This window comes from Anabrus simplex, chromosome 2 (assembly GCF_040414725.1).
Source record: "Anabrus simplex isolate iqAnaSimp1 chromosome 2, ASM4041472v1, whole genome shotgun sequence".
Classification (NCBI taxonomy): Eukaryota; Metazoa; Arthropoda; class Insecta; order Orthoptera; family Tettigoniidae; genus Anabrus; species Anabrus simplex.
This window is the reverse complement of record NC_090266.1, coordinates 457,385,972-457,674,329: the sequence shown is the minus strand read 5'-3', so window position 1 is coordinate 457,674,329 and position 288,358 is coordinate 457,385,972. Positions and strand designations below refer to the sequence as shown.

At 40.4% G+C, this 288,358-nt stretch overlaps 1 protein-coding gene across 1 annotated transcript; it reads right to left on the bottom strand.

Moving 5' to 3' along the window:
• Nucleotides 1–121,591: 121,591 nt before the first annotated feature.
• Nucleotides 121,592–280,834, bottom strand: LOC136862885 (uncharacterized). The gene is made up of 4 exons (XM_067139159.2): nt 280,706–280,834; nt 250,516–250,765; nt 205,909–206,028; nt 121,592–121,971 (listed from the first exon to the last, which is right to left on the bottom strand). Exons 1-4 carry the CDS (start codon nt 280,714–280,716, stop codon nt 121,849–121,851), a joined length of 504 nt encoding a protein of 167 aa, XP_066995260.1. The 5' UTR covers nt 280,717–280,834; the 3' UTR covers nt 121,592–121,848.
• Between the last annotated feature and the right edge of the window lie 7,524 nt (nt 280,835–288,358).

The following is a 288,358-nucleotide window of genomic DNA, read 5'->3' as shown; positions in this document are numbered from 1 at the left end:
AAGTTCTAAATAATATTGGAAATTATTTTAAGGTAAAAAAACCTGATGTTTTGTGTAATGCAGAAACTTGTCTAATTCAGAATTTTTCTTTGATCCGTTGAGATTCTGCTTTGAGCAAATTTTACTGTAATTGATCTATTGACTGTATGTTGATACTTTTCCTGACATGCTGCTTTCTCATTGCTGATGAAAATATTTTCTGCTCAGGATTTTTCGTTAGATCATGGTTAGGGAAGGCTATGGAATATATTTATGTTAAAAGTTATTTGCTCTGAATACTAATTTTCTAAATTTATTTTTCAGCTACTGGTTCATGACTTGACCAGAGATGATGGTAATCGAGAAGTGTTCAATTTGATCTTCTCATTACATGAAATTTGTTGTGACATGCTGCTTGGTGTTATCAATACACTGGAACACTGCCTATTGAGTGAGGGCAAAAAGAAATTCAGAGCTTGCTCATTGCTGATGAAAATGTTTTCTGCTCAAGGTTCTTCATTAGCTCATAATTACAGAAGGCTATGGAATATATTTATGTTGGTGTGAGTATTTTATGGGAGATGAAAGTAATGTAATTTGAATTTGAAATAAGAATTACACTTCTTATTCTTCTTTTTCTGCACATACATGTAAAATGATCTGTATGCTTACATTATAAGGGAGATGTTCAGGAAATCATTATGTAGGTTATAAGTTAAATGAATGAATGGATGAATGAGAGACGCTATATAAGAATAACATCAAGCTTTCCAGTTATGTTTTGCTAAGTCAGTTAACACCTCATTGATCAGTCTGCTTTCACTACACAGCTTGTGAAATTAGATTTCTCTTCAAGACTAATGGGTAATTAAATTAATTAAAATTCACCATTGTGTTCTGTTTATGAATCATAAATCAAATTTTAACTGTCATGTAAGAATTTTATAACATCTCCTTGCAGAATATTTCCTGAACCTATAATTCCACTTAGTATAAGCATTCATGAAATTAAGTGTATAAATGTAATTGTGTCAAAATGAAATCAGTCCAGCAAACAGGTTTGTACTTAATTCATGAACAATAATGTAAATTTTGGTACATTATAATCCCAACATACACATGTAGCCTCTGAAATTTGCTTTCTTTTGCTGCAGAAATGTAATCTTTGTGATTGTCTTTTGTGTCAAGGCTCCACATTGTCCCTTTTCTGGGACCACCAGTAGCCAGTGTAACCATTTGGTGCACTAGGAGGTTTACAGATTTAGGGAAGAGGGGAGGTAACCGGATGGGGATGGAGTACACACAGAGTATTTCATTGACTGGTCATACCGGTATTCAAGAAACATAGCCCATAGAGAGACTTCCCGAGACCAGAAGGTGGAATGGCTCATCATGTTCACAAACACTGGTCCTGAAGATTACAGTTGGAAGCTTAGGGGCAGGACAAGTTTTAAAGTTAGGCAAATGTTCAGGCAAGGAGAATATAAAGGGGACAGGAAACCACTACTTAGTTAGTTAGTTAGTTAGTTAGGCAAGAATAAAATTATTCCCCTACAGTACTTAGTACTCGTTTACCTTCCTTCACGACAACATCTGCGTTCTTATCTCTTAGCAAGGTCAGGATAGCATACATCTCATCCTCCCTCTCTCTTTCCAACATGAGATGACGTAATCGATTTTTCTTAATTTATGTAGAAACCATATACTGCACAGTTCAGTTTCACTTTTATGGTTTTCCAAAATGAAATCTACAGTATTTTCATATGTACTTTAAGAATTCAGAGATAAGAATAGACAAAAATTTACGGTTGATGTAACATATGCCTTGAATTTTCACAAACTGAATAAGAATTTCACTAATAAGAAAAGTCCTCTCAGTTTTAATTACTGTGTTGGGGTGAAAGTTCCTTATGAGGATTACTCTAAGTACCTAGGTGTTAATTTAAAGAAAGACGTTCATTGGGGTAATCACATAAATGGGATTTTAAATAGAGGAAGGATACAGATCTCTGCACGTGATTATGAGGGTATTTAGGGGTTGTAGTAAGGATGCAAAGGAGAGGGCATATAAGTCTCTGGTAAGACCCCAACTAGAGTATGGTTCCAGTGTATGGGACCCTCACCAGGATTACTTGATTCGAGAACTGGAAAATATCCAAAGAAAAGTGGCTTGAATTGTTCTAGGTGATTCCGACAAAAGAGTAGCGTTACGAAACAGTTGCAAATTTTGGGCTGGGAAGACTTGGGATAAAGTAGACAAGCTGCTCGAGAGATCAACTCTACATTTCATTACTCAGACATTGTACATACCTGTACATTTTTATATATGTGTGAGTTTACTTTGTGTTCATTCTTATTATCACCAGGACCTACTGAATTCTATAATTTTAACAACACAGAGCACCTTATTTGTACTTTTGTTCCAGAATTCTTAGCATGTATAATGTATTTGTATTAATTATTACTCACCTACATCACACATAATATTTCACTTTCATTTGCAACATTTCAACCACACTTCATATTGTACAATTATATTTTTCATAAGACTCTTACTGCTAGAAAAACATGTTTTAGGATTTTGCCATATACTTTGTGTATGTTTTAATATGGCTGATGATGACCCAAGTAGGGTTGAAACTAGTACCATGTAATGTAAATATTGTAAATACAACTTAGTATTGAATAGGTGGAAAACTCTACTGTGCATTATTTATATGTTATCTCAGTTCAATATGGACCAACAATATGAAGTTCATAACCCTTAATTATCATCCATGAATACTGCTTTTTCTCAAAGTTGCCTTATGTGAGGAATCGCATGTGGGACTAAGGTCTTGTCAGTGTACCGCCGAGCAGTTGTGGATCCACTGCGAATGATCAGGAGGGTTTTTTGCCAAGACTTTTGCCTTTCTGTACCATATCAGATCCACCTCTATAAGGAACGGTAGATTGCACAACTGTAGGATGAAATCACTCCCTGCATCTTCTCCATATTCACATACGACCAGTTAAACGAAATAACATGAAACAGATTTCATGTGCGTACAGCACAGAATGCCAGTGACTTAGCTAACAGTACAGATGATCTCTAGCAAACTGTAGTCTCCTGCCATGATGTCATCTGTCCAATGTGGGTACTTTGCAGGTTGTTGGGATCTTAAAGTGGTCTTTTGAAGTCTGTTTCTGACTGTTTGGTCACCACCTCATACTCCAGAAGCCTGCTCTAGGACCAGCTGTAGTCCTTGTGTTGTAACTTGGTGGATTTGGAGAATTTGTAGATCTGCAAAACTGTCCTGCAAGTAAGTTGGGGTTGTTTTCTTTTGGCAGCCCGTGCCAGAGTACCTGGCAACACTTCCAGTCTCCTGGAAACGTTTCCACAGATACCAACCCCTAGCATTCTGGCTGTGTATCTCTGTTAGTAGCCTTCTTGAAGCCTTCTTGAAGTGCACAAGCGGCTTCATTTGACAACAGTTGCTTTGCCTGTTGCCTAACTCAGTCCACATGGTTGGCTACGACTTGCAAACACTAAGCTCCACACAGACCAACCTTCGCGTGCACTTTGAATTGAGGCGCTCATATCTTTCAACTGACATTGATACCTTCCAAGCATGTGGATGACAGTGGAGCCCTCTATTATGTATACAGGACATGTTATTACCAAAATAGTCCAATTCCCATCCCACTATGCATTCGTACAATGTATGGTAGTTAGGAACGTCTGAAGACATGACCAAATTTCTTTTTTGAGAAGTGTATAAGAAAACATAAAAGTCCAATAATACTGGTTTGCAGTGCCCCCTCTTATTCTTTACAGAATTAAATGATTCTTCACCTACTCTAATTCTCCAAGTGGGTTCGAATCCCACTGTCAGCAGCCCTGAAGATGGTGTTTTCCGTGGTTTCCCATTTTCACACCAGGCAAATGCTGGGGCTGTACCTTATTTAAGGCCATGGCTGCTTCCTTCCCATTCCTAGGCCTTTCCTGTCCTATCGTCGCCATAAGACCTATCTGTGTCGGTGCAAAGTAAAGCAAAAAAAATATATATATATTATCCGAGTTCTGTTTCCTAGAAATTTAGCCACCCATTCAGTCACTCTTTTTCAAGTCCAAAAGCCTTCATTTTTGTCAGTAGTCTCTCATGATCTACTCTATGAGAAGCCTTGGATAGATCAATAGGGATACAGTCCATTTGACCTCCTGAATCTGAAATATATCAGCTATTTGCTGGAATCCTATAAGTTGAGCCTCACTCGTATAGCTCCTTTGTGCAAGCATTAATCAGATAAGTACTTGAGATATCGTGCTGTATCCCAACCCATTGCCTTCAGTATATCCCCAGAAATCTTATCAATTCCAGCTGCATTTCTAGCTGGCTTCTGTATCTTTTTGTAAATACTGTACCTTGAACATTATTGATAAATTCTGTTCTTACATTTTGGTCTATATTTGTTCGTATTCTTGACTCAGGGTTGATGGCGTACTTGTCAGTATACCTTGTTCTGTCTGTTTCTGAGATTTCATGGGTTTCTTTGTGAACTTTTTGCTCTCAAAGTGTTAGCTATGGCATATCTTATTTTACAGTGTCACAAATTACACAGTTATTCACCATACAAACAAGAACTCAAAACATGGGGAATTGTTTCAAACTAACTGTGACATTGCCGACAGTAGTCATCATTTTGGGACCTGCCAGGTACAGTTCTAGAGCACTGATGTTAGATGTCATCTTGATTGTTTCTTTCCACTCCCCACTGCTCAGATCTTTGGACTTGCTCACCCATCTATTAGCAGGCGCATACTCCTCCACTACTTGTGAAGGATGACACCTTTCCTTTTATGAAGGAACACCAAGATTGAAATTCTTTTTCTTGCAACTCTTTGAACACTCACTGCTGCATTTTATGTTAAAATCTAAGCAAACTGCTGGACAGAATGGAGACAAGTTTGTTTTTTTATTTTTTAAGGATCTTCAGTTACCCCTGTCATTTTCATCTCATGAATTGTTATTCATCCCCCTTTTTGTGTGCAGAAGGTCTGACCAGCCCATTTCATCCCTGATGTAGTACTTGTCTGAAAACAGAGTAGTATTTTTTAAATATAAAATAAGGAATATTAGTAATTTGTTATTCTTATCAGACTTGTGTGCTATTATTTTATAGATGTGACTGGCATGCAGATGTACCACCAATGCAAATGATACTTCTAAAGCGTGCCTCTGATCTACTTGTGAACCAGCCACTTCTAAGACCTGACTTCGCAAGGTTATTAGAAGTTCTTTCATCTGATCCTGATTCTGATATACGCATTAGAGTGGTTGCTTGCATAGAGAAAGCTGCAGAGGATATTCCTTTTTTATTAACTGATCCTGTGTTGTTGGGTATTATTGAGAAGAGGACAAATGATGTTGAGGCAAGTATTCTTTAGTAACTGAATAGTGGTAATATTTTTTCAAGGGATGAGGTATTATAGAAGCAGAAAAGACAACAATATTTCTCAGAAGTAACATTTTATAGTTTTCAGCCACAGAAAAAACAGTTTCCTAAATTTCATTTATTTTTAACTATCATTTCCATCATTTTTCATACATGTCATACTTGTATTAAAATAGCTCTCTCTCACACAGCATAATGAGGAATACATCCTTTACTTGTAAATCATTAAGTGCCTTTGTCAGTAGTGAAGAGTTCAATACCATCACTATAACTGGGTGTTGTGAATGTTTGAAACCAGCAGATTTTGAGAAGTTTGTTGGAGTTTTCAGAATACCCTGGAATATATGGGAAACTTACTACTGAATTAGTAAAATACTACAGAACTTCATGGCCAACCTTCGAGAAAATACTTCAAAATCCTATTAATATATAGACCACATTAAAAAAGAGGCATCATATCAACTAACTGTAACAAACTCTGGTACGTCAAAGGACTGAACAAGTGTTCTGCCGATAATGTGTCTTCTGACTCCAACATAATGACTTGCTTCACAACTCTGTCCATATAGGCGAATAATTATAGGATCACATGCAAACACCTTGTTTGGCCAGGATTACCTGCTACAGGATGGAGTAGATCATACACCCAGGATCTCAGTATCGAGCATTGGGCAACAGTTAAAAATCTGACTATCTAAAAGAGCCAATGGCTTTGGGCCGAGGAGCTCATTTAGGTTGGTGCTGGTCTCCCAGTGGAGGAAATGCCAGTGAAAGTCAGCTTGCAGTGTCTGTTCTCCAGGTTGGGGGTGGCCTCATTGAAACCTGGCATTTAGGTATAAAATGCCTTTGAGTGGGCAAGCTGACCTAATAATAGCCTGTTTGAAGTGTCAAAGTAGATCAGGGCAAGGATAGTGTGAGTTGGAGTTCAACGATCCACTGTCTCATCCAGGAGCTCCCTGGGGATGACATAGTAGTAGTAGTAGTAGTAGTAGTAGTAGTAGTAGTAGTAGTAGTAGTAGTAGTAGTACACTGACTTAGCAAATGTCATGGGATAGTCACCTAATGGCGTGTGGGGCCTCCTCTGGCCCTGCAAACTGCAGTGAGACGCCGTGGAAGTGAGTCAACAAGTCCCTGGTAGTCTTCTGGATGCAGCTGACACCAAATCGTTTGCAGAGCGGCCGATAATGCTGGTCTGTTCGTGGGTGCAGGATCCATGGCACGGAGCTTGCATTCCAGGACATCCCAGATATGCTCAATAGGGTTCATATCGGGGCTCCTGGGTGGCCAAGGCAGTCGTTGGACCTCCGCTGCATGTTCCTGGAACCATTCCCGGGTGACGTGGGAGCGATGTGGCGGTGCGTTATCATCTTGAAACACTGCAGAACCATCTGGGCGCTGGAAGGCCAAAAATGGGTGGAGATGGTCTCCGAGCAGTTCAACATACCGCGTACCATTCAAAGTCTCTTCCAGAACAACTAGGGGGCCCATTCCATACCAGGAAAATGCACCCCAGACCATAACAGAGACAACAGCGCCCTGGACCACACCTTCGAGGCAGGTGGGATCCATCGCTTCATGTGGTCTGCACCATACATGGTGCCTCCCATCGGCATGGTCCAAATGAAATTCGTCCAACAATATCACGCTATGCCATTGTTGCAGTGTCCATCCCTGGTGACTGGCGACAAATGCACGTCGTTGTGCCCGATGATGTTGGGTTAACAGTGGCACCCGTGTGTGGAGCTGGCTCCCATACCCCATAGAACCCATATTCCTACGGATTGTCCACTGGGAGACGTGTCTAGCATGGCCTGTGTTGAATTGAACCGTGATTTGTTGCACGGTTGCCCATCTATCACTATTGACAATCCGTCTTGGATGTCGCCGGTCACGGTCATCGAGGGTGGCTGGACAGCCGGTCATTCGTCTCTTGTGGACGGTGACACCCGCATTCAACCATTTACGATACACCCTGGACACGGTTGATCGTGTGAAGCCGAATTCCTGCACCACTTCCGGAATCGCACTTCCTTCCCGTCGGGCACTGACCACCATACCCCGTTCGAACGGTGTCAGCTCACGACGACGTTCCGTGTTACACCTGTCACATGCACAGCCACTGCTTACAAGGTCTCCTATACAACTGCCGCTGGCACAGGGGGCGTGTGGTGCGCAGACAACACACCTGCGCATCAGTGCTCCGCTATCTCATGACATTTGCTCAGTCAGTGTAGTACAGACATAATATTTGATTTATTAGAAGTAAAAAAGTGTCATATTTTACTTCTTTAATTAGTGTGCAGTTGCTCATGCCCTGAATATCTAAAAGTGACTTTATAGATTGTTATTCATTTTTATATTTTATATTAGTGTGGGGGGCAGTTATGCCTTACAGGTAATGAAAATCGTGCTTCAGACTTACTCTCTTCAGCAAATATTTATGTTTCTACTTTTTCTTTTGCTAGTGTAAAACACTAACACATAGAAGGTTTCTGATGATGCAGTGATGAGAATGGGCTAGGATTGTGAAGGGAGCGGCTGTAGCTTTAATTAAGGTGCCTGGTATGAAAATGAGAAACTATGGAAAAGCCATATTTAAGGCTGCTGACAGTGGGGTTCTAACCCAACTTCTCTTGAATGCAAGCTCACAACTACATGACTCGAATCGCTCAGTTCTCGGCCAGTTAACTGAAGAATACAGTCAACATTAGCTAACAACTAGCCCACTGTCTCTCTACTATAACAACAAGTAATAATATTCTTGACCTTTGGAAGCACAGGTTCTCGTGTGTAAGCTGAAATCTGTGAAAGGATTAAAAAAGCCACTTAGGTGTAGCGTGCTGAGGCTTAAATATTGCTAGATCATAGAATTTTAGAAAAATATATGCTTTTCTTCAAATTTGAAATATATTATATGTTGCTGTATATTTTCTTTTGTTCAGTTTTGGGGCAAATGTTAACACATGCAAATTGAGAAGTGCTTGAATTAATGACCAGAATGGAAATGATTCCCCCACAACATATACAGTAGAACCTACTAGTGGGACATCTGCTGACTCGGCTTATTTGTTGATACTCTTACTTGCAGTTACCCACAGCTTCGCTCGTGTGGATTTTGAAATTTGATAAAAGTAATTGTTCCTCGGTACTGTACTAAGACATTATCTGAAAGTCCGGCTTCATGGCTAAATGGTTAGCATGCTGGCCTTTGGTCACAGGGGTCCTGGGTTCGATTCCCGGCATGGTCGGGAATTTTAACCTTAATTGGTTAATTTCGCTGGCACAGGAGCTGGGTGTACAGTATGTGTCGTCTTCACCATCATTTCATCCTCATCACAACGCGTAGGTCGCCTAAGGGCGTCAAATCAAAAGACCTGCAATTGGCGAGCCGAATTTGTCCTCGGACACTCCCGGCACTAAAAGCCATACGCTATTTCATTACCTGAAAATCTCTATAAAATCTCTATAAAAACTCACCGAAAAATTGAGTTTCATTTACTCCAGAAACTCTTTGTAAACCACGTTTGTGGTATTGCCTTTTGGGGAAAAGATGACCTTGCGACATAGAACTGTACATGTGAGAAACAGTCTTCTCTCAAGTCGAACAATATAAATTTAAAAAGAAACATTTTTAAAGGAGATTCCAAATACCGTACCTTTTTCCACGCCTGTAACATCTTCAGTTTTTGAGATATAAGTAGAACGAATAAAAATAATCCAACCCCTTTATCAATCCTTCTCCCAACCCCACCTAAGTGGATTTTCTGTAAACAAAAAAATACATGTTTCTTTATTTTTAAAGGAGATTCCAAATTCCAATCTTCACGTCTGTGATATCTTCAGATTTTGGGATATAAGTATCCTCTTAAAAAATAATTCAACTCATTTTCACTTCTTTTCACTCCCGTTAAGTGCCTTTTCCAATAAAAACATGTTCATGTATTTTTAAAGGACTTTCCAAATAACAGGTTTCTTGTCTGCAATATCTTAATTTTTTTATATAAGTATGCTCATACAAATAATTCAACTAATTTTTTAATTTTTCACCCCCCACCCTTAAGTGGATTTTCCAAAAACAAAAAATATATATTGCTTTATTTTTAAAGGAGACTAAAAATACCAATTTTTCACATCTGTAACATCTTCGGTTTTTGAGATATCAGTATCCTAATAAAAGGAATTCAACCCCCTTTTCAGTCGTTTTATGCCCCCACCTCAAGTGGTTTTTACGAAAATAAAAAAATACATGTTTATTTTAAAGGAGATTCAAAATACTGATTTTCACGTCTGTAACATCTTATGTTTTTGAGATATAAGTACCCTCACAAAAAATTACTCTTTTTCACTTCTTTTCACTCCCATTAAGTGCCTTTTCTGAAAAACTGAAATAAAACATGGTCCTGTATTTTTAAAGGACTTTCCAAATACCAAGTTTCATATCTGTAAGATGTTAAGTTTTTGACATATACTGTGCATATACCAGAACTAATTTAAAAAATTCACTTAGATTTTCAATTCTTTTCACCCCTTTAAGTGGTTTTCCAAAAACAAAAAAATACATTTACTTTATTTTTAAAGGAGATTCCAAATACTGTACCAGTTTTCACATCTGTAACATCTTCAGTTTTTGAGATGTAAGTATCCTCATAAAAAGAATTCAACTTCTTTACACACTTCTCCCCTCTTAAGTGGACTTTTCGAAAAAGAAAAAAAAAAAGTGTTTCTTTATTCTTAAAAGAGATTCAAAATACCAACTTTCATGTCTGTAACATCTTCAGTTTCTGAGATATATATGTATCCTCAAAAACAGAATTCAACTCCTTTACTTGTTCTCACCCTCCACCTAAGTCGATTTTCCAAAAACAAAAAATACCTGTTCCTTTATTTTTAAAGGAGATTTCAAATACCAGTTTTGACGTCTATAACATCTCTAGTTTTTTAGATATAAGTATCCTCATACAAAGAATTCAACTAATTTTTAAATTCATTCAAGCCCCTAAGTGTCAAATAAAAGAATTTGTGTTTCTTTACTTTGAAAGAAGATTCCAAATACAAATGTTTATGTCAAATCAAATCAAATCAAAATCTCTTTATTTGCAAATGAGGTGTCTACCTCGGTGGCAAATGGTACACTAAAATACATTATTGTCAAGCACTAAATTTTAAATTAACAAGAGATGAAGAAAATTTTCCTAGAATACAATATTATACAATTTACGCTAATAATTTGTTCTATTAAACACACACATCATCCTTAATAAATTTATATTGTTTACAAAATTCTACTTATAATATCTTACAAACATAGTCAACTCATATACAGTATGTGAAATTACTTCTAATAATAATATACAACTGGTATAAGATTAAAATTAACATTGAATTTATTTACATATTTATATTTTACCCATTTGGGAACCTAAGTAGCATAACGACCTGCTGCGTCTTAACCAGAGCCCCTTTTGCCACCACTTTTCAGAGTTCCTGAAGGGCCTTCACAGCTACCGTAGCGGTCCCAGGGCCCTCGAAGTCCCCACTGTACTTCACCCCTACAGGCAGTCCCCTACTTGGGCTGTCCAAACTCCAGGGGATGGAATTAATTTAATCACACACATTTTTTATTTACAATATCCTGCACTGGTCGAATGCCCTCTAACATTTCATTTATTTTCTCTGTTGTTGTTTATTCTCTTCTTGAATATCTGTACAGATTTTGGAAAAGGATCAAACACTACCCCTGGTAAACTGTTCCACTCTTTCGCGCCCTTCCCAATGAATGAAAATTTACCCCAATCGCTTCTGCTAAAATTCCTTCTAATTTTGTACTTGTGGTCAGTTCTACCAATATAATTATTTTCCAACTGAAGCCTCTCACGGATATCTCTCCATGCTGCTTCTCCTGTATAGGCTCTATATAATCCTATAAGTCTACTTTTCTCCCTTCTCTTACTTAAAGTTTCCCAACCAAGTTCCTTTAACATTTCTGATACACTACTCTTTCTCCTGAAATCCCCTGTTACAAACCTTGCTGCTTTCCTCTGCACACCATCTAGTTCTTTTATTAGGTATTCTTGGTGAGGATCCCAAACACTGATTGCATATTCCAATAATGGACGAACCATACTTAAGTAACTTTTTTCTTTTAATTCTTTGTTGCATCCTTTAAGTAGCCTCATTATGACATGTAACGATCTGTATGCTTTCCCAACAATGTCATCAACATGACCCTTCCAGTGCAAATTACTTTCAAATCTCACACCTAAGTATTTGCACTTGCCATCTTTTGGGATAACTACCTCATCCAAAGTATATTCAAATTCAGTTTTAAAGCTCCTGTTTGTAAATGTTGTAACAGTTGATTTGCCTCCATTAATCTTCATATTATATTCTTCAACCCATTGTTGGATACTCTCAAGGTCCCTTTGTAATTCTGAGCAATCCTCAATGTTATTTATTTCCCTATAAACAATTATGTTATCTGCATACAATCTTATTTTCGACGTTATATTGTTCCCTAAATCATTTGCGTATATTAAGAAAAGTAACGGACCGATTATACTACCCTGTGCAATTCCCTTCCAAACTTTCTCTTCCTGTGACATATTATTTCCTACTTTGACTTTCTGAACCCTTGAATTTAGAAATGTTCTTATCCAACGTATAACCCTTACGTCCAATCGTATTTCCTCCAATTTATTTCCTTAATAATATTCCATGTTTCACTCTATCAAAGGCTTTGGAAAGATCCATGGCTATGCAATCTAACTGGCCTCCTGAATCCAACTGATCTGATATGTCCTGCTGAAATCCCACCAGTTGTGCCTCGCAAGAAAATTTCTTTCTAAATCCATACTGGCTCCTCATGAACCAATTTTTATCATCACATATCCCTCTGATGTACTTTGCTATTAAACTCTCCAGTATTTTACAAACTATACTGGTCAGGCTGATTGATCTGTTGTTCTCTGGTTTCCTTTTATCACCCTTTCCTTTATAAATTGGTATTATTATAGATTCCTTCAATTCCTTTGGTATTACACTATTATTTATGACATAGTCAAAGATAAATTTTAAATAAGGCACTATATACCACTCCATTGTCTTTAATACCTCCCCAGTAATTTGATCACCACCTGCTGCTTTTCCTTGCTGAAGCAGTTGGATTTCTCTGAAAATATCTTCATTTGTGAATGAGAAGCTTCTTGTTTCCCTATGTGTCTCTCCCTCTCTATCTTCTGTTATGGTTTCCAAGTCCTGACAATCTTCTACTGAATCTCTGAATTCCCTACTAAAGAGGTTTGCTTTCTCAGTATCTGTTAAATAGTGTTCATCCCCTTCTCCCACCATTGCAGGAATTTGGATTCCTTTTCCTTTTTGATTCCTAATATATGAATACAGCTTTTTCCATTTCCCTTTGTGGTCATTACCCTCTTGAAGAATGCCATTCATATAATTCTCTTTTGCTTCCTTTTTCACTCTATTCAGTTCCCTCATTAGCTGTTTTCCAGTTTCTCTATTCTCCCTACCCTCTTTGATTTTCCTGTTTACTATTCTACATTTTCTTTTTAATTTTCTTATTTCCCTTGTATAATAAACAGGGTCTGAGGTCATTTTACCCTTCTTAACAGGTACAAATCTCTTCTGTCCTTCCCAACTGATTCCTTTAAATTTAGCCCAAAGTGTATCCACATTACTCTCTTCACTTATCCAACAACTGAATTGTGATTTAAGGTAAGTCCCAAATTTATCAACCTTAGTTTTTCTGTATAATTTCTTGTCTTGTGTGACCCTCTTATTAAGCCTTTTTGGTACCAGTCCTACATCCATTATTACAGCCTTATGGTCACCTATTCCTTCAATTACCTCAGTTTTATCAACAATTTCCCATGGTTTAACCAAGAATACATCTAGTAAGTTATTGAGACGAGTCGGTTCTTGTACTACTTGTGTAAATCCTCCCTCCCAAATTAACTTACTTGCCAGTTTCTGTTCATGGGCTTCACTTGCAGCTCCATTCCATTCAACTTCAGGCAAGTTTAGATCTCCCCCAATTATTACCATATCATTATTATTGTTTTTATGAGTATAATCTATTATTTTCTCAAATATTTCCATGTCTCTTTCCTCTCTTCCAGGCCTGTATGTTCCTATAATTCCCACCTCCTTCATATTATGACAAACTAATTTTATCCCTAATATTTCATCCCTTTCATCGGTAAACCATTCATGTGAACAATAAGTTTCCTTCACCAGAATAAACACCCCCCCCCTCCCTTTTTATCTCCTCGGTCTCTACGATAGACTGTGTACCCTTCTGGAAATACTTCTCTATTACCCAACCCTTCTCTCAACCATGATTCTACTCCTATCACCACATCAGTCTCCTAAGATTCCATCAATGTACCAAATTTTAATTGTTGATATACTACACTCTGACAGTTTACCAAGAGCAATCTCAGACCTCCTTCCTCCCTAAAACTTGACTGTTGCAATTGGGTAACGTTTGACTCATGAGTTGAGAACGTCCCTGGAACCCAGATCCTTGTACATAGATCTTGATTTAAGGGTCTGGGTTTTCTGGCAAGTTTCCCTGTATGTGCCCTGTATGTCTGTAACATCTTCATCTTTTAAGATATAGGTATCCTTATAAAAAGAATTCAACTCCTTTTTAACCCCCACCCCCGTTAAGTTGAACCCCCCCAAATGTGTGTTTCTTTGTTTATAAAGGAGCTTCCAAATACCAATTATCATGACTGTAACATCTTCCTTTTTTGAGATATATCTATCCTCATGAAAAGAATTCAACTCATTTATCACTTCATTTTACCCACCTCCTTAAGTGGATATTCTGAAAACAAAAGAATATGTGTTTCTTTATTTTTAAAGCAGATTCAAAATACCAATTTTCACGTCTGTAACCTTCTGTTTATGAGATATAAGAATCCTCATGAAAATAATTCATAAATAATTTTTTCCACTTTCTTTCACCCTTCCCCCCCCCCCCCCCTTAAGTGGATTTTCTGAAAAAAAAAAAGAAGTACATGTTTCTTTATTTATAAAGGAGATTCCAAATACCTATGTTCACAACTGTAACATCTTCAGGTTTTGAGATATAAGTATCCTCATAAAAAGAATTCAACCCCCTTTTCAGTCATTTATATCCCCTCCTTAAGAGGTTTATCTGCAAACAAAAAATAAGTGATTCTTTATTTTTAAAGGAGATTCATAATAGCAATTTTCATGTCTGTAACATGTTAAGTTTTTGAGATATACAATAGATATGCTGATTTTAAAAATTCACCCCTTTTCTCTTCCCTGTAAGTGTATTTTCCAAAAAGAAATATGTGTGTTCCTTTACTTTTACGGGAGATTCTAAATACCATTTTTCATGTCTGAAACAGGTTATGTTTTTTAGAGACACTGTAGATATACATTTTTTTTTTGAATAATTCACTCCATTTTGCCACACCCGTTCACCCCACTTAAGTGAATTTTTAAAAAATGAAACATACATCTTTATTTTTAAAGGAGATTCCAAATACCAGTTTTCATGCCTGTAACATCTTCAGTTTTTGATATATAAGTACCATCATAAAAGGTATTCAACCCCTTTTTTTAACCTTATTTCACCCCCTTAAGGGGATTGTCTGAAAAAAAAAAAAAAAAATACGTGTGTCTTTATTTTTAAAGGAGATTCTAAATACTAATTTTTACGTCTGTAAACTGATAAATTTTCAAGATATAGATACTCTCATTTTTATAATTCACCCCCCTTTTTGCACACCCGTTCACCTCCTTAAGTGGAATTTTGAAAAACAAAAAAAATATGTTTCTTTATTTTTAAAGGAGATTTCAAATACCAATTTTCATATCTGTAACATCTTCAGTTTTTTAAATATATCGTCATAAAAGGTATTCAACAACTTTTTTATCTTTTTCCACCCCTCTTAAGGGGATTTTCCAAAAGCAAAAAATGTTTCTTTATTTTTAAAGGAGATTCCAAATACCAGTTTTCATATCTTTAAACTGTTCAGTTTTCAAGATGTAGATACACTCAATTTAAAAATTCACCCCCCCTCTTCAACCCCTTAGCGACCGAATATCCAACAATCCTCCCTTAGTGAGCACCTGCAATGTACTATGAATGTATCCCCAAAATTTCATTCTTTTATGTCCAGTAGTTTTGGCTCGGCGATGATGAATCTGTCAGGACAAGTTATTTTATATATAAACTAGCAATTACCCGCGGCTTCGCTCGCGTGGATTTCGTAATTTGATCAAAGTAATCGTTCCTTGGCATTGTAGTACGACAATATCTGAAAATTCCTAAGGTATAAAAACTCGCCCAAAATTGAGTTTCATTTGCCCCAGAAATTCTTTGTAAACCATGTTTGTGGTGTTACCTTTTTGGACTAAGACGACCATGCAACATAGAACTTTATATGTGAGAAACAGTCTTCTCTCAATTCGAAAAAATAAATATATGTTTCTTTATTTTTATAGGAGATTCCAAATACGTATTCCCACATCTGTAACATCTTCAGTTTTTAAGATATACATAAGTATCCCCACCCCCATGTAAGTGTATTTTCCGAAAACAAAAATATATGTTTCCTTATTTTTAAAGGAGATTCCAAATACCAATTTTCATGTCTGTATCATCTTCAGTTTTTTAGGTATAAGTATCCTCATAATAATTCAACTATTTTTCACTTCTCCCCCCCCCCCCCCCCCCGCGCCCCCGTTAAGTGCCTTTTCCAAAAACAAAAAATGCATTCCTGTATGTTTAAAGGACATTCCAAATACCAAGTTTCATGTGTGTAACATGTTAAGTTTTTGACATATACAGTAGATAATCAGGTACCTATTTTAAAACTTCACCCGCTTTTCAATTCTTTTCAGACCCTTAAGTGGATTTTCCGAAAAGAATAAAATACTGTACGTGTTTCTTTATTTTTAAAGGAGATTCAAAATACCATCTTTCACGTCTGTAACATCTTCAGTTTTTGAGATACAACCTGTGACAATAAAGTTCGGTGAATAGTTCTCTACTATCAACATAGATGAACAATGCACAACCTTGACCGTACTGTCCTTTGAAATAGTCCCCTCCCATAACTATTCACTGCTGACACCAGTGATAAATGTCCTGGAAACTTTGCAAGAAGGCTTCCTTTGGGATGGTGTTCAAAAGCCTTGTCACGTTTCGTTGGATGTCAGGAATATCGTCAAATCTCTTTCCTTTCAGAGCAAAGTTTCATGCGTGACTTTTCGGCTCTGACCTTTTTCCGATGAGGGGATCCCAGAGAATGCCATTCCATGCTTTGCCGTTTCGTTTCAGGGTCGTACCTCAGACACCAGGTTTCATCCTCGGTGACAGTACAGTTCAAGAAATTTGGTGTTGCATCTGCCGTTTCAACAAAATCCCGTGAAGCCTCTAAACATGCTTCAATCAATCAATACTGATCTGCATTTAGGGCAGACGCCCAGGTGGCAGATTCCCTATCTGTTGCTTTCCTAGCCTTTTCCTAAATGATTTCAAAGAAATTGGAAATTTATTGAACGTCTCCCTTGGTAAGTTATTCCAATCCCTAACTCCCCTTCCTATAAATGAATATTTATCCCAGTTTGTCCTCTTGAATTCCAACTTTATCTTCATATTGTGATCTTTCCTACTTTTATAAACGCCATTCAAACTTATTCGTCTACTAATGTCATTCCACGCCAACTCTCCGCTGACAGCTCGGAACATACCACTTAGTCGAGCAGCTCTTCTTCTTTCTCTCAATTCTTCCCAACCCAAACATTGCAACATTTTTATAACGCTACTCTTTTGTCGGAAATCACCCAGAACAAATCGAGCTGCTTTTCTTTGGATTTTTTCCAGTTCTTGAATCAGGTAATCCTGGTGAGGGTCCCATACACTGGAACCATACTCTAGTTTGGGTCTTACCAGAGACTTATATGCCCTCTCCTTTACATCCTTACTACAACCCCTAAACACCCTCATAACCATGTGCAGAGATCTGTACCCTTTATTTACAATCCCATTTATGTGATTACCCCAATGAAGATCTTTCCTTATATTAACACCAAGATACTTACAATGATCCCCAAAAGGAACTTTCACCCCATCAACGCAGTAATTAAAACTGAGAGGACTTTTCCTATTTGTGAAACTCACAACCTGACTTTTAACCCCGTTTATCATCATACCATTGCCTGCTGTCCATCTCACAACATTTTCGAGGTCACACTGCAGTTGCTCACAATCTTGTAACTTATTTATCACTCTATAGAGAATAACATCATCCGCAAAAAGCCTTACCTCCGATTCCACTCCTTTACTCATATCATTTATATATATAAGAAAACATAAAGGTCCGATAATACTGCCTTGAGGAATTCCCCTCTTAATTATTACAGGGTCAGATAAAGCTTCACCTACCCTAATTCTCTGAGATCTGTTTTCTAGAAATATAGCAACCCATTCAGTCACTCTTTTGTCTAGTCCAATTGCACTCATTTTTGCCAGTAGTCTCCCATGATCCACCCTATCAAATGCTTTAGACAGGTCAATCGCGATACAGTCCATTTGACCTCCAGAATCCAAGATATCTGCTATATCTTGCTGGAATCCAACAAGTTGAGCTTCAGTGGAATAACCTTTCCTAAAACCGAATTGCCTTCTATCGAACCAGTTATTAATTTCACAAACATGTCTAATATAATCAGAAAGAATGCCTTCCCAAAGCTTACATACAATGCATGTCAAACTTACTGGCCTGTAATTTTCAGCTTTATGTCTATCACCCTTTCCTTTATACACAGGGGCTACTATAGCAACTCTCCATTCATCTGGTATAGCTCCTCCGACCAAACAATGATCAAGTAAGTACTTCAGATATGGTACTATATCCCAACCCATTGTCTTTAGTATATCCCCAGAAATCTGATCAATTCCAGCCGCTCTTCTAGTTTTCAACTTTTGTATCTTATTGTAAATGTAATTTAATTGTTAATGTAAATTTGTAATTGGGTAGATAATACTTCTTTTAAAAGCACTACATATCGATTTATCTGTACTTAATTTATACGAGGAGATATATCGTACTCAATTTTGTGTAATTTTTACGTTCTAAAATTTTGGACTAAAAAATCTCTACTATTTGAAAAAATTCTGCAATCTAAAATTCCATATGCAGGTTTCTTAATATAGCTTCAATACAAAAACAATACAAATTTTAGTACAGTTGACTGAATATTATGGGAGAAAAATGGGATTTATGTGTAAAAATTACAATTGGCAGGAAAATGAAAGCAAAGTTCAAGTGACATTTTCTTCCTAAACGTCACTAGAACCGTATGTTTTCCTTCCCTTCCTTTCTTAGCAGCTTCTGTAAGAATACTGATAACTCTGGAAGCTTGTCTCTTCTTGTTCTCCTTCTCCAAAGAATGAAAAATGATTCTCCTGCATTTTGTTTCTCACAATGCAACCTTTCCTGAGTCAAAGTTATGGGGATTGTAGTTTCTGTCATGTCATGATTGTTGGGTATAGATGCAGGACTTACATGGCTTGAAGTTGATGCGACACTTTCCTGATGAGAACAATCTGATTCCGAAAATATTTCATGACCTTTTGTCTTCAATGGAGACTCCTGTTTTGGTAATAGCTGATTCCCATCTCTTTCCTATCAAAAGTTCAGCAATTCGTCACTTAGCTAAGGCTGATTTATGTTTACACATATTGTTTATTCTTTTGAATACAAGCTATCAATTATTACAGCACACTGTCTTTCAATAATAACAGTATCTTGATGCGCAACTATAAGACGTTACTTGCGCACGTACTTCACAAAAGTTAAAAGACTGGCTACCACCACAGAACCCACAAAAAAGATTAAACATACAAGAATAACAAAACTTATTGTTGTCAGCACTGTTGTAGTACCATCAGGAATACCAATACAAGCATAAAATGTTGCTCAATGACATTCGAGTACCGAAATATTAGTCCGTAACAGGATTTATAAATTCATTCAGAAATATGGTAGATCTTACAGCTTGAGTCTGTATAAATATATTGGGAGTGGGGGTGGGGGGGGTGGGAGGAATTTTGGCCCATCCCATGGATGCGTAATTGCAAAGAACAGGCATATTTGATTGAATGGAAACATGACATTGACATCATTACCTAACAAAGCAGTTCAGCAGATGCCACGCCCACTTCTGCTGTGTGCAGACCAGCAAACGAAGCATTATTAAAGTGTTAAATTGCTTGAATTCAACCAAATAACTTTGTGACGAGAAAGAATCCTTTCAATTTCAGTCATTAAAAAATTAGCCAAAATGACCAAAATATCAATTTTTATCTCCGGAGTGTCGCCTTAAGTTACCTTATCAGATTCTATCAAATCACAAAGATGTTTTTAAGAATGGGTCAATGTTATGAACAAGTACAGAAAAATTCTGTGCACATTGTCTTAAGAAATACATACTTTACATACTGTACTGGGATTGACCGTACATCAAGTATTTCTTAAATAAAATACATCGTAAGTAATTTGTAAAGTATTAGCAAGTGTATTTTCAGTGCTAATAATAACAAAGTCTCGCAGGAGCAAGTAGTCAACCCGCCACAACACTAATTTCTTCATCGCACAGCCAGCACGGGGTCAAGGACAGGTTGCGTCATACGATATATGATCCGGAAACGTCCAAGCAAGAAATTTGCTATATTCTAAACCAATTGAAGTATCGATTCAGAAATAATGCCATCTTATAGAACACATTTTAAACATCTCCTTGTGTTAATTTCTCCAAAATCGATCCAGGGTTTACGGAGATCTTCAACATTTTATAAAACATCACGTCAAGAACTAGATTTGTATAAACAATGTTGGTTTGCCGCATGGTACAGAGGCGGCCTACAGGGCAAGATCATGCCTAAGTGGCATGCAAGTTGTGGAGCATAGAATAATTCCAGTGTTGCGGTACTTATACATTTTCAGTAAGTAGAACCTCGTTGAGGAACTTATAAATTGATGAAGGTGATTCTAAGACTTCTATAACTAACATATACGTGTATGCTAGAAGCCAGAATAGTGAATTTTCCAAATGAACTCGACTTAAAATTTAACATTACGATGTGAATAACAGAATATTCGTCAGAGACCTTACTTTTCGCACAAGTGTTTAATAATTCACTTAGACATTATATTAAATACGGAGTTGAAAGTGATATGTTTTTTCTGCGAACAGACTTTTCTCAGTAATAATAATAATAATAATAATAATAATAATAATAATAATAATAATAATAATAATAATAATATACTTTTTTTTATACGGGGGATTCAAAAGACACTTGTGAAGGGTCCGCACTCCACACACAAGTGTGTGGGATTCTTACCCACTAAAAACCCCACACTCTTTTCCCACAATATGTGTCATCACCCCCGGAACCGCTCTCGCATTACTTCAGGGTGATATCCTGCTTTGTCTTTCAGACGTCTTCTTTCTTCATTTCTCCTTTACGAATGTTCGTATGCTTCCAAATCCTTCTTCTTCTGACGAAGGATATCCTCCACATGCACTGCCACGCGATCCCAGGATTCCTGGTTTCGCAGCATCACCGAAATAATATTATCTGTTGTCAATTCTCCTAGTTCAGTTTCCACACAGCTTCTCTGAATCGTCCAATGGCCTCATACAAAAAAGGTGTGAAGTACATCGTCAGTGTCATCACAGTATATACATGCTGCGTCACTTGCTCTGCCCAATTTATGCAGGAACTTCCGGAAATATCCATGTCCTGTTAGAAGCTGCGTGAGGTAGTAATTTACTTCACCATGGGCCCTTTCAACCCAGATATCCAAGCGTGGTATCAGTCGCTTGGTCCATTTGCCTCGAGGGTCACTTTCCCATCTGAGTTGCCATCGCCTCATCAGTTGACTGAAGGCACGCTTCTTTGCACATTTCTTTCCCAGCTCTCCTTGGGTACGCCAGATTTCATGCCGCTCCAATGCAAGTAGGTCTATTGGGGCTATTGCTGCCACCATGAGGATTGCAGGTTCGGAAACCGTGCGGTATGCACATGCAATACGTAAAGCCGCTCTCCGTTGTACGGCAGCTATCCTCCTCCGATACCGAGCAAATCTCAAGGATTCAGCCCAGATTTCAGAGCCATATAGGAGCACTGACTGAACCGTTGACATGAGAAGACGTTGTTTACTGGATTTCGGACCTTTAATATTTCCCATTAGTCTGCTAAGTGCAGTCATATATTTTACTGCCTTGTCTGTCGCTCTCTGAATATGATTCCAGAATGTGAGCTTGGAGTCAAGTGTCACTCCTAGATATTTTGTGCTCGCAGATGTTTCTATCACTAACTCTCCAAAAGTCATTGGTACAAGAGTTTCGATCCTTTTCCTTGTCAGAAGAACTATCTCCGTTTTGTGTTCGGCTAATGTTAGACTGTGGCTCATCATCCATTCTTTTATGCGCCGCATCACCTGATTCAGTTTAATTTGAGCCATTTCAACATTACGAGCTACTATCAAGGCGGCCACATCATCAGCATAGCCCACAAGCTTCGTGTCCTCTGGCATCTCCAAACGTAACAAGCCATCATACATTATGTTCCAAAGATCTGGACCAAGAATCGATCCCTGCGCTGCACCAGCCGTCAGACACTTTGTCTTTCCTCCATCTTCCGTATCATACAACAGAGTGCGATCTTTGAAGTAATCTCTCATTATGCGCATAAGATATTGTGGAAGCTTGAAAGTTTCTTCAAGAGCTACCAACATGTCGCTCCATCTTGCTGAATTGAAGGCATTCTTCACATCCAGGGTCACAAGAAGTGTCAATTTACGGGAATGATGGTTGCCCATTTGTGCCCTTTCTGCTGTATTCACCACCTCCCACACTGCATCTAGCATCGAGTGTCCTCTCCGAAATCCATGTTGGCGAACAGATAGATCCCATGCTAGTTGAAATGCTGAGAGGATTCTGTGCTGCAGAAGTTTCTCCAGGCCTTTTCCAGCTGTGTCCAGCATACATAAAGGTCTATAACCACCAAGTTTTCCTTTGCTGGTCAGAACCAAACGAGCCATTTTCCATCGGGGACTAAAAACACCCATTTGCAGGCAATGATTGTACATATTCAGCAACACTTCTGGACAAAATTCTGATATTATCTTTAGCACTTCTGTAGGTATACCATCTGGTCCTGGAGTTTTCTTGTTTCTAAGAGAGCTAATAGCTCTATTCAGCTCTTCTACAGTGAAGAGGGGTATATCATCCAGTTCTTTTTCATCTTCACAGTCAATCCTCACTGGATGGTCTGGGAATAGTGTATCCACAATTTGTTTAATTGTTTGCGGATCCGCACTCGAGGTTGAAAATGTCCCGAGTTTCTTCATTACAATCTTATAACCTTGTCCCCATGAATCATCTTCTACTTCTTTAGCCAGTGCCCACCATTTATCGGCTTTACTTTTTCTGATTGCATTACGGATTTCCTTCTTCGCTGACTTGTACTCCGCTGTGACTGAGGTATCCTCTGAGCCCTGCGTCGAAGTCGCAGACAATTCTTTCTCAGTTCAGCAATCTCTTCGGTCCACCAGTACGCTGGGCGCGTGCTGTTTCGCGGTCTCCTTCGGGACATTGAGGCGTTGCATGCTTGATGGATTAGCTGCATAGTGAGTTCAACACATACACCGGCTGCTTCTTTCCCTCTACGGCAAAACATTTTTCAGTCATGTTGTCCATTCCATTCCGTATTACATCAATGATTTTCCTTGTCGATACCGGCAACGTTCCACCATGCTGGCCTGCATAAGATGTTTCTTTCTTGAGGAGATTCTTGGAGCAGTCGAAAGATGATATATTGATCATCACTCCCCGTGTAGTTCTCGATCACTTGCCATTCAGAAATCTTACGCGTAATATCCTCTGATGAGAAGGTTACATCCGGTATTGTTCCCTGACATCCTGGCCGTCGAAATGTTGGCACATTTCCAATGTTGTTGACCACCAAATCCGTTCTGGCTGCCATCTCAGTTATACGACGTCCTCTGGAGTCTGTTTGTGGCATGCCCCATTCCAGTTATGTCCTCAAGACCATCAAGTTTCATCTGAAAGTTGGAAACAGATTCATTTGGCGTAAAATAACAGCTCACAATAGAGATTCCCCCAGTCTGTACCCAAACAAAACCGTCATCGCATCCATGCTGTGTTACTGGGACTTTTCCTAGATCTGGTATCCAAATTGCAGCTATTCCAAGGTTATCCACAAACCACCCTGGATGGTCCCTCTCTTGATATGGTTCGCTAATAATAACGATGACTACTTCCATCTTGTAAATCAGCTGTGTCATAAGATCGTTAGCTGTTTGACTCCTGTGCATGTTTGCTTGAAGTATTCGCATCATTTACTATGATTTTTTTGCCTTTTCCAGAGCTTCATGAAATATTGCACATGCTCCCGATCCAGGAATATGATTTCGTTCAGCTACATGAACACCCTTGTCTGTACAAAGCATGCATTGTCGATTGTTCTTTTTACAGTCTACTGCCTTGTGGCCAGATTCTCTACACTTAAAACAGAGCTTACTTCTGTTGGGGCCTGTGCAGTTTTTTGCCAGGTGTCCATATGATAGACATTGGAAGCAGCGAGGTAACATGGTTCTAGCTCGTACTCTGCAGTATAGCCATCTTATCTTAATTCTTCCTGCTTTCAGTAGTTTCTGAGGGTCCTCATCTTTGGTTTTGAAGATGGCAAATTTCTGTCCCCAGCTGTTTGGTTTTGAGACCGATATTTTCAGTTCTCCATGGGAATTGCCGGAATTTTGTCTTACAGCTTCCTCCACATCTGCGGCGGTAGTGACACCATCCATGTCTCGAATCTCCAGCGTAGTTCAGGGGATTAAAGCCTTTACATCGCCATCTCGTCCGAGGGCATCTCTCAGAGAATTACTGAATACCTCCCTATTTTCAATCTTAGTCGTTTTGTTGAATTCAAGAAGAACAGCTCCCGTTCTTGTTTTACGGATAGATCGAATGCCTGCTCCACTGTTTTCCGGCTTCACCCTGTTCCTGATATCGTTCAAAACATCAGCGAAAGTCTTACCGTTCATTGGTTCGATGATTACGGCTTCTGAACGACTCCTAGATTTAGAATGAGGTCGTTTCCCACTTTTGCTTATAATAATAATAATAATAATAATAATAATAATAATAATAATAATAATAATAATAATAATAATAATAATAATAATAATAGCCTCCGTGGCTCAGACGACAGCGCGTTGGCCTCTCACCGCTGGATACCGTGGTTCAAATCCCGGTCACTCCATGTGAGTTTTGTGCTGGACAAAGCGGAGGCGGGACAGGTTTTTCTCCGGGTGTTCCGGTTTTTCCTGTCATATTTCATTCCAGCAACACTCTCCATTATCATTTCATAGCATCTATCAGTCATTAATAAATCACTTTTGGAGTGGCGACCCCATCGTACTAATAGCCTATATATGCTTCATTCATTACATCCCCAACCCTGTCAATGACTGGAAAACAGGTTGTAGGTTTTCATTTTTCAATAATAATAATAATAATAATAATAATAATAATAATAATAATAATAATAATATTATTATTGCTTCCCATAGAACACAGTAGTTAGGAATGCTAGTGAAATTTCCAAGTGAACTATGCTTTTAGTAGGTCGCTACAAACATTCAGTTTCTTTAGAATAATAAATAATTCTAAGAGTGCAGTTATTCCATGAGACGTTCTAGTACTAGACGTAAATAGGAATAAACTGTGTTGTGATGAGTTCTAGTGAACAGTGCAAATATTAATTTGGTAGAAATATTCTATGCAAGTGATAGAAGTCAAACTTTATTTTTTCTTCCTGCAGAAAGCCACCATAAATTTCCACGTTCAACTTATTTTTCAAATTTTTACGTTTTGGGTTCTAAGTCAGAACCGAGACAACGATTACAATTCACAAAGTGCTGTGGTTTACGTGAATCATTCCAATACTCATGGGACAGTTAAATGTGGACACTTACATAACATAATGAGTGAGTGGTTACCCGGTGCCGAGACCTTCAAGAATCAACGGCGACCCATTGCTGTCTACGAGGGATCGTGGCTCCATGGTTTGATTGCCGCCTACAAGGGATCATCGTTCCATGGTTTGGTCACGGTTCCTTGGTTCCAGGGTTTTGGTTGCTGCACACAAGGGATCGCGTTTCCATGGCTGGGTCGCTGCCCATCAAGGAGGATCTTTGGAAACAACTTTACTGTAACCAGCACAATTGTAAGGTGAATTTTATGTGATTAAATTCAGTTTAAAGAATTTGGAACTCATTGTAGTCAGGACCTCTCTCTGTACCCAGCTCCAGGTCTACACCCAATTTGCCCTGCGATAACATATCATTACTCTCCGAAGTATCTAGTCATGCCTTATTATCAAATAATTTTTTGGTACAGTACATATACACATCTTCATTATAGACTGCTATGCCTTTCAGCATTCAGTCTACAAGCCTCTGTGGATTTACTAACTTCCACCACAATCCTCTGTTTGTAACCACTTCTGTGGCCTAGTTTAGTTCTATACCTCTTACTTTGAATCATTAGAAACTGAGTCTAACCATCGTCATCTTGGTCTCCCTCTGCTTCTCTTACCTTCCATAACAGGAGTCCATTATTCTCCTACATAACCTATCCTGCTCCATTTGTCTCACATGACCCCACCAACAAAGCCAGTTTATGTGTACAACTTTATCCATCGAGTTCATTCTTAACTGAGCTTTTATCTTCTCATTCTTGGTACCCTCCTGCTATCCTTCCCACCTGTTTGCACCAGCAGTCATTCTTTGTACTTTCATGTCTGTTACTTCAAACCCATGAACAAGACATCCTGAGTCCACCCAGCTTTCACTCCTGTAAAGCAAAGTTGATCTAAAAACAGATCGATGTAAAGATAGTTTTGTCTAGTAGCAGCCTTCCTTCTTACAGAATGCTTTTGATCGCAAGTGTGAGCTCACTGCATTAGCTTTGCTGCACCATGATTCAATCTCACTATAGTACCATCCTGGGAGAACATACATCCTAAATACTTGAATTATCTACCTGTTCCAGCTTTGTATCCCCAATATGAAATCCAATTCAATTAGATTTCTTACCAACTGACATCAATTTAGTCTTGGAAAGGTTCATTTTCATACCATACTCATTGCACCTATTTTAACATTCTAAGATATTAGTCTGCAGGCTTTTAGCACAATCTACCATTAAGACCAAGCCATCAGCATAGGCCAAACTGCTTAGACCTACTACATTTTCATCTAACTGAATCCCTCCCTGCCAATTAGTACCTTTCAGCAGATGATCCATGTAAAATATGAACAACAAAGGTGGAAGAGTACAGAATTGTCTAATCCCTGTAAGCACCTTGAACCAAGAACTCATTCTACCATCAATTCTCACTGCAGATCACTTGTCTAAAATAAAGTACAGCGAACATCTTTTCCTTCGATACTCTGTCATATGCGCCCTTTAGATCTATGAAACATAACTGTCTATTCCTCTCATAGCATTTTTCATTTACTTGGCACATACAGAAAATCTGACCTTGACAGCACCTCCGTGGTCTGAACCACACTGGTTTTCATCCATCTTACTTTCAACCACCGATCGCACCTTTCCTTCCAAAATCCCAGTGAACACCTTGCCTGGTATGCTGATCAGTGAGATACCTCGATAGTTGTTGTAATCCTTCCTGTTCCCTTGCTTATAGATGGGTTCAGTTTCTGCTTTTGTCCATTCAGAAAGTACATTACTACCCAATGAGCTTGGTTATTTGCAATATCACCAGGAAGATTTCCTTTTACGTTGAGATGATTTTCAAAATATTCCTTCCACCTTTCCAGTGATTCCCTGGGATCTATTATGAGTTCACGTGATTTACCCAAAACACTATTGAGTTCCTTTCTCCCTCCCTTTCTAAGATTCTTTATTACCGCCCAGAAAGGCTTCGCTGCTACTTTTAATAGCCTTTCCAGGTTGTTACCAAAATCTTCCCACGACTTCTTTTATTCAACAATTATTTATTTTGCTTTGTTTCTTTCACCTACGTAAAACTCCTTGTCTGCATCAGTTCTTGTTTGGGGCCATTTCTGATACGCCTTCCTTTTTCATTTACAAGCTGCTCTCACTACATCATTCCACCAAGATGTTTTTTTTTTTTTTTCACAATCTTACATGTAATTATTCCTAGGCATTTCCTTGCTGTTTCTACTACTGTCCAATAGGAGCAGGATTCCATTACTTCCATAGGTCTGAGGCTTGCTTTAAACGTTCTGAGCGTGCTTGGTGAAAATTCTGTGAAGCCTATCCTTACTTACACATAGTCCTAGTGAGAATGTCTCTTCTAACAGGTAAGGGACCACTGGTGGATTGTATATTACTAGCCACCTGAGGGCAAGGAGGGCCATGACTCAGAATATATTTGTGGTTCCCACTCTCATTCCATAGCAACTGGTATTCTGAAATTCAGGACCACTTTCTAGGCCACTCAGCTGTTGCTCATGGTTCAAGAACTATGATGTGACTACAGTAACCTACACCATGTACTACTTAACAAATGTCAAAATAATTTTGAACTTATGTTGATGCTCTGTGCTTATTGTACTTCCTCTGCTCTTAGCTACAGGAGTGAAAGCTGGGTGGACTCAGGATATCCCACTCACAAGTTTGAAGCAACATACATGAAAGTAGCAAGAATGATTACATCATGGAATCTGTGATGTCACGTCAAGTGGATGATGTTGCTAGTGCCAGGCTGAGTGGCTCAGATGGTTGAGCGCTGGCCTTCTGACCCCAAGTTGGCAGGTTCGATCCTGGCTCAGTCCAGTGGTATTTGAAGGTGGTCAGATATTTCAGCCTCGTGTCGGCAGATTTACTGGCACGTAAAAGAACTCCTTGGGACTAAATTCTGGCACCTCGGTGTCTTCGCTAACAGTAAAAGAGTAGTAAGTGAGACGTAAAGCCAATAACATTATTATTATTATTATTATTATTATTATTATTATTATTATTTTGCAAATAACTTTCCACTCATCATGCTTCTGTAACATCACCAGTTTTATGGATATACAGTACACTGCTAGAGTATTTCTCTTTGTTTTTATTTAAAATTGTTTTCAGGAAATGAATTTTAGTGAATTAATAAATAATTTTAAAGTTTAAATGGAGTACGAAATGTTGTTCTTTATCGATATATGACTTAATTTAGTAGAGTGAATAGCTGGAAATTTTTCAGCTGTGTATGATCGTTGAGGTTATTTTGGTTGGCTTCTTCGCACTTTATATTTAATTATCTACTATTGTTTTTAATGTGTATTATTTTAAGGTCTATGCCAATGTTTTGGAGTAGGGAAGAATATACAAAGGTATGTCACACTGTTCAGACTTACATATCTTGATTCCTTTCCTTTGCACTGTGGTATGATTTGCATGTTATGTGCCATCTTACGTCTACTCAAGGGACTAGGTGCTCATAACATTTTTATTCAGGATTTTTAAGTTTATTTTACTGGATATTGGTAGTTTGCCCAAATAATTGATTTCATTATCTCTTGGAACTTGCTGAATAAATTGATATTTCTTTAAAAATCCTCTCATTTATAATGTAAATGCACGGTGTCACCTCCTTCCAATTTTTATTCTGGTTCACCGTGCGAGTTTGATACAGACTGTATAGCTGTTAACATCCATCCAGGAGGTAGTGGGTTTGAATTTCACCATTTGGCAGGCCATAAGATGGGTTTCCATGGTTTCCCATTTTCACACCAGTCAGATGTACCTTAATTGAGGCCATAGTCGCTTTCTACCCCATCATTGCTGAAAACCTACCTGAGTTGGTGTGATGTTCAACAACTAGTAAAAAGAGTAAAATAAAATCTTGTTCCTCAAACCTACCTGAGTTAGTGTGACGTTCAACAACTAGTAAACAGAGTAAAATAAAATCTTGTTCCTCTACTTATCTGAATAGCTTACTAGTGACTGACTTCCATTCATTTTAGTCTTTGCAAAATTCCTGGAATAAAAAAAATCAGTAAATGCTTTCAGTACTATCAAACACTCTCCATGTTACATTCTCTGAATAGATACCAAGAATATTTTCTCTGTCTTATTTAGTGAAAAGGAAATTAATTTGAAGTCGTATAATTGTGCATTTCGATTATGATGATGTGAAACCAGGATTGTTTAAAAGACTTCAACGAGTTTACATTGCTTGCACGAGATACAGTGCGTTAGAAATTACTCTCCACAGTAAGCAGTGCAGCTGCAGCTGCAGCCTATCTAGGTGCACAGTTCGGCTGGCAGCAATCTGTACTCAGGGTCAGATGCGAGCAGACAGTTTGGGAGATGGTGCAACACAGTGAATTGAGAGATTAAAAGAACAACGGTTCTGTAATATCGTATTACACAAAGATAGACTGTGAAAGCCAATAATAAAACAAATGAAAAAGGAGTGAATTGTAAGCCTAATGATTGTTGTACACTTACCAGGTTCACAGCAGATGTTGAAAATGTTTACCACGAAGTTCCAAGTCTTCACTTATAAAAAAATTTCACCAATGTTTCAGTACGCACTGAGTTCAAAAAATTTGTTATGGCTACTTTTAAATCCTCAACAGTTCTGGGAGTAGACTAGTAAACTGAAGACTTGGCACCACTCCAGAAAAAAGAAAAAAAGAAAAAAGTTTGGAAAGTGGCAAATTGGACTACATGGTGGCCAGAGCCCTCATGAAATTATTCATTCCCCGAATATATCACTTAAAAATTGCATGAAATGATTGAAGGTATGAGCTATGGCTTTGTCTTATTGGAGGAATAAGCCCATAATATCTGTTTCATTCAGTTCTGCAATAAATAGGTGCAAGACTTCATTACAGTTAATGTCCGATTCTATCATGCTGTTAAAAACTATCAGCCCAGTAATTCATTAACGCCACGAACCTGCTACACAGGCGTAGCAGGGCGAGAGGTGATACTCCCACGTGGCGTGTCCCAGGTGGCGGATAGGGGGGGGGGGGGGGGGTCCTAACCGGATTGCCGGCGAACTTGAGGGAAATTATTACCTCTCGCGGACCAAACACACTACCCCCTGCAGGTGGGGGACGCACATGTAGAATACACCCGCGGTATTCCCTGCCTGTCGTAAGAGGCGACTACAAGGGGTGACCGAGGGATGATTGAATTAGAACCACGAAACTACTCTTGATTCGTACCATCATGCGGGGAACACCGTAGGTTGCATGTACTTGCGAGTAGTATCACTAAATTGGTAGGAAATAGGTTTGTGATTAGTTGCAGTAAAAAGCCTGGCCTGGTGGATTCCAATACCCGTGCGTTGTACCCATGTGAGCAACACCGCAGGTCTGGACGTAGCCTATGAGTTGGACCGCTATATGAGCGGCACCGTGGGTCAGCGTTGCCTGTGATTGGTACCCGCTATGTGAGGAACACCACGGGAATACCGGCGCCCGTGACTAGTACCCCTAGGTGAGGAACCTTACCGGTTTGCGTTGGCTATGAGTGGCGCCATTGTGTGAGAAACACCATAGGTCTGCGTTCCCTGTATGAATTGCAATACTTGTGAGTAGTACCATCTTGTGTGGCCACCGTGAGTCTTTGCTACTTTTGATCAGTACCCCAAAATGACAAATACCATGGTTCTACTTTACTCGCGACATGTACCATTCTGTGAGGCCTTAGACGTGAATTTAGCACCCCTTCAGACATCAAGCATCATTGTGCTTTATAAATGATCCCTTGGTCAGTAATACTCTAATTAACTACCTTCTTTTTGAGTCGGATCCACTGTTTTTGTTTGTTTGTTTGTTTGTTCTTGTTTTTTTTTTGGTAGGGTTCATGTCCATCCATTCATTCTTCATGACATTTGTTATTTTATTTTGGTCAGTGGATGAATTTGAATTTTTTGTTATTTCATTTCGTACCATTAGGGGCCGATGACCTCGATGTTAGGCCCCTTTAAACAACAAGCATCATCATCAATTCATTAACGTGACATTACTATCCATATAGCAATATTTTGAGAATGAAGCTGTGTTTCACAAATTTAAATGGGATTTCAGATGTCCAAAGTTGGAGAATTTTGACTGTTTATGTAACCAGTTAAATGAAACCAAGCTTCATCGGTAAATGTTCTGTCTAACACTTCCTTTCCATGTTGATTAACAAACCACTGAATCCACTCGCTTCACACCAGACAAATGCTGGGGTTGTTCTTTAATTAAGGCCATGACTGCTTCCTTCCCAGTCTTAGCCCTTTCTCATCCTTACGTCGCTGAAAACCTTAATTGCCTTAGTGCAACGTTAAACCTCTAGCGAAAGAAAAAGAAGCCACTCGCAGTAAAAAATCTTCTTCTCTGCGTCCACCAACTTCAACTCCTGAATGACAGATAATTTATATGGATAAAGATTTAGCCCTTCCCAGTGAACCATTTGACCTTAAAGTGCTGGGGAGGTGTGTGCGTCCCAATGGAGCAGATAGCCAAGCTGTAGGGTAGTCAGGATGATTGACTGATACGTTCTTGTAATAATATTTAATGTGGCTTAAATGTATTGATACTGCTACATGGCTGAAAGCAACATGAAGCTACAGCTGTAACTAACTGTTGAGGACATGCAGCTCTCTCTCTATGAATGAATGACGTACTGATGATGGCTTCTTTCTGGGCAAAATATTCTGGAGTTAAAATAGTCGTCAATTCGGATATCTGGGTGGGGACTACATGAGAGGGGACAATCATTAGAAAGATGAATACTGACATTCTGCGAGTTGGAGCTGGAATGTTAGAAGTTCAAATAGTTGTGGTAGGTTAGAGAATCTGGAAAGAGAAACGGATAGACTAGAGTTAGATGTAGTTGGTTTAGCTGCAGTATGTTGGCAGGAAGAGCAGGTGTTTTGGTGAGGCAACTACAGAAATATCAACACAAAATTAAATAGGAAAAATGCAGGATTTGGTTTAATAATGAATAAGAAGATAATGCGGCAGGTAAGCTACTGTGACTGGCATTGTGAACGGATTATTGTTGTCAAGATGGACACCAAGCCAGTGCCCACCACAATAGTGCAGGTCTATATGCCTACTAGTTCAGCAGATGATGTAGAAATTACAGAATATATGAAGAGGGAGAAGATTTATTACAATATGTAAAAGGAGACTAGAATCTAATTTTGATGGGAGACTAATGAAATGGGAGGCCAAGGAAAAAGAAGGTAATAGCGTAGAAGAATTTGGAGTGGAACATAACAATGAAAGAGGAAGTCTGCTTGTTGAATTCTGCACCAGTCATAATTTACTTCGTTCAAACACCACAAACTATGGCTGTATACATGGACAAGATGCACGATTTTTCCATTACCGATATTTATGCACCCTAGCTATGTTGCATGCGATCGATCATCTTTGGCATTGTTTCCTTGCTATGTCCACTAGCGAGCTCTCTCGTCGACATTCAGAGGCAATGTTGGAGTCGATTAGTAATACCCGTACCGGGCGAGTTGGCAGTGATGTTAGGGGTGCGCAACTGTGAGCTTGCATCCGGGAGATAGTGGGTTCAAACTCAACTGTTGGCAACCCTGAAGGTGGTTTTCCGTGGTTTCCCATTTTCACACCAGGCAAATGTACTTTAACTTAGGCATGGCTGCTTCCTTCCCACACCTAGACTTTTTCCATCCCATCGTCGCCATAAGACCTATCTTTGCGGCGTGACGTAAAACAACTTGTAAAAAAAGTAATACCCGTCGATTGCTGTTGCGTGAAGAAAATTTGAAATGAAAGAGAACATATTTTCGTAATAAATGCCTAAATAACTTGTCCGATAGCAGTTAACCCTTACCTGGCCTGTGGGTGATATAATTCCCACTAATTTTTTTCCGCTATTGGGCCATTGGGTAACCTGATTCCCACATTTGATTTGTGCTGCTATCTGGTGTGGACATCAGAACATCTAGGAAAAAATTCTGCTCGGGTATATTTGCATTTTCTAGGTTAGTGTTCACATGTGTGTAGTGTAATGGCTGCCAGGAGCATGCATTTTTCGGAAGTGAAGTGATTTTCTGCACCAGAAAGATGGATCTTCGTAATTCTAAGCTATTTATGTTATCATAAATTATTCTGTAGTGCTTCAGATATAGATTGAGCATATTTTTTGTCTCGGTATGTGTAAATAAATGGGATTTATGTAAAGGTGAAACACAGGAACATAAATTCTTCATCTTGCCATGATTATTCATCTCCAGAATTCTTTTGTTATTTTATTTTATTTCATTTTATTATGTTACTGAGTTCCAGAAATTCCATGAAAAGTCAAATGTAATGTATTAGTAGCTTGTTCCATGACAAATAAATGAGTTCAGATTACTTTTCCAATATATAATTGTGGATGGTATTATTCGGTTGGTTTTCACTTTGTACACCCCTTATTCTACCTGAAATGTTGGTTACAGCAGTATTCAGTGTAAATTGTGTATATTTCTGCCCCCCACTTTGTAGAGAAAGCATTACATTTTTATTCCATTTTAGCCGGCTGAAACTAGGAATTATAGGAATTGTCAGAAAAAAGCAATTTGTGCAAATTTTTAATTATTAACAAAATTATGATAGATAGATATTTATATCAATAATTAATTCCAACGAGCCAAAGGCTCATACAGAGGAATTGTACAATGAATAACATATTCAATGGCGGATCTACAAACTCTGAATACTTACAATGATATAATCAGGTGACTTAAACAGTAAAAGTAGAGACATCAATACAGAAAATGTAAAAAATAAAAATAAAATACCATTCTATAATTCCTTATTTATACTAAGATACTTAAAATACTTAGTACTACAAGTGAGTAACAATGCAACAGGATTGACGAAGCGGGGCGAGTGTTTGTTTTAAACATTACATATTTATATTTCACCTATGAAGTATCTATTCCGTAAATTTTCCTTTGCCTTTCGTTTGAAAGTTATTAAAGTAGGGGCAATTTTTACATCAGCAGGAAGTTTGTTGTATGCTTGAATTGCTGAGAATTTACAACTGTTCTTCCCATACTTAGAAGAGTGGATGTGATACAAGGCCAAGTCATCTGCACGTCTAGTTTGATACCAGTGGTTGTCTGAATTGGTTATTAAAGTAGTGTTGTAAAAGTACACAGTGTATTTAATTCATCATTATTAAAGTAGTGTTGTGAAATATTATGTTTCTTTTTATTTTATACATTAGTAAGACATAATTAAGCTCTGTAATTATGCTGAGAGGTGGAATTTTGGTCTGAGTGTATAGGTCTTTTACTGGGGTATATAATGTTAAGTTATATATGTTCCTTATTGCCCTGTTCTGTATCACCATTAGTTCATTCAGGGAAGACTATACAATGTGACCAAATTACACATAAGTACTGCAAGTGGCTATGTACTAGTGAATAATAAATGTGTAAGAGGAGGTGTTTAGGGATTAAATATCTAAGTCTTTTTAGTAACCCAGCAACTGGGGCGATTTTCTTAGTTATGTATTCAACATGGTCATTCCAGGTCAGGTTTTCATCAATAATTAATCCAAGATATTTCACTTTATTTACTTTTTCTATTTCCGTATCATTTATTAGTAATTTATCACTATTTGAGTGAAGGACTTTTTGTTTTGAAAAACGTATGTATTTAGTTTTCTGCAGATTCACTGTCAATTTGTTAGAGTGGTACCAGTGTAAGAGAGTGAGTAGGCCTATGTCCTGCTGCATGTTTTCTAAAACTTGTCCTTACTCTTGCCCGTATAGAAGATATTTGTGTCATCAGCGTATAATGTGATATAGCCATTTAGATGACATGAAGAAATATCATTTATATAAATGAAAAATAAAATAGGACCTTGTATGGAACCTTGTGGGACACCATGGGTTACATACTTGGCAGAGCTTGAGTATTTATTCACGGTAACAAGTTGCTTTCGTCCTGTTAAGTAATTTCGAAACCAATTCAGCACAAGGCCACGAATTCCAGCCTTTTCTAATTTTCTTAAAAGAATACTATGATCAACAGTATCAAAAGCTTTGGTATGATCAAAAATAAGCCTGCTGCAATGTTGTTGTTATCTAAGTGGATGTATCTACAGTGTAATGAGATCAACAGTAGCTACTTCGGTACTAGACCTCTCCCTGAACCCATATTACCCCTTATAGAAGAAATTCTTTTTGTTTAGAAAAGCCAAAAGTCTTTTCTTCACAACAGTTTCCATAATTTTGGAAACAGTTGATAAAATCGAGATTGGCCTATAATCATTTGGATTTAGTCTATTCCCTCCCTTAAACACAGGGATCACTTTAGCTATCTTTAGTTTATTGGGTATTATACCAGTAGTCAGAGACTCGTTAATGATCTCTACGAGTAATCCTATTATAGGGTCCTTTGCTTTTTTTAACAGTGAGGTAGTAATGTCATCTATTCCGCAGCTATTCATACTTTTAAGGTTAGATATGATTGACTTTACTTCTGCTACATCTGTTGGGTTACAGGTAAAGGGATTCAAGACTAGTAAATTCACTGAAAGTCACAGTATTATGTTCAGGAATACTTAGAGCTAGGTTTTTGGCAATGTCTATAAAAAAGGAGTTGAATGAGTCACACAGAACCTGTTTATCAGTTATTACTTTGCCTTCAATTTCAAGCGTGGTACACGAGACATTCGTTACTTTTTTATTATGAATGATTTCGTTCATTCATTTCCATGTCTGTTTTGGATTGTTATTATGAGATTTGAAAAGATTTGAGTAGTAGTCATGTTTGAGTCTTCTTTTTAAGTTAGTTACTCTATTTCTACACCTGCAGTATTCTTGTCTCAGAAGCATGTTATTCTTGTGAGTAGGATGTTTGAGTTTTGCTTGCAAGCAGTCTCGTCTCTTTATAAGGGTAAGAAGATCATTAGTAACCCACGGAATTTTCCTAGGTTTGTTTGTGCCCTTTAATGTTGTATTGTATTTATTAGGACAGCTCGTATAATTGTCCTTTTGTCGTATTTGGTTAATGAATGAATCATACAATATATCTATTTGGCAACTGTTCGCAAGATATGTATCTGACATGTGTAGGCCTACACCAGTGTTCATGTAGGTATTTCTCGATTCATTCTCCTTACACATACTAGGTATTGCAGAAATATTAGAGTGAGGAGATGTTAGGTGAGTGTTTTGGTTTGGCCATAGCATGTCAAAAACTAAAATATTATGGTCACTTAAGTCATTATTAATATTTGATACTGTATAGCATAATTCAGAATTATTCACTGATATGTGGTCAAGTAAGCTGCTAGCTGAGTCACTTATTCGGGTTGGATATGTTCTATTGCACAGAGCAAAACCATAGCAAGTTAGAAGATTGAGATACTTCCTTTTTAATTGGTCACTGGATAAAACATCAATACTGACATCACCTAGGAACAAACACAGCTTGTTAGGACTATTAGGCTGACTGAGAAATTGTTCAAGAGAACTCAGGAATGGAATGGCATTATTCCGGTTAGGATTGTATCCAGCAATAATGTTAATGTGATTGCAACCTTTCCTTTTGAACTGATATCTGTAAATTTCAATCCAAAACAAGCTATGATTCAACTCACATTTTGATATCAAGTTTACTTTCCAACTATGCCATATGTAAATACCCACTCCACCTCCCTCTCTACCACCTCTGTGAGCAAATACACAATCATAATTCCTTAGATTATAGAATTTAGCTTCATTGCTAGTTATCCAAACTTCAGACACAACCATAATATCCACTTCACCAATGAGGAATAACAACAACTCAATGTCGTCAAGCTTATTTCTGATACTTCTGGTGTTAAGGTGCAAAATCCTAACCTCACTAAGTAAATTAACTGAAATTGAACTATGATACGAGTTCACGGTAATATCCAAGGGTTTCTGCTGAATGAAATCGTCCAAACAGTTGAATTTGACTTCATAGCAACCTAGAGGAAGTTTTGGGTATCCTGTTATAAGATTATTTAAAGTAGTCCTGTCACTGGCCATTTTGAGGTTGAATAATGTGCCTGGATGGCATAGACTTAGTAATATCTTCCCCTTGAAGGCGTTTAATGCCCTCGGTGTTGTGAATGCGGATTGATCGGTGATTCTCCGATTTCCTTACGTAAATTTTGCAATCTTTAGTCCACACAAATTTATAACCATGCCCCTTCAGGTCCCTCGCCAGTTTATGTAGGTACCGTATTTATTGGTTGGTGTCAGGTGTTCGTTTATGTAAACAGTTCTAGTGGCAGCCTGAATGCCTACCTCACTTGACTTGATGTCTTTCATCTTCATGGCCGAAGGAAATTCTTCGTTCTTGAGGCGGCTACAAAATTTCACAAGGAGAGGTGGTGGGAATTCAGGCTTTCTGGAGGGTGGTCTATGACACGCATCGATATCACTATCGGCCACTTCGACATCGAGTGCTTTACCGAAGCATTTCACTATTGTAAGTGGATTTTCATTCTGAACTTGTGGCAGGCCGTGGATTTCCAAATTATTTCTTCGAACATATTGTTGCAATTCTTGGTTTTCTGTCTTTAGTTTTACTACCTCTGCTTGTGTTATTTCACGTTCTTTCTCAAGATCACTTACGTTGCACTTTAGCATTGCGATTTCAGACATCGCCATCTTGAAATCTTCCGTAATTTTTCGAAGAGAATCTTTTACCTCGTCGAACGAGTCCGCACAAAATGACACAGCCTTTTGAATCTCGCCCTGCTCCGTTTCTATTGCCTCAAGTTTTGAAAGCCTTTTATGAATATCTCTAATCACGTCATCTATTTCACTAACGTTAGACACACACTCAGTCTCATTACTAAGACATGCCGTATCGTCACACCTACCACAGTACCACTTTTTCGACTTATCATCAATAAGTTTCCTGAAATCTTTCTTATTGATTTTTACACACACTCTATGATGCCTTCTACGACACTTTCCGTCACATACTATGTAGTCATCTTCTGATTTTATGCTAGAGTTGCACAAGCCACACACACACACGACTGAATTGGATCCGCCATCTTTAATTATCTCTTTAGTTTTATTTGTCTGAGTTACAAGGTTCCAATCCAGTATCGAAAATACGCACAAAATGTCCTTCCTCGCGGCTAACCGATTTGTATAGCGCCACAGCAAGTAGTGGAGACTTCGCAAATGCTATGAAGAAGGGTAACAGGGGTATATATTTTGCCAAGGTCGTGGACACTGAGGTATGATTCACCTGCTTGCCGCGTGCATTCGTCAGTCTGGAAGTCTCTTTAATATTGTCTGTCAGTTTCTTAGAGTTTAGTGAAATACCTACTAAATGATTTTTTAATTTTATAATCACGCCGCACATCTATGTAATTGTAATACGTGTGAAATATTGTTTCTTTGGTGAAAGTATAGTATTGAATCAAAATCTCAAAAAAACTATTATTGCCGAACTTAAGTCAGTAAACTGTCAATCTTTACTTCTCTGTCGAAATTCGCTCAAAGAGCATCAAAAACTTACCATTTTGTAGCTTTTTTGGTTCAGTTTTGATGTGTATACCCCTGCCCGCTATATCCCTCAAACCCGGCTACTTTCTGTTGTCTGTATATTTTTTTGCCCCCCCCCCACTTCTAATCCCCAATCGCCGCTACTGTATAGTTCCCACATTTTTTTTCACAGTTCCAATGTTCGATTTTTTTAAATAGCCTCTCATTCCTTGACATTCCATTACTACAAATCATGTTTAGTTCCCAAAAATTAATTTCTTAAATAATTTGGCCAGGAAAAGGTTATCTCGTTAAAAATAAAGGCTGAATATACGATCGCTTAACTTTAATACTAAATACTGCAATCAAGTATGGATTGGATACACCTCAAGATATGGCAGTGTGCATCATTAACTTCAGAGGCTAATTTGTATTTTCTCGCGTCTGGTTAAATTTCGCAAAGACTATTATATAAATTTATAGCGAGAAAATCATCATTTCTCTACTGGCGCTTGAAATATATTTTCATCATACATATAGTACGGTTAAGTTAGGTTAGGTGACGCTGTTTGAAAAGGAAAACTGAAACCTTTGCCAAAAAAAAAAAAAAAAAAAAAAAATGCGATTGTACACCTTCTGTACCGTTTTCTCGCTATGTACACCTGCAAGCTCTCTCGTCGACATTCGAAGGACATGTCGGAGTCGATTAGTAATATCCCTCGACTGCTGTTCTCTAAAGAAAATTTGAAATGACAGAGGATAACACGTTTTCGTAATAAATGCGTAAATAACGTGACCGATAGTGCTTGTTAACTTGTTAGAAATAAAAGCTAAAGTAAACGAATGCTTTATTTTAATATCGCATACCGTACGGAAATGAAGTAAGAGTGTGATACACCTCAAGATATTGCAGAATACACAACTTCTTTCAGAAGATAGTCTAGTTAAATTACGGAAAGACGCTTGAAATATGTTTTTATGATACATGTACGGTTAGGTTAGGTGACGCCGCTTGAAGAAGAAAACTAAACTTTGCGACATGAGCCTCTGGAGTGATACTATAACTTCTTCAGAATGTAATTAACTTAAACACACATTCACGTAGTATCGGATTTCAAAAAATAACAAACAAATAAGCCGTAGTGTGGATATCATCCGTGAAAACGCAAGTTCATACGGTACCGATTTTAATATGTATGAGGTCCTTTTTAATGATTATAAACGGGCGAGTTGGCCGTGCGTTTAGGGGCGCGTGGCTGTGAGCCTGCATCCGGGAGATAGTGGGTTCGAATCCCACTGTTGGCAGCCCTGAAGATGGTTTTCCGTGGTTTCCCATTTTCACACAAGGCAAATGCTGGGGTTGTACCTTAATTAAGGCCACGGCCGCTTCCTTCCAACTCCTAGGCCTTTCCTATCCCATCGTCGCCATAGGACCTATCTGTATCGGTGCGACGTAAAGCCACTAGCAACAGAAATGTTTATATGGGACAGGCGGTAAAGGAAATCAAAGAGGAATTTGGCAAGGGAATCACTATCCAAGGAGAGGAATTCAAAACTCTTAGATTTGCCGATAATATCATTGGACTATACAGTCGACCGGTGGTCACTAACCCGTTAGAGGAGAGGTCCTCACTTGGACTAGGTGTAAGTAAGGCAGCATTCTGCTTCACGAATTTACCGAGCTCAGAACATTTTAAGCAAGCCTCGGGTCTGTGGGAGTAACGGAGTCCCACTCCCATTTGATAGACGGGGGACTCCTTGGAAACAACTTGGCAAACGAAATGGAATTCAATGGGAAGCTATCAGTATTAATGGGGCTTATGGGAGAAAGAAAGAAAGTAGAACTGGCTGAGTCAGCCAGGAGTGGATGTGCTAGAAGTAAGTGATATTCGGGTAAGGGGAGATATCGAGGAAGAGATAGGAGATTATAAAGTATACTTGACGGATGTTAAAAAGGGAAGGCCAAAGTATGGACAGGACTGCTCATCAGGAATACTGTTGCACGCAACATACTTTCTGTTAGGCACGTAAGTGAGCAAATGATGTGGATAGATTTGGCAGTTGGAGGAATTAGGACGATAATTTTCTCAGTATATGCACCATGTGAGGGTGCAGATGAGAATGAAGTTGACAAGTTTGATGAAGCATTGAGTGACATCGCAGTCAGGGTGAACAGCAAGGATAGGATAGTGCTAATGGGCGATTTCAATGCGAGAGATGGAAATAGAACTGAAGGATACGAAAGGATGATTGGTAAATGTGGGGAAGATATGGGAACTAATACGAATGGGAAGCGTTTGCTGGACTTCTGTGCTAGTATGGGTTTTCGATTTTTTATTTCTTTTAATATACAGGTTGGCGCACGAATAGTTGACACATTTGAAAAGCAAATATAAAATGCAACTTACGTGCTATGTTGTTAACATTTCGCGCACACCTTCCCTGTTTCATGGAAATATCTGTAGAGGTGACACTGCTTTGTCTCCAAATTCCTGCATTCCAGTGAGCTTTCTGTCATGGCCGACCACGGCCGACTCTCCGTTCAGGAGCGCGCCAAAACAGTTATCTTTTAATGCGAATCAAAAAGTGTTACGGCGACACAAAAAAAAATTCTAGCTGTATTTCAGACTAGGTGGGTACCAGCAAGGAACACCACCCTTCGCTTATACAGAAACTTTGAAGAACAAGGCAGTGTGCTGGAAGAAAAGCGACCACGTGCACCAGGAGTTCGATCTCCTGAAAACATCGCTGCGCTGAGGGTCGCCATGCAGCGCAGCCCACACAAGTCAACACGGGGGGCTTCATGAGAAAGTGGAATATTGCACCATTCAGTTCAAAGAATGTTACACGGCGACCTTCAATATTGTACCCGTACAAAATGTCTGTGCTACACAAGCTAACAGATCTTCACAGGCAGAAGCTTTTGCAGTACGCCTTATGGACTCAAGATAAAGATGAAGTACAGCTCAACACTTGGCTCTCTGACGAAGCCTCTTTTCATCTCAAAGGGGCAGTTAAAAACGAAATGTGCGGTTTTGGGCTACAGAAAACCAGACTTTATTCAAGGAAAAACACGTATGAGGAAAAAGTGAGTCTGTGGGTAGCTCTGTCAAGTCACGGGTTAATTGCACCATTTTTCTTCAGTCAGACAGTTAATGCACAGCGATACAAGGACATGCTGGAGAATGAATTCGTGCCTCAAATTCTCGCTGTACCTATTCATACGCAGTGTTTTATGCAAGATGGTGCAACACCTCACACAGCTAACAATGTTCTTGAGTTTTTGAGGGGAGTATGTGTTGATCGTGTAATGTCTCATCGTTACCCACAGTACAGCAATTATGGCGGATTCTTCTGGCCTCCTTAAAGCCCAGTTTTAAATCCTTGTGATTTCTTTTTATGGAGCTATTTGAGAGAAAAACTCTTCCCTTTAAGACATCAAAGCCACATGAAAATGCGTGCTCGGTTTGTGCTGCTCCCCAGTGAAATTCATGAAGACCTGTACCGCAAAGTAGTCAGAAACATACGTACTCGTCTATAAGAGGTTATCCGCCAAAGTGGAAGCCACATTGAACATGTGATATCGTGAAATGTATTTCCACGGTCCAAGCTGCCTGTGTCTAAAATTTCATTAGTGTTCTGTCAAAAATAAAGTTGTTATTCTAAAATTAAATGTGTCAACTGTTCGTGCGTCACCCTGTATGACTTTCAAGTTTCAAACTCGTAAAAATAGTTGTTATATGACCATCACGTTTTATAGTTGTAAAAACAGTGTTTGTCTGTAACATAGATATCCACTTTAAGTTACTTAGCACGTTTTAATTATAGCGTCTATTATGATTATGTCCACTATATATGTTCCCTATTTGGCTGATGATTGCATTCATTATGCCGAAACCGGTCGCATGTAATAAATAATAATGTGGTGATTTAAAACTGCTACATAATTTGTATTGAATAGGTGGACCCTCATACTTCAATTTATTGTTTTGTACATTCTTCAAGCATAAGGCTATTCACCGCTAAATATGGGAGGGTGGGGGTTAGCAGATCCATAATAGACTATATCTTAACCGACTTCAAATTCAGGAAATCTGTTAGGAGCGTGTGGGTTTTTCGGTGATTTTTCGATGATCCAGAGCGCTGTCTGATCTGTATTGAACTAAGTATCTCTAGGCCTAGGATAGAGAAAGTGAAATCTGTTTTCAAACGAATAAGATTAGAAAATCTCCAGGACGAGGTAATTAGACAGAAATACATGGATATGATTAGTGAGAAGTTCCGAACAGTGGATAACTTGTTGCAAAAGCCATTCACAGAACTTTACCCATTTAATGCAGTCTTCTGCCCGCTGGTGTTGAGTTAACGTGTAATGATATGGATGCAGTTTTTCGTCGTGCAACACGTCAACAACCAGTGTTTGAGATACCTGGAACTGCCTTGCAATATCACGGGTACTTCGTCGAGTTGATTGGTGAATGGCTTCAAGAATGTCGTCCTCTGTTTGCGGAGTACGTCTAATCCTTGGACGACCTCTGTCCACTACTCTTGGCCGAAGATTACCGGTTTCCCACAGGCGTTGCTGAAGGGGACGAGAAACATTCTTATCGGGATGGTGCCTTTGAGGGTACCTTGATGCATACTCACGAGCAGAAGCAGAAGCTTGGTTATCGGATGCACCCAACACTAAAAGCACATCGACGTATTCGCCGTTTGTGTACACCATCATGAAGCCGTCCTACATGCAGTTGACAGGACCAGTTATGGTTGTGCACTGCGTGGTTAGTCGATTCATGCATTCAGTTGAATAGATGACTACCATGTGTTCGACTATTGTCATGTGACAACAGTATGTCATGCTTACAAACGCTATTACACGACGGGAACTAGGGACCTGACGTCATACACACAAAAGAAAAAACAACCTGACATAGATTCGAGCCGTAGCTCCATGGTGCATGTGGGTTTCACAACCCAGCAGTCTACTCAGTGAGCTGCGACGGCGGGTACGGTAGAGCGGGATGATGCATGTTTCTCTATTACATTCCGATGCGCTGCAGGATGTGACAGTGTTGCCAGCTTCTCGTTTTCGACTTGTTTTCCAACAGCACCAGATCCGATTTGGCTATAGAAACTTTTGTCTTGCAGTGGGATGAGGAATCGCATGCCGACCTCAAAGTGCGGCATTTTTTGTTCACCCTGTATAATCCGTGCTGGAAAATAATATTCAACGGAAATTTAAAGAGTAAACGTATTCAAGCAGACACTGATTTATTTTTGAAAATGTAACTAGGTACACCACTGAAAGAAATTTTTAATTTTAATTCTTTGCCGCAGTCTACTACAAGTTTTGTTTCTATGCAAATATCATATTATAAAGAGAAGCGTGAACTAGAAAAGCATGGAGGAAAAGAAGAGAAGCATGAACAAGAAAAGCATAAAGGAAAAGAGAAGCAGGATGAGGAAGAGGAGAAGTAGGATAGGGATGAAGAAGAGAATGAGGAAGAAGAACTTAACGATACTTCACAATCTAAGTGTGTTAAGCTTTTAACTACATATGTTATTGCTGAAACACCTACTACATCAATACAAGACCTACCTTCTTTTTCTGAGGTTATGATCACACCAGATTGTCGTAATCAGTTTAAGACTTTTTTCGAAATACATATGTATCTCTCTTTGCTCCTTATATAGAAAAATTCTTTACAGGACAAACTGACACAATCTACGGTATTCGCTGTGAAGACGACTGTTTTTGGATAGGTAATGCAAATATTAAGATTAATAGCAACACACTCATCTTAAAAGGTGTTATCTATAAACCTACCAAAGGTCTCTTAGAACTTCTTTTCTCGCGAATACCTGACAAGGATATAATTTTACAAGATGATCTAACAAAATCTAAAGCAATACATTTGGCTACTAACGCAACACGACGTAATTACAAGAGGACAGAAGCTGTAAATGCAAAAACGGGTCACAAGTATCGACAATTTATTTCTAAGCTGTTTTCGTCACATCAACGAACTGCACTTGGTCTTAATGTTATCTACAAGCCCCTGTTGCCCTATGTAGACATAAGATATTGGAATGACCCTAACTTACTCGTTGAACTATTACAATTTCTAAGAGCATCGCAAGATGCTGGTCACACAGTTCACGAATCAGAAATTTTGGAAATAGAGAATTACGACATGCGGGTATTATCCAGTAATGGCTTGTCAAGATAAGACGTCGCCTGTAAAGATAAGCATCGCACACGAGTTACATAAACCAGCATGTCGCACCTACTGTCACAGACGCGTTATTACACGCGGAAAAGATTATCTCTGGCAAGTAGACTTAGTAGAAATGATTCCATATGCCTCTGGCAATAATGCGTATAAGTATCTACTTACTGTCATCGATGTGTACTCTACGTTTGCATTTGGACAACCTGTGCGTTATAAGACAGCAGCTCAAGTCAAAGACGCATTTAAACGAATTGTTGAACAATCGAAACGCTGCCCAAGGCTTCTTCAAACCGATCAAGGTTTATTCTTTTTACCTAAGTTACTTCGCATTTATCACTACTCTACGTACAGTAATCTCAAGGCAAGGGTTGTAGAACGCTTTAATCGTACACTCAAAACAATGATTTGGCGAGAATTTACAGCTGATGGTTCATATCGTTGGATTGAACTGCTACCTAGACTCGTGTTTACCTACAACGATACACTTCATCACACTATCGGGACAAAGCCACGTCTTGTTACAAAGAATACACCACGCTCGGATGCTATTCATCTTGTAATCAAAACGCTGATCCGCGCCGCCATCGCTTTAAAAAAGGTGATTTCGTTCGCATCAGCAAACACAAGTCTATCCTTGCAAAAGGATACACCCCTAACTGGAGCACATAATTTTTTCAGATCAGGAGTGTTAAGCTTACTAACCCAGTTACATATTTACTTCGTGATCTCAGTGAGCAGCCTATTGAAGGAGGATTCTACATCGAAGAACTGCAGAAAACGAAATACCCTAATCACTATTTAATCGAATGTGTTATTCGTTGTTGTGGAAATAAACTGTATGTCAAATTGCTTGGTTTTAGTAACAACTTCATTTCATGGATGAATAAAGACTATGCACTTTGAAACTTGAGTTTTTAAATTCTCGAATCTCTACCTCTCCTTTCCTTTATGTCATAAGACAAGATGAAACATGCAGGTCAACATTATTACTACTAGTTCATTTAGGACATGCTGTAGGATAGGAAACAGCGCCTGCAATATGTTTTACAATTCGTATTTATTTTAGAATATATACATTTTTCTTCAAGTAAATTGTTTCTGTCCTTTCTTCATAGGTTATTTTATTGTCTTCGCTGTTTAATGCCACTACATAGTAACAGTTTTCCTTTCATTGCACCGGCAACGAAAAGTGCTGCTATCTTCTCAGCAACTAAAGCATTAGGTGACGACACACGCTGCATAGCTTTACGATACGGATATTTATCAGTTACACGTCTTAGTTCAGGATTGTTTTGACGACAAGCAATGTCATGCTCTTTGCAGGCAGCATCTAACATATTAATACCAGGATCGCCACGTGCCAAGTGGACGTCAAGTCGAGTTTTAGGGCCGCAGTACTGGTAACTAGGAAGATGAAGCTCAAAGGAAAGAAAATCAGTCACCTTATTGATGACTCCATGCCCAGCATGCTTCCTCACCTTTCTCCCAGCACTTTGGTTCACCTTTTTCTGCGACAACTTATTTACTCTTTCCGCAGCCATAAGTGTTTATAAGCGAAGACAACTCGTTAGTTTTAGGTCCGTGATACAGTTTAATGAGTTGACATGTACGACACTGTTTCACTAAAGGTATCCTAGCTAAACTCTCTTGTTCATGATGTAAGCAACACGTTTCAAGCTCTGACAAAGCAGGATCTTGAGTCCACTCACGAGGCACCTTATCCCAGATCTTCTTTACAGCATTCGCAGCTACATTAACCAAAAATGCCTTTGGTAATGTATTCAACTCTTCTTCAGTAAAAGTGTTTAGTTTATTTTTGCATGCATAAAACTTTACGATTGCCGTTTCAACTGCGTTACACTTAGTATCAAATAGAAATGATATGGTCTTTACTTTACAAATGTTTCTTTTACACTGATGTCATTTCCACACTGCAGTTTACATATGTTGTTCACCTTCCGACAAACACTACAACACAACCAATCAAAGAGCATGCACACATGTCGTTAAGACTGTTTAATTGTTTCTCCACTGTGCTTCTTGTTGAGAGTTTTAAATGATGGACATCCTAATTCATGCATGTCGATAATTTCACACGATGATAGATACTCACGCAACCATTCCTTCTTTTCACAACCTTTTTAAAAACAAGATGTGCTCTTGACAAATGAGCGTTCATGATCAAAGATAGAAAGCGATAAGGTATTGTTGATGGTGACATAAAGCAATAATAATAATTTCGTGCAGCTTTCTAGCTGAGTGCAGCCCTTGTAAGGCAGATCCTCCTCTGGGGGTGGGCGGCATCTGAAATGTGTAGGTAACTGGGCGTTGTGGTGGAGGATAGTGTTGTGTGTGGTGTATGAGTTGCAGGGATGTTGGGGACAGCACAAACACCCAGCCCCCGGACCATTGGAATTAACCAGTGAAGGTTAAAATCCCCGACCCGGCCGGGAATCGAACCCGGGACCCCTCTGAACCGAAGGCCAGTACGCTGACCATTCAGCCAACGAGTCGGACACACAAAGCCATGAGCTGACCTCTTTCAAAATCACTCACGCTGTAACATCACGTTATTTGTCCGTCGGATGGTGACGTAAAGCCTTAAGTAGAGTAAAACTGGGCCAGTCTCCACCAACAGAGTGTCTAAGGATAGGCCGTTCAAAATAGTGTGTCTGTGGTTAGGCTTACTCTCGTACGTAAGGATATGCCTGTGACGTCACGTTACTTGTCCGTCGGATGGAGACGTAAATCCGTAAGCAGACCACTCGACAACACAGGTGCGCAACTAAGTAGTATATCGGATGGAGACATAAAGCCTTAAGCTGACCTCTTTTAACATCAGAGATGGCGATTGTGTAGTTAGACCCTTCCAAAATAGCAACGGGACGGGCATCTGCCCATAAAACTGGGCCCAAGATGGCGACTGTGTAGATTGGCCCCTCTAAAATGGTGGCGGGAAGAACATCTAACCGTAAAATTGAGCCCATAAGTCCTGTGTAGTTAGGCCCCTCCAATATAGCGTCGGGAGGGACATCTGTCCGTAAAACTGGGCCCAAGATAGCGACTGTGTAGTTAGGCCCATCCATGATGACGTCGGGAAGGCCATCTGGCCATAAAACTAGGTTAGGCCATATGTACCCCCTCCGATGGGAGGATCAAAATGGCGACGGAAAGGTCATCTCACCGTAATAATGTGCCCTGTGTAGTTAGGCCCCTCCAAAATGGCGTCGGGAAGGCATCTCACCGTAAAACTAGGCCCTGTGTAGTTAGGCCCCTACATGACGTTAGGTATGCTCTCTTATGCGAATCCCCATTGCCCTACTACTCAAGATGGCGTCGTGGGAATCCCCATTGCCCTACTACACAAGATGGCGTCGAGAAGGGCATCTAGCCGTAAAAGTCAGGTTAGGCCCCTCCATGAGGTTAGGCTTGCTCTCTTACGCGAATTCACATTGCCGAACTACTCAGGATGGCGTGGCGAGAATCCCCATTGCCCTACTACTCAAGATGGTGTCGGTTTGGGCATCTGACCGTAAAACTAGGCCGTGTGTAATTAGGCCCCATCCATGAGGTTAGGCATGCTCTCATATGTGAATTCCCCATTGCCCTACTAATCAAGATGGCATCGGGAAGGTTATCTAGCCGTAAAAGTGAGGTTACGCACCTCCATGAGGTTAGGCTTGCTCCCTTTCGTGAATTCCACATTGTCCTACTACTCACGATGGCGTCAGGAAGGGCATCTAGCCGTTAAAGTGAGGTTGGGCCCCTCTAAGATGGCGTCTGTTGCCGTCGGGAAGGGCATCTTCCCGTAAAAGTGATTTTAGGCCCCTCCAAGATGGCGACTGTGAGGTTTGGCTTGCTCTCTTATGCAAAATCCGCGTTTGGAAGGGCAACTGGCCGTAAAAGTGTTGTCAGGCCCGTCCAAGATGGCGTCTGTGAGGTTAGACTTGCTCCCTTATGCAAAATCCGCGAATCGGCATTGCACTACTACTATACTAGGGTGTCACTGACCTGAGGTCAAAACCGGCATAGGTACACTAGTAGGAGTCAATGACCATGTGGGAAAATGCCGACGCAGCACCCATTATTTTAGAACATACAGTACATTGCTCATACTACCCTGAAGCATAGGTCAGTATAGGTTTATAATAAGACGAGTATAAAACCTTCTTGCCCTTCATTGGCACATCTTTGTTCCATACAATGTCTCACACACTGGAGGAAACTTGCAGACTGCTGTATTCTTAAATCAATTTCTCCATCCAAATTTCCATCTTGTGACATCACGATGCCCTTCTTAACAGGTACAAATCTCTTCTCTCCTTCCCAAATGATTCCTTTAAATTTAGCCCAAAGTGTATCCACATTACTCCCTTCACTTATCCAACAAATGAATTGTGATTTAAGGTAAGTCCCAAATTCATCAACTTTAGTTTTTCTGTACAATTTCTTGTCTTGTGTGACCCTCTTAATAAGCCTTTTTGGTACCAGTCCTACATCCATTATTACAGCCTTATGGTCACCTATTCCTTCAATTACCTCAGTTTTATCAACAATTTCCCATGGTTTAACCAAGAATACATCTAGTAAGTTATTGAGACGAGTTGGTTCTTGTACTACTTGTGTAAATCCTCCCTCCCAAATTAACTTATTTGCCAGTTTCTGTTCATGGGCTTCACTTGCAGCTCCATTCCATTCAACTTCAGGCAAGTTTAGATCTCCCCCAATTATTACCACATCATTATTTTTTTTATGAGTATAATCTATTAGTTTCTCAAAAATGTCCATGTCTCTTTCCTCTCTTCCAGGCCTGTATGTTCCTATAATTCCCACCTCCTTCATATTAATAAAAACTAATTTTATCCCTAATATTTCATCCCTTTCATCGGTAAACCATTCATGTGAACAATAAGTTTCCTTCACCAGAATAAACACCCCCTCCCTTTTTATCTTCTCGGTCTCTACAATAGACTGTGTACCCTTCTGGAAATACTTCTCTATTACCCACCCCTTCTCTCAACTACGATTCCACTCCTATCACCACATCAGTCTCCTAAGATTCCATCAATGTACCGAATTTTAATTCTTTATTTACTACATTCTGACAGTTTGCCAAGAGCAATCTCAGACCCCCTTCCTCCCTAAAAACTTGATTGTTGCAATTGGGTAACTTGAAATTACTTACTTTCCTGAGTTTCATTTTCTAGTTGGCTGAGCCAGCTTGAAGAACAGCTGGCTCTTTCTACTAGTTTTCCTGGTCAGTATTATAACTCAAGGGAGTTGCCTTTTTTACAGTACATATCCTAAGATTAATAAAATCTAGAACAATATTTGCTATCTTTCGTTTACCTGAATTGTTTAGATGAAGGCCATGCTTTGTGTAACAGTGTCTCTCGAAACTGCTGCTATCAGTTACCTGTGTATTACGAAAATGTTTACAAATTTTAACCATATCTGTATTAACTTTGTCCACTTCAATGTTCACACACGAGTCTCTAATCAAATCATGCCTGTGGGGCACGTTCACTACAAAGATGTTAGTGTGAGTCAGCTTACCTAGTGTACATTTAAGTTCAGAAATGACATTCTTAGCGTCGTTGTGAGCTACGTCGTTCGTCCCGCCGATGATCACTACTGCATCACGACTTCCGAGATTTCTTGCCGCCTGCTCCGTGTTTTCCAATACCTTCTTCATTGGGGCTCCAGGATAGACGACAGCCGATGCTGCAATATCTTTATTGTTCATTTTCTCCGCAATTCCCCTCGCCTGGCTATCACCAAATATAAGAATGTTCGACACTTTCGCCGGTGCACTGTGTGGGATTTTAGGCCTAACATTGCCGCTTCTCGTAACGGATTTTGCGCTATGCGTTTGACTGCTTCCCGTACGTATACCTTGCGTATTGCTTACTTCCCTCAGGGCTGAAAATCTATTTTTGGTGTCAATTACAAAACTGTCCTTATTTAAGTGTACACTTTTCCTCCTAGAATCTGAAGCAACTTGAGACCGCGCGCTAGAATTCACAGAGCCACCTGTGTTCTGAGTGTTTACTGGTACCGGTACCGGTACTTTCGATTCCAGTAAACGTACCTTCTCCTTTAAAATCTCATTCTCCGCTTTTAATGCTTGTAAATCCTGTTGCAATAAAGAGAGAATTACATTATCATTACCTCCATCCTCTAAGGAATGAGGCGCCAGCGATTCGTTGTCCGTTGTAGGCCTTGGTTTGTTACCGCTATTGAAATTGCTCTCGCCACAGCTAACACAGGTCCAAGTATCTGTCACTGGATGCTCCAAATTAAAGTGTAAATACTGTAAAACTGTTTATTTAAATGATAAATCTCCATTATTGTCAGCAAAATTGCATCAATTACATGAAAGTTTCAATGCTTAGCTTGACTATCACGTACCGGTAGTGTCGTGCGCAGGCGGTGTCTGGATTAGCATGGAATCACATGCGAGCACTCTATTCCGCATGGCACTCCACAGCAACCGAGTGGTAAGCCCTGGTGTTACATGGTTATGAACGAGCAGTAGAACACTACAAGTTCAAAATACTCTGTTATGTCTTGTTCGTGGTAACACTAAAATAGTTCAATTTTGCAGTTAGTGTTTGCCTGTCTGATATTGTTAATGACCTGAGGAGAATAAATTGGCATTTTTTCATATTCATTTTTTTAGTAGTATATCCCACCCGGTTACTCATTCCTGCCACCTGGCTGACAGAATTTTCTCTGGAGAACACTGTACACGTATACAGGGTCTTTTTTAGCTGGTTCCGCAGCACCACTCAGAGCACGGCACGGCACGGCTGGCGCAATGACACTCGGTCGCTTGCCGGTATAATACGCGCTTTTCTTCCCCACTACTCACGGCAATTCACACTTCCATTTCTAGTGAAACTATTAGTCTAAAATCTACCTGGCATTACATTTGATGTTCAAAATGTTGTCCCTTAGCTGTCAAACACGTCTGACACCTCGTAAATAGGTTTGCTGCCACTCGGCGAATCTCAGCCCGTGTGATGTTCGAAATAACTTGTGTAATGTTCTCTTGTGTGAGAGTTGTTCACATACACTTTTACCTTCAGCATCCCCCACAGGTGATAATCACAGGGATTTAAATCAAGAGGTCTAGGGGGATAATCAACCACATGATCTTCGAAAACTTCCCGTATTACCTTTATAGACCGATTAGCAGTGTGTGCCGTCGCATTGACTTGCATAAAGTAACCATTACTCCTTTCTTCTTCCGTCAGCTCTTGAAAGAATGGTCTGAGAATGATATATATATATATACTAGCAAGATACCCGTGCTTCGCTACGGTATTATACTGCAATTTATAATTAAATACTTAACATTTTATAAATAATCCTCCGAAATTCGCGATCTGACTCGTTTTCTGAGAGATTATGGCAATGTTCCTCACATTTTTCAATCTTTCTTTCCAGCAATCGATTTCGAAATTCCCGGGCTAGTTCCAGGTATTCCACACGGTCCCTAAATCTTTGCCATCTTTTCCTATAAGCATTTTTAGTATGGATGAAATCCTGAAGGAGATCCGGCGTTGTGTCGTCTTGGGTGCCTTGGCGGTACTGAACCCGCGGCCGGACTATATTCGTGGTCATTACCAGACCACGGCCCGTTTCCAGCGCGGTCCGCACAATCTGATGACGGTCCAGAAAATTATTATTATTATTATTATTATTATTATTATTATTATTATTATTATTATTAATAGATATTCTAGACCCCACAGCAAGATGCAAGACCGCTACTTGGCAGTAAATTACATCTGCTGCCACTGTCATTGTTGAACATGTGACCAGCACCAATGTCGCGCCTAGGCAAGTGTGCGGGATTTCTGGCGATACGAATGACATACTTCCGTGCATTATTTACCTTATTATAGAGGTGAACAATTTGACGGTCAATCTCATTCCTATCGTTTATTTCAAATGTGCTTAAATTATTATTTATATGCCAGGAGAACGCCTTTGCTGGCGGGACCTAGTGTTTACAGTACACTATGTCTTCTGGTATGGGCTAGAGCAATCTTGTTACTTTCATTGATCTGTCTCAGCTTTAACCTTGGCTTTGACAAAATGAAAGTGACTGAGGTATGAGTGATGCTAGTAATGCCATTCCTTCTGCAGCCAGTCCCTGCTATGAATGGTGTGAAAATATTGCTCATAGGGTCTGTTGGTGCATGCATTTCAGTGGGCTTGGCAGACTGATATGTAATAGCAACTTCTGGCTCGGTGAGGAAAGCAACGGGAAACTACCTCGCTCCTCATTTCCCTAGTACGCCTCTTCAGTGATGCCTAGGCCATCTATGACAGCTAATGGCGGAGCTGTTGAGGATCCAACCAGCCTTCGGGCTGAGGACTAAACATACATACATGCCAGGAGAGTCTACTGTAATCTAAGAACGTTCTCCCAAGGAAAAGATGGCTGCTGAAATCGAACGCAGGAAAGATAAAAAATGATCGTTTTATGATCAGAATAAGTACATCGAAAATCTACAGCCTGTTTCCAGTCATTGGACAGGGTCAGGAATTGAATGAATAAAGCCCCATCTAGCGGCGACAATACGAATTTTGCCGGCTGCCGAAGCACTCCTCTGGAGCAATGGTCGATGAATGACAAATGAAAAGAAATATTGGACAGTGTTGCTGGAATGAATGATGACAGGAAAACCGGAGTATCCGGAGGAAACCCTGCCCCGCTTCCGTTTTGTCCAGCACGAATGTCACACGGAGTGACCGGGATTTCAACCACGGAACCCAGCTGTGAGAGGCCGCCTGAGCAACGGAGGCTCCTTATAAGTACATTATGAACAGAAAAATCAATTGGTCTCACCTCATTTTACACCCCACCGCCGTTAATTTTATTTACTCCCTCCCCAAAAAATTAAAAGAAGGAGTGTTTCCTATTTTTAAAGGAGATTCCAAGCACAAATGTTCACGTCTATTACCCTCAGTTTTGATATATAAGAAACCTCACACGAATAATTCACTTTTTTCACTTCATTTCACCCTCCCCCTCCCCCTCCCCCCCCCCAGCCAAGTGAATATTCCGGCAAAAACTTACTTGTTTCTTTAATACTAAAGGATTTTCTAAATACCAATTATCAAGACTATAAGTTCTTAAGTTTTGATTTATGTGTCCCCGTGAAAGGAATTGAACTCTTTTTCACTCCCGCCCCGCAAGATGGTTCCTCCTCCCCCCAAACCGCGTTTTTCTTTGTTTTTAAAGGAAATCCAAATACCAATTTTCACGTCTGTAACAACTTTATTTTTATTAGATGTATGTATTCTCATACAATTTAGTCAATTAATTTTTCAATTCTTTCAATCCTTTTTAATTCCCCCTAAGGAGATATTCCAAAAACAAATCACCTATGTTACTTTACATTTACAGGAAATTCCAAATACCCACTTTTTACGTCTGTAACATTTTACCTTTCTCAGATATTCTGTAGATATTGTCTTTCGAAAAATTAACCCCAATTTGTCACTCCTGTTTAACAGCCATTAATTGGATTATCCAAAAACAAAAAAAAATATGTGTTTCTTTATTTTTAAAGGAGATCCCATATACAAATTTTCAGTTCTTTAATATCTTCTGTTTCTGAGATATATATATCCTCATTAAAGGCATTCAACCCTTTTACACCCCTCCTATAGGGATTTACAGAAAACAAAAAATACGTGTTTCTTTATTTTTAAAGGAGATTCTAAATACCAGTTTTTACATCTGTAAACTTTTAAAGTTTTAAGATGTAGACACACTCATTTTAAAAATTCACCCCCCTTTTCACCCCCCATTATTTGGACTTAGCAAAAACGAAAAAATACCTGCTTCTTTATTTTTAAAGTAGATCCCAAATACCAATTTTCAGGTCTGTAACATCTTCAGGTTCTGAAATATAAGTAGCCTCATTAAAGGCATTCAACCCATTTTTCACCCTTTTCCACACTTCCCATTGGGATTTTCCGAAAACAAAAAATACGTGTTTCTTTATTTTTAAAGGAGATTCTAAATACCAATTGTTACATCTATAAACTATAACAGTTTTGAGATATAGATACACATATTTTAAAAATTCACACCCATTTCACCCCCCCCCCCCCAATGAATTGGATTATCCAAAAACAAAAAATACGTGTTTCTTTATTTTTAAAGGAGATCCCAAACACCATTTTTCAGGTTCTGAAATATAAGTAGCCTCATTAAAGTCATTCAACCCATTTTCATCCTTTTCCACCCTTCCTATTGGAATTTTCCGAAAACAAAAAATGAGTGTTTCTTTATTTTTTTAAGGAGATTCTAAATACTAAATTTTACATCTATAAACTTTAAAAGTTTTGAGATATAGACACTCATTTTAAAAATTTCATCCCTCCTTTTCACCCCCCATTATTTGGATTTTCCCAAAATGAAAAATACTTGTTTCTTTATTTTTAAAGTAGATCCCAAATACCAATTTTGAGGTCTGTAATATATTCAGTTTCTAAGATATAAGTATTCTCTTTAAAGGCATTCAACCCATTTTTCACCCCTTTTCACCCCTCCTATTGGGATTTTCCGAAAACAAAAAATACGTGTTCCTTTATTTTAAATGAAGATTCTAAATACCAATTTTTACATCTCTGAACTTTAAAACTTTTGAGATATAGATGCACTTATTTTAAAAATTCACCCCCCTTTTCGCCCTCGCATTAATTGGATTTTCCAAAAACAAAAAAATATGTGTTTCTTTATTTTTGAAAGCGATCAACAGTACCAATTATGAGGTCTGTAATATCTTCAGTTTCTGAGATATAAGTATTCTCTTTAAAGGCATTCAACCCATTTTTCACCCCTTTTCATCCCTCCTATTGGGATTTTCCGAAAACAAAAAAATACGTGTTCCTTTATTTATAATGAAGATTCTAAATACCAATTTTTACATCTCTAAACTTTAAAACTTTTGAGATATAGATGCACACATTTTAAAAATTCACCCCCCCCCTTTTCACCCTCGCATTAATTGGATTTTCCAAAAACAAAAAAATTGTGTTTCTTTATTTTTGACAGCGATCAAAAGTACCATTTTTGTGGTCTGTAATATCTTCAGTTTCGGAGATATAAGTAGCGGTATCCTGATTAAAGGCATTCAACCACTTTTTCACCCTTTTTCACCACTCCTATTGGGATTGTCTGAAAACAAAAAAATACGTGTTTCCTTATTTTTAAAGAAGATTCTAAATACCTATTTTCACTACTGTAAACTTTTAAAGTTTTGAGATATAGACACACTCATTTTAAAATTTCACCCCCCTTTTCACCCCGTTAGCGACGGAATATCCAAAAATCCTCTCTTAGCGAGCACCTACGTCTTAATATGAATATATCCCCAAACTTTCATTTCTTTATGTCCAGTAGTTTTGGCTCGGCGATGATGAATCAGTCAGTCAGTCAGTCAGTCAGTCAGGACAAGCTACTTTATATATATAGATATATATATCAATCAGCATTTATTATTTCGCTGAAAAATATAGGCCCTATAATTCTGCGAGCACTTATTTCGCACCAAACTCCTTTTTAGATCATGAAGTGGACGGACATGCAGCAGGTGCGGATTTTCTGCACACCAGTAGTGATTGTTTTGACTATTTGCATAGCCAACATACCCATCATGAACTGACTGAAGAAACCAGTTACAATACCGAACCCTAGCGAAACTGTCAGATCCTCTTAAACATTGGGTAGGGGTGGGTTTATACGGTTTTGCTTTTAACAGATTTGTTGCTTTTGGTACATTAGCTTGTATGGCGAGACGCGACAGGGATTTTGTTGGAGTTCTTTCCAAGAGAGCTCTTATTTCGTCAAACTTTTCCTCTGTTAAAACGGTTCGTCTCCTGCGTGATTTCTTGTTAAGAAAGGACCCGGTGATGCGGAACTTCTTTACAAATTTACGTACCGTACTCCAATGGTGAAGGAGGATGCCAGGAAATTTGCGAGTGAATCGAAAGCGGCATTCTGTATAAGAAGAATGCTTCGCATAGCACAACACAATGAATACATGCTGTTCTACAGTATAAATCACTCGTTAAACACACGATTAGTATTCCTACTGAAACTACGCTATTTTAAAGCAAACACATTGAACACGCTACAAATACTGCAGATGTTGAACTGGAGTATTGCTGTTAAGCAATGGTTATTGCTACCGTACTGCATTAGATCATCTTAGCCGGTCATGAAGCAATACATCTCTCGGCAAATAAATCACCCGGCCGCGCTATCGCCTTCCGTGCATGTTCCCCTGACACACGGAACAAGCCATAAAAAAGACCCTGTACATACATGGCCCAGCCACTCATTGTGATTTATACAATCTGCCGTGCTTACTACCCCTCTGAAATACATTGTTCCCACTCCCTTATCCAGGGTAATATAATGCGATGTGTGGTTACGGGCTAGAAGACAGCAGGAATCGTGGGTGCTACTATTAATTCATTATGGGTAAAATGGGCACAGATACGGATAACATGTATGTTGCTACAGGAGGAGCACACACACACCAGGAACAAGGAACAGGTGTTGTATAGGCAGGGAACTGCCCACTGCATGACAAGCCTCGCAATAGCTCACTTAACAGAGGTGCTGCCGGAGATGTGATAGTGGACAGGGATCAAGGATACTGAGGTTTGAATCCCTCGATGGTAATGTTTTTTCTTTCTACCGCCAATTGCTTGGTATGTGACCAGGTTGCAGACATAATGCTTTCCACAGACGGATTTGTTTATGTGGTTCTGGAAAGGGCTGTTGCCATCGTGGCATAGGGTATGGAGCTGGGTTGGATGAGGGGGTGATGGTCTGTGTCTATGATACAGGCAACCATCATTCCACTTAGTTACGTCGTACGTGTTCCAAGCTTCATAGGACACTGGTAGGGTGAAGTGTGCTACATTCAAACGACAACCAGAGGAGCCAATGGAGGTGAAAATAATTATTGTGAATATTGTGTAAAGAGGTTAAAGAAATCGGCTGTAGCCTATGAATAGGAACTCTCCCAGCATTTGCCTGGAAGTGAAAATGAGAAACCACAGAAAACCATTCTCAGGACAGCCGATAGTGCGGTTCAAATCTCTTCATATCTCGAATGTAAAGCTCAGCTCCATAGCTATAGTGTGTTTGCATGCACGGCCACTCTGCTCGGTTTAGTCCATTATTGCCCCGATATCCTCAGATGATATACATATTAAATTGGTTCTGTATTTGTTCCAGGTCATGGTTAGGAATTATGCCCAGAACTTTCTTTGGAAGACAATGCTGCCTTCATCTCGGGAGTCAACTCCATAAACATTGTAGTTTTCAAAGCTATGAATATATATTCTGTAAGTGAAAAGTAGTTAGAACAGTTTTGATGCTGTTAATTGATATGGAATAAACTGTAAAATAGTGGCAAGAGTATGACTAATTTAGGTATCATGAGGCATTTCGGGCAGTAAGCACAACTCTGCTAAGGTTTACTTCAATGAAATTGAATTTTAAAATATTTCTGTACTGGGGAACTCAACAGTTCATTAACCTGATTTCCTCAACAACAATGACAACAACACGTAGTAGTAGTAGTAGTAGTAGTAGTAGTAGTAGTAGTAATAGTAGTATTTGTTGTTTTAATCAAGGTTAACACCTTAAACGGGGAGCTCGGTACACACCAGCTCACTCCCAGGTGAGGAGTGATTTCCCTGATTGAAGAAAATATTTAATTACTTACTCGAAAGCAACCTTAGACTAAATTGAACTAAAAGAAAATATTTACTTGAATATAGTGTATTTAATTGTTGAAAAATTCTATTATTTTGATTTTTCAATACTTTGTGCAAGTACTTTCACACTGTGATACCGAGCTGGTTTCTTCCTAATAGCAAAGCTCTGGTTTTCGTTTATACAGTAACTTATACCTAAATATTTTAGACAGTTTACTAAGAATCTCTGCCTGTAAATACATTTTTCTGTGCACGTAAATTGTAGATTTACAAAGTTTAAATATGCTTAAAAGATTTATAATGGAATAAATTATAATACTCACAAAATTTTCTGATGTTGGTTAGCGCTTTTGAGGCATCCAGTTTATATGCCTACAATTCATAAGTGTTACACGCGGAATATATTACACTACAGATAACATTTACAGACTTCACAGTGGTATGTCTCTTTCAGCTGCTCATTTTGATACACACGGAAGCAGATCATGTTACGTACCCTCTCCTGGCTTCGCATAATGTGTATGATTCCGTTCCGAAATGTGATAATTTTCTTGGTATGTAAACTTTCCACCCTAGCCACCCTTTCCATAACAAGAGGTTTTTAACAACTGACACTTCGCCATCAGGGATATAAGCTTCCGAAAATTTTGCTACCAGGTGGTCAAGTACTGGCTTTATCTTGTATATTTTGGGATAAATTTTTCCATTATACACCTCATTGTCAGAGAAATGGAAAAAGCTATGGCAGATTAATCTAATAATAATAATAATAATAATAATAATAATAATAATAATAATAATAATGTCTTAATGTTTCATTAACTACTTTTACGGTTTTTGGAGATGCCGAGGTGCCAGAATTTAGTCCCGCAGGTTTTATTTTGTATGCCAGTAAATCTACCGATACGAGGCCGACGTATTTGACCATCTTCACATACCACCGGACTGAGCCAGGATCGAACCTGCCAAGTTGGGGTCAGAAGGCCAGCCGGCGCCTCAATCATCTGAGCCAGTCAGCCCGGCGAGGAAAAATCTCTTCTGTCATCAGCTCATAGAAAATATGCGTAGTCAACAAGCGATTGCGAGAAATATAATGTCGGGATTTAGTTTTCTGTACAATCTCCTGCGGTAACAGTATGTCCCTAAGAAGCTTTATTTCATCCTTATTTATTCAGACCCATCTTGATCTCGACTCCTTCATTTCATCTTAATAAACAAGGTTTTATGTTCGATTTTCTGCTGGGAATCTTTTATCTGTTCAGCTATGTTCTGGCATACCTCGTCATCAAAAATTAGTTAAAAAATTTTGCTTGGTTTTGTTTTCCCTAAAAACTCTCCCTTTACATCATGATAGAATTCTGAATCAAAGCGGGACCTTCTTTGTCCATTTTTAGTCTAAGTTGACGAAGAAGTACCACTGGTTGTAATATTATCAGTATTATCGTCACCATTGTCACTGTCTTGATCGCTATTGAACTGGGTTCGAACACATGTTATCTCTTTAGAGACTGCTGAACATTCGCATCAGCTGGACCCGAACCGTGTACATTCCAGCCTGCTGTACTTTTTCCAGGCAAATTCCTTTCGTTGACGAATTCCCCTTCGGCAGAACTTACGAGTATTTCACTGACATCACTATCTCCTCTCTAAATTCCAACATTTTCTTTATCATAGCCCGTAAATCATCTTCCTCGAACGGCGGGGGCGGGTAATTCCTTTTAGATATTTTAGCGGAAAAAAATGTAAGAAAAAGAATCAAATGGTACCCTGGTCTCTGCAGTTTGGAAGGAAATCATGAATCGTGCCTGTATTACGGAACACATGCTTGCGATAATAAATGTTGTGTGTTGTGTAACTAGCAGTAAACATACACTCCAGTCCTGAAGGAAGAACTCAAGTCTGGGGATAATAAATCAGGTCACAGTTTTAATGTTTCATTAGAGAGGTCTCTCTAGAAATCCCTTCTACAGCTATATTATTGCATCCAAGGGACGATTAGGCGATGAACTAAAGCTTCAGCGCGAGGCTGTTAGGCTTTAGGTCGTTCTTGCACGGACGTAAGTTGCGTTCTTTATGATGCAACTCGTAGATGACACATTGGCATTGGGAGAACAATGTTGAAAAAATTCACATTAGAGTGCAGACTCACGTAGAATACACTGCTCAAAAAAGAAATAAACCTCTACAGGCAGGCACCTGAGAAAAAAATATAATTAGGATCGGCAGATACACTGCCGGAAAAATTAATAGCAACTCGGTGAATTTTCTCCTCATATTTCATGTTTCAGTGCGACAGGTCATTAAAAAGTAATACAATCTATATATTTTCTGAAAGCTTGTGTTATTGCCTCTCTAATGCAAGATAACAAATTAATTTATTGCCCTTCACATAGCAGTCTGTGTAGCATTTCTTAATTGAAGGGACAAAACCAGAATTTTACACTTCAATAATTACTTTCTTATCTCGGCCTTAGTGCTTGGTGGGATAGCCCTTTGACCTCAAAACTTCTTGACACCTCCTCGGCATGGAATCTACTAGATTTTTGAGTTTTCAATGAGTATTCCATGATACCAGATATTAACAATAGCCTCAATCAATTGCAGTCTTGTTCGGGGCTTCCTTTCTCTTATTTTCTTCTTCAGAATCGCCCACAAATTTTCCATTGGATTTAGGTCTGGCGAATTTCCAGGCCAAGACAGCACTGTGATATTTTCTTGTTCGCCTAAGAAGTCTTTGACCATTTTGCACGATGGCAGGGTACTGAATCACCCTGAAAAAATGAATGGTTGTCCTGCAAATAAATCCCTTCCTGATGGTAACATTTTCTTCTCCAAAATAGTCTTGTACTTCTGCCCATTGATGGTGGATTCTAGGACATCAATACGCCCAACACCATTATATGAGAAACACCTCCAGAGCATAACACTAGTTGGAAACTTCACAGTTTTCAGAGTACAGGCTGGATTCAGTGCTTCACTTCTTTTCCGAAACACTCGACAACCCCCATCACTTCCACCAATATTGACTTTACATTCATCACTGAAGAGAACCTTACGCCACTGCTCAGCTGACCAGTGCTGATGTTCTTTAACCCACTGAACACGCTTCATGCGTTGCTGTTTGGTGAGCATTGGTTTATTTACAGGCTTTTTGGACACCAAATCAAATTTTCGCAATCTGTTCCTTACAGTTCTAGAACAAACATTAACCCCGGACGTTTCCCTCCATTTGTCTTTAAGTACTTCCGAGGTAGCAAATCTATTTTCCAGACATAAACGATGCAAAGCATTGTCAGACCTAGGTGAAGTTTTCAGTTTTCTACCACATTTTCCCACTCTACCACTCATAAGACCACCCGCTTCTCGAAACTTGGCCAATTGTCTCCCAATTGTACTTTTGTGCACTCCCACGATTTGAGCTATCTCAGAATTAGTTGAACCACATTCACTTAATGTCACAATCCGTGCAGCCTTTCTTGGTGATATATCACATTTTCTACCCATTTTATTACAATTTGGAGTCTTTGTTTGAAACCTTATTTTTGAGGAAGATGCGTGAATTCCGAAGAATTTCCCTACAGGCATCTGAGCTGGCTACATCAGATCTATTTTGTATTAAAATAAAAAAATTGATCTGAAGTTGAGCTTTTCCTCACTACCCAGAATGCCTCATATTTACTTCTCAATAACAGTTTTACTGTAGCACGGCTTTGCCTTTTCTAAACAACTGATGCCTTTCTACACTAAAATTTCTTCAGTCAGATGATACAGGGGCGTGTCCCTGTTTCTACCATCAAGGTAATTTGCCCCAGACTAGTCAGCCGCTCCCAGGGGGCTCAGTTCGAACTAAGATAAAAATGTCCTAAAATACATACACTCTGGATTTCGATGGGGAACATATAACTAATATGGACACGATGAGGTCAACTAAAAGCTGCAAATAAAGCAAGGCGAAGCATGACGTCAATTTTTGGAGGAAAATCTGTTTATTAAAATAAACAAGAAACATATTTTAAAAATAGCAAAAGTATCAAATGATCCAAATTTTTACATGACTCAGAATTTTTTCTTCAGCTTGATAAAGCCCATCTTTGCGGTGGGTGAATGGTCAGCGTATTGGCCTTCGGTTCATAGGGTCCTGGGTTCGATTCCCGACCGGGTCGGGGATATCAACTGCTTCTGATTAATTCGTCTGGCTCGGGGACTGGGCGTATGTTCTTCTCAACACACTCCTCTTCATATTCAGGCAACATACCGCACTACCAACCACCACAGAAACACGCAATAGTGATTACATCCCACCACATAGGGTTGGCGTCAGGAAGGGAATCCGGCCGTAAAACAGGGCTAAATCCACATGTGCGACGCAGTTCGCGACCCCACAGGTGTGGGAAGAAGCTGTAGGAAAAGAAGATGAAAGTCCATCTTGAGAATCAAAATAGAAATCATACATATATGCAATGGTATGCCAGCACACATACTTAACATATCAAATCAAATCTTGAAGTTTCATTAATTTTACACCTTGGACTTGCGTGCTCGCACCACGCACCTGGCTTTCTATTTGTTAACACTTTCTACTGTAGATGATTACGTTCCCCTTTCCTGCACATTTGACATTGCAGTGGGGGTCCCTAACCTTAAGAAAAGACGTGATTTAATGCGCAAAAAGGGGAGACAAACACTAACCTAACTGTACAAAATATAACACGCTGAGTGGTAAAACATCCTACACACAAATATAAACACTTCGAATCATGTGCAATCTCATGAGCACAACAGAACACTGTGGGTCGGAACCACACACAACAAAATCACATAAAAGGCAAATATACACATTTAAAGAAACAAAAACATGATGTCATATTTTCTTGGGGTCGCCAAGAAAGCATGCGGCATTCACTCATTGCCTCTATGGAAAATAGTAGGAGATACATTTACACTTTAAGCAACACTTCCTATTCAACGCAGGTTCCTGAAGTAAATTTCATGACACAAAATCAATCAACTGGTGGATTTTATAACGACACGCACAAATCAACGTGGATTCCTGAAATAAATTATATGATACAAATTCATAAAATAACAGAGTAGGCTTTAACTTTCAACACATAATTCAACGTTGGTTCCTGAAATTGATTGCATGACACAAAAATATTCTTCAGCGCGGTTATATCACAAAAGAAAATCCAAAGTAAACGTCGCGATATAAACATCTCGTCTACTGCAACACGTAGTGACATGGACAAAAACCAATAAAATCATGAAGTATAGGCCGCTAAAATAAAACTCTCTTCGGTAGACACGCATATCACCCTCGCCAACACACGGCAGAATGACTCAAAGCGGAGATACAGTATCCCATGAATAATGCAGCAATCATAAAAAACACAGGGTCCAACCCTTTACACACGCCGCTCAACAGTCTACCCGAGCCAAGTCACAAAGCAGGAAGATGCAGGCCTTTCAAATGAGGAACGCGTCCTCTTACTCAAAATCACACTAAGCCATATCACTTGTCCTAAAGTTGCCAACACTGAATAAGTATATGAAATGACATTCGCTCGCATAAGAAGAAACAAGGCTGCGCTGGTCACAAACCAAAGCACTCACGCTCGTAAAGCTAAACTTGAATGATGAAGTGGCCAACTCTGTAATAATACCATAACTTGAAACTAAGAAAATGCCACATAGACAATCGATCATGTCTGAACATCTGAAAGTTACTGAAGTATTTCAATCTTACAACTCAAGAAACTCGCATGGATAATAATAAAATTTTACAGAAAGATCGATTCTAACATTCGGAACTCGAAATACGAAACTGGGTTCGAGGATCTCGTCTGTTATTGAAAATAGTCGTGAAGATGACGCTATCAAAATTTGTGGATCCATACTCTACCGTCTCACACACTCTCATTCACACATCATGCAATAAATTCCAGGAAACATGACGGCATATTTCCGTACGCCTTGAGCTCCCCTTAATACTTTACTCTAGTCCTTCGTGACTTTAATATAATTTCTTATTTATATTTACATTTAAGCCCCGAGACGTACACTGCGTCTCAAACATCAAAGCAAACCATATCAAACTAAATGAGGCTAAAATAAGAAACTGACTCGTAAAGGAAATGGCACTAAACACTCAGCTAAAAATCTGTATAAAATGGAAAGAAAGCAAGCTGTGACCTTATGCAAACGGTCCACACTTACGTTACAATTGTATTTACATTAACAAGCTTCCTAACATTTACTTTAAATAGGACGTAGTCCTTCCAAACAAAAACTAATTTTACAGAAATTAAATATTAAAACTAATCTATCCCTTTTGGCAACATTAAAAGATGTTCACATTCACATAATTACATTTAAAATTCTGTACTCATCTATTTCGTTGACTTATCGCCGCCAGCCTTTCAGGACAGTCGGCACCCCATCGTTTTAGCCAGCCATACCGAATGTGGTGCCTTCAGTAAAGAACCGGACCAGTCCTTGGGTCTCCAGTCTCCTGGCGTTGAAGCGGTGATCTTGTAGTCTCCATCGCTGCTTCTGGAAGTTGTTCTTAAAACATCTCCTCGTTCACGGTGTAGAAAACTGGGTCAAGATTAACCCACCAGTTACTAGAATACTACAGCCGGGGTAATTTCCACTGACCGTGAAACCAGTTCCCATTCAATTGCGGAACAACTTCTCTTATCTAATCCCGTAACTAGGTCAGATATTTCCCATTTAAGTGCTGGACTGGAAATTACTGAATTTGATGTCCTCGTAAAATCTGTTTACACCGGCTAGCTAATAAGCATTGAATGACTATCTGGAAACTGTTCTTCCGTCCGGAAATCGGAAAATAAAAGCCATTCACAAAAGTTAAACGTCTTGAATAATTGAAATGCATCTTAAGCCAAAGTTCAAGTCCCCACACGATCAAGAAAATAAGTTCTGACCCGCACTCACGTAAATAATACTTCTCTCGATGTTACCTGCACAGAATCTCGCCGAATAATAATGTAGCTATCCCACGCGCTCATCGCTGTTATCAATTCGTCCTCTAAGACGCCGTTGTATCCTCGATCTGGGCCATCACTCGCATAGACCACTGCCTAACTAAATTGACTGTGGCTCTATCATTTCATTGGCTCAACATATCGCTTGCCCGTCGCTTACTTCACACGTATATTTGCAGCTCATCTAGCCTCTCGCCGGGCCTCCGAAATGTTGTCCGTTGGTCTGGCCGTTGGAGTTCTATTGCTTCCTTGTTCTGCTTTGTGTACGTCATGTCTAAATTCCTCCTTCTAAATTTAGCTGGCGAGCAAACAAACCCGAGCTCCAAGCTCCCTGCAGAAATTGCGACATGTTAAAAGCTACTAGTAAATGAAAAACTCATTTAAATACTTTACTGTAAATACAGTAGTAGAGCCTTCGTGGCTCAGGCGGCAGCGCGCTGGCTTCTCACCGCTCGGTTCCGTGGTTCAAATCCCGGTCACTCCATGTGCTGGACAAAGCGGAGGCGGGACAGGGTTTTCTCCGGATACTCCGGTTTTCCCTGTCATCTTTCATTCCAGAAACACTCTCCAATATCATTTCATCTGGCAGTCATTAATCATTGCCCCAGAGGAGTGCGACAGGCTTCCGCAGCCGGCACAGTTCCTATCCTCGCCGCTAGATGGGGCTTCATTCATTCCATTCCTGATCCGGTCGAATGACTGGAAACAGGCTGTGGATTTTCATTTCATTCTAAGTACAGTACTGTACTACACTTTATTTACATGCAAGATGACATATTGAACACATGTAGGACTAACAATCTCAGCTACTTTTCCTTGCTTGAAGTTCACGATTTTGGTTTGCTTGATATTCAATAAATCTTAAATTTGCAACCATTTTGAAAGCTTCAGACGATGTTGGTACAGGCTCTTCAGTTACTTCTTCGCTGTTGTCGTATTCACCTTCATTATCATTATCAGATAGATGATGAATTTGTGTCATTTCTTGTACTATCTATTGTTTTGTCAGCTCTTCATCATCATCATCAACATCATCTGTTTACCCTCCAGGTTCGGCTTTTCCCTCGGACTCAGCGAGGGATCCCAGCTCTACCGCCTCAAGGGCAGTGTCGTGGAGCTTCAGACTCTTGGTCGGGGGATACAACTGGGGAGAATGACCAGTACCTCGCCCAGGCGGCCTCACCTGCTATACTGAACAGGGGCCTTGTGGAGGGATCGGAAGATTGGAAGGGATAGACAAGGAAGAGGGAAGAAATCGGCCGTGGCCTTAAGTTAGGTACCATCCCGGCATTCGCCTGGAGGAGAAGTGGGAAACCACGGAAAACCACTTCGAGGATGGATGAGGTGGGAATCGAACCCACCTCTACTCAGTTGACCTTCCGAGGCTGAATGGACCCCGTTCCAGTCCTCGTACCACTTTTCAAATTTTCGTGACAGAGCCTGGAATCGAACCCGGACCTCCGGGGGTGGCAGCTAATCACGCTAACCACTACATCACAGAGGCGGACTTGTCAGTTCTTCACAAACCGCAGCTTCGCAGTCAATGTCTATATATGCATTGTAACTGATGTCAGTAGCCACTTTTTGTTACCGTTCAGATAACACTACATCTAAATCTTCTGGTGCGACATCAGTGTGGGTCGTTTCGTTGTTGACTGACCTGATTTCAAGGTTTGTGTAACATACGACTACCATTTTTTTTAATTTGACGAGAAGAAGAGATAGAATGATAGGACACATCTTAAGACACCCAGGCCTTCTTCAATTGGTTTTTGAAGGAAGTGTAGGTGGTAAGAACGGTAGGGGTAGACCGAGGCATGAATATGACAAGCAGATTAGAGCAGATGTAGGATGCAATAGTTACGTAGAAATGGAAAGGTTAGCACAGGATAGGGTGGCATTGAGAGCTGCATCAAATCAGTCTATGGACTGATGACTCAAACAACAACAACGACTACCATCCAGCAAATTAATGTTGGTTTTCTCCGTAGTGTTGTCTAGGATATTAAGAACAACCTACCACCACTGATATAATGTTGGGAGGGAAGTAGATTATTTCTATGTACTTAAATTTAGGGGTCTTGGAATGGGCCTTGCGGTTATCGATAAACAAGGAGACTCTCCTGTAGAGATAAATAACATTTTGTCTAACTTCGCTAGCCAGTTTTCAAAAATTTCGCTGGTTATCTAGGGAGCCTTATTTGCCTCTTACTGTACTGGAAGACTTTTCATAGATTTAAAATATCCTGATTTTGCTTATTTGCTTACCAGTAGTAGAAGTAGCTTTTTTGAGCCATCCTTGTTTGCACCAACTAAAACAGTAACTGTCTCCTTGCTATTATTTCCTGTGCTTTAGTTTTCCCTTTTAAATATTAATGTTTTACCCAGCTCATGCCTGAAAGCTCCTTTTCATCAGTGTTAAATACATCTTGCTTATAATCCTTACTGAGTTCACACAAACCAACAAAACGTAGGCAATAATCATCGGCACTTCTAAAAACTTCATAAAACAATGTGATGTTCCTCCGGTAGCACTAAGCAATACCATTATTCCAAATTCAGTCACTCAGTTAATCAGTGATCAATGATCTTCTTTTAGGGCTGTCACCCAGGTGGCAGATTCTCTATTAGTTGTTTACCTAGCTTTTCCTTAATTATTTTTCAAAGAACTTCGAAATTTGTCACTTTTCCCTTAATAATTCATTTCAGTCCCTTACTCCTCGTCCTATAAATGAATATTTGCCTCAATTTGTCCTCTTGAATTCCAACATTGTCTTCATATTATGATCTTACCCACTATTAAAAGCTCCGCTCAAACATATTTGTGCCGGGCTGAATGGCTCAGACGGTTGAGGCGCTGGCCTTCTGACCCCACCTTGGCAGGTTCGATCCTGGCTCAGTCCGGTGGTATTTGAAGGTGCTCGAACACGTCAGCCTCGTGTCGATAGATTTACTGGCACGTAAAAGAACTCCTGCGGGACAAAATTCCGGCACCTCGGCGTCTCCGAAAACCGTGAAAGAGTAGTTAGTGGGACGTAAAGCAAATAACATTATTATTAAACTTATTTGTCTACTGTCATTCCTCGCCATTTCTGCACTGACAGTTTGAAACATACCACATAGTCGAGCATATTGTCTCCTTACTCCCAAGTCTTCCCAGCCCAATGTTTGCAACATTTTCGTAACACTACTCCTTTGTCGGAACTCTCACGGAACAAATCGTGCTGTTTTCCCTTGGATCTTTTCCAGTTGAAAAGTTGTAAATCGGTTATGAAACTTGGTGTGGTTATAACTGTAACTTTAGACTGGTTGCGGCACATGACAAAATCTGTGCAAAAATAAACGAGGCATGCTTTTTAATTAAGTACCCTTTTGATATAGGGGCTGCCTGGCCGAGGCTGTAAAGGCGTGCTCGGTTCGCCCGGAAGGACTTGGGTTCGAATCCCCGTCAGGAAGTCGTAAAGTTTAAGAAACGAGATGTCCACTTCCGGAGTTAGACATGGCCCTGAGGTTCACTCAGCCTTCACCAAAAATGAGTACCAGATTAATTCCTGGGGGCAAAGGCGGCCGGGCGTAGAACTAACCACTCTACCCCATCACGTTCCGAGTTGGAAGCCTTTACCTTCCACCCCTCCAAGGGCCTTCATGGCCTGTACTGAAATGACATTGCTTTGCTTTTACTCTTTTGATATAGAAAACATATTAATGCAATTGTTTAAACAATTCTTGTTTTACATGTTAGCCTGTACTTTAAACTACTTCTCAACGTACGTTCCAAGCATATTAAGGCACTTGTCATCTTGTGAAACCAGCATCTGAATTCCATCCTCATAGAAATCTGCCACCTGACTGCAGCACGATCATTTTTAGGTCATCATCGTCATGACGCTGACCTCCTAAATGCTTTTTCAAGTGCAGGAACAAGTGGTAGTCATGGTACTAGGTCAGGACTATGCGGAGGATGATCAGATTGTTCCTAACCAAACGAAGCGACGAGGTCGCGGATTCGATTAGCCGTCATGTCAGTGTGTGTTCCACATCAGACATTAGATATACGGTACGTTTCACTATAGAGATTTACTTCATTGCCTGAGGTCCTAACCCTACTTCAAGACATCATGTTAAGACAAGAAGATCACAACCATAATTTTTGTTTTATATGTATTGTAATGTTATAATTATTTCTGCAACATTGTCTTTGTATTGTATACATATGTTTTAGTTATGACATAATCTGTTTAATCTTATTTTGGCTGAAGATGGCCACTAAGTGGCTGAAACTAGTCCCAAGACTGATGTAATATTATTAACTTGGTATATTATATTGAAAAGGTGCACCCCCTTGTCAATTCATTACTTATAATAGCCGTGTGAGGTTGCGCATTATCATGAAGCAAAATAATCTCCCTTGTGAGCATGCCACGCCGTTTGTTTTGGATTGCATGACAGAGTTTACATACGGTCTCAAAATAATTCTTGATATTTGTTGCGTCATCCACAGAAAACACACCCTGCCTGTTGTAGCGTTATTACATTGACAAGGTGTTGCTCGGGATCAGACTACTCGAGAAGCACTATATTTTAAATTACGTGTCTGTACGGCACGGCTAACCTTAAATGCTAATATGCATTGGACATTCTCAACGTTTTCTTCTGCTCATTTTAAATGAGCCTGTTTTGGCATATTGCCATCGAGTTTATTGTGAAACTTTCCTTTGTTGTAGCCTGCATGTGCTGTATGTGTGACGGCTGAGCGAACTCTGACCACATCTATTATTGAACTCTATTACTAATCCTGTGTATCACCAGAGCGCACAACTATCGACAGACACTAACACTAGCGCGGTCTACTTAGTAGTGAGGGCTGCGAATGGACTCGCGAAGACTCGAGTCTGGGATCGTAAAACTCGAGGTACTCGAATCCGGACTCGAGGCCGAGGACGCTGGCAGCGTTATCTGCGAGCCGTGTATGGAAACAACACGATGCTTAATATTGTAGGTAGGCCAAGGACAAGTATTGGGTCCGTTTCCCAATACTGCACAGTGATATAATGTACAAACTGATGTTGCGATGCGGTACTTAACATCACTTTAAAGAAGTGTCTACACAGTCACCCTTTGAAACAGTCGTTAATCCCGAAGCATACACACAGTACCTTACCGAAAAATTAAGTACGATATTATACGGCAGAACAAAATACCGGAGTTGGAAACAATATAATTGTTATTCTTGGATACCTCACCAAATGCCCAGAGCATTCCTTCAATCAGTTGAACCTTGTGGACGTTTAACTAGGGCATTCGTTGTTCTACTGCACAACAATACATACGGCCGAACATGCACATTATGCCGTATTTACATGAATGTATAGGCCTGCACAACAAAACCATATTGTAACGTAAACTAAGGAACGTGTGGACACAGGTGCTTATGAACCACAGTGCGGCTCCATGGCTAAATGGTTAGCGTACTGGCCTTTGGTCACAGGGGTCGTGGGTTCGATAAGCGGCAGGGTCGCGAATTGTAACCATCATTGGTTAATTTTGCCGACACGGGGGCTGGTTGTGTGTGTTGTCTTCATCATCATTTCATCCTCATTATGACGCGCAGGGCGCCTACGGGTGTCAAATCGAAAGACCTGCATCTGGCGAGCCGAACATGTCCTCGGACACTCCCGACTCTAAAAGCCATTCGCCATTTCATTTTACCGGCGCACAGTGTGAAATTGTAGAGATCAGGCAGGACAAAAGTACATTTTCGACGAATCTATTTATATTATAAAGGGCATTATTGTACGCTCGTGACTATACAAAGAATACCGAACCTTGCGTCTCGCACTGGCAATTGTCTGCAGTGTGTTCAGGTGAATCTACGTAACTAGCGACTGTGTTAAGATATTTTTAATGTGAAATAGGGATACAGCTAGATTGTAATCTTTCTATCTTAATCTGTTTACCCTCCAGCGTTGGTTTCTCCCTCGGACTCAGCCAGGGATCCCACCTCTACCGCCTCAAGGGCAGTGTCCTGGAGCGTGAGACATTGGGTCGGGGATAAAACTGGGGAGAATGACCAGTACCTTGCCCAGGCGGCCTCACCTGCTATGCTGAACAGGGGCCTTGGTGGAGGATGGGAAGATTGGAAGGGATAGACAAGGAAGAGGGAAGGAAGCCTACAATGAATAGTTAAATTATGTTCCTAATCTTCACTCCGTATCTCAAGTTACCAAAGGCTAACCTACTGGGCGATATAATGCAAACTCTTATCCTCATCCCGAGGTGGTGCAGCTCCTTTCGGGAAAACCCCCATTGCAGGTGAGCTGCATGTACCATTTCAATCACATACCAGCCTTCCTGACATTCTAAAATTACTGACGATACCGGGAAGCGAACTCAGGCTTCCAAGGATGGGAGTTAATAACACTACCCGTTACGCTACAGAGGCGCTGTAATGAACGAGCCCAACTAAATGTAGACGAAGGAGAAAAAGAAGAATGTCATTGTGTGACAAACTAAACGAATGACATTTCGAAACAAATATGTTACGGTCTTACACTCGCATGTTTCACGTTATGGTCATCATTTACGTAGCTGTTGTAATAGTACTTAATGACTGGGGCATTTCTTCCGACTGCTCGGCAACAGGTCGCAGTTACGGATCGTGACGTCACAGTGGAGACTCGAGTACTTGGTGTCGTCCCATTTGCGGTCAGTCTCATTTGCGGTCACTCGGTAGAATACAAAAATAAACTAGTTTTGACGGGTGAGACATTGTCCCATTTGCGATCACTCTTATCAGTGGGGATATGGAATTCCCTACTCAAGGACTGGTACAGGCAGACAGCCTTTTAAATAACTGGCGACAGCTGCGTGCTAGGATTCGGATGCTGAAACTCATTAAATTATGTTTACCGCTTGAGTACGATGCGTTAATATCGGGACAAGGAGACTAAATAGGACTTACTTGTACCTTTTATTTAGGGTTAGCAGATGGTTATGGGTGTAATCAAATGATTTTTGAAATGCAGGACAAAAGCAGGGCGTATTAAACCGTTAAACTTCTTCAAATTCAAAATAAATGTTTTGCTGTAACACTCTACTTCCTCGACATTGCGACCCTTTTTGGGTTGTGTCTTGATTGCGGACAAGGCAAAAACCGTCCAGATTCCGAACAACTAAATATACCCTGTCCAGATTGCGAACAAGAGATTAGTGTTGACGTGGGATACATAAAACAGATACAATTTTCAAAACAGTCTCATATGAAATTTTTGTTCTAGTAGTAGTAACATTAACTGGTATATTGGGATGTTTTAAATAACCCAACGATATTTATAAAAATATTTTACTTATTGAAAATGTTTAATAATTTAGTTTGGGGTAATCTTATGATTTAGAATATCCTTTTTATTGTATAACATAACCAAAGGGGCATTTGTTTATGGTGGATTAGTGAGAGTTGTATTATTAATAGATTATTATTATTATTATTATTATTATTATTATTATTATTATTATTATTATTATTATTATTATCTTTTTTGCTACTAGGTCTTATGGTGACGATGGGATAGGAAAGGCCTAGGAGTTGGAAGGAAGCGGTCGTGGCCTTAATTAAGGTACAGCCCCAGCATTTGCCTCGTGTGAAAATGGGAAAACACGGAAAATCATCTTCAGGGCTGCCGACAGTCGAACCCTTAAGCTGCCTGTTCATGGAATTCGGACGAAACGCTACTCGGGCGCTTAGACACCTCAACACGCGCACAGCTATGAAGATAGGTGTATTTGCTAAAATACGCTCCTTTTGTAGACCATTGGCAGCGTCTGTCTTTGGATCCCATGTAAAAATTCTTTGGTGATACATTTAGGGTTACCGAGCGAGTTGGCCGTGCGGTTAGAGGCGCGCAGGTGTGAGCTTACATCCGGGAGATAGTGGGTTCGAACCCTAATGTCAGCAGCCCTGAAGATGGTATACCGTGATTTCCTAATTTCATACCAGGCAAATGCTGGGGCTGTACCTTAATTAAGGCCACGTCTGCTTCTTTCCCACTCCTAGCCCTTTCCTATCCCATCGTCGCCATAAGACCTATCGGTGTCGGTACGACGTAAAGCAGATCCTAAAAGTAAAATAAGTCTTTCTTTCTTTCTTTCTTTCTTTCTTTCTTTCTTTCTTTCTTTCTTAATCCGTTTACAGTCCAGGGTTGTTTTTTCCCTCGGACTCAGCGAGGGATCCCACCTCCACCGTTTCAAGGTCAGTGTCCTGGAGAGTGAGACTTTGGGTCTGGGATACAACTGCGGAGGATGACCAGTACCTCGCCTAGGTGGCCTCACCTCCTATGCTGAACAGAGGCTTGTGGGGGGGGGGAGATTGCAAGCGATAGGCAAGGAAGAGGGAAGGAGGCGGCCGTGTCCTTAAGTTAGGTACCATTGCGGCATTTGCCTGGAGGGGAAGTGGGAAACCACGGAAAACCACTTTGAGGCTGGTTGAGGAGGGAATCGAACCCCCCTCTACTCAGTTGACCTCCGGAGGCTGTGTGGACCCCGTTCCAGCCCTCGTACCAATTTTTAAATTTCGTGGCAGACCGGGGATTCGAACTCGGGCCTCCAGGGGCGGCAACTTATCACACTAACCACTACACCACAGAGGCGGACCATGTAGTGTTTATCCGACATAATTAAAAAAAAAATCAGCCATAGATCGCCCTTGAGAGGTTTCTTTACCTTCTGGCAGAGTAACATGTAACGTCAGGATTACACTCAAGCAACCTATTAGGGAACATGCATGATCCGGGGTTTTAATTAAAAATGTGCTAATCTGATTCAAAATTTCATGTAGAATTCAAAAATGTGATCAGAATGTACAAATCTGTCTGTCTGTTAGGTCATCAGCCCAGAGGCTGGTTGGATCCTCAAATAGTACAACCAAAGATTTTGCGGTTATAAGGAAACCCCAAAAACCAATGGCAGCACCAAAATGAGGCGTACTAGGCAAGACGAGGAGTGAGGTAGTTTGCCATTGCTTTCCTCGGGTCAGAAAGTGCTATTGCAGCACGACTGACCCTACGAGCAACACCTTTCATAACACTCAGATGCACTAGTCGTGCTCTGAATGTCATTACTCAGCACCACCCATACCCCAGCAGCTTCCATATTGTCACAGCCATGGATGAGACTGGGACTTCGGTGGAAGCTACACTTTACTCTAGCCTGTGCCAAGAGATGGATACAAAAGTACTGTATCCATCAAGAAATGGGAATGTACAAATAATAACTCCAAACATGATAAAAATCTAAATCAATGTACGAAACTGTCACGTGACGCAAGTACGCGATCTCATTGGTCTGACGTCATCGTACAGGTTGACTGAATTAGCAGACGAAATAACACATAGTGTGCTGTGAGAAGCAGGATACACTTCGCGTATTTCTACTTTATGTTAGTGTCTGGTATGGTTAAATTCGAGGTCTATACATTGGATAATAATCTGAGTGGTATATTTTAGACTTAAAATGAATCCTGCGCAGACGGTGAGGCAGAAAACTTACAAATGGTGTAGAGTTCCGATGTGCAATAGCACATCGCATACCATCCCAAACAAATTATGTTCCAAAGACGCTAAAACTAGGGAGAAATGGATTTTGGCGAGCCGGAGAAATGCTGGTGATATATCGGGAAAGTCTACAGTTTATTTTTTTGAAGATTTTAACGTAAGATGAATTTGTTTGAATTTTCAATCACTTTTCCATGTCAGCTGTTCTAGTGGTAAAACTTTAAATTTTAATGTATGATGCTTTATTTAAATGCTTCAATTACATCTTGGAATATGAAAGTAATAAACAGTGCATTAATTAATGCTGATTATTAAAGTATTCTCCAAACCTAACCTAAGTTTTGGGTGATCCATGTCAAGATAATAAATTCAAGGGGTTATGAACCATTTTGACAGCTCTAATTCTAGCAATTTATCTTGGCATGCGACAGTTATTTATGTCTTTATTGAAGAGCTTAATTTGTAAGGAAATTTAGGCTATATCTAAATACTCTATAATATAACAAAGAATAGGCATGTACATCATGAAAGGAAACAACGTGATTTTAACAGATGTATAACTCTACACAAAGCCAATGCTTGTCTGTTGGGGTCTTGTAAGTTAACAATGCTCAATTATAATAATTATCATAATTGCACACAGGTGAAAATAGTGATGTTGGTGTTTAAAATATTATCCAACTTAGCCTAAGTTTTAGGTTATACAAGCCAAGTCAATAAACCGAAGGGTAAAAATACCGGGCGAGTTGGCCGTGCGGTTAGGAGCGCACAGCTGTGAGCTCGCATCCGGGAGATAGTGGGTTTCGAACCCCGCTACCGGCAGCCCTGAAGATGGTTTTCCGTGGTTTGCCAGTTTCACACCAGGAAAATGCTGAGGCTGTACCTAAGGCCACGGCCGCTTCGTTCCGATTCCTAGGCCTTTCCTGTCCCATCGTCGCCATAAGACCTATATGTGACGGTGTGACGTAAAGCAAATAGCAAAAAAAAATAAAATAAAATAAAAAAAATAAAAGTCACAGCACCCAAAGACATTCCTGTATTGAACGACTAAAATGTCACCAGGACACTTTTCTTGCCTGATATGCTCAGCTTGTTAAAAGCCAAATGTAATTAATGTTATTGGCTTTACGCCCCGCTAACTACTTCTACGGTTTTCGGAGACACCGATGTGCAGGAATTTAGTCCTGCAGGAGTTCTTTTACGTGCCAGTAAATCTACCGATACGAGGCTGACGTATTTGAGCACCTTCAACTACCACCGGACTGAACCAGGATCGAACCTGGCAAGTTGGGGTCAGAAGGCCAGCACCTCAACCGTCTGAACCACTCAGCCCGACTTGTGAAAACTAGATGAGGTCATATTTATCTTTATCGTGTTTAACTTTTATCCTCCACAAAGATATTTAATGTTTCTCTTTCATGGGCCCCGGAAGTGGGTAGGCCAGTTGTCCCAACCATAAATATATATATTTTTGAGAATGATAGATTATAGCCCTATAGTACTATGATCTTTCTTTCTTCCCTTCTTTCTTTCTTAATCAGTTTATCCTTCAGGGTTGGTTTTCTCTCGGACTCAGCGAGGGATTTCACCTCTACCGCTTCAAGGGCAGTGTCCTGGAACGTGAGACTTTGGGTATGGTGATGAAACTGGTGAGGAGGGCCATTACCCCGCCCAGGCGGCCTCACCTGCTATGCTCAACAGGGGCCTTGTTGGAGGATGGGAGGATCGGAAGGGATAGACAAGGAAGAGGGAAGGAAACGGCCGTGGCCTTAGGTGCCTGGAGGAGAAGTAGGAAAATACGAAAAACCACTTCGAGGATGGCTGAGGTGGGATTCGAAACCCCTCTACTCACTTGACCTCCCAAGGCTGAGTAGACCCCGTTCCAGCCCTCGTACTATTTGTTATCAACTTTCATGGCAGAGCCGGGAATCGAAACCGGGCTTCCGGGAGTGGCAGCTAATCACATTAACCACTACACCACAGACGCGGACTAGTACTATAATGCTACCTATATGTTTATGTTAGTGCTGAAATCCGATTTCTTACTTTACTAATGCTGAAAGCCCGAAAATGTAATGTTATTCTTTAATATGGGAATCAGTCTAGAAGGAAATGTTGAAAGTGATGTGATATCTATCCAGATTCGTTGTTATCCTAATACTATGGGTTACAGTACATTGCACGTATATAAAAGACGCCACTTACAAACTTGCTTTTAATCCACGAATTTCTGCAGCCACAAAAGTCACTATTTTTCAAGAATGATGACATCTACACATGGTAGATTGTCTGACTGTGCTGTTTTGAACCTTTCCACTGTCATTTCGAAGTTATTCGCGATCATGAATAATAAACAATCGGCTTTTAGCAACGGCTGATGCACAACGGCTGGTAGAGCTGCATGCGGTACTGGATCGTGACGTCACAGCTTGCCGCTTACGTCAGAGGCCGTTTCACTCGCCTTACGGAAAGGCACTATTAAATATGTTTTTAATGGTAGAAAACAAGACAACTTACCACAATGTAATACGTTTACGTACTATTTCATTGGTGTACTTTAAAAAAAAATTGAAAATCATGCATGTTCCCTATTAGCATCAAATCAGAATGTCTGCGCATGATAGTTGAGACCGTACTACTACTGTTATTTATTTATTTAATATTTATTTATTTATTTATTTATTTATTTATTTATTTATTTATTTATTTATTTATTTATTTTCCTCAAATTGTAAGTACAATTGAGGGACGGTGAATGGCGAAAGGTCATAGCCCCACATACACGAATGTGCCTCCATCCCCACTTAAAATTACAATATTAAAATATGCAATTATATTCTACATAGTGTGCTTATATACAGTTACCGTATTTCCATAGACATATATTTACATAATATTCACAAGACCTGTTCAACAGTGTATTATTGTTCCAAAGCATACAGTTGTGAATATTTTGCATCAACAGGGGCTGCTTAACTGAGGCGGTAAAGGCGTGCTCCTTTCACGCAAAAGGACATGGTTCGATTCCCCGTCAGGAAGTCGAAAAATGTAGAGGCGAGATGTTCACTTCTGGAGAGGCACACTTTGCTGGGATTTACTCAGCTCACACTAAAAGTGAGTACGAAGTAGATTCTTGGGGGACAACGGCTACCGGGTATAGAGTTAACAATTTACTCCCGATTTTACGAATAGTAGAAGCCCCTATCTTCCACTACTCCAAGTCCTTCTTGGTCTGAACGGTGATAGATTTGTTTTGCAATATTTTTTATGATGAATGCCGCCCCCTTCCCCCAATGCATTTGGCACTTTCCCATTATACGTTAAATAACGCATGGTAGATTGTACACGAAGGAGATGAATTAGTAATTTAGGACTGCGTATACTGACCCCAATTCTGTTCGCAATCAGGACGACACCCCTTTTTGAAGCAATTGTAGCTCATCTCCAACTTAGCAATAAAATTACACTTCCTTCTCCCCATTATACAATAAGGGACACTTTTTCCTTCTTTCTTTTTTTTTTTTGCATGCTGCTTTACGTAGCACCGACACAGATAGGTCTTAATGCTACGATGGGATAGGAAAGGCCTAGGAATGGGAAGGAAGCGGCCGTGGCCTTAATTAAGGTACTGCCTCAGCATTTGCCTGATGTGAAAATGGGAAACCACGGAAAACCATCTTCAGGGCTGCCGACAGTGAGGTTCGAACCCTCTATCTCCCGGATACAAGCTCACAGCTGCGTGCCCCTAACCGCACGGCGAACTTGCCAGGTGGAAGTGATTTTCAGATTTTAATTTTATTTTTATTTTGATAGAGCTATCCAAGACTCACGATTTGAAACCTTTTTGGGCCTTTTAGCTCTTTAACTTTCGGCACAATTGAGTAAATTGCTGCATTTTACGTTTTTCGTAGTACTTTGTCCGCTAGGAAATGTTTTCAATATTAATAAGTGTAGTTAGAAGACGTAAAATCAATCACATTATATTCGTGCGAATAGAACTACGAGGAGAGGTTGGGAGAATCCCTGAGTCTAGCCTAATTAGCAGTCTCCCTGCTGCATGGACGTTGGAAAACCCCAACAGGCTGCTGATACCTTTAAAGTGATCGCAAATGGGACACGAACTGGTCTTTCTTCGCATTCCTTTTTTCTTCCGAACTGGAAGTGACCGCAAATGGGACAAATTTTGCTGTGACCGCAAATGGGACTAACCGCAAATGGGACACAACCGAGTACTTCGCACGGGTTACTCGGCTAGGCTTGGACTCGCCAGACTCGATTCTCGCGAGTCCAAGCGTCACTCGCGCACATCACTACTACTTAGGAATGAGACTATCTGTCGCAGAGACTGGTCGAGTGTAGACGCAAAAAGACATGACTCCGCGTTCATTTTCTCAGATGAAAGCAAACCTGACTGGAGTCGGATGAATTCGTTTCAGGAAACCCCTCTTAGGGATTTAAAAAGCCTTTGTTTCTAAATTAAGCTTAGAATGTAAGATTTAGTTGGAAACGTGTTTATTTGGTGACGGTGGTTACCAGCGCATGTGTCAGCACGGGTAAGATGTAATCGTATATCTCTTCACTCCTGTAAGTACCTTGTTTTAATATTTTTAGTGGAGTCATGTTATTCTTTTATTATGTGTCATTTTGATTGCTACTGTGGAAATTATGGTGTGATTTTGGGCTGGTTTTCTACTTATATTCGCCGTTTGTGCACCCTGTTTAAATGTGATGTGCATTGCTTGACCGGTAACCTTGAAATACTTCTATGCTTTTCCAAATGTTATTTCCCGTCTATTATTATTATTATTATTATTATTATTATTATTATTATTATTATTATTATTATTATTATTACTACTACTACTACTATCATTTCGCCTCGTTTGGGTTTCCTTGTTTTATTTCCTTTGATGCGTCTCATTACCATTACATTTTCTTGTATTTGTAGATACGGTAATCCTTGCCCCATGTTCGTGTGGGTTTTCATTTTGTCATTCCGTTATGGTTTATTTATATTAATTGCGTTTGATTCGATTCCATAATAACCGTGTGTTGACCTATGCGCTGCGTAATCACCATTTTGTCACCTTTTCTTCTTAATTAATGCATTATTATTATTATTATTATTATTATTATTATTATTATTATTATTATTATTATTATTATGATTAAGTGGTGTCTCGTAAATGTTAATCCCTCATGGGGAGTTTATCTCAAAGTTACTTAAGGTTTATATTGTTTGATTATTACTATTATCTATTAGTTCATGTTTAATAAATTTGTAATTATCCTTATTGTATTAAAAACTTTCATTTACTTAGAATTTCATGTCAACTACAAAATATTACTGTTCCCATACATAAGTAATTGTTAAAGTATGTGTCTACGTACTATTCATTAATAATACTGAGACGTCCTAGATATTTGAGGTTTGTTATTTAAGTTAATGGTTCAAGTGAAATATTATAAGTAGGATATGTAACTTAAAATCCATTATTTCATGGGGGTTTATGCCTTGCTTAGTGGAATGTTTCATACGTTTAGTATCCTTATCTTATTTTCTCATTGTTGCATTATATTTTCCCCTTGTGTCCAATTACGTAACTGTATCATTGTTGTTCTGATCTTGGGGATTCTTCTTTTGTTCTAACGTGGCGTCGCTAATGTTGTTATTGTTTTGATATTGGCGTGAGATCGTGTTTGACTCCTCGTGTGGTTGGACGCCTTGGGACACCGAACCTATTATCGGCACACTTTATCTTGGTGCATTTGTGTACGGGGGTGAGGAGTAAGGAAGGTTCCGGTAGTGCTGCCAACTGAATGAAAATGAAATCTGAATTGAATCGAGAATATGATCGATCGATATGAAGTTTCTAAACCGTTATTATTTTAAGCTAACAACTGTGTCACATACACATTATATAACATTATATAACATTTCTCGATGCGAATCCTGTTCCTAGCATGAATTCTATAGTTTGGCTTTGCTGTGTAAACAACAACCGTACTAGTACGTAAAGTGTACGCCAGATGTCACACAACGATGCTTAAGCGATTTATAGTTTGTATTTCGAAGGTTGCCAGTACGTATCTCGAATACAGCGAGTAAAGAATACAGGGAGCTGTCCGCTACACTACTCTCTGTGGCTATCGCTTGAAGCCAACGGCCACGCCCCCCATGGTTACCAAAACATGGCAATTCTTACGTTGTGGATATATACAAACTAAGATATTTTCTCGGGACTAAGGAAACTTCGAATCGCTCAATGAAGTGCAGTCGTTTTCAAAATAACACGGCGATTAACTGTAACAAAGTTTTCTGGCAAACAGACCTATTAATGCATTTTTACTGAGTTCAAAGGAAGCGTTTCTTATGACCCGCAGTCTTAAATCTACCCTCTCGCTAGTTGACTATCGGTACTATAAACCGAATATATTAAAAACAATAGATGCAATTCTTCACCAGATATCAGTAAAGATAAGGAGTAGGCTGTTAATAATGGCATACCGCAATCTGAATGCTTTAGGGGAATAAATCACCATACTGGGCTTAGCAACATTGCTTACTACAAATTTTGGACTAGTAGTGGTGATTATTGTTTTAATAGGAAGTAAAACCATCAAGCTAACCATCCTCTGACACAAGTGGAAACAATGCAGGACTCAGCTAAGGGCCCCTTGGACGCTAACCCACACTCCGAAGTTAAGAGCCCCTTAGGCTCTTAATCGCCTTTTACGACACGTGGTGGTGATTATTGTTTTACGAGGGAGTACAACTAGGCAACCATCCTCTATTAATACTAATAAGAGAGAAATGAAGATATCGGCCAAAAAAGACAAGGGCCATGAAGGGCGAGAAAATGAAAGACTCCCTAGCCCTCGAATCCTCGTACAGCCTCAGGGTCGGAAAAGAACAAGAGTTGACCATCGGAAGTCGGGCATGATAGTTTAAAATTAGCTTGGCAAAAGTAAGTGGAAGGAATGCCAGGACTCAGCTAAGAGCCCCCTGATTGCCAACCCATGCTCGCAAACTGAGAGCTCCTCGGGCCCCTTTAAGTCGCCTCTTACGAAAAGCAGTGTATACCATGGGAGTTGTCCTACTACACCCACCTCCCCAGGGATTTTTACGACAGGCAGGAGATACCGTGGGTCTTATTCTGCCGTGAAGGACGTACAACTGGGCAATCATCCTCTATTAACACTAATTAGGAGGAAACATGGAAGAGATCCGACAAGTCGAAAAATGAAGGTATCGGCCAAAGGAAGACAAGAGCCACGAAGGGCGTGAAAATGAAAAACTCTCTAGGCATCGAGTGCTCTAATTCTGTAGGTAAGAAGGGAATGCTTAAAAAATAGTAGGTAATGCATTCTCCTTCAGAACATCTTTCTTCATGGACCGATCAAATAATTCCGGTTTGAAATGTGCTGAACATATTCTGGTGTAAGGAGAAGGTATCCGATTTTCCCTTCTAATGGCCTTAATCCACTCTGCTCTCCTTTCTTCACGAACAGGAAACCTCAGGAAAAATTGACGATAAACAACAAGTCTAACCTAAAAATTCTTACAAAAAGTGGACGGTGCTTCTGAGACTCCGAAACACAATGGAGGTAATATAATGTACCGTAGGCCTACTACATATTACAAGCCATACTTAGAATCTTATCTGTGAGATGTTATTCCAGGAATATTTTTGGATTTCCGATCCTTGCAACCGTATGCACAACACGACATTGTAAGAGCTACAACATCAACTAAATATTAGTACATTTTAGCGTGTCGTACAGTGTTTGCATCTGAAAATTCTCGCAATTACAATTTGCGTACACCGTATTCACTTCAATGAGCTGTGATAGATTTGACTATCAAAAAAGAACATGCGTTCTCGCGCCTATTCACGACCACGCCCCCTATGTAGACCACTGTCACTAGGCTTCACTCTCAGAGCTCCAAGGCATCTCCCTGTATTCTTTACTCCCTGTCTCGAATATTGCCGAGGTAGACCGATTCAGTACTAGGGCGTAAATGCACCGAGATAAAGTGTGCCTATAATACCTTGATTTCTATTTTATTGCACATGGGATTTAATTCAGTTGATTTACTAATCCATGTAATTTTATTCGTGATTTATGTTTGAATTATCTGCGTTATTTTAAATTTAAGGCCTATTATGTGGTAATATATTTTTGTGTTCAAAAGGTCCTTACGTTTTCATTTCGTGTGACGATTATTGAACTATGCCTCTGAACATATCTCCGCTGTGTAGTACCTCCACTGGGGATGGTCATAAACCTTTCTCGTTAATTTCAGCCTAGCTGAAAGTGAAAAATGAAAACCTACCACCTGTTTTCCAGTCGTTGACCGGGTCAGGGATGGAATGAATGAAGCAGATATAGGCTATTAGTACGATGGGGTCGCCACTCCCAAAGTGATTTATTAATGACTGATAGATGCTATGAAATGAGAATGGAGAGTGTTGCTGGAATGAAGGATGACAGGGAAAACTGGAGTACCCGGAGAAAAACCTGTCCCGCCTCCGCTTTGTCCAGCACAATCTCACATGGAACGACCGGGATTTGAACCACGGTATCCAGTGGTGAGAGGCCGACGCGCTGCCGTCTGAGCCACGGAGGCACCTTCAGCCTAGCTATTCGTCCCAATTTTAATTTTATTAAACATATTTAATATTAACATATTATGGGTAGAAAAGGTAATACCGAGCTCGATAGCTGCAGTCGCTTAAGTGTGGCCAGTATCCAGTATTCGAGAGATGGTAGGTTCGAACCCCACTGTCGACAGCCCTGAAGATGGTTTTCCGTTGTTTCCCATTTTTACACCAGGCAAATGCTGGGGCTGTACCTTAATTAAGGCCACAGCCGCTCTCTTCCGAGGCCTAGCCCTTTCCTGTCCCATCGACGCCATAAGACATATCTGTGTCGGTGCGACGTAAAGCCAATAGCAAAGAAAAGGTAATAGTTTATGGTGCACCATACCTAAGTTTTATTTAAAAAAGATTTATTTTAAACCCTATATTGCACCCATAATCGAATGTGCGTAATAGATGCATAAATTAAATATTTAATAATTCGCGTATGGAAATACTGCAGAAGGCTGGGAAAAGCTTGCAGTCTCACAAAGCAACATTCAGGCGCCGTTCAGACTGAAAATATATCCACAGAATACGTCTTAAGGCACGAACAGGAAGTAGCTGGCCTGTGTGGTACGTCCAATTATGTTTATGATGCCGACGAGAGTTGGAAACTTTCTATCCAGTTCCCACGTGAATCCGCACATCGGAATGTGCCCTACCTAGATGTGGGACAGAGAAACGAATAATGCCCGTCATCCCTTAGCAGAAAGTGGAAGAATCCAAGCTACTAAGAGCGCGAACGTCACCCCAATCACAAAATTGCAAATTTTAATGTCTTGTCATAGCGGGAATCTACAGCTAGTATTTCGCGATTTGGTGCCCGAAGTAGCTGTGAAAGACTGTGTCCTGACTTCCAAACAATATTTGAGGATTTATCAGTGCAAATGTGTGGTTAATCAGTGGTTAAATAAGAAATTTTCAATTTTACATGGAAGAGTGGTATCGCCCAGGAAATGAACAGCCATGGCGGGAAGGTGCCATACTCTTGCAGAAAATAGAGCCAGTGACGCGCGCCATCGTATAAATTAACCTGTGATCGTTTCTCATACCGCAATGTAACACGTAAATCGGACCAAAATTAAGAATGTTTAGAACATATTTCCTAAAATTCTAACCTACGGACGTGTGGTAAATCGGTCCCAAGTGCAGGATTATTACGCCACATCCCTTCCACAGAACTATTTTCGAAGTGGGGGGAAGACAGTTTACAAAACCAACGACACCAGTGTGGTGAATCTCAGTCTTGTAAGAATCCTCAGTCTTGTACGAATCTCCTGTCTTGTTTGAGAATTTGCTCTTATCCGAACAGTCTTGTGGGAGAACTTAAATGTACGGAGGCGACTCTACGAAACGCGATAAGAGACAGTTGTTAGCATCCGAGTGAGTAATGTATTTACTTGTGTGAGTAATATCTTAGCCGAAATGAACACTTTGACAAACTTTTATTCAACTTTAGTTTATGCAGAGATAATCAGGCAATTAAATGAACAAATGACAATGATAGTTATATTCTCAACACTTGCCTTGAATGAACTTATAACATGCTAGGACCGAGATGAACAATGAATCTCTTCGAAACACCTAGCTGCATAACATTTTCCCTAGTTCACGTGTAGCTTGTATATTTCGTGGAAAAGTCATATTTTGGAGGACGATTATTATAAAATTCTCCACATATCATCGGGAACATTACATTTAATTTTTTCCACACTCTCATAGAACTATTATTGCAAGTGAGATATTTGGGAGCAGAATTAGTGAAGCCAGTTACAGGGAGAAGGACTTTGTTTTCGCTAGTGGAATGCTGCGGCACTAAGACCTTGAGTCCATTGTTATGGTCAGAGAAGGTGAATAACCAATAATCCTTTACACAAACAAACTGAGAGGGGTGAGAGAGACGACAGTAGAAGGCTAGGCAGGTAGCGGAATCCAGACTTTCAACTCCACGTCAGGTGCTCAATGCAGTGTCATTGAATAATCTTCATAGGAGTGTTAAAATGCGAGTGCTAATATAAATGTGGACGTGTGCAACGCTATCGTAAAAATGTATCAAGTTTGTGCGTGGGACATCTCGGATAACCACATCAGCTTGAAGATGGAGTACTAATTTCATCATGACGGAGGCCGGAGGGTGATCCGGCCTGCCTCCAGCACAAATAAGGTAAATGAGCAGAATATAAATATGTAAATATGTAGGACTATGAACAATCGATGATCAAAAATGTAGTTTAGAATTTTAGATAGGATTGTAAATAATTCACGTGTCGGATGATATTAATTATAGTTTGATATCATTTTCATTTTTGAGTTAAACGTGAGATTACGACAATTATATTGGACGATTCGGAATATAAATGCCATAGTGTCACAATAATAGTAATTATAAAATTATGATCGTAATAATAATAATAATAATAATAATATAAATAAGTGTTAGCGAGTGTTATTTGCGTAGTTTCCTTAAGTAAATGTTTTCATGTTATTTCTGGATCATTCTGAAGTAAGTAATTTTGACACATACGAGAATCCTATTTTACTAAGAAACTTACATACAGTGTAGTGCAGATTTTAAAGTGATGATAATAATAATAATAACAATGGTAATGAGCGGTATTTTGTTGACGTTTTGATTTTGTAGATGCCGCCATGTTAGTTTAAATGTTTACTTTAGCTACTAGTGCATCCAGTTTATTATTTCATGTTATGTAATCATTATTCAGATGACCGTTTCCGGTAGCTCTCATACTTTGTATTTCGCGACGATATGGTTGATACGCAAAATTTAATTTCTTTATGTAAACGTGGTTACACATTTCGATAGCCGTGTTTTTGAGAGGCAATCTCGTTATTTCAGTTAAATAATTAGTGACAGGAAGCCATTGATAAGTTAGCTCTGATATTTCATTATATATGTGAAACGGTAGATGATCAAAATAACGAGCAACGTAATAGTAATATCCCTGATAATCTGCGTTGAAAAATGGAAAATGTGATATTTGGACCATGTCATGAATAATGTCGTAAAAATGGATGTGTGAACGACACAGTTATTTCGCCCGCCTGATACGAGCGAGGCCGTACTATGAGTTACTACGTCAAGAATATTGATGAATAAATAGAAGTGAGAGATGAATAATTTAACCGAGAGTGATAAATATGCGACATGTGTGATGGTTGTCGGTGAAAAGCCAGTATTGTTTCAGATAGTTTCCAGGGAAAATAGATGCTCGGAAAATATGCAAGTAAGAGTCCGAGGTGAAGTGTGAACAGAGCGACCGATCAATGTGTGTTTCGACAGTCATGTATAATCATTGATGACATGTAATACCAATAATTATTGTCCGTAAAGATTGAATAGTGTCATGTCCAGACATTTTTCGTCTGAGGTTAGAAGATTGCCATCAAATTCACATGATTTTGCTACTTGAATCAGGATAATATTTTATACTTCGATATTGCGCATTTTTATTTTAAAATTTTATTAGGCTGCGATCTTTGGGATCTGGATTTTTGTTATAATATCCTTTCTTTGTATATATTTTGTCACCGTATTATTTTAGAATCTGATGATACGTGAATAGTATTTGTATTTAATTTATCTAAATAAATAGGTGTAGTCAGGTTATTTTAATTTCATTATTTCTTGGGAGCAGTGTTCTCCATTGACATGTTCATTTATGTAAATAAGATTTCATGTGTTAGGGTAATAGATCATCGATTAGTTCATAGTCAAAACCATAATAGTGGTATGCTCACATCAGAAGACAGTTAGTAATCACCAAGCCTTAGAAATCCACTACATTTCAGTTAGGCAAATTAAGCGATCTTTAATAAGCAGTTGTATCACAAGTGCCGCAAATGAGTTACATAGATAAGATGGAACCTGCCTTCATCTAGAGTTGGTACCACACAAATATGCATTCGCAATGAAAATGCAGGCAGCGGCAAACTAGGTAAAGTTAACGATGTAAAGGGATCGCTTTCATTTGAGATGTAAACTTGAGGCACTTGGCCTAATTAATTTAAGTATTTTAAGCGTCCAGACTATCACAGTTAAATAAGTAAGGTTTAATTAATTAAATGAGTGATGGTAGCACTCAGGTTTTTGGTTCAATAAATTTTCTTGTTTTCAGCCACGAGTAGTTTAAGTATGTGGCAAAGGTTATGTAACGGATAAAGTACCATGTTCATGGTTTTTCTCTCTTCTTTTTATTGTTACACATGGTTAGTGCATTCTATTATTATTTTAGAGTTGGGTGTTTCCCAACTGAATTTGAATATGGGTTAAATATTTGATAGACACCTCAAAGTCAATGTCAATTTGATGAATTAACAAATTAACTAATTAATTACTCAAATTTATTTTGAGAGGACATTTTCCAAGGTATTGCAAATCATTTATTCAGATGAGGCTGTATTTCTGACCAGTGTTTTAAATGTGGTAACGTCATCGTCATGGAGACAGTGGTTCGATGTAATCCAGAATATTTAAATTTGATCGACCTTCAGTCGAAATTTATTAAGGCAGATAATTAACTCATTGTAATGCAGATCTTTTAGTTGTTTTAAATTTTAATTTTATTTCATATTATTTTATTTTACACCATTTTACTTTCATATTTCATTTTGCAAATTTTGTTAAATAAATCATTTTATTTATTTAAATTTTAATTCAGTCTTTGGGTACCGTCATTTAATAGTTTAGTTTACCCCATCTTTCATTTCCTCACCCCCGATGGACGTGTGGCCCGTCAACCCGAGGGATCCAAGAACGCACAACGCCTGAGGAGAAGAGTCTACATGAGGCGGTAGGTATTTTTAAATGTCATTATTTACAGGAGCAGCCGGGGCACATATCAAGAAAGAAGAGCACCGCATTGGGTGCCTTGAAAAGGGCACAATATTAATGTTAGCTTCATCGATTTATTTACTTTGAGAAGATTTATTATTTTATAATTATTTCTTTCCTCAGATTTTCAAATTTTCATTTATTTACAAAATAATTGATTCATTCAAAATTTATCTATAATGTTATATATTTCTCAAAATTAATTATAATTTTATTTTTAAAGAAAACTCGTGTTATTTTTTTGATGCCTGGCTCAGTATTTCCTGGGGGATCTTAGACCTTCTTTAATAATGGGGTGGGATTTCAGTGCAGATTTTTTTGCTTCTGCTTGTGGCTGGATAAGTTAATATTATTTTCTGAGTGTCTGTGTGTTGTATATTTTGATTTGTGCTTACCTCCTTTGTTGTTAACGTAACCCTATGGCTTTTGTTAAGCGTAACGTCATCCCTTCTCATCTCGGGGTTGCGTTGCACCTTCCCAAAACACAGCGCACAATAGTATGCGAGCTGAAGTTATTTACCTTCACTTCACTTTCTTGGGTGATGTAGAATGTCTCAATTTCATGGATTTCTGTTTTGATTGCGACGTAACATAAGCCACCCATGTTTCGTCACCGATGACAGTTCGGCTTGGGAACGCACCACCTTCATTACTGTACCGCTCAAGGAAAGTCAAAGCACTGCCTACGCGCTTGGTTTTATACACCTCTGTCAGCCTCCTTGGTACCCAGCGTGAGCACAACTTTCGATAAACTAAGTTTTCTGACACAGTTTCATGAAGAATATTCCCTGACATTTCAGGCAACTCATAACTTAATTAAAAAATCGTAAAGCGTCTGTTTTCTCGAATTTTTCCATCAACTTTTTGCACGAAGTCTTCAGTAATGACAGATGGTCATCCGCTACAGTTCTCTTCGTGGACATAAGTGTGGACTTCCTTAAATGCTCTAACCCATTTTCATACTATTCTTTCACTGATAGTGTGTTCTCCATACAGTTCACTAATCTGCCGATGAATTTCAACAGCTTTCATGTCTTTTGCATTTAGAAAACGTATCACAGCACGTAGCCTACTTCACACTTGGCGGGACCATTATTTATCGGGGGCATTTTCAATATGCACAAACAAACGTAAATATGGGCGAATGCTTCCGTAATGGCACTTGTGGCTAGCCCACAGATGTACGTACTGAGCGTGCATGCTCTGAACGTCGACTGAAGCGCTGCAACGGCTATTTTAAAAAATAGTACTTAAGAAACATGCTTCGATCAAAGCCCGCATCCCTGAAGCAGTTCAAAAATATATTTCCTCGGTCCTGTTCGGTCATGTATGTTTCCACTTCTTGATTACTGCAATACAGTTTTTTTATATAAATAATGGATAAGACCTGCAATGTGCTCAAAATGCATGAATAAATACACATTCGATGTATGTACCTATGCCCGCATCTCACCTTTCTAGTGACAGTTATCTTGGTTACACCTGGCAGCCATATTTAGGCTGCATGCGACTACTTTGGTGTACCAGATGCCCTTTGGAAATACTCTTGTTTACCTCTCCTCCAGATTTTGCTGCATGCGACTACTTTGGTGTACTAGATGCCATTTGGAAATACTCTTGTTTACCTCTCCTCCAGATTTTGCTATCTTAGTTCCCTGCACCTGTTCAATACCTGGTCAGGCCATATTCTAGAATTCCCTGTACATCAGTCAGTTAATGAATGAATGAATGAATGAATCAATCAATCAATCAATCAATCAATCAATCAATCAATCAATCAATCAATCAATCAATCAATCAATCAATCAATCAATCAGTAATTCACCATTGATCTGCATTCAGGGCTGTCGCCCAGGTGGCAGATTCCCTATTAGTTGTTTATTTAGTCTTTTCCTAAATGATTTCAAAGAATTTATCAAATATCTCCCATGGTAAAACATTTCAATTTGTAATTCGTCCTCTTGAATTCATATTGTGATCTTTCCTACTTTTAAAAAATCATTTCAAGCATATTCGTCTGCTAATATGATTCCACGCCACCTCTCCACTGATAGCTTGAAACATACTGCTTAGTCGTGCAGCTCATCTCCTTACTCTCAAGTCCTCCCAACTCAAAGTTTGCATAACTTTCGTAACACTACTCTTTTGTCAGAAATTACCCAGAGAAAAATCATACTGCTTTCCTTTGGATCTTTTACAGTTCTTGAATCAAGTAATACTGATAAGGGTTTCATACACTGCTACTGTACTCCAATTGGGGCCTTACCAGTGATTTATATGCCCTCTCCTTTAAATACTTAACTACAACCCCTAAATATCCTCATAACCGTATGAAGCCTGTTATTGGTGACTATCCCATAGATCCGCAACATAAAACAGATCATTCACGGTCACTACCACAAGTTCGTGGAATAAACTCCCGTATGACGCTAGGGATGCTAAATCTAAAACAACACCCAAAGTCTCTTGTCAACGCCACCTTATAAGCACTTCCAGTCTAGCATGAGTGTAAATAGGATTCATGAATGAGGGTGAAGATGGTTGTTTATTGTCATATCTTATAGAATGCAGTTGTGAAAATTTATACCTGGGATTATACAATTTTAAATATGTGTAGGTTGGATCATTTGGGATTTTTAAATTATTTATTTTACGTATTAATCTTGCCTAAATTGTAACTTTGTTTTATCTTGCTATAATAATAATAATAATAATAATAATAATAATAATAATAATAATAATAATAATTTCGTGTGGTTATTTCTAGCCGAGCGCAGCCGTTGTAAGGCAGACCCTCCGATGAGGGTGGGCGGCATTTTCCATGTGTAGGTAGCTGCGTGTTATTGTGGTGGAGGATAGTGTTATGTGTGGTGTATGAGTTGCAGGGATGTTGGGGGACAGCACAAACACTCAGCCCCCGGGCCATTGCAATTAACCAAAGAAGGTTAAAACCCCCGACCCGGCCGGGAACGAACCCGGGACGGGACCCTCTGAACCGAAGGCCAGTACGCCGACCATTCAGCCAACGTGTCGGACATTTTATCTTGCTTATGTTACAGAAGCATTCATCTTATTTACTTATAAGTTATACCAGGTGGCCCTCCAGCCCAGTACTTTCTACTTATAAGTATCCTGCATGCAGTAATGATGAATGGGATGCCTACTCGTTCATTTCCAAAGGTATTGTGGAGGTGAAATCCATAGTCATTTTACTATACACTCAGCCAGAAAGTTGCTCGTATATGGTATGTGCCTTGAACGATCCATTAGCTCTTAATTGCAACTCTTTTCGGCAAAATATACCGGCTCCGAGCTTCGGTTGCATTCCTACCACATTGTCCATAGATTAAAGTTATGTTTGTGTATTTGTCGTTGCTGAACACACCACGATTGTTGATATGTACTTTACAAAATACTAGCCTACTACTGTGCATTAAAAAACGAGGCTTACTAATGGAAGGAGGTGCATTTGACTGGTAGCGCTGAGGAACATGCAGCGTGTGGCCGTCCTGTTGTTATCTCTTTGTATTCTGATGCAACCTACCTGCAGGCAGTAGTACCCCTGTGAATATCAGTTATTATACATCCCATTCAGCAATAGTGCATACAGGACACTTCCAAGTAGAAAGTATGGCACTGGTGGACCACCTGGTACAGTTAACTGTAAGAAAGGGCCAGGAGCACTAACTCTGTCACAATCAACAAGAGCCTTTAATAATAATAATAATAATAATAATAATAATAATAATAATAATAATAATAATAATAATAATAATATATGCCTACTGGTTAGTCCCACTTCCTAATATGGGGTCAGGGATGAGGTGAGATGAAATTATATGGCATGTTTTTATGGCTGGATGGCCTTTCTGATGCCAACCTGAGTTGAGCAGTTAATGAAGAAGAAATGAATGATGGTGGAATGAAATTAGGCAAGGAGGTGAAAGGAATTGGCTGTGGCCTATGAATAGGGCCTGGCCCAGCATTTGCTGGAAGTGGAAATGAGAAACCCCAGAAAACCCGGTAAACCGACCCGAACTTACTTAAATGTTTTGAATGTTCATTTTATACGCAAATTCCTCAGCTTTGAACTTAACGATATGCACAAATGTGTTTGTTTGAACCGCTTATACACGCATTGGTCCGTGTCAGAAAATTCACCGCCTCTTACATATTTCCTGTTTCCTCCTTGTAGACTCCTGCTCTCCATAATTTTTAATATTTTGAAATTATTTCGATATGTTCAATAATATCCTGTAGTCTTTAGCAATGCCACTTTTCTTTCTGACACCTCTTTCCACGTATTTCATAACTTTACTTTTTTCTTTATTGCTAAGCTAACATATATGGCACGGTTTATCATTGCGAACAACGTGTACTGAAAAATTACAACCTAACAACAGATGGTCCTGTGGCCACTAACATCGGTACAGTTATGAGGATGTTTGCAAATTGTTCTTACAACTCAGTGGCCGGTGGGGGAGGGAGTTGAAAGACATATGGTATGGGTATTGTACCTGCACAAAAAGGAGTAGGATAATTCCACACTAATGAAGAGAGGATGAAAAATGCGTGTCCGCAAACAAAAGCTTTCTTTTCCCTGCTCCCCCTGTGGGTGGGGACAGTACAATAACACTCACGGTATTCCCTGTGTGTCATAAGAAGCGACTAACACGGGCCCCAAGGGCTCTGAAATTTGGAGCGTGGGTTGGCGACCACGGGGCATTTAGCTGAGTCCTGACATTGCTTCCCCTTACTTGTGGCAGGCTCCTCACTTTCATCTATCCTATCAAGCCTCCCTTGGTCAACTCTTGTTCTTTTCCGACCCCGAAAGTATTAGAGCACTCGAGGCCTAGGGTGTGTTTCATTTTCACGCCCCTTGTGGCCCTTGGCTTTCTTTGGCCGATACCTTCATTTTTCGAAGTGTCACATCCTATCCATTTTTTCTTTCTGATTAGTGTTATATAGATGATTGTTGCCCAGTTGTACTTCCTCGTAAAACAATAATCACGACCATCTTTTCCTTACAGTCGCTTCTGAATAACTGTAAACCCCTGGAAATTCTGTACTGTACAGTACGTATTCTGTTTGCTATCGGTCCAGCTCTAGAAATTCTTAGAATAACTTTTGATTTCTCTAAATTTTACTAACAGTGGAATCCAGGAAAATTTGCTGTATTACTGAAATATTGCTTTTGAATGATCACATAAACAGATAAAAAATTGAATTACGCGCAAATTTTTAATAGTTTTTTTATCATAGGAATTTCAAGAGGAATATACTTTTGTTCACAATTACATACATACATACATACATACATACATACATACATACATACATACATACATACATACATACATACATACTGTACCAGGAACACACGGTTCATTCCGTATTTATTAAGAGCGATGTCGTATAATCATCACGCGCGCCGAAAACTCCAGGCTCGATGTGCTTACATCCGCCAGGGCGAGCCAGCATACGTGCAAACAGCTGTGTGTGGCGTAGGTGCAGGAGCGAGGTACACTAACCCGCCCAACTCATCAACTTGCCTCGTGTCAAAGACTGGATTTGTGGAACCATGAATCTCACATTCGAGAACTTTCGATTTAGAGATTTAGAAAATTTCTTTAATAATGATCGTGTCGTCTTCGGAGATATGCCATTCTGTAGTCCAGTACAAGAACTTCTCCATTATCAATATTTCATCGTGATAACACAAGTGTTGGCCAAATTCGTGCAATTCAACACTTAAGTGTTCCTTAACTGGTGATAAATTTTGAGTACGATAAAATGTGCCAACCGCACTGTTAAAAGTGAGCGACGTGAACTGATAATCCATGATGGTGTTTATCTTAGATGAATTCGAACTGATTTCTGCTCATACTTGTACGTAATTACTTCTAAATAATCTTCAGTGACTTCATTATGTTACGAGACCCACTATGTTAAGAGTAACTGACAATTTATTATTTATTTCATCACTATTAGCAGTGTCTTACGGATAAACTCTTAAATAGCCATTTTTGTGTCAAGTGCGACAATATTATTATTCGTTGTGGCAAGTAACCACAGACAGTGCACTACAAGTGAACGGTATTTAGTTTCATCATTTTCAGTGGTAAATAACAACGAACTGTGCTCCATCATTTCGTTTCTTAAATCAATGCTATCCGCATTTTCAACTTTTGAAGTAACATTCAATAATTTCTATCTGCAAGTGTCAAGTGAAGTTTTGGCATACTTCAAATTACGTGTTGTTCGTCTACCATCAATTAAAGTGTTTTGTTTTAAGTAATTCTGAACATGTCGGGTGACTACGAATGTGGACACTTTTATAAAGTTAAGTCATTCATTCATTCATTCATTCATTCATTCATTCATTCATTATTTATTTATTTATTTATTTACTATAAACCTTTACAGTATCTATGGACGGCCAGGGGAAAACGACAAGCCCCCTACATGCAGTGCCCCCTGACCTTCGAAATAATTAGCTATATCCTAAACTAAAACAGCCATATACACCATTTACTGGTAAAAAAGTATAGCCTAATGTATAAATATTTCTCATTTATACAACCTTTCACTGCCTCATTCATTCTTCCACGTATTCACATGCATTTTCTCACCGTATGTGCTTCATAACATTACATTTCTACATTTAATGTTGGCGGGTAGATCGTTCCAAAGCCGCGCTGAACGAGCAAAGTACCTAGTTTGTAGGACTCAGTTCGCGCAAAGTGGGGGTATAAGACACACCCCATTGCCTCTGCGGACGGAGCTGTAGGATAAGGAGAGTAGAGGGTATAGTGAAAGGTGAATGGCCCCTGTGAAGGACTTGTGCAAGAAGGTGACGTCGCTTTGTTTACACAAGGAAGCGATTGACGGTAGGGCAGGCAGGCAGCTGTTCTTGTTAATTAGTCGTTCAGCAATATTTCTTTCCTTTAATTTTTATTTGCACAGAATAAGTTAATTTAGTTTTCCTTTTCTTCCCATTATTCCGTAAATAAAGACTAAGCAGTGCAACTGTAGGAACTGTGGGTGTGGCCAGCCATTAAGGAGTATGAGGGAGGAGTTGGAGAGTTTGAGGGAGATAATTAGGATTCTCTCAGAGGACAGGAAGGAAAGTAGGCCTCCTTCAAATAATGAACAGGATACAGTATGTGTAGAGGAGGGATGGGAAGGAAATGGGGGAATTGTAGAAGACAGGTGGTCTAATGTTTTAAGGGGAAGGAGATTGCAGGCTAAGGGCTCTGTTCAGGATCAGAATTCAGGACAGGTGTCTGTTAGAAATCGGTACGAGTCACTGCAGGTATAACAACGGACGGAAGATGAGGAACAGGGAACTGTTGCTGAGAAGTGTGGAAGTAGGAGGAGGGGAAAAGGTAGGAAAGGGAAATGTGGAATAATGATAGGAAAAGACAGGTGGAACAGGGTCATGGGACGGAGAAAAGGGAGGAAAGTAGCTTCTGCAGCTGTCAGGAAAGATAAGACTGACCAGGAAGGGAGGGGATCAAATGAGGTGGGTAGGGTTGAGGCTCTGGTCATAGGGGATTCCATCGTTAGACATGTGGAGAAAGTGTGTGGAGGAAAGGGAACCAGGGTAGAGTGTTATCCAGGAATTAGGTTGAGACAGATGTTGAGTAAAGTAGAAGAGAAGGAAGAGGGAAAGGAGAGGATGGTAGTGTTTCACGTTGGTACTAACAACGTAAGACAAGCAGGTATAAGTACCAACATAGTTGGGGATGTGTGGGATCTGGTAAATGCAGCACGGATGAAGTTTAAGGGAGCGGAGATTATCAGTGGAATACTGTGTAGGAGGGATACTGACTGGAAGGTGATTGGGGATTTAAATGAGACTATGGAGTGGGTATGTGGTAAACTGGGAGTGAGATTTCTAGATCCTAATGGGTGGGTAGGAGACAGGAATCTGCGCCCAGATGGCCTTCACTTAAATCGCAGTGGTACATGTAAGTTGGAAAACTTGTTTAGAAGGGTTATAGGCAGGTTCATTCAGGGAAATGGGGTGGCCTAGGGAGCGGTGAGCAAACAAGGAACTGGAAATCAAGTAGGGATGTCATAAAAATGTTAGTGCTCAACTGTAGAAAAATTCTAAAGAAAGCAATAGAATTAATTGATATATACTTACCAGATATTGCAATAGGAGTTGAATCATGGCTGAGAAATGATATAATGGATGCAGAAATATTCTCACGGAACTGGAGTGTGTATCGTAGAGATAGGATAGGAATGGTAGGAGGGGGAGTATTCATTCTGGTGAAAGAAGAATTTGTAAGCTACGAAAAAGTTAAGGATGAAAAACATGAAATTCTGGGTGTAAGGCTCTTCTCTAAAGATAATAGGCAACCTGATGTCTTTGGAATGTGCAGACCAGGAAAGGGTAGCGCTGACGCTGATTCAGAATTATTTGATAAGATAATCAGCTATGTTGTAAATGACATGGAAAGGAATGTGATAGTAGCAGGTGATCTCAATTTCCCAAATGTCAATTCGGAAGGTAATGCGAACGACAGGAAGCATGACCAACAAATGGCAAATAAGTTAGTATGGGAAGGGCAGCTGATTCAGAAAGTGATGGAACCAACTAGAGGGAAGAATATTTTGGATGTGGTGCTGATGAAACCAGATGAGCTCTATAGAGAAAGCGAAGTAATAGATGGTATTAGTGATCACGAAGCTGTTTTTGTCGTAGTTAAAAATAAATGTGAAAGAAAGGAAGGAATATTAGGCGGTACCATATGGCTGATAAAATAGGCATGAGGGAGTTTCTAAAAAGTAACTATGATCGGTGGAAAATGGTAAATAACAATGTAAACAGACTCTGGGATGGGTTTAAAGCAATTGTTGAGGAATGTGAAAATAGGTTTGTTCCTTTAAAGGTGGTAAGAAATGATACGGATTCACTATATTATAACAGGGAAGTAAAGAGACTAAGAAGGAGGTGCAGACTGGAAAGAAATAGAGTTAGATATTGTTATGGAAGTAAGGAGAAATTGGAGGAACTTACTAGGAAATTGAATCTAGCAAAGAAGTCAGCTAAGGATAACATGATGGCAAGCATAATTGGTGGTCATACAAATTTTAGTGAAAAGTGGAAGGGTATGTATAGGTACTTTAAGGCAGAAACGGGTTCAAAGAACGACATTCCAGGAATCATTAATGAACAAGGAGGATCTTCAAAACGCAGAAGTATTTAGTCAGCAGTATGTAAAGATTTTTGGTTACAAGGATAATGTCCAGATAGGGGAGGTGAGTAATACTAAAGAAGTATTAAAATTTACCTATGATAACAATGACATTTACAGTAAGATACAGAAGTTGAAAACTAGAAAAGCAGCTGGAATTGATAAGATTTCTGGGGATATACTAAAGGCAATGGGCTGGAATATAGTACCATATCTGAAATACTTATTTGATTATTGTTTCGTTGAAGGAGCTATACCAAATGAATGGAGAGTTACTATAGTAGCCCCTGTGTATAAAGGAAAGGGCAGTCTAGCTTAAGCCAGTGAGGAGGACGGACGTGTCGTGTGGCGTGCGCCTGCTGAGTGGAGTGGATTAAGAGTGAGGAAGCGGTAAGGTCAAGCGGTCGGCAAGGAGATAGATACGATGAATTGGGTAGACGTAGAGGTTATGAGGAAAGTAGTAAGAGAAGTAATACAGGAGGTATGTCCGTTTGAACAATTAAAGAAAATGCTTCAAGAACAAGGCCAGGAGCAAGAAAAGACGAGACAGTGGATCCAGGATTATATGAAGAATACGAAGGCGATGATAGAAGGCAGCGAGAAAGAACTGGTGTCACTAAGAGAGAAAATAAAAAATATGGATGAAGAGATTGTAAACCTGAAGAAAGAAATCGAATTCTGCAGACAGGAGCGCAAGAAGAAATCCATATTTATTTATGGGGTGGAGGAAGACAAGGCAGAATCTAAAGTGGACATTATTTACAAAGTGGTAGATGTTATACAAAAAAATGAAAATAAATTTCAGTGAGGTAGATATAGACAATGTGGAGAGAGTTGGCAAGGTGGGAGGGCACAGGCCCATAAAAGTGTCGCTGCTATCTTCATTGATGGCAGACATAGTGATAAGGAACGCTGGTAATCTACAGTGTGAGAACATTAGAATTAAGAGAGATTTCGGAAGAGAAGAGAGTAGAAATTTTAAAATTCTTAAGAAACATCTTGTGAAAGCAAAAATTCAGGGATTGAAAGCGTATATTAGTGGTCAGATACTCGTGGTGAGCGACATGAATTGGACCCGAAAGTGGACAATATCGAAACTGAAATTAATGGATGAGAGTTTGAGGCAAGAAGAAACTAGCAGGGCTGACAGTTCGAGGCAAGAAGAAACTACCAGGGCTGATGTACATACTGTAAATGAAGGAACACTGAGTAGATGGGGTTCTTGGGAAGAGATCATGAAAAGAGCTGAAGAAAAAGTAAATGCAAGAAGGATGGAAGTAGTCAGGAATTTAATGGACGAATTAGTGTCGGAAGTCTGCGCGAGGGAAGAAAAAGAACCACAGGGGAAGACAAGCGGACAGAATCGGAGCGAGAATAATGGTTTGAGGGAGGAAGCAGAAGTAAGAAGTGCCGTGATCAAAGGGAGAAGCTTGAGTTTGAAGGACCTATGGGACAAAAAAGGAAAAATGGAAGGAATAATTACGAGAAGTAAAAAGTCAAGTAACAGTAGTAAGTAACATAGTTTGCCTATGATGGAGGACAGAAGCGTAGTTATGGTGGTGTTTGTATGTGTGTATTTACTCAAGTAATGGTGCCTGTATGTGTAGTATAATTGTAATTGAAGTGATGGTGTCTTTAGGTAGAAGATGGATAGACCAATTGTATGGTATTTATTCAAGTGATGGCATGACGGAGATCGTATTGGTGAGTGATTTATTAGTTAATGATAAGAGGTATATATGTAAGGATATGTGGTATGGAATTGAAGAGAATGATTGTGGAGTGCGATGGATGGATGATAAGAGAGGTAGTGAAGCTTAGAGGGTATTTATTCAAGTGAAGAATGATAAGAGGTAGATATGTATTGATGTTTAGAAGTTGGATCAGAGTTTAGATGGGTAGTGTAATTGTTACGAGTTTGGAGATATAAAGGAGGTTGGATGGTATCTACTGGAATTGAAGTGTTAAATATGAAAGGTGATGATAATAGATATATGATGGATGAATGATAAGAGAGGTAGCGAGGTGATACGGTGTTTTTAAGTGTATTGTAATTGTATGGCACTTATTCATATAATGGTGTCTTGAGATATAAGATGGATGGATTGTCGAGTTCGAAGGGCATTGTAATGGTTATGGATGAATGTTAAGACAGGTAGCGAAGTTTAAATGGTATTGGTAAGTGATTTATTAGTTAATGGTAAATCGGCAAGCAAAGTTGGTTTTAGATGATTATTTAATTCGATTAAGCATGGTTGAATAAGATGAGCAGGAATAGATAGGTAGTGCAGTGATAAAGTTGCAACATGAGTAGAATACATATTAGCAGAATGTGAGTGCAACGGAAGTATGGAATCAGCAACCACGAGGGAGTCAAGTAGAGGAAATGTAGTAGGAATGGAATGTGCTAAGGTTAGCGTGTATGGGGTCTGTGACATTCATAATACCGCTGAAGCATGGAATCAGCAACCCTGAGAGAGACAAGTAGAGGAAATGTAGGAGGAATGGAATGTGCAAAGGTTTGTGTGTATGTTCAGCAGGGGCATGGTGGCGAATGGATGATAAGAAAGATAGCGAAGTTTAGTGGGTATTTATTCTAGTAAAGGTGTCTTTATGATAAGAGGTAGATATGTAATGATATGTGGCATGGAAATAAAGTGAATGATTGTTGAGTTCGATGGATGGATATTAAAAGAGATAGCGAAGTTTAGAGGGTATTTTTTCAAGTGAAGGTGTATTTATGGATATTAGGAAAGATAGCGAAGTTTAGAGGGTATTTATTCAAGTGAAGGTGTATTTATGTGTATTGAGACAGTATTGGTTTTGATTTATTAGTTAATGATAAGAGGTACTAGGATAGAATTAGTATAGATTTAATGTTGTAATTAGTTATAGGCTTAATTCAGATGTAGGGGGTGCCCTAGCATGTGAGCCGGTCATCCGTCCATGTTAGAGGCAGCTTAGGATAGATTAGTATAGATTTAGAACTAGTATAGATTTAATGTTGTAATTAGTTATAGGCTTAATTTAGACGTAGGGGGTGCCCTAGCATGTGAGCTGGTCATCCGTCCATGTTAGAGGCAGCTTAAGATTGATTAGTATAGATTTAATGTTGTAATTAGTTATAGGCTTAATTTAGAGATAGGGGGTGCCCTAGCATGTGAGCCGGTCATCCGTCCATGTTAGAGGCAGCTTAACAGATTTAGCTAGGGGTGGAACCTTGCATGGTTGTCCGGTATTCCGCCTGTGTAGGGTCCACCAAGTTAGTAGTATGTAATTTGGCTTAGGCTGGACATTGTTATTTTTCTTTATAACGGATCAAATGGATATTATTACTGTAGATCTAAAGAAAAATAATAAATCTAAATCTAAAAAATCTATAAAGGAAAGGGTGATAGACATAAAGGTGAAAATTACGGACGAGTCAGTTTGACGTGCATTGTATGTAAGCTTTGGGAAAGCATTCTTTCTGATTATATAAGACATGTTTGCGAAATTAATAAGTGGTTTGACAGAAGGCAGTTTGGGTTTAGGAAAGGTTATTGGACTGAAGCTCAGCTTGTAGGATTTCAGCAAGGTATAGCAGATATCCTGGATTCAAGAGGCCAAATGGACTGTATTTCGATTGACCTATCTAAGGCATTTGATAGGGCAGATCATGGAAGACTACTGACAAACATGAGTGCAATTGGACTATAAAAAAGAGTGACTACATGGGTGGCTATATTTCTAAAAAATATAACTCAGAGAATTAGAGTAGGCGAAAATTCATCTGACCCTGTAATAATTAAGAGGGGAATTCCTCAAGGCAGTATTATTGAATCTTTATGTTTTCTTATATATATCAATGATATGTGTAAAGAAGTGGAATCAGATATAAGGCTGTTTGCAGATGATGTTACTCTGTACAGAGTAATAAATAAGTTACAATATTGTGAGCGGCTGCAGGGTGACCTCGATAGTGTTGTGAGATGGACGGTGGGCAATGGTATGATGATGAGCGGGGTTAAAAGTCAGGTTGTGAATTACACAAATAGGAAAAGTCCTCTCAGTTTTAATTACTGCGTTGATGGGGTGAAAGTTCCTTTTGGGGATCATAGTGGGCCGATGACCTCGATGTTAGGCCCTTTAAACAACAAGCATCATCATCAGGGTATCATTGTAAGTACCTAGGCGTTAATATAAGAAAAGACCTAAATTGGGGTAATCACATAAATATGATTGTTAATAAAGGGTACAGATCTCTTCACATGGTTATCAGGGTATTTAGGGGTTTTAGTAAGGATGTAAAGGAGAGGGCATATAAGTCTGTGGTAAGACCCCGACTAGAGTATGGTTCCAGTGTATGGGACACTCACCAGGATTACTTTATTCAAGAACTGGAAAAAATCCAAAGAAAAGCAGCTCAATTTGTTCTGGGTGATTTGCGACAAAAGAGTAGGGTTACAAAATGTTACAAAGTTTGGGCTGGGAAGATTTGGGAGAAAGGAGACGAGCTGCTCGATTAAGTGGTATGTTCCGAGCTGTCGGAGGAGAGATGGCGTGGGAGGACATCAGTAGACGAATAAGTTTGGGTGGTGTCTTTAAAAGTAGGAAAGATCACAGTATGAAGATGAAGTTGGAATTCAAGAGGACAAATTGGAGCAAATATTCGTTCATAGGAAGGGGAGTTAGGGATCGGAATAACTTACCAGTGGAAATGTTCAGTAATTTTCCAATTTCTTGCGATCATTTAAGAAAAGGCTAGGATAACAACAGATAGGGGATCTGCCACCTGGGCGACTGCCCTAAATGCAGATCAGTAGTGATTGATTCATTGATTGATTGTTTGATTGATTGATTGATTGATTGATTGATTGATTGATTGATTGATTGTAAATTCCGGGGAGGAGGGCGATGAGCTCTGATGCCACGTTCAATCACATCCAAGATGTGTTCGATCGGGTTAAGGCCTGGCGAGCTGGTTAGCCAGCACATCAATTGCAACTCGCCACTGTGCTCCTCGAACTACACCATCACACTCCTAGCCTTGTGACATGGCGCATTATCTTGTTGAAAAATGCCACTGCCGTTGGGAAACATGATCGTTATGAAGGGGTGTATGTAGTCTGCAACCAGTGTACGATATTTCTCGGCCGTCATGGTGCCTTGCACGAGCACCACTGGAGCCTTGGATGCCCACGTGAATGTTCCCCAGAGCATAAATGAGGCACCGCCAGCTTGTCTTCTTCCCGCAGACAGGTGCCTAGGAGCTGTTCCCCTGCAAAACGACGGATTCGCACACTCCCACCGGCATGATGAAGAAGGTATCGGATTTTACCAGACCATGCAACGCTCTGTCACTGCACCCATATCTAGCGACGATGTCCACGTGCCCATTTCAGTCGTAGTTGCGGATGTCGTAGTGTTAACATTATCATATGCATGGGTCGCCGGCTGCGGAGGTTCATCCTTAGGAGTGTTCGGTGAACTGTGTGTTCAGATACACTTGTACTCTCCCCTGTATTAAAGTTTGATGTTAGTTCCGTCACAGTTCACCGCCTGTCCTGTTTGGTCACTTAGCCCAGTCTACGACGTCCGACATTCGTAGCGAGGGGTGGCTGCCCAACCCCTCGACGTTTGGACGTGTTTTCACCTTAGTTTCGCCACTTGTTGAAAGCACTCACCACAGCACTCCTCGAACACCCGACAAGTCGTGGAGTTTCTGAAATGCTCGTGCCGAGCTTCCGGGCCATCACAATTTGCCCTCGATCAAACTCTGATAGATCGCGCATCTTTCCCATTCTTCACATGGACAGCATGCTCACTGATCCTACGAGCACCATGAGTGTGTCTGATTAGCAGTCATTCCTCGTCAGGTGACGCTGCTATCGCCTAGACGGGTTTATATCGATAGTAGGTAGGTGGTCATAGTCTTCTACCTGATCAGTGTAGATCTCTTCATATGGGTATGAGAGTATTAAGGGATTGTAATTATGCTGGAAAGTAGAGGGCATATAAGTCTCTGGTAAGAAGGCTATTGGAGTATGATTTCCGACAAAGGAGTAGTGTTACAAAAGTTACAAACTTTGAGCTTAGGAGATCTGAGAGTAAGGGGACGAGGTGCTGGATTAAGTGGCATGCTCCGAACTGTCAGTGGTGTGATGGCATGGAATGACATTAGGAGACGAATAAACTTGAAAATCATGTTTAAAAGTCGGAAGAATCTTTATATGAAGATATAGTCGGAATTCAAGAGAGGCAAATGTTAATTTTTAGGACGAAGAGTAAGGCATTTGAAATATTTTTCAAGCTAAGTGTTCACACTAAATTTCTATGTTCTCTGAAAACGTTCAAGGAAAGGTTAGGTAAACAATAAACAGGGACTCTGCCACCTGAGCGACAGCTTAAACGCAGATCATTGATGACTGATGATGTATAATTTTCCGGTAAGGGACGCAACTATAAGACTACGGATTGACGGGCATTTTGAACGTACGTATCATTTACCATTGCCGGCTACACGTACATTAAATAACGTTATGTACAAGTGACTGGGTGGACCACCAGTATAGGATATGTCCACAGTAGTATAAGTGGAGAGTTCTGAGCCACCGCGGGCCCCACCGCAGAGGCCTCCACCGCCACCACAGGTCCCTCCACAGATGCCTCCACCGCATTGCTATGCTGGCTAAGAGAGCGAGCCTAACCTCACATCCGCCATCTTGGAGGTGTTTAACCTAACTGTTAACGCGTACGAGAGTTAGCCTGTCCTCATGGAGGGGCCTAACCTCAGTTTTACAATGGATGCCCTTCCTGACGCCTAAGAGAGCGAGCCTAACCTCACATCCGCTATCTTGTAGAGTCTTAACCTAACTTTTGACGCACAAGGCAGCAGGCCTAACCTCATGGAGGAGCCTAACCTCAGTTTTACGGCCGGATGCCCTTCCCGACGAGAATTGCACAAGATGGCGGCTATACACGGCTCCTTATGAGACGTCTTAAGGGTGCTTGCGCAAGATGGTGGCCGCAAGATGGCTGCTATACATAGACTCTTATGAGACGCCCTACGGACGCTTGCGCAAGATGGCGGCCACAAGATGGCGGCTATACATGGCTCCTTATGAGACTCCTTAAGGGCGCTTGAGCAAGATGTGTCCGCAATATGGCTGCTATACAGAGACTCTTATGAGACTCCCTAGGGACGCTTTCGCAAGATGGCGGCTATCTAATTCTACAAGATGGCGACTATATATAGCTTCTTATGAGACGGCCTAGGGGTGCTCACACAAGATGGCTGCTGCTCTTATGAGACGCCCTAGGGACGCTTGCAAAAGGTGGCGGCTATACATGGACTCTTATGAAGAAAGCTAGCTTAGAGGCTACTGCACAAGATGGCAGCTGCTGTTGTGCATGCGGTGGAAGGCAATTTGAAATTCCACGTGCTTTTCAAAGCTACATGCTTTTTGACAACGGCCATCTTTAATCAACAGAGCATCGTGCTGCCATCTTTAGCTACTACCTTTGAAATGTGGTGGCGGCAATTTCTACGTGCTTTTTCGTCAGCTGCCATCCTTAAACAACAAAGCATCGTGCTGCCATCTTTAGCTACTACCTTTGAAATGTGTTGGCGGCAATTTCTACATGCTTTTTTTGAAAAGCTGCCATCTTTAATCAACAGAGCACCGTGCTGCCATCTTTAGCTACTTTGAAATGTGGTGGCGGGCAATTTCCACGTGTTTTTTGACAGCTGTCAGCCACCATCTTTAACTACATGCGCATGGCTTACTACTACTATCTTGACGGAAGTAAACTTTATAGCGTGGAATTTAACAGGACAAGCAAGCAAACTGCCCTTCTTACGATCATAGTTATAAAGCAAGCTGTCCTTCTCAACATACTTACGAGCTGCTATTCTGAACATATCCTCTTCCTCTGTCAAGGCATAGCTCTATCGAACATGCATCATGGAAGCAAAAGTATGAACGTGCTGCAGCGATGACATCATCATAGTTGTGCAGGTTTAGACTTGATCATTGACTGAAACCTTTAGTCTTCGAGATACAGTAATAGAGAGTAGAGCGCAAACATGACGAGAATATTAATAGTTGATGTAAAAGTCTTTAACGTAAACGGCAACAACTTTGTGTTTAAAGAAGTGGCTGTGTTAGAATACAGTGTGTTGTGGGCACCAAAACTTGTTAGTTTAGTATTTAGTCCACCTTTCCCTTACTGTTTGCAAACAGATGAAGATAAAAAGCAGACTCAATGGATCGAAAAATATTTAGGTTTGTAGTGGGAAGAAAAAGGAATATCTTATCGTTTTCTCTCTTTAATGATGAACGCACATTTGTCAAGAGCAGATCTTGTTTCTTTAAAGGGTTGTGAAAAGAAGGAATGGTTGCGTGAGTATCTACCATCATCGTGTGAAATTATCGATATGCATGAATTAGGGTGCCCATCATTTAAATCTCTTTCGAAGGAGCATAGTAGAGAAACAAGTAAACAGTCTTTACATCATGTGTGCATTCTCTTTGATTGGTTGTGTTGCAGTGCATGCCGGGAGGTTAACAACATATGTAAACTGCAGTGTCGAAATAACATTAGTGTGGAAGAAGCATTTGTAGTGTAAAGACATCATGTCATTTCTAACAGATACTATGTATAACGCAGTTGAAAAGGCAATTGTAAAGTTTTATGCATGCAAAAAGAAACTAAACACTTTTACTGAAGAAAAGTTAAATGCATTACCAAAGGCATTTTTGGTTAATGTAGCTGCGAATGCTGTAAAGAAGATTTGGGATAAGCTGCCTCGTGAGTGGACTCAAGATCCTGTTTTGTCAGAGCTTCAAACATGTAGTTTACATCATGAACACGTGAGTTTAGGTAAGAGACCTTCTGTAGGATACTGTCGTACATGTCAACTCATTAAACTGTATAACGGACCTAAAACTAACGAGTTGTCTTCGCTTATAGACACTTATCATGGCTGCGAAAAGAGTAAACAAGAAAAAGGTGAAGAAACGTGCTGGGAGGAAGGTGAGGAAGCATGCTGAGCGTGGACTCATCAATAAAGTGATTGATCTTCTTCCCTTCGAGCTTCATTTTCCTTGCTTGGCACGTAGTTAGATGCTGCCTGCAAAGACCTTGACCTTGCTTATCAACGAAACAATCCTAAACTAGGACGTGTAGCTGATGAAAATCTGCTTCGTAAAGCTATGCTGCGTGTGTCGTCACCTAGTGCTTCAGTTGTTGAGAAGATAGCGGCAGTTGTTGTTGTCGGTGCAATGAAAGGAAAACTGAGTGGTAAAGACAGTAAAATAAAAAAGTATAAAACAGAAAAATGTATATATATATTCTAAAATAAATATGAATTGTCAAAGCATATTACAGGTGTTGTTTAATATTAATCCTACAGCAGATCCTAGTAATAATATTAACTTACAAGAAAGGAGAGGTACAGGATTGAGAATTAAAAATCACATAAGATTTAAAGTACATCCTCTTTATTAATCCATGAGTTAAAGCTGTTATTAAAACCAAGCCCTTTAACATACAGTCTATTCCCACGACGTCGAATAACACGTTCAACTAAGTAGTGATCAGGATATTTTGTTTTCTGCAGTTCTTCGATGTAGAATCCTCCTTCAATAGGCTGTCCTCTGAGATCGTGAAGTAAATACGTAACTGGATTAGTAAGATTAACACTCCTGATTTGAAAAATTTCAGTGCTCCAGTTGGGTGTGTATCCTTTTGCAAAGACAGACCTGTGTTTGCTGACGAGAACACAATCACCTTCTTTAAAGCGATAGCGACGTGGATCAGCTGTTTTAATTACAAGATGAATAGCATCTAGGCGAGGTGTATTCCTTGTAACAAGACGTAGCTTTGTTCCGATAGTGTGATGAGGTGTATCGTTGTAGATAGATACAAGTCTAGGTAGCAGATCAATCCAACGATATTAACATTGTGCTGTAAATTCTCGCCACATCATTGTTTTGAGTGTATGATTAAAGCGTTCTACAACACTTGCCTTGAGATTGCTGAACTTAGAGTAGTGTTGAATGCCAAGTCAATAGAGGTAAGAAGAAAAATCCTTGTTGTAAAACTTTTTACCTTGATCAGTTTGAGGAAGCCTTAGGCAGCGTTTCGATTCTTCAACAATATGTTTAAATGCTTCTTTGACTTGAGCTGCTGTCTTAGAACGCACAGGTTGTGCAAAAGCAAACGTTGAGTACACATCGATAACAGTAAGTAGATACTTATACCCCTTATTACTAAAGGCATATGGAATCATTTCTACTAAGTCTGCTTGCCAGAGATCATCTTTTCCTTTTGTAATAACGCGTCTGCGACAGTAAGTGCGACGTGCTGGTTTATGTAACTCATGTGTGATGTTTACCTTTACAGGTGAGATCTTTTCTTGACGAGCCATTACAAAATAATACCGGCATGCAGTAATTCTCTCTCTATTTCTAGTGTTACGAGGTTACCCGTGGACCAGGAGAGGTGAAGGAAGGTACCGGGGCGAATGAGTCTAACTACAGTACGGTATCAACGTTAATTTAAAACTTTAACAAAGGTTATATTTTTTAGACTTTCAAAAAACCAAATAACAGTTACAATTAGGAAATTTGGAACAAGTCAAAGAAAATACATTGCAGTGAATTCCACAAGTCCTGGGCTTCAAGCGCCTCGCTTTACATTTCCTGAGCTCTCAGCTCAACTTTACAAAACAAAATTTACACAAGGGCAGAAATCCCTCCCTACATGGAGCGCATGCTCCCAACTCACAATATCAAGCCTCCCAGAGGCACTTTTACAACACTATAAAAGAGCAGTCGTGCTCTAAGTATTCCAAGCCTATTCAAGGCGATATCAGAAAATTACAATCACTTGCCATCAAGGCACAACTTACAAATTTGAAACAGGGGTATCTAGTACCCAACCTATTGGGCCGTAGCGGAAAAGAACAGGTTAAGTAAATGGCCCAAAACACAAATTGAATGGAGGCGAATACTTGCACTAAGGGGCACTAGGCCGATGAAACAGGGGTTATTCCCAAACTATGGAGGTGACTCGTATAAGAAAGTAATTTACCACATTACAGTATGAAAAATAGCAATAAACGTAGTCACTTCAAACCAAGATAAAGGGGAGCTGGAGAGGGTACATCACTCTCTATCCCCGATTTACAGTTAAAGATTTATGAAATTTTTACATGAGCTGAAAGGAGATTTACATTTCAAAGAAGTTGGTTACATAGTTAATATTTCGAACCTTTCCCTCGGTTTAAACTGCGGAGCTAGCAAAAAAGTAAGATGTTAGATGGCCATTACCTTCTTGAAGAACTGCTAGCTGATGAAAGAGGCGCCTCTCGCCTCCTGCTTGACACACACACTAAGTTAGACGACGATCAAATGGCCAAGAGACGTGAAAATCCGCAGTTTATAAACCCTTGGGGAAAGTTCGAGAGCATTCATGATTAATAAGGACACGCCCACAGGGTTTTATTGGTTAAGATCAAAAGTGACACTCAGAATCGGAGAATACGCCTGTGATTGGCCGAAAATTAATTACAGAAATTAGGGATTGGCTCGATTCAAAACTGGCGGAAAGAAAAGGTAAATATTGCCAACCCACAAATAAATGAACATCACTTAGTAAAAGAACAACTTATGAATAGAAAACTTCTCTAAATCAAAGTTCATTCACTTTGCACCAGGGTGCATGTTCATAGTTTGTGTGGTGACATTTGTGAAGAAAGTCCAAACTTCTTGATGAAGGACAAACAAAACAAGTAGAAATTCACACAGTGCTGGAAACTTCACAATAAAAAAATTACGTAAAATTACTGTAGTGACGTTTTCTGAGTAAAGGTTTAAGTAGGTCTAGTTTCAAGTTCACTGTTTCTCCTGTAGAGGAGTTCTTTTAGGCGCAAGATTTAAATGCGCGGCGTTGGGGTGTACCTCCTGGTACATCTAGAATTTCTGATTCGTGATCTGTGTGACCAGCATCTTGCGATGCTCTTAAAAGTTGTAATTGTTGAACGAGTAAGTTTGGGTCGTTCCAGTATCTTACGTCCACATACGGCAACAAAAGCTTGTAGAGAACATCAAGACCACGTGCAGTCGGAAACAGCTTAGAAATCAACTCACGATACTTGTAACTCTTATTTGCATTTACAGCTTCTGTTCTCTTGTAATTACGTCGTGTTGCGTCAGTAGTAACAAGTATTGCTTTATATTTTTTGGGATTATCTTTTAAAATTATATCCTTGTCAGGTATTCGTGAGAAAAGAATTTCTAAGAGTGTAGGTTTATAGGTAACACCCTTTACAATAAGATTGTTGTTATTAATCTTAACATTTGAATTTCCTATACAGAAATAGTTGTCTTCGTAGCGAATACCGTACGTAGTGTCAGTTTGTCCTATAAAGAGTTTTTCTATGTAAGGTGCAAAGAGAGATCCATAGGTATCTTGAATATAACTTCTGAACTGATTACGATACTCTGGCGTGATCATAACCCCAGACAAAAATGGTAGATCTTGTGTCGATGTAGTAGGTATTTCAGCAATAATATCTGTAGTTAAAAACTCAACACGCTTAGATGGTGAAGTATCGTTAAGATCTTCTTCCTTATCCTCTTCTTGATCTACATCTTGCTTTTCTTCTTCCTCATCTTGTTTCTCTTGTTTATGCTTCTCTTCTTCTTCTTCTTCTTCTTCATCATGCTTCTCTTTATCATATGATGTTTGCGTAGAAGAAAACTAGAAGTAGGCCGCGGCAATGAAGTAGAATTAAATATTTCTTTGTGTGGTGTACTTAGTTGCGTTTTTAAAATAAATCCGTGTCTGCTTGAATACGTTTAAGCTCTTTAAATTTCCGTCGAATATTGTTTCGAGTTTGGATGATATGTTTTGTAATCTCCTTGCTAGATGTTAACACGATGATGGCTTTTGATCAAGTAGTTACTGAAATTCTGTGTTAATGCATATAAAATGATCGAAACCCATGCGATATCGTCCATGCTGAACATCACTTTCTGTATCAATAACTAAAAATCTGTAACGATGTGATGCCAAATGTAGCACACATACGTTTAAAGTTATTGAATGTCATGTCAATGTTAACATGATCGTCATACACATGTCGCATGTTGCGCTCATCTTGTCGAAAAAGCACAATAACATTTGCGTTGTCGCGTATCAACTGCTTAGGCACACGAGAATAGGTTTGAAATAAATAGATGCAATCAACATATTTATGTCGTCCCATACTAAAGAATGCACGAATAACGTTTTGCTGTTCTGTTGCGACATCGTCAAAGATCATAAGAGAATTAGGAAACACATCGTCCGGTGATGGTACTTGCTCATGTGAATTAAATTTAAAATATTTTATTCCATCTTTAACCAGATCGTGCATTACACTTTGTAGAATAGTATGTAGCGGTTGGTAGAGTGAATTTGCCAAAACGTAGATATTCTCGAAGCGTATACCATTTAAAGCAGTAATAAGTGTAAGTAAAAGATTTGTTTTTCCACATCCCGACGGACCTGATATAATACATCGAACAGTAAAAGGAAACAACGTTCCATGATGTTTTCTTGTAGTGTGTCTTGCTGCTTTATAATCTTCATGATAACTGATTCATAAAATAGGCAATAGTAATATATTGTACCCGTAAAAATGTGTTCATATCTTTAAGGCGCTTGATATTAAATGAACGAGCAGTATTCTTAATCAAGGGAGTGGCTTTATCATTGGAGCTGGTACAGAGAGAGGTATAGTCATCAATTTGAGAGATTATTTTGATAAATTGAGTTTATTGATCATCAAAAGCAAGTTCATATCACCTTCGTATAGCAGCGTGGAAGTGTCGTGGCTGGTTGGCACCTCCAAGTCCTGGGATGGTGCTGGACATCAACTGGGCAGGGACCACACCTGCTCGGATGAGGAGTTCTGGAATGTCTGGAGGTTCTGGAAATGTCTCGACGTTCTGGAAGTCTCGACGTTCTGGAATGTCCCGACGTTCTGGAATGTCTCGAAGATTGGCACACGTTCCTGGGTTCGATTCGAGACGTAATTCACACCTGAATTTCCTGCACGGCACTCCACACATTCAGGGCGCTGTCTGAACCGATATGACCCTTTAATTATGGTTATTGCACTCTAGATATTAAATCGAAACGTTCTGGAATAATCACTCGAAGAACAAGTACTGGTAGAAATGCAAGTTCATAATGCAAGCTCACTATAAGTCAGAATGTTCTAGAGGATTACTGTCACTGCAGTCCTAAATGCATAGTTATGAAGATTTAAAACATATTGGCAATGAAATGAATAAGTAGCACTCGGAAACTGTCCTGTTGCATTAATAGGCGAAGTGAATAGCCATTAAAGAAAATAATATTTGAAAGAAAAAGTCTGACTTCATAAATTCGGGATCACTCAAAATACTGGAATGTTCTAGGCTTTCTGGAAATGCGATATGCGTATTCTGAATTGTCACAGTCTTTAAGAATCAAAACATAAGTCCCTGTGCAGCACTTGGAAAGCATTGCATATTTCACAATTAAACGTAATGTTGAATGTCCCCTAAGTTCAATGTTCCTGAAATTGATTCAAAAATATAAGTTCGAATAAGTTCGAAACGTAAGTTCAATGCGATACACAACACACGTGAAAATTCAATCGTCGTCGAATAAGTAAGTCCTTATGTGGCAATTCAAAAAATACAAAGTTCCAATGTGTAGAAATAACAAAGTTCCAAGGTGCCAAAATGTTAAAGTCCCAACACGACACTCGAAGAAAATAAAGTTCCGATGACAATGTTCCAGTACGTCACCTTAAGAAAATAATAAAGTCTTATCGCGACACTTGGTGAAAATAACTAAGTTCCAATGAGACGCTTCAGAAAAAAAAACAAAGTTCTTATATGGCACTTTAAGAAAATATCAAAGTCCAATCACGACACACGAAAAAAACAAAGTCCCAATGTGTCAATATGACAAAGTTCCAATACGATGCTCTCAAAAGTAAAGTCCCATTCAGGCACTTCAAGAATATGACAAAGTCTTGATACAACACTTAGAGAAAATACCGAACTTGGATTTCGCAGACTGTCGACTAGAAGTTCGACACGCACAACACTTCTCTTGTCACCCGTGTCACAGAGACGGCGGAGTGACAGACACTGAATTCGTAGGTCGGGTGGTCTTCCTTTTATACACGTTCGCATGGAAGTGTCTAGAACTCGGGTACTATCTACCCTTATAACTTCTATAATACTCGGTGGATTTTCTTGAAATCTGAAGATATGATGTCCATTGTAAAGGCTTTTAAGTTGGCAGTGTCAAAATAGCGATAAATTAGCTCAAAATATACCTTTGAGGACGAGCTGGATCATTACCATATATGGTAGCGGATAGCTGGCTTACGGCGGCCACGTCACTCGCTGGGTACGTCACTGCGTTCGGCGGGCTGCCTACCTTCCACCTCGCGCGAAGTTCAACAAACATACTTCGGACTTATGTCGTAGCGGTGTTCCCGGTACAATATATATTAAACGAAGCAAGGGGTAACGGTTAGTTTATCATTTACTCTTGACGAGTAAATTCGTTTGCAGAATATCGAAACAACGATATCCAAACGATATGAAGAAGAAAAAAGCAAAAACTGTCGGATGGAAAGATGTAAAGGCTGCACAAAAGGCTATTCGAGGGGAATACAATCCTCGTGTAGCTATTACTAAGGCACTACGCGCAGCAAGAGCGAGAGTTGCTTATGTAAAACGTAAATCTAAAGTGTGGTATTTTGATAGCAATGATTAGTAAACGTGCAAGAATTATTCCTGTACCAAAACGAGCTTAGGGTCATTGCAGGACGGTGCTAGTTCTGTAGCGCTGTTAAGGCTGAAGAAGAAGCGAAACAACAGTTGAAAGAGAGTGAACGTCATAACTAGTAATGGAGGCAATTGCATTACGAGGCAAAGGTGTACACATGAAGCTAGCACCATACAAAAATGTCTTGGCATCTACATTTCTCAAAAAAAGTCTAGTGAATGCACTGCCACATCGAGCTCCGACGCATGAAGAAGTTTTTACGTATGCTAAACAACAAGGAATTCGTTATTTTCGAGGTGTGTATATGCGCGATCAACTACCAGCGTGCCCACGTGAACGTGCCGTAATTAACTTGGACAACAGTTGCGGACATGGAACTCTTTACGTTGCTTATGTAAAACGTAAATCTAAAGTGTGGTATTTTGATAGCTATGGAGACGTACCTCCTCCCTTTGAGCTCATACGTTATTTCGGAAGCAGTGCAGACATTGTTTACAACAAAACCGTGTGCAAAAATTCAATACACGCATGTGTGGACGATTATGTCTTATGTTCTTATATCAAACCCAGTCAGTAGAGAAAGAGCATTAGTGTGTGCGTGATGACTAACAGTGAAAAAACGTTTGCTATACGCGGAGAAGGACCTGAAACAACAGTCTATTTAAATCCGCCGATCGAACTTGGCTATCAGCTGCATAGTCTTGGACTAGTATCGTTTGAAAGCTACAATAAAATCTATAATGTGCGTGATGGTGTAAACAAGTTCTATTACGATGAGTATGTACTAACGCTACCTTCAGGCAGTTATTCAATAGACGATATTCATGACTATATTGAAAGTACGTTAATTGGTCAGTTTGGAGAAGGAAGTTTTAGTAATCATAATTACAAGTTCTCAATTACTGTAAGCAACATTGCACATAAATGTTATATTGAATCATCATTTAAGATTGACTTCAAATCACAACCTGATTCGATTATACCATTGCTTGGATTTTCATCGAGGTTAGCTCCTACCGAACTTACGTTATGAGTCTGATCAACAAATAACACTCTTCGATGATTATCATGTGAACATTACTTGTAATATTATTACAGACTTGAATAGTAATCTACAACCTTCGCACGTCCTGCACGACTTTATTATTACAGAGGAACGTGGATATACTATTCGTGAGAAACCGGCAGTAGTTCTTTATCATCCTGTGTCTGTAAAACACATTAGTAACATTACTCTTAGGCTTGTAAACAAACATAATCAGCTTATTCATTTAGATCCGCACGCGTACGTAGCTTACAAATTTCTTCTCAAACTAGTATGAAAAACATCTATAAAACACAGTGTATATTCCGAAGACATACTACATGTGTACAAAGACTCATCGACTTAACAGATAACCATAAGCAGATACTCCAAGATTTAGGTTATACGCCACTACAACAGAATGGAGGAAGTGCTAGACATTATGAATACAGTAGAAACTCATGAAGGTGTAGTACGAAGTGAGCTTCATTCTTATCAACCTTTTACGTTTGAATTAAATAACAATGATGGAATTCACTTTATTATTAATCAGCAGGATGTATACAACTTACCACACGAAAGCTACCTCTATAATGAAGGACGACTAGATAAGTCAGACGGAAGTGGACCGAGCACATCGCAACTAAACAACCATGTTCTAGCTTTTCTCTTTTCTGAAGCGTGATATGAAGTAAATAATGTTGAAATAGATAGAACGAAGAATGTTGGTATTACAAGTGCAATGATACTGTGCCCTTCTCTTTGTGATGAAGAAAGTAATCTTTTGCGGATGGCAGGATGGTGTCTAAAAGCTACTAACAACTGGATGATTAATGAAGATGGAACTTTTACGGGTATCTTATCACTGAAACATATTTTTGGCTCTGCAGAATAATTTACACGCATGATAATCAACGCAAAACAAGAGCTTATTCTGATCCGTGATCGAAGTGATTACAATTCTCTTAAAGCACCAGAAACACCAGTGGAATCGAAAATTACACTTCATCGTATGTTGTGAAGGATTAGGATCAGATAAGATCGTGAAAAACTTCGATTGCTCAAGATTGTAGACAATGATACACCGTTACCTATACGTTTTCGAAGTTGGGAACTGCATGAATATCCTGTGTTACCACCTAAAAACAAGCATAGCTGGGCTGTTAAAACATCACGTTTTACTGAGAAGCCCTTGTATACTATTTTTGGATTTCAAACCAATCGTAAATTCAATAACGAAAAAGATAGCTCACTGTTTGATCACTGTAAATTAAGACATGTTAGACTATATCTCAGCGTAATTACGTATCCTTACGAAAACATATACATTAACTTTGAGAAAAATGAATTTGGGATGCTCTATAACATGTTTTGTAAATTCCAATCATCGTATGATCAGAAAGAAGATCGCCCGCTATTTTCGCCTCAAGAATTTAAAAATAAAGCACCGATTGTAGTTATAGACTGCTCTTATCATGAAGAATCTATAAAAGAATCTCCTGTTGTTATTCGTTTAGAATTTGAAACAGCTGAAAACTTTCCTACTAACACTGCAGCCTATTGTCTTATTATTCATATGAGTGATGTTACTTACCATCCGCTAACGAATATTCTTACTAGACTATAAATAAGGATAGCCCTTTATCATCACCATTAGTGTGTGCTTCGACATCGTACGCTATGGAACAGTACAACAAACAAAACTCTGAATGTGCATGCTGTTTGCATGCTCATACGCAAAATCTTATTTATCTTACATGAGTAAGTGAGGCTATTAAGATGTTCTATAAACATAGAACCTCGATGCTAAAACATCTTATTCAATACTTACCGCCAGGATTTTTATCTACGTACGCTGCTCCTTACGTACATGATTTTTGGGACATCCTTCCTCTACACAGTAAGATGTCAATCGATGTAGCTTTATGTAGAACCTGTCAGCGTCATTACAAGCATCGAGGGGAAAATGGTGATGATGATTGGGATGGACCAAATCCGAGGATTGAACACTGCACACAGTGTATGTATGAACTTTTCCCAGTATCGCATGACGATGATTCAGAAAAGGAATAACAACAAGGTAAGAAGTGTATTATCTTCTTTGTAAAGCATAATATACTTAGTATAATATATTTATAAATGTTTTGTCTAATTTGAATGTTGCCGGAAGCATTTCGGAAGCATGCTACCTCTTCGCAAAACGTTGTTAAGAAGGATACCGACCGTGTCAGCAGCAAAACTATTGTAGTACATTGTAAATAAATATTTTATTGCATTCAAAATGTTGTACTTATTGCATTCCTTTGCCTCCTTACACCTACTCATTCTTGAGAAAACGATCAAGTCTAAACATGCACAATTATGATGACGTCATCGATGCAGCACATGCACACTCTTGCTTTCATGATGCATGTTCGATAGAGCTATGCCTTGACAGAGAAAGAGGAGGAGGATATGTTAAGAATAGCAGCTCGGTAAGTATGTTGAGAAGGGCAGCTTGCTTTATAACTATGATCGTAAGAAGGGCATCTTGCTTGCTTGTCCTGATAAATTCCACGCTATAAAGTTTACTTCCGTCAAGATAGTAGTAGTAGTAGTAAGCCATGCGCATGTATTTAAATATGGCGACTGACAGCTGTCAAAATAGTACGTGGAAATTGCCCGCCACCACATTTCAAAGGTAGTAGCTAAAGATGGCAGCACGGTGCTCTGTTGTTTAAAGATGGCAGCTGTCAAAAAGGACGTAGAAATTGCCGCCACCACATTTCAAAGGTAGTAGCTAAAGATGGCAGCACGATGCTCTGTTGATTATAGATGGCCGCTGTCAAAAAGCATGTGGCTTTGAAGAGCACGTGGAATTTCAAATTGCCCTCCACCGCATGCATAACAGCAGCCACCATTTTGTGCAGTAGCCTCTAAGTTAGCTCTCTTCATAAGAGCCCATGTATAGCCGCCTTCTTGCGTAAGTGTCCCTAGGGAGTCTCATCAGAGCAGGAGCCATCTTGTGTGAGCACCCCTAGGCCGTCTCATAAGAAGCTATATATAGTCGCATCTTGTAGAATTAGATAGCCGCCATCTTGCGCAAGCGTCCCTAGGGTGTCTCATAAGAGCGTATGTATAGCTGCCATCTTGCGCAAGCACACTTAAACCGTCTCATAAGGAGCTGTGTATAGCCCCATCTTGCGCAAGCGTCCCTAGAGCGTCTCATAAGAGTCTATGTATAGCAGCCATCTTGCGGCCACCATCTTGCGCAAGCGCCCTTAAGACGTCTCATAAGGAGCTTGTATAGCCGCCATATTGTGGCCGCCATCTTGCGCAAGCGTCCCTAGGGAGTCTCGTAAGAGTCTATGTATAGCAGCCATCTTGCGGCCACCATCTGGCGCAAGCACCCTTAAGGCATCTCATAAGGAGCCGTGTATAGCCGGCATCTTGTGCAATTGGCGTCGGGAAGGGCATCCGGCTTGTAAAACTGAGGTTAGGTTCCTCCATGAGGTTAGGCTTGCTGTCTTGTGCGTCAAATTTAGGTTAAGCCCCTCCAAGATAGCGGATGTGTGGTTAGGCTCGCTCTCTTAGGCGTCAGGAAGGGCATCCCGATGTAAAACTGAGGTTAGGCCCCTCCATGAGGTCAGGCTAGCTCTCTTACGCGTTAAAAGTTAGGTTAAGCCCCTCCAAGATGGCGGATGTGAGGTTAGGCTGGTTCTCTTAGCCAGCATAGCAATGCGGTGGAGGCCTCTGTGGCGGTGGCGGTGGAGCCCTCTCCCGAGAGCCTGTGGTGGCAGTGGCGGTGGAGGCCTCTGTCCACAACTGCACTTTCTTTGCTGTTTTTGTTTACGACATCGTATGACTACCGACAATGAACAATTTCTTTTGTTGTTATGCATCATTTTGTCATGACTATTCAGAACCCTTAATTTATTCGAAAATGAATGGCGGTCTAACCGAGGCCCTGCAGCAAAGGCAACTACATTAAAAATACATCGTATAGCCTGCGCGTTCTGAATCCTGCGCCATGTAACGCATAGACACCTGCGTTATTTAACTTTTTCTAGCCGAAGTGAATGGAACAAAACGTTACGTTTATTTCTGTAAAGATTTATAAGTTTATAAACACCCGTCTAGCCATAGCCTAACTGAATATAAGACTAGTCTAGAATAGTGTAAACAAATGATACGGCGTTCGGGATTGTATTTACGACGTCGCACTACAATAGCGCGATGCCCACCGGCGAAGATTACGGCGGCAATTTAGATCACATATCAGCGTCACGTATTAAACTGAGGAAACCCACAATATTTTGTATTAAAATTAAACTTGTGTTCTTAGGTTTATTTTAAGGCTTATTAAATTATCTTAGTTATAGAGAGTTTGAATATGTTGTATTTACATTCATTAATTTATTTTGTTGTAAACACCTTCCGAAAATTCAGGGTCATCTTATATGCGAGGCCGCATTATATTCGAGCCAATACGGTAATATACGAATCTGCAGATATAAATCTACAAACTGATAAGTAAGTGGGTAGAAAAAGTACTTTATTGCATAGAAAGGAAGAATATAAAATCTAGCAACTCTACTTTTTCACCAGGATATTCCCGTATATATATGGCCTTTTCAATTTTTGGGGTTGTGACCCTAGATAAAGCTCACAAAGATATTGATAAATAAAAACAACATGTACATGTGAAGATAAAATTAATATAAATATACAGTGCTTTGATAAATCATTCCAGTATAATATTCTAAGACAAGAATCAAGGGATTACTTGTTAAATATACAGGATTGTTTAAAAGAGTTATGATCGAAATGGTGACATTTAAAATATACAGTAATTCAATACTACCGAATATTAGATATGTTTGTTTTCTTAGGCCCTATTTTCATGTAACTTATCAGTAATGTATCAGTGTTGATAAATTCCACTTTGAATTTGTTTTATCCAGATCTACTTGTTCTTGTCAACACCGAACAACTGGTCATACGCGATGATTAGGGCACAAGTCGTGTTAACTATGTTTTCGTCACCTTTGCACGGTGCTATCATACAATAGTTATATGTGCTGGAGAGCATGACACTCATAGTACCTGAACACAGCTTAAGATCGTAGTGCGTTGGACGAATACTACGTACAGGGCAATGAGACTGCAATAGTGAGTCAGGCTCCGTTCAGCGTGCCTACATCAAACTGGCCGTTCACCGCGGTCGCAATGCCAAAGAATGGCATAGAGAGAATATGGGAGCTGTGGTAAATAATGCCCTTTGTAACGAACGGTTGCGAGATGCGTAGCAGCATTTCAGCACGAACGTGAACAAGCGGCGACGTACAACGTTGCGGAAGACCTGTTACGTCCGGACTGATTTGTCACGTGCAATAATTAGCCAGTGTATGGACCTGGACACTACTTGTGTTATATGACGAAACTGGCATTGAAAAAGGAACCTTGCACAGAATTTTATGGGAAGGTCTTCATCTTTGTAAAATTGCTTTGCAGTGGGTGCCACATGCACTCACTGATGTTCAGAAGTGGGCACTGTACGCCATATGCTCTGACCACTTGTTGCGCTACCGGCAGGAATGCGAGCAAATGTTGAAGATAATTCTGGCTGTGAATGTATTTTGGGCTAGGGCATGTGAACCTGAGCTCAAACACCAGTTTGCAGAATGGTGACAAGCAAAATCACCACGAAAAAAATAAGTTCCGACAAAATCCTTCTCTCGTGAAGCCGATGCTCATTGTGGCTCATGACGTCAGAGACGTGACTGCGTGTCACGTCGTTCTACATAACACAACGGTGACAGCATCGTACTACAGAACCTTCCTACAGAGACAGTTATGTGATGCCATTAGGGACAAACGCGCGGATCTTCTCAACAATGTCATCCTTCTCCATGACAATGCCAAACCCCATGCAGCAGGGGCTGAATGGAGGCAACTTCAGCACTAGGGGTGAGAAGTACTGAAACACCCACCATACTCACGGGACCTGTCTCCGTGTGATTTTGACCTCATCCTTAAATTGAAGGAACAATTGCGTGGGAGACGGTTTGGGACACGACAGGAAACTGCCAGCGCTGTGAAACACGAGACTACACGAGACATGGTGAGGCGACTCGTATCCGACATCTCCCGTATCGTTGGCAATGTATTGTGGACAATCTAGAGGAGTACACTGAGAGTTTACCGTAAAGGTTACTGTACTCTCTGATAATAAACATTATATAGCACAAGGATTTCAAGGCTGACAGTTTCATCTGGCTAACCTATTCGGCATTATTCATACATTCCACAGCGCTGTCCATCAGCATATTTCCATTTGTCTGGTGGAGCCCGTATTCTTGCAAAAAAGGTAGTTGCCATGACCTATGTCAACCCTCGTATTTCACTTTTCTTCCATTAGAGAGACGAGAGAACTCGGACAACATATTTTTACTTAAGGGAACTGAGTTGTTGAGAAATGATATTCTATAAACATGACTATAATAACTTCGTTTACTAAATAGCTTGTACATCACAACACCTCTGCACACATTTCACTTTCTTAACAAAATGTAATGAGGAAAGAAGTGACCATTTATACGAATCTTTACTAAGAATTATGTTGTAATTATGCTAATTGACACACCAGAAATGGTTTATTGGTCCTTGAGAATTACCACAGTGTTTTAATATTCTTTTCTGAGCTCAGTGCTTGACCATATCTTAAACTGTAGAGTAAACATTGATTCCATTCAGTTCAATTCATGAAGTGGCATAGGAACTTCTTCTATGATAGAATTTGCCATTGGAATAAAAGTTTGGTTCATCCATACTACTAGATCTTTCCAAAGGATACCTGAAGCTCGTAGTCTAGCCTAGAAAACAGACAAAATGAAATTAGTAAATGAAAGAAACAAAGAGAGTTAATTATTATTGTTACCAACATTAGGGTCTACCTGTGGTCTAGAACAGGAGATAGTTTGTGATATGTTGTATATTAAAGAGTTACATCATTTTATGGAGTCACTTGTGCTGATTTTGAAAACGATATCTTCTCATCTGCCCTCGAGATGTTCATTACATACTTCTAAATGCAACCAAAAGAACGGGCACTGATGGGTAGAGAGTCTATCTATGAAGACACCGGCGTGTGACAATGTTGAATATGTCCTTGTCGTCGTGTGTAGTGTGTAATTATGTTTTGCTCTGTTAATGTCCTAAACACTTATTGTATTCTTTAGTTTCGACCCTAGACTAAGTTATGTAGCCTCCGTGGCTCAGGCGGCAGCGCGTCGGCCTCCCACCGCTGGGTTCCGTGGTTGAAATCCCGGTCATTCCATGTGAGATTTGTGCTGGACAAAGCGGGGGCGGGACAGGTTTTTCTCCGGGTACTCCGGTTTTCCCTGTCATCTTTCATTCCAGCAACACTCTCCACTATTATTTAATTTCATCTGTGAGTTATTAATCACTGCCCCAGAGGAGTGCGACAGGCCACGGCAGTCGGTACAATTACTACCCTCGCCGCAAGATGGGAGCTTCATTCATTCCATGCCTGACCCGGTCACTGACTGGAAAACAAGGTTGTAGGTTTTCACTAAGTTATGTGGACTCCTAACGGAGTGAAACCTTAGAAACTCTCCCCTATCCAGTCGAAATGACTACATTATTATTATTATTATTATTATTATTATTATTATTATTATTATTATTATTATTATTATTATTATTATTATCCTGAAGAAATCATAACATGTCACGTAATTCGTGCCAATATATAATAACACTCTGGTGAACACAATAGTGTTCATTCTGTAAAATTCACTCTGCATTCTAATTCGTCCACAGCGAATTCTTGGTTTCATTACTAGGAGTGCTAATCATTAGCTAAATATATCGGCGTGATAAAATTAATGAACACGTTATTCAGTCAAGGCTCCTTGGATGAATGGTCAGCGCAGTTGCGTTCGGTTCAGAGGGCACTGAATTCGATTCCTGGCCTGGCTGGGGATTTTAACCGCCTGGTTAATTCCTCTAGCTCGGGGTTTTGGTGTTTGTATTCGTCTCAATGCACATATTAATTTACATACAACACATCACACTACAGTCCACCGCAGACACACACAATACTGAACATATCCCTCCGCAAGGGGTTGGAGTCAGGAAAGGCGTTTGGAAGTAAAACTCGACTATATTCATACAAAGTGCCGACACCAGGTAACTGCAGAAAGGCTAGGAAGAATAAGAAATTATTCAGTGAAGAGACAATTTAGCCAGCAAGGCTATCCATTGATGGTGGTATTGTAATGATTTTGTACCCAAACACTTACTGTTATTTCACATTTCTGCATTCAGCCTGTCGTTCCTACTATTTTATAATTAGCATACGCCTAAGTTGATTTGGAGTGTAGTCATTTATCAGTTAGTACCTTGTTTGCTTCGAGCCTCCGTGGTTCAGGCGGCAGCGCACCGGCCTCTCACCACTGGGTTCCGTGGTTCAAATTCCGGTCACTCCACGTCAGATTTGTGCTGGACAAAGCGGAGGTGGGACAGGTTTTTCTTCGGGTACTCCGGTTTTCCCTGTCATTTTTCATTCCAGCAACACTCTCCAATATCATTTCATTTCGTCCATCATTCATTAATCATTGTCCCAGACGAATGCGACAGACTTTAGCAGCCGGCACAATTCCTATCCTCGCCGCTAGATGGGGGCTTTATTCATTCCATACCTGACCCGGTCGAATGACTGGAAACAGGCTGTGGATTATATCTTGCTTGCTTCAAGGTCGTTAAGTTGGTGTGTAATATACAGTATTTCTTTCCTCTGTTACACACACACACAGAGAGAGAGAGAGAGAGAGAGAGAGAGGGAGAGAGAGAATACGCTATTTTGTTTCTGTGGATATTTTAGTATTTCGTATTTCCGTGAAGAAGATGAAAGATTAGCTGAGGTATGCAGGTGTGGGGACTGCGTGTGAGTGGGCATTAAGCAATATGAGGGAAGAGATAGCGAGTTTGAGGGAGATAATTTAGGCTTTTAACAGAGGATAGGAATGCCGGTAGGTCTCGCTCAGTGAATGTATAGGGTACGGTAAGCAGGCAAGAGGCAGCGTAAGAACGGGGAGAGTTTGTTGAAGACAAGTGGGCTAATGTTTTGAGGGGAAGGAAAGTCCGGGTTGAGGGTTCTCATCAGGAAGTGAGTTCAGGAGAGGAATCAGTATGAGTCACTGCAGGTAGAACAGCAGAGGGAAGATGGAGAACAGCAGGGAAGTGTCACAGAGGAGAGTTGAGGCAAGAGTAAAGGGAAAGGTAGGAAAGAGAAACATAGAGAAGAGTATAGCAAGAGGGAGGGAGAAGTAAGTAAATTCTGCAGCCGTCAGGGAAGTTAAGGTAGACCAGGAGAGAACTGGATCTAATGAGGTGGTTGGGATTGAGGTTCTGGTCATGGGTGGCTGCCAGGGAGGTTAAATGGGACTATTCCTTGAAAGCAGCAGCCATATTGTTCGGCACCACGGCCGACTGGGAAGCAGTGTGAGCCAGTTGCCACTCGTAAGTTTGTATTCACCCAGTGAGTTTCCTGCGACAAGTTGCCTAATATAACCGTTGTTTATCATGGGCCTTTTTGAGTGTATGGGTGCAACAATAGAAGTGACAGGAACAGAAAACCTGGCATTGCTTTTCATCGGTAATTTTTTCTCCTAGGCTAGTGCATATCAAACGTAGACACGCACGTTTACTTTTTCATGGACAGAACGCCATTGCTTTAAAATATAGATTGCTGTAGGTTTCCTAAGTACCTAGACCGTCGGGCCCTGTGGACGAAGGCAGTTAAGAGGAACTGGACACCTGGTGTTTATAGTGTTATTTTTACGGAGCACTTTAGGCCTATCTCAGCTACTTGCAGCCATCAGCCCTAAGGTAATTATCACTTAAGAACTTCAATTAGGATAGTGGCTGAAATGCTTTATTGTTCCGTTTGGATGAATTTCTCAATACCGTAATAATGGTTTGCAGAAAAGGAAGGAACCACAATCGATGGATGTTGATACGCTCGAGACAAGTAATATCGTATTGAAGGGGGCTGTCAGTGTCATTCATACTGTTCAGGTGCAAAGCGTGAGATCATTTACTATTTTATTACAGGAAGAGCTTTGAACGCAATATACTCTCCTCATAGTTCGGCAGACCCCATTTTAACTAATAATATTCTCGTTTGTTTATTCAGGGTGTCCAGTTCTCGAACGAGGAAAATGGAGAAAACTTTGAACATGCACGGTCGTCGTGTCCTCCCAGGGACTTGAACCCAGGACTGCTATTCCCTCCGAGGATCGAACCCAGGAAACGTAGGAGGAATAGCTGTACCTGACGTATTGGGATCAGCCTGTAATAGAGGCTAGGAGTCAGGTATAGGCATACCTAATAGGCGTACCTGATAATAATTAAAAGATGTAAAATAATTATATTCATGGAATTGAATAGTTAGTTAAGAGTGGAAATCATATTTCTTGCATGTTAGGAAATCTTGAGTAACAGAGAAGTTTGTCATACAGGACGTGAGTCATGTTGACCAGGGCATGGTTCAACTCTACAGACGCAGTAAGAAAGTACTAGAAGGTCTCTTGGATACAGGCCTCTGATTGGCCAGAATTTACGGAAAGTTCGGCAGTCACGTAAGCTGGTTACCACAAGCTTCGAGAACATGGGGTGTGGCCCCGGAGGCTATATAAGGGCAAGGAAGTCATTATTCAGGGCTTCTACCATTCACTTCGCGGACCAGTTGCCAGTAGAATCCCTGCCGGTCGGTAGGACGATTACGCAATCAGTAATAATAATAATAATAATAAGTATTATATACTTCAACGGACGGCTAGTAGACAGACTTCTCGCTCAAGACTTGCCAACATTAAGTCTTTATTTTAATTGTACATAGTGTACATATTGTAGTCAACTCTCAGTATCAGAATATATTAACTTCGTGGGAATCCACTTCGTCGACTTCCTCCTGATCTGCACCTTAGTTGAAACTTCCCAACCTATACGTTCCAACCGCTCGGGAACGATCCAAACAACCTTCCAACCAATCTGACTTTTCCTAAGAGCTCACCTATAAGTTCAAATCCTGTCTGTCACGACAGAAGACAAAAAATTTTGGTGTACAGCTGTGGTGTGGGAAGCAGACAACCTCAGCAGAGAAGGAGACGATTTATTTTAAAGCCCCGCAGAAGAGGCTTAGCTCAAGAAAGAAGTAACGGCCCAGCAGAGTTCCCGTTCCAGTGAGAGGTGCCAGCAGCACGACAGCAGCCTACTGAGCCAGCCCAGCGCGCGGTAGCAGACAGCAACCGGAGACCGAGGATCCAGCCCATCTTCAGCACCGATCAACCTTAAGGGTGAGTGCTTGTAATTTTCTCTTCTATAATGGCAGAGTCAAGTGTAATGGGTAACCTGGTAGATAATGTCAGTGACGCAGGTTCGGATACGGGTAGTGTGCATGCAGAAGAACGATTATTTATATCGGCAGCAGAAGGCCATAAATTAATAGGTCATGAATTTGACAGCAGTAAGCCGGAACGCCTCCGCGAATTCATTGCGAATGTAGAAGCCGCACACTGTATGGTACGACCTAATGAGAAGGGATTGTTTTTTAAATACATCCTAACAAAGATAACGGGTCCAGCTCGCGAGAAGTTGCTATCACGGGGGATATCATAAATTTGAGGAACGCAAAGAATGCGTTATGGGAATACTATGGCAAACAAGGTACGTTTGAATTACATTTGTGCAAGCTATTCCAGTCCAAGCAAGGGACTAGGGATTCCGTGGCAGAATGGGCTCACGAGGTTGAAGAAATCGTAGTCATGTTCAGAAACGCAATTTTAGAGGAAGCACCGATAGAAGGCCGTGAATATCAGCGCCGAATTATAGTTAAAATAGCCATTGCTGGTTTCACTCAAGGGCTCCGAAATAGGAGGATTCAGCACAAGGTGCAGGACCGAGATCCTAGAACATTCGAAGAGGCTGTAAGTACAGCCAGGCAGGAAGAGGCATTACTGCTCTCTCAGGAAGAGCGTGAAGCCCTATACAAGCCACAACCGGTTAGAACCCCTCGTAAGGAAAGTTGGCAGGTAGTGCCTACAAAGGGCAGCTCTAAGGGCAATTTAGGGCGACGTCAGGCAACGGGAAATAGGCAAGGCAAATCCAGAAACGTACTGGTGACTTGCTTCAACTGTAAGCAAGAGGGCCATATCGCAAAAGAGTTCGAACGGCCAAGAACCAAGTCTGACACACCGGCTCCTAAGTGCACATATTGCAAAAAGTTAGGCCATAAGGAGCGAGAATGTAGAAGGAAATCAAGAGACCAAGAGAAGCCTACTACCGGGGAAGTAAGGATAGTCAGGTCCATGAAAGTACCAATCAAGGTACAATCCCAGCATGCGCAGGGAGCAGGAAATCGTTAGAGGCGATCTGAGCCCGTCATACGATGCTACGAATGCAATGAAGTGGGTCATAAGAGGCCCGAGTGTCCACAACGTAATAAGGACCGTGGACGTGTACGTAAGCGGTGTTATGCATGTGGGAGGCAAGGCCATTTACGGTGGCAATGCACCGCCAAGCAAGGCCGAAAGGCTCAAGTCAGCCCTCAAGGAAGGGGCAAGCAAAGCCAAGAGCACAAGTTAGCCCTCAAGGAAAGGGTCGGAGGGTAGTCCAGGCTGGTGTGACACGAAACAGCCAAGACAAACCGAATAGTCCTAAAAAACATGGTGTAAAATATGTAAGCGATGGTCTCACGATAGCAAAAACTGTTGGTTCAATACCCGGGACACGTTAAACTAACAAGGGGTCACAAGCAAGGGACAGCTGTGAAAACCCCGAAGGTATCAAGTCCCGCCGCATCAGAATTATCTAAGACAGAAGGCTCAATCTTAATAGATTTAGCCGGTCAGAAGATCCCTACTAGATTTTTAATAGATACAGGTAGTGATGTATCTCTCATCAAGGAAAAGTGCGCACCTAAAGACGTTTTCGTGAATCGAAAGGAGATCCTCCAACTGAAAGGCATCAGTGGAGACGTAGTATTCACGAAGGGGGAAGTTCGAATCCCGATAGGAGGAAAAATCCTAGAATTCCACCTGGTAGGCAATGATTTCAATCTGAAGCAAGATGGGATCATTGGGAAGGATATCCTGCATAATAGTATATTAAATTACCAGGATGGGTATACGCTAATAGCAGGAAAGAAATATCCCTTTGGTGCACGAGAAGCCGTATGGGTCACTTTGGAACCCCGAACCGAAAAGATAGTGGCTATCGAAGTAGATAAGAATAATGCTGAAGGCCTTGTTGAAAAGCAAGAAGTAAGTCCGGGCGTTTACTTAGCAGAGTGCTTGACCAAGTCGGAAGATTACACGGCTATTGTCAGTATGTTGAACACTACTGATAAGACTTGGAGATTATTAAGTCCAGTGGTAGAACTTCATGCTGTAGGGAAAGAGACAGCTGAATCACCCACTGTACTAAATAAGGTCGAGCGAGCCGCCTTATCTAGAACAAGCAGCGGAACGCAAGAGCACTCAAGGAATGGCAATAGTAGTAATAATAATGTCAGTGGTGAACAAGTGAAGATCAGGTCTCCCGTCACCAAGTCCAGGGCTCAAAGACTGCGAGAGCTGTTGCGTTTAGACCACTTAGCGCCTAAAGATCGCGAAGAAATATGTGCGATCTGTACCGCCTACCAAGATGTATTTTACTTGGAAGGTGATAAGTTGACGCACACGGATGTGCTGCAACATGCCATTCCGACACCCGCGGATCAACCTCCCATACATTTACGGCAATATAGATTGCCCGAAGCCCAGAAAAAGGAGATAGGTAGACAAATCGACAAGATGCTAAATGATCAAATTATAGCTCCTTCTACTTCTCCATGGTCCTCGCCCATTCTTTTAATCCCCAAGAAAATGGATGCCTCTGGGAAGCAAAAGTTTCGCCTCGTACTTGATTTTCGTGAGCTCAACCGGATTACTATCGGTACAGCGTACCCACTTTCGTTAATTACGGAAATACTAGATGCTTTAGGAAAGGCCCAATACTTTTCCACCATGGATCTAGCGCATGGCTATCACCAGGTCATGCTGAAGCCAGAAGACAGAGAAAAGACCGCATTCTCTGCACTAGGGAGACATTACGAGTACGTAAGAATGCCCATGGGGCTCGAGGACAGTCCCGCGACGTTCACGCGGTTAATGAAAACCGTATTAACAGGCCTAGAAGGCATAAAATGCCTGTGTTATTTAGATGTCGTCATAATTCATGGTAGCTCGATAGATGACCATAACTAGAAACTACGAGATGTATTGCAACGGCTAAGAGTAGCCAACTTAAAATTAGGACCGGACAAGTGCGAGTTCTTACGAACCGAAGTTACCTTCTTAGGTCACATCATTACGAAGGACGGAGTCCAACCCGATGAGAGGAAAACCCAAGCAGTGAGGGATTTTACACAACCCACTACCACGAAACAGTTGAAGGGATTTTTAGGGTTGTCAGGTTATTACCGTAGGTTCATACCTAATTATAGTAAAATAGCGAAACCACTGTACGAACTCCTAAAGAAGGACGTACCGTATGTGTGGACAGAACAGCAGGAACATGCGTTCCAGGTACTGAAGCAGAAACTCATTGAAAAACCAGTCTTACAGTACCCCGACTTTGAGAAGCCATTCATTTTAACCACAGACGCAAGTGGGGAAGCGCTAGGTGCTATACTGTTTCAGGGTCCGCTAGGCAAGGATTTACCGGTGGCTTATGCCAATAGGACACTAAATAAAGCAGAAAGAAACTACAGTACCACGGGAAGAGAAGCGTTGGCCATTGTATTCGGTGTGAAATATTTTCGTCCTTATTTGTTTGGACGTCATTTCACAGTTGTGACCGACCATAAACCGTTAAAGTGGGTTTTCAGTGTACGAGACCCATCTTCTAGGTTACTGAAATTTAGGCTTAAGTTAGCTGAATACGATTTTGATATCGTGTACAAAGAGGGCAAGCGTAATTGCAACGCAGATGCTCCGAGTAGAATTCGTGCTACCTCTGAACAGGAAGTGAGAATAGTTAGCTCTGAAGGCCAAGAGCCGGACACGGCAGGCAGAAGGGAACGAAGTAATGAAAGGACGTCGACTCCTAACACTAGTTCGAACGGGGAAGGTGAGCAGACAGACAGACTCAGCTCTGAATCCGAGGACACTTCGGTAGAGGTGACAGAGCCTGAGAATGAGGTAGGAACGCCTGCTACAAGCAATCCGAAGTCTGAGCTAACAGAGCAGGAAAAACGGAACATAATTGAAGAAGCGCATGCTCCGCTGGTCGGAGGTCACCAAGGTATTACCAGAACGTATGCTAGGGTGAAAGACTACATGCAGTGGGATGGGATGCACAAGGACATAGAAAACTATATTCGTTCATGTCCTTCTTGCCAAAAGAATAAGATTACCGGGCCAGAAGTGAAAGCCCCAATGGTAATAACGGACACTCCAGCCACAGTGTTTGATAAGGTCTCATTAGATATCGTAGGCCCTCTAGACCTAACAGAGGCCGGAAATCGATATATACTCACCTGTCAGGACCAGTTATCGAAGTACCTGGTCGTGAGTGCAATGCCAGATCAGACCACAGAAACAGTAGCCAGAACACTGATAAATAGTGTAATCAGTATTTTTGGAATACCAGGAACGATCTTAACAGATCAAGGTGCGAATTTCATGGCGGACATGTTTAAGAAACTGTGTCGAACCTTACGAATTAAGAAGGTACACACAGCCGCTTTCCGTCCACAATCAAACGGAAGTCTAGAGAGGTCACATAGAGTGCTAGGTGAATTTCTGAGACATTATGTGTGTAGCTCTCAGAATGACTGGGATAAGTATCTCCCAATGGCTATGTTTGTGTATAATACTACCAAACATACTAGCACTGGTTATACACCATTTGAATTGATATTCGGAAAAAAGGCCAATATTCCAGGCCTACTACAGAGAAAACCTGAGCCAACTTAAAATTAATATCAGAATGTGGTAGAAGAATTATCAGAACGACTCCAGGAGAGTCACGAAATAGCCAGGAAAACTCTAATTAAGAGTAAAGAGCAGGGGAAGTGTAGGTACTGTAACGTTCCAGACGTTACAGTGTAATTATATTAATTTTATTATGTGTAATTAATTCAGGAATTTAACGTCATGATATTTATCTTGGTATGTAATTGTATTATAATTCATGTTTAATCATTTGCTCACTATCATTTCATTACTTTGTAACTACGACTTGTAAACGAGGGCTGAATATCCTCATATTCACTTAGATTCTTGCGACAGTCGGTTAAAATTAACTTGCAGTAGATTTCCTCTATCTTGCCACATCACCGAGGAAGTTGGAAGGACAAATTTAGACATCAAGTTCTGAGAAAAGCGAGCACGTGTTCACGCGTCCTAACGTAAGCTACCGTATTTCGACCAGAATTATTCGAACTGATCAACGCCTATATTTTCAAAGGAGCGTCATGTTGCCATGGATACTGAGTGAAAGGACGAATAGAAGAACAGTTGATATCTTGGTTATGGCCCGTCAACTCTAATATCTGGAGTGGGGAGAGACGTGTCATCTGATTGGACCACGTGTAGCGACCTGTAATTAGCGCGAGAGAAGGTTATAAAAGGGCGTGTTGGAGCTCGTGGCTTCTTCTTATGATCTTATGATCTTCTACTGATCTTCTACTGGACTTCTACGAGTTATTCTACATCTTCTACGTGATTTTCTACTTGATCTTCTACTTGATTCTTCGTCTCGATACTTAGAAATTCTGAATGAGGGGTGTATAGCCACTCTCATCAGGAATTACGTACCGCACGGCTACAAGACCGGTTTGAACCAGTCTAAGTCAATAGATAGTTTTAATCTAGATAGAAATGAAACTTCAGAGAACATTTTCAGTAAAGTTGGAAGGATTCTTAATTGAGTATCCTCTCCATATAACCCAAGGTGGTTCTTCTAACTATGACTTAGGGCTTATCTCCAATATATGGGATCAAGCATAATAGGGAGTGTTAGTTTTGAAGTCATTTTCCAATTAGTGGGAGGTGCAATTGGCAAGGCAGGAATGGTACTTAGCTGCAGATGAAGAGATCTCAAAGACGACCGATGATGTTCCCGCTACGAGGATGGAAACTTTCCCAGGACCAGCAGAACAAGACTACATGGTGAGCAAGCGAGTTAAAGATATTGCAAGTTTTCGCGAAGTAGAGTCATTCAATTTTTTGTTAAATTCATTTTCTATTTTTAATTCAGTTCTCGTTAAACCGTCGTCATTTATATTAAATATAATAAATAGTATTTTTCTTGTTCACTTTAATCAATCTGACTTAATTAGCCTTTTGATTATTAATTCTCCTACTTAATGATTAGTGCACTATCACCCCACCCCTGTGATAAGAGTCCGTCCAAGCTTGATTATAAATTTTTATCTTTAAGTCCTCAACTTAAAGATTGGCGCCCTTTGCTTGCTTGGTTGCATTTCTCGTTTGATGATTGTTCTCCGAGAGGGGAAGACACATAAATGCCGCTCCAACGTGTGGCGAGAAAATCATTAAGTACGGAGCAGTTAATAACAGTAACAATATCAGAATTCGTATTATGGGCAAAATTTGGATATCCACGTTTCATTAGGAGTGTTTGATTGTGGGAAGGGTCATGGCTGATCAGACGAAAGAGGAGAGGATGTTGCGCAGTGGACGGGCGATAAAAGGCAATAATGTATTGAGTTCAGAGGAAGAGTTGTGTAGTCTTGTAGAGGAAATTGAAGATAGAAGTGTAAGTAGTATGGAGAGTGAAGGCAAACAGAAAGAAGTCAGTATGGAGTCAGATGATAGTAGGATGGGGGGCGAAGCGGAAGTAAACACTAACAATGAAAGTAATAATAATGATCAGTTAATGGGAATGATGCAGTTAATGTTAAGTAAGATCAGAAGACAGGCCTCTTACTGCTTTCAGCTATAAGCATAGTTTGTACCAATTTAGGCGTGTTCCTTTTGGGACCCGTACGAGTTCGGCAGCTCTTATTCGCGCACTTAGTATTGCCTTGGGAGATGATACTGGAGATTATGCTACTATTTATATCGATGATTTGGTTATAGGATCTAGTACCTTTGAAGAGCACTTGGACCACTTGGAGAGGGTTTTTTCTAAATTAGAGTATGCTGGTTTTACTCTGAAACTTGACAAATGTGTTTTCAGTAGACGAGAGGTGACTTTTTTGGGGCACCGTGTATCGGCAATGGGAGTGACGCCTGAGAGCACAAGAATTGAAAAAATATTGAATACTACGACACCTAGAAATATTAAGGAGCTCAGATCGTATATTGGTGTATGTAATTTTTTCAGACGATTTGTAGTGAGATTTGGTAACTTACTAGAGCCATTTAGAGAACTATTGAAAGCTGGCAGTAAGTGGGAATGGACACAAGATCATGATAGAGCTTTCCTAAAATTAAAAGAAGGATTCAGGCAGGCGGTTGTTTTGAGATACCCCATGCCCGATAGGAAGTATGTGTTGCTGACGGACGCATCTCACTGTGGTATCGCTGGTGCACTATGTCAAGTAGATGATGATGGTAATTTAGGGATTGTGTCTTTAGCTTCCAGAGGTTTAAGTGCTGCTGAAAAGCGTTATACTATAACGGAACTTGAATTCCTAGCTATCGTATACTCCCTGAGTAAATTTAGGATGTATGTTTTAGGTACCGAATTTGAAATTAGGACGGATCATCATGCTCTTTCTTTTGTATCCAAGTGTAAATTATCATCTAACAGAGTTAGTAGATGGATACTCGCCCTACAAGAGTATGATTTTAAGGTAAGTCACATTAAGGGAAAGAATAATGTCCTTGCTGATTTATTGTCACGTGATCCGAAGTTGTGCGAAGAAGGTAGCCTCCTAGAGCCACGTGAGGGCATTATTATATGTACATGTCTGTCTAAGGAAAATGAAACTGCTCTAAATAGACTACGTAACCTATTGGTTGAACAGTCGGTAGACGAAGAATGTCGGGAACCTTTGTCTGTACTTCAGGGAGGAGAGCAGCTCACTGTGTCGCATGGTAGGCACACGTACAAACTGGTTAACGGGTTTCTAGCCAGGAAATGTGGCGAGGATCTCTGGGGGATTTGTGTACCCAAAGCGCTACGTGAGGAATTGATTTGGTTTATTCACAAGGAATTAGGACATTATGGAGCTAATAAAGTTCTATATGAGATCCGACAGAAATTTATATGGGACAAGATGGGAAGAGATATAAGAAAAATTCTTTCCACTTGCGATCTGTGTCAGCGTAGCAAAGTTCCTAACCGCTATTTAGAAGGACCTCGTCAGGCAGTAATCTCAGAAAGACCTGGTGACTTGGTGTGTACTGATTTATTTGGACCTGTGGTAAAGGGACAGTTCGGCTTCCAATATATTTTAGTCATTATTGATGCTTTCTCAAAATTGGTCAGATTATACGGTATGAGAAAAGCCACTGGAAAATCTTGTAGTCGTATAATCAAAGAGAAGTATATCCCTGAATTAGGTACTCCTCTTAGAATATTATCAGACAGTGGACCGCAATTTATTTCGAGAAAATGGAAGTCCATAATTAGAGAGCTAGGTATTACACAGGTTCATTCATCTATTAGATACCCTCAGGGTAATATGTGTGAGCGCGTTATGAAAGAGTTATCTCGCATGTTTAGATGCTTAGTGTTCGATAAGCATACAGCCTGGGTGGCTCATTTATCCCGCATAGAGACATGGATCAATGCAGTTCAACATGAAAGCACGAGATTGACGCCGTCACAAGTTCATTTTGGTTGTAAGCCTCAGAATGAACTAGTGAGAGTGTTAGGTTTGCCTGAGGAACCACCTCGTAATGCTGAATTTTACGTCCGACTGGCACGGGAGAACCTGATTAAATCTGGAGATAAACGTAAAAGGCAACAGAAACGTAAGGTACGGGATAACTTTGAGGTAGGTGATATGGTTTTGGTGAGAGTTCCCATGTTGTCAAACAGTGAGGATAAGGTAACGAAGAAATTTTTTCTTTTATATCAAGGCCCGTATAAAGTACATAGAAAACTTGGAGCCTGTGCTTACAAGTTAGCGGATGGCGAGAGCGTAATGAATGGTTCATATAACATTAGTAGTTTAAGGAGATACCTGTCGTGTGAGGTGGCTGAACCGGATTGTGAGATATAGGTCAGTAACTCGGGGAAGTTGCTACTTGTTATGTCAGACTACGAGCGGTATGTGTTTACGTCTCAATCGTGGTGGTATTTCCTAGTTGTGTTTGTAAACAAGGGAGATGTTTTGTGTGGCGGTAGATTTACGCTCGTTCATTGACGATAGATCATCTGTTTTCCGTATGTGAGGCCATGAAATTTTATATATATTTGTTTTCTGAGATGTTACATAAGGCTAATTAAAGCTGACGACGGCAAATAATTAATTTTCCCGTATATGCATTTCTAACTTGCAATAATTTTACCGTGAGCTTAAATTACGTGTGTATGTGTGTGGAGTGTATTGCATCATGCTTCAAGATAAGGTTGAAACATTCGAAAGAGTGATAAAAGTGTAAATTGTTTGTATCATTTGTTTTCCATTTTTTATGTAAAAGATTGGAAGAGAACGTGTTACTGCTATCTAGCAAAGAATGTCGGAAAGATGGGAAGAAAGGACAAATAGACACTCGGCAGAGTTTGTAATCTGAATTGTATATATTATGTGATATTCTCTAGGGTAATCTTGTTTTTTTACAAAAATGGAAAGTTGCTTGTGTTGGGCATAATTTTGTATCTAAACCTCAAGATGAACTGAAATAACAGACATTCGCAATGGTAAGCAGTCTAAGAGAGATATGGAAAGAGTGAGATATAATTAATTGTATGAAAATACTGTCGCTCGTAATGGGCAGGTAATAGAGGTATTTCAAGTCAATGTGGGAGTAAGTGTGTGAGTTCTCAACTCATGTGATATTTGTTAAGAACTCATGGGGGCGTATGTAACGTTCCAGACGTTACAGTGTAATTATATTAATTTTATTATGTGTAATTAATTCAGGAATTTAACGTCATGATATTTATCTTGGTATGTAATTGTATTATAATTCATGTTTAATCATTTGCTCACTATCATTTCATTACTTTGTAACTACGACTTGTAAACGAGGGCTGAATATCCTCATATTCACTTAGATTCTTGCGACAGTCGGTTAAAATTAACTTGCAGTAGATTTCCTCTATCTTGCCACATCACCGAGGAAGTTGGAAGGACAAATTTAGACATCAAGTTCTGAGAAAAGCGAGCACGTGTTCACGCGTCCTAACGTAAGCTACCGTATTTCGACCAGAATTATTCGAACTGATCAACGCCTATATTTTCAAAGGAGCGTCATGTTGCCATGGATACTGAGTGAAAGGACGAATAGAAGAACAGTTGATATCTTGGTTATGGCCCGTCAACTCTAATATCTGGAGTGGGGAGAGACGTGTCATCTGATTGGACCACGTGTAGCGACCTGTAATTAGCGCGAGAGAAGGTTATAAAAGGGCGTGTTGGAGCTCGTGGCTTCTTCTTATGATCTTATGATCTTCTACTGATCTTCTACTGGACTTCTACGAGTTATTCTACATCTTCTACGTGATTTTCTACTTGATCTTCTACTTGATTCTTCGTCTCGATACTTAGAAATTCTGAATGAGGGGTGTATAGCCACTCTCATCAGGAATTACGTACCGCACGGCTACAAGACCGGTTTGAACCAGTCTAAGTCAATAGATAGTTTTAATCTAGATAGAAATGAAACTTCAGAGAACATTTTCAGTAAAGTTGGAAGGATTCTTAATTGAGTATCCTCTCCATATAACCCAAGGTGGTTCTTCTAACTATGACTTAGGGCTTATCTCCAATATATGGGATCAAGCATAATAGGGAGTGTTAGTTTTGAAGTCATTTTCCAATTAGTGGGAGGTGCAATTGGCAAGGCAGGAATGGTACTTAGCTGCAGATGAAGAGATCTCAAAGACGACCGATGATGTTCCCGCTACGAGGATGGAAACTTTCCCAGGACCAGCAGAACAAGACTACATGGTGAGCAAGCGAGTTAAAGATATTGCAAGTTTTCGCGAAGTAGAGTCATTCAATTTTTTGTTAAATTCATTTTCTATTTTTAATTCAGTTCTCGTTAAACCGTCGTCATTTATATTAAATATAATAAATAGTATTTTTCTTGTTCACTTTAATCAATCTGACTTAATTAGCCTTTTGATTATTAATTCTCCTACTTAATGATTAGTGCACTATCACCCCACCCCTGTGATAAGAGTCCGTCCAAGCTTGATTATAAATTTTTATCTTTAAGTCCTCAACTTAAAGATTGGCGCCCTTTGCTTGCTTGGTTGCATTTCTCGTTTGATGATTGTTCTCCGAGAGGGGAAGTCACAGTACGATGAATCACAGAACGAAGTTTCCTTTAAGGAAGGAGACCTAGTATTGCTCCGTAATGATGCTCTAAGACGAGGGCGTAGCAAATCAAAATTATCGCCACCATATCAAGGCCCCTATAAGGTCATAAGGGCAAATGGTGTGAACTGCAAACTGGAGCTGAATAAGCGAGGAAAACGGACCACTGTCCACAAAAACAGATTTAAGCTGTATATTGATTAGAAATGGGCATACATAGTTGTATTTGGTTCTGATTTCGGCCGCAGTAAACACACTCCCTTTACCTCAACGGCATTGTTAACTTTCGATGACTGCTGATAAGGTTAGTATGAAATACCCTGTCAAGTCACGTGCCAAATTAGGGATACCGATGTAGAAATTTAACCTAGAAATTTCAGACCCAAGGATTATTGATACGGGACGTCAAACAGTGCACGATCCTCAGTACCCGTCAGAAAGACCACAGTGGCGAGGCTGTGAGTCTAGATGTCAACCCTCGCCAAACTTCACCCACGAGGTCTTGAGCTGAGCACAAGACTCACTCATGTAGTGAAAGCAGAAGGCTTAAAATTTAGTTCAGAGTTAATAGGAACATTGCTAATACGCAACATAGTATTTTATTGAACGGGCATGATACAGAAAAGGCTGCAAGGTAGGAAATTGTGAATAGGTACAATCACAGAGTCACAAATCGGTGTTAAGAAATTTAACAATACGGTCACATACACAGTGATTCTCTCACGAAGGAAAGAATAGAATGAGTCCTGTAGTAAGGCACACGGAAAAACCCCGTGTGGTGCCGGGATTAACATAAGTAGTCCTGTATACCAGAATAGCACCACAGCCGATCCAGCTTGTCGTAGGAGGCGACAAATGGATCCTCATAGGGAGCGGCCTTGCATGCAGTCTTTAGCACAAGTGCGGGCGCCCTATGGGAGGTGTGAATCCCTTGGGACGGATTCCACCTGGGGTATGCCACCATTGAGCCGGTGACTACCCAAGGAGGTGTGATTTCTGCACTACACAGAATCCACCTAAAAGGAGAGATTGTGAGCCACAACCGTGTTTTGTTGTGGTTATGAATTGAAAGGAAGGAAGGTCATATTCGGGACATGAATTATAGTGGATCCCAACTAAGGCATCATATGCCACTCAGCATAAAACATTGGAAGTATCCAATCATTCCTGGGTACGAAATCTTACACCCTTAGATCAAGCTCCATGCACGGTTACTCTGTGCCACTCTGCGCACAGCGAATAACTGGAAAATGTATGTCTCATAAGACGTTACCCTCAAGGTAAAATTCTGACCTTCAAATTACATAGCCGTTACCTTGGGCCGGCAACGCTATGTCTCCTATCAGAGGATGTTGAAGGCAGAAGGTGAACCACCCTTTGGCCGGGAGTCACCCCTTGAGAAGACCCCGTAAGGCGGGTAGTTACCTGAGTGCTTATGGATAAGCCAGGTAAGGAGAACCATAATCTGCATCCAATAGCACATTGGAAAAGGTTCTTACGAACTCAGGACTAATGATACCGAAGATTGCCGTGAGATGAAAAATGAGTTGAAGGCCATACTCATGGGATGGAATCGAACCCAAGACCCACGGCCCCGCGTGCGAGCGTGTGGTCAGTATAAACAATAATCCCCGTAGAGTTACTCGAATGTCATTCGGAAATGAATATTAATAACCTGTTGTGTCAACACTTTAGTGTTGTGATTATCTAACTTAAATGTAAGACGAGATTAGGCGTAAGACAACGCGAAGTTACTTTGTCAGAGGATAAGAGAGACCGTATTCATTTGCAGGCACAATGCCCAGGACAGCGACTTTGCTGGTGCTGATAACGCTGGTAGCCGCCAGCGAGCCGCTAGATCTACAGATAACTCCCTACAACACACCCGGAGTGTACTTTGAAGATAAGGGAGAAGTAAGACTGTACAACACCGAATGGACACTAGTTACGAACGTTCAGTTAAATAAGTTGTCCGAGATGTATAATTTAGCCCGTAAGAATTTACGAAGGACCCAGACTCTTTGTATTGATATTGAAAGAGAAATGCACTTATCATGTCAGCAAGACATAAGGCTAGTAGAACTCCAGTTAGCACGCATACAGGGATTAAAGGATACAATAAAGAAAATTTCAAGGGGAAGGACGTTAGACAGTAGACGAAGTAAAAGGGGATTAATTAACGTAGTAGGAACCATAGCTAAAACATTATTTGGAACCCTTGATGACGAGGACGCAAGGTTTTACCAAGGAAAAATTAATGAGCTAGAACAGGAACAATTATTCCTTATAAAATCAACCAAGGAACAATTAGTAGTAGTGAGATCTACTCTTCAGTCGGTTAACAGCACGCTATATGATGTCACAGCTAACGAATTGAAATTAAGCGAAAATTTTGAGCAGCTAAAGACATACGTGCAGAATGAAAAATTACAAATTTCAGAGGCCTTCCGACATTCAGAATTACAGATAATGTTAAATAAACACCTGATTGAATTGCAAGGTGTGTTACTTCAGCTGCATGAACACTATCAGTTAATTTTAGATAGTATTATAAATGCTCGGTTAGGACTAGTACAAGTACGAATTCTTAGTCCTGATGATATCTTAAAGGCTTACAAGAAGGTACAAGGGGAATTTCCCAAGGGTTATGACCTGCCAATAGAGATAAGAGAAAGTTATGGGTATCTCACATATCAAATTTCAACAGTGAGCGTGTACCTAACAAAAGAAACCTTGGTATATATTTTAAAGCTTCCATTGACAAACGGAATTAAGTATTCCCTGTATAAATGTGTTCCCTTCCCTACAAAAATAAAGAACAACCCCAACCATTTTGTATACCTACAGGAAGAAAAGGAGTATGTAATTTTAGACAAAGAGAAGCAAACATACGCACAACTAGGTAAGGAACAAGTGCAACAGTGCAAATTAATAGAAGACAATCAAAGATTGTGTAAATATAATTTTCCTCTAAGAAATGTAATTACCAAGAGACCTTGTATAATCAGTTTGTAAACAGGTGTGAATCACCTCCCCGAAGACTGTGAAAAGAGGGTATTGCCAATTTCCGAGCTCACTTGGATCCCTGTGAATGATAATAAATACATTTACATATCCCCTAATGAAACCCAAGTGACATGCATTTGTAAGGAATCAACTAGTGATGTAAAATTACATGGCCTAGGTATAATAAGTTTCATGGAATTGTGTACCGTATATTCTGTAGATAGTAAGATACAAAGTTCAGGGAGTATAAACTCCACCATGAAAAAGGACATTATACCTGAAATTGCACTGGAATATGATTGTTGTGAATCAAGTTATAGTAATATAAAACTCAGTGAAATTCCTGAATTAAACAAAGTGACTGTAGGTAACTTGTTGAATCATGTAAACGACTTGAAATGGACAAGCCAGAAAGTAAGTGAAGTCGAACGCTTGGTGCAACAGCAAGGAAACTGAACTCAAGCATAATATAGCATTAAGATATGTAAGTGTGTACCAAATTGTAACTTGGAGTGTTTTAACCCTAATGATAGTAATATTGTGTTGTTGTTGTGGCTGTTGTAAAAGCTGTAAGTATAAACCCAAGTGCGTTGAGGACTACAAGGAACGCTGCCCCAATCTCTGTATCTATCAAAATGTGATTACTGCCAACAGTAAGGCAAGGGTATCGGACGAAGACATTACAGTCCAATTTAGGCAACCCAGGGCCATTGGAAGGGCCCCCCAGTGAGCCTGGTTTGCAATCAGAGTTAGAATTAATAGAAACACCGGAGTCAAGGGTGTTACCGGAAGAGACATTGGCACAGCGTAGTGCCACTAGTAGGAGAGTAAGCTCCAAAAGATTGTAATTCATAAGTATCATAAGCTGTAAAGATTACAGTTTGAGAGTAGCGAAATGAATGCAAGAGATGTTTGCATTCATTTCTCCCTAGGGGAGGGAGGTGTCGTGTCCTCCCAGGGACTTGAACCCAGGACTGCTATTCCCTCCGAGGATCGAACCCAGGAAACGTAGGAGGAATAGCTGTACCTGACGTATTGGGATCAGCCTGTAATAGAGGCTAGGAGTCAGGTATAGGCATACCTAATAGGCGTACCTGATAATAATTAAAAGATGTAAAATAATTATATTCATGGAATTGAATAGTTAGTTAAAAGTGGAAATCATATTTCTTGCATGTTAGGAAATCTTGAGTAACAGAGAAGTTTGTCATACAGGACGTGAGTCATGTTGACCAGGGCATGGTTCAACTCTATAGACGCAGTAAGAAAGTACTAGAAGGTTTCTTGGATACAGGCCTCTGATTGGCCAGAATTTACGGAAAGTTCGGCAGTCGCGTACGCCGGTTACCACAAGCTTCGAGAACATGGGGTGTGGCCCCGGAGGCTATATAAGGGCAAGGAAGTCATTATTCAGGGCTTCTACCATTCACTTCGCGGACCAGTTGCCAGTAGAATCCTTGCCGGTCGGTAGGACGATTACGCAATCAGTAATAATAATAATAATAATAATAATAATAATAATAATAATAATAATAATAAGTATTATATACTTCAACGGACGGCTAGTGGACAGACTTCTCGCTCAAGACTTGCCAACATTAAGTCTTTATTTTAATTGTACATAGTGTACATATTGTAGTCAACTCTCAGTATCAGAATATATTAACTTCGTGGGAATCCACTTCGTCGACTTCCTCCTGATCTGCACCTTAGTTGAAACTTCCCAATCTATACGTTCCAACCGCTCGGGAACGATCCAAACAACCTTCCAACCAATCTGACTTTTCCTAAGAGCTCACCTATAAGTTCAAATCCTGTCTGTCACGACACGGTATCAAAAGAAAGAAGATAAATTGAATTGATAATTAGAAAAATGAGGGCTTCATTGAGACGTGCGAGAATGATCATTAAACATTTACGAAGAAGGAATGCTAGGACGAAAAGAGAAAGCGACAAACTATGAAAACTTTATTTCACGACTTGAAATCGGAACGTTCAATTACAAATCAGTGCGCTATTCAGCTTACTGATGTTTAAGGCATTCGACTAAGACACTTATTCAGAGTGCAAAATGAAAAGATCCAGGGAACAAAAATTAGACAACATTTCACCAAAGTTACGCAGTTCAAAGGACAATAATGCTCACCCTTGAACTGTGATTGCAATACAGGTTCTTGTCAATTTGTGGTCAGTGAGCGGCTTTAATTTGATCAAAAGTACAGTTTTATCTGTGTTTATTTTGTGTACAGTGTAATATATTATAGTTAGGTGTCTTGTGCTTGAATAGGAAGAAAAAACAGTGTTAATTGCATTCTCCCTCATTCAGTAGCGCACGGTTGTGCCGCATGGGCGTGGCCTCCACTCTCCAGAGCTTCCCCATCCTGCGAAGTGGGCCCACTTTCTCAACAGGCAACCTATGGTGAATTGCCACTCCACTACTCTTCTCACCTCCCTGGTGGCTGCATTATTAAGCATGTAGGGAAAGTGTGTGGAGCAAAGGCAAATAGGTCCGAATGTTTCCCAAGAATTATGTTAAGGCAGATATTGAAGAAGCCTCCGTGGCTCAGGCCGCAGTACGCCAGCCTCTTACCGCTGGGTTCCGTGGTTCAAATCCCGGTCACTCCATGTGAGGTTTGTGCTGGACAAAGCGGAGGCGCGAGAGCCTTTTCTCCGGGTACTCCGGTTTTCCGTGTCATCTTTCATTCCATCAACACTCTCCATATCATTTCATTAATCATTGATTACATATTGCCCAGAAAAGTGCGACAGGTCCCGGCAGCCGGCACAGTTCCCATAGTCGCCGCTAGAAGGGGCTTCATTCATCCCGTTCCTGACCCGGTCAAATGACTGGAAACAGGCTGTGGATTTTCATTTCAGATATTGAAGATAGTAGAAGGCAAGGAGAAGTTGGTGATTTTCCAAATTGGCACCGACAACGTGAGACAAGCAGGACTAGGTACTAACATAGATAGAGATGTGTGGAATCTGGTTACATCAACGCGGGGGAAGTTTAAAATTGGGGATATTTTTTATCAGTGGGATACTTTGTAGCAAGAGCGATGATTGGAATTTAAAAGGGAATATGGAGTTGGTATGTGGAAATTGGGAGTAAAATTTATATATCCTAAGGATCTACGTTTACATGGCCTCCACTTGAACCGCAATGGTACATACAAGTTAGGGGGTTTGTTTCGAAGACTTATAGGGAGATATATACAGGGAAACGGACTGGATTGGGGGGCGGTGGTGAGAGTATAGGAAGTTGGAAGTGAAGTATGGATGATAAAAAGTTGTTCGTGTTAAACTGTACAGGTATTGTAAAGAAAGGAATAAATTTAATAATTTAGTAATAATATTAATAATATTCACCAGATATTATAATAGGCTTACAATCAAGGGTGGAATGTGATATTATGGACGCGTAAATATTTTCACGGAACTGGGGTGGTAATCGTAGAAACAGGATATAATCGAAAGGAGGCTGAGTACCCATAATTTACAATATATGAACAAGTTAAGGATGGGAAACGTGAAATTATAGGTGTAAGACCCATCTCTAAATATGGCAACTTGATGATTTTTGGAGTGTACTGACCCTGTTTGGGTGACAATGACGCGGGATTATTTGATAAGATAATTAGCTACTTGGGAATGACACAGGTAGGAACGTTATTGTAGCGGCTGATTTCAGTTTACCAACTGTTAATGGGAAGGTATTGCGAAGGACAGAAAGCATGACCAGAAAGTGGTTTTTAAGTTATTATGGGAAGTGCGGCTGAATAAAAAAAGGATGGAACCAGCTAGAGGGAAAAATATTCTAGACGTGGTGCTGATAAAACCAGATGAGCTCTATGGAGAAACAGAAGTGATAGATATTATAGACTTAAGTTATAACGAAGCAGATTTTGTCGTAGTAAAAATAAATGTGATAGAAAGTTGTTAAAGTAGGACTACTAGGCAATACCATATGGTTGAGAAGAGAGGCATAGGGGAGTATGTTCATTGGAAAATGGTAAATAAACATGAAACAGCCTATGGGATTTCTGTTGTGTCTGAAAACACCTTTAACGTTGGTAAGGGATGGTAAACACCCAATATATTATAACAGAGAAATAAAGCAATTAAGGAGGAAGTGCCGGTAGGAAGAAATAGGGTTCTGTAGAGGTAGGCTGAGAGCATCCAATTCATTCAGTCATTCAGCAGTGAATGCTCTCTCTCCAGTTGGTAATATCCGTGACTGGGATAGAGGAGTATTTATTCATACATTGCCGGGCGAGTTAGCTCTAAGGTTAGAGCCACGCAGTTGTGACCTTACATCCAAGAGATAGAGAGTTCGAACCCTACTGTCGGCAGCCCTTAAGATGGTTTCCTGTGTTTTCCCATTTTACACCAGGCAAGTGTTAAGAAAGGCCACGGCCACTTCATTCCCACTTCTAGGCCTTACCTATCCCACGGTCGGTGCGACGTAAAGCAAGTTGTAAATATGAACATACAGTATATATACATGCATGTACACAATTCAGTCATGCAATAATACATTAATTCATTTATTCATTTATCCAGTCATTCGGTTCATTCATGTCTATTGTAAGCTGAGATAACGCTGTTCAGACTTGCGACATAACTAAATACTTGCTCTAATACTAATAATGATAAGAAGTAGTGGAAGACCGAGAGTTCGAAGCCAAATTTGAGTTTGCGGCTGTGCAGGATTTTGGCGGGGTCATTTTTTTGAGTTCCCCAAATCGAAATTTGAGTTTGCGTGGGATTTTTTGGCGGGAAGCTCTGTTTTTGGCTTTTTTTAGTTTCCTCGATGGTGGTGTGCGTTGACGGTTGCATACCCGGCAAGCATTGGGGTCCATGGTGGTGGGGAGCGCGTTGGTGGCTGCAAACACGGCAGGAATTGGCGGTTGCTATGGTTACCCTGCGTGGGAGATTGGGCTTCCGAAGCTGATTTCAAGGTCATCCAGTCTCCCAGCGCGGGAAGGCTGAGGACGGCGGCCGCCATATTGAGCTTTGGCTGCTGTTTCCCGTCAAGGCGCCATCTTGGGCGTTGGCCGCTGTTTCCCGCGCAGGCGCCAACTTGGGCAGTAAGATAGCGGGAAAGGCTTTAGCAAGATGATAACTGTTGAAAAATAAATAAACAGAAGGCACGGTAGAGTTCGCTACTGTTGCTAGGGCGTTGGCTGTTGGTTCCCGCTAAGACGCCATGTTGAGTCGACCACGTGACTGCTTCTGACCAATGCGTGGACAGCGCGGGATGTCGGAGGGTTGCGGCCGCCATCTTAGGAGTTGGTCGCTCTTTCCGCGCAGGCGCCATATTGGGCGGCAAGAAAATAACGGGAAAGGCTTTAGCAAGATGATAACTGTTGACAAATAAATAAGCAAAAGGTACGGTAGAGTTCGCTACTGTTGCTAGGGCGATGGCTGTCAGTTACCGCTAAGACGCCATGTTGAGTTGACCACGTGACTGCTTCTGGCGAATAGGAGGACAGCGCGGGAGGGCTGAGGATGGTGGCCGCAATCTTGGGCGTTGTCTGCTCTTTCCCGCCAAGGCGCCGTCTTCGGCGTTGGCCGCTGTTTCCCTTCAAGGCACTATGGTAGGCGTTAGACCACCTACCAACCCGTCATCTTGGGCGTTGACGGTAAAAATTGCAGGAAAGACTTTGGCATAATGACCAGCTGTTAAAAAAGTAAATAAGCGGCACCTTGCGGCATGTCGGTGCACTACTGCATTGTGTGTTTCAATACACAAGATAGCATGCCTCTCTCGTTGACGTGCTAGGGTTCTGAGGTGGATAAATAGAAGTTTTACGCCTGGCTGCCCTTCTCGATTCAAATGAAGCCTTGTTGTACACCCGGATGCCCTCACCTGTTTGAATTTGTGGAATTATTACCGGTTATTACGTTTCCTTGTTTGAGGTACAAGAATGGTACCAAGTTGTATACTGGGATGCCCTTCCCTATGCCAAGGACCATGGGTATGTCGCTAGAGCGTTAGACGCCGTTTCCTGCCAAGTTGGGCGTTGGCATTTAGTTATTTTCATGGACGATAGACAGCAGCAGTATATACCTACCGTACCTATGGGTTTGGCAACGAGAGTTTGATATATATCGATTGCTTAAAGCTATATACTAACTTTGAAAAAATGTACTAAAAACAAACAAAGTGGCGGCTATGTTTCTCAAAACACCTTGAATAACATTTGAACGGTGTGACCTAGAACCGTAAGTGTAATAGCCTTTTATGTACATTCAGCTACGGGTAATCTAAATCTACTACTAAAAGACTAGGTCATCTTGGCAATTTTAAGAAATAATAAATAAAACGCCAAAAGACCGTGAATAACATTTGAACGGCGTGACCTAGAATCTTACGTGTAATAAAATTTTATGTACATTCACCTACGGGCAATCTAAATCTACTATATAGACACTAGGTCACCTTGGAAATTTTAAGAAATAATAAAGATGTCAATAAACCGTGAATAACGTTTGAACGGTACAACCTAGAACCTTAAGTGTAATAACCTTTCTGGTTAATTTGGGTCACACACGTACGCCAGATTGGTGAGGTAGGTTTGGGTCATACTCTTTCGCAACATCGATTGAGGTTACCATTCTATACGCACGTTAAAGCCGTAAAGTGATAGCGCGCGGCGGCCATCTTTCGCATTTGCCCCCGGCCCAGGTCCCGGGAGTTAGTCCCATAAGAGCCCATGTACAGCAGCCAAGATTTGCATTTGGCCCTGGCCGAGCTTTCCCTTCTCAATATGATCTACTGTTTATAGCAGATTTAGAATGCATGTGACCGAATGCAAATACAAGGTTATGGCACTTAAGGTTCTAGGTTGTACCGTTCAAATGGTATTCACGGTTTGTTTGAACTTTTCTTTGTTATTTCTTAAAATTTCCAAGATGATCTAGCGTTTTATAGTAGAATTAGAGTGCCCGTAGCGGAATCCATATAAAAGGTTATGATATTTAACATCTTGGTTGTACCGTTTAAATGTTATTCACGGTTTTTGATATTTTCTTTATTATTTCTTAAAATTGCCAAGATGACCGAGTGTTTTATAATAGATTTATAATGACTGGGGGCCGATGACCTTAGATGTTAGACCCCTTTAAATAACAAGCAAGTAGAATGACCAACGATGAATACACATTTAAGGTTCTAGGTTGTAGCCTTCAATAGTTATTCAGTTTTTTGACATTTTCTTTACTATTTCTTAAAATAGCCAAGATGAACTAGTGTTCTTATAGTAGATTTAGATTGCTCGTAGGTGAATATACATGAAAGGTTCTAGGCTGTACCGTTCAAACGTTATTCACGGTTTGGTGACATTTTCTTTATTATTTCTTAAAATTTCCAAATGGCCTAGTGTTTTTATAGTAGATTTAAGTTGCCCGTAGCTGAATGTACATACCGGTAATAGGTTATTACACTTAGGGTTCTAGGTCACACCGTTCAAACGTTATTCACGGTTTTTTGACAATTTCTTTATCATTTCTTAAAATTGCCAAGATGACACAGAGTTTTTATAGAAGATTTAGATTACCAGTAGCTGAATGTATATAAAAGGTTGCTACACTTAATGTTCTAGGTCACACCGTTCAAATGTTATCCAAGGTGACTTGAAAAACATAGCCGCCATTTTGTTTTTAGTTTTTAGTATAATTATTTTTCAGAGTTAGTATGTAGCTTTAAGCAATCGATATACAGGATGTCCCAAAAATCACCGACAACGTTTAGTATGTTGTGCGGTAAGGCAAACTGATCCGTTTTCAAGAAGGAACCCATATCAAAAAATGCACGGCTGGGACGCTTTAGCGCATCGAAGTGTGAGATGGGTGCGCGTTCCGCATGCCTTCAATAAACCCTACATAAGTCTCACATCGGACTCGTTACAAACGGGGTTCGAACTGTGTACCTCCTACGTCATTGCAGATCCTAAATCGGCGGTGCTAAGCCTCACGCACATGACCCAATACGTGCGGTTCTCTTTGAAGAATTTCAATTGCTCCGTGGACTCGAGCTGACGTTGCAGGAGTGTCATAGACCATACTCTTCATACTACCTATAGTCCGCGCATCTTTTAGCGATATTACTTTGTACGGGGTGAGGAGTAAGGAGGGAGCTCTCCCGGTTCCCATAATACTGCCTACTGAATGGAAATGAAATCTGAATTGAATCGATAATATGATCGATCAGTATGAATTTTCTAAACATTTATTATCTTACGCCAACAACTGTGTCACACATACATTATTTACCATTATATAACATTTCTCGATGCGAATCTTGTTCCTAGCATGAATTCTATAGTTTGGCTTTGCTGTGTAAACAACAACAGTAGTAGTACGTAAAGTGTACGCCAGATGTCGCACAGCGATGCGTAAGCGATTCATACTTTGTGTTTCAAAGGTTGCCAATACGAATCTCGAAGATAACCGAGCGCCCAAACCGTGCATTTCCGGACAGGGCTCCTGCTTGAAAACCGATCAGTCCGCCATCCCGCACAACTTACTGAACCCTTGAACTTACACTTCCATCGTTGGTCGGCCACAGCTGCTGCAATAGAGCAATATCGAACTCTTAAATCTTGGGGGTCGTAGCGGGTATATTTCGATCACGATCTTGACCAAACGATGGGGTTCGGAAGGGAGCCTAACTACTTGAAATGAGGAGCAAACATGTGCTTACTAACCGATTAAGCACTAGGGTCTGCATGTATCACTAAAAGGTGCGCGTACTGTACGTGGAACTGCTCGGCTTCTGTTAGCCGTCTCTGGATGGCCGCGAACGTGGAATGATGTGGGGTACGTCTGCTTGGAAAACGTTCCGCATACAATCTTGTAGTAGGTCTATCACTGAATCCTCTTTGCTATATGCAAGTACCATGTCGGTCATTTCCGCAACTGATACATGTCGCACTGCCGTTAACAACGTTTCTGCACTGGAAGATTACAGTACACAAGTAACGCAGTAAGATGCGCACCAAGGACCGTGTGGAGGAATATAGCGCATGCGCAGGAATATTATTAGGCTGAGGCCGTCAATCCGCAGTACAAAGATGGCTAAAGGATTACATACCTTCCGTATTAAGACACCAAATCGGAACAAATTGTCACATCTGTTCTCAGACTTCGACGCTCTCAAGCGCCCAAACCGTGCATTTCCGGACAGGGCTCCTGCTTGAAAACCGATCAGTCCGCCATTCCGCACAACTTACTGAACCCTTGAACTTACCATTCCATCGTTGGTCGGCCACAGCTGCTGCAATAGAGCAATATCGAACTCTTAAATCTTGGGGGTCGTAGCGGGTATATTTCGATCACGATCTTGACCAAACGATGGGGTTAAGAAGAGAGCCTAACTACTTGAAATGAGGAACAAACATGTGCTTACTAACTTATGTTGAATTATCAAAATGCAAAAAATTATGTTGTAAGTCGTTCACCAGAAAAGTAAACTTTAATTATTTAACATTTAAACGCAGTCACATTCCATTGCGTGAGATTTTTTCTATTACATTTATCGAAGAACCTTCTTCGAAGGAAAGTAGAAAATATCACAAATTAGTGGACAGCGAAAACTAGAAAAACGAAAATAAAACCTGAAAATCGGGCACCTTTTGATCCAAACGGTAACTGAGAATAAATCCACACGATCCGTGGAAAATCTGACCTTCAACAAGTAGAATTTCAGATTTACATTTAATTAAGGTTAACCACCAGTCAAATACACTGTCGGATATGGGATCACCCGCCGAATGGACCCTTAATCGAACCAAATTGACTATCAGTTGCTTTGGATAGGTTGCGAAATACTACTGGAAAGCACGGTGTTCACTACAAGTTAACAGCAGCAGTCATAATTAAAAATAAAATTCCACCATGTATTGTCATCTCGTGACACCCTTAAGTTATGGAATAATCCTGATGCTGAAACATGCATCACCCAAACAACTGTTCAGAAGGAACCAACAACAACTCGATCCGAGAGTATATTACGTTCAGACGCCCGATTGCTTTGATAGTGTGCGTGTTGACTTGATGTGAGACTTGAGTTACGAATGCGGTTTCGATTCGTCAGCTGGGAACATTTTATTTTCAATTTTCGTTCTTTCATTTTTTATAATAGTTGACTGTGGTCTATCAATAACTTGTAGTTAGTTTATTGGGACAACCATAAGTAGACGGATCTGTAATGGTAGGCATCAGCTGTAAAATGGAAAGATTTCCTTAGACTGTTTTGGTGTTTTTGATTTTATTTCATCATGTGGGCATGTAAGTTTATTAAACTCAACATAACCGTTTATAACCTGAAAGTTAGTTTCGTAAGAATATTTTTTAAGTGAGTTATCACTTGTTTCTTTAACTTCAGTGTTTAACATTTCTTCTAAATGCATGATGAATAAGCGTTTCCTGCATTTCACACCTTGGAGGGAAACCCACAGCCAACGCCGTAGCAGTAGTAGCGAACTCTACCGTACATATTGTTTATTTATTCTTCAACAGTTGGTCATCATGCCTTTCCTGCTATTTCGTATCACCCAAGATGGCGCCTGCGTGGAAAACAGCGGTCAACGCCCAACATGGCGCCTTGGCGGGTCCTGCCAAAAATTACCATTGGAAAGACCTTGAAATTTGAATTCGACCTCTCAATCTTCCAATAATGTAAGGTGCATGTTGTCCTAAACTGTATAACACTGTCAACGTCTAGGACAAATATAAATACAATTTTAAAAGCTACTTCGTGGTGTGGGTTACTGTAGTCGCGTCCTAGTTCGTGAACCATGGGCAGTGACTGAGTGGCCTAGTAAGTGGTCCTGAGGGCCGGGATACCAGTTACTATTGAATGGGAGCGGGAATCTCGGACATATTCTGAGCCATGTCCTTCCTTGTGGTCAGGCGGCTGGGACTATAGTATACACCGTTCGTCCCTAACCCGTTACAGGGGAGATCCTCACTGAATTTTGACCGAGCACGCTCAGAACGATTTAAGCGAGCCTCGCACCTATGGCAGTAACTGAGTCCCATTACCATTTGACAGGCAAGGGACTCCTTAGAAGCAACTTGGCGAACAAAATTGAAGTAGGTAGCTATCAGTATTAGTGAGGCTTATGGAAGAAAGAAAGTAGAACTGGCTGAGTCAGCAAAGATGATGCGTCTGGATGTGTTTGGAGTTCATGATAATCGGTTAAGGGGAGTAACGAGGAAAAGATTATAAAGTGTACTAGACGGGTGTTAAAAAGGGAAGGGCAGAGTGTGGGGAAGGAGTGTTCATCAACAATATTTTTGCACGCAACATAGTTAGTAGTATAATGGGAGAGTTCTGCGGACTCCGCCCGCGGGAAATTCGAATTTTGGCGGGAGATTTGAATTTTGGCGGGAGATTTGAATTTGTAAACAAAGCCACGTGCTTTTTGACAGCTGTCATCGACCACAACGCATCGCTAACCTCACTGCTGCCATCTTGACGGGCCTAAACCTCAGTAGTGCCAACTTAACCTAACTAGCGTGAGGTAAACAAAGCCACGTGTTTTTTGACAGCCACGTGCTTTTTGACAGACAACAACGCATCGCTAACCTCAGTACTACCATCTTGACGGGCCTAAACCTTAGTGGTACCAACTTAACCTAACTAGCGCGTGGTAAACAAAGCCACGTGCTTTTTGACGGCCACGTGCTTTTTTGACAACTGTCATCCGCCATCTTTAAACCACAGAGCACTGTGCTGCCCACTTTATCGTAATAGATGTAAAATTCGTCACCTGTCATCGGCAGTGCTGCCATCTTGGCGGGCCTAAACCTTAGCGCTACCAACTTAACCTCACTAGCGTGAGATAAACAAATCCACGTGCAGCTGTCATCCGCCATCTTTATCCATAGAGCACCGTGCTACCCTCTTTGTGGTGGCGGATAATTTGAAAAATGCTTTTTGACAGCAACCATCTTTGAGCACCGTGCTGCCCTCTTTAGCTACTTACCTTTGAAATGTGGTGGCGGTAAATTGTACGCGCTCTTGTTTGGAAACAAACCGGCAATTCAGCTGTCACCCGCCATCTTTAATCCAGAGAGAACAGTGCTGCCCTCTATGTGGTGGCGGCAAATTCCACGTGCTCTTGTTTGCAAACAAATCAACATGCTTTTTTGACAATCAGGTGTTAATAACAAATATACTTGAGAGAGAAAAAGAGGATATTATAGATATTTCTAGCATTGTAGGGGATATATATCTACATATATATTATATATATATTTATATATTAATAAATGTTTATATGATATATACTTAAATATTGGTAAACAAACTTACATTTCTCAACAAACTTAAAACAAAAAGTTCACGCCCCTATTAATTAAATGATTCCATCAATACGACAATTCCCTCTTATTCCCAGGTTTAACTTTAATTACTTTAACTATAATTCAATGATGACGTGATATTACACGAGAAGGAACATATCAGGGCCTTCACACTTTACCAGTAAGTAAAGGATTACGATGAGGTATAATCTTATTTATTATCTCTGAAGTGTTCTTCTTTAGCTACTTACCTTTGACAGCTGTCATCCGCCATCTTTAATACAGAGAGAACAGTGCTGCCCTCTATGTGGCGGTGGCAAATTCCACGTGCTTTACAAACCTATATGCTTTTCTGACAGCTGTCATCCGCCATCTTTAATCCAGAGAGAACAGTGCTGCAATCTATGTGGTGACGGCAAATTCCACGTGCTCTTGTTTGGAAACAAAGCCATGTGCTTTTTTGACAGCTGTCATCCGCCATCTTTAATCACCGTGCTGCCCTCTTTAGCTACTTACCTTTGAAATGTGGTGGCGGTAAATTCCACGTGCTTTACAAACCCATGTGATTTTCTGACAGCTGCCATCCGCCATCTTTAATCCAGAGAGAACAGTGCTGCCCTCTATGCGGTGGCGGCAAATTCCACGTGCTCTTGTTTGGAAGCAAATCAACATGCGTTTTTGACAGCTGTCATCCGCCATCTTTAATCACCGTGCCGCACTCTTGCGTCAGCTGTCATTTAAAATCTTAGTTTTGCGTCAGGAAGGGCATCCGGCTGTAAAACAATAGTTCGTGATACAGCGATTTAAAATCTAAGAAGTGCATCTAGCTGTAAATCCCCCGATTCTCGTGTTAGAAGTTGTAAAACAGATTCGTAATCCGAGTTCTTTGACGTCAGGAAGGGCAACCGGTCGAAAACAATAGTGTATGATGTGAGAGGCTAGATACTGCTAGTTTTGCGTCAGGAAGGGTAACTCAACAAATTCTTGCGATTTAAAAATCTTAGTTTTGCGTCAGGAAGGGCATCCGGCTGTAAAACAATGGTTCGTGATACAGTAATTTAAAATCTAAGAAGTGCATCTAGCTGTAAAACCCCGATTCTCGTGTTAGAAGTTGTAAAACAGATTCTTAATCCGAGTTCTTTGACGTCAGGAAGGGCAACCGGTCGAAAACAATAGTGTATGATGTAAGAGGCTAGATACTGCTATTTAAAATCCTAGGAGGGTATCCAGTTGTAAAACGGATTCTTATGATTTAAAATCTCGCGTCAGGAAGGGCAACCGGTTGTAAAACGAATTCTTGCGATTTAAACTCCTGCGTCAGGAGGAGGCACTCGGCTTTAAAACGTATTTTTCATCCCGGTCCTGCTACGTTAGGAACCACATCTAGCTGTAAAAACGGGAGCTTCAAACATTTACAGTTTTAAGCTTTAGGAACGGGTTACATTTTCTGTTCTACTGCATAGAACACTATCTTTGAAGTTGTATCGGCGCAGTCATTCAGAGCGATTGCGGAATGCATGTGTTAGCTGAAATTGTACACTTGGCTTCCGGCAGCACTAACCTTGAACAAAGACACGGTGTGCTGATGAGCGACTTGTAACTCATACAACGTCTTATTGCTAGATTATAAGCGTATTAAGGTTGTAAAATATTCTGTTCTGTAAAACTGAAATAGTCCTCCTCTGTGGTGTAGTAGTTAGTGTGATTAGCTGCTAACCCCGGAGGTCCGAGTTCGATTCCCAGCTCTGCCACGGAATGTGTAGCATTTAGCCTATGTAAGTTCCTAACGTAAAATATCATGATTGTACGGAGAGGTTAAAACACAGTGCCAGCATATAGCCTACTCCTATCGAAAGAGCCTGCACGGTGCAGGCATGTAGACTTCTCCTGATGAAGGAGCATGTACAAGGTTTAACACCTCTCTATCAACAGCCCTTACTTAACGCTAGCTTTTTTTTGCACACCCGCCTCTTAGATCATACACCATAGTTTTACGACAGGTTGCCCTTCCTGACAAGGATTTTAAATCGCCGTATACGCGATAAATTTGTTATAGCGGGTTTTATAACTAGATATCCCGGTACCGGCACATAGCCTACTCCTACCGAAGAAGCCTGCACAAGGCTTATTGCCTCCATCCGACAGATGAATCACCATCAACGTCTTGTACTCAAAATCATTTTCGAAGGAGCCTGCACAAGGTTTAACGCCCCCTATCAACAGCCCTTACTTAATACTGGCTTTTTTGGACACCCCGCCTCTTAGATCATACACCATAGTTTTACGACCGGTTGCCCTTCCCGACTAGGATTTTAAATCGCCGTATATGCGATAAATTTGTTATAGCGGGTTTTATAACTAGATATCCCGGTACCGGCACATAGCCTACTCCTACCGAAGAAGCCTGCACAAGGCTTATTGCCTCCATCCGACAGATGAATCACCATCAACGTCTTGTACTCAAAATCATTTTCGAAGGAGCCTGCACAAGGTTTAACGCCCCCTATCAAGAGCCCTTACTTAATACTGGCTTTTTTGCACACCCCGCCTCTTAGATCATACACCATAGTTTTACGACCGGTTGCCCTTCCTGACTAGGATTTTAAATCGCCGTATACGCGATAAATTTGTTATAGCGGGTTTTATAACTAGATGTCCCATTGCCGGCACATAGCCTACTCCTACCGAAGAAGCCTGCACAAGGCTTATTGTCTCCATCCGACAAATGAATCACCATCAACGTCTTGTACTCAAAACCATTTTCGAAGGAGTCTGCACAAGGTTTAACGCCCCCTATCAACAGCCCTTACTTAATACTGGCTTTTTTGCACACCCCGCCTCTTAGATCATGCACCATAGTTTTACGACCGGCTACCCTTCCTGACTAGGATTTTAAATCGCAGTATACGCGATAAATTTTTTATAGCGGGTTTTATAACTAGATATCCCAGTGCCGGCACATAGCCTTCTCCTACCGAAGAAGCCTGCACACAGCTTAACGCCTCCATCCGTCAAACGAATCACCCTCAACACTCCTCAATCATTCCCGCTACTTCGGGAGATAGCAGGTTCGAACTGGAAGCCGTAAAAAATAGCAAATGCTAGGCGAGGGACCTGCGCGATCGTCATAACATGATCTAGCTAAATGTAGTTTTAGCTCAATACCTTTAAGTACCTACAGGTAAGGAATACCGCGGATGTAGCTTAGTACCCTCCCGTTTAAGTCCAGAAGTCGAGGATCGCGGGCTAACTTTCTAAGGCTCGATCCGCTGCAGAACTCTTAAATTCTGACACCTCGGCATCAACAGGAGGTTCGATTCCGGCTTAAATACATCAGCCTGCGGGACTTGAGGAGAGCTCTTGTTGCATAAACACTTCGTTCCGACTGTACTGCAGTTGTCAGCGATTTTCACATCCGCTTGGTAACAAGCAGCATATTTACTCGCTGCAGTCTTCGTGAAGCCCTCACAGTTCTCTGTATGCGTTTATCACATACACATCTCCCGTCTAAGTACTGTCTGCTGTGAATATTATTCTTCAGCCTTTATCTTAAGGTAAGGTAGAACTGTTAGTTACTGTTCGCAAAGCAACTTCTACGCTAGGTAATAGACATCTACATTCATATATGTTCTTTTCTTTTCTTTTTTTTAGGTACCGTTCGAGTTACAGGCTTGAACGTACGCATTTTATTCATCCGAGTAACAGTCTGCCGCACGTGCATTTTTAAGGTATGTTTTCGAACTTTGAGTTTTAAAGATAGCTAGGTTAACTGATGTACCCTACACTACATTCATATATGTTTGTTCTTTTCTTTTAGGTACGACCAGAATATTATCATTCGAGTTACAGGCTTGAAAGTACGCATTTTATTTATCCGAGTAACAGTCTGCAGCACGTGCATTTTTAAGGTATGTTTTCGAACTTGGAGTTGTAAAGATAGCTAGGTTAACTGATGTACCCTACACTACATTCATATATGTTTGTTCTTTTCTTTTAGGCACGACCAGAATATTATCATTCGAGTTACAGGCTTGAAAGTACGCATTTTATTCATCCGAGTAACAGTCTGCAGTGCGAAGATTTTAAGGTATGTCTGACCTCTATTCGTTGAAACTTGGTTTCTTCCGAACATCGTAACTTTAAGCTAATCATAAATAGTTGTTCTCTTCAATCCTCATGCTATAGACGAGGTTAATCTTATAATTTCAAACACGCACACATAGCTATGTCTGTCCTCAACAGGCTGAAACTTGGTTTCTTCTAAAACATCGTAACTTTAGTCTATTGATAAATAGTCGTTCTCTTCAATCCTCATGCTATAGACGAGGTTAATCTTATAATTTCAAACACGCACACATAGCTATGTCTGTCCTCAACAGGCTGAAACTTGGTTTCTTCTAAAACATCGTAACTTTAGTCTATTGATAAATAGTCATTCTCTTCAATCCTCATGCTATAGACGAGGTTAATCTTATAATTTCAAACACGTACACATAGCTATGTCTGTCCTCAACAGGCTGAAACTTGGTTTCTTCTAAAACATCGTAACTTCAGACTATTGATAAATAGTCGTTCTCTTCAATCCTCATACTATAGACGAGGTTAATCTTATAATTTCGAACACGCACACATAGCTATGTCTGTCCTCAACAGGCTGAAACTTGGTTTCTTCTAAAACATCGTAACTTTAAGCTAATCATAAATAGTTGTTCTCTCCAATACTCATGCTATAGACGAGGTTAATCTTATAATTTCAAACACGCACACATAGCTATGTCTGTCCTCAACAGGCTGAAACTTGGTTTCTTCTAAAACATCGTAACTTTAAGCTAGTCATAAATAGTTGTTCTCTTCAATCCTCATGCTATAGACGAGGTTAATTTTATAATTTCAAACACGCACACATAGCTATGTCTGTCCTCAACAGGCTGAAACTTGGTTTCTTCTAAAACATCGTAACTTTGATCTATTGATAAATAGTTGTTCTCTTCAATCCTCATGCTATAGATGAGGTTAATCATATAATTTCATACACGCACACATAGCTATGTCTGCCCTCAACAGGCTGAAACTTGGTTTCTTCTAAAACATCGTAACTTTAGACTATTGATAAATAGTCGTTCTCTTCAATCCGCATACTATAGACGAGGTTAATTTTATAATTTCAAACACACACATAGCTGTCTGTTCTCAACAGGCCGAAACTTGGTTTCTTCCGAACATCGTAACTTTAGACTATTGATAAATAGTTGTTCTCTTCAATCCTCATGCTATAGACGAGGTTAATTTTATAATTTCAAAAACACACATAGCTATGTCTGACCTCAACAGGCTGAAACTTGGTTTCTTCTAAAACATCATAACTTTAGTCTATTGATAAATAGTTATTTTCTTTAATCTGCGTGTCATAAAAGAGGTTAATCTTATAATTTCAAACTCATAGCAATGTCCGACCTCTATACATTGAAACTTGGTTTCTTCCGAACATCTTAACTTTAAGCTAATCATAAATAGTTGTTCTCTTCAATCCTCATGCTATAGACGAGGTTAATCTTATAATTTCAAACTCACAGCAATGTCCGATCTCTATGCATTGAAACTTGGTTTCTTCCGAACATCGTAACTTTAGTCTATTGATAAATAGTCGTTCTCTTCAACCCTCATGCTATAGACGAGGTTAATTTTATAATTTCAAACACACGCATAGCTATGTCTGACCTCAACAGGCTGAAACTTGGTTTCTTCTAAAACATCGTAACTTTAGTCTATTCATAAATAGTCGTTCTCTTCAATCCTCATGCTATAGAAGAGGTTAATCTTATAATTTCAAACTCACAGCCATGTCCGACCTCTATACGTTGAAACTTGGTTTCTTCCGTAACTTCCGCCTAATCTCTATTGGTCGCTCTCTTTTCAGATGTTCCCCTGCTGTGAAGAATGTAATGTAACGTTTACAAGGCGTGATAACTTCATGCGCCATATGAAATCAAAACACCCTAGCATAACATCTGCTTTATGTAAAGTTTGTAGTGTGTATTTCGCTAACGTAGAGCGATACGAGGCTCACTTAGTAGAGGTACACCAAATATCTACTTGCCTTCAGGTAGTAGTAGGGAAAAAGCGTGCAGCTACTGATGTAGCTATAGAAAGTACTAGTAGTAAAAAACCTAGAAAAAATCATGAACTTCAAACTATTCACTGCGAGCACTGTAACACTGATGTACCATCTTCGCATTTTCAGGGACACTTACGGAGTAATGCGCATAAAAATAATGCGTGTAGAAGTGGTAGTAACGCAAACATCGAGGAAATTAATACAGCATTTAAAAGTAGAATTGGTAGTTACAGAATTCGCACCAGTCAAAAGTTTCAGAGCACTTCAAACTTTTTAAATTGCGTTCAACCGGATGTACAACAGCTTCTTGCTAAATCTTTGTCCAATCATAATTTATTTAAAGTTAATTTTGAACTTTTCGCCTTGTACATTAAAAGCACGGATGAATCCGAAATAACGGACATTAAATCATTTAATACGAAGAATTTTGTCATAAGTGAGTCGACTAATTTTGGTGATGTACTTAGGGATGTCTCTAACATTATTTCAACTAAGAGCGAGGAATTTCAGGAAAAGGAATCAGGGTGGGCTTTAGTTGAAATAATGTATCTAGAAGTTAACATCAATAAGTACAATCCTATGCGAGGATCTTCACACATCGAACTGCCGACATGGATTCAGCAAAGAAAATCTGTTGTAAACATCCAAAACAATGACGAAGCATGTTTTGCATGGGCGGTGATGTCGGCTTTAAATCCTGCTAAATCAGACGTAGCTAAGAGAACATCATCGTATCCACACTATTCAACGCAACTAAATTTTGATAGTATAGAATTTCCTGAGCAGATAAAGGATATTAAGCGCTTTGAGGAACTAAATAACATTAGCATTAATGTGTATGGTGTAGAGAAAAAGTCTGTAGTAGGTCCTCTGTATTATACATGTCATAAGAAGAGTACTCATGTTAATTTACTCTATATTGAAAACAGTAGGAATAGCCACTTTTGCTGGATTAAAAATCTGAGTAGACTTGTTAGTGGTCAGTTCTCGAAACGTAATGGTAAAAAGTGGCTATGTGATGGATGCTTGCAGTATTTTAGAACTGAAGATCAGTTAACGGAGCATTCCAAGAATGACTGCAATCATGTACGTACAGAGATACCTACTACAGGTAATAATGTTTTAAAATTTACAAATTTTCACAAGCAGATGTGGGTACCGTTCGTGATTTATGCAGACTTTGAAGCCATCGTCACGCCATGCAACACATGCTTACCTAATCCTGACAACTCTTTCACTAATACTACGCACATGCATGTCCCGTATAGCTTCGCGTATTACATCAAGTGTAGTTACGATAGTACGCTTAACAAGTTAGAGCTGTATCGAGGACATGATGCTGCTAAAGTATTTTTAGAAAGACTTGAAAGTGATGCAGTTCGTCTTGGTCATATTCTAAATAGTAATATTCCTATGAAGCCACTCACCGAAATTCAGTTAAATGATCATGAACGTGCTACAAAGTGTAGCATTTGTGATGTGGAATTTTCCGAAAATGACCCTAAAGTTTTTGATCATGATCATTTAACTGGTTTCTACAGATGTGCCGCTCATTATAGCTGTAATCTTAAGTATAGAGTTCCTAAATTTATCCCTGTAATTTTTCATAACTTATCTGGTTACGACTCTCATTTCATCATTTCACAATTTGGAGCTTCAGATGAAAAAGTAGATATAATCCCTCAGAATAAAGAGCGGTACATTGCGTTTGCAAAGTCTGTAAAAGAAGATGCTGAGCATTCTATAAAACTGAGATTCCTTGACTCGTTTCGCTTTATGGCGAGTAGCCTCGATAAACTTTCTAGTCATTTACAGCCTGAACAATTTACGGAAATTCGACGCGTTTTTCCCGAAGAAGCGCAGTTTAATTTACTTCGGCGTAAGGGTGTTTTTTGTTATGAATATCTCGACTGCTTAGAACGCCTCGAAGAACGTACCTTCCCATCGAAACAATCCTTTTACAGCTCGCCGAATTCAGCAGATATTAGTGATGATGACCATTTACATGCACAACATATCTGGGAGCAGTTCCACATTCAAACGCTGGGTGAATACTCCGATTTATATTTAAAGACAGATGTACTTTTGTTAGCTGATGTTTTTGAAAATTTTCGCTGTGTTTGCAAGAAAACCTACAGCCTTGACCCATGTCAGTATTTTACTGCGCCTGGGTTAAGTTGGGACGCGATGTTAAAATACACGCAGGTGAATTTGGAACTGCTAACTGATATTGATATGGTGCACTTTATAAAATCATCTATTCGAGGCGGTCTAAGTCAGTGCAGCGGGCGGTATTCCAAGGCAAATAATAAGTACATGCCGAGTTTCGATTCTAGTCAGGAATCTCAGTATATCGTTTACCTCGATGCTAATAATCAGTATGGGTGGGCGATGAGTCAGCATCTACCGGTGAGTGGTTTCCGCTGGCTAACGCAGTGCGAAATTGATGCTTTAGAGCTACACGCCCTAGGTGATGAAGCTGATAAAGGCTATTTCCTCGAAGTTGACTTACAGTTTCCTAAAGAGTTACACACTTCTCATAATGACCTACCGTTCTGCCCTGAAAATATGAAGCCCCCGTACATCGCATCAACGACGAAAATGCTCATTGCTAATTTGTGCGATAAATCTAAGTATATCATTCATTACCGAAATTTAAAACAGTGTTTGCAGCATGGTTTGAAGTTATCCAAAATTCATCGCGTACTAGAATTTAAACAGTCACCGTGGCTAAAGCCATATATCGATCTGAACAATAATTTAAGAACGAATGCGGTTAACGAGTTTGAAAAAGATTTCTACAAGCTCATGAATAACAGTGTGTTTGGTAAGACTATGGAAAATGTTGACAAACGCGTTGATGTAAAATCGATTACAAACTGGGATAATATTAAGAAAAGGTATGGTGCTAACTATTTAATAAGTAAACCAAATTTCCACAGCTGCACCATCATACATGAGAATATAGTTATTATACAGATGAATCGTGTTAAGGTTAAGTATGACAAACCTACCTACGTCGGCTTTGCAGTACTTGAATTGGCTAAAACACTCATGTATGAATTCCATTACGATTTTATGATGAAGAAGTACGCGCATAATGCGCAATTGCTCTACACAGATACCGATTCGTTTATTTATCAAATCAAAACTGATGACTATTACAATGATATAAAGCTAGACTTGGGTAGGTTTGATACAAGTAACTATCCTGTAAATAATCAATATCATCTACCGCTAGTGAACAAAAAGGTCCTAGGTAAAATGAAAGCTGAATGTGCTGGGAATATTATCGATTCATTTGTAGGTACTAAATCCAAGTCATATTGCATAAAACTCTTAAATGAATTACAAATAAAGAGATTGAAGGGGTTAAAAAGAATGTCGTTCAGAATCAGCTAAGTTTTGAAAACTATAACAATTGCATTAAAAGTAATCCACCTGTTTTGCATAAGCAAATGTCTGTCATTAGAAGCAAGAAGCACCAGTTGTACACTCATTTAATTAGTAAGGTAGCCCTTAATAGCGATGATTGTAAACGGTTTGTCATTCCAAATTCTACCAACACGCTAGCCTGGGGGCATAGTAGTATTGATAGGTACTACTTTACATAAAGCAGATGTGTGTGTAAACATTATGTTAGAGGTGTGTACTTACGTTACGCTGTCTTACATCACAATTCACTGTACATATTGTAGGGAGAGGTACGCTGAGAGAGTAGTACGGCAAGTTTAAACTTGTACATTCAAGAATTGCGTCGTGAAGTACGCAAACATCACTAGGGTAAAATGATTCGAGATAAAACTTGTACATACAAGATGTAAATAAATAATGTAGAATTGGCATATTCTTTTATTTTAGGTTAGGTATTACCTTCCTTCCGCTCTTTATTTGCAAGATAGAGTTTTTGTTTATTTCTCAAAGAAGAAAAGCAAGAAAGAAGGTGTTGAGCAGATTCGTAAGTATGTTATTGTCTAGCTCATGTTGAGAAGATATTTTTTCTAAACAGTGTTTGATTGCAATGCAGTGTTCAACAACATCGAACTATAAACGGTAGTATGTGTTCAAGTCTAAACTTGCAATACTCTTGCTTTTGCAATGCATGTTCGATAGAGATGTAGCTTGATAAAGGAAGAAGAGCAGTTAGTAAGTATGTTGAAAAGATATTTTGTTTTTCTTTCTAACAGTGCTCGATTCTAGTTATACAATGCAGTGTTCAACAACATCGAACACTAGTATGCAGTTCAAGTTGTAATAAGTTTTGAACAGTAGTATGTGTGTGTTCAAGTCTAAACATGCGTCACTGCGGGTATGCGAGCGGATGACGAAATTACCCCGCATGAGGGCAGCACGGTGTTCTGTTCATTAAAGATGGTGGATGACAGCTAACGAAATTGCCGGTTTGTTTCCAAATAAGAGCGCGTACAATTTACTACCACCACATTTCAAAGGTAAGTAGCTAAAGAGGGCAGCACGGTGATTAAAGATGGCGGATGACAGCTGTCAAAAAAGCACATGGCTTTGTTTCCAAACAAGAGCACGTGGAATTTGCCGTCACTACATAGATTGCAGCACTGTTCTCTCTGGATTAAAGATGGCGGATGACAGCTGTCAGAAAAGCATATAGGTTTGTAAAGCACGTGGAATTTACCACCGCCACATAGAGGGCAGCACTGTTCTCTCTGGATTAAAGATGGCGGATGACAGCTGTCAAAGGTAAGTAGCTAAAGAGGGCAGCACGGTGATTAAAGATGGCGGATGACAGCTGTCAAAAAAGCATGTTGATTTGTTTGCAAACAAGAGCACGTGGAATTTGCCGCCACCACATAGAGGGCAGCATTGTTCTCTCTGGATTAAAGATGGCGGGTGACAGCTGAATTGCCGGTTTGTTTCCAAACAAGAGCGCGTACAATTTACCGCCACCACATTTCAAAGGTAAGTAGCTAAAGAGGGCAGCACGGTGCTCAAAGATGGTTGCTGTCAAAAAGCATTTTTCAAATTATCCGCCACCACAAAGAGGGTAGCACGATGCTCTATGGATTAAAGATGGCGGATGACAGCTGCACGTGGATTTGTTTATCTCACGCTAGTGAGGTTAAGTTGGTAGCACTAAGGTTTAGGCCCGCCAAGATGGCAGCACTGCCGATGACAGGTGACGAATTTTACATCTACTACGATAAAGAGGGCAGCACAGTGCTCTGTGGTTTAAAGATGGCGGATGACAGCTGTCAAAAAAGCACGTGGCCGTCAAAAAGCACGTGGCTTTGTTTACCACGCGCTAGTTAGGTTAAGTTGGTACCACTAAGGTTTAGGCCCGTCAAGATGGCAGTACTGAGGTTAGCGATGCGTTGTTGTCTGTCAAAAAGCACGTGGCTGTCAAAAACACATGGCTTTGTTTACCTCACGCTAGTTAGGTTAAGTTGGTACCACTGAGGTTTAGGCCCGTCAAGATGGCAGCAGTGAGGTTAGCGATGCGTTGTTGTCGATGACAGCTGTCAAAAAGCACGTGGCTTTGTTTACAAATTCAAATCTCCCGCCAAAATTCAAATTTCCCGCCAGAATTCAAATTTCCCGCCAAAATTCAAATTTCCCGCGGGAGGAGGCCGCAGAACTCTCCCATTATACTACTATAGTTCCTTTTAGGTACGTACAGTATGTAGCGGATGATGTGGATAGATTTGGCAGCTGGAGGGAATTAGGGCGAGAATTATCTCAGTATACTAACCATGTGAGGGTGCAGGAAGGTCACAAATTTTATGAAACATTGAGTGACATCGCAGTCAGGGTCAACAGCAAGGATAGGATAGTACTAATGGGCGATTTCAATGTGAGAATAGGAAATCGAACTGACGGATACGAACGGATGATTGGTAAATGTAGGGAGGATATGGAAGCTAATAGGACTGGGAAGCGTTTGCTGGATTTCTGTACTAGTATGAGATTAACAGTTACGAATACATTCTTCAAGCGTGAGGCTATTCACCGCTACATGTGGGAATGTCGGGGCACCAGATCCATAATAGAATATATCTCAACTGACATCGAATTCAGTAAATCTATTATCAATCTTCGGATTTTCCGGGCATATTTCGATGGTACAGACCACTATCTGATCTGTATAGACTACTATCTGATCTGTATTGAACTAAATATCTATAGGCCTAGGAGAGACAAAGTGAAATCTGTCTGCAGACGAATAAGGGTAAAAAATTTCCAGGACGAGGAAATTAAGACACAAGTATATGGATATTAGTGAAACGTTCCAAACAGTGGACAGAAAGCAGGTTCAGGATATAGTAAAAGAATGGGTGGCATATGGGGATGTTGTAATAGAACTAGCAAGGTAATGCCTAGAAACAACTGTGTGCAAAGATGGGAAAAGCGAACATCTTGTTGGAATGGTAAAGTGAGAGCAGCTAGTAAACGTAAATAAATACGACGGATCAGAAATGGCTCCAGACAAGGACTGATGCAGACAGGAAATCGTGCGCAGATGAATGAAACAGAACGAAACAAATATTTGTTGAATCCAAGAAGTCTTGGGAAGATTTTGGTAATAACATGCAAAGGCTAGGTCATGCATCAGGAAAACTATTTCTGAATAGTAATGAAGAAAGTTAGAGAGGGAGGGATAAAGGAAATGAATAGTGTTTAGGGAAAATCAGATGAACTCGTAGTAGATTCCAGGGAATCACTGGACAGGTGGAAGGAATATTTTAAAATCTTCTCAACGTAAAAGGAAATCTTCCTGGTGATCTCGCGAACAACCGAGTTCATGAGAGGAGGACAATGTTATGTTGGTGAAATTACGCTTGAGGCAGTGGAAAGGATGGTAAGAAAAATCTCCATTGCCATAAAGCAGCAGGAATAGACGAAATTACACCTGAAATGGAGAAGTATATTGGAAAGGCAGGGATGAAATTGCTTCATAGAATAATTAGACTAGCATGTTGTGTTAGTAAGGTGCTTTATTGAAAAAAGGCAGCAATTTAACATATCTCTAAGCAAGGGAACAGGAAGGTTTGCAACAACTATCGAGGTATCTAATTTATCAATATACTAGGCAAGGTGTTCACTAGCATCTTGGAAGGGAGGGTGCGGTTAGTGCTTGAGAGGAAGTTGGATAAAAACCAGTGTAGTTTCAGACCACAGAGGGGCTGTCAGAATTATATTTTCAGTATGCACCAGGTAATTGAAAAATGCTACGAGAGCAATAGACTGTTACGTGTATGTTTCGTAGATCTAGAGAAGGCATATGATAGAGTACCGAGGGAAGAGATGTTTGCCGTACTGGGGAATTACGGGATTAAGAGTAGATGATTAAAAACAATCAAAGGCATTTATGGTGACAATTGAGCTGCACTAAGAATTGGTGGTATACTAAGTTCTTGGTTCAAGGTACTTATAGGGGTTATATGTGGCTGTAATAACTCACCTTTGTTGTTCATAGTTTGCATGGATCTTCTGATAAAAGGTATTCAGTGGCTGGGAGGGATTCAAGGCTTAATGGAAGATTGTGCCGAAAGCCTGCAGTCTAATATCTTGAACATGAAAATAGGTGAAATGGGTATGTTATGAAAATTAGCCTTTCTAATGGCCGGTTCAACCATCTGCTGGTAAACTAGTTGGCAGCTACGCGGCAGGTAAACTACTCGGGAGTGTAAATCAGCTGGTACTTTGGCTTGCGTGCAACCACCTCCGCGTAAACGCTAAGTAGCTACCCGGAGTTAGACACCGATATGCGGGGTTGGTTGGCTAGACTGACTTTCAGCGACTTCTCGCTTTCGACTGAGGTGATATCTGTCGTTAAACTTATGAAGCTCATTTCGATTGTCTTATTTTCCTCAATTTGCATCTTCTGATTATCACCAACAAGCCTTTTAAAAAGAGTAATAATAAGGAGAGTTTGTAGAGTTATGAACAATGATTAATAATAAGGAGAATCTGTAGAGTTATGAACAATGATTTATGTCAAGCTTTCGTGAGGTTAATCTATGTGGCTCAAAATCAATAACTACTTGGGCTTTAAATCTCGAGATTTTAATGTTTTCATACGCCAGTGATAAGCTGCCATGTAAGGCAGCGTTTCGGAAAGTATTCTCGTAGTAGAGTAGTCAAGGCGCTCGCTCCCAAATGCAAGGTACGCAGATTCTCTTTGTCTTTTTAATTTAAATTCAAATTTAATTTCTTTCCCTGCCGTTGTTCTTAACTCTCTTTTACATGCTTCGATATACGTATATACACACATCTTCCTTATGGACTTGTTGCCTTTGCAGCCTATCTGCAGGCTTCTGCGAATTGATTAATTATCTCCAGTATCTTTCACGCGCTACTTTACATAATATTGTGATTAAACATTTCAATGAAATTTATTAACCAGAAAAGAACGTATGAAGATTAAAACAACAGTTAATTGTGAAAAAATCGGCTTCATAAGGACTCGAATCTTCGCATCTTCTAATACGAAGCGAACGTTTTAGCCACTACGCTACGAGAACGGCTGGGGTAGCTAAGATACATATACTAAGTTATACCTGCATATTGAATATAGTCGGAAGAAAAACAAGCTCCTCACATAAATACCAAAACTAAGTAATTACGCAAACTAATCTTGTGAAAATAACTTTCCAACATCCTTAACATCTAGACACGGTTGTGCTGTGCTCGCTGTGCTTTCTAGAGCTTGCTATCACCTCGTGCCCGTTGAACTGTGTTTACAGAACTGTTCTTTCAGTGTGACTGTATTGAATAATAGTATTATATAGACACGTGAACATAAGGGATTAGTGTTACCTCTGAGTGGAGACGAGGGTCCCCGGGACTTAGTGAGGATGGACGAATCATCACACGGTGGCCTAGGTACTCTATCTAACCATAATTCATTTAGCTCAGCTATAGGTACCGCATTAAATTTGTGCTATTCAGACGGACCGTTAAGTGATGTAGACCAAATACCTTCTCAAATATCTACACTACGTAAACGTGGTCTCCCGGACGAGCGCCCTGATTACTGGAATGAAGAGGGCCTAAGTGTGAAGAAGCTATCGGTGTCAGTAAGTGCTAGTGAAAATTCTCATGAACATCGAACTAGCTGCGCAATTCCGCCAGCCCCATCTGTGCAGCCTGTGCAGTTGAATACGTCCCAACATACAGCTAGCCAGCTTGCTCCAGGTCAACAGGTACGAAGCAGCGCTCAGAATGAGTCATACTTCTATAAGTTAGATGATGAAGGTCCGTTCATAGTGTATGCTGAACATAAACCCGATGAGGCAGGTGCGGAAACTAAACATATCGGCCGGTTACATCCAATGTCCGTGGGAAAGTGTATTAGGGCCTTAATACCAGACATGCGTACTTCTATATTGAACATTACTACAAAGGGACGTAATAGGGTTCAAATAGAATTTTCTTCAGCTTTCTGTGCAAACAGGCTTGCTCAGTTACAATCCCCCTCACTCAGTCTTTACATACCAAGGCATCTAACGGTGAAGACAGGTCTAATTCGTGCTGTAGATACGTCCTTCTCGGAGGAAGAATTACTTTCAGAAATTCAGTCAGATAAGAAAATATTAGAAGTACATCGCTTTCACCGTAAACTTGTGCGAGATGGTCAGACTGTACTAGTGCCTCGGCAACTGTTGCGTGTTGTATTTGAAGGTCGCACTTTACCTCCTTACGTGTATATATTTAACACTCGGTGTGGTGTAGAACCGTACGTCCAGAATGTAACCCTTTGCTACCAATGCCGTAAATACGGCCACGTAAATAAACAGTGTCGTAGCAAAGCACGCTGTGCATGCTGCGGCGACAGTCACATCACTGCAGATTGCCTTACTCCGGATCCGCCTAAATGTATTTACTGCTCTGGCCCTCATCGTGCAGATGATCGATCCTGTCCAGAATACGAACGACAGCGTAGGATTTAAATATCACCATTGAGCAAGCACTCGAAATGGAATTCACAAGCACATATGCTAATACTGTGATGCAAAATATCACTCCTCCAGCAAGTACATCTTATCACAAGGAATTTCCATCCCTTCCTTTCCCTGCACGTGGGCCACTTCCCACCAATAACCTTTCCAACTCTTCTTTCCCTAGTACCTCAAAAGTGTCCTCTCGTTTTACATACAAACGTCCTTCCACCCCAAAGTCTAGAGTTCCAGTTCACAACCAGTGGAAAACATACTACAATGGACAGCGTTCTCCTGCCAACTCCACTGGACCTATATACCCTACACAAGTTCAATCAAGTCAACAGCCTCAAACAACACCACAGGCTCTACCTACAACTCCACTGCTTGAAAACATTGTCCAGTTTATTTTGACGCTTAAAAACACGACCTCCTCGGAAATTGATCCCTCACATATACGTGACGTTATTTCATTACTTTTGAATCAGAATAACCGTTGATACCGCACCTCAACTGAATAAAATAATACAGTGGAACTGCCACTCAATACGAGCGCATAAACTTAGCCTTCAGACTCTACTGCGAGATTACTCCGTTTCAATGTGTGTAGTTAGTGAGACCTGGCTGAAGGATATAACCCCCTTTCAGCTTCCAGGCTAGAATTTTATAAGAAGTGATCGTGGTGATGGTTATGGAGGGGTTGGAATTCTCCTCCAGAAGAACATCATTTATGATCAAGTAACTCTTAATCTTCGAGGGTCTAAATTGGAAACATGTGCCATCAAGGTTAACTACAGGGGTTCACCGTTAACTATTGTTTCCGTATACCGATCACCTAACTAACTGGTATCTGTACACGAACTGCGTCGACTCTTTTTCCAACTTTCATAGGCTGTAGTTATCTTCGGAGACTTCAACTCACACCTCTTGAATTGGGGAAGTTCTTCTACTGACTCACATGGAATACAACTCATGGGTGTAGCTGAAGAAGAGAACTTAGTGCTACTGAATGATGGGTCCCCTACCCGAATTTCCCGACCTAATCAAGCTCCTTCGGCAGTAGATGTTACTTTTGCATCTCCTTCAATAGCACTCGACTTATCCTGGCAGGTTCTACAGGACACTCTAGGATCTGACCACTTTCCAATATTATTAACATCGACTAATACATCAACCATTCCTCATACCATCTACCCAACATATCGTTGGAAAATTCGACAAGCTGACTGGGCAAGTTATAAGGAGGCAATATATCTCATTCTGGAAGAATACCACGAAACTAATGACATTGTCAGAGACTACGAAACATTCTGCGATTCCATTAACCGAGCAGCCTGCCTTACAATTCCACAAAACAGACCATATGCATACAGCAAACGACCTCCAACTCCCTGGTGGGATAACGAATGTCAAGCTGCGCTGCATGACAGGAGTGTGGGACTCCATCATTATAAACAGGATGCTTCTGAAGCTAACTTCCTCATCGTACAACAAACTCAAGCGAAAGCAAACCGCTTATTAAAGCTTAAAAAGCGTCAGGGTTGGCGCCAGTATTTTACTTCTCTCAACTCATCTATCTCTCCTGCTACGATGTGGCGGAATATTCGTCATTTTCGAAACTCACAGAACTGCCCTCAGTTTACATCTACATGTACGATACCAATAAAAGAGGACATCCTGAGAAAAATGGCCCCTCCTTCAGCTCATATTCAGATAATTTCCATTCACTACTTCGTCCATTTGAATTTTAAGAACTTATTAAAGCCCTGAAAACGAGTAATAATACTTCCTCAGGCCCAGATAACATCCATTACCCAATGTTACTCAACATGTCTAGTGATGGTCATAAGAAACTACTTAAGCTGATGAACAGGATGTGGTTTCAAAGAGTGCATCCTCTGTCATTTAAACTCATTCGTCTGGTACCATTATTGAAGAATGGGAAAAATCCACGACTGTCTTCATCCTATCGCTCACTGTCCTTGATATCCTGCTTGTACAAGACTATGGAAAGGATGATTAAGCATCGATTAGAATGGTGGGTAGAACATCACAAGCTGCTACCACCTCAACAAATGGGTTTTCGACGTGGGAAAGGTACAATAGATACACTTGTACGTCTAATTACAGACATCCAGCTTGGTCTGAGCAATAACAATTACGTTGTGGCATAGTACACTGATCTGTCTTCTGCGTATGACAGTGTGCTTATTTCCGTCTTAGAAGACAAATTACGCTTCCTACATCTCCCAGAGGACTTTATTGGGAACCTCAGTTGCCTTCTACAAGATAGACATCTCATCATGTTTCACAATGGCACGACAATTGGTCCTCGAATGACATCCTAAGGTCTTCCACAAGGCTTTATCACGGCTCCGTTGTTTTTTAACACATACACAGCAGACCTCACATCTATGTTTTCTCCTGAGATTCAAGTTCTTCAGTATGCTGATGATATTTGCATTTATACAGAAGCTGAATCCTTGGACAAGTGTCAAGAACAGATGACGGTTGCCATGAGGACTTTCACTCCTTGGCTTCATAACCATGGATTAACGATATCTGCAGGTAAATCAGCAGTCTCTACCTACACTCGACATTCGAGACCCCCACTGGACACGATTCATCTGGGTTCCTACTTATTTCCCTACAAGGTGGTGGTGCCTTATCTAGGACTTCTCATCGATCACAAATTGACATGGTCTCCACATATTCATTATGTGCTCCGTAAGTGTGATATTTCAGTCAATATCTTACGAGCCATTAGCGGCTCTTAGTGGGGTTGTGACCCGAAAATTGCGCTGCAACTGTACAGAACTTTGATTCGACCTCTCCTGGATTATGGAAGTGGATGCTTTGCTACGGCTTCCAAAACATTGTTAACTAAACTAGACAAATGTCAGTATAAGGCCCTTAGACTCTGCATAGGAGCAATGCAGTCTACACCTACAAATGCTCTGCTACTTGAAACACTCGAACCTCCTCTCCATCTACGAAGGCAGTATCTAGCGGGGAAATATATTTTCAAACTTTTTCAATACAGGAAGTCTCCAATACTTCACAAGATATCCAAGCTGACTACTCTAGTACTGACTTCACGCTACTAGAGAAAGAAACGTCAACCGATCCTAGTGGATGAATTTACCAATCTCAGTGGTTGCAGACGTATTATAAGCACTACAGATACACATCCCAGTTTTAACTGTTCTTTTGAAACTACTATTAAGAAACTGGATATTCGAATAGAAACATCGTTTGAGATCAGTGTGAACTGTAACGATGTCAGCCTGAAACGTTACCTGGCAGAATGGCCACACGCCCGACACATCTACACAGATGGATCAAAGGACTGTAGTACAGTGGGTAACGCCTATATCGATGTTCAATCCGGCAGTTGTGGTAAATTCAAGCTACCTCCGACAGCATCTATATCTACGGCTGAGCTTACAGCCATTTTGGGGGCCCTCGAATACGCTGGAAATCATCCTGAGCGGTTGATTGTGGTGTTGTCTGATTCTAGATCATCACTGCAGAGTCTACAAACCATTAACTCACGGACATCATCCTCGATTCTCGTACACGAGATTATTGCACAGGTACATCGACTTGAGACACAGGGGAAGAAAGTTTCATTTGTGTGGGTAAAAGCCCATGTAGGAATCCCAGGCAATGAGCTAGCAGACAAAGCAGCACGATCTGCTACCACTGAAGGCCAACAGACCTACACGACAGTTCCAGCATCGGATTACACCTCCTTGCTTCGTCGACGGCAATTGACGGCGTGGAACAACGAGTGGCATGATACCTCCCAACAACGCGGAAAACACTATGCCACTATCCATCCAGATATTCCAAACGTTCTTTGGCACCATCAGCGTCCCTATTCGCGTCAATTCATCAGAGCAATCGCAAGAATGAAGTTTCATCATGGTTGTTTCCCTCATCATCTGCACAAAATTCAATTACTACGATCTCCCTTCTGTTCATGTTCAGCTGATACAGTTGCCGATCTTAATCATATATTCTTTGGATGTCCACACCACTTTGTACGCACTACTTGCCTACTTCAAAATTTATTGGCATTGGGATACCAATTACCCCCTATTCTTTCGTCAATTCTCCACAAAAGTGACCAATCTGCTTGAGTTATATGCATTTCTTTGTGACATTGGACTGCGAATCTAAGTCCTTCACCTAGAATCGAACTTACCCTATCAGAACTACGACACTCCTATCTTCTTCTGATCCACGGCCTAGTCACGCGTACTACTGGATGTCCTCATAGGCCTTATGATGAGAAGACGAATCTATCTCTCCTGTCTCCGAGCAATAAATAAATTAAAACATAATTTCCTATAAAAATCCCTTCCATTCATAATTCACTGGCTGAGTGGGCTTCGACCCTAATGCCAAAAAAAAAAGTTATACCTGGTGTCTGAAAACTTCTTCTTCTTCTCCTTCTACTTCTTCTTCTTCGTAATCTGGTTATCCCCCAGGATCGGTTTTTCCCTCGGACTCAGCGAGGGATCCCACCTCTACCGCCTCAAGGGCAGTGTCCTGGAGCTTCAGACTCTTGGTCGGGGTATACAACTGGGGAGGTTGACCAGTACCTCGCCCAGGTGGTCTCACCTGCTATACTATGCTGCTATGGGTTGGTGGGGGATGGGATGATTGGAAGGGATAGACAAGGAAGAGGGAAGGAAGCGGCCGTGGTCTTAAGTTAGGTACCATCCCGGCATTTGCCTGGAGGAAAAGTGGGAAACCACGGAAAACCACTTCCAGGATGGCTGAGGTGGGAATTGAACCCACCTCTACTCAGTTGACCTCCCGAGGCTGAGTGGACCCCGTTCCAGCCCTCGTACCACTTTTCAAATTTCGTGGCAGAGCCGGGAATCGAACCCGGGCCTCCGTGGGTGGCAGCTAATCACACTAACCACTACACCACGGAGGCGGACGCTTTTATGAACATACTAAGGTAATAGGTCCTGGGTGTCTTACGATGTGCCCTATCATTCTATATATTCTTCTAGTCAAATTTAGCTAAATAGATCTCCTCTCACTAATTCGATTCAGTATCTCTTCATTCGTGATTCTATCTACCCATCTCACCTTCAGCATTCTTCTGTAACACCACATTTCAAAACCCTCTATTCACTTCCTCCCTAACCCAGTTATCGCCCATGTTTCACTTCCATACAATGCCACGCTCCAGGCGAAAGTCTTCAAACACATCTTTCTAATTCATATATATATGATCGAGGTGAACACATTTCTTTTCTTGCTTGTGCTACTCTGCATTTTATGCCCTCCTTACTTCTACCATCATTAGTTATTTTACTACCCAAGTAACAATATTCATCTACTTCCTTTAAGACCTCATTTCCTAATCCATTATTTCCTGCATCGTCTGACTTTGTTTGACCACACTCCATTACTTATGTTTTGGACTTATTTATTTTCATCTTGTATTCCTTCTCCAAGACTCTGTCCATACCATTCAGCAATTTCTCCAGATCTTTTGCAGAGTCAGATAAAATAACAATATCGTCAGCAAATCTTAGGGTTTTGATTTCCTCTCTTTGGACTTTGATTCCCTTTCCAAATTCCTCAGTGATTCCTTTTATCGCATGTTCTATGTAAACATTGAAAAAAAGAGGGGACAAACTGCAGCCTTGCCTCACTTCTTTCTCGATTGCTGCCCCTTTTTCAAAGCCCTCAATTCTTATCACTGCAGACTGATGTTTGTATAGATTGTGGATAATTCTCTTTTCGCGGTATCTGATCCCGATCACCTTCAGAATCTCAAGTAGCTTGGTCCAGTCAAGAATATCGAATGACGTTTCAAAACCTACGAAAGCCATGTCCGTGGACTTGTCTTTCTTAATTCGGTCCTCTAAGATCAGACGTAAAGTCAGGATTTCTTCACGTGTTCCCACATTTCTTCCGAAGCCAAATTGATCTGCCAACACAGCTTCAACCTTCTTTCCAATCTTCTGTAAATAATACGTGTTAAAATTTCGCAGGCGTGAGATACTAAACTAATGGTGCGGTAGTTTTCACACTTGTCAACACCGGTTTTCTTAGGAATAGGTATAACAGTATTCTGCCGAAAATCGGGAGGCACTTCTCCTGTCTCATTCATCTTACACACTAAACGGAGTAACCTCTCCATGTTAGTTTCTCTTAAGGCAGTCAGTAAATCTGAGGGTATGTCATCATTTTCCGGTGCCTTTTTCCTACTTAGGTCTCTTAAAGCTGTGTCGAATTTTCACCTCATAATTGGGTCTCCCATGCCATCAGCATCGACAGCCGCTTCTTGTTCCAGAACCCTATCATCTACTTCTTTACTTTCATACAGTTGTTTGATATATTCCTGCTATCTTTCTGACTTATCTTCTTTCCCTATAAGTGGTTTTCCACCTGAGCTTTTAATATTCATACACGTAGTTTTCCTTTCTCCAAAGGTCTCCTTGATTTTCCTGTATGCAGCATCTACCTTTCCTAGGACCATAAAACCTTCGATATCCTTGCACTTCTCTTTCAGCTATTTTTACTTAGCTGTCCTGCACTTTCTATCTACTTCATTCTTTATTCGCCTGTATTCTTTTCTGCCCTCCTCATTTTTTTGCATCCTTGTATTTTCGTCGTTCGTCCATCAGGTCTAGTACCTCTTGAGTACATTGCTTCTTAGTTGATCGTTCCTTTTTTCCTAACTTTTCTTCAGCAGCCTTCCTGATCTCATTCTTCATGACTGTCCATTCTTCCTCTACTATGTTTCCTTTAGTCTTTTCCTCTAGTCCTTGTGTTACATGTTTTTGAAGCAATCCCTCACACTCTTTTCTTTCAACTTGTCTAGATCCCATCTCCTTGCATTCCTTCCTTTCTTCAATTTCTTCAATTTCATATGGCATTTCCTGACCAACAGGTTGTGGTCTGCGTCCACATCTGCTCGTGTGAAAGTCTTGCAATTCAGTACCTGATATCGGAATCTCTGCCTAATCATAATGAAGACTGTTTGATACCTTCCAGTGTCTGCAGGTCTCGTCCATGTATACAGCCGTTGTTTGTGGTGTTTGAACCAAGTGTTAGCAAAGACTAAATTATGATCGGTGCAGAATTCAACCAGCCAACTTCCTCTTTCATCCCTTTGCCCAAATCCGAATTCTCCTACTGCATTACCTTCCCTTCCATGGTCTACCACTGCATTCCAGTCTCCCATCGCTATTAGATTCTCGTAACCTTTTACATATTGTATTAAATCTTCTATCTCTTCGTATAGTCTTACGATTTCTTCAACATCCGCTGAACTAGTAGACATATAGACCTTCACTATTGTGGTGGGCATTGGCTGGGTGTCTATCTTGACAACAATAATCCTTTCATTATGCTGGTCGTAGTATCTTACTCGCTACCCTATTTACTTATTCATTATTAAACCAAATCCTGCATTTCCCCTGTTTGATTTTGTGTACTAGATATAACTTGCTGGAATCCTAAAAGTTGAGCCTCACTGAAGTAAGCTTTCCTAATGCCGAACTGCCCTTCTATCAAAGCCGTTAGTCATCAGTCAAACGTGTCTAATATAATCAAACATAATGCTTTCCCAGCGCTTACAAAGAACGTGTGTCAAGCAGACCGGCCTGTAATTATCCACTTTAGGTTTGTCACCATTGTCCTTGTACAGTTGGGCTAATATTACAACTCTCCATTCATTTGGTATCGCTTCTTCGTACAAATAATAAACAAATAATTATTTAGGATATGGCACTGTTTCCTAGCCCATTAGTTATAATATATACATACTAATGTTATCAATCCCAGCTGATATTCTTTTTGTAAATGTCTTTATTATCACAAGAAAATTTCAGTTAGGCCAATATTAGTCACCTCCTCTATCTGGACATTATTCTTATATCCAACATCCTTTACATACAGTTGACTGAAGATTTCTGTCCCTGTAATTCCTCACGTATACAACTACCCTTGTACAGTAATGTTGCCTGGAATGTCCTTCCAGGAACCTTTTTTTGGCTTAAAATATCTATACACATACTTCCATTCCTTCCTAAAATTCATATGGCTGCCAATTATGTTTAGCGTTATGTTATCCTTAGCTAACATTTTTGCTAAATTCAATTTCCTAGTAAGGTCTTTCAATCTCTCCTTATTCTCGCAATCATGTCTTTCTAATCTGCACCTCCTCCTTAATCTCTTTATTTCCTTGTTATAATATAATGGGTCCTTGCCATTACTTACCACCTTGAATGGTATATACCTGTTTTCACACTCCACAACAATTGCTGTTAAGCTATCCCTTAGGCTGTTTACATTTTTATTTACCAGTTTCATTGATCATAATTGCTGTTTAACATTTCCCCAAGCCTCTCTTATCAACCATGTGGTATTGTCTAATAGTCCTACTTTTATGACACTTCTTTGTGTCACACTAATTTTTAAGTACGGCAGATGCAGCTTCATGATCACTTATACATATATCACTTCAATTTCCGTAAAGAGGTCATATGGTTTTATCAGTGTCACGTCTAGACATTTTTCACTGTAGTTGATTCCATCATTTTCTCATTCGGCTCTCTTCCCATGTTAACTTATTCATCATTTGTTAGTCCTCCTTTCTGTCGTTCCCGTTCCCTTCCTAGTTAACATTTGGTAAGTTCAGATCACCCGCTACAATAACGTTCCTTTCTGCCTTTCCACACATAGTTGATTATCTCATTAAATAATTCCGCATCAGCAGCATCGCCAGCCTTGACAAATGCGTCAAGCTGCCTATTATCTTTAGAAATACGTCTTACACCTAGAAATTCGTGTTTGCCATGTATAACGTTTTCGTAGCTTACAAATTCTTCTTTTGCCAGTATCAATATCCCCCTCCTATCGATCCTATCATGTCTCTACGATAAACTCTCCAGTTCGGTGAGAAAATGTCTGCATCCATAATATAAATTCTCAGCCATTATTATATTCCTATTACACTGTCTGGTTTTTATATAGGACTACCTATTAAATTAATTATATTCCTTTCTTTACAATACTTCTACAGTTTCACACTAACAATTTTTACGTCATTCTTACTTGAATTCATGCTTCATATACTGTAATCGCCTCTCCCTAGACCATCTCGTTTCCCTGAATGTACCTCCCTGTATCTCTTCTAAACAAACCCCTAATTTATATGTACTATTGCAGTTCAAGTGAAGGCCATCTGAACGTAGATCCCCAGCTCCTACCCATACTTTAGGATCTACAAATCTCACTCCGAATTTCCCACATTCACAATCCATAGTTTCATTTAAATCCCCACTCACACTCTAGTCAATATCCCTGCTACACAGTATCCCACTGATAAGAATCCTCGGTTCCTTAATCATCTTCCGTGCTGCCGTAAACAGATCCCACACATGCCCAACTATGTTAGTACCTATAACTGCTTGCCTTACGTTATTGTTACCAACGGGGAAAATTACCACCTTCTCCTTACCCTTCTCCTTCCGTTCTCTTTTCCTCAACATCTGCCGTAATCTAACTCCTGGGTAACATCCTATCCTGGTTCTCTTTCTTCCACACAGTTTCCCCACGTACCTAAATATTGAGTCTCCCATGACCAGACACTCTAGTTACAACAATAGAATTAAGAGCTAAATTTCTTGATAATGATGATGCTTGTTGTTTTAAGGGGCCTAACATCGAAGGTCATCGGCCCCAGCTAAATTTCTAGAGAAAGTTTTACCCTACTACACAAGTATATATATAATGTTCCGGGGATTCTGTGGAAAGCAGAGGTGAAAGAAGGTGCCGACATGAACGAGTGGATAGAGAAAAGATATAATTTTAATTAAAAACTTTAAAATTAGTAATTATATTTCTTGCCTTTCTTTTTTTTTATTTTCAAATGTTAAACTTTGCAAACAATAACAAATAATCAGGTACAAACGTTTAGATCATGAGCTCGAGAAAAGTCTAGAACAGACAACATGACTTAACAACATGAGCCTGAAGCTCCCCAGTTACAACTTCAACAAGAGTACTACTGCTCCCTTCAATAACTCCTCAAGGAGACTGAACTCCAAAATTTACTTCAGTAGGAAGATCGTCTTTGCTCCACACAATTACTCCCTAGGAGACTATCTCCAAATTTAACAAGTTCAGGCCTGTTAAAGGCACAATTTACATTTTACCAAAAACAAACAGTATTCACTGTCTTATCTACTCAACAGTTGCATTTAAAAGGAAATGAAAAAGGGAAGTTAACTTTAACAGGGGTAACAAGTACACATTCTACATGGCCTCAGTTAAAAAATAAAAGGTTAAAGTTATTGGCCGAAAATGAAAATGTTCGGAGGCGAACTCTGCACTCCTCTGAAATACACTTGAAAAATACCTAAAACCCTATTTGGGCTGATGGCCCTAAGTTACAGAGGCTAAGCCTATTATTAGATGGTAATTAGTTGGAGAAAAAGTTTAAATTACAAAGTTTTCGAAATCATAGTCACCTCAAGACCAAGAAGAAGGGGAATATAAGGCGTTTCCCACTCTTTATTCCCTAATTTAAATTACGATTCTAAACCAGCTGTAGAATGTACATGGCCGGATTACATTAAGAAAGAATTTTGAAACCTTCCCCTCGAGTTAACTTTCTGAGACTATTACATGATTAAAATATGTCTGCCATTACCTTGAGCTGGTGGACCTCCCTGAAATGGACGAGGCAAGCCCTCCCCTGCCTCTTCTACTAACACATTCTACTGCAGGACTGGAGTGATCAAAAGACATGGCCCAAACGGTCCCAGATTTTATAGCAGAGATTAAGGTTCCAGATTTCTCGGGGCCGAAGCCCTAACACACCCACAATTTCCACTGGACAGTCAAATAAATATCAAACATTTATGATTGGTGGATTAAATAAATGTACAAAATTCCCTATTGGCGACAGTATTAAATCGGCAAGTAGAGATAGAAATGCTAGTAAACTTAGAACATCAAAACCAATCTATAAACAATTCAGTTTAGGAAACCTTGACATACAAAATTGGTTAAAAAATTAATTGTTCATTCTCGCCCCAAAGGAGCGATTTAGAGACATCTGTCGATAAACGTTCAAACAACTTCCGAAATGAGTTTCAATGCTCATGTTATAAGCGGCCTTCTAAAAAGCGCTTATTTTAAATGCATGGGGCGGGCGTACCTCCGGTACAGACCTCCACCCCCAGAGGTTCTACCAAGGTTGAGACAGTTTTGAAATTTAAAATTTGGAAAATTTTGAATTTGAAGATTGAAGTCAGGAAATTGTTTGATGGAGATTTCATTCATAAGGTGTTTTGCATCAAATAAGCCTTGAAGTATTTATGAAGTGGCAGAAGTATGGTATGCAATGCTCAAGTTTGACGGCAAGAGCGGCCGTCACTGCCGGACCCCTCAAGTACCCTCAGATACGTCCCTCCCGCTACCTTGAGAGGGGTAGCCATGGTGATGGTCGTCACGGACAAACTATTGAAGTTCTGCCCAATAATGAAGTGGGCGGTTGTAGAACCGCACGTCAGCCTTTGCCACTAATGATGGTGCTCAAGTTTGCCGTCATGAACGAGACTGGACCAGAGCGGGGTGGGTCCTTACCCCGCGCCAGCATCTCTCGCCAGTTGTTGTGACACGGTCTCAGATGACAATCAGGTCACTGAAGCGATAATTTTCAGGGCGACTTTGACTGTTTTTATGGAGAGAGTTTGTTTAAATAATTGGTGTTGCTGATGTAGCTAAGGCGGGCGGCATCGAGGATGAGTGCGTGGAATGCAGGCTCAATTTTGGAGGCCTGGGCAAGGTACTGGCAGACGAGAAACGGAAGGAAAAGCAAAATCATTCTAAAAGGGAAGGTTTGTACATAGGTTGCTACACAAAAAAGGAATACCATAGATGTATATTAACAGGGCAGAAGGCCTCAACTTTCAACTTATATATGAAAGTTTAGGATTCTGCGCTGTTAAGGAAAGAAATATAATTACATATGCAATGCCATGACTTGATGGCCTACACTGAACAAGACATGTCGTACAGGTCTAACTTGTGACAAATGAACCCTAAAAATTCTTTCGGTGGCTGGATTATTCACCAAAAGGGTGACCGGCGTTAAGAAATCCAAAATAATAGACGGTCCATGAAATCTGGGGGCAAGCTTGCCTGCAGGAACAAAATTTTTCACCATGATCTGATCTCCAACCTTTCAATTGTTGGGTCTCCGTCCACGATCATATCTTTCTTTAACTTTCTGATGATAAGCCTTAAGGTTCCTTTTGGCCTTCTTCAACAGGTCCCTAATATTATCGGGATCTACTGTCTCTGGCAATATCTCATTGATGGACCATAGATTAGACGACGGCGTATTAGGAACAAACTTGAACATGAAAGATGCCGGTGTAACATTGTGTGACACGTGAACAGCTGAATTTAGCGCAAGAGATAACCAATCCAGAGAAGTATCCCACCTAGCATGGTCTTCATGATGAAAAGCAATCAAAGCAGATCAAAGATTACGGTTAACCCGCTCAGCAAGGGATGGTTGTGGGTGATAAGCAGATGTTGTGACATGAAAAAGCAATAACTCAAAACAAAATTTGTGAAATCAATTAGAGGTGAATGCTTTGGCATTATCGGAGACTATGTATTGCCAAGGACCAAAAGAAGCAAAAATTGTGTTAAGGCAATAATTGTAGACTGAGCGGTAGCCAGCTTAGTCGGAAATAGCCATGGAAACCTGGTGAAACCATCTACATACATGAGGATGAATTTGTTCCCGTTCCCCTTAGATTGAGAGAAGGGTCCGAGGCAATCTATATACAATCGCTCCATAGAGCGAGATGCTTGATCAGATGAAAATAGCCCTAGTTTATTGGACAAGATGGGCTTACTAAGCAAGCAAGATTTACAGGCTTAACTATTTCCCTTCTTTCGCCGTCCATACTCTTCCAGATGACATTTTTCTGATTTTTCTCTAGTTTTTGAGATACCTGAATGTCCCCTTAATGAAGATGATGGGCACAAGAACAGCTGGAACTACTACTTCCATCTTCTGATCATGCCTCGAAGGGCAACACAGAACCCCATTCCTCAGAACGCAAGGGACAACATGTTCCCTAGAAGAAAGTGTTTCCACAATAGGAGCCAGCACTGGATCTTCCCATTGATATTTCTCGATATCACGGAATAACATAGGGACATCAGTCAAAATTGAACCAACACAAGAACGTATGGAAATAGAAAGATACGAACTTTCCTCCTTCACAATGGACTTAACGTCACCAGAAAATTTGCAGCTTAACTCGTCCGCGACCACATTCCCTGATCCCCTAATGTGTCGCACGTCAAATTGAAAAGCCGAAATACGTATAGCCCAACGGGCGATATGTCCTGTACGACGGGGCCTAGCTAAAACCAAACTTAGACCCTGATTGTCAGTTTCTAACTCAAATGTAACATTATCCAGAAACAAGGCAAACAGGACTGCGAGTCCTTGTAATCCATAGATGGATTACCTGGCTTCTTGAGCCGATAAGGTTCTAGACGCATAGGCGATGGGTCGCCTCCCGAGTTCGGTCTCTTGAAGAAGGACCGCAACAACTGCAGATGATGAGGCATCGGTTTGAACGATGGATATCTCAGAGAAGTGTGGCATAGCTAAGATTGGGGCGTTACGAAGAGCTAACTTAAGTTATTCGAACGTAGCTTGTTGCGATGGCCCCCATTCGAACTTGACACCTTTCCTACGAAGCAGGTTTAGAAGCGCCGCCCTATTAGCAAAGTTGGGTATAAATTTCCTGAAGAAATTCACCATGCCAATGAATCTAGCGATTCCTTTAACATCTTTAAGAAGCCTAAAATCACGAATTACCTGCGTTCTAAAATTGTCGATAGAAACTCCATCGGATGACACACTATGCACTAAGAAGGACATCGAAGGCTTTACAAAAGCTACCTTAGATCTTTTAAGTGTCAATCCAGCCTTACGAAGGCGATTTAGAACTTCCTTGATATGATCTAAATGTTCTTCAAAGTTTTCAGAAAACACCACGACATCGCCAAGATAATGGTAAAAATATTCGAACTTGATGTCGTAGATGACCCTATCCGGTATTCTAGTAAGGACAGCCGCGCTCGTGGGGAGCCAGAAAGGCACGCGGTTGTATTCGTACAGGTTCCAGTCTGTAGCGAAAGCCGTCATATGATTGGATTCTTCCGCCAGAGGAATCTGATTATGCGCTCGTTTAAGATCTAGTATGGTGAAGAACATAGCCTTACGACACCATGAAGAACATTAATGAAGGTCAGGAAGGGGCACTGATTGTAATTCGACCTTACAGTTTAAAACCCTGTAGTCAATGACAGGCTTAAAACCACCTTTTGATTTCGGTGCAAGAAAAATGGGCGATGAATACGCCGACTTTGAGGGTCGAATAATGCCATCCTTCAACATTTGATGGATAATCTCCTTAAAAGCATTCATCTTAGGTGAAGATAGCCTGTATGGAGGAATCCTTGCCGGGATTGAATCCGTTACCTCATTTTTATACTCATTTAGATCAGTAACCCCAGGGTTTCCGAAAATACATCGGGAAAGACTGGCATAACCTTCGAATACTCTCAGCCTCGTACTCATGTAGATATAATGACATTTCACTCTGGGTGGGCGAAACAGATGAAAATGTTGCAGAATTACATTTTAAAAGAGGAATATTTAAGTTACTATTAAATCTGAATGTGTAAGACTTGCTCTGAACATTAGGCACAAGACCGGAATGCGAGATGAAATCAGCCCCCAATATTACAGGGCAAGACAACTGTTTAGCCACAAACAACTTCACTTTCCAAGTAAATTTAGAAATTCGAACTTTAGCACGAATGAAGCCTAAAATTTCTAAGGGTAAAGAATTTGCCGAAACACATTTGACGGAAGAGAAACAATAATCAGGAAATTTACAACAAACTTTCAATTTAGAATACCATTCCTCAGAAATAATAGAGCTCACCCTTTCAGAGTTTAATAGAGCAGGGACGGGTTCATTATTTATCTCAATATTGAAAAAGGGCACAAATCCTGGGGTCTCAGAGGCGATTTTATGGCGTTCACTTGGGTCTTTGGAAGATACATTTGAGAGGGTTTTATTCCTCAGCTAGTTCGGTGCTCGACTTAACCTGGGCTGAGGCTCGTGAAACTGAACTTTGTGACTCAGACGGATGCACTAGTCACTTCCTATCGCCTAAGTTATTGGAGACAGCATTAGAAGTAGAACAGAAAAGTGTGCTGTTAGGTGACCTACAATTTTTGGCCAGATGGGAGAACGACCCGCTCTTAGAACATCCCTGGGTTGGCCCTGCTTCATTCCTAGTTCCAGTAGATTTTAGAAAGGTACACTTAATTGCGAAGATGTTCTGCCGATCCACACGCATAATACTTGCGTGGAGGGAAGGTTCGGCGAGGTGGTGGCCGTGAACTGTTAGATGATGGAGAAGGCTCCCTAGTGACTCGTAAGGTGTCAGCGTACCTCACTCCCTCTGCTGACACTGTCACAGCTTCAAGTTCAGAGAAGGTTTGAGGTCGAGTGCGAAACATAAATACGACCTGTAGGATAGATTATTCCCTTCGACGATGGTTTGTACCATTTAATTTTCTGAGTAATGAAGGGCGAACACGCTCGTGTAAAACTTTATGTCTTGGATGAAGTCAGCCGAATTCTCGTCCGACATTTGGACTCGGAAATAGTACTTTTGTATTAAGGATGACATTGCTCTAGCTGGAATGAAATTGACCAAGAGATGGGCATGGAAGTCTTCTATAGAACATTTATCAGCTATTGCCTTCACAATTTTATCTGAGAGGACGCCCACAGGGTATTTGGAGAATTTGAGAATGAGACAGAGAAAACACCAAAGGATCCTGTAATTCTACTAAAAATCTTAGAAAGGAAATCACTTCGTTAGTTGAATTTACCGAATATAGAAAGGAAATCACATCGTTAGTTGAATTTACTGAATATTTTGAGATGCCCTTAAGCACCATGACTAAGGGGTGGGGCAATCTGATAAAACATTGTGAAATAATAGGGGAAGGCACTGGAGGTTGAGGGGGGCCAAAAGCTGCGTTACTGATAAGAAATGGTGGAAGTTGTTATAGATAATCAGACACTTGTTCAGATGGGGCAGAAGTTTGATATGGAACCACGGATTTCCTACTCTCAGCAGCTTTATTAGGGTCTTCTCCGTTGTTAAGTTTACTGTTTGAATATAGTCGCTCTTAGCGCTGGCGTCTCCTGACAACAATTGATTAACCGTCTTTGACATGTCGGAAAGGTGTTCAACTAGATTACTAGCTTCCTTAGCATGCTCGTCCTTAAGTTTCGGAGATAATAGGTCATCAGCCCTATTGTAGAAATGGAACAATCGAGCTTGAAACCGCTTGAGTTGATTTGTAGAAGGTTCACTTACTTAAAAGAAATTAAAACAGACGCTAGCTCAGTGGTATTGTCGGTGATGATGGACTGAGCCTCATCATTTTCCTCCTCCTCAAATAATGGAATACAGATAGGAAGCTCTAAAGATTCTTTAAGTTTAGCCGTATCTACTGCATAGCAACCGTTACACCAGACTGTCCCTTCCTAATTAAAAGTTCATAAATTAATTCCTCGTTGAGCAGATACCATGGTTCAAGGTCCTCCCTATGACCAGACATAGTGAACGCAAAACTAACAAAATTTAGAAAATTCCAGAGACGGAAAAATTTTAGAGTACGCTTCCGAATTCTATGAATAGCCGTCAAAAGGGGCTTAATCCATACCCATTCAAGCACACTTTTCTACCACTTGTTCCGGGGATTCTGTGGAACTCAGAGGTGAAAGAACGCGCAGGCATGAATGGGTGCCTTTCCTTTTTCCTTTTCTTTTCAAATTTTAAACTTTGCTAAGCAATAACAAATATCAGGTACAAAAGTTTAGGTCATGAGCTCGAGAAAAGTCTAGAACGGACAACATGACTTAACAACATGAGATTGGAGCTCCCCAGTTACAACTTCAAATAATAATAATGTTATTTGCTTTACGTCCCACTAACTACTTTTACGGTCTTCGTAGACGCCGAGGTGCCGGCATTTAGTCCCGCAGGAGTTCTTTTACTTGCCAGTAAATCTACCGACACGAGGCTGTCGTATTTGAGCACCTTCAAATACCACCGGACTGAGCCAGGATCGAACCTGCCAAGTTGGGGTTAGAAGGCCAGCACCTTAACCGTCTGAGCCACTCAGCCCGGCCGTTACAACTTCAACAAGAGCACTACTGCTCTCTTCAATAACTCCTCAAGGAGACTGAGCTCCAAAATTTACTTCAGTAGGAAGAGCTCCTTTGCTCCACACAATTACTCCCTAGGAGACTATCTCCAAATTTAACAAGTTCAGGCCTGTTAAAGGTACAATCTACATTTTACCAAAAACAAACAGTATTCGCTGTCTTATCTACTCAACTGTTACATTTAAAAGGAAATGAATAATGGAAGTTAACTTTAACAGGTGTAACAAGTACACATTCTACATGGCCTCAGTTAAAAAATAAAAGGTTAAAGTTATTGGCCGAAAATGAAAATGTTCGGAGGCGAACTCTGCACTCCTCTGAAATACACTTGAAAAATACCTAAAACCCTATTTGGTCTGATGGCCCTAAGTTACAGAGGCTAAGCCTATACCACGGAGGTGACTAGATGGAGAGAAAGTTTAAATTACAAGGGAAAGATAAATTTAAAGCTTACGAAATCATAAGTCACCTCAAGACCAAGTCGAAGGGGAACATACGAGGGTTCCCACTCTTTATTCCCTAATTTAAATTACGATCATACACCAGCTGTAGAATGTAAGAAGGAATTTTGAAACCTTCCCCTCAAGTTAACTATCTGAGACTATTATATGATTAAAATATGTCTGCCATTACCTTGAGCTGGTGGACCTTCCTGAGATGGACGAGGCAACCTCTCCACTGCCTCATCTACTAACACATTCTACTGCAGACTGGAGTGATCAAAGAGACGGCTCAAACGGTCCCAGCTTTTATAGCCGAGAGTAAGGTTCCACACCCACAATTTCCATTGGACAATCGAATATCAAACATTTCTGATTGGTGGATTAAATAAATGTACAAAATTCCCTATTGGCTACAATGATAAGTCGGCGGGAAGAGATAGAAATGCTAGTAACCTTAGAACACTAGAAACAATCTATAAACAATTCAGTTTAGGAAACCTTGACATACAAAATTGATTTAAAAATTAATTGTTCATCCTCGCCCCAGAGGGTGCACATGAGTTGATAGTAGAGACATCTGTCGATAAATGTTCAAACTTCTTCCGAAATGAGTTTCAATACTCATGTTATAAGTGGCCTTCTAAAAGGCGCTTATTGCTCAGAATTTAAAATGAATTTTATTTCTGTATCGGGCATGTCCACAGTAAGGAGAAAATGCACTTTTAAATTTTGCGTAATTTCTGTCTATCTGTATGTACACGTATCACGAGAAAACGGCTGAAGAGAATTTAAATAATTTATTAGTGCTGAGTGAAATGGTAGTTAAGGGGAAGGCTTAACATTTAATTCTCAAATATTTATGTTATTAGCGGTCCTATCGATAAATACTATATACCTTACGTTATATAGGATTGAATTTCCGATCATTTATGTCTTCCACATTTTTACCGTACCGGTTTTGATAACAGAGATATTCAGAATTTGTATTTTTGTTGGTAAGTCCATATCAACGCCGAGCCACAAGATAATGGGTAAACATAATTTAATGAAAATCGGTATCTAGAGTCGAGGAATGAGAAAATACAATAAAGGCTATAAATAATTTTATTCACCCTGGATGAAACAGTAGTTTAGGCGAAGGCGTCCAAAATGTATTTTTTTTATTTAATTGTCCTATCGAGAAGTACTAGGCTACATAACAAAATTTGTAGAAAATACTATTTCCGATCATTTACGTTTTATCAGTTTTCCGTACCGACTATAATACTAGTACACCGTTCAAAAAATTAGGGGTACATGTTTTGTAACGTCTGGTATGTGAACGTTAATTTTACCGAGGGGGTTCCAATGGTCGTGCCGCATACCTTGAGACCTTAGCTACTCAGGGTATATCAAATCGAAGTTATACTCCATCTGTAGGCGTAGCCATGCATTAAATCGTCGGGTGACCCCTCAAAACACAGTGAATAGCGGTGCGTCCGTGTGTCGTTGTGAGGTACACAGACTACTTCGGTCATTTGACCTCGTTGTACGTAAACCAGCTAATCCCATGAGACATTTACGAGGTTCAAGTCGCAAGGGCCATCACTTTGATCCAGGAAGGATGGATTTTCCGTCGTGTTGCTGTGGATATCAATATTTCTACGTCAGTTATTCAACGCTTGTGGAATCACTACACTGAGACAGGCCAGTTCACAAGGAGGGTTGGACAAGCTCGTGGACGCATGACAACCCCACAGGATGACCGATATCTGACCATCTGTGTGCTGCGGCGTCGTTCAGCAACTGCCAAGAAACTGTAACAAGACCTCAGGAGGGTCACTGGAGTTACGGTGTCTGACCAGACAGTAAGGAACAGGTTAAGAGAAGTGTCCTTACGACCCAGACGTCCTGTTCGAGTGCCCCGTTTAACGCAGCAAGATCGCGCAGCTCGTTTTCTGTTTCCCGTACCCACGTCAATTGGCAACTTCGCCAATGGAGACCTGTGTTGTTCACAGACGAGTCCAGATTTCCCCTGACACAGCGTGATGGACGTCAACGTGTATAGAGACGCCGTGGTGAGCAGTACACGCCAAATGATGTCCAGGAAGGCGACCGATTCGGAGAAGTTTCTGTGTTGGTGTGGAGTGGCATCAGTATTGATGGCCGTACGGATCTTGTCGTCGTCCGTGGTAATCTTACCGCTGCGGGGTACGTCGAGCAGATACTGCTACAGCATGTGTTGGTTGCTGCGTACGGTGTTGGCTCTGAATTCGTACTCATGCACGACAATGCCAGGGCTTATGTAGCGCGCATCACCAGAGCTGTCTTGCGGGAAATGGACATTCACGAGATGGAATGGCCAGAATTGAGTCCCGACCTTAATCCCATCGAGCATGTGTGAGATAGGCTTGACAGATGTGTTCGTGGCTCCACCACAGACTCTCCAAGACCTCAAACAGGCTCTCATTGAAGAATGGGACCTGATACCGCAACGTGATCCCCGTTGACTTATACGGAGCATGCCACGTAGGTGCCAAGCGTGACAAATGCTCGTTGAGAACATACACCATACTGAAGCTCTCCAACTGTGATACAAATCCACCCTGGAGGACTGTTATCACTTTGTTTCCGCCCCTATTTTGACACTTCCGTTTGTGTTCTGAAAATGAACGCGAATCTATCGATGTTCTTTTGTATACTCCAATGGTAAAGAATAAAGGTTTTGTTGGTAATATACCTGGGTGTGAGGTATTGTTTTGTGGAGCATGGTATTCGTTCTAAAACATGATCCCCTAATTTTTTTGAACTGTGTATTTCAGAGTTGGAAGGAAACTAAATCTGCAGGGCTACAATATCGAGAGTTCATAAAATTGATCATAATAACATTACACGGACCATTCTTTGTTTGTTTCGATATTCTTTGTCTCTTATGCTGCCACTCATCTCCGATAAATGGGGTTACTGCTGTGTACCGAGTATAACTTCATGCCTGTATATTGGTGGGAAGTAGCTGGGAAGTTGGATAACTTTCTTTTTTAGCGTGCCGTTCCTCTGGTTCATACGTTTTCTGATACTGCTGGTACGTAGCACACTAGTTCATCATAGTATTCCAGCTATTCGATCCGTACTCTGAGGCGCTGATTTAATGAGCAGTGTGCAAATTTAACAGAATAATAGCATAGAGTGGCAGCGTAGTACGGTTCGTTAAAAGTGAGAAAATGTGTGGCTTTCCATTTAATCGCAACATTCCTATTGACGTCATTGTGAAGATCTGTGTTCATTTCAGTTGGGAAAAACCAGTCTTTCTGAGGTTGTAAAAAGGCATGGAGAGAGTGAGTGTCCGCAATTATGATGAAAATTCTCCAACTTGATTGTAACTGATGGTAGGCCAGAGGGTCTACCATTACAATGAAAATTCCATAACCCAGTCTTCACACGAGAAAAGATGTATGTTGACTTCCCCGTCGCTTTTCTGGGGTAATATTAAGAACTCTGCAATTTATAGAATCTTACAACGTGTGCACTACCTAACCTAGAATTCCGTAGCGGAGCACGGGTACATCAGCTAGTTTCTATTAAATTAACTACACTACATAACTATATAACTGAATTTATTAACTTCAAACTGTAGGAACTTTAGACCATCGTTTTATAAAATGCAATTATGCATTTTATTCCGATACTTGAAAGAGTATATTGACACAAGGGCATAAATTGACATATCAAGATCTGGCTATTGGCTTTACGTCGCACCGACAGAGATAGATCTTATGGCGACGATGGGACAGGAAAGGGCTAGGACTGGGAAGGAAGCGGCCGTGGCCTTAATTAAGGTACAGCCCCAGCATTTGCCCGGTGTAAAAATGGAAAACCACGGAAAACCATCTTCAGGGCTGCCGACAGTGGGGTTCGAACCCACTATCTCCCGAATACTGGATACTGGCCGCACTTAAGCGACTGCAGCTATCGAGCTCGGTATCAAGATCTGGCACATGTTCTAAACAAATCCACGTACACTTTAATATGAACATAATAATCTTGACTGAAATTTCAAGATTTAAACCTCTTATTTTGGAATTCAGTTCCTCATGGCTTTGACTTAGGTTGAGGGGAAACACTGATTCAGTTCTCTTTTTTCTTCTTCTTCTGATGATGATGATGCATCAGAACATGGAAGAATATTATCTGATGCAGAATGACTAGTGGCTAAATTTGTATGTGACATTCTGGACTGATGAGAGATAACAGTGACGAAAGGTAATTTTTCCTTCTTTTGACTGATTGAAGGTAGCCCGTAATAATCTTGAGGAGTGTGGATACTTGACAGTCTTCCTCTTTTATTCCGCCTTAGGTCCATAACCTGAAACGGCACATCTGTATCAAGGGTGAATTTAAATTTAACAGTTCCAGATTCTTTGTATCGTTGTCATTTGATTTGTAACCACTTCACAGTATTACTCTCTGTATCCTTTGTATGTTTAATGAGTTTATCTATCAGAAAATATGAATAAGAGTCAATATCATTCTGTCCCATCTCAGTAACTTTCTTTGGGACCTTTCCTCTCACAGACTGTACAACATTATACCAGTCTCTCGGTACCATCATTTCAAATGGATTGTGCTCCTTTGGTCATTCTATCTGAGCATGGTCCACATCACACTCAAGATGGGTATGACAGGGTAATAGACAATTGTGATACGTTATATATTTTCCAGAGCGAGATGGCTTTCAACTGCAACACTCGTCATAACTGCCATATTGCTGTTCCGGTTTTGTGCACCGCAAGTATCGGAATACGTTTTGATTAAAAACACGGAACATTTTTGAACAACAGTGGAGAATTAAAATAATATAAACAGAACGTATCACGTACTGATAAAAATTAATCCTGCCAAAATATGTCATGCCTTGGCAAACCATAAACTGTATTGCTCAAACATATCATTACTTGGACTGCCATTTATTCCGTTACTATAATGAGTAGACATATCACCTTTTGGCGGAATATGTAGCACATGAAATACTACCAGCATCTGGCAAAACTCAAAAGTAGCAGATTTTGGACATATAACTTTTGGCTTTTCAACACAGATTTGTCAGGGGAAAGAAATAATATATACTACAGAAATATTTCACGACAGTAATGCATGCAGGAAAGCAAGTAATAAAAAACGAAACTGCAATTATTTTACTTAGACGTATACTAATTAAAAATACTAGGAATAAGAGGCTAACTAAAGAAACGTGTAGCCACACTAAATACGTATAGGTAGTGACTACTACTACTACTACTACTACTACTACTACTACTACTACTACTACTACCACTAAGGTAAGGGGCAAATAAGACCCACTTACAGATAGACTGCCGTTTGCTCTTAAAGTAACAGAGATACAAGAATTTGTTTCGTATAAAATGTTCTTTGATATATCTTTTTTACCAAATATCACAAATAAATAACTGCAAATGTATCCGTGGTTCCCGCATAGCACAATTATGTAATTAATGTAATTGGGCCTTATTTCCCGCTGTAACATGTAATAAGGCCCGCAGTGGAAGAGTACCTTAACCTCATCTCTATGGGCAATTACGAGGTCAAATTGGAAGAGAAAATGGCATGTTTTGTAGATAAGAAGTTTTAAAAGACATGTTCGTTAATTCAAAAAGATGTTGAAATTTTATAACTGAAAGTATAATATGAAACATTTCACCATGCTAAGTTAGGAGATCTGCATTTTACTCTTTAAAAGTTACAGGAAGCATAATTTCCTCTCATCTTACTTCGAAAAACTCTAATGTGCTTTAAAAAACTAATCATAACCACTAAATATACAATTCTTCACATTTAAATCACACAAACATTCAAAAACTCTTAATTTTCAAAGTCAGTTTTAACTTTTCCTTTCACTTATTTAAAATACTAATTTACTTTAAGGTAACATTTAATTCTGCATGAAACACGAGTCTTTGATGTTCTGAAAACGAAGTCTGAAAACAATCTTCCTTGTCGTTTATAGTCAGTCCAACACACACGTTCATCTCTTCTGTTGTTAATTGAGTAACGGTCACTGCGAGCAGCGCAGATGAAATCTCAAACAGGAGTGAGCGGCGAGCGGCGTGTAGCGTTGTACTTGAACAAACTTCCCCTCCAAAATGACGCTCCGCTGGTACTATGGCCACATGCATTTGTTAACGCCAGGTTTGAGTTTCATCTGTGCTGCCACACTACGCAACGCTCCGCTCGCCACTTGCACTGTGGCCGACGGTTCCCTTGGTTTTATGACCGATCCCACTACCGGTACTCACAATTGTTCTCACGACGCTTGGATAACGCCATTCCAGATCTGCTGGCCTTCTGGCTTTTCTAAATTACGTGCCATTACTGGGAATCGAATTCAGCCGAGGAGCTAGCATGCTACCCTGAGACCATCGCGGTAGTCTTTAATACAAAAGTCATGTGTAAGAACATGTCTTCGACTTCAAATCCAGGTCAATACCAATGTGTACACTGGATAAAAATATTAAATTGTTTACTTATTTAAAATAATTTTAGTCAATTTAGTATATTTGTGAAACTTTACGACTTAAAATAACATTGTGTTAGCATATTATTGTATTAAATTGAAACTTAATCTTTCATAGCAGCTGCAGGAAATAAGGCCCAGATGTTGCAAAGCGTGGGCCTTATTTCCTGCAACGTGAGCTTGAGGGTTTTCGATTGCATCGTCTTGTGTTCTCAACCAAATTCGATGAAATGTACACCCTTTCATTACTTATTTAATGCACTATTAGATACATATATTATTTTAATGCTATCCTAGCGCTAACATTCTTTTTTACTTCCCTTTCCAAAGAAAATTTATTAAAATGAGATCAACTCCCTGTCTCGAGTCTTGACTCCGGCCTAGCAACCAAAACTGAGGGCGGCCGATTTTTCACTTTATCCAACAGCTAGCAGGCATAGACAGTAAGCAGGCGTGTAGGTTCATTACCGACCAAAGAAGCGGCAAATACGAAAATCAAACAGTGGGCCTTAATACCTGCTGAGCCTTATTACCGCAACCTACCTTACTTGGAAACAGAAAAAGTAAGCAAGGTAAGGGTACTGTCCAATAAGAACAGTTACGCTACAATTCTCTACTGCAGTTAAGCCTATACTAATTACAACAATAGAATTCTGGCAAGAGCTAAATTTCTAGAGAAATGTTTCCCTTACTCCACAAATATTTTGCGATATTAAAATATGCACGCTAATTTCTAATAAAATAACTACACTTCAAAGATTCTAAACTACGTTTAGACGGATTGTAATTACAAATACTCATTACTACGACCAAAGAGAAATAAAAATTACCGTTAAAAGTTGAAATTCCGAAGAACTATACAAGGATTACACAACAAAGATAAATACACAGATAGATTATTATAATTATAATTACCATTTTATGCTACTGTGTTCTAATATAAATGAAAACTCTCGTTTAGTTAAATGCTGACATATCGAAAGGGTTACCGTACACTAGGATAACACACGAATGTAGCAGGACAGATTCTGTCTATTAAAAAATTACCCTCAACTGCACTTAGGCGTATCCTAATTATGACAGGTTAGCTGAAACAATAGAACTGAAATTCTGAAAGACCACGAGTGCAAGGTATAAATTACGCCAGATTACCTGCTCAGAACTACAAATAAGTTATCGGAATACAGGAATCAGCTGATTATTTCTTTTCTTGATAAAACTATACCGGTACGCTTTCTTCTCGACCTAGCGAACAATACAATATTTGAATACGAAGGGCGGCAATAATCTATAACAGTACAATGGCTATTAACTGCTTCGCCTGTGAAATATTGTATATTCTAAATAAAATTCAGGAAACCTGTTGAACTTCTTTCTTTTATCAAAATTTACAAGGGTATAATGTTTTTTAAAGAAATTGTTATTCGTGATAGGTGGAACGGGTGAATTGCTATTGGAAAACACGTGTCTTTTGCCTATACGAATGTAAATGCCGCGGAGTTACTACTCCTTGTAATATCCTGTATTTATAAGTATTCTATCAACAAATCTACCGATATTTAAATCAAAATGTTAATATTGTTTCTTATTCCTCCCAACCGAAAATAAAAAAAACGAGTAAATTCTCACCTACAACACGTAATCTACTGAAGGTCTACGGAGCTACTCAATATGAAATTAATATTTAAATAAATACCACTAATCTCAATTACTACAATTACGCACTTAACACGAATATTTATAAAACTAAATGGATCGCGCACACACACAAAATGAACTAAATTTCAATAAGTATTACTTACTTTATTTCTAAGATACTACAGAGTTCTTGGAACAGCTGTCCACTCTCTAACACATCCAGAAATTAAGTCCCGCACAATTAATATCATTATGGATCTAAAGAACATCAATACTAAAACACTTAAATTTGACGCCGTGAGTGTACCGCGGCAACGTACTGATGAATTCAATTCGAGATACGATAAAGCTGATATACTAAATTCTCTCGTACCTGGAATTTATGATTGCATGTTCCAGTGCGAGTCCTACGAGTAAAGCGACAACGAGCGGATTGGTTAAGTCCACAATTCAAAGACCTCATGGCTCAACGTGATTGTATTTTCAGGTATTTAAAAAAAACAAAGAACTCTTGACTCCTTTGAACCGTATAGAATTCTAGGAAATAAAGCTATTCACTCAGTCAGAAGTGCTAAAATAGGCCATGCACACAATCTAATGAACACCGATAATTCTTAAAAATTGTGTAAAAACCGTAGAATCCTAGGCATAACATGAAAAGGATGTAACGGTAAAACTGACATAGCATCATCATTAGACACTCTGAATATGTTTCATTACTTCCGCCATCCAGATAGACCCCGAGACTAAAAACGCTGTAGTTTACTACCAAAGTACACCAAAGCCTAACAGTGAGGAATTTCTAATGAATACTATTTCCATGAATCAAGTGAAGTCAGCGCTGCGCTACGGGAAGATAAGCCATAGTATCAGTTCTTAAATGCTGGATCTAATCTTGGAGGAAATTCTTCCCGTAATAACGCACATTTACAATTATTCGTCGAAAATCCACACATTGCCATGACAATGGAGACGTGCAACTGTCCACCCAATTCCTAACGTCCCTACTCCAACTATGTTCTCAGATTATCGACCCATTAATATAATTTCTCTCCAAAGGCCTTGAACGGATAATCTATGCTGATAAGTTTGAATTTATACTTAAACATCATCTATTAGACCGTCCGACTCGCTGGCTGAACGGTCAGCATACTGGCCTTCGGTTCAGAGGGTCCCGGGTTCGATTCCCGGCCGGGTCGGGGATTTTAACCTTAATTGGTTAATTCCAATGGCGCGGGGCTGGGTGTTGTGTTGTCTTCATCATCATTTCATCCTCATCACGACGCGCAAGTCGCCTACGGGAGTCAAGTAGAAAGACCTGCACCTGGCGAGTCGAAACCGTCCTGGGATATCCCGGCACTAAAAGCCATACGACATTTCATTTAATCTATTAGACCCTCTCCAATTAGATTTCAGAGAAAAACATGGTACTTGTACAGACCTTATTAAAGTAACAGTAGATATTAGAAGTACTATGGATAAGAGGAAAATAAATCTAATGTCTCCAGTCGATTTCTGTCCTGCATTTGACAGGTAGATCATGAAATCCCCGTTACAGAATTCAAAAACCTCAGTAGGTACCAGAGTGTAATTTTGGGCAATAGTTCATTTTCCTGGATTGAAGTTACCTCTGGAGTTACTCTAGGATCTGCACTGAGCCCGTTATTTTCGCTTTTTATTGATGACATATTCACGGCGCTCACAACCTATACCGTATTGATTCTGATGATCTGCAGATTTACAGGCACTTTATCTCATGTAACATCTCGGAAACCATACTAGAACTAAATTCTGAACTACCATCTCTTTGTAATTGGGCAACACAAATTTGACTCAAAATGAATCCCGGTAAGACCCAAATCACCATAATAGGACAGCAGAAAGCCTTTGCTCACTTTAGAAGTGTGAACCTACCAGATGTCTTGTTACATGACATAAAAGGTGCGCTGAGTTAGAAGAGTAAAAAATCTTGGTATTATGGTTGACCAAGGCCTTTCATGGTCATAGCATGTAAAATGAATCTGTTCGAGGCTATGTGGTCCCTCCGCCCATTACAAAGTGCCAGAAAATTACGTCTTGCAAGAAAAAGTTACTTAACGCTCTAGTCATGCCCTAGTAATGCCCCTATTTCATTAAAGTGATGTTGTGTATAATGACATTTACTCATAGTTAGCAAGCAGACTACAAAAAGCACAACATTCCTGCATCCGATTCATCTTCAGTGTGAAACCGCGTCAACATATCTCTCCGTATCTCAACAAATTGTCTATGCTAAACCTTCAAATGAGAAGGCAACTTCTTGCTCTGCCTTTTGCACAGCACTTCATGTACGTTTGCAGTTCAGCACCTAGCATCCAACAGCATCGCAACAGGGACATCCTGATCATCCCTGTACACATCACCAAAAGGTGCACCCCCTCCTTCACGGTAGGCGTAGCATGGGTCTGGAAATCCATACCGGACGAGTTATACAGCCTGACGTCAGGCTTTTCGTTCAGAAACCAGTATAAGGAATATATACTATAATTTTGGTTGGGACTGTTATACTGTTAAAATTATTATTATTGTCGTTGTTACATAACTAATATAGTCCAATTCCAGGTACCGTCGTCATTATTTTATAGGAATTTTTTAATTTATTTCCGATCTACTGTAAATTGTATTAGTTTTACGTATTTATTAATCTTGGTTTAATGAAAGAGAATGACTCATAGCCTTAACTACGTCAAGGAAAACAGGATAGCTAAATAAATAAATCAAATAAATACGTATAATGCCAAGTTGAGGAGATGATTGGCGAAGTACTGAAGTTTACCTGTGACAATGAAGGCATTTACAAAAGATACAATGTACGAAAGTTAGGAAAGCAGCTGGGATTGTTGAGATTTCTGCGGATATACTGCAGGCAATGGGTTGGAATATAGTGGCGTATGTGAAATACTCATTTGATTAGCGGTACTGTTTGAAAAAGGAATTATATGCCCAGAGTACAAAAATGGGTGATAAACGTAAAGCGGACAATTACAGGCCAGTCAGCAGGACGTATTGTTTGTAAGCTCTGGGGAAGCATTCCTTCTGATTATGTTAGGCACGTTTGCGAAATTACTAACTGGTTTGATAGAAGGCAGTTCGGGTTTAGGTAAGGTTATTCCAGTGAGGCTGAACTTGTAGGTTCCAGCATGATAGCAGATATTTTAGATTCAGGAAGTCAAATGGACTGTCTCGCTATTGACCTATCCTAGGCCCTTGATGGGGTAGATCAAGGGAGGCTACTGACGAAAATGAGGGCTATTGAACTAGAATAAAGAGTGGCTGAATGGGTGGCTACAGTTCTCGGAAATAGATCCCAGAGAATTAGCATGGATGAAGCATTATCTGACCCTGTAATTATTAAGTGGGGAGCCACGAGAGGCAATATTTTTGGACCTTTATATTTTCTTGTGTATATAAAGGATATCAGTAAAGACTCGAATCACAGCTAGGGCCTAAGCCTTTTTGCGGATGAAGACATGCTGTATGGAGTATAAATAAGTCACAGGGTTGTGAGGGTCTACAGAAAATCCTCTACAATGTCGAGAGATGGACTGCAGGCAATGGTGCGATGGTAAATGGGATGAAAAGTCAGGTTGTAATTTTCACGAAGTGGGGAAGTACTCTCAGTTTTAATTGCTGTGTTTATGGAATGATTGCATAGTACCTATGTGTTAATATAAAGAAATACCTTTATTGGAGTAATCACATTAGGAAGGCTGTAAATAAAGGCTACAGATCTCTTTATATGATTATGAGGGTATTTACGGGTTGTAGTAAGGATGGAACATAGAGTGTGTCAGTTATATGTATCTGGTAAGCCCCAATTGGAGTATGGTTCTAGTGTATGGGACCCACACCAGGAGTAGTTGATACGGGAACGGAATGAAATGCAGATCAGTTATGACTGTTCGATTGACTTATGTTAGGTAATGTATAATGCACATTGGTGCAAATTTCCTAATGAAGGAATGATAAATGTACAGTCGCTCAAAAAGTTCTTAAAAGTTCGATCATATACTGTTGTGGATGTTGACAGAAATATACAGAAACCAGATAAAATATATGGGACTGAATCAGCAAAAGATAAAACTGTGAAAGTGGAACGGAATAAGACTTTTCTTATGAACTGTGCTAGTAAAAGAAGACTAAGTTAATACTATATCACTTAAATTTGATAATTTTAAAGAATTAAGGCCTCCTGTTTGAGCATGTTAACCAATGTTGCAACGTTTGAAGTTTAATAAGGTGATTTCTGCTGATAATCATACTACTTCTCCGCAAACCTAAGGAGATGCATTTTTTGAGAACTAACGAATGATGACATTGGCGGAGTCGAAATTTTTCAAGTTTATCCTCTGCTCTTTGGTCTTTTCGCCAACTATTTTATTGTCACTAGTTCAGTGCAAAACTTCAGGTTTGGAGAGAAGGCTCGGCTTGAGACGTACCCTAAGCCTATTTTCTCCCTAAATGTCGCCTATAATTATAGAAATATAACAATTGTTTCATAAATGTTCAGTTGGATAAGCTAAAATTCATGTATATGATACACATTTTCACAATCTGATAAGATTGTTAATAACTCATCAAATGTCTCAAATTTATTTAACACAAATTGGAAAATGGACTATATTTTTAATCCGTACTGAAAATGATCTCTGTAACTTGTTTGTGTTTTGTTTGTCTTACGTCATATTTTAGCGTTATTTTGGGGATATTTTGTTCGAAATACCGTATATGCTTTTATTAGTTTCACTACATTGAAGGTGGAATTATCTTCACACAAGTTCTATGAAGTATCGTACGGTGTCAAAAATAGAAGGCTCCCGCTCATCACCGGTTTGGTTATACATCGTCAATTCATTGATGAAACTGTGGTCGATTACCATTTCAAATCTCATGACATGTTATCATCGTCTTCTTCTTCTTCTTCTTTCTCTTTTTCTCGTGTGACAGACTGTGTTTTTCGTGATCCTATGTGAAAATGCTGCTTGAAGTTCCACACCCATGTTGCACTTGCTCACAAAGGTAAATAAAGTGATTTGGCTTCTTCGCGGGCCCATTTTTGTAAATTCATATCGTGCACTATCAAGTTGTTTGGACGAGCTTCCATACATTTCGTAAACACCAACTCGTATAACTGCTTATATTTATCTGTGACTGTTAAACTAGAAGATGGTTTGCCAATAGAATCCACTTTTGCAATATCTTCCTTAAAACGGTACAACTGCGTCTCGTGTTTCAGTGAGGAAATGTCTGCTTTGGTTTCCGCTCCTTTGCACTCAACCATGGGTTTATAATTGTTCTTTTTTATTCCATTGACCACTCTCCCCTGTTTTCAGGGCTTTGTGGGCCTTTTGATGTTGATTCCTGTTTTGATGAAAGTGCTGTAGATTCCCCTGATGGATATTCGTATTCGTCGGGAACTAACATTGTTTCAGATACTGGTTCGTATTCGTTAATATCTAAAGTCTGCGTATATATTATTTCTGTATCAGACTCTAATATATCTAATCAATACTGAAACATTGTCTCGCCTTCTTTGGTTAAAACGGGGAGCTGGAATATATTTTCTTTAAAGTGATTATAAAACGCATTCACTACGTTAAGAGGGCTCATTTTTATAGGTAGAAGCTTACTTCGGAACAACCCTACACAACTCACAATACCTCACTGCACTTTAAGTGCTCTCTCTCTCGCTCGCTTCTCCGTACATCGCGCCAGCAGTTCAAAATAACTTCACTCTGACTGGACACTGACGACCCCCACCCGCACATTTTTACCGCCCTGTAACTCGTTGATACATACACGATTGGATGTTACATTCGAGGGTTTTACATATTTCAATGTGCTCTTTCGAATGGTGTACAAATAGGTTTCAAGTTTTCTTAACATTGGTTGATGGTCCCTTGTCAGCCGTCTCGGTGTTGCTGCCCATCTCTTTCAGCTGATCCACTAACCATGTACGACTCCACTTTCCATCACCCACCACTAACTGATTTCTCTTATGTAGGCGAATGGAATCGGAGCATCTTTTGGTTTCTAAATACTTCTCTCTCCACTTCCTGTTTTAACCATATGCTCCCACGTGCACATGCCACACACTGTCCAAGATCTCATTCGCCATTATGATTGAAACAAGCCTCACTCTCATTGGACGCTTACCATTTCCCTTTCCCAGTCGCTGAACCTCGTCTAACCGGCTTCCCTGTTGCTGACCTTCAGACTTAACATTTATTAGATCTAGTACTTTAGCTACTAGATCTTCTTTGGTATCCTCCGGTAACCCGCATATAAAGATGTTTTTTACGGGTTTCCTGGTGATGATTTCTCTCTTGCCATCTCAGTTCGTTTATCTCTGTTTCCTTTTTTCACTTTGTCTTTCAAGCTTTCTATTTCCTTGTTGTTCTGAACCACTATCTCTGTTACTTTCTTTAGTTCCTCTTAGGCAATCCTTTAATTCTCTTAATTCCTTGGCTTGATCCCGTACATGTTCCCTGGAATGTTCCGCCTGGCACGCCTATTTGACAATTTCCTTTATATTTTCAACCTCTTCCCATCCAACGGCACCAGTAGGACCGGGTCCAGAGATCGTTTCCACACTTCCGATCACCAGTAGCACCACCACAACTGAAGCTGCTATCAATATTGTGATGAGCCCTGTCTGATGTCCGGTACTGTATTCATTAGCATGCTTTGCGGGTCCACTTCGCCCGTATCAACTACCTATCGCTGCGCGGTATTAATGAATAAGTATCCGCATGTCCGCACTTGTTTACTAAACAACCTTCCGCTTCGCTTGCTCGATTACAGGCATTCTGATTCCAGATTCTTTTTGTATTAAGGGCCTCATGGAACACTGTTAAATTCCTCTCGATCACCTATACAAATACCGAGAAACCGTTAGCAATGCTGTTTTTTAAATGCGAATATACTGATTTCATCCAACATAATAACTAGGAATTGAGCGATAAGTTCAGAGATGTGCTTATTTTGCGAATCTGACGAGTACTTCCAGAGATATTAAAGGGTTTCGTATGTGAAGGAAATGGACAGAAAGCTATGCGCTCCTCGCTCTGATTAACAGGGTTTGCTGCGTGACTGATGCCTTGTTGAAAAGCACACCTACCTCAGTCAATTTTTGAACGACTGTACCTTTTCCTGCGCGATGAAAGTGGTTGAAAAGCGGGAGAATGAAACAATGCTACCATATTGTATAAATAGCTGTATATGCTAACATACAAGCGGACTTTTTTCTCAAAGCGACCACTGCCTGTTGGTACAGTTACACCTTTGCTCTACGTCGCACCAACACCGACAGGTAATATGGCGACGATGGGATAAGAAAAGGCTAGGAGTCTGAAGGAAGTGACCGTGGCTTCAAGACGACGAACAAAGTTTTTTCCAATATTACCAATAAGGCAGTTAATTTCACTATATGTTACATAATATAGCCTAAAGGTCCTCATTACAAGGCACAGAAAAACATTCTATTACAGCAGAAGAGAAACTTGAGCAATACTAAGGTAAGGAAATTAATGAAATTAAAATTTCGTGGAAGGTTATAAAATTATATTTTACTGTCTATATTTTCTTTCATACTATACATAATTCTTCTAAAATGTTAAAATCTGTTTGGAATGGAATAAAATCAAATTGTGTTCGATCATTAATTTTTCGCAATCCATGAATACCACTGCTGACAGGCTTGAACTGGCGCAAGGAAACCGACAGCGAACTGTTTGATTCGCTTTAGTGGCGCTAGATAGCATCAGCTCGCGCGTGATTAAACGAGAATTTCAAACTATTCAAACTATTCATAAAATATAGCACTAGCTCGAGCGGGTAGCATGTAGTCTTTCCGTAACCTCAGCCTCATGCCTGCACATATGGAACTCTTTAATATCTCCAAAAGTACTTCGTCAGATTTGCAAAATAAGTACTTCACTGAATTTGTCAGTTGATTCTTAGTTGTTCTATTGGGTGAAATTAGTATAGTCCTTGCAAAAAGAGAGATGTTGCTAACTGTTTCTCGGTAACTACGTATGTGATGAAGAAGAAATGGACAGTGGCTTTTGAGCCCCTTAATACAATTTAAGAATTTAGAAACAGATTGTATATTAAACGGATAAGAAGATATTTGAGGTGAATAACCTAGTTGAATAACCCTGTATGTAAGAAAACATAAAGGTCCAATAATACTGTTTTGATTACCCTCTTAATGATTACATGATCAGATAATGCTTCAGCTACTCTAATTCTCTGAGTTCTATTTTCTAGAAATATAGCCACTCATTCAGTCACTCGTTTGTCTAGTCCAGTTGTACTCTTTTTTGCCAGTAGTCTTCCATGTTCTACCTTATCAAATACCTTAGATAGGTCAATCGCGATACAGGCTATTTCACCTCTCCTGCTTTATCTTGTTAGAATCTTACAGTTGAGCTTCAGTGGAATAACCTTTCCCAAACCTGAACTGCTTTCTATCGAACCAGTTATTAATTACGTAAACATGTCTAATATAATCAGAAATAATGCTTTTCCAAAGCTTACATGCAACATATGTCAAACTAACTGGCCTTTAATTTTCGGCTTTATGTTTATCACCCTTTCCTTTACACAGGAGCTACTATATTAACTCTCCTTTCACTTGGTATAGCTCCTTCATGCAAACAGTAATCACATAAGTACTTCAGATATGGCACTATATCCCAACACACTGTCTTTATTACACTGACTGACAGAGCAAATGCAACACCAAGAAGGAGTGGTCAGAACTTTATGCCAATTGCAGGGTAGACTGACGTCACTGAGGTATGCTCATGATGTGAAATGCGCCGCTGTGCTGCGCACGTAGCGAACGATAAATGGGACACGGCGTTGGCGAATGGCCCACTTCGTACCGTGATTTCTCAGCCGACAGTCATTGTAGAACGTGTTGTCGTGTGCCACAGGACACATGTATAGCTAAGAATGCCAGGCCGCCGTCAACGGAGGCATTTCCAGCAGACAGACGACTTTACGAGGGGTATGGTGATCGGGTTGAGAAGGGCAGGTTGGTCGCTTCGTCAAATCGCAGCCGATACCCATAGGGATGTGTCCACGGTGCAGCGCCTGTGGCGAAGATGGTTGGCGCAGGGACATGTGGCACGTGCGAGGGGTCCAGGCGCAGCCCGGGTGACATCAGCACGCGAGGATCGGCGCATCCGCCGCCAAGCGGTGGCAGCCCCGCACGCCACGTCAACCGCCATTCTTCAGCATGTGCAAGACACCCTGGCTGTTCCAATATCGACCAGAACAATTTCCCGTCGATTGGTTGAAGGAGGCCTGCACTCCCTGCGTCCGCTCAGAAGACTACCATTGACTCCACAGCATAGACGTGCACGCCTGGCATGGTGCCGGGCTAGAGCGACTTGGATGAGGGAATGGCGGAACGTCGTGTTCTCCGATGAGTCACGCTTCTGTTCTGTCAGTGATAGTCACCGCAGACGAGTGTGGCGTCGGCGTGTAGAAAGGTCAAATCCGGCAGTAACTGTGGAGCGCCCTACCGCTAGACAACGCGGCATCATGGTTTGGGGCGCTATTGCGTATGATTCCACGTCACCTCTAGTGCGTATTCAAGGCACCTTAAATGCCCACCGCAACGTGCAGCATGTGCTGCGGCCCGTGGCACTCCCGTACCTTCAGGGGCTTCCCAATGCTCTGTTTCAGCAGGGTAATGCCCGCCCACACACTGCTCGCATCTCCCAACAGGCTCTACGAGGTGTACAGTTGCTTCCGTGGCCAGCGTACTCTCCGGATCTCTCACCAATCGAACACGTGTGGGATCTCATTGGACGCCGTTTGCATACTCTGCCCCAGCCTCGTACGGACGACCAACTGTGGCAAATGGTTGACAGAGAATGGAGAACCATCCCTCAGGACACCATCCGCACTCTTATTGACTCTGTACCTCGACGTGTTTCTGCGTACATCGCCACTGCGATTTGCTCTGTACTGTATATCCCCAGAAATCTTATAAATTCCAGATGCTTTTCTGATTTTCAACTTTTGTGTTTTCATGTAAACGTCTTTGTTATCGTACGCATATGTCAATACTTCGTTAGTATTAGTAGTCAACTCCAATATCTGGACATTTTCCTTGTAACCAACAATCTTCACATTCTGCTGACTGAATACGTCTGATTTATGTAGATCCTCGCGTAAACACTCCCCTTGTTCGTTAATGATTCCTGAAATGAACTTCTTTGAACCTGTTTCTGCTTTACAGTAGGTACCTATACATACACATCCGTTTTTCCGTAAAATTTGTATCACTCCAATTATACTTGCCATCCTGATATCTTTAGCTGACTTGTTTACTATATTCAAGTTCCTAGTAAGAGACTTCAATTACTCCTTACTTCCAAAATCACTTCTAACTCTCCTTCTTAGTCTCGTAACTTCTCTGTTATAAGGTAGCGGGTCTTTACCAGCCCTTACCCCCTTTAAAAGTACACACATGTTTTCACATTCCTTTAAACCCATCGCATAGTCTGCTTACATTTTTATTTGCCGTTTTCCACCGATCATAATTACTTTTTAAAAACTCCCTCATGCCTGTCTTATAAGCCATATGGTACTTCCTAATAGTCCTACATTTACGATATTTCTTATTCACGTTTTTAACTGCGACAAAAGCATCTTCGTGATCACTATTACCATCTATTACTTCAGTTTAACGTGCCAGTAAATCTACCGACACAAGGCTGACGTATTTGAGCACCCTCAGATACCACCGGACTGAGCTAGGATCGAACCTGCCAAGTTGGGCTAAGAAGGCCAGCGTTCTACCGTCCGACCTACTGAGGCCGTCCTATGAATACTGCAGCCGAAGAAGTAGACGTTTAAAAGCAAATCAATTCAACTTACGTATAGTGCCCCAATGAACAATTGTAATTATGTATTCTATGAATATATAAACCTACCATCCGAGCTATAGCACTGCTCACGTTCGTCTTGGGGCTATAATCCGTCAACGGCCCACGTACATCAGATGGAGACATGGACTTCACTTCCGCCTTGCCGCTTGTAGCGTTGAAACCTAGCTGCAAAATAAGTCATACAGTTACAGTATATATGGGTGAAATTTAGGAACCATTCTTATTTTACTTGTACTTATACTTAGTTGTACTTAGTTATAATGATACTTTGCACGCTGCGCAGTCGCCAGCGGGATACAGGAGAGCGTATCTACACGACGCCACAGAAGATGACTACCGCAGCAGCAGTAGTCGAAACGTCAGGAAGAAGCGAGAGGAGTGGACCACGGCATAATAGCCCGGAAAATTTTTATTATATTGACACCGGCCGTGTAAGCCTTCATACCTCATACTTTAATGTCTAGTATAATCAGAAAGAATGCTTTCCCAAAGTTTACATGCAATGCATGTCAAACTTACTGGCCTGTAATTTTCAGCTTTGTGTCTATCACCCTTTCCTTTATTCACAGGGCTACTATAGCAACTCTCCATTCATTTGGTACAGCTTCTTCATGCAAACAATAACCAAATAAGTACTTCAGATATGGTACTATATCCCAACCCATTTTCTTTAGTATAACCCCCGAAACCTTACCAATTCCAGCTGCTTTCCTAGTTTTCAACTTTTTGTATCTTACTGCAAATGTCCTTGTTGTCATAGGTAAATTTTAATACTTCTTTAATATTAGTCACCTCCTCTATCTGGACATTATCATTGTAACCAAAAATCTTTACATACTGCTGACTGAATACTTCTGCCTTTTTGGAGATTCTCACATACACACTCCCCTTGTTTATTAACGATTCCTGGAATGTCATTTTTGGAACCTGTTTCTGCTATAAAGTACCTATACATTCTCCTCCATTTTCACTAAAATTTTATGACCGCCAATTATGCTTGCCATCATGTTATCCTTAGCTGACTTCATTGCTATATTGAATTTCCTAGTAAGTTGCTTGAATTTCTCATTACTTCCACAGCCATTTCTAACTCTATTTCTTTCCAACCTGCAACTCTACGTTAGTCTCTTCACTTCTCTATTATAATATAGAGGGTCTTTGCTATTCCTTACCACCTTGAACGTACAAACCTATTTTCTCATTCCTCAACAATTGCTTTAAACCCATCCCAGGATCTGTTTATATTTTTATTTACCGTTTTCCACCGATCATAGTTACTTTTTAAAAACTCCCTCATGACTGTTTTCATCAGCCATATGGTACTGCCTAATATTCCTAATTTTAATACCTTCCTTTCTTTCACATTCATGTTTAACTACCACAAAAACAGCTTCGTGATCATTTATACAATATATTACTTCGGTTTCTCTATAGAGCTCATCTGGTTTTACCAGCACCACATCCCGGAAATTCTTCCCTTTAGTTGGTTCCATCACTTTCTGAATCAGGTGCCCTTCCCATATTAACTTATTTGCCATTTGTTGTTTATGCTTCCTGTCGTTCGCATTACATTCCCAATTGACACTTGGTAAATTGAGATCACCCGCTACAATCACGTTCCTTTCCTTATCGTTTCCCACATAGCCGATTATCTTATCAAATAATTCTGAATGAGCGTCAGCGCTATCCATTCCCGGTCTGTACACTCCAAAGACATCAAGTTGCCTATTATCTTTAGAGATCAGACTTACACCTAGAATTTCTTGTTTGTCATCTTTAATATTTTCGTAGCTTACAAATTCTTCTTTCACCAGAATGAATACTCCCCCTCCTATGATTCCTATCCTATCTCTACTATACACACTCCAGTTATGTGAGAAAATTTCTGCAACCATTATATCATTTCTCAGCCATGATTCAACTCCTATTGCAATATCTGGTAAGTATATATCTATTAAATTACTTAATTCTATTCCTTTCTTTACAATACTTCTACAATCCAACACTAACATTTTTTGTAATTCCTATTTGACTTCCAGTTCCTTGTTCCCTTATCACCGCTCCCTAGGCCACCCCGTTTCCCTTAATGTACCTGCATATAACCCTTGTATTCCAATTTCCTAATTTATATGTACCTGTACCACTGCTATTTAATTGGAGACCATCCTAGAGCAGATACCTATCTTCTACCCACCCATTAGGATCTAGAAATCTCACTCGCGTATTCCCACACACCCACTCCACCGTCTCATTTAAATCCCCAATTACCTTCCAGCCAGTATCCCTCCCACACAGTATTCCACTGATAACAATCTCCGCTTCCTTAAACTAAACCTGTGCTGCGTTTACCAGGTCCCACACATCCCCAGCTATTGTTGGTGGTTATACCTGCTTGTCTTACGTTGTTAGTACCTACGTGAAACACTACCTCCTTCTCCTTACCCTCCTCCTTTTCTTCTACTTTCCTCAACATCTGCCTTAACCTAATTCTTGGATAACACTCTACCCTGGTTCCCTTTCCTTCACATAATTTCCCCACATTTCTAACAGTGGAATCCCCCATGACCAGAGCCTCATCCCTACCCACCGCATTTGATCCCCTCCCCTCCTGGTCAGTCTTATCTTTCCTGACAGCTGCAGAATCTACTTCCTCCTCCCTTTTCTCCGTCCCAAGACCCTTTTCCACCTGTCTTTTCCTATCACTGTTCCACATTTCCCTTTCCTACATTTTCCCTTCCTCCTACTTCCACACTTCTCAGCAACAGTTCCCTGTTCCTCATCTTCCGTATGATGTTCTACCTGCAGTGACTCGTACCGATTTCTCACAGACACCTGTCCTGAATTCTGATCCTGAATTCTGATCCTTAGCCTACAATCTCCTTCCCCTTAAAACATTAGGCCACCTGTCCTCTGCAATTCCTCTTTCTTTCCCATCCCTCTCTTACACCTACCGCATCCTGTACATTCTTTGAGGGAGGCCTACTTTCCTTCCTGTCCTCTGAGAAAATCCTAATTATCTCCCTCAAACTCTCCAACTCCTCCCTCATACTCCTTAATGCCTGGCCACACCCACAGTTCCTACACTTGCACTCCTTAGTCATTCTTTACTGAATAATGAAAAGAAAAGGATAAATAAATTATTCTGTGCAAGATAAAAATGAAAGGAAAGAAATATTGTCTAAGATAGTTCTCAAAGATCACACGGCAATAAGGTTATTAATGTAGGCTACTACTACACCACAATACTACTTAGTTGTACGACTTTTTCCTACAACACACAAACAGGCTAAAATTGCTGTTGGTTACTGAAAAGAGAAAATAATACACTAGAATTACACAGTTCTAAACTTCAGTTAAGTCTACCCTAATTACTACAACAGAATTCTAGGGAGAGAATTATGACAGATACTATACTACACAAATATTTCAGAGTAATAGAATAAACATACTAATTTCTAATAAGATACTATAATACACTACAATAATTACGAACTACACGCTCAGGTACTATATTACACTACAATAATTTTTAACTACGATCAGACGTATCCTAATTACAACAGATTATTACTAAGCACTAACAGAAATGGAAATTACAATTAAAGTTTGAAATTCGCAAGACTACTAAAAATAATAGAATAAGGACACTTCTAATAAGTTACTACAATACACTACAATAATTTTTAAACTACGTTCTGACGTATCCTCATTACAATAGATTATTACTAAGCACAAATAGAAATGAAAATACACTTAAGAAAAAGGAAATTGCAACACCATGAAGGCATTGGTCGTTTGTATTGATTTTCAAGATATGGAACGATGCTATGTAGGTATGTAAACGATCAACGTTTCAGACCCATTGGATTGTTGCTACAGGTCTCCCCACGTGATTGGTCGCGGAGGAATCAACTCCAGTATACGGACTCTGGTGTAGCGTAGTTGACTTGCAGTCTGTGCAGTGAAGTGTTCCCCGTCAAACATGTCTCGACGACAGAGAAGAGCACGCTATCAACAACTGTCGCCGTTTGAGAGGGCTCGAATAATTGGCTGTGTGAGACTGGATTATCGCTAAGGACTGTCGCTGCACGTGTTGGCCGACAGGCATCTATCGATACAACGTGTATGGCAGCAGTGTTCAAATGAAGGTACCCACACTCGTAGACCTGGCACAGGCCCAGCGCGACAGACAACTGTGAGAGAGGATCGCCGCATCATTCGGATGGCCCGGATGGAACCCCATGCAACAGCAGCGCAAATTCGAGCAGCTTTGGCACCCCACGTTACACAACACACAGTTGGTAATCGCCTGCGTGCAGTTGGCTTACGAGCCCGTGTCCCTGCAGAAGGTGTTCCATTGACCCCACAACGGCGACGTGTAAGGCTGGCCTGGTGTCGAGAAAGATCGACGTGGGTCGACGAATGGCATAGGGTTGTCTTTAGTGATGTATCACGCTTCTGTCTTGCCCGCAGTGATCGCCGGAATCGTGTGCGCCGATGTACCGGGGAGAGGGGCCGCCCAGATCTTATTGTCGAGAGGTACACAAGGCCAACACCAAGCATTATGGTCTGGGGAGCTTTTGGCTTTAATGTGAAATCACAATTAGTGCTTGTTGAGGGCACTATGACTGCTCGACAGTACGTTGATAGGGTACTCAATCCAGTGGTTGTCCCTATGATGGCGAACATTACTAATGGGATATTGCAGCAGGACTATGCCCGGGTTCACACTACACGCATCTCCAGAGAAGCTCTCCACGACATCACAACCTTAGAATGGCCCGCCAGATCCCCGGACGTCAGTCCTACTGAGCATGTGTGGGACATGATGGGTCGACAACTGGCGAACCGTTCTCAGCCACCCACAACTCTGGAACAACTGACCCGTGCAGTGCAGCAAGCACGGGCCACAATTCCTCAGGAAGCGATCCAGGGCCTTATTGACTCCATGCCTCGACGAATTCATCGATGTATCGCAGCTCGTGGTGGGTATATCCTGTATTGATTGTTGTCCAAACTTGCGGTCAGGGGACCTGAAAGTGTAATCATCGAATCACAACCGAACACTCGTCCCGCATGTTCAATTGCAGCAATGTAGCACCACTTCTTCTGGGTCTTGAAATTTCCATTTTCTTCAGTGTACCAATGAGACCTGAAGTTAGAAAATCGCTACGTTATAAACAGTATGTGGGATGTGTTTAAAGCAGTTTTTGAGGAATTTGGAAACAGGCATTGTATTACTTGAGCTTCACCTTCAGCTTCGTTGTGATTTCTAAAAAAATCTGTCATCAAAATTCTTACAATACCAACAATTCAACTTGTTAGCGAGAATCATTGTGTTTTAAATGTACACGTTTTACCTCGTACAAACATAATCTAGGCAAGAGCACAAAATATTTCATTTTAAATTTCTAAAAATACATTCAAACCGTATAGATTTTCGTGTTTTCATTCAGATTAATGAACGTTCAATGTTTCTCGACAAAATTTAATTCCTATTGACCCGTTGCAAGACAAAATATACGGCTTCCATAAGGTATTTTGCTTGTGAATGACAAAAAACCTCACCACTGAGGTAGTGAACAGTAGACTGGTAACTCAGCAATTCAGCTATAGATCATATATTTCTACAAAAATGCTAATCTATTAAGCTCCGGAAGCTGAAGGTGAAGCTCAAGTGATACAATGCCTGTTTTCAAATTCCTCAACAACTGTTTTAAACCCACCCCACATACTGTTGATATTTTTATTTACCATTTTTCACGGACCATTCCTTACGCCTGTCTGTCTTATCGCCAGATGGTATTACCTAAAAGTCCTACTTTTACAACCTTCCTTTCTATGAGATTTATTTTTAACACTTCCTGATCACTTATACCATCTATTACTTCAGTTCCTCTATAGAATTCATCTGATTCACCAGCACCATGTCTAGAATATTCTTCCCTCTATTTGGTCCCATCACTTCCTGATTTTTCTGTCCATCCAAGATTAGCTTATGCACCGTTTGTTGCTCATGTTTCCTGTATTAGCATTTGCATTTAGTAAATTGAGACCACCCGCTACAGTCGCGTTCCTTTCGGTGTCATTTTTCCACATCAGTGTCAGTGCCACCCTTTACAGGTCTGTACATCCCAAAAACATCAAGTTACCTATTATCTTCAGCAGTCTAGCTCGAGCGGTCGAGGAGAGAGGTTGCGTAGTGAAGTGCGTGCTGTGAACATGGTCGGTATTGAGCAGCACCGGGCCACTATTGGCAAATGGCAGGCGAAGCAGAAGAAGGAGAACAGGAATGGATTGGTGATAAGTAAGGACGGATTAAAAATGGGTGAAGCGGTGCTGGTAGTGGCAGTGATAGCGGTGCTACTGGTTATTGGTGGGGTGGAATTAAACCCAGGCCCAAATACCAGTGGAAAATATAGCACGGAGGATTTGGCCGCACTCAGGGTGGTTGTGAGTGAAGTAATGCAGGAAAAATGCCAGTGGGAGAAGGTGCAGGAAATAAAGGACATGATGGAGGAGCAGAAAAAGGAGATAGGGAACATGAAGAAATGGCTGGAAACGAGGACGGAGGAATCTAGCAAGAGAGTGGATAATAATGAGAAAGAAATCGAGTTATTGAGAGGGGAAGTGAAACATCTGAAAGATGAGATGATGATGATGAAGAAAGAAGCGGAGGAGTACAAGTAGGAGAGATTGAAGAAAGCCATATTTGTATATGGATTTGAGGAAGGTGTGAGGGAGGGCAAGATTGAACTGATAGCCAAGGTGGTCGAAGTCATACGTGATACAATGAAGATAAACTTTAGTCAGGTAGACATAGACGATGAAGAGAGAGTTGGTAAAACTAAAGGTCGGAGGCCAATTAGGGTAAAATTTTTCTCAACCTTAATGGCAGAAATTGTGTTATGTAACAGTAATAATGTACAGGGACAGAAAATAAGGGTGAAAAGGGACATGGGAAGATAAGGAAGTGAAAATATGAGGATCCTGAATAGGTACCTATGGAGAGCGAGGAACCAGGGGCTAAAGGCCCGAATAAGAGGTCTGAGGTTGGAGGTGACAAACGGGCGATGGGTTAGAGTGCACTCAGTGGCGAAGCTAAAGGAGATGGACAAAAACGAGAGTGTTGAGGGTGGTGAGATGACAAGGCAAGATGGGAAGAAGAAAGATGAAAAGGAGAGGAGGAGAGATGTGGAAGGAGAGGAGATCCAGAAGAGAACGGGCAGTGCAGTCGGGATACAGAAGATCAAGATAGTGAAGTGGATAGTAAGAGTGAGCAGCAAGAAACTGTGAGAGCAGAGTGTAGTGTTGCAGTGAGCAAGAAAGAACAAGGGAAGACGAATCAACAGGAAGGTAAAGCAATTATGAGTAAAAAAAGAAGTATCAGTTTGAAAGACCTAAGGGAAAAAAAGTCGGAATGGGAAGGGGGATAGGGAGGATGGGGAAAGGAATAGATCGGTTAAAAGAGACGGAAGGGATACAAGGGTGAGAGGTCGATAACGACTGAGAGGTCGATAACGACTAGGAGCAAGATCAGAGGGGGAGACTCAGAAGGGTGTGAGGGAAAGTTATAACTATATTGGAAAATAGGATGTGTAAATATAGAGGGATTAGTGAACAAACTAGGAAATAAGAAAGTGCGGGTAGAAATTGAAAGTTTCGATGTGGTGGCACTCTTGGAGACGTGGCTAGAAACAGGGAAGGAGATGGCTTGGAAGGGGTTTGTGATAAAATATAAATATAGAAGAAAAGAGAGGATTAGGGGTCACGCATCAGGAGGGATGATAGTTCTAATTAGAGAAGAAATTAGTGAAATGATAGAGGATATGGAGACCGATATGAAAGAAACCATATGGTTGAGATTGAATATGGGAGGGGTTGAGAGAAGGAGGAAGAAAATAAATCTAGCTTTTGTTTACTGCCATCCTAGTAATTCAGCATATGCAAATAAGTATTTTTTGAAGAGTTATTGGTAGATATTGGTAGGATAAGAGGAATGTTTCCAGGGGAAGAGGATATGTTGTTATTCGGGGATTGGAACGCGAGAATAGGGGAACAGAGCCCAGTATATAGTAGGGAGGATGGAATGTGTATGTTGAAAAGTAGAAGGAATGAGGACAAAATTATAAACAGTTATGGAAAGAAGCTCCTAGAGATATGTGCTGTGGGAAATTTGTATATTCTGAATGGGTGGATAGAGGGTGACAGGATGGGGAAATTGACATATGTTACTGAGAAGGGTGGTAGTGTGATAGATATGGTTTTAAGTTCGGAAGGGGTGGTTGAGGATATTGTAAGAATGGAAATAGGAGACTGGATTGAATCACACCATTTCCCGGTGAGGGTTATGCTGAAAAGGGGGGAAGAGAAGTGTACAGGGAAGGAGGATGAAACGAATGATAAACGAGGGAGTGGATATAATAAGTATAAATGGTCAGAGAAGGTGGGCCGGGATTGGAATAGGGTAGTAAAAGAGGAGTTACAACTTCTGAAATATGGGCGTTAAAAGAGAATAATACTGATAAAGCCTTGGAATTGCTGCTACATCCAATAAAGACAATAGCGCAGAAGGCGAAAGCTAGAAAGAGAAATAAGAAAAAGGGAGAAGAATGGTTTAATAGGGAGTATGAAGGAATGCGGAGGAAGGTGATGGACGCGTTAGGAGAATATAGAAGGAAAGGTGGGGGCCAAGAAAGGGAGATTTTCTGTAAATTGAGGAAGGAGTATAAAAAGAAAATCTGTGAGACAAAAAAGGCGTGGTTAGAGGAACAAATTGAAGCCATAAATAATGATTGCAAGACAAATAATTTTGAGAGAGTTTGGGACAAGATTAATAAAATTATTAAGGGTGGAAGGAATATAGAAAAAACGAGTATTGAGGAAGTGCAATGGGTGAGACACTTTGATGAATTACTAGGGGAAAAGGGGGAAGTAGGATGGAGAGGGATGTGGAAAGAGGTCATTTGGAGGAATAGGAGAGTGGCAATTTATGATCTGGATAAAGAAATCACAAGGGAGGATATCCTGCGAGTGATAAGCAGAGTCAGAGCGAAGTCGGCCGGGGGATGTAATGGTTTAAATAACAAGTTTCGGAAGGAAATTAGCAAAAATGAGATAATGATAGAGGGCATAGTTAAACTATTCAATAAGATATTTGAGGGAGGTAAGTACCCGAAGGAATGGGAAACAGGAATTATATGCCCTATATACAAAGGGAAGGGTAGTAGGAACAGTGTGAACAGTTATAGAGGTATATCTCTGTTGGATTCCTTGAGTAAAATATACACTGGGGTGTTAGCGAACAGAATAAGCGAGTGGGCGGAAGAAAATGAAATATTGACAGATTACCAAGGGGGATTTAGGAAAAAGAAAAGAACAGTGGATAATATAATGATAGTAAAGACTATTCTAGAAAAGTATAAGTGTATGGCTAGAAGTACGGTTTATGTAGCAGCAATAGATTTTGAGAAAGCTTTTGACAAGGTGAATAGAGAGGCCCTATTAGAGAAATTAGGCAGGCTAGGGATTTCGGAAAAGATGTTGAGGGCAGTGGAAGGAATATATAGGGTTGTCAGGTTTTGTGTAAAATTGGGAGAAGAGAGACTGAGAGTCCAAGGTGGGTTTAAAACAAGGGTGCAAGTTATCGCCAATACTGTTTATTTTATTTATCAACTATGTTTTAGAGGGGTTTGGGGCAGAAAATTGGGCTGTGCCGGTAATTAATGGTTTAGAGGTACCAGGATTGATATTTGCGGATGATGTGTTATTGAGGATTTGCGAGGAAATGGGGATTGAGAATTAATGGAAATAAGTCTAAAATATTAGTAGTCCAGGTAGACAAAAGAAGAAATATAGAAGGTAAAGGGTAATTCAGGGAGAAAGATTGGAACAGGTAAGGAAGTTGGAATATCTAGGAGTTATTTTTAATGATAAAGGAACGTGGAACGACCAGATCAAAAGGGTGAAAAACAGAGGATTGGCAGCCCTAGCCTCAGTCAGAAATTTGCTAGCCAAATACCCGGGTATCAGTTATAAAACACTGAGGCTAGTGTTAAGGTCGGTAATTTTTGGGAGGGTATTGTACGGCGCAGAAGTTTGGGGGCTGGGTGAGAAAAGAGAGGAACTAAGAAGGATTGTTAGTAGTTTTGCTAAGTTAGTAATGGGCTTACCGAGGTGCACAGCAAATGCAGGGGCGGAAGTAATGTGTGGGGAGGATTTGGAATCAGAGGGTGTGAAAAGAATAGTTAGATACTAGATGAATTTAAAAAGAAAGGAAGGTGCGAGGGTATTACAGGCAGCGTATGAACAGCAATGTAAGAGCATGTATGGGGGTGGATGGCTAGAAAAAATAAAGGGATATTTGGAGAGGATAGGATTAGGACACCTGTGGGGGAGGTCTGGTCGAAGACAGAAGTGAGAGGGATGAAGATACTTGAAAGGAGAATTAGAGATATCCATAGGCAGAAATTATTGAGGGAAAGCAGACTGAGAAACTCGCTGAATGTTTTGACGAAAATAGAGGAGATAGCAGGGTTGAATATTAGATACGTTGATAGGTCAAAACGGTATGGGATGATGTGGTAGCTGTTAGGACTGCAAAGGAATACAGGGTGGCTGCAGGGGAGGGATAAGACAAGGTGTATACTTTGTGGAGCTGTGAATGATGAATTTCATTTGCTAAGAGACTGTGAGGAAACGAGGGAGATAAGACATGGATTGTTGAGTGCCGAGCATCGGAAAATATTGGGGAGAGGGGATGAGAAAGCAATCTTAAGATGGATTATTGAACAGTGGGAAAAAGGGGGTGAATTGAACAGGTGTTTATGTGCGGCAAAAAAGGCCCGAGAGAGTAAAATGAAGGAGGGTAAGTTAGAGGGTGGACAAGGGGGTAGGGGGGTAGAATAGTTATGTATGTATATGGGAAGAGTGTGTATATAAGGGAAGGGGATAATGGATGATAATATTATAATGGGTTAGAGAATATAGGAGTTGAGTACTTAGTTAAGTATGTGGAGTTGGGTAATGATATGGGATTGCATGAAGGCAAGGTCTTTCTGTTTGTGTTAGAGTTGGTTGGAATGCAAGTGCTGAAATGCTGAGTGTTGTTGTTTGGAGTATTGATTAGTTGTAGGTCAGGAACAATAATGTGACGCAAGTGCAGAGCGCAATAAGGACACTTGATGAGCATGTTTGAACATTGAGTAAGTGACTGCTACAGCTAATGACTGCTAGGAATAATACTATCATATATTATTATTATTATTATTATTATTATTATTATTATTATTATTATTATTATTATTATCTTTATCGTTATTTCTCTCTTGATTCTGGGGTTTTAATTCAACGGGATGAGGGGCATGGCACGAGATTCTGAGGATGACTGCTGTGGTGACTCTATTTTGGGGGTTTTACGTTTCCGGAGTATCCAACGAAACTCATGGCATGCCCAGGGGATACTGTAATTTCTTTCCTTACCCTTTTTTGTGATATGAGTTGTCCATTATTATTATTATTATTATTATTATTATTATTATTATTATTATTATTAGGGCAGGTGCTTTTTTCTCACCATTCATGCATATTAGGAGGGAGTAAGGGAGGATGGGCAAGTGAGAAAGACGGGGTGGGTAAGGCCCACTCCAAATAAGCCAAGGAAGGGAAGAATACGATAGGTTGGATAGGGGAGGAGAGAGGATCCAGTTAGATGTGGACCGTCGTAATGGAATGGTGAGAAGAAAACACACTGTCATCTGGTAGGATGGTTGGGGTTTTCCTTAGGGCCCCACAGTTAGGGCCGGCCGTGTCATCATGGGGAAGGCGGCCTTCTTCTCACCAGGGGGATATATATATATATAATCGTATGGCCTCTGCTACCGTGTGCAGACATTTCGATTTGACGCCATCTGGCTGTCTGTTCATCAATTTCGACGTTCCGTTTCACTCTAGGTCCGCTAGATGGCAGACAGAGTAAACCGGATCTCTCTTGGGCGTCTATGGCTGAGATTTAATTAATTTTGTCGGGTAAATACCAAATGTATCACCAGAGATCTTTAACATGCCGACATCGTACGACATGGGGTGTCGAATGGACTTTTTTCCGCCCTTCAAAAATCCGACTACCTCTGCCGGGTTTGAACCCGCTATCTCGGGATTCGGAGGCCGACACTCTACCACGGATCCACAGAGGCAGCTACCAGGGGGATGACACGGTCGGACGGTAGCAGCAGTCAGCTAAATTTGTATTGCTTCACTTTATTATTCTCTATTATTTATTTTACTCTGTATGTGAACATGTATAGGGGCGAAGTCGCCTGTTATGTTCAATAAATGTTCTATTATCTTCAGAGATGAGTCTTACACCTAGCATTTCACGTTTCTCAACCTTAAATTTTCGTAGTTTACAAATTCTTATTTCACCATTATCAGTACTCTTCCTCCTACCGTTCCGATCCTGTTTCTATGATAAGCACTTCTGTTCCGTGAGAAAATTTCTGCATCCTTAATATCACTCCGCAGGCATGATTCAACTCATTGCTGTATAAATCAGATCTCACACATCCCCAACTACAAATGGCACTAGGAAAGTTTTGCAATAAGCAAAAACGGTTGGCTGGACAACCCTGTTATGGTGAGGGATGAAAAGAGGCGTAAAAACCGGTCTAGAAGACAGCAAGCCGCGACCTTCACACCAGTTGTTACCTAGCAGTGGGACTGAAAGCAAGTTAAAATGTCAGTGTGGTCTAAAAGTGAATATCGTGCAATTATCCACTACAATTTTGCTCGTGAATTAACTGTTGACCAGTGCCTGAAGGAAATGACTCCTGTGCTGGGGAAGGGCTGTCCACATCGGACAATAATTTTCCGCTGATACAAAGAGTTCCAGTGGGGAAATTTTGGGGTTGAAGGCGATCCTCGTTCTGGGCGACCGTCTGAATCAGTGACTGAGGAAAACATTGACGCTGTGAGGAAAATATTCCAGCAAGAGAGGCGTTTGACATATCGGTAGGTAGAAGAGACTCTCCACATCCCTGCACCAGCTATTCATTCAGTTCTACACGGCCGTCTCCATGTTAGAAAGGTTTGTTCCCTTTGGATGCCCCATTCACTTTCAGAGGAACAAAGGGCACGTCGAGTGAAATGGTGCCGAGAAATGCTAAAACAGTTTGAAAATGGGACGTCGCGTAACGTCAATAGCACCGTTACTGGTGACGAAACTTGGCTTTATTATTACGATGTCCCAACAAAATCCCAGAACAAGGTGTGGCTGTTTGAAGATGGGGGTACTCCTGTGACTATGCGAAAATCAAGGTCAGTGAAGAAAAGGATGATTGCAGTACTCTTCACTAAACGGGGCATCCTGACTCGGGTTGTGCTAGAAACACAAAGGACAGTTAATGCGAAGTGGTACAGTGAGACTTGTCTGCCTCAGGTCATCCAGGCTCTCAAGCAGCTCCGTCCAAGGTCACGGCTCAACACTTGGCTCTTGCATCACGACAATGTTCCAGCATATCGTACTAATGTAACAGTGGATTTTCTTGCTAGATCAGGTTTGACTGTGCTTGATCACCCTCCATACAGTCCTGATCTTGCCTCATGTGACTTCGCACTCTTCCCAGAAGTGCAGATGAGGCTGAAAGGGCGGCGTTTTGTATCCTACGAGGATCTTCTGGCAGCATGGGATAAAGAGTGTGAAAATGTAACCGAAGAAAAGTGGCAGCGTTGGTTCAGTGACTGGTTTCGATGAATGGAGAAGTGTATTGAGTGTGGTGGAAATTATTTTGAAAAAGTCTAAAGCATTCACTCACACTGCAAAATTTTCCTAGTGCCCTTTGTATGTTGGCATTTATACCTGCTTGCCTTACATTCTTGGTACCAACGTGAAAAACTATCACTTTCTCCTTGCCCTCCTCCGTCTCTTTTATATTCCTCAATATTTGCTTTAACCTAATTGCTGGATAATATTCTACCCTGGTTCTCTTTCCTTCACACACTGTTTCCACATGCCTAACAATGGGTTCCTCATGACAAGAGCCTCAATCCCACTACCTCATTCGATCCTCTTCCATCCTGGTCTTCCCTGTTTTTGCTGTCGACTTCAGAATCTATTTCCTCTTCTCTTTGCTCCCTCCATGCCTCGGTTCCATCTCCCTTTTCCAGTCGTCTGCTCTACATTTTCCTTTCCTACCTTTTCCTTTCCTCCTACTTTTCCTGTCCTCTGCAACTGTTCCCTGTTCCTCATCTTCCCGCTGCTGTTCTACCTGCAGTGACCCATACCGATTCATTCAATACCTGTCCTAAATTCTGCCCTTTTCCCCCAAAATCTCAAACTCCTCCCTCGTACTCCTTAATGCCCTCTCACACCCGCAGTCCCTACACCTGCAGTCCTTAGTCATTCTTTACGTAAAAATGAAAAATCGACAAAAATAACATATTCTATGAATTAAAAATCAAAGAGATGAAATATTTTCACGGATATTACATAAAGATCACACGACAATATCTAAGCAATATAATAAACTAGGCGGCTCGCGAACGCCATACTTTCTACTTATAAATATACCCCATGCACAAATGATGAATGCGATGTCTACTAACTGATTTTCACAGGGGCACAACTGCCAACAGGCAAGTTACGTCAGAATAGGAAGAGATAACAATAGGACGATCGCTCGCAGCATGTTCCTCAGCGCTACACGTCTAATGCAACCCCTTGAATTATTTGTAATAAGTATATACAGAGTTCTCTTCCATATTCACAGACACTATGCATCTGGCTACATGAATGAGTTGATAATGAATGATTCCATAACTGAATTGAATTGTCATGCATGCATGAATGAATGAACACTTCTCTCCCAATCAGGGATAACCACCAACTGAAGGGTCAGGGGAAAAAAGCAGGAGAGTCAATATTTGTACAACTTGAGAAAAAGCAACTGTCGTGCTTGACTTCCCTAGTTCTTTCCCCTAACAGCGAAACTTTGAGTGCTAATTTCTCCTGACTCGCCTGCTTTCTTTTCCATTTCCGAACTTTCAATAGAAGCGCATGATCGCTCTGAAGCGGACTGTAACAATATCTCAATTTCGATGAAAAAGTGACTTACCTGGTTTTTTCCCCTGACCCTTCAACTGAGGAGAGGGCATTCGAGTCGCTGAATAAATGCATGGGTGGGTTTATGCATGAATGCATGAATAAGTCTATAATGTACCTTAATTTGCGGCACACTACACGGGCGGAAAACCATTCCACATGCAAGGGCCGCGCCTATAACTACTGCCCGGTCGTGTTATCCACCCCTGGTGAGAAAAGGAGCCACCTTCCCAGGGATAACACGCCCGGCCTTTCTCTTGAGGCCTAAACGGAAGAACCCCACCCCCTCTAATAGCAGTCAAACAGTAATTTTTCACTATTCCCTAATTTCAGCAGGGCACATGTAAGCGGAAATCCCGCTCCCCATGTGCCCCCCTCCCTTTCTTCTTTCTCTGTTGCATTTGTAGACACTCTACCCCATTCGATTGGGATACGCCCGTCCTATCCCGTCCTCCCTCGGTTATGTCCTTACATTAATGAATGGATGAATTAATTAATGATTCCCTGCCTAAATTTGTGATTCCTTACACGGGCGGATTACCATTCCGCATGCAAGGGCCACGCCTACGATTTTTTTTTAATCTACATGAATTAATTAATGATTCCCTAACTGGATTGAGGATAAATGTAAGATGGACTTATGATTAACCGCTAAATTAGTAAACCTCGCTTACGACCGCATAATTTTAGGCTGGTGTATGATACAGCAGCGCTAAATTTGCTGTCTGCAGATCTGCAATGGCTAATGTGTTCAGCAACGACAAATACACAGACATCATTTTAAACTGTGTAGAATATGGTGAGAATAAAGCCGAATTTCCAAACAGACGTCTGCCTTCTACACACGTATTTCGCCGAACATTATTAGTTTTTGTTTCATACAAGCAACCCCTTTTATGGAGTGGAATTCCTACACGTGTATAAATTAATAAGTTATTAAATTTTCTTTTCTGCAGCTTTGGCGTATTTACAAATGCACCCTGTTATGGAACGCATGCAGTGAAATGCCTGCTGTTTGTTTCACAAAATCCACAATACATCAAGTTGTAGCACTCCTTCGAAATCAAGTGATTAGGAATCCCATTCATCACTAGTGCATGCGGGACCATTTTAATTAGAAAGTACGGCGCGCGCCAGCCGCCTGGTATGTACAGAGTGTTTCAAAAATGACTTTACAATTTGACAGCTCATAGTTATTAATTCATTTCAGTTACAGGCATGGTTTTTGTGTCATCTTGACTGTCAATAGATCAAGTTTTGACTCGCGTGGCACGCTAGAACGGAATCGCGCCACTGCAAGCGCTAGTGGCAGTTGCAGCAAAGATGGCTGCCTTCACCGGTCCCGAGCGCGCTCGCTGTGTGTTTTGGTTTGAAGAGTCGACGTCGGCAACAACTGTGCAACGTAATTTTCGTACAAAGTATGGTAAAGATCCTCCCAGTAGGCCTACTATTTATGAGTGGCATAAGTGATTTATTGAAACTGGATGTTCGGTAAGCCATAAGAAATCCTCAGGTCGTCCACGTACGTCTGACGATGTCGTAAAGCAAGTGAGACAACGCTTTGAGCACAGTCCTCGAAAATCGACGCGGCGTGCTTCCCCAGAGCTGGGCGTCGCACATACGACTATTTGGCGTGTGTTGAGAAAACGGTTACATCTCAAACCATAAAGTTCACAATGGCAAAGCAACTAAAAGCCACTGATAAGATTGCCCGTAAAATGTGTGGACATGTTACATCGGTTGGAAGAAGATGAACATTTCATTGGAAAGATTATCTTTAGCGATGAGGCAACTTTTCACTTAAGTGGTAAAGTTAATAGACACAACTGTAGGATTTGGGGTAGTGAAAATCCAGTGAAAGTGCCAGAACATGAACGTGATAGCCCAAAATTGAACGTATTTTGTGCATTGAGCAAGAGCAAAGTTTACGGGCCTTTCTTCTTCAGCGAGAAAATAGTGTACTTAGATATCCTGGAAGACTTTTTAATCCCGCAGATTGACGCTGATGACCAAGAACTCAGCATACACCTTGTTCCGAGGTATCTGTGGAACAGCAGAGGTGAAAGAAGGTGCGGGGGTGAACGGGTCTCAAACTACGAAATTAAAGTTAATTTAAAATTTAACAAGGTTATATTTTCTTTTCAAAATTCAGAAATAACAAGAATGGCAGGTACAGAGTAGCAAGGCAACAAAAGTACAATTACAGTATTTACCGGATTTGGGCTTCGAGTCCCGAACTCACAATTCTTGGGCAACTAGCCCAACTTTACTCCAAAATAAGTTTTAACAGAGGGGCAGAAAACCCCATTCATGCCCAGGAGCACTTGCTCCAAATTACACAGAAAAGCCTCCTCGAGGCATACAACACTCAATTTTCAAGAAAGAGCCACCCGCTCTCAAACTTTAAGCCTATCAAAGGCCACACCAAACTCCACCTTCAAACTGTCCTCTAAGGACATAAACACAGGGGTAAAATACCCAACCTACTGAGGCCTATTAAGTGAGAAAAGGTTAATTACATGGCCTCTAAAATACCAATTTGAGAGGAGGCGATCTGCACTCCTAATACATTTTGTTTAAAACCTAATCTGGCTCTAGGCCGCTAATGCAAGGGCTAATCCCATACTAAAGAGGTGACTTTAGAAGGAAACAATTTACATTACGTCAAGGAAGAATCGGTTGTGAAAAATAAGTTCACCTGAAAACAATATGAGTGGGAGCTCGAGAGGGTTAAGCACTCTCTATTCCAATATGTAGCTTTAAAGAGAATAGATGCTAAGAGTCTTTACAGTTTAGGGAAAGTTACATGGTGGAAACTTTTCGGACCCGCCCCGAGAGTTAAACTGCTGAGCTAGCAAGAAAAGAAGTTTTTAAACGGCCATTACCTAGTTGTTGAGCTGCTGCCCGAAGAAAGAGGCGCTTCCCGCCCCCTGCTACGTACTTTACACTTTGAAAGTTGGTACTGAAGTGGCGCAGAGACCCGAAAATCAGCAGTTTATATACTCTCGTGGAAAGTTCGAGGCGTTTCAAAAATGAGAACACCCGCCCACAAAACTTATTGGCTAGGGTTAAGCAAGATATTCAAGTTGGAGAAGATACACCTGATTGGTCAGAAATTAATTAAAGAAATTCGGGATTGGCTAAATTCAAAACCAGGGGAAAGAAAGGGTTATACAGCCAACTTAAACAATAACAGAAAGAAATTTAATAAGGAACAAACTTTTGAAATAAAAATGTAACCAAAGAAACAACAACAGTTCTTTCACTTCGCACTAGGATGCACCATTGTAGTTCTTCAGTAGTGTCCTCTAGAAGAGAAAGTTCACACTTCTTACTACAGGTAAAACAAAAATACATCGAAAACGACCCAGTTCAGAAAGTCCAAAATTTCCAAGTAGTGACATCTTCTGAGAAACTTGAAAATTAACACCTTAGATAAAGTTCAGACTTCCTCCAGTAGGGGAGTTTCAACTGGCGCAAAGTTTGAATTAGCGGCGTGGAGGTGTTCCGCCCGGTACAGACCTCCCCCCCCCAAAAGTCCCTCCAGGGGTGACACATGAAATTGTTTGAAAACAAGGTCCAAGTTATGATGTTGCTATGGAGATTAATTGCAGAAGCATTTATAAAAATTGTCTAAATTTGGTTTGATCCAGGTTCAAAATTCTTGTAGTAACTGTTGAAGTAATGTCTTTATGTTTGTAGAAGTTGAATTCAGGAGGAAAAACTTTTAATTCTTGAAAGAGAAGAAAATTTTCTAAGTCCACCAGATATTGCATTAAAATCCAAAAGGGTAATAATTGTTGAACAGGAATGTCCATATAGCTGAATATGTACTTTAAACGTTGATCAGTTTGATGGCCAGACCAGCCGCCGCTGCTTAAGTTCAGAGGAGGCCGCTCGGACCCCTCAAGTACCCTGAGATACCGCTCGCCCGCACTATGAGAGGAGTAGTGGAGTTGAAGCACGCCGCGCCCGCGGCGAACATACAGGTCGCGAGCCAGTTACAGGTTGTGCGCCGCACATCAGCCTTGGCCGGGAGGAGGACTCCGGCTCGCCGTACACAGGTTGGCCTCACTGGGGAAGGGCGGGCCCGTACCCTGCCTCAGAAGCGGTACGGCGCCGCGCTGCTGCGGGGGCACTGAAACATTAAAGCTCGGCGGCAGAATTTTGTTGGACCATCATCTTTTTTGAGGGCACAGGCTTTGTGGAGAGGTTGAGGGGCCAGCGGCGTGCAGATATTCAGGGCATTTATAAGCCACTGTGTGTTGTGGAGCAGGAGACGGGAGCGTGGTAATGGCCGTGGCAAGGACAGGGTGGCAGTTTAGCAGTGCGGGGAAGGTTTACAATAAATAATTACACACAAAGGAAACAGATTCCAAGAGCAGAAGGCCTTAAAAGTGACACCCCTCAAAAAAATATAACCTTCCTATTTCTTTCAAAATTATATGAAGCAAGTTAACACAGAAATTACACCGGTTTCACCTGTGACAGGAGAACCCTAAATATCCTCTCGGTGGCTGGATTGCTTAACAATAAGGTAACGGGAGTAAGGAAATCGAGAATCATACACGGCCCATGAAATCTGGGGGCAAGCTTGCCCGTGGGAACAAAATTCTTGACCATCACTTGGTCGCCTACCTTCAAATTGGTGGGTCTCCGTCCACGATCATATCTTTCCCTAACCTTTTCATGAGACACCTTAAGATTGGCTTTAGCCTTCTTCCAAAGATCTTTAATGTTATCCGGATCTATTGTCTCAGGTAGAATGTCACTCAGAGACCAGAGGTTAGAGAGCGGCGTGTTGGGAACGAACTTGAACATCAGCGAAGCTGGAGTAAACTTGTGAGATTCATGAACCGCCGAATTCAAAGCAAAAGCTAACCAATGCAGGGACGTGTCCCACCTAGAATGATCTTCATGATGATAGGCAATAAGCGCGGACCTGAGATTACGATTAACCCGTTCAGCCAGAGATCGTTGAGGGTCATAAGCAGAAGTAGTCACATGAGAGATGGACAGGTCAAAGCAGAATTTACGAATTAGATTAGATGTAAAAGCCTTAGCATTATCAGATACAATATATTGACACGGACCAAAAGAAGCAAAGATAGAATTTAGACAAGTAATGGTGGACTGAGCGGTAGCCAGCTTAGTCGGAAATAACCAGGAAAATCTTGTAAAACCATCTACACATACAAAGATGAACTTGTTGGCATTTCCCTTTGACTGGGGGAAGGGTCCTACATAATCAATATACAGGCGTTCCATGGGGCGCGACGCTTGATGAAAAGACAACAGGCCTACCTTGGTGTACATGGTTGGTTTACTAAGGAAACAGGATTTACACTGACTGACAGAGCAAATGCAACACCAAGAAGGAGTGGTTCGAAAGGGATGAAAGTTGGGGAAAAAACAGAGACGGCACGGACGAATAATTGATGTTTATTTCAAACCGATATGCAGGTTACACAATGTGCACGGCATCGACTCAGTAGGATGTAGGACCACCGCGAGTGGCGATGCACGCAGAAACACGTCGAGGTAGAGTCAATAAGAGTGCGGATGGTGTCCTGAGGGATGGTTCTCCATTCTCTGTCAACCATTTGCCACAGTTGGTCGTCCGTACGAGGCTGGGGCAGAGTTTGCAAACGGCGTCCAATGAGATCCCACACGTGTTCGATTGGTGAGAGATCCGGAGAGTACACTGGCCACGGAAGCATCTGTACACCTCGTAGAGCCTGTTGGGAGATGCGAGCAGTGTGTGGGCGGGCATTATCCTGCTGAAACAGAGCATTGGGAAGCCCCTGAAGGTACGGGAGTGCCACCGGCCGCAGAACATGCTGCACGTAGCGGTGGGCATTTAACGTGCCTTGAATACGCACTAGAGGTGACGTGGAATCATACGCAATAGCGCCCCAAACCATGATGCCGCGTTGTCTAGCGGTAGGGCGCTCCACAGTTACTGCCGGATTTGACCTTTCTACACGCCGACGCCACACTCGTCTGCGGTGACTATCACTGACAGAACAGAAGCGTGACTCATCGGAGAACACGACGTTCCGCCATTCCCTCATCCAAGTCGCTCTAGCCCTGCACCATGCCAGGCGTGCACGTCTATGCTGTGGAGTCAATGGTAGTCTTCTGAGCGGACGCCGGAAGTGCAGGCCTCCTTCAACCAATCGACGGGAAATTGTTCAGGTCGATATTGGAACAGCCAGGGTGTCTTGCACATGCTGAAGAATGGCGGTTAACGTGGCGTGCCGGGCTGCCACCGCTTGGCGGCGGATGCGCCGATCCTCGCGTGCTGACGTCACTCGGGCTGCGCCTGGACCCCTCGCACGTGCCAAGTGTCCCTGCGCCAACCATCTTCGCCACAGGCGCTGCACCGTGGACACATCCCTATGGGTATCGGCTGCGATTTGACGAAGCGACCAACCTGCCCTTCTCAGCCCGAACACCATACCCCTCGTAAAGTCGTCTGTCTGCTGGAAATGCCTCCGTTGACGGCGGCCTTGCATTCTTAGCTATACACGTGTCCTGTGGCACACGACAACACCTTCTACAATGACTGCCGGCTGAGAAATCACGGTACGAAGTGGGCCATTCGACAACGCCGTGTCCGATTTATCGTTCGCTACGTGCGCAGCACAGCGGCGCATTTCACATCATGAGCATACCTCAGTGACGTCAGTTTACCCTGCAATTGGCATAAAGTTCTGACCACTCCTTCTTGGTGTTGCATTTGCTCTGTCAGTCAGTGTACAAGCCTTAACTAGTTCACGGATTTCACCGTCCATACCCTTCCAGATGAATCTTTCACGAATCTTTTCACGAGTTTTAAAGATTCCAAGATGCCCCCTTAATGGGGTCTCATGATAGTACTTCAAGATCATAGGTACAAGAACAGCTGGAACGACAACTTTCATCATCTTATCATGCCTCGATGGGCAACATAAAACACCATTTCTCAGTACATAAGGGACGACATGTTCCCCAGAACAAAGGGTTTCCATAATCGGAGCCAGCGTCGGATCTTCACGTTGGTATATCTCGATATCCGTAAAGAGCATGGGAGCATCTGTGAAGATGGCATTAACATCAAATAGTATGGACTCGGGAGGTGATGAACTGTCGACCGGTTCATGGGTCTCAACGTCGTTGGAAAACATACGGCTGAGTCCATCAGCAACAACATTTTCGGTACCTCTGATATGCCTGACGTCGAATTGGAAGGCAGAAATACGGATGGCCCAACGGGCTATACGACCAGTACGACGCGGCCTACCTAAGACCCAGCTTAAGGCTTGATTATCTGTCTCCAGGTCGAATTTGACATGTTCCAGATAGAGCCGGAACTTTTCTAAGGCAAATAAGACTGCCAAACCTTCGAGCTCATAGATGGAATACTTGGCTTCTTGAGCCGATAGAGTCCTAGATGCATAGGCGATGGGTCGCCTCCCTAGTTCAGTCTCTTGAAGAAGGACTGCAGCTACCGCCGACGACGACGCGTCGGTTTGGACGATAAATTTCTTTGAGAAATCAGGCATAGCAAGGACAGGGGCATTACAGAGAGCTAATTTAAGATCTTCAAAAGCGGCTTGTTGAGAAGGTCCCAACTCAAATTTGATGCCTTTCCTACGAAGAAGGTTCAAGGGCGCCGTTCTATTAGCGAAGTTAGGAATAAACTTCCTGAAGAAATTCACCATTCCAATGAACCTGGCGATACCTTTAATGTCCTTAGGAGGTTTTAAATCACGGATGGCCTGTGTTCTAGAATGATCGACTGCAACACCATCAGGTGAGACAATATGCCCTAGGAATGACATAGAGGGCTTAGCAAAGGCAACCTTGGACAACTTAACAGTTAACCCAGCCTTACGAAGGCGGTTGAGAACTTCTCGCAGATGATCTAGATGTTCTTCAAAGGTCTCCGAAAATACGACGACATCATCCAGGTAGTGATACAAGTACTCAAATTTGATGCCGGAGAAGACCCTATCTAGCAGTCTAGTGAGTACAGCTGCTCCCGTGGGGAGCCCGAAAGGCACGCGGTTGTATTCGTACAAATTCCAATCCGTGGCAAACGCTGTAAGGTGTTTAGACTCTTCCGCTAGGGGAATTTGATTATAGGCCTGATTCAGGTCCAAGATAGTAAAGAACTTGGCCTTACGAAACCATGAAAAACAAGAATGAATGTCAGGAAGGGGCACAGATTGCAACACCACCTTCCGATTGAGAGCCCTATAATCAATGACAGGCCTGAAGCCACCTTGGGGTTTCGGGACTAGAAAAATAGGCGAAGAATACGCCGACTTAGAGGGCCTAATAATACCATCCTTCAACATCTGATCGATGATTTCTTTCAGAGCCTTCATTTTAGGTGGAGATAGCCTATATGGTGGAAAACGGACAGGAATCGAATCCGTGACCTCAATTTTGTATTCAATAAGGTAGTAACACCAAGAGTATCAGAGAACACCTCTGGAAACGACTGACACAGCTTACGAATACTATCAGCCTGCTCCTCAGGTAGATGTCTAAGGTCTAACAACATCTCATCCTGGGTAGGCGAAATAGATGAACATGATGCAGAATTACATTTCAATAATGGAATTTTACAATTAGACGCAAATTTGAAAGTGCACGACCTACTCTGAAGATCGAGCACAAGACCAGTGTGAGAAATGAAGTCAGCTCCCAATATAATGGGACAAGACAAGTGCTTGGCCACAAACAATTTAATTTTCCATGTAAATTTAAAAATGCGGATTTTGACATTTACAGAACCTAGAATTTCTAATGGAGATGAATTAGCCGAAACATATTGAACAGGGGATGAGCCATAGTCAGATAGTTTACAAACAGATTTCAATTTTGAATACCATTCAGCCGAAATAATAGAACAAACGCTGCCTGAATCTAATAGAGCAGTTACAGGTTCATTATTTAGCTCAATTTTAAGAAAAGGAACAGGTGCGGGGGTATCCGCCGCAATCCTCAGACATTCTTTGGGGCATTCAACAGATGAATTTGAGGACTGAATTTTCCCTGAATTTACGACCTGTTTACCAGGGGCTGAGCCTCGGGAAGAGGGACTAATCGACTCAGCCGTAGCCACTAGTCATTTTTTATTATTGGCATTGGTGGCATTTGCACCAGAAGTTGAGCAGGAGGGGGTGCTATTCGAATTTGGGCAATTCTTGGCGATATGTGAGAAAGCCCCACATTTAAAACAGCATGGTGATGAGCCAGCTCCATTATTTGTCCTACTAGATTTGATCAATGGACACTTATTGCGAAGATGGTCAGGTGACCCGCAAGCATAGCATTTACGAGGTGTGACAGGTCGGCGAGGTGTAGGCCGAGGATTACCAAAAGAAGGAGGAGGTTCTTTCGCGACACGCAAGGAATCGGCGTATCTAACTCCTTCCGCTGAGACGGCCAATGCTTCAAGTTCAGAGAATGTTTGCGGGCAAGTAGTATAATAAGCGGGTTCGGGCGCCACCTCCACCTCGGGCTCCCAGAGGCCACCTCCACCTCCACCTCAGCCAGAGGCCTCCCAGATGCCTCCTCCACCTCCACCTCAGCCAGAGGCCTCCCAGATGCCTCCTCCACCTCCCGCGGGAAATTTGAATTTGTAAACAAAGCCACGTGCTTTTTGACAGCTGTCATCGACAACAACGCATCGCTAACCTCAGTACTGCCATCTTGACGGGCCTAAACCTCAGTAGTGCCAACTTAACCTAACTAGCTCGAGATAAACGAAGCCACGTGTTTTTTGACAGTCATGTGCTTTTTGACAGATTTGTAAACAAAGCCACGTGCTTTTTGACAGACAACAACGCATCGCAAACCTCAGTACTGCCATCTTGACGGGCCTAAACCTCAGTAGTACCAACTTAACCTAACTAGCGCGAGATAAACAAAGCCACGTGCTTTTTGACAGCCACGTGCTTTTTTGACAGCTGTCATCCGCCATCTTTAAACTACAGAGCACCGTGCTGCCCTCTTTCGTCACCTGTCATCAGCAGTGCTGCCATCTTGACGGGCCTAAACCTTAGTGCTACCAACTTAACCTCACTAGCTCGAGATAAACAAATCCACGTGCTTTTTGACAACCACGTGCTTTTTTGATAGCTGTCATCCGCCATCTTTAATCTATAGAGCACAGTGCTGCCCTCTTTAGCTACTTACCTTTGAAATGTGGTGGCGGATAATTTGAAAAATGCTTTTCGACAAGCAGCCATCTTTAATCCAGAGAGAACCGTGCTGCCCTCTAAGTGGTGGCGGCAAATTGAAAAATTCCACGTGCTCTTGTTTGAAAACAAACTCACGTGCTTTTTTTGACAGCTGTCATATGCCATCTTTAATCTATAGAGCACAGTGCTGCCCTCTTTAGTTTGAAATGTGGTGGCGGTAAATTCCACGTGCTCTTGTTTCGAAACAAAGCCATGTGCTTTTTGACAGCTGTCATCCGCCATCTTTAATCAACAGAGCACTATGCTACTATCATGCGGGCAATTTCATCACCTGTCATCCGCCATCTTTAATACACAGAACACCGTGCTGCCCTCTTTATGACTACTACCTTAAGCATGTAGTAGCGGGCAATTTGAAAAGTTCTGTTAGCTATCATCCGCCATCTTTAATCAAGAGAGCACCGTGCTGCCATCTTTAGCTAGATACCTTTGAAATGTGGTGGCGGCAAATTGAAAAATTCCACGTGCTCTTGTTTGGAAACAAACTCACGTGCTTTTTCGACAGCTACCATCCGCCATCTTTAATCAACAGAGCATAGTGCTGCCCTCTTTAGTTTGAAATGTGATGGCGGCAAATTCCACGTGCTCTTGTTTGGTAAACATAGCCATGTGCTTTTTTGACAGCTGTCATCCGCCATCTTTAATACAGAGAGCACCGTGCTGCCCTCTTTATCGTAGTAGATGTAAATTCGTCACCTGTCATCCGCAGTGCTGCCATCTTTAGCTAGATACCTTTGAAATGTGGTGGCGGATAATTTAAAAAGAAAAATTCTACAGCAGCCCTCTCTCGACGCTAATTGCATAAGATGGCGGCTATACATGACTCCTTAAGGGTGCTTACGCAAGATGGTTGCTATACACAGGTTCCTATGAGACGCCCTTGGGATGCTTGCGCAAGATGACAGTTATACATGGCTCCTTATGAGATACCCTAGGGATGCTTGCGCAAGATAGCGGCTGATCTTATGGGACGGCTTAAGGGTCCTTGGACAAGATGGCTTGAGACGCCCTAAGGATGCTTGCGCAAGATGGCGGACACAAGATGGCGGCTATACAAGTCTCCTTATGAGACGCTTTAAGGGTGCTTGCGCAAGATAGTTGCTACTCTTATGAAGAATGCTAGCTTAGAGGCTAACGTGTCGTGATAGTTCGACTCATTAAATTTAGGGCTTAAATGCAAAATGTTAAATATATCGAAAACGGTGCACCGTAGAGCAAAACGGACAAAATTTTTCTGCCTAATACCTAGGTTCGCAGTATGAGGAACAAGAAAATCATAGTCTAATGATGGGATCAACGGTTCGGTTCCTACTTAGGCCCTTTGGCATTTGCTCTGTTTTAGCTTGTATTGAAGCGAGTCTTCGTAACATGATCAGGTCTAGCTATGGTAGAGAGTATAACGTACCGTGCAGGTTCGATTCATTAAATTTGGAGGTTTAAATGCAAAATGTTAAATATCTCGAAAACGATGCATCGTAGAGCAAAACGGACAAAATTTTTCCGCCTAATACGTAGGTTCGTAGTATCAGGAACAAGAAAAAACATAGTCTAATGATGAGATCAACGGTTCGATTCCTACTTAAGCCCTTTGGCATTCGCAGCTATCTATTTCTACAAGATGGTGGCTGCTCTTATGAGAAACAAGATGCCTTGAGACGTCCTAGGGATGCTTACGCAAGATGGCAGACACAAAATGGTGACTATACATAGCTCCTTATGAGACGGCCTAGGGGTGCTCGCACAAGATGGCGGCTACTCTTATGAAGAAAGCTAGCTTAGAGGCTACTGCGCAAGATAACAGCTGCTGTTATGCATGTGGTGGAGGGCAATTTGAAATTCTATGTGCTTAATCAACAGAGCACCCTGCTGCCCTCTTTAGCTGAAATGTGGTGGTGGATAATTTGAAAAATTCTTTTGACAGCTATCATCTTTAAAAACAATGGCGACTATACATAGGCTGTTAAGGCCTTATCATTCTCCTCCTCCTCCTCCTCCTCCTCCTCCTCCCCCTCCTCCTCCTCCTCCTTCTCTACCTCCTCCTCCGCCTCTTATGTCAAGGCATAGCTTTATATCGAACAAGTTTAAACCTGCATCGCGAAGGCAAGCGTGTGCAGCGATAACATTATTGTGCATGTTTAGACTTTCGAAACATAAGAAGAGTAGAATCAAACGCTGTACTCGATACGACATGTGATCAGAACATTGATTGATGCGTTCAGAAAAACAAAATAAGTGATCAAGACTAGAATCGAACAATGTACTCAATACATCATGTGTTTAGAATATGTCAGGGGATACGCTTGTTCTAAGAAGATCAGATTCTAGTCTTGATCACTTATTTCGTGTTCTGAACACATCGATCAATGTTCTGATCACATGTTGTATCGAGTACAGTGTTCGATTCTAGTCATGATCACTTATTTTGTGTTCTGAACACATCAATCAATGTTCTGATCACATGTTGAAGTTAACAACATCGATTACAGTGTTCTATTCTAGTCTTGTTATGTTTCAATCTGATCTTCTTAGAACAAGCGTATCCCCTGACATATTCTAAACACATGATGCATTGAGTACATTGTTCGATTCTAGTCTTGATCACTTATTTTGTTTTTCTGAACGCATCAATCAATGTTCTGATCACATGTCGTATCGAGTACAGCGTTTGATTCTACTCTTCTTATGTTTCGAAAGTCTAAACATGCACAATAATGTTATCGCTGCACACGCTTGCCTTCGCGATGCAGGTTTAAACTTGTTCGATATAAAGCTATGCCTTGACATAAGAGGCGGAGGAGGAGGTAGAGAAGGAGGAGGAGGGGGAGGAGGAGGAGGAGGAGGAGGAGGAGGAGGAGGAGGAGGAGAATGATAAGGCCTTAACAGCCTATGTATAGTCGCCATTGTTTTTAAAGATGATAGCTGTCAAAAGAATTTTTCAAATTATCCACCACCACATTTCAGCTAAAGAGGGCAGCAGGGTGCTCTGTTGATTAAGCACATAGAATTTCAAATTGCCCTCCACCACATGCATAACAGCAGCTGTTATCTTGCGCAGTAGCCTCTAAGCTAGCTTTCTTCATAAGAGTAGCCGCCATCTTGTGCGAGCACCCCTAGGCCGTCTCATAAGGAGCTATGTATAGTCACCATTTTGTGTCTGCCATCTTGCGTAAGCATCCCTAGGACGTCTCAAGGCATCTTGTTTCTCATACGAGCAGCCACCATCTTGTAGAAATAGATAGCTGCGAAAGCCAAAGGGCTTAAGTAGGAATCGAACCGTTGATCTCATCATTAGACTATGTTTTTTCTTGTTCCTGATACTACGAACCTACGTATTAGGCGGAAAAATTTTGTCCGTTTTGCTCTACGATGCATCGTTTTCGAGATATTTAACCTTTTGCATTTAAGCCTCCAAATTTAATGAATCGAACCTGCACGGTACGTTATACTCTCTACCATAGCTAGACCTGATCATGTTACGAAGACTCGCTTCAATACAAGCTAAAACAGAGCAAATGCCAAAGGGCCTAAGTAGGAACCGAACCGTTGATCCCATCATTAGACTATGATTTTCTTGTTCCTCATACTGCGAACCTAGGTATTAGGCAGAAAAATTTTGTCCGTTTTGCTCTACGGTGCACCGTTTTCGATATATTTAACATTTTGCATTTAAGCCCTAAATTTAATGAATCGAACTATCACGACACGTTAGCCTCTAAGCTAAGAGTAGCAACCATCTTGCGCAAGCACCCTTAAAGCGTCTCATAAGGAGTTATGTATAGTTGCCATCTTGTGTCCGCCATCTTGCGCAAGCATCCTTAGGGAGTCTCAAGCCATCTTGTGCAAGGACCCTTAAGCCGTCCCATAAGAGCAGCCGCTATCTTGCGCAAGCATCCCTAGGGTATCTCATAAGGAGCCATGTATAACTGCCATCTTGCGCAAGCATCCCAAGGGAGTCTCATAAGAACCTGTGTATAGCAGCCATCTTGCGTAAGCACCATTAAGGAGTCATGTATAGCCGCCATCTTATGCAATTAGCGTCGAAAGAGGGCTGCTGTAGAATTTTTCTTTTTAAATTATCCACCACCACTTTTCAAAGGTATCTAGCTAAAGATGGCAGCACCGCGGATGATAGGTGACGAATTTACATCTACTACGATAAAGAGGGCAGCACGGTGCTCTCTGTATTAAAGATGGCGGATGACAGCTGTCAAAAAAGCACATGGCTATGTTTACCAAACAAGAGCACGTGGAATTTGCCGCCATCACATTTCAAACTAAAGAGGGCAGCACTATGCTCTGTTGATTAAAGATGGCAGATGGTAGCTGTCGAAAAAGCACGTGAGTTTGTTTCCAAACAAGAGCACGTGGAATTTTTCAATTTGCCGCCACCACATTTCAAAGGTATCTAGCTAAAGATGGCAGCACGGTGCTCTCTTGATTAAAGATGGCGGATGATAGCTAACAGAACTTTTCAAATTGCCCGCTACTACGTGCTTAAGGTAGTAGCCATAAAGAGGGCAGCACGGTGTTCTGTGGATTAAAGATGGCGGATGACAGGTGATGAAATTGCCCGCATGATAGTAGCATAGTGCTCTGTTGATTAAAGATGGCGGATGACAGCTGTCAAAAAGCACATGGCTTTGTTTCCAAACAAGAGCACGTAGAATTTACCACCACCACATTTCAAACTAAAGAGGGCAGCACTGTGCTCTATAGATTAAAGATGGCAGATGACAGCTGTCAAAAAAGCACGTGAGTTTGTTTTCAAACAAGAGCACGTGGAATTTTTCAATTTGCCGCCACCACTTAGAGGGCAGCACTGTTCTCTCTGGATTAAAGATGGCTGCTTGTCGAAAAGCATTTTTCAAATTATCCGCCACCACATTTCAAAGGTAAGTAGCTAAAGAGGGCAGCACTGTGCTCTATAGATTAAAGATGGCGGATGACAGCTATCAAAAAAGCACGTGGCTGTCAAAAAGCACGTGGATTTGTTTATCTCGAGCTAGTGAGGTTAAGTTGGTAGCACTAAGGTTTAGGCCCGTCAAGATGGCAGCACTGCTGATGACAGGTGACGAAAGAGGGCAGCACGGTGCTCTGTAGTTTAAAGATGGCGGATGACAGCTGTCAAAAAAGCACGTGGCTGTCAAAAAGCACGTGGCTTTGTTTATCTCGCGCTAGTTAGGTTAAGTTGGTACTACTGAGGTTTAGGCCCGTCAAGATGGCAGTACTGAGGTTTGCGATGCGTTGTTGTCTGTCAAAAAGCACGTGGCTTTGTTTACAAATCTGTCAAAAAGCACATGACTGTCAAAAAACACGTGGCTTTGTTTATCTCGAGCTAGTTAGGTTAAGTTGGCACTACTGAGGTTTAGGCCCGTCAAGATGGCAGTACTGAGGTTAGCGATGCGTTGTTGTCGATGACAGCTGTCAAAAAGCACGTGGCTTTGTTTACAAATTCAAATTTCCCGCGGGAGGTGGAGGAGGCATCTGGGAGGCCTCTGGCTGAGGTGGAGGTGGAGGAGGCATCTGGGAGGCCTCTGGCTGAGGTGGAGGTGGAGGAGGCATCTGGGAGGCCTCTGGCTGAGGTGGAGGTGGAGGTGGCCTCTGGGAGCCCGAGGTGGAGGTGGCGCCCGAACCCGCTTATTATACTACTCGGGCACGCCGCGAAACACAAATATGACCTATAGGATGGTGAGATACCTTCCACAATAGCTTGTACGATCTGATCCTCCGGGAAGTGAAGAGCAAACACCCTAGTATAGAACTTAATATCTTGGATGAAATCTGCCAAGTTTTCATCCAACCGTTGTACACGATAATAGTACTTCTGAATAAGGGAGGACCTTGCCCTAGCCGGGATGAAGTTAGCTAACAAGTGGGCGTGGAAGTCCTCAATAGATGATTGCTCGGCAATGGCTCTTACTATTTTGTCTGAGAGAATACCAATTGCATAGGGATAGATGATTTGCAAAATCTGACATGGAGAAAGAGAAAAAACAAGGGCATGATCCTGGAACTCAACTAAAAACCTTAAGAATGAAATAACTTCACTGGTAGTGTTAACAGAAAATTTAGAGATACCTCTAAGCAACATTGCTAATGGGTGAGGCAAGCTGCTGAACCCAGGTGACATAGTAGGTAAAGGTTTAAGTGGCAAGGATGTCAATTCAGAACGTACATTATTCAACGAGGTTCGGCGTTCAGACTCGTTGTCCAATGGGGCAGAGGTTGTTTGAGCTGCAACGGTTTTCCTATTGACGTCTCCCTTAGGAGGCTCTTCCTCGCTACCTACATTCACCGTGACGGGTTGATCAGTTTTGGGAGGAACTTCCCCAGTTAACAATTGGGTAACTTTAATGGACAATTCAGAAAGATTTTCGAGAACCATACTAGCTTCCTTCCTCTGAACGTCATTCAACTTCAGAGACAACAGATCGTTAACTCTATTTGAAAAATGAAATAGCCTGGCTTTCACACGCTTAATTTGATTAGGAGAAGGATCATTTTCTTCAAAAAAACTAACTACAGATGCTATCTCAGTAGTATTGTCAGTGATCGTGGAAAGAGAGTCGTCAATTTCTTTCTCTCCCAACGTGGGGATGGAAATGGGCAAATCAAGGGACGCTCTAAGCTTATTTGTGTCTACCGCAACCGTGCCTCCAGATTGCACATTTCTAATAGTTAACTCATAGATCAACTCCTCCTTGCGCAAATAGTTAAGATGGAGAACATCGCGAGGGCCGGGCATGATGACAGAACACTTTTGAAAAAGGAAAAAGTAAAAATTCCAGCAAGTGAGAAAATAGTTAGAGTTGTAATCAAAGCAATGTTTAGCCGTCAAAAGGGGCTAAATTGAGACCCATTCAACCACGCTCTGCTACCACTTGTTCCGAGGTATCTGTGGAACAGCAGAGGTGAAAGAAGGTGCGGGGGTGAACGGGTCTCAAACTACGAAATTAAAGTTAATTTAAAATTTAACAAGGTTATATTTTCTTTTCAAAATTCAGAAATAACAAGAATGGCAGGTACAGAGTAGCAAGGCAACAAAAGTACAATTACAGTATTTACCGGATTTGGGCTTCGAGCCCCGAACTCACAATTCTTGGGCAATTAGCCCAACTTTACTCCAAAATAAGTTTTAACAGAGGGGCAGAAAACCCCATTCATGCCCAGGAGCACTTGCTCCAAATTACACAGAAAAGTCTCCTCGAGGCATACAACACTCAATTTTCAAGAAAGAGCCACCCGCTCTCAAACTTTAAGCCTATCAAAGGCCACACCAAACTCCACCTTCAAGTTGTCCTCTAAGGACATAAACACAGGGGTAAAATACCCAACCTACTGAGGCCTATTAAGTGAGAAAAGGTTAATTACATGGCCTCTAAAATACCAATTTGAGAGGAGGCGATCTGCACTCCTAATACATTTTGTTTAAAACCTAATCTGGCTCTAGGCCGCTAATGCAAGGGCTAATCCCATACTAAAGAGGTGACTTTAGGAGGAAACAATTTACATTACGTCAAGGAAGAATCGGTTGTGAAAAATAAGTTCACCTGAAAACAATATGAGTAGGAGCTCGAGAGGGTTAAGCACTCTCTATCCCAATATGTAGCTTTAAAGAGAATAGATGCTAAGAGTCTTTACATTTTAGGGAAAGTTACATGGTGGAAACGCTTCGGACCCGCCCCGAAAGTTAAACTGCTGAGCTAGCAAGAAAAGAAGTTATTAAACGGCCATTACCTAGTTGTTGAGCTGCTGCCCGAAGAAAGAGGCGCTTCCCGCCCCCTGCTACGTACTTTACACTTTGAAAGTTGGTACTGAAGTGGCGCAGAGACCCGAAAATCAGCAGTTTATATACTCTCGTGGAAAGTTCGAGGCGTTTCAGAAATGAGAACACCCGCCCACAAAAACTTTATTGGCTAGGGTTAAGCAAGATATTCAAGTTGGAGAAGATACACCTGATTGGTCAGAAATTAATTAAAGAAATTCGGGATTGGCTAAATTCAAAACCAGGGGAAAGAAAGGGTTATACAGCCAACTTAAACAATAACAGAAAGAAATTTAACAAGGAACAAACTTTTGAAATAAAAATGTAACCAAAAAAAACAACAACAGTTCTTTCACTTCGCACTAGGATGCACCATTGTAGTTCTTCAGTAGTGTCCTCTAGAAGAGAAAGTTCACACTTCTTACTACAGGTAAAACAAAAGTACATCGAAAACGACCCAGTTCAGAAAGTCCAAAATTTCCAAGTAGTGACATCTTCTGAGAAACTTGAAAATTAACACCTTAGATAAAGTTCAGACTTCTTCCAGTAGGGGAGTTTCAACTGGCGCAAAGTTTGAATTAGCGGCGTGGAGGTGTACCGCCCGGTACACACTTCATGCAAGATGGCGCACCGCCACACTACTACTCCGACGTCCGGGATTTCTTGAGTGTACGCTTTCCGGGTAAGTGGAATGGGCGAGGTGCACCAATTGCATGACCCCCTCGCTCACCAGACCTGACACCTCTTGACTTTTTCTTATAGGGATTCGTCAAGGATACAGTGTTTGTTCCACCCTTACCGGCTTCTCTACCAGAACTCAGACGTAGAGTCTGCATCGCAATTGAGCGTGTCACGCCTGACAAGCCGCAGCGAGTTTGGCAAGAAATCGACTTCAGATGGGGTGTGTGCCCCATGACCGATGGCGGTCACATTCAACCTCTTTAGATAAAACTTGATCTATTGTCAGTGAAGATGACACCAAAACCATTTCTGTAAGTAAAATGAATAAATAACTATGAGCTGTCAAAATTGTAAAGTCCTTTTTGAAACACTCTGTATACAGTACATACTAGCTGATGTACCCGTGCTTCTCTACGGAGTTCTACATTGTATACAGAATTCTATGTTTAGTAGTGTGCACGTTGTAAGATTGTATTAAATTGTATAGCTCGTGACCCTAGAAACGCGACGGGGAAGTCACCAAAAGTATTGTCCCATATGAAGATTGTGTTAGGGAAATTTTATTGTTACGGTAGGCCCGCTTGCCTACCATCAGCTACAATCAGGTTGGGGAGTTTTCATTATAATGGCAGACACTCATTCTCCACCTGCCTTTTTTACATCTTCAGAAAGACTGACTTAGTGGTTTCCCCCCACACCCGCCGGGCTGAGTGGTTCAGACGGTTGAGGCGCTAGCCTTCTGACCCCAACTTGGCAAGTTCGATCCTGGCTCAGTCCGGTGGTATTTCAAGGTGCCCAAATATGTCAGTCTCGCGTCGGTAGATTTACTGGCACGTAAAAGAACTCCTGCGGGACTAAATTTCGGCACCTCGGCGTCTCCAAAAACCGTAAAAGGGTAGTTAGTGGGACGTAAAACAAGTATTATTATTAGTGATTTTCCCAACTGAAATGAACATAGGTCGTTACAATGACGTCAGTAGGAACGGCGCGATTAAAAGCAATGCTTTCATATGAAATACTCAATCCAATGGAAAACCACACATTTTCTCACTTTTAACGAACAGTACTACGCTGCCGATCTAACAGTCCAAAGTTCCAGAACTGGAATGACCAAGCCGCAGACAGCCGTGATCCGTGAACACTCTTCGTCTTGTTTCGGCGGGAGGGGGTAGGGGGTCAAATAGTGGAGAGTCCCAGGGCAAAAACGATGCCCTTTTACCCAACGAGTCGGAAAACCTCAATTCTGTGCACTGGCGGCGGAAAAGTCTCACTTGGGGCAAAATTTTCCTCCAAGCCAGAGGACGAACACCCTCTTCACTGCTAATTTGGAATTTAGTAAAAGTGAGGAAGAAGAATCTTTTCTTAAGAAACGGCTCTTTTCAGTGTTATTTAGTGAATTGTGCCGCTGTAATTTGGAATAGGCCTAAATTGTAATTCTAGACCACGTCCTACTACTACTACTACTACTACTACTACTACTACTACTACTACTACTACTACTACTACTAAGTGAGCCTCTGCTCTAAGTGAGCACACTGCTCATTCATAACAGCGCGTCAGAGTTGGGATCGAATAGCTGGAATACTATGATGAACCAGTGTGTTACGTACCAGCATTATCAGAAAATGTATGAACCAGAGAAATGGCGTGCTGAAGAAGAAAGTTTTCTAACTCCCCGGCTATTTCCCGCCAGTATTCGGTCAGGCTGTTATACTCGGCACGCACCAGTAATCCCATCTATAGGAGCTGAGTGGTAGCATAAGAGACAAAGAACATCACAACAAACAGTGGTCAATGTAATGTTATTGTTGATCAATGTTGTGCGCTTTCGATATTGTAGGCTTTCTTCCGACTCTGAAATGCCACTCTTATCATAGTCGGTACGGTAAAACTGAATAAAACGTAAATGATCGGAAATTGTATTCTTTATAACTTTTGTTACGTAGTACTTTTCGATAGGACCCATAACATAGGTGTTTAAAAATTAAATTTTAGGCACCTTCCCCTAAACTACAATGTCATCCAGGGTGAATAAAATTGTTTATAGCTAATACTGAAGTTTCTTGTTCCCCGGCTCTATACGCCGATTTTCATAAAATTCTGTTACCGCATTTTCTCGTGGCTCGGCGTTGCTATGGAGTTAGCAACAAAAATACAAATTCATGAATATCAGTTTTATGATAGCCGTTATGGTAAAAAAAAAAAGGATAAGACATAAATGATCAGAAATTTAATTCTATATAACTTCAGATGTATACTATTTATCGATAGGACCGCTAATAGTACAAATATTTGAGAATAAAATTTTAGCCCTTACCCTAAACTACCATTTCGCTCAGCGTGAATAAAATGATTTATAGCCTAAATTATTACTGAGGTATCTGTTCATTGCTCGGAATTTGAAAAGGATGGTATTTCTGTATCGGTTGTGTCCACAGTAAGAAGGAAATGCGATATTTATTTTTCTGTCATCTCTGTCTGTCTGTCTGTCTGTCTGTCTGTCTGTCTGTCTGTCTGTCTGTCTGTCTGTCTGTCTGTCTGTCTGTCTGTCTGTCTGTCTGTCTGTCTGTCTGTCTGTCTGTCTGTCTGTCTGTCTGTCTGTACGCGCATCACGAGAGAACGGATGAACAGAATTTAATGAAAATCACATGTAAACTCGGGGAATAAGGCACTACAATCTAGGCTATATGTCATTTTTTCGTGCTGAGTGAAATGGTAGTTTAGGAGAAGGCCTAAAGTGTAATTCTCAAATATATATGTTATTATTGGTCCTATCGATAAACACTAATAATAATAATAATGATATTTGCTTTACGTCCCACTAACTAATTTTACGTTCTTCGGAGACGCCGAGGTGCCGGAATTTAGTCCCGCAGGAGTTCTTTTACGTGCCAGTAAATCTACCGACACGAGGCTGTCATATTTGAGCACCTTCAAATACCACCGGACTGAGCCAGGATCGAACCTGCCAAGTTGGGGTTAGAAGGCCAGCGCCTTAACCATCTGAGCCACTCAGCCCGGCTCGATAAACACTACATAACAAAAGTTACAGATAACACAATTTATAATCACTTAGGTCTCATACACTTTTACCTACCGGCTATAATAAAAGAGATAACTTATTCATAAATTTAGATTTTTGTTGCTTAGCCCATATCCATGGCGAGCACTGATCTCTATACATGGATGGCTGGTGGCTTGGGTAGCAGTAAGCCGAATAGAAGATGACTGGCGTAGTAAGATGGCAGCGAGCGCACGGTGCAGTAGACCCATTGAATAGACCACGAGGAGCGCGCTTGCTTTGTTTATGCTTAGTTCAGTGACGCAAACCCCCTTGATTGTAGTTCCACGGGTGTTCTGTGCTGTGTTATTTCAAAAGAAATAGTAGTGTCTTTTATGAATTTAGGTTTGTTGCCTTCAGTATGCTTGTAAATTCGTTCGTTCGTAATCTGTTTATCCTCCAGGGTTGGTTTTTCCCTCGGACTCAGCGAGGGATCCCACCTCTACCGCTTCAAGGGCAGTGTCCTGGAGATTCAGACTTTCGGTCGGGGATACAACTGGGGAGTATGGCCAGTACCTCGCACGGACGGCTTCACCTGCTATGCTGAACAGGGGCTTTGTTGGGGGATGGGAAGTTTGGAAGGGATAGAGACAAGGAAGAGGGAAGGAAGCGGCCGTGGCCTTAAGTTAGGTACCATCCCGTCATTTGCCTGGAGGAGAAGTGGGAAACCACGGAAAACCACTTCCAGGATGGCTGAGGAGGGAATCGAACCCCCCTCTACTCAGTTGACCTCCCGAGGCTGATTGGACCCCGTTCCAGCCCTCATACCACTTTTCAAATTTCGTGGCAGAGCCGGGAATCGAACCCGGGCCTCTGGGGGTAGCAGCTAATCACACTAAGCACTACACCACAGAGGCGGACACTGCTTGTAAATTACAAAATTAAATTTAAATGTGCATGTATTTATGTGAAATCCGAATGAAGAAACATCCTACCGGGTATTAACATACCGCAGTGTTCAGCTTATGGATGTACAAACAGAAACGATCAGCAGGAGAAATCATTTCATCGGTGAGTTTTATACTGTACATAATAATCTCCCTAGGGTTGTGTTTTGAGTTTTAGGTTATTGTATCTTATTTCGCATATTCTGGGAGCAAAATGGCAATTTTTCTAGGTTTCCTTTCTCGAAACCCGAACATCTAAGATCATGGATTAGGAGTATCAGGCGGGAGACTTGGGGAGCCTTCTAAAACAGCTATTCTCTGCTCCCATCACTTTGAGGAAGACTGTTTAGATAAAAATGGACAAACTGCACGCCTTAGAAGTGATGTATAGCCAACTGTTTTCAATTTTACTGAAACATTAACTGCAAGTAAAGATTTACTTATATTTTTATTTATTTGTCATAATTAAACTGACGGTTTTGATGAAATAATTGACGTGACCTTATAACAATCTTAGAAAATGAAGTCTGGAGGAATTCTAGACCTTATTTACATCAGTAATAAGTATGGGTTTCAGACACTGGAGTGGTGGGAGAAGGCAAAGTGTGGTGGGTGTTTTAGGCTATCCCATTATACTAGTTGTGGTATTTGGGGCTCATTTAACGGGTGTTACATATTTCTGATGATGACTATCAATATTGCTTTGGTAGCTGAATTTAATTAAAGAGGTCTGTAATAGTAAATTAAGGTGCAGGTAATGTGATATATTGACAAGTTTTGAATATTTGTTGGTTTTATGAATGTGTACATTTGCTTCGATTATATTTTAATTTGATAAACTGCGCGTTATTTCATAGAAACAGGAAACAGGAATTCATTATCAAGCACCGATTATGGTATGTCGAATCTAGGCCTGTATAGTGAGCTACGTTTATAGGTAAATCATTTTAAGAATGCATAATTTCGTGACATACATGTATACAATTTACAGCAATGTTTCCAGAAACTGATTTTCACTCGTATTGTGTTACCGATCGCGAATTGCATGTATTCAGCACCTAATATTAGTCGGCTGTTATTATACACTCATTTTTATTGCTATCCCGGAGATTTACTGACCACGGAACGACGTGTCAGTGATCCCAATGTCCTTATGCTTTGAGTGGACATGTCCCTATATTTTTAATTATTCCAACGCGCCATTAATTGCGATTTAAAATTGACTATATTATCATTGCTTCCCCATAAGGAGAGCTCTAGGATGGGTACGCCAACATGGCGAACCGCGCGCTCAACTTGGCGTACATTCTCCTGCAGCGGAGAGCTGCCATCAGCGATCCATGTATAGAGATCAGTGATGGCGAGCCACAAGAAAATGGCCGAACAGAAATTAATCATAATGGGTATATAAAGTTGCGGAATAAGGCAATACAGTCTAAGCTGTAAGTAATTTCCTTCACGGTGGGTGAAATAGTATTTTAGGGGAAGGCCTTAAATGTGATTCTCAATCTCTCAAATTAGTTTTTCTGTCGATAAATACGTCATAACAAAAGTTGTAGAGAATACAATTTTCGATCATTTATTTCTTATAGCCTACTGTAGTTTTACCGCACAGTCTATGAGATATTTAAAATGTAGGCTTTTGTTGCTGTGTCCATGTCAACACCGAGCATCGCTGACATGGGGATATTGTTTAGTCGTGTTAACTGGTGATGGTTGTGTTCCTGTCGTTATTGTCTTAAGGTGAAAAACCGCCTGCTCATCAGTCCATACTGGCAGGGAAAATTGTAAAGATGACTACCAAAATGAGAAAAAGTCGTGAAGGAACGTCATGAAAGAAGGAAGAGATCAAATCAATATCAGCAATAGTACGTAACAGTATGAAACTAAAAGGGCCACAGGCAGCAAGAAAGCGAGTACATCACGAAGAGCCGCTTACAGGGAAAGGCATACCCACTTAAGCGCCTAAGAATCTGAGGTACAATATGAAGCCAAACCAAACCAAACCCCATGGCACTACACCCCTTGAAGGGCTTTGGCCTACCAAGCGACCGCTGCTCAGCCCGAAGACCTGCAGATTACGAGGTGTCGTATAGTCAGCACGACGAATCCTCTCAGCCGTTATTCTTGGCTTTCTAGACCGGGGCCGCTATCTCACCCTCAGATAGCTCCTCAATTCTAATCACGTAGGCTGAGTGGACCTCGAACCAGCCCTCAGGTCCAGGTAAAAATCCCTGACCTGGCCGGGAATCGAACCCGGGGCCTCCGGGTAAGAGGCAGGCACGCTACCCCTACACCACGGGAAATGGAAATGAATACCCAACACAATTATACAACTGTAAAGAATGTAAGCGAGATACTACCGTATCTGATAAAATAACTACACTACAACTCTAAACTGCACCTACGAGTATCTTAATTTCAACAAGAATTCAACAAGAAAAGTAAGTACTTAGACACATACTTACAATACTCCGAAAACAGTAAAAGTACTTAGTGGGACGTAAAGCCAATAACATCATTACATCATCATCATCATCTGTTTACCCTCCAGGTTCGGCTTTTCCCTCGGACACAGCGAGGGATCCCACCTCTACCGCCTCAAGGGCAGTGTCCTGGAGCTTCAGATTCTTGGTCGGGGGATGAAACTGGGGAGAATGACCAGTACCTCGCCCAGGCGGCCTCACCTGCTATGCTGAACAGGGGCCTTGTGTAGGGATGGGAAGATTGGAAGGGATAGGCAAGGAAGAGGGAAGGAAACGGCCGTGTCCTTATGTTAGGTACCATCCCGGCATTCGCCTGGAGGAGAAGTGGGAAACCACGGAAAACCACTTCCAGGATGGCTGAGGTGGGAATCGAACCCACCTCTACTCAGTTGACCTCCCGAGGCTGAGTGGACCCCGTTCCAGCCCTCATACCACTTTTCAAATTTCGTGGCAGAGCCGGCAATCGAACCCGGGCCTCCGGGGGTGGCAGCTAATCACGCTAACCACTACACCACAGAGGCGGACAACATCATTACAGTTATTACAATAATTCTTCTTAGGCGTGCCCTAATTTTAAAATAATAGAAATAACAGTCTAACTGAAACTAAGGAAATGTAGTTACACCAAATACGTAAATACATATTCCCCCCCCCGCCCCCCGCATGGCACTACAGCCCTTGAAGGGCCTTGGCCTACCAAGCGACCGCTGTTCCGCCCGAAGGCCTGCAGATTACTAAGTGTTGTGTGGTCAGCACGACGAATCCTTTCGGCCGTTATTCTTGGCTTTCTAGACCGGAGCCGTTATCTCACCGTCAATAGCTCCTCAATTATAATCACTTAGGCTGAGTGGACCTCGAACCAGCCCTCAGGTCCAGGTAAAAATCCCTGACCTGGCCGGGAATCGAACCCGAGGCCTCCGGGTAACAGGCAGACAGTTTACCCCTACACCACGGGGCCAGCACGTAAATACATATACAGATTATTATTATTATTATTATTATTATTATTATTATTATTATTATTATTATTATTATTATTATTAACGCAGAAGAGGTGTTAGTCCATTAACTTTTATAGCTAATATATGCAAGTGAGATAGTCAAATATGTAAATCCACTTACACGATCAATATCAGAACCGTAAACTTTCGAATGTACGTGCTACGTGATATATTCCTTCAAAATACTACATTTATATCTTTCCATGCTATGTTGAAATTGTGCCCTTTCGGCATGCAGTAATTCATAAATTGTGGACGATAATTAAGAGGTCTAAATATGAAGGGGGAAATAAAATATCATAATAATAATAATAATAATAATAATAATAATAATAATAATAATAATAATAATCATAATAATAATAATAATAATAATAATAATAATAGAAGCCCTTGATGAGGCATTTGGAAAGGCCATATCTTCACTATGATATTCTTCTCTCAAAAATAACTATTTATACTCCCAAATCTTTGGGTTATGTTTAATTTAATAAATATGGTGGGCCGATGACCTAGATGTTAGGCCCCTTTAAACAACAAGTAACATCATCATCAATAAATATGATTATCATGGAAGGCAATCATTTTACCTTAGTATTTATGTATGTATTTATTAATGAACAAAACAGGCGTTCAGCCCCGAATACATGTTCGCAATAATAATAAATAAATAAATAAATAATAAGATTAATAAACGTAGTCCAACCTAAGCCACCCCTCTCCACCATATACAAAATAAAATAAAATGAAATGAACAATAACGCCCCGGTTCTATACCAGAACCAACTCCATCTACACCAGTTCACAACAGCCTGGTCAATGTTTACATTCTACTGCTGGTGTTACAACTTCCTGCTTGTTATCACTCACACGTACGCAACCTTCTTGCTTCAGCATTTTCATCACCTCTATTGTTCCCTGACCTACTCCAGAATAAGCTACCACAGCAACATTACCAGATTGCATTCCAAACCAGCCGTAACACTAACATTGCTTTCAATCTTTCAGATTCCACCTCCTATAGTAAAAGGCTAAATAATAACAACAATATTCCGTCATTGCATTCCAATCCATCATACCACAGCTTTTACCAATCCGCGTTAACATTGCTTCCTTTCATTTCATTCCGCCATAACACTCCATAATAACAAATACCAATCACTCATATGCCAACACCTCTCCAACATCATATCTCTTCCTCCTCTCCATACAAACAAACCAAAATTTACAAAATGATAATAAACTCACCTCTCTCCAGCTCCAAAAAAATTAAATACTCATATCAGACACCAATACAATAATACCACCTCCCAACTCCCACGAAGTCAGCCCTAAATAAACCATCTCAATACCAAACCATACATCACCTAATCATAAATACTAAGCCTTCAATACTTCCAACACCACATTTCAGCAATACAACACAAACTCCACATTATATACCACCTCTACTTATATCACCACTTCTTCCACACCACATTCCAACGATATAACACTTATCCAACACCACATTTACCACCACTCCTCCAACTCCAAATATCAACAATAAATATACCACTTCTCCATTACCACATTTCAGCCTTCACAAATAAATACCATCATAACCTAATAAACAACACCAACTCCACAACATATACCACCTCTACTTATATCACCACTTCTCTCACACCACATTCCAACGATATAACACTTCAACCCTGTAACATATCATAACACTTCATAAATTAATCATAACATATAATCATAAATACTAAGACCTCAATATTTTCCGACACCACATTTCAGCAATACAACACCAACTCCACCCCTTATACCACCTCTACTTCTTCTACCATTGCACTCACCTTCTACCATCCACCATCTTATACCACCACTTCTCCAACACCACATTTCAACCCTATAACATATCGTAACTTATACATCACTTCTCCATCACAACATTTCAGCCCCCAAATAACACATAATCATAAATACCAAGCCCTGAATATTTTCCAACACCACATTTACCACCACTCCTCCAGCTCCAAATATCATCACCACATTTCAGCCTTCACAAATAAATACCATCATAACCTAATTAAATTACCTCTCCATCTTCAAAAATTTCGGCAATGAATAACAAATACCAATCACTCATATAATCCAACTCCACAACTCCACCTACATCTCTTACTTCTTCGCCAATCCTGCCCTTTATTTCTTCTTTCAATAAAGAGCCGCCAACATGGCCCTCAATTCTCTATCTCTCTGCTCGACATGTAGGCCCCTGTTCAGATCTCGCGTCAGATCGAGCTTCTGCCCGACCCTCTTACCCTGCTCTTCACTTACTTCACTGCATACACTTCCCTTACTTCTCTCTTCCCTGCAAATAGTCACATTCTCACTTGGCCTCTCTACCCGCACTTCTTCACTCCGAACACTTCTATCGGTCACTTTATCACTGGACACCTCCCCCTGCCTCTCTTCACATGGTACACTGTTACTTCTTGTATTTTGCCTATCCTCTCCACTAATCGCTGTACTACTCCCTTTTTCTTCAGCCCGCTTTGACTTCATCTCTAAGTCCATCCTCAGCACACTGCTATTCGTACTTCGCCTCACTTGCCTACAGTTTATTGCACTACTCTCCTTTTCTCCCCCTTGTTTTAACTTCAATTCTAAATCCATCAATCTATCCACAGACCAGATTCTCTTCCAATTCCTGTCTGACACCACTAAATTTTGACCTCTGATAGTTGCCCTCAGCCCCTGTTTTACAGCCAGCATCTTGTGTTTTCTGAGTAGCCTCTCATTTCTGATCGCGTCACTTCCCACGTCTCTCCTTATCCATATTTTATCCCTCTGGACATTTCCCGCTTTTGCTAACACAATATCCGCCATCAACGTTGAAAACAATTGAACCTTTATAGGCCTATTGCCTCTAGTTCTCCCCACTCTCTGCACATCGTCAATATCCACTTCACTAAAATTTATTTTCATTTTTCCCTGTATTAGGTCCACTACTTTATAAGTTGTAATTACTTTGACTTCACTCGTCTCCTCAGGCACTCCATAAATAAACAAGCACTTCTTCCTTCTATCTAAAGTATTCGCTTCCACTTCTACTTTCAGCTTTAAATTCTCCTCTTCAAGTCGCCCTACTTTTTCCCTTAATGCTACCACTTCCTCGGTGTTATTTCTCACCTGTGCTGCTATGTCGTCCGTTTTTCCTCTTATCCATACTTCCATTTTTTCAATCTTACTGGACTGTTCTTCAATCATCTCTTTTATCTGCCCGAAAGGCCAAACTTCTGTCAACATTTTACCTTAGTAAATTTACCATATATCCTGAGAAATGTTATTACTTGTGTATGGCCTCGAAGTAGACCTTTCATTTATCACTAAATTGCAATAAGATCAGGGTGAATAGACTTACGTGCATAGCAATGAGGTTTCTGGGGAAAAGATGAATGGCTGTTCCCGATGTTTTGGCAATAGAGAGATTGGCAAAGAAGTTGTAGAACAGCGTCAAGTTGGAAATGTCCATTTTAGCTATAATATACGCTGTCTCGTCCTTGACATTTTGTTGAAAAACGTGAGGGTGACGTGACCACTGACTGGAATTCACCACGAATCCTGAAGTATAGTATGTTTTACCCAGCAGATGCTGCTGATACACTGTGCGACTGAAAAATAAAGAAAAGAGTAAGTGACTGTGCCAGTGAGAAAATTGTTTTTATACTGTGAACTTCAACAATACCATCAGATTTTCCATTTAGTCGAAAACAAGCCCAAATGTCAAAAACAATTTTACCTCACTTAAAGAACTCAATCACTGTTAATTGCAAATACATTCCACGTGAAGTAGGGATGGATCACTAAATAAAATCACTGTATAGTTGAGGATGCATATCGTAGTGCACTAACAGGTAATAATTTCACTAATCCTGCTTCAGACTAGCTAATGTGGTCAGGCACTCGCCTTCTGTACTCAGGGTTGTAGGTCCGAATCCAGGCATAGACAATTTAAAAGTGTGCTTGATAGCAAGAGATGCGTTTCGATTAGATTTACAAGCACGGTAGCGTACTACTTATTGCGACAAAATTCTGGCACCCTGACGCCTCTTAAATCTATGGCTAATCAAGTATTTCTGGATGCATATAATAATACATATTATTATTAATTGAAAATCACGTTTATTCACACTGAACAATTCTTCTTCTACGTTTACTTTTTCCACATCTCAGGGGTCACACGGGTGCGACTGTGTCGCATATATGGATTGGTCCTGTTTTATGGCCGGATGCCCTTCTTGACACCAACCCTTTGTGGAGGGATGTAATCACTATTGCGTGTTTCTGTGGTGGTTCACACTGAACTGTATTATGCGCGTTATTTGACTTAAAGTTACTGGTTTATGAAGAGAGACGAAGTAATAATAATTATTTTATTATCTGTACGTTCCAAAACTACTTTTATGGTTTTCAGAGACGCCGAGGTGCCGGAATTTTGTCCCGCAGGAGTTATTTTTACGTGCCAGTAAATCTACCGACGCGAGGGGTGAGAGAGACGAAATATGGCGCTCAGAATTGAAAGAGAATTGTTATTATTTGCCATCATTTTAGGACTAGGAATGTCTATAGTAAATTAAATACTTTTATAATGGCTAATACAACACTTTTCTCACATTTCCACAACTCACAGAAATCTGCGTTGATACACATTTTTTTACAATTGGCTTTACGTCGCACCGTCAGAGATAGGTCTTATAGCGACGATGGGATAGGAAAGGCCTAGGAGTGGGAAGGAAGTGGCCGACGCCTTAATTAAGGTACAGCCTGTGCCTGTGTGAAGATGGGAAAAAAGGGAAACTATCTTCAGGACTGCCGACAGTGGGGATCGAAGCTACCAACTCCTGGATGCAACCTCACAGTTGAGCGCCCGTAAACACGCAGCCAACTCACCCAGTATATTTGCACTTTCCTATGTTTTAGAATTTTATTTTATTTTGTTCGTTTTCCTTAGAAATTTTATTGCTTGTATGTGGCTTTCTCGAGATATTCGTTTCATTTATCTCTTTAAATTGGAATAAGACCAGGGTGAATAAAAGTACTTAAGGAATCTGTCAAATTAAATGGCGGACTGAATATATCTTGAAACTAGCTGATTTACCCGTGCTTCGCTACGGAATTCTACATCGTATACAGAATTCTAGTGTACACGTTGTGAACAAGATTGTATTACATTGCATAGCTCTTAACGTTACCCTAGCAACGCGACGGGGAAGTCACCAAACATCTTTTCTCATATGAAGACTGGGTTAGGGAATTTTCACTGCAATGGTAGAAACTCACTCTCCACCTGCCTTTTTACATCCTCAGAAAGACTGTCTTAGTGGTTTTCCCAACTGAAATGAACATACATTACAATGACGTCAGTAGGAATGGTGCGATTAAAAGCAATACTTTCATATGAAATACTCGATCAAATGAAACACCACACATTTTCTCACTTTTAACGAACAGGACTACACTGCCGATCTAACAGGCCAAATTTCCAGAGCTGGAATGACCAAGCCGCAGACAGCCGTGATTCGTGAACACATTTCGTCTTGTTTCGGCGGGAGGGGTTAGGGGGTCAAATAGTGGAGAATCCCAGGGCAAAAACGATGCCCTTTTACTAATCTGTTTCCTAGGAGTACCCGATGAGTCGGAAAATATCAATTCACTGCACTGGCGGCGGAATAATCTATCTGACTTGGAGGCAAATTTTTCCTCCAAGCCAGAGGAGAAACCCCCTCTTCACCGATCATTTGGCGTAAAATGAATGTAGAATTAATAGAAGTGAAGAGGAAGAGGCTTTTCTTAAGAAAAGGCACTTTTCAGGGTTGAATTTTGAGTTTATTAGCGAACAGTGGTGCTATAATTTGGAATAGGTCTAAATTGTTATTACAGACCCGGCCATACTACTACTACTGCTGCTGCTGCTGCTAGGACAGCCTCTGCCTTAAGTATGCACACTGCTCATTCAAAACAGCGCGTCAGAGTAGGGATCGAATAACTGGAATAATATGAAGAACCAGTGTGTTACCAGCTGTATCAGAAAATGTATGACCCAGGAATGGCATGCTAAAGAAGAAAGTTTTCTAACTCCCCGGTTATTTCCCGCCAATATTCAGTCCGGCTATTATACTTCGTACGCAGCAGTAGTCCCAACTGTCGGAGTTGAGAGGCAGCATGAGAGACAAATAACATCACAACAAACAATGGTCAATATAATGTCATTTTTGATCAATGTTATGCGCTTTCGATATTGTAGGCCTCCACATTTAGTCCTCTTCTGACTCTGAAATACCACTCATCATAGTCGGTACGGTAAAGCTGAATAAAACATAAATGATCGGTATTTGTATTCTTTGTAACTTGTGTTATGTAGTACTTTTCGATAGTACCAAAAGCATGGGTATTTAAACGTTACATTTTAGACACCTTCCCCTAAACTACAATTTCATTCAGGGTGAATAAAATTGTTTATAGCTTAGACTGTCTTCTTATTCCCAAGCTCTATATGCCAATTTTTATTAAATTCTGTTAACCCATTTTCTCGTGGCTCGGCGTCGATATGGACCTAGCAGCAAACATACAAATTCATGAATATCTATGTTATCATAGCCGGTACGGTAAAAATGTATAAGACATGAATGGTCGGAAATTTAATTCTATACAACTTTGGTTATATAGTATTTATCGATACAACCACTAATAATATAAATATTTGATAATTACATTTAAGGCCTCCCCTAAACTACCATTTCACTCTGCGTGAATAAAATTATTTATATCCTAGATTGTAGCGACTTATTTCCCGACTTTACATGCCAATTTTTATTAAGATACCACTAATAACATAAATATTTGAAAATTAAATTTTCGGCCTTCCCCTAAACTACCATTTCTATAGCGTGAACAAAATTATTTATGGCCTAGATTGTAGCAACTTATTCCCCGACTTTGCATACCGATTTTCATTAAATTCTCTTTAGCCGTTTTCTAGTGATGCGTGTACATACATACATACATACATACATACATACAGACAGACAGACAGACAGACAGACAGACAGACAGACAGACAGACAGACAGACAGACAGACAGACAGACAGAAATTACGGAAAAGTAAAAAGTGCATTTCCTTGTTACTGTGGACATGACCGACACAGAAATACCATTATTTTCAAATTCTGAGCAATGTACAGACAAAACTCTTATCTATATATATAAAGTAGCTTGTCCTGACTGACTGACTGACTGACTGACTGATTCATCATCGCCGAGCCAAAACTACTGGACATAAAGAAATGAAATTTTGGGAATATATTCATATTAATATGTAGGTGCTCGCTAAGAGAGGATTTTTGGATATTCCGTCGCTAAGGGGGTGAAAAGGGGGGTGAAATTTTAAAATGAGTGTGTTTATATCTCAAAACTTTAAAAGTTTAGAGATGTGAAAATTGGTATTTAGAATCTTCTTTAAAAATAAGGAAACACGTATTTTTTTGTTTTCAGACAATCCCAATAGGAGGGGTGAAGAAGGGTGAAAAAGGGGTTGAATGCCTAATCACGATACCGGTGCTTATACCTCAGAAACTGAAGATATTACAGACCTGAAAATTGGTACTTTTGATCTCTTTTAAAAATAAAGAAACACGTATTTTTTTGTTTTTGGAAAATCCAATTAATGGGAGGGTGAAAAGGGGGTGATTTTTTAAACTGAGTGTATCCATATCTCTAAACTTTTAAAGTGTATTGATATAAAAATTGGTATTTAGAATCTCCTTTAAAAATAAAGAAACACGTATTCTTTTGTTTTCGGAAAATCCCAATAGGAAGGGTGTAAAAGGGTGAATAATGGGTTGAATGCCTTTAATGAGGCTACTTATATTTCAGAACCTGAAGATATTACAGACCTGAAAATTTGCATTTGGGATCTACTTTAAAAGTAAAGAAACACGTATTTTTTCGTTTTTGGAAAATTCAAATATTGGGGGGTGAAAAGGGGGGGGGGGTGAATTTTTTAAAATGAGTGTGTCTACATCTTAAAACTTTAAAATTTACAGTTGTAAAAATTGGTAGTTAGAATCTCCTCTAAAAATAAAGAAACACGTATTTTTTTGTTTCCTGTAAATCCCAATAGGAGGGGTGTAAAAGGGTGAAAAATGGGTTGAATGCCTTTAATGAGGATACTTATATTTCAGAACCTGAAGATATTACAGAACTGATAATTTGTATATGGGACCTCCTTTAAAAATAAAGAAACACGTACTTTTAATTTTTGGAAAATCCAATTAATGGCGGTTAAACAGGAGTGACAAATTGGGGTGAATTTTTTGAAAGGCTATATCTACAGAATATCTTGGAAACGTAAAATGTTAAAGACGTAAAAAGTGGGTGTTTGGAATCTTCTGTAAATGTAAAGAAACATAGGTGATTTGTTTTTGGAAACTCCTCTTAAGGGGAACTCAAAAGGGGTGAAATTTTAAAATGAGAATTTTTACAGTATATCTAAAAAAACTTAACATGTTACAGAAGTGAAAAATGGTATTTTTTATCTCTATTATACATAACGAACCGTGTATTTTTAGTTTTCGGAAATACCACTTGGGTGGTGGGGGGTGGGTAAAAGTGACTGAAAATGGTGTTGAATTCTTTTAATTAGGCTACTGATATCTCAAGAATGAAGATGTTACAGACGTGAAATTTGATATTTGCAATCTGCTTTAAAAGTAAAGAAAGCCGTATTCTCGGAAAATCCAATGAAGTGGGGGGGGGGGAGGGTGAAAAAATTGAAAATTTAATTGACTTAATTGTATGAGAATGCATACATCTAATAAAAACTAAAGTTGTTACAGACGTGAAAATTCGTATTTAGATCTCCTTTAAAAACAAAGATAAACGCGTTTCGGTGGGGAAACCATCTTGGAGGGTGGGAGTGTAAAGGAGTTGAATTCCTTTCATGGGGACACATAAATCAAAAACTGAAGAAGTTAGAGTCGTGATAATTGGTATTTAGAAGATCTTTTACTATTAAAGAAACAAGTATTTTTTGCGGGAAAATTCACTTGGGGTGGGGGGGAGAGTAGTGTGAAATGAAGTGAAAAAAATAAATTATTTTTATGGGATACTTATATCTCAAAACTGAAGGCAATAGACGTGAACATTGGTGTTTGGAATCTCCTTTAAACATAAAGAAACAAGCCTTCCTTTAATTTTTTTTGGGGGGGGGGGCGGGGGTGGCGGTAAATAAATTTAACGGCGGTGGGGTGTAGAAGGAGGTGAGACCAATTGATTTTACTGTTCTTAATGTACTTATAAGTATCCTCCGTTGCTCAGGCGGCAGCGCGCCGGCCTCTCACAGCTGGGTTCCGTGGTTCAAATCCCGGTCACTCCATGTGACATTTCGTGCTGGAAAAAACGGAGGCGGGACAGGTTTTTCTCCGGATACTCCGGTTTTCCCTGTCATCAGCCATTCCAGCAACACATAATAGTAATAATAATAATAATAATAATAATAATAATAATAATGTTCCGAACCGTCGTCAAATGTGCGGACCGCGCTGGAAACGGCTCCTGGACGTGTAATGTCTAAGAATGCAGTCCGGCCGCGGGTTCAGTGCCGCCAAAGCACCCAATATGACACCACGCCGGATCTCCTGAAGGAATTTATACATATTAAAATGATTATAGGAAAAGATGGCAAAGATTTACGGACCCAACTGACCGGGAGGAATACCTGAGCCTAGACCGGGAAGTACGAAATCGATTGCTGGAAAGGAAGATTGAAAAATGGGAGGAAACGTGCCGTAATCTAATAGAAAACGAGTCAGATCGGGAATTTTGTTGGATTCTCGCAGAAAACGAGTCAGATCGCGAATTTCGGCGGATTATATATCTAAAACAATAAGCATTCAATTATAAATTTCAGTATAATACCGTAGCGAAGCACGGGTATCTTGCTAGTCTATATATATAAAATAGTTTGTCCTGACTGACTGAATGACTGACTGACAGATTCATCATCGCCGAGCCAAAACTACTGGACATAATGAAATGAAATTTTGGGGATACATTCATATTAATATGTAGGTGCTCGCTAAGAGAGGATTTTTGGATATTCCTTCGCTAAGGGGGTGAAAAGGGGGGTGAAATTTTAAAATGAGTCGATCTATATCTCAAAACTTTAAAAGTTTACAAATGTAAAAATTGGTATTTAGAATCTTCTTTAAAAATAAGAAAATACGTATTTTTTTGTTTTCAGAAAATCCCAATAGGAGGGTGAAAAAGGGTGAAAATGGGGGAAAAAGGGTTGAATGCCTTTAATCAGGATACCGGTACTAATATCTCAGAATCTGAAGGTATTACAGACCTGAAAATTGGTACTTTTGATCTCTTTTAAAAATAAAAAAACACGTATTTTTTGTTTTTGGAAAATCCAATTAATGGGAGTGTGAAAATGGGGGTGAATTTTGAAAATCAGTGTATCTATATCTCAAAACTTTGAAAGTTTCCAGATGTAAAAAATTGGTATTTAGAATCTTCATTAAAAATAAAGAAACACGTATTTTTTTGTTTTCGGAAAATCCCAATAGGAAAGGTGGAAAGGGGTAAAATGGGTTGAATGCATTTAATGAGGATACTTATACTGTATCTCAGAAACTGAATATATTACAGACCTGAAAATTGGTGTTTTGGATCTCCTTTAAAAGTAAAGAAACACGTATTTTTTTGTTTTTGGAAAATCCAATTAATGGGGGGGGGGTGGTGAGAGGAAGTGAATATTTAAAATGAGTGTATCTATATCACAAAACTTTTAAAGTTTATAGATGTAAAAAATTAGTATTTAGAATCTCCTTTAAAAATAAAGATACACGTATATTTCGTTTTCGGGAAAATCCTAATAGGAATGGTGGAAAAGGTTGGAAAAGTGGTCGAATGCATTTCATGAGTCTACTTATATTTCAGAACCTGAAGATATTATAGACCTGAAAATTGGTGTTTGGGATCTCCTTTAAAAATAATGAAACACGTATTTTTTTGTTTGTGAAAAATCCAATTGATGGGGGGGGGGGGGTGTGAAAAGGGGGTGAATTTTTAAAATGGGTGTATCTATATCTCAAAACATTTAAAGTTTATAGATGTAAAAATTGGTATTTAGAATTTATTTTAAAAATAAAGAAACACGTATTCTTTTGTTTTCGGAAAATCCCAATAGGAAGAGTGTAAAAGGGTTAATAATGGGTTGAATGCCTTTAATGAGGCTACTTATATTTCAGAACCTGAAGATATTACAGACCTGAAAATTGGTATTTTGGATCTACTTTAAAAGTAAAGAAATACGTATTTTTTCGTTTTTTGGAAAATCCAAATATTGGGGGGTGAAAAGGGGGGGCTGAATTTTTTAAAATGAGTGTGTCTACATCTTAAAACTTTAAAATTTACAGATGTAAAAATTGGTAGTTAGAATCTCCTCTAAAAATAAAGGAACACGTATTTTTTTGTTTCCTGTAAATCCTGATAGGAGGGGTATAAAAGGGTGAAAAATGGGTTGAATGCCTTTAATGCGGATACATATATCTCAGAAACGAAAGATATTACAGAACTGAAAATTTGTATATGGGATCTCCTTTAAAAATAAAGGAACACGTATTTTTTATTTTTTGGAAAATCCAATTAATGGCGATTAAACAGGAGTGACAATTTGGGGTGAATTTTTTGAAAGACTATATTTACAGAATATCTTGGAAACGTAAAATGTTACAGACGTAAAAATTGGGTGTTTGGAATCTCCTGTAAATGTAAAGAAACATAGGTGTTTTTGGAAAATCCACTTAAGGAGAACTCAAAAGGGGTGACATTTTAAAATGAGAAGTTTTACAGTATATCTAAAAAAACTTAACATGTTACAGAAGTGAAAAATGGTATTTTTTATCTCTATTAAACATAGAGAAACGTGTATTTTTAGTTTCCGGAAATACCACTTGGGCGAAGGTGGGGGGGTGGGGTGGTAAAAGTGATTGAAAATGGTGTTGAATTCTTTTAATTAGGCTACTGATATCTAAAAAATGAAGAGGTTACAGACGTGAAATTTGATATTTGGAATCTGCTTTAAAAGTAAAGAAACACGTATTCTCGGAAAATCCAATGAAGGGGGAGGGGGGTGAAAGAATTGAAAAATTAATTGACTTAATTGTATGAGAATACATACATCTAATAAAAACTAAAGTTGTTACAGACGTGAACATTGGTATTTGGTTCTGCTTTAAAAACAAAGAAAAACGCGTTTCGAGGGGAAAATATCTTGGGGGCGGGAGTGAAAAGGAGTTGAATTCCTTTCATGAGGACACATAAATCAAAAACTGAAGAAGTTAGAGTCGTGATAATTGGTACTTAGAAGATCCTTTACTATTAAAGAAACAAGTATGTTTTGCGGGAAAATTCACTTGTGAAATGAAGTGAAAAATGTAAATTATTTTTATGGGGATACTTATATCTCAAAACTGAAGGTAATAGACGTGAACATTGGCGTTTGGAATCTCCCTTAAACATAAAGAAACAAGCATTCTTTTAATTATTTTTTTTTGGGGGGGGGAGGTGGCGTTAAATAAACTTAACGGCGGTGGGGTGTAGAAGGAGGTGAGACCAATTGATTTTACTGTAATTAATGTACTTATAAGGATCCTCTGTTGCTCAGGCGGCAGCGCGCCGGCCTCTCACAGCTGGGTTCCGTGGTTCAAATCCCAGACACTCCATGTGACATTCGTGCTGGACAAAACGGAGGCGGGACAGGTTTTTCTCCTGATACTCCGGTTTTCCCTGTCATCGGCCATTCCAGCAACACATAATAATAATAATAATAATAATAATAATAATAATAATAATAATAATAACAATAATCCGGACCGTCGTCAAGTGTGCGGACAGCGCTGGAAACGGCTCCTGGACGCGTAATGACTAAGAATGCAGTCCGGCCGTGGGTTCAGTGCCGCCAAGGCACCCAATATGACATCACGCCGGATCTCCTGAAGGATTTTATCCATATTAAAAATGATTATAGGAAAAGATGGCAAAGATTTACGTACCCAACTGACCGGGAGGAATACCTGAGCCTAGCCCGGGAAGTACGAAATCGATTGCTGGAAAGGAAGATTGAAAAATGGGAGGAAACGTGCCGTAAAATAATAGAAAACCAGTCAGATCGGGAATTTTGGTGGATTCTCGCAGAAAACGAGTCAGATCGCGAATTTCGGCGGATTATATATCTAAAACAATAAGCATTCAATTATAAATTTCAGTATAATACCGTAGCGAAGCACGGGTATCTTGCTAGTTTTATATAATATATAGATAATCTAAATACTGTCATTCATTTAAGCCAGCAGATCATATACTTTAAATGTCTAAACTCATTCTTCGTACTTTAGAACGAACAACTACTTTCTCTTTTCCATAGAGCATTTTCAGTTCTGAAAGTGATCATAAGAATAACAATCAATCAATCAATCAATCAATCAATCAATCAATCAATCAATCAATCAATCAATACTGATCTGCATTTAGGGCAGTCGCCAAGGTGGCAGATTTCCTGTCTGTTATTTTCCCGACCTTTCCTTAAATGATTTCAAAGAAATTGGAAATTGATTGAACATCTTCCTTGGTAAGTTATTCCCATCCCTAATTCCCTTCCTATAAATGAATATTTGCCCCAGTTTGTCCTCTTGAATTCCAACTTTATCCTACTTTTTAAGACACCAATCAAACTTATTCGTCTACAAATGTCATTCCACGCCATCTCTCCGCTGACAGCTCGGAACATACCAATTAGTCGAGAAGCTCGTCTTCTTTCTCCCAAGTCTTCCCAGCCCAAACTTTGCAACATTTTTGCGACGCTACTCCTTTGTCGGAAATCACCCAGAACAAATTGACCTGCTTTTCTTAGAATTTTTTCCAGTTCTTGAATCAAGTAATCCTGGTGAGTGTCTCATACACCGAAACCATACTCTAGTTGGTGGTCTTACCAGATACTTATATATCCTCTCCTCTACATCCTTACTACAACCCCTAAACACCCTCATAACCATGTGCAGAGATCTCTACCCTTTATTCACAATCCTATTTATGTCATTACCCCAATGAACATCTTTCCTTTCACTCCATCAACGCAGTAATTAACTGAGAGGACTTTTCCTATTTGTGAAACCTGTTTTAATTTCGCATAAATGCCTAATATAATCAGAAAGAATGCTTTTCCCAAAGTTTACATGCAACGCATGTCAAACTTACTGGCGTGTCATTTTCTACTTTGTGTCTATCACCCTTCCCTTTATACACAGGGGCTATTATGGCAACTCTCCATTCATGTGGTATAGCTCCTTCATGCAAACAATAATCAGATATGCACTTCAGATATGGTCTTTAGTATATCGTCTTTAGTATATCCCCAGAATCGTATCAATTCCAGCCGATTTTCTAGTTTTCAACTTTTTCATCTTATTGTAAATGTCATTGTTATCGTATGTATCCTTGTTATCCTTGTAACCAACAATCTTTACATACTGCTGAATGAATGCTTCTGAATTGTGAAGATCCTCACATACACACTCCCCTTGTTCATTAATGATTCTTGGAATGTCCTTCTTGGAACCTGTTTCTGCCTTAAAGTACCTACACATACTCTTCCATTTTTCACTAAAATGTTAATGACCGCCAATTATGCTGCCGTCATGTTATCCTTAGCTGACTTCTTGGCTAGATTCAATTTCTTAGTAAGTTCCTTGAATTTTTCCTTACATCCACATCCGTTTCTAATTCTGGTTCTTTCCAACCTGCACCTCCTTCTAAGTCTCTTTACTTCTCTGTTATAATATAATGGATCTTTACCATTCCTTACCATCTTTAAAGGTACCTACAAAACTATTTTCAAATTCCTCAACAGTTGTTTTAAACCCATCCCAGAGTCTGTTTAAATTTTTATTTACCGTTTTCCACCGATCATATTTACCGTTTTTTAACTTCCTCGTGCCTGTTTTATCAACCACATGGTACTGCCTAATAGTCCTAATTGTAATACTTTCCTTTCTTTCACATTTATTTTTAACTACAACAAAAACAGCTTCGTGATCACTAATACCATCTGTTACTTAGGTTTCTCTATAGAGCTCATCATTCTCCCTCCCATGACCCCGTTCCACCTGTCTTTTCCTATCTTCTACTCTACATTTCCCTTTCCTACCTTTTCCCTTCCTCCTACTTCCACACTTCTCAGCAACAGTTCCCTGTTCCTCATTATCTGTCTGTTGTTCTACCTCCAGTGACTCGTACCGATTACTCACATACACCTGTCCTGAGTTCTGACCCTGAATAGAGCCCTTAGCCTGCAGTCTCCTTCCCCTTAAAACATTAGACCACCTGTCTTCTACAATTCACCCCTTTCCTTCCCATCCCTCTTTCACACCTGCTGTATCCTGTACATTGTTGGAGGGAGGCCCACCTTCCTTCCTGCCTTCTGAGAGAATCCCAATTATCTCCCTCAAACTCTCCAACTCCTCCCTCATACTTCTCAATGCCTGGCCACACCCACAGTTCCTACACTTGCATTCGTTAGCTGTTCTTTACGAAAAAAAATGAAAAGAAAAGGAAAAATAAAATAACGTATTATGTGCAAAAATGAAAGGAAAGATATATTGTCTAAGATAGTACACAAAAAGCACAAGACAATAAGGTAATTAATATACTACTACACTACAATACTACTTAGTCGTACTCTATTTTTATCCTACAGCACCCTAACAGGATAAAAACTGCCGTTAATTACTGAATATCGAAAGTAATACACAAGAATTACACAATTGTAAACTGCAGTTAAGCCTATCCTAATTACAACAACAGAATTCTAGTAAGAGATTTTCTACGGATACCTCTTTTATACTACACAAATAGTTTACAATAATAGAATAAACACGCTAATTTCTAATAAGATATTAGTTGTATACTACTGTACAGTACACTACAATAATTTTAAACTACTTTCAGAAGGATCTTAATTGCAATACCGTATGTTACTATTAAGCACAAACAGAAATGAAAATTGGAAGTCTGAAATTTGCAAAAACTACTCAATGATTATCAACAAAGCCAAATGCTTGGACATATTATTATTAATAGTACTATGCTCTAATAGATACACACGAAAGATACACACACAATGATACAAAAGAATATAGCAGGCAAGATATTGTAATATCTGAATATACCGTTTCTACGCTACAATTCTCAACTGAAATTTGGTTATATGATTTTTACCGCTGGTGGATTACTATTATTTTCCCTACTACGCGGGACGCAATCTTGAGTAATCTTGAGAATCGCAAATCGTCAATGAACTTATGAGAGCAAGTAAATTATTTCTTGCAATGCAAGAAACGTCTAAAATGATAAGGGCTACTTTATTAAGTGCAAGAAAACATGCACTGCTTCGGACTGTGTAATATTACGTAATTAATTTCATTCTTGACGATCCATTTAAAGTTGACGGAGGAAAATGCGAAACATATTGAACACAGCCGTTGTTAAATATAATCAGGGTTCATTTGCAGTAAACGTCGATACTACGATGTCAGAACTGGTGAAGTTGAACTTTTTTTTGCTAGTTGCTTTACGTCGCACCGACACAGATAGGTCTTATGGCGACGATGGGACAGGAAATGGCTAGGAGTGTGAAGGAGGCGGCCGTGGCCTTAATTAATGTACAGCCCCAGCATTTGCCTGGTGTGAAAATGGGAAAGCACGGAATAACATTTTCAGGGCTGTCGATAGTGGGGTTCGAACCTACTATCTCCCGAATACTGGATACTGGCAGCACTTAAGCGACTGCAGCTATCGAGCTCGGTAAAGTTGAAATCATCCTCATCGTATTCTTCTTCTTCTTCTTCTTATTCTTTTCTTCTTCTTCTTCTTCGGTGATCCTGAGATGTTCCTCATTCTGTATTTTAGAGTGCCCGTTACCAAAAGATAAAGTGTATCTCCTTTCATTTCTCACTTCCGAAGGTCCCAATTGCCCTTTTTTTAAAGGTCGGAAAAAGGATATTAAGCAGCTGGTAGTGTGTGCTTTTAAGAAGGTAAGACGATGTGATTATTGAACCATAAATACTAAGCTATTTGTTTGATTTAGTAGCAGTAATACACTTTTCAATCATTTACCATTGATCTACATTTACTGTAGGGCTGTCCCCAAGTTGGCAGATTCCCTATCTGTTGTTTACCTAGTCATTTCTTGAGTAGTTTCAAAGAATTTGGAAATTTATGGAACATCTCCCTTAGTAAATTTTTCCAATCCCTAACTCCTCTTCATATAAACGAATATTTGCCACAATTTGTCCTCTATAATTCCAGCTTTAGCTTCATATTGTGAAGTTTACTACTTCAAAAACACCACTCAGAACTATTTGTCTGCTATTATCATTCCACGCATTCTCTCCACTGACAGCTCGGAACGAACCCTCTCCTTTACATCCTCATAACCATGTGAAGATATCTGTAAAATTTATTTTGTGATCCCGCTTATGCGATTACCCCATTGAAGATCTTTCCTTATATTAACACCTAGGTACTTACAGTGATCGCCATGAGGAACTTTCTCCGCATCAATGCAGTAATTAATCCTTTCACTTTCAAGCTCTCAGCTGATGGATGTGTGAAAACTGACAGCCATATTTAGCACACTATGCATACACTTCTTTTAAAATTGGATTGAAGGCACACCAATGAAGATATCAACACGAAAGTTGGCAAACTTAGAGAATATACATCACTTAGTATCACTGCATGTAAGTCATTTCCCTAAACCAAAAGCGTTTAATGTTAAAAAATAATAAATATAGAAGCAAAGTTATAAATTTCAGATTTTGAAAGTTTGGAAGTAATTCTAGGAAATAATATTCACAATCCGAGTTTGTTATTCATGTCAGTAGGAAGGCTATATTATTGTTTACTATCATGATAAATATCACGATTCTATGTCCATTACATCCAAGGATAGATTTTAAAAAATGTCAGCCATTTTTGCATAAAACACACATTTCTTAAATCTAATATAAAAGTCTCATCAACTCTACACTTTCCGATTCGGACAGAGAAACATCACCATCACTTGAATAATTGTCAAGATATTCAGTGATATTATCGTCAGAATTTCACTATATAATCAAGAATGAAAACAGAGAGAAATGAACGCAAGTTTGCCGCCAACCACGATGTAAATAAGACACGGAACTCCAGTGAGCACATGTTTCTGACCTCAAGAATAACGATCAATACGGTTAGCCGGCAGTTCCCGCGGAGTATAACGTGAGATAAAACTGTACTCTTCTTATTCCGTGCAAAAAAAAATGCTATTTGGCGCGTAAATAATGAAATAATTATAATAAAGGCGGGTAACGACGGATCGTTACCCTGACAGTTTTCGCAGGACCCGTGGTTACCGATAGATTGTTACCTTGAAAGCCAAAGGGTTAAAACTGAGGAGACTGTTCCATTATGTGAAACCTATAACCTGAATTTTCACGCCGTTCATCATCATACCATTGCCTACTGTCCATTTCACAACATTGTCGAGGCCGTTTCATGCATTCACTCACAAGCTTATAACTTATTTTATGCTCTACGATATTATATGCCGGGAAACTGAATCTTACTGAGGCTCATTATAGTTCAAGTGTCATTACGATACAGGTTGTACACCAGTCAGAGTTCAGATTTTCATTGTGTGATACAACTGTTTGACCAACTAGGTAAGGATAGCATCGCTCCTGCGCTCAACGCACTAGCTTCGCACTTGTTTTCAGAATCAAGCACGTCGGACACACATATTAACACCAATGCACCTTTTACTTCCGATATTCCACAACCACAAGGCACACTCCCGCAAATTCACTTCACCAACTCTACAATAAACAATTTGTATTTGAAATAAAGCTAGGTTATGATAAACTTCTATCAAAGCTTTGAAAACATATGACGTTGCCAAGGTCTCTGATCCACTCACGGAAAATCAATAGCCCAGCGCATGCGCTCTGTTCAGTAAACTCAACTGTCAAGCGACATCTCGTCAGAAATAATTTATAAATATTTAAAAAAATAGAGTTTGTCGAGCATTAACAGTCGTACGCAACTCGCCTATACTGGTAATTAAGACAATCGTATGGAAATTATAAAACTCGCTTCACTCGTTTTTTAAACATACTCGTGTCTTAATTATTGCCATTATAGGCTTGTTGCATAATGCACTATATTACTCTATGCAGTATAATATCATCCGCAAAATCCTTATTTCTGATTCCGGTTTTTAACTCATGTAATTTATGCAGCATGATTCGGCCGCCCCTCCAATTTAGTTTTATGCAACCCAAAATACTGTATTCATTCCGTACTGAAAACATCTGCCCTGCCAGTAAGCCCAGACAACACAGCCGGATATCTTGTTATTTACTGCCTCATCATGATAGGACGCCGTAATGCTATACTCGTATTAAACACTGGAAGACATGCGTGTGTCTTATAGATCATATGAACCTGACAAGCCGGCGAAACACTAAATTGATATTGTGACCGCAGTAAACCAAATACTTGCTATAAGCTGCCCACTGTGCCGTAAGGAACCGAAGTGTAATTGGTAACGGCGTGGCGGAGCGGGCTTGTATGTCAGGTGGGAGGTGCGAGTCCGGGGCAAAGATTACAAATTTTTGAAATATTTGTTTGTTTATACGTACCGCACGCAAAGTAAGTTCAACACCCGCTTTCATGCAAATTGTGTGTGAATGAATGTATTTGTGGCCCTAAGAAGGGCCGATTAGTTAGCAGGCCAGACAAATACAGACCGGAAATAATAGGAACACAACTGCCCTGACAAAGTTTTATCGCAGCAAATGCTCGATGTGATTACCGTTTTGGTTTATGCACATTCTGGCCCGGTGTCCGATAGATCGTCTTGCGCGCTGAAGCATTCCAGGTGTAATTTCTCGGCAGATGTCCGTGATGAGTTGTCGGAGCTGGTCGGAGTTTTCCAGCGCTTGAGTGTAAACGACATTCTTCAAATGTCCCTACAAGAAGAAGTCTAACGGCGTTAAATACAGTGATCTGACGAGCTAAGAAACAGGGCCTCCTCGTCCTATCCATTTCCTTGGCAGTTCCTCGTTCATATTATTAAGAACGGGCAAAGTCGAATGTGTTGGAGCTCCATCCTGTTGCAACCACATCGTCAAACGATCGTGCAAGGGCACATCCTCCAGCAGCAGTGGGAGTTCCTGACGCAGAAAGTACAGGTAGCGTGGCCCGTCCAATGGCCCTCAAAGAAATAAGGTCCAATCCAGCGATCCCCTAAGATTCCACACCAAACATTCACTCCCCATCGTACTGTCGCACCCAGTGAGGATTGTCCGGACTCCAATAGTGCATGTTGTGGCAATTGGCTTCCCCATTATTGTGGAAGCACGATTCGTCCAAGAACAAGATATGCGATACGAATGTTGCGTCATTTTACAGCCATGTTCCCAAAGTTCTCTACGTGGTGCTCGTTGAAATAAATCAAACCATCTTATTAATAACACTCCCGGGTGGTTTAGAAATTCACATAATTAGAAACGTATCTCGAGAACTCGTAGTTACTATTCACTATTGTCTCTCGTTGTAAATGTACTAAATATATCATGCCTATGTCATCAGACAACTGAATATCGAAATTACATGACTAGCTAATATTCGAGTTTTCTGGAACACAATTCTTTCGTATTGGGAAGGGAGTCGATATGTCTTTCTCCTTCACACAATTTCGTCTCCCTGTCATCCTTACTGCACCGTAATTTTGTGAAAGTCCTCTGTGGTGTAGTGGTTATTGTGATTAGCTGCCACCCCCGGAGGCCCGAGTTCGATTCCCGGGTCTGCCACGAAATCTGAAAAGTGGTACGAGGGCTGGAACGGGGTCTACTCAGCCTCGGGAGGTCAACTGAGTAGAGGTGGGTTCGATTCCCACCTCAGCCAACCTGGAAGTGGTTTTCCGTGTTTTGCAACTTCTCCTCCAGGCAAATGCGGGGATGGTACCTAACTTAAGGCCACGGCCGCTTCCTTCCCTATTCCTTGTATATCCCTTTTCCAATCTTTCCATCCCCCCGCAAGGCCCCTGTTCAGCACAGCAGGTGAGGCCGCCTGGGCGAGGTACTGCTCATACTCCCCAGTTGTATCCCCCGACCCAGAGTCTGAAATACACTGCCCTTGAGGCGGTAGAGGTGGGATCCCTCGCTGAGTCCGAAGGAAAAACCAACCCTGGAGAGTAAGCAGATTAAGAAGAAGAAGAATATGTATATTATTATCACAAAAAACTAACTGCAAAGATTGAATGCTAGACGTAGGCATCATCTGCGAAGGATCGCAACGAAGTTGGCTAAATATTGATAATATAGTCCGCAAGTAACTGTTGAAAAAGGAAAATATAGCAGGATATTATATATTTATTAAAAAAGAACAGTGGTACAATTTAAAATAAGAAGAGAAAGACTTAACAGGCAATGCAAGTGGTCAGAAAAGGACCAGAATACTGACTGCTGACGAAGCAAAAGATTGCCGAATAAATACAAGAAGAGAATTTCAAGAAGAAAGAAGATTAACACAGAAAGAACGTCAGAGAAACGAAATATACTCTGAACTCTCTATCGATTTAAAGCAGAACTGATATTTGAGCAGTAGCGAACTTCATATAACGTAGTTGAAAGCAGTCATATGTACTATCAGACATATAAGAAAAAACACGAATAGACTGTTGAATTATTGAAGACGTCGATATGAACTCATACATATCATATGTATATTCTATTCAGCTTAGCGCAAGAATGAAGTCCGTCATTATGTGCTACTAGATCTGCAGTGGACTGACTTGGGGATGAGTGAGCAACGGACCATCCAACCAACCTGATGTAGAACGGAAAACCAGCCGATCTATGGAATCCAACCGGCGAAGTGTAGCAGCTGTAGCCTGGATGGCTACAGATTCGTCATAAACCCGAGAATGAGAAGCTAAGTTTTCTATAATATATTTCTTAAATTAATGTAGGATTTTGTGAGGTGAATATTATATAAAATTGTGTATATATGTTATAAATGGGATTAGTGAAGTGTGATGTCAAAATCGAGTTCTCAGAGTTATGTTAGGATTGATATGCCTTGATTGGGAGAAGTGATAGTGTGTATTGAATGCAATGTGTTAGCTATAGAAAATTTATTGCTGATAGCAGAAATGAGTAGGGTTTACTACAGCATAATGACAACATATGTTGAGAAATGTATATTTTACAAGGGTCAAGTAACCTAACGTGTCGTTGGTCTTCATGATAACATGATATAGAAGGGATATGCCGCAAATATAAGTCATTCTTAGTCGATGCAGAAACGGAAGGGAGTAATACAATATACTAGGAGGTTAGATGTCATCATGGGAAATGAGATGTGATCCAGTGAATTAGGAGAATACGTTGTGGGAAATGTGTTTACAAGTAAAGGTTATGAGATATAAGAGAAATGGCCACGTTATGAAGATGTTATGAATGAAATAAATGATATGCAGATTATAATGAAGAAAATAATGAATCGTCGAGAAGAATTTATATAAATACGGTACAGAAGTGATAAAATAAATATGAAGAATACGTTTAATTAAGTCTGGATTGTACACAAGAAGCATTGACATGGAAAGACATCTCATCGTGGGAGTTGAGTAATATGATGAAGGCATGGCCAACTGACAGAGGTAAACGTCAAGTCAAATAGTTCTCACTATATCCATATGTTGGAAATAAATACATAAGGTTAGGAATAGGAATAGAACTAGATTAATTAGAATTCATTCCTAGATAATGATTTCATAAAGTCATACGATGTTGCTTACATGATTAAATACAGAATGGATAGGCCACTAGGTGCCAGGATTATGCATGGCACTAGAAATAGCAAGCTCAGCGAGTCATTCAACGGTAATTAAAATATTTGACAGTGACAGAAGAACAATTTAGTTGGTTATAATTGATATATTAAAGCTTAAATACGTAAAAATGAGTCTCTTTTCACATGATTTTCATAATTTTCAGTATACATACCTGTGGATATGTAATAATATAAAAGAAGAGTTTAATTAACAGTTTAATGAAAGAAAATGAGAAAGTTAGCCCATGTCAAGACTACTAGTGATCATAATTAGAATTGATATGTGCTGTAACCGTCCAGGCTTCTCCAGCCAGACTAATTCAATATACTATCATTTTACGCGATATCACTCGATATCAAGTTTATCCGCCATCGGCAATTATTCGTAATAACATATTTATTCTACGTCAATCATTTGTAAACAAGGAATCATATTATATAATTATAACATCATTTATTATTTAAATTATTATATTAGGTAGGTTTGGAATTCGTTATGTACTGTAAATATGGTCAATATGTTGAGACATAGTTGTTGTCATTTCATCTCATATTTGTGCATACGGGAAAGGTTAATCTTATAGCGGGGGAAAATTACATGAGTCATTGGGTTAAACTCATGAGCCAAGGCAGTAAACAGAAACCTGCGCGCGAGGCTTGCATACCAGCATACTACATCATCGCCACGCCTACTAGTCTTGTCAAGAAGAAAGAAGAGGAGATGATAATGCGATCTACGAATCAGATGCTTCGTTATATAGAGAATTGATATTGAGCCATTATCAAGAGTGGGGAGAGCCCGGTGATATATTATGTAGCGCGGAGCATTCCTCGATTCATGGAGTCACGGATACTCACATCGCTACTTCTGCTGAGAACCTAACTACTATTAGAACTTCTACTGTGAACATCTACTTTGAACGACGTTATTGATTTTGAGACAGTGTGTGGTCTCTCCGAGACATAGTTACTTTTGTACAGTGTGTTGTCGCTTCGATATAATACTTAGATGCCGTTATGTTATCGGATCTGCGTGAAACGAAACAAGCTTACGGCTTGTGTTATATTCAGTAAATCTTCTGGACGAAGAACTATGTTTAGTTCAAGTCCATGGAATTTGGTACAAGTCTGTACCGTATAAATAGTATAGCTCAGTTGGATTGAGATTTCTACTAACATGGAAAAATTCATATCTCTGAATTTTCTCCTCATACGATCAACGCTGATCAGTTTTTACAAGTATAGGGCCAATGTCTAATTTAAAGACTAGGCAATTAGGGAGTGCTAGTCCAGATAGCCCGTACCACATCAGAGAAGGAAGGATGTCCATGGAGTCATTTCTACATCGAGAAGAAGAGAGTGAGTAACCACGGAAACCAGATGACTTCAACGGAAACTGTAATTGGTGAGCTTCAATTAGATAAAGCAAGCAATAGTAATTTGAGTAACGTAAATTCTAAATCCCTCCACGCTTTAAGGAACTTTTCCGATTCATCTCATTTTTTTGTATAATAAATTCATTTGTATTTTATATTGCGTTAATTTACTTTATCAAACGACACTTAATGGTTAATTATTTAAAATCCTACCCCTGTGATTTAAGTATAAGTCTCTATGCTAGTAAATATAAATTTTGCTTTACTGTTCCGTTTAAAGAAAATAGAAAGGAGATAGAACAGAGGAAAACCGAAATTAGCAGAGAAATAGAACAGACGAAAACCGAAATTAGCAGAGAAGTGAATGCTAGGATGGATGCTTTAAATCATAGATTAGATGAAGCACTAGACCAGCAGAAACTTTTTGAGAATCAGTTAGCGGAACAGGAGATGAGACGTAGCCAACATGATAAAGTAGTAGAAAGTAAGTTAACTGAACATAGGAGCGAATAGACCAGCAGATCACAGCAATTAATTGTAAAATTCAGGAACAACTAGGAGAAGTTAGTAAAGTTAGAGAAGTAGTACAACAACAATACGATGATCTGTGTGGTAAGGTAGAGATTAATGCTAAAATATGTAATGAAAAATTTAAGAAAGCAAAGAAATATGCGGTTGAAATTAAAGTCACCAAGGAAAGACAGGAACACATTGCGAATGACGTAGAAATTAAATTGAAAAGGATAAATGAACGTATTGATAGGTCGGAGGCACAAACACGTAAAGAAATCAGAGAAAAGCAAGGTAATATAGGAAGTCAGTGCCATGCTACAAATTTCATATATGAAACAGAACTACCTAAATTTAATGGGAGGCAGACAAACCATTTAGATTTTTTAAACACTGTTAAGAAACGGTTTGAAATGCGAATAGAAGAAGGAATCATTGAATGGGAAGAAGCGTTAGAAATAATTGGTAAAGCTTTTATTGGGGAAACGAAATTATGGTTTGCGGTGTATAAGAGCAGCATGACCAGTATAGTGATTTCCAGAAATATTTCACGGATAAATTCTGGAGTGAAGTTATACAAAGCAGGGAAAGAGAACGCATTGTTTTTGGGAAATTTAGGCCACACGAAGGAGTTTCTATGACAGAATATTTTTTGGCCCACGTTATGATTTGTAAAAACGTAGATGGGATGTCAGTGGAGAGAGATATTGTGAAATTATTACTCAGACATTTTCCCAACAAAATCCGCGAAGCAAGCTGTATGCAACAGATAGAGTCTATTCAGGGAATGGAAAGATTGCTAGCAAGTTTCGATGCGTTAGGAAATAGTAATAGTACACGAGAGCACACAAACTATCAAACACCACCCAGAAGACAAGAACACAATCACCGTGGTCAGTTTCAACCGAGACAACAACCTATAGGTAATCAGTCACACCAGCAAAATAGGAATGTTCAGAGAGCACGTAATGTTAAGAAGGTACTAGCCGAAATCAGGATACAAGGATTCAAAGTAATTTAAACTGATAGTAGAATCGATAGAACCATGTGACCTAGCCGCCGTGGGGAGGCTTGCGTGTCCCAATGAAGCAGATAGCCGAGCCGCAGGTGCAACCATATCGGATGGGTATTCGTTGAGAGACCAGACTAACGAATGGTTCATCGAAAGGGGGGGTAGCAGCATTTCGGAAGTTGCAAGGTCGGCAGTCTAGATGATTGACTGATATGGCCTTGTACTAATACTCAACATGGCTTAGCTGTGTTGATATTGCTACACGGCTGAAAGCAACGGGAAACTACAGCCGTAACTAACTCCCGAGGACATGCAGCTCTCTCTGTATGAATGATGTCATGATCGCTTCCTCCCGGGTAAATTATTCCGGAGGTAAACTAGTCCCCCATTCGGATCTCCGGGTGGGGACTACACGAGAGGAGGCGATCATCAGGAAGATGGATACTGACATTCTGCGAGTCGGAGCGTGGATTGTTAGAAGTTTGAATCGTTGTGGTAGATTAGAGAACCTAAAAAGGGAGATGGATAGACTAAAGTTAGATGTAGTTGGTATAAGTGAAGTACGTTGGCAGGAAGAACAGGATTTTTGGTCAGGCGACTACCGAATTATCAACACAAACTCAAACAGGGGAAATGCAGGAGTTGGCTTAATAATGAATAAGAAATTAGTGCAGCGGGTAAGCTACTACGACCAGCATAGTGAAGGAATTATTGTCGTCAAGATAGACACCAAACCAATGCCCCCCACAATAGTGCAGGTCTATATGCCTACTAGCTCAGCGGATGAGGAAATCGAAAGAACACATGAACAGATAGAAGATTTAATACAATATGTAAAATGTGACGAGAATCTAATTGTGATGAGAGACTGGAATGCAGTGGTATGCCAAGTAAGAGAAGGTAGTACAGTAGGAGAATTTGGATTGGGACAAAGGAACGAAAGAGGAAGTCGGTTGGTTGAATTCTGCACTGGTCATAATTAATCCTTGCCAATACTTGGTTCAAACACTAAAAACGACGGCTTTATACGTGGACGAGACCTGGAGACACGGGAAGGTGTCGAATAGACTTCATTATGATTAGGCAGGGATTCAGAAACCAGGTGTTGGATTGCAAAACTTTCCCAGGAGCTGACGTGGACTCTGACCACAACTTGTTGGTCATGAAATGCCATCTGAAGCTGAAGAAATTGAAGAAAGGAAAGAATGCAAAAAGATGGGATCTAGACAAGTTGAAAGAAAGGAGCGTGAGGGATTGTTTCAAGGAACATATTGCAAAAGGACTAACTGAAAAGGCTGAAGGAAACACAATAGAGGAAGAGTGGATAGTCATGAAAAACGAAGTCAGCAGGGCTGCTGAAGAAATGTTAGGAAGGAAGGAGATATCAACTAAGAATCAGTGGGTAACTCAGGAGATACTAGATCTGATTGATGAACGACAAAAATACAAGAATGCTAGAAATGAAGAGGGCAGAAAAGAATGCAGGCGATTAAAGAATGAAGTGGATAGAAAGTGCAAGGTAGCTAAGGAAGACTGGCTGAAGGAGAAGTGCAAGGATGTCGAAGGTTGTTTGGTCCTAGGAAAGGTAGATGCTGCATACAGGAAAATCAAGGAAACATTTGGAGAAAGGAAATCTAGGTGTATGAATATTAAGAGCTCAGATGGAAAGCCACTTCTAGGGAAAGAAGACAAAGCAGAAAGATGGCAGGAACATATCCAGCAGTTGTATCAAGGTGAAGATGTAGATAATTTGGTTCTGGAACAAGGAGAGGCTGTTGATGCTGATGAAATGGGAGACCCAATTTTGAGGTCAGAGTTTGGCAGAGCTGTGAACGACCTAAATAGGAACAAGGCACCTGGAATTGATGACATTCCCTCTGAATTACTGACTGCCTTAGGAGAAACCAGCATGGCAAGGCTATTCCATTTAGTGTGTAAGATATATATGAGACAGGAGAAGTCCCATCCGATTTTCGGCAGAATGTTGTTAATACCTATTCCCAAGAAAGCCGGTGCTGACAGGTGTGAAAACTACCGCACCATTAGTTTAGTATCTCATGCCTGCAAAATTTTAACATATATTATTTACAGAAGAATGGAAAAACAATTTGAAGCTCAGTTGGGAGAAGATCAGTTTGGCTTCAGAAGAAATGTAGGAACACATGAAGCAATCCTGACTTTACGTCTGATCTTAGAGGATCGAATCAAGTAGGACAAGCCCGCGTACATGGCATTCGTAGATCTAGAAAAGGCATTCGATAATGTTGATTGGACCAAGTTATTTAAGATTCTGAAGGTGATTGGGATCAGATACCGAGAACGAAGTATTATCTACAATCTGTATAAAAATCAGTCTGCAGTGATAAGAATCGAGGGCTTTGAAAAAGAAGCAGCAATCCAGAAAGGAGTGAGGCAGGGCTGCAGTTTCTCCCCCTCCTTTTCAATGTTTACATAGAACAGGTAGTAAAGGTAATCAAAGAAAAATATGGAAATGGAATCAAAATCCATGGAGAGGAAATCAAAACCTTGAGATTTGCTGATGATATTGTTATTTTACCTGAGACTGCAGAAGATCTGGAGAAGCTGCTGAATGGTATGGACGAAGTCTTGGGTAAGGAGTACAAGATGAAAATAAATAAAAATATATACGTACGTCCAAAACAAAAGTAAAGGAGTGCAGTCGAACGAAGGCAGGTGATGCAGGAAATATTAAATTAGGAAACGAAGTCTTAAAGGAAGTAGGAGAATATTGTTACTTGGGTAGTAAAATAACTAACCATGGCAGAAGTAAGGAGGACGTAAAATGCAGATTAGCACAAGCAAGGAAAAGCTTTCTTAAGGAAAGAAATGTGCTCACTTCAAACTTTGATGTAGGAATTAGAAGGATGTTTTTGAAGACTTTCGTGTGGAGCGTGGCATTGTATGGAAGTGAAACATGGACGATAACTAGCTCAGAAAGAAAGAAAATAGAAGATTTTGGAATGTGGTGTTACAGAAGAATGCTGAAGGTGAGATGGATAGATCGAATCACAAATGAAGAGATACTGAATCGAATTGGTGAGAGGAGATCGATTTATCTCAATTTGACGAGAAGAAAAGATAGAATGATAGGACACACCTTAAGACACCCAGGACTTCTTCAGATGGTTTTTTAAGGAAGTGTAGGTGGTAAGAATGGTAGGGGTAGACCAAGGTATGAATATGACAAGCAGATTAGAGCAGAGGTAGTATGCAGTAGTTATGTAGAAATGAAAAGGTTAGCAAAGGATAGGATGGCATGGAGAGCTGCATCAAACAAGTCTATGGACTGATGACTCAAACAACAACAACAACCTTATTTAAGTTTAATTTCGTATAGTTGGACCGGCCTCGCTCTGACGAATAGCCGTGGCGTAAGTAAGTAGTGAGAGGGATTACTACGAAGTACTGTAGAATCTTATGACACCATGCAAAGAGTAACTGAAACGAGTTCGTTTCCGCGTATCCTGTCGCGCCATCAATGTTGCAATACTTAATCCGATAAAACAGCGGATCTGTGCGAATTTGAAGCGCTCATTGGATTGTTCGAGAAGCATTGCAGAAGAGAGAAGTGATGTTAAGAGACTCGTAGCGACAATACAAACATATTTAGTTTAACTTGTGCTTTTATGTCTTCTCTAGTTATTTCGAAAGAAAAATGATCTAAGTGATCCCCAATAGCTCAAACGTGATGCCAATTCTACTATGGATGGACAGTAATATTTTGTCAACCCTATCTAAAGGATGTTTTCTGGGAGTTGGTGAGTGTCACCTCAGATACCGTTCATCTAAATTCCATGGAGGTTGTTAGTTTATTGTAGGCCAACCATATTTCTTTCTTCTTCTTCTTTTTCTTCTTAATCTGTTTACCCTCCAGGATTGGTTTTTCCCTCGGGCTCAGCGAGGGATCCCACCTCTGCCGCCTCAAGGGCAGTGTCCTGGAGTTTGAGACTTTGGGTCGGGGTATACAACTGGGGAGGATGACCAGTAGCTCGCCCAGGCGGCCTCACCTGCTATGCTAAACAGGGGCCTTGTCGGGGGCTATGGAGATTGGAAGGGATAGACAAGGAAGAGGGAAGGAAGCGGCCGTGGCCTTAAATTAGCATTTGCCTGGAGGAGAAGTAGGAAACCACGGAAAACCACTTCGAGGATGGCTGAGGAGGGAATCGAACCCCCTCTACTCAGTTGACCTCCCGAGGCTGAGTGGACCCTGTTCCAGCCCTCGTACCACTTTTCAAATTACGTGGCAGAGCCGGGAATCAAACCCGGGCCTCCGGGGGTGGCAGGTAATCACACTAACCACTACACCACAGGGGCGGTCCCTACCATATTTACTACTCACATTCTATGAATAAAGCGAACTTTGCTTCCGTTTCTAAATGTATTTGTAGCCCACAGACGTAGTTTAACTGAATCAAACTTAACTATACAAGGTGCATCCGTGATGATGTTAAAGTACTTCAGGGATGATGGAGGACGGCAAATGGCTCAATTTGAGATAAGGAGCCGCAATCCGGAAACGTTCGATTCAAAGGCTATTAATAATCCAAGTTGCTTAACGTCCGTCCGTTCTTAACAGACTCCGGGATGTCGGAATTTCATCCCGCAGTATTTCTTTAACGTGCCGGAAGCCAACGACATGGCGTTGTCACCTTTAAACACCCTTAAAAGCCACCGACCTCAGTCGGGTTTGAACCAGTTAACTTGAGATTAGTAGACCAACGCCGTATCCACTACATCACTGCGGCAGGCAGTCAAATGTTAAAGCAAAATTCAGTCTGATACATCCGACTGTACTGTACACTACATGTGCTAAGAGTACAATAGGGGAGACAATCCCGACGAGCAGAGCAGGCTAGGATAATAACTGATCGACTCCAATGCGACCGGCCCCGTGGTGTAGTGGTAGCGTGCCTGACTCCTACCTGGAGGCCCCGGGTTCGATTCCCGGCCAGGTCAGGGATTTTTACCTGGACCTAAGGGCTGGTTCGAGGTCCACTCAGCCTACGTGATTAGAATTGAGGAGCTATCTGACGGTGAGATGGCGGCCTCGATCTAGAAAGCCAAGAATAACGGCCGAGAAGATTCGTCGTGCTGACCTCACGACACGTCGTAATCTGCAGGCCAAGGCCCTTCGAGGGCTGTAGTGCCATGTGGGTGGAGGCGAGTCCAATGCAGATAGCGTACTCTCTACTGACACGACCTGTGTGTGATGTCGGTACTGTAGGCTTCAGTCTGTGTTTACGGGTTGAAGTCGTGCGTTGACCTCTGTGGTGTAGTGGTTAGTGTGATTAGCTGCCAGCCCCGGAGGCCCGGGTTCGATTCCCGCCTCTGCTACGGAATTTAAAAAGTGGTATGAGGGCTGGAACGGCGTCCACTCAGCCTCGGGAGGTCAACTGAGTAGAGGTGGGTTCGATTCCCACCTCAGCCATCCTGGAAGTGGTTTTACGTGGTTTCCCACTTCTCCTCCAGGCAAATGCCTTCAGGCCACGGCTGCTTCCTTCCCTCTTCCTTGTCTATCCCTTCCAATCTTCTCATCCCCCGCAAGGACTCTGTTCAGCATAGCAGGTGAGTCCGCCTGAGGTACTGGTCATCCTCCCCAGTTGTATCCCCGACCCAAGCTACAGGACACTGCCCTTGAGGCGGTAGAGGTGGGATCCCTCTTTGAGTCCGTGGGAAAACCTAACCTGGAGGGTAAACAGATAAAGGAGAGGAAGAAAAACTGGTGAGTTGATCAGCCCTATCCAAATGGAGTTGTACCCGGTTATGGAACTTGCAGGTATGGTGTTCGTGTATGGCCAAGGAAGTGGAAGGAGCAGAGAAATCGAACGGTTGTACAGGACCAAATATCCACGTTTAAGTAGAACAGGGCAATTGGTACCACAGTACAATGACGGAGGAGGACGACGAATTGGGCTTCCGACTTAGAAGATGCAGTGCTTGCTCGCGCGAATGAGGCGCCTGCAATCAGCACTCGAGCAGTTGCACGTTTATGACTGTTTAGGTCAGTATTGCATGAAATGCACTTACACCCCTACCATCCACAAAAAGTGCAGGCTTTGAGTCCTGCTGACTTCGCACCTCGATTCGTGTTCAGTCAATGGGTGTTGCAGCGCCCTGCAGTCGATCCTCACTTTCCTGCGTATGTGCTTTTCACAGATGAAGCCTTTTTCACCAGAGACGGAATGCTAAATAGCCACAATAGACATGTTAAGACCGATGAGAATCTCCACGCTACGGTTGTGAAGAGCCATCGGCACAAACTTTCAATGAACGTGTGGGCAGGCATAGCCAATGTTTACGTAGTAGTCCCGTTTCTTCTTCCTCCCCGCCTAAATGCAGTAGTGTACACAGTGCTGCTCAGAGATGTACTACCCACGTTCCTGGAACATATCCCACTTGACCTTCGTCAACGGATGTGGTTAAACATGATGGAGCCCCACCTCACTTTGGACTGAGGGTTCGTGTTCACCCGGATCAGACGTTTCCTGCAAAGTGGATAGGAAGAGGAGGTCCTATTTCGTGGCCCTCTCGTTCGCCTGATCTCTCCCCACTTGATTTTTTCTTGTGGGGCCATGTGAAATACCTTGTGTATGAGACACCTGTCGAGACTGAAGGCATCTCTTGGCAAGAATTCTCGCTGCCTGAGACGTAGTTCAAACGACACCGGGGATATTCGAGCGGCTACAACAGAACTGTGTACGACGATGCCATGCCTCCATTGACAGAGGGGGACGCCATTTCGAACATTTTGTTGTAAACGGAGCAGCTTATGGATCTTGTGCAGGTAAACGGACATAAATGAGTAGAATTTTGCTTAACGTTTGACCCGATCGTTTACGGACTACGGTTCCTTATCACAAATTGATCCATTTGCGGTCCTCCATCATCCCTGAAAGTTTGTAACATCATCACGGATACACCCTGTGTATGCCGTCGTCAATTGAAATATTTCAACTGAAAATAAATACAAAATACAGGAATGCAGACTGACCTGAATATAATCCACGTTTGTCAATGTTAACGGTACCATTCAAAATAAGACATTGGTTTGATCTTAAATATATTTTAACAGTATATTCTCAATTTTGAAATGTTTCATACTGATGCTGTAATTTCAACATAGGTACGGTTTTAAATGTACTGTAATTCATCAATGCATATTATTTTAGTAATTCTAGTGCCTATCAATCCTCAGACTAATGATAATTCATCATTGCACCGACCTTATGTAAATTCATCGTGAGTTGGTTAAATATAGAACTTTCATTGTACAGTACAGCACCTCCCATATCCATCTGATGCCTCGCGTTTTGATATACCGGTATTCGTAGCCATTCTCTTCAGAAAGCTAATTGTGTAATTAAGGTCACAATTGAAACTTTGTATGAAATTCGAAACGAAGCATGAAGCAAATAACTACCAAAGGTAGTCAATGTGTTTTACACTCGAGAAAAATATTTTAAAATGTAAAAGGATAATATGGTCATGTACCTACCTTCCACGCACGTATAGTCGTAGTCCGTGATTATGTCTACTGTTCCCCTGTATACTTATTCATAAATGGTAATTATGGGGAGCAATCCCTTAAATGGTAGCCAATCAGGTTCTGATTTAAACACGCAGCTGATAAACTTACAAACTCATAGATTTAAGGTGACATGAATAGAGTAATAACTTAATTGCATACTTAAGTTCCATTACAGCATCCCCAACAGGAAGAGAATCAAAACCATATATGCGAAGTCTGGATTCGAGGGATGTGATCAGTCTATCGACGTATTCTTCACTCCCTCGCAAAGCAAATTTTCTGTTCTTCTTCCCTGAAACAACAATAAAAGAAATAAAGCCATGTATTCCATTTTATTTAAAAGTTCGTGTTAGCAGTTGGCATTTCGCTTTATCGCTTTATTTAGATAATAATAATAATAATAATAATAATAATAATAATAATAATAATAATAATAATAATAATAATAATAATAATAATAATAATAATAATAGTTACGGAATTTCCGTGTTTTAGAGAGGAGTAAGAAGGTGCTGGCATGAATGGGTGGATAGAGAAAAGATCACATTTTAATTTGAAACTCTAAAATTCGAAATTTTATTTCTTGCCTTGGTTTTTTGTTTCTTTTCAGATGTTAAACTTTAACTATGAGATTGACAAAGATCAATCTCCCCATTATCTTCAACTTACTAGCATGATGGCAACGTCAGTTAATGACACTACTACCCAAGGCCCTAGTATTCATACTAGGTTTTCTCGGTCATCGGATTCTGGGGTACCGAGAACATCATGCGGGAATGTATCGGAGCTTCCCAAATCTCTTCGCCCAAAGGAAAACCATTTTATTGGCACTTCAAACATCAATACGCTTCGCAAAATTGGAAAGTTGAAGCACTTAACAGACACATTAGACTAACTCAACATCCAAATTCTGGCACTCCAAGAAACTAGGTACAGTGACGAAAATCATTTTAAATCAGGAAACTATAGAATTTATAAAGGTAAACCAGCTACCCTTCTCCCTAACAAAATATTACAATTTGGCACTGGTTTTGCAGTGAGAAAAACTATCACAAATTCGGTATTATACTGTACATCTCCTTCTGAAAGAATTTCGCTAATGACAATCAAATCAGGAAACAAAGCTTATACACTAATCAATGCACATGCACCTAAAAACAATTACAATCAAAAAGACCCACAGAAGGTAGATGACTTCTAGGAATTACTAGAAGAAACTACAGTCAAAATTCCAAAACATCATGTCAAAATTCTGCTGGAGGACTTCAATGCACAAATTGGCAAAGAGAAGAAATTTAGGACCACTGTAGGATTTTACCCTGCTCACAAAAGAACCAATAAAAATGGAGAACGTTTAATTGGCTTCTGCGAGCATTTCGATCTAAAATTGATGTCAACCCATTTCCTGGCACTTCCACAAAAGAAAATGACATGGAGATCCCCGAACATGCATTTAGGAGAATTTCAAGTAGACCATGTGGCTATTTCTAAGAAAAACCAAAAAGAAATTATGAACGTTAAAGTCAAAAAGGGAATTATTGACTCCGACCACCACCTATCTCTTGTTAAAGTAAAGTTTCAACCCAACAGGAAGAAAACCAAAACAATCAGAAACCCAAGAATCGACCCTGAATTTCTGAGACAGAACTTAGACAATTTCCTTGCGAATATCTCCAACGATGCTCCTTCAAACTGGCTAGAACTCAAGGACACACTCTTGAAAGCTTCACAAAACATCAGCAACCCCCCAAGGAAAAGCAAACACAGGTGGTGGAATGACACCTGTGACAAGGCCATAGAAGTCAGAATTAGGTCCTGGCTAAACTGGAGTTATTACAAGTGATGAAAATCATCTATCTGTCCGTATTGAAAATTTCGCTAAGTATATAGAAATGTTTTCTTTAAATTTTTCTTCCACCTATTCAATACAATACAATATATTGACATCCAACTTAAAACATTTTTTTGAAGTGAGACATGTTTCGCCTCATATTTTGAGGCGTCTTCAGTCATTAATCAAAACCTTATTCTGTCAGATAACATTTCAAACATTCTAATGTTATTATACAAATGTTCATGAAATAACTAAAACTCAATTGTAATGATAAAAACATGTGTTGTTCACTTGATGATAAAGACGTCATAGGATGGTACAGTGGTACAGAAGATGGCTTGAAGCCTTAGTCAATATTAAATGTTAAATATATAGTGGAAGGCATATAAAATAAATTTATTAAAAATATACAATGCATTAAAATGATATTAAAATAGTAGGTTCTTAAGAGGTACATTCAAAAATGGAGGTGTCTTACAATTATGAGTGGCAGCTAATGGTTTAAAGCCGTAGTCAGAGTTTGATGCATAAGTAGAATAACACATAAATATGAGGTAGAAGAATATGAAAAGGATTACATTAATAAATATAAAAGATAAGGAAAAACATTCCAAAATGCTGGGCAAATGTTGAAGACGCCAGCGTATATTTGCTCGTAATGTTTGAAGGTCAAACAGTTCAAAGGTTGTTTATAGTTCAAAGGATGTTTCTACAATAGTTCAGCAAGATTGTGTAGACATAAAGTTTAAAGTTGGCTTGAATTTATTTCGAGTCATCGGAGTAAGTTTGTAGAGAATGATGATAAGCAGTTATTCTCTACGTTGGTAAAATTTGACTTAAGGTTGAATGGCTGTTGTTTTCATAACTGATTGACGATATATTTTCAAAGTGTTGAAATTGGAAATTTTTATCTTATTGACGAGTGCTGTGAAGGTTTGATGTGGCTGTTGAAATAAAGTTGTAGATTGGTTGGTTCTATGGCGTTGTTGGCCTGTTTGACTTCTTGTGTGAATCGTTGTTAGGAAAAATAATACACGGAACTTCTACAGAACATTCAGAGAAGAATTATCCAATTACCAGGCACCTAGTCTCTGTTTCGAATGTACAGATGGGACTTTGGAAACAAGTAATAAGGGAAATTGTGAACTCCTAGCAAACCATTTCATGGACCTTTTAAACTGTGAATCTCCGAAAGAACAATTCACCTATGAAAAACCAACACCTAATCCAGATTCATAACAGCCCACATTACAAGAAATCAAACAAATAATCAGAGATTTAAAAGACAACAAAGCACCAGAAGAAGATGGAATAATCGCTGAAATGTTGAAAATTGGTGGTGACAAACTGGCCCAGAGTATTCAAAAATCTTACAGGACATCTGGTTTTCTGAAGAAATTCTGGAGGATTGGAAATGTGCATTGATTCACCCACTTCACAAGAAAGGAGACAAATCAGATATTAATAACTACAGAGGAATTTCTCTCCTCTCACTCGTATATAAAATCTTCTCTAAAGCTCTACTTAATAGATTAGAGAAACAACCAGACCACCTGATCGGAGATTATGAGGCTGGATTCCGAAAATGAAGATCCTGCGCAGAACAAATCCTAAACCTAAAAACCATACTACAGATTCGCAAAACCAAACAAACAGTAATCATCTTTGTTGACTTCAAAAAGGCGTATGATTCCATAGATCGGCAGACCCTGTTCAGCATACTAGAGGAATTTCAAGTCGACAGGAAAACGAGGGAATTGATTAAACAAACTCTGACCAACACAACATCAAAAGTTAAATTCTTGGGAGAAATTTGTGAACCGTTCGAAATCAGAACTGGTATCCGACAGGGAGATGGACTATCCCCCTACTATTCAATTTAGTTTTGGAAAAGTGATTCGTGAACGGAGAAAAGAAACTAAAGGTATAAACTTTGGCAGACTTCTTAAAGACAAAATTCACCTTGATTGCTTAGCTTTCGCAGATGACCTTGCGATCCTTTCAAACAACAGACAAGAAGCAATCAATTCCATAGAAAAATTGCATGAAATAGCCGCAAAAACCGGACTTCAAATTTCATTTGAAAAGACGCAGTTTATGGAAGGAACTAAATCAAGATTCAACAATCAACCATTAATCACCAAATGTGGAATAATTTCCCAAGTAGACAAATTCAAGCATCTAGGTGAAATTATTCAGTCAGCAGGGTTAAATCAGGAAGCTAACAAAGAAAGAACTGCTAAACTGCAAAGGGCTTACAAAATCACATGGAACAGATACAACAAAAGATGTATATAAAAAATGCAAAATTACGACACTACAATACAGTCATCAAACCAGAGGCACTTTATGCATCTGAAACACTGATCAATGGCGGCAGGTCACAAATGAAAAGCATTGAGAAACAAGAGAGGAAAATTCTCAGAAAAATCCTAGGTCCAAAGTTCGAAAATTGAATTTGGATGAAAAAGAAACCACACGAAATTCTCAGTTCACAGAAAAATCACAGATACCATCAGAAAGAGACGACTAAAATTCTACGGTCACCTACACAGAATGGATAACAACAGGCTGACAAAGAAAATTCTAAATCTAGCTCTAACCCTGAAAATCCGCAATAATTGGTTAGCAGAAATTCATGAAGATCTACAAGAAATGGGTATTGAGGACGAAACCATTCAAGATAGAATGAAATTTAGAAGCTTAGTAAACAAACATAAATTTGCAGAGAAACCAACAAGAAAAAATATAGGCTGGACAGAAACATGCAGAAAGGAACACAGTGAAGAAATGAAGAGATATTGGGATGAAAAGAAAAAGAAACATTGTGCAAAATAAGTTCAAACGCGCCCCACAGTTGGGCACAACGAATCAAATAAACAATGGATTAGATATGGTTAGCTCGTGAGATCGAGAATTCTTTTTATGGAAACAATCAGAGACAACGATTTAACAGAATGAGCCTGAAGCTCCCAAGTTACTAATTTTACAAAAGGAACTCTGCTCCCTTCAATACATCCTCAAGGGACTGAGTTCTAAAATCTCGTACATTCACAAGGAGCGTCTTTGCTTCACATAATTAATTATGAGACTATTTTCCAAAATCTATAAGTTTCAAGCCTCTGCAAGACACAATCTAACTTTTAGAAAAACAAACAGTAGACACTTAAAAGTAGGAAATTATTAAAAGTAGTTGTTAACTTTAACCGGGGTAATAAGTACCATTCAATATGACCTTAGTGAAAAAGAAAAGGCAAAAGTTATTGGCCGAAAATCAAAATGTTGGGAGTAGAATACTTGCACTCCTTTGAAATCCACTAGAACATCATTAAAACCCTATGTGGGCTTATGGCCCGAAGTTGCGGAGGCTAAGCCTATCCTACGGAGGTTACTATCCGGAGAGAAAGTTTTAAATTACCATAGGAAAATTATACATTTTACAAAGTCATTGTCACCTCAGTACCAAGTTGAAGGGGAATACAAGAGGGTTCAGACTCTTAATTCCCTAAGTTAAACTAAGGTCTTAGACCAGAAGAAAATTTGCATTGCAAGATTGCATCAAGAAAGAATATTGAATTCTTCCCATCGAGTTTGCTTTCTGAGACTATTACATGATTAAAAGATGTCTCTCATTACCTTCAGATGGTGGGCCTTCCGGAGATGGACGAGACAAGCCCCCTGCCTCCTCTATGAACACACTAAACCTCTTGACTGGAGCGATCGGAAGACAACATGGCAAAAGTACCCTCAGATACGTCTTTTCCGCTACCTTGAGAGGGGTAGCCATGGTGATGATCGCCGTGGATAAACTATTAAATTTCTGCCAAATGATGGAGTGAGCGGTTGTGATACCGCATCTCACTCCTTGCCACTAGTGATGGTGCTCATGTTCGCCGTAGAGAAGGTGTAACGGTTCAAATCCCGTTACAAACTTTTATCTGTATTTTATTTGTATTATTATTATTATTACTATTATTGTAACTATTATTGTTTGATTCAATTCTACAATCTGATTTCGTTATGTATTGATTAATTATCGTTTGCTTCATTGTATTTAAATTTTTATGTATATGTGTGTGTGTATTTTAGCACTATGATAATGTAGAGTGAGAGTTGCTGCCTAATATCGGATATGGATATATTTTGTGAAATAACTTTAAGACATTACAACGTATGGTGCAATAATGTTACAGTAACTGTCGAGTCATCGCTCTGTCATTGTATGCATTTAGAAGTATGAGATAATTTAGGAGTTCCTACTTCGCTTGAGGCTATTTCATCACAATCTATAATACTTTGGAGCTGGGTGGGAATGACATCATGGGCTGTTTAGAAATGATGTGGGTATTATACCATTTGACAACTAGTGTCTATATATAGAGGTGGATCCTATAGTGGTCAGTCAGTTGAATGGAGGGGTTTGCCATGGAGTGTTGTAGTTAGTTGGAAGGACAGCCTCGAACGATGAAGTATCGTATTGGTGCACTGAACTCCAGTACACGGATAAAGTAAGTGCTATATTGTTGTGAATTGTATGAGAAGGAGAGAACGAGACACTGTCATTTATAATGACAATGTGCGAGAAGTTCTCATATACGTGATTTTTTTATTGACATTGATATGTTGTAAAAAAGAATGTTGTATATTCATTTAAAATTATTTGTATATGTTAATTTCAGTAGCCGGCCGCGTGGTGTAGGGGTATCGTGAGTGCCTCTTACCGGAAGGCCCCGGGTTCGATTCCAGGCCAGGTCAGGGATTTTACCTGGACCTGAGGGCTAGTTCGAGGTCCACTCAGCCTACGTGAATAGAATTGAGAAGCTATCTGACGGTGAGATAGCGGCCTCGATCTAGAAAGCCAAGAATAACGGCCGAGATGATTCGTCCTGCTGACCACACGACACCTCGTTACCTGCATGCCTTCGGGTTGTGCAGCGGTCGCTTGATAGGCCAAGGTCCTTCAAGGGCTGTAGTGCCATGGGGTTTGGTTTGGTTAATTTCAGTGCTATATTTTTGTGAAATGTATGATAAGGAGAGAACGGGACACTAACGGTAATTGTAACGGTTCAAATCCCGATACAAGCTTTTATCTGTATCATTATATTTGCATTATTATTATTATTATTATTATTATTATTATTATTATTTGTATTATTATAATAATTATTCTTACTATTATTGTAACTATTATTATTGTCTGATTCAATTCTATAATCTGATTGCGTCATATATTAATTAATTATAGTTTGCTTCATTGTATTTAATTTATCATTATGTATAATTATACTGTATATATATATGTGTGTGTGTGTGGGTGTGTGTATTAGCATTAAAATAATGTAGAGTGAGAGTTGCTGCCTAATATCGGATGTGGATATATTTTGTGAAATAACTTTAAGACATTACAACATATGGTGCAATACTGTTAAAGTAACTGTCGAGTCATCGCTCTGTCATTGTATGCATTTAGAAGTATGAGATAATTTAGGGAGTTCCTACTTTGCTTGAGGCTATTTCATCACAATCTATAATACTTTGGAGCTGGGTGGGAGTGATATCATGGGCTGTTTAGAAATGGTGTGGATATTATACCATTTGTCAACTAGTGTCTATATATAGAGGAGGGTCCTATAGTGGTCAGTCAGTTGAATGGAGGGGCTTGCCATGGAGTGTTGTAGTTAGTTGGAAGGATAGCCTCGAACGACGAAGTGTTGTATTCATTTGGAAGGAGTCTTGGTCGATCGAGAGTCAGCTGGAGGTAGAGCAGTGACATGGATACGTAATCGTCAGTGACCAAATGATTATATGTTCGGAGTGTGTTTCGTGTATCTGTTCGGTCGAGTTCATGTGTCAGTTCGGTGACAGCCGAATATTGAGTCGCCACTTATCAGTGAATTACTTGTAAAGTTTATTGTGAAGTGTGATTATATTTACAAGGCATGCTATATCTCGTTTGTGAAACTAAAAGGACACTACAC

Excerpts from the sequence above, each read along its gene's own strand:
- LOC136862885 (XM_067139159.2), bottom strand. Across the intron at positions 206,029-250,515 it reads GAAACCTCATTGCTATGCAC|CTAGGTTTCAACGCTACAAG; the intron begins GTAAGTCTATTC and ends CTTATTTTGCAG. Across the intron at positions 121,972-205,908 it reads GCAGTGCTATAGCTCGGATG|GCTAGACTACGAGCTTCAGG; the intron begins GTAGGTTTATAT and ends TCTGTTTTCTAG.